The 216,618-nt window shown below is 44.9% G+C and overlaps 3 protein-coding genes and 3 long non-coding RNA genes across 18 annotated transcripts; 4 read left to right on the top strand and 2 right to left on the bottom strand.

Annotated features, from left to right (window-relative positions):
• Window positions 1-4,811: 4,811 nt before the first annotated feature.
• On the top strand, window positions 4,812-14,019 carry LOC105488729 (eukaryotic translation initiation factor 3 subunit F). The gene is made up of 8 exons (XM_011753070.2): window positions 4,812-5,267; window positions 9,465-9,535; window positions 9,768-9,847; window positions 10,573-10,710; window positions 12,286-12,377; window positions 12,833-12,969; window positions 13,105-13,218; window positions 13,793-14,019. The coding sequence occupies exons 1-8, from the start codon at window positions 4,847-4,849 to the stop codon at window positions 13,868-13,870; spliced, it is 1,131 nt and encodes a 376-aa protein (XP_011751372.2). The 5' UTR covers window positions 4,812-4,846; the 3' UTR covers window positions 13,871-14,019.
• A 14,682-nt stretch (window positions 14,020-28,701) lies between these two features.
• On the bottom strand, window positions 28,702-35,539 carry LOC112427858 (uncharacterized). 3 transcript variants are annotated; one of them, XR_011610863.1, is made up of 4 exons: window positions 35,416-35,539; window positions 34,626-34,753; window positions 31,403-31,630; window positions 28,702-29,769 (listed from the first exon to the last, which is right to left on the bottom strand). It is a non-coding gene; the product is annotated as an uncharacterized lncRNA (long non-coding RNA). The 3 variants fall into 3 exon arrangements; XR_011610865.1 differs by having other exon boundaries at window positions 28,702-29,687; XR_011610864.1 differs by lacking the exon at window positions 31,403-31,630 and having other exon boundaries at window positions 28,702-29,687.
• LOC105488733 (TUB bipartite transcription factor) lies at window positions 35,534-120,495 on the top strand. Of its 3 annotated transcripts, XM_011753079.3 has the most exons (13): window positions 56,933-57,167; window positions 57,783-57,830; window positions 107,411-107,462; window positions 107,870-108,032; window positions 111,803-111,946; window positions 113,245-113,412; window positions 114,421-114,542; window positions 115,002-115,199; window positions 115,490-115,602; window positions 116,531-116,648; window positions 118,269-118,367; window positions 118,593-118,764; window positions 119,252-120,495. In XM_011753079.3, exons 1-13 carry the CDS (start codon window positions 57,010-57,012, stop codon window positions 119,383-119,385), a joined length of 1,689 nt encoding a protein of 562 aa, XP_011751381.1. In that variant the 5' UTR covers window positions 56,933-57,009; the 3' UTR covers window positions 119,386-120,495. The 3 variants fall into 3 exon arrangements, with proteins under 3 accessions (XP_011751383.2, XP_011751381.1, XP_011751384.1); XM_011753081.2 differs by lacking the exons at window positions 56,933-57,167; window positions 57,783-57,830 and adding an exon at window positions 35,534-35,829; XM_011753082.2 differs by lacking the exons at window positions 56,933-57,167; window positions 57,783-57,830 and adding an exon at window positions 99,195-99,349.
• On the bottom strand, window positions 111,941-182,148 carry LOC105488732 (RIC3 acetylcholine receptor chaperone). 9 transcript variants are annotated; one of them, XR_011610861.1, is made up of 8 exons: window positions 181,876-182,148; window positions 156,537-156,763; window positions 154,813-154,891; window positions 153,895-153,988; window positions 145,224-145,372; window positions 128,147-129,032; window positions 124,918-124,986; window positions 111,941-112,454 (listed from the first exon to the last, which is right to left on the bottom strand). XR_011610861.1 is itself a non-coding variant. In XM_071075142.1 (8 exons), the coding sequence occupies exons 4-8, from the start codon at window positions 156,738-156,740 to the stop codon at window positions 128,593-128,595; spliced, it is 966 nt and encodes a 321-aa protein (XP_070931243.1). In that variant the 5' UTR covers window positions 156,741-156,763; window positions 165,178-165,226; window positions 166,242-166,409; window positions 181,113-182,005; the 3' UTR covers window positions 127,737-128,592. The 9 variants fall into 9 exon arrangements, 7 of the variants coding, with proteins under 7 accessions (XP_070931243.1, XP_011751378.1, XP_011751376.1 ...); XM_071075142.1 differs by lacking the exons at window positions 111,941-112,454; window positions 124,918-124,986 and adding exons at window positions 165,178-165,226; window positions 166,242-166,409 and having other exon boundaries at window positions 127,737-129,032; window positions 181,113-182,005; XM_011753076.3 differs by lacking the exons at window positions 111,941-112,454; window positions 124,918-124,986 and adding exons at window positions 165,178-165,226; window positions 166,256-166,409 and having other exon boundaries at window positions 127,737-129,032; window positions 181,113-182,005.
• Window positions 182,149-182,417: 269 nt separating this feature from the next.
• On the top strand, window positions 182,418-191,948 carry LOC105488795 (uncharacterized). The gene is made up of 2 exons (XR_011610862.1): window positions 182,418-182,639; window positions 188,341-191,948. It is a non-coding gene; the product is annotated as an uncharacterized lncRNA (long non-coding RNA).
• Window positions 191,949-196,920: 4,972 nt separating this feature from the next.
• LOC105488734 (uncharacterized) lies at window positions 196,921-211,281 on the top strand. Its single transcript, XR_011610859.1, has 5 exons — window positions 196,921-197,005; window positions 198,347-198,440; window positions 201,126-201,160; window positions 206,653-206,756; window positions 211,121-211,281. It is a non-coding gene; the product is annotated as an uncharacterized lncRNA (long non-coding RNA).
• The last annotated feature ends 5,337 nt before the right edge of the window (window positions 211,282-216,618 follow it).

The raw sequence follows: 216,618 nt of genomic DNA, 5'->3' as shown, positions 1-216,618 counted from the left end.
AAAAAGAATGAATGAATGAAAACAAAGAGGTTCATGAGTGGACCCAAAAAGTGAGCATATTGCGAACCAAGGTGTATGATTGTTACAATTGTGTGCACCTATGGTAGGGAAAAAACAAAAAAAGCATTAAGTTCCTCCATCTGGGGGATATCAAGCGTCAAAAGAATCTCTACTGATAAATGAGGTTAGTATATACCTGGAAGGTACTATCCCACTCTCAGAGAGCAACACACCAGCTTCCAGGAACGAGAGGATGGGCCCATCCAGTCCCATGGAGGTGAGTCTCCTTGGCTCCCTCACCAAGCAAGCCTCTCAATGATCAAGCTCTAGGCCAGAAAAAGTAGATGGTATGACCCATGCGACAGGCACAGAAGGAGCTGGGGCCACACTATCAGCACCCACCATGTGGTAGTGGTTCTTGAGCCAAACTGGGTCCAGCCTCTAAAGTAGCTCAGGCAAGAGGGGTAGCTAACACCAGTAACTCACATTGTTTTCCGCCCCACCCTGGCATAAAGTCAAGGAGGTTGGCCAGGCCTGCTGCTGTTAGAATGGAAGGAACCTGAAGGGCAAGGAGTTAGGGATGGACTAAAGTTAGCAAGCCAGAGAAAGAAGCAGCACCGACTACCAAAACAAGGGAAAAGGAGGAAAGGCTAGAGGTGGGTGTAGAAATGAAGATGTGGAGGTCAGAAATCAGAGAGCTGAGAGAAGGGAATCTCATGTCAAGTCAGCCAGAATGACAGTGGTCTTGGGGATCCTGGCCCTTGGGAGCCCTGGAGACAGACAGATGCTACATGTGATAGGTCACCTGGTCAGGTTGGCTCCCTCAAAAGGGGTGTCGGACAGGGTGGCCAACTAGTTGGTGGGGCCAGGTTCCCTTGATAACATATACCATGCAGAAAGCAGGTCTGAAGTTTGAGGTCTGTGACGCTATTGCTTTCAAGCTGTGTGGCAGCGTTCCTTACCACCCCAGTCTGAAAGAGCCTCCAGGCAGAGGGGCCTTAATTGTGCTAAAGTCCACATCGAAAAGGAATGAGACTCACAAAGCCTAAGTAAGGTGCTCAGCTTCCTGTAAACAGCTGACATTGGCAGAGAGAAACTGTGGGAGGCAGCCCACAAGCCTGCCCATGCCAGGCCATCTGCAGAAGGATGGGGTGGCAGCATCACAAGGCATGGGCCAGCTCCGCCCCCTGAGGGAAGCCTTAGTAAGTCCCAATTGACACTTGCTGCAGAGTTGTGGTAGTGTGGGCTCCCCATGGTGGTCCCCCCACAGTTTAAGCTGTAGTTGAGCTCCTTTCATGCCAGATGGTCACTGAGGAGATGGGATAGATACATCAAACTACAGGTCCTAACTTTAATATGGCCCTGGCATATAGGGCCCTGGTCTTTTCAGGCAGGACTGTCAATCATGTTGCCAGGACAACCAGGAACCCACATGTGATGGTTAATCCTATGGGTCAACTTGACTGGGCCACGGGGTGCCCAGACATTTAGTCAAATATTATTCTGGGATTGTGAGGGTATTTGGAGATGAGATTCACATTTGAATGAATAGACTGGGTAAAGCGATTGCCTTCCCTAAGAGTGGGTTCATCCAATCAGTTCAGAACCTGAATAGAACAAAAAGGCTGACACTCCTGTGAATAACGGAGACCTCCTCTTGCCTAACTGCTTCAAACTAGGACACAGGTCTTTTCCAGCTTTTTGACTTGAATGGAAACATCAGCTCTTCTTGGGCTCTCAAGCCTGTCAGCTTTCAGTCTGGAACTTATACCACTGGCTCTTCTGGGTCTCCAGATTGCTCACTGCAGATCTTGAGACTTCTTCCATAATTACAAAAGCCAATTCCTTATAATAAATCTCTTTCTATATATATCCTGTTGGTTTTGTTTTTCTGTAGAACCCTGACTAATACACTCGTACAATACATTGCCCATCTACATGGGGACAGTCTATTTTCTCTCTTCCCATACCTCTGCCCTTTTCCTGATGAACCCAGGCCCCAGAGATCTCTCATCCAGCCACTGAAAAGCCGGCATTTGGGATATACGCACTCTCATCCTGGCCAGTCAGCCTCCCAGAAAGACCACACCAACCATCTGTACTCTCCTGCTCCTGGGCTATGTTGCTGGAGAAAAATCACAAGAGCTGGCCAGATTCTCGAGCTCTCCAGGCTCAGTGGGTGCTCCCATAATTGATCAATGCCTTCAAAAGCTCACTCTCAGACCCTCCTCCTAACACTGTCCATTCCTCCAAGGCTTATCCCTGCCCTTGCACTGCCATTTGCGGCAAGATCACCTTGCCTCAACTTACCTGAGAAAAACGTCATTTGCAGGAGGTTCTGCAACTTCCCTCCTCTCCCCAACTCAATTTGTCTCTGCTTCTTCATCCATCTCCTTCTCTTTCCTCCCAGAGAGAAAGGTCTTTAAGACATTGGTATTGTTTCATGCGTCCGTGTGAAGAGACCACCAAACAGGCTTTGTGTGAGCAACATGGCTGTTTATTTCACCTGGGTGCAGGCGGGCTGAGTCCAAAAAGAGAGTCAGCAAAGGGTGGTGGATTATCATTAGTTCTTATAGGTTTTGGGATAGGCGGTGGGGTAAGAGCAATATTTTGGGGGCAGGGGGTAGATCTCACAAAGTACATTCTCAAGGGTGGGGAGAATTTTAAAGAACCTTCTTAAGGGTGGGGGAGATTACAAAGTACACTGATCAGTTAGGTTGGGGCAGAAACAAATCACAATGGTGGAATATCAGTTAAGGCTATTTTCACTTTTGTGGATCTTCAGTTGCTTCAGGTCATCTGGATGTATACATGCAGGTCACTGGGGATATGATGGCTTAGCTTGGGCTCAGAGGCCTGACAGATATAAAGGCAAAGTTCTTGAAGGCAAAGTGTCCACACCAACCCAGATCAACACATAGATAGGATGTCTCAAAGGTGTGCATGGTCAGTTAGAGGCAGCAACACTTCTTCAACTGGGTTCTGTCCTCTGGCCTTTTTCCCATGAGATGATCTCAGTGGACTGTCCTTGACTCAGGCACACCCCTACTAAGCACCCAGAAGGGAGGCCAGGCCCAGGGCAGTCTCTCCAGCGTGCCCTTCAGCCTGTGCAAGACCATCTAGGCTTCTCGATGTGGATCCACCTTTTGCCCTGTTTCATTAGATATTTTTTCACACTTGTACTTGTATATTTAATATTTCTCTCTCCTCTATATCGTTATCCTCAGTCTAAAATATACTTGAAACACTTCTATCCTAAACTGTCTGCCTCTCAATCCTGCTGTTTCCCTGGCTATTTCCTTAAATGTCCCCTTTCCTTCCCAGACAACTTCCTGAAAGAAAAGCTGGCACTTGCTGCTTTCAGCTCAGACTGGCCATTCTCTCACACCAGATTTCTAGTTTCTGTGCTCACCCCACCCTCAGTGCCACTGACGTTGCTCTACTAGGGTTGCTAAAAACTCCAGGTCATCAAATCCAAGAGTTACTTTTCAATCTTCTTCTGATTGGCTGTTCACCTGTGTTTTGGGGAACTAAAAGAAAGAATGCATGTCTACACAGAGTATTTACAGGGGAGCAGGATCATGTGAATTCTAATAATGGACGATTTCTCCAAGGATAAATCAGCTTTTGGGCATAGAATCAGGGATAAGAAGTTCAACCTCACCTATCCACTTGCCAGCTGGACACTAGGACTTGACCTAATTAAGGGAGTCGATGGTTTTTTGTTTTTGGTTTTTTTTGTTTGTTTTTTGTTTTGTTTTGTCTTTACAGGCAGATGTTATCATCCCCATTATACCAAGAAGGAAATTGAGGCTCAGAAAAAAACTTGTAGATTGCCCCAAGTTACACAGTGGGTTACAGTCAGAGCTCCCTCCATCACACAGTGATAATAGCTTTGACTTAATAACTACCGTATATCAGGCATGTGCTGAGAGCTTTACAAGGCAGTACCTCATATAATCCTCTCCTGAAGTACAGACTAGTTTACACAACTTATACAACTCCACTTGAATGTCTAATGGACATCTCAAAGGTGACACATCCAGAAATGAAATCAGGATATTTTCCCTCAAACCTGCTCTACTTACAGCTTTTGCTATCTCAATTGATGGTGACTTCATCCTACTAATCGCTCAGTACAAAAAAAATATTGCAGTCCTCCATGACTCCTCTCTTTCACGCCTCATATACAATTTCTCAGGAAACCCTATTGAAACTACCTTCAAAATATATCCATAATCTTCCCACTTCTCAGAACTTCTACTGCTACCAGCCTGATCCCAGCCACCATCATCTCTCACTTAGATTACCTAGTGGCCTCCCAGCAGGTCTCCCTGCTTTTCCCTCTCTCACCTCCCTCTCCTCACCTCTCCCCATCCTCCAGACTATTCTCAAAGCAGCAGGAGAAATCCAGCTAAGTTCTCCTTCTCGCTCATTGCAGCCTCGAGCTCCTGGGCTCAAACGATCCTTCCTCTGCGATCCCCCAAAGTGCTGAGATTACAGGCGTGAGCCACGCCCGGCCTTAAAATCCTTTTTAAAGGCACTTTGACATCCATTATCTCATTTAAGTCTAAAACACGAATTTCGACCTTCGCGCTGCTTTCTGGTTCCACCTGGCGGCAGCTGCACAAAGTGTTTCTCTTCGAACGCCCTCCCAAGTTTATCCGGAACTATTAAGCCCAGGGCTTCCTCAGTGCTCCTCGGGCCAAAAGCAGAGAGCACAAATTCCGGAAGAAATTACCAACAGCGGGACCATTTCAGTTCTCCGGCAAGTATCACCAGTAACCAATAAGCAAAAAGCTCTAGCTCACGTGGTGTATTTCAGCCTATCAAGCGCCTGATATTCATGAACGCTGTCATTTCCGCTCCTGCCTCTTTCTTTCTCGACAAGATGGCCACACCGGTGGTATCAGCAAGTGGTTCTCCGGCCACGCCAGCCCCAGCCCCGGTGGCGGCACCAGCATCGGCCTCAGCCTCAGTCCCAGCGCCAACGCCAGCACCGGCTGCGGCTGCGGTTCCCGCTGCGGCTCCAGCCGCATCTTCAGACCCTGCGGCAGCAGCGGCTACAACTGCCGCTCCTGGCCAGACCCCGGCGTCGGCGCAAGCTCCAGCGCAGACCCCAGCGCCCGCTCTGCCTGGTCCTGCTCTCCCAGGGCCCTTCCCCGGCGGCCGCGTGGTCAGGCTGCACCCAGTGATTTTGGCCTCCATTGTGGACAGCTACGAGAGACGCAATGAGGGTGCTGCCCGAGTTATCGGGACCCTGTTGGGTGAGTGGTCAGAGAAGTTAACATTCTTTTCTTTCTCCCGCTTCTCATTTATCTCACTCCCTTGTCTCATTAATTCTTTAATTCCTGGCGTCCTACCGTCCTTTCCTCCCATCCCCATGACCTCTTAATCTATATCTCCATCCTGTCTTCTGCTATGACTTATCTTCTCAAGCACTTGCACCTCTCCTCTCTTCTCCTGCCGGATTGCCGTCACTTTGAGCGACAAGATACACAAAGAGTAGTTGTGTCATTTACTGAATATTTTATGCCAGTGGTTTACATTTTTTAATGTTCCCGACAGCAGTTTACGGCAAGTATGATGAGCCCCATCTGCCAGAGATGAGTTCACACGCCGAGTGGGAAGTCCGGAACCCTTGACTCCCTATCCCAGTGACCACGTATTTCTCCCTTATCCACTGACTAAATGTCATTGTTTTCCAGGTATTGACAGAGTTTTCTAACCAGTTGGCAAAGGAGTGGGGACGTTTGTAAAAAGGCATTCCTCCCAACAAGTAAACCGGTTTGGCTGGAACCCACTTGGGGTTTTATAGTATTCTGCTGTCCTAAAGGTCTGAGCCTGATCATTCCCTGTCCCTCGGTGTCCTCTAATGTTAGTACCTAATGTGAGAAACCCTGTTCCCCCATTTTCCATTTGGACGAAAAACAGTTGTATTATCTGTTTATATTTCTGCCCTTAACCTTCAGGTCGAAAAATGACCCATTCTCTTCCTGTGTTCCAAATTTGGGGAGTAGATATTTTATGTTAAAGTAGTTTGTAAAATGGAAAAGCACTAAAGAGGGACTGTTGATAATAAATTCCTTTCTGGAGACTATACTGGTCCCGTGAAATTCATATCCATTCCATCTTAGTGCCAGATTTTAAATAGCTTTGTGAATCCACTTTATTTACAAGCATCCTTTCTCTTTCATACTCTTGAACATGTACTAGTTCTTACACCATAGAAGACAATTGTATATTGCAAAGCAGACAAGATTTGTAAGCAGACTTCACAAAACATTTGCCATGTCACTTGGAGCAAATTGCCTAAAATCTGTTCTGTCAGGAACTATTTTAGACTTAGTCTTTGTGAGAGCTGAATTAAAAACTTCTGACTATGCTAGCACACATTAGGTACAGCTGTTAGTTGCAGTTCACCACATCAGGCCTGGACCACCCCAATGCTTACAGACACACATTCTCTCTCCTTTATCTTTGACAGTATAGCATTTTACAGAAACTTAAATTCATGTCTTCTGAACATTGCTTGTCTTTTCTCAGACCAAGCTTTTGCGTTTTCTTTGCCAGAATTGTTTTCCCTGCTGTCCTTCGTTTGTTTAAGCTTTACCTATCTTCCAGGTTCCCAGCAACAACATTAAGTGCCAGTCCTCCATCCCATACCCGGACCCTCACTCCATTCTTAACCTTACACAGCATGATGGTGTTCTGTAACTGCCCTACTCTGAGCTTCTGTAATAAATTATTTTTACATCACTGACCTGGCACTCAGCAGATACATACTTTTTTGGCTGCACTTCCTAATTTTCCAGGCTTGCTAGAGCTATTTAAAGAAACAATTCGTTACCCATGATTTATGCTTTAGTGCCCCAAATATTCCAGTGATCCTATCAGACCAGGTATAATCTAATCTACATCCTCATATCCTCTTCCAGACTGGAATCGTGGTACAGTGCTATAGGTGTTATGGAGGCAGTACTTACAGAAGAATAAAGAATAGATTCTGCTTGCTATGAACTTATTTCCTTAGATATTCACAAAACATTTCATTTGTCTAAATGAAGTTATTGATGCTTTTTTTGTACCATAAAACAGTTAGGAATTTAGAATTCAAAGTGTAATAAAGTGAACTCTCCTGTAACCTTAAAACTCAAGGTAGAAATATACTCTTAAATGCAAATAATTAGAATGTAATATAATAAATGTTCTAATAGAAGGGTGTCATGGTGGCATGGAAATACAGAAGACTTAACTGTTTCAGAAGGTTGGGGAAAAGTTCACAAAGAAGATGACGTTTGAGCTGGGCATTAAAGCAACTACAAGAAGTATAAAAAAGTGGTAAATCCACTATCTGAAACATTCAGTATTACAGGAATGTAGCTGACAGGAGGTAGAGCAGGAAATGAAGCTAGCAGAGGGCAGAGCCCTAAGAAGTATTAAATAATTACAAGTGAAAGTGCTGTGAAGGGAATTACCTGGATCCCTGAGAAGACAAAATGGAACTCTAACCTCATTTGAAGCTCTCTGGGGAAGCTCCTGAGCATTTCGGCTAACACTGAATAGGAATTAAAAATCACTCTGTAGTGAGTGAGTTGAGAGATAGGAAATAGAGTTGATAGGACTTGGTGTGATCAGAAGTGAGGGATTAGAAGAAAATATCAAGGATGACTTCTATATCTCTGGTTAAGTGTAGAAGAAGAAAGGGAAGGTAGGGGTTGACTTCAGTCTGGGTTGTATTTGTTTTGAGATGCCCAGTGAGCATTCTGGTGGAGTTGTCAAGTAGAAAATGGAATATAAAGGTCTGGAGTGCAAAAGAGATGTGGGCAAGTATGTCAGGTTAGGAATTATGTCATTGGAATATAGAAGGTAATTGAACCCATGAAATTGGATGAGATCACCTAAAGCAGGGATTGGCAAACTTTCTGTAAAGATCCAGACAGTAAATATTTTAGGCTTTGTGTGCAGTCTCTATCACAACTACTTAATTCTGCCTTTATAGCAAGAAAGCAGCCATTAAAAAAGTTGGCATGTAAACTTTATTCACCAAAAACATTTCTACATCAGGGCCTGGCCTAGAAAAGGAACATTGAGTAAAAAGACGAGAACAAAGACAAAACCCTAAAAACCTAAAAAGTCAGGAAGAAGTAGCCAACAAGGAAGATTAGAAAGGTAGGAAGAAAACTGGAAGGAAAGTTAAGATGGGAAGTAAGTGGTCAAGTCTGTTCAATGCTGATGAGAGGTCAAATAAGATAAAGGATATATGCACATTCGGTTTAGGGACGTAGTTTCATTGAAAGGAGCAGAAACTATAGGGAGTTGGAATTAGAGAAACACTGGTAGATAAAGACAACACTGTAATTTCTGGTGGAGAGGGAAACCCTTGAATAGGTTTCAACCCCTTGGGAGGTTCCAATAGATTAGAAGAGAACAGAAAACTCAACCTAATGGTCTTAGGTCAAGAAACAAATGTAGTGGTAATAAAAAATTTAAAAAATTTTAAAAAGAAAGAAATACAGCCTGGTCGCGGTGGCTCACACCTGTAATCCCAGCACTTTGGGAGGCTGAGGCAGGCAGATCACTTGAGGTCAGGTGGGCAGATCACTTGAGGTCAGGAGTTCAAGACCAGCCTGGCCAACATGGTGAAACCCCGTCTCTACTAAAAATACAAAAATTAGCTGGGTGTAGTGGCGCATACCTGTAGTCCCAGCTACTTGGGAAGCTGAGGCAGGAGAATCACTTGAACCCGGGAGGCAGAGGTTGCAGTGAGCCGAGATTGCACCACTGCACTCCAGCCTGGGCGACAGCAAGAGTTCGTCTCAGGAAAAAAAAAATATATATATATACACACACACACACACACACACACACACACATATTCCCATTTTATTTATATATATATAATGGGAATAAAGGTATCAGAACTAGAACAAAAGTTTGTGGTAAAAGACTGACATCTAAGGTTTGCAGATAGATTTCTGGATGATGATAAGGTTAAGACTGACCATGGGACCAGATGGCTAAAGGGAGATACAGATGAAGCTCCCGATGTCTCAGTGTCTGAAACGTGGCCGCTGTGTTAGCAGTCTATGTGGCCATTAAAATCTTCCAGGTACCTCTGCAGATTATATTACAGGGAGAAAGTCTAGAGGCTGAAAGACAAAGGCCATAGAGTGAAGGTCTGGAATAGGCTAGTAGTGGAGAGTAACAGGCAAAAGGAGACCTTGTAAAGGAAGAATATACCCTATTTGGTGATGATTAGAGGGATAAGCTGGTGATCACACCAGAGTTTCAGTTCCTGGAGAATTCTGGTCCCATTGATGCACCAGACTAAACTTGGAGCTAATGAGTTCAGTTAGGTGTTCATTGACATTGAAGAGATCATCAAAAGCATTTCAAAAGTAGTTGGAGGTTGTTGGGAGCCCTAGGATTGTATAACACATGAACGATTCTCTCTTTCACAGGAACTGTCGACAAGCACTCAGTGGAGGTCACCAATTGCTTTTCAGTGCCACACAATGAGTCAGAAGATGAAGTGAGTAGGAATCCAAGCTGTCCCTCTGTAGTTTTTAGCTGTTCATTTGCTAGGCTCCCCTCACGGCCCCTCCCACACTCATAACTAGAGCTCCTGTAGCCAAGGAGCTTCTTCTCATTTGTACGTACTTCCTGGGCCTCTTCTGTTTATTGGGGGTGGCCTCTTGTCCTTTTTAACCAATTTTTCTTTGGACTTCTGGCTTCTTAGCTTACTTTCCTGCCTTCCCTGTTAGGTGGCTGTTGACATGGAATTTGCTAAGAACATGTATGAACTGCATAAAAAAGTTTCTCCAAATGAGCTCATCCTGGGCTGGTAAGTTGGGGAGGTGGGGGTTGGGGCTAATGGAAAATCTCTCCGTGATTGCCAGTGTCTTTTGCTACTGGATTAGATCTTATCCTCTTCCTTTTGGAGACAAGAGTATTGCAAGTGTATTACTGACTGTGAGCAGTGGCTCAATGCCTGTAATCCCAGCTGGGAGGCTGAGGCAAGAGGATCACTTGAGCCCAGTAGTTCAAGATCAGCCTGAGCAAAATAATGAGACCCTGACTCTACAAATACATGTTTTAAAAACTTAGCCAGACATGATGACACACACCTATAGTCCTAGCTACTTAGGAGGCTAAGGCTAGAGAATCACTTGAGGCCAGGAATTTGAAGCTGCAGTGAGCTATAATCATGCCATGCCACTGCACTCCAGACTGAGTGACAGAGTGAGACCCTGTCTCTAAAAAACAAAAAAGGAAAGTGTGTTACCTGTAGGAACTGTGAATTCAGTGGGTTTTGCTGGTGGTTCTGATCCTGTGGGGCCAGGATATTTTGAATTACCTTGTAAGAGACTTGGAATTTTCAGCAGCACTAAGTCAGCCTTTGATTTTATTTGACATAGTTTTCAATGTATATATTGTTCTTGGCATTTGGTATCACTAGGTATCCCTACCATAGAGGTATTGGGTACCCTAAAGACACCCATGCCACTGTTGTGTTTGATGTTGATGTCACATATAGACATGAGTCTGCAACTGTGTTCCATTTCACAGGTACGCTACAGGCCATGACATCACAGAGCACTCTGTGCTAATCCATGAGTACTACAGCCGAGAGGCCCCCAACCCCATCCACCTCACTGTGGACACAAGTCTCCAGAACGGCCGCATGAGCATCAAAGCCTATGTCAGGTGACCACAGTCTTGGGCTACAAGGGCATAAAACCATGCCTAGATGCCATCCCTCCCCCACCCCAAGCAAGGTTCATTCCTTCCGTGTGTAACTTGCTGTGTTCCTCTCTCTCAACAGTTATTCAAACGGTTTCACTCTGAAACAGAATCTGTTCCTATAATTTCTACCGCTGATCCTAGTTGTACTCCAGTTTCTACTCATTGCCCTTTTAAGTATTTGAGCAAGCTATCAAGTCATCTTTTGTAGAACCTAATTATCCATAGTTCCTACAGCCAGTCATCACATGGTATTTGAGCAAGCTATCAAGTCGTCTTTTGTAGAACCTGACTCCATAGTTCCTACAGCCAGTCATCATGTGGTATTCTTGTCATGATCTTTCACCACATTCATTACTTTTCTGAATTACCCATTAGTTTGTCATCGTCTCTAGAACTCAGCGCAGTACTCAGGGTAGTACGTATTAAAGGATGACTGTCCTTATTTTGAACACATTAATTAACCCAGGATTGAGTGCAGTTTTAATGACAGTGACATTACAGTGAACACATTGAGCTTGCAGGTGGTTAAAATGCCAGTTAAGGGGGATGTTGGGAAAGGCCCTGGTGGTGTGCTGAGGAAGCAGCTGTGGGAGTTGGAAGCAGCTGTGGGAGTTGGAAAGTCAGAGGGAAGGCAGCTGTTAGTGCATCTGTTAGGCTGTTGATTTCGTGCTGGTTCTGTGTCTGACACTGACAAAGCCAGTTAACTCTTACACAGTAAGACAAAGATGGTGGATGCCAAGTCTTTATGAGCCAGTTGGCATACCACTAAGCACTAGCCATTGCCTGACTTCTTAGCCTTCCCAAGTATTTCAGACTCCTCAAGATCCAGTGTGTGTGTGTATATATATATATATATGATCTATATATGATCCAGCTGGATGGATGGGTGGGTGGGTGGGTGGGTGGGTGGGTGGATGGATGGATGGATGGATGGATGGATGGATGGATGGATGGATGGATGGATAGATAGATAGATAGATAGATAGATAGATAGATAGATAGATAGATACGATAGATACGATAGATAGAGAGTTGACATAGTAAAGTATAGATCCAGGTATATAATTGACATAGTAAAAACAATACCTTTAGTGAGATTACTTATAGCACCCAATCTGATTTGGTGGGCAGGAGTTGGTTTCCTTTTTCAATGCTGATGAAGGGGTTGGTCCCAGAAAAGACTTGTCTCTGTCTCTTTTCCATGGTGGGCAGCTATATAGACAGCCAACTCCATGGGTAATTGAGTCCTGTCCTCTCATCACTGACACTGCACCGTGTGTGAAGTAATCCTCTAAAGGGACCAGGCCAAGTGCAAAGGTTGCGTCCCCTCTTACAGATCAAATGTTTGGTATGTGGGACAAGCTAAGGGGAGAAAGTAACTTTTGCTCCCATGAGACCTCGGGTTCATTTGGTCCCACCCTTCCTATCTTAGAACCTTGGGAGCCATATTCCTGCTGTATCTGCATTCTCAGCCCAGAATAGACATGGAAACCCTCTCCCAAGGCCATCTGTTTACCTTGGCTTCTCCTTCCTCAGTACTTTAATGGGTGTCCCTGGGAGGACCATGGGAGTGATGTTCACACCTCTGACAGTGAAATACGCATACTATGACACTGAACGCATCGGAGGTGAGTAACCTTTCCATACTCTCTTGAGAGGTCATAGGCGTTTTCAGGGAAGGGGGCTGCTGTTCTGCAACAAGGATGGAGGCCTTGGGTGGTTTAAAAAGGGACTATTGATCTAAGGTTTGTGAAGACTAGAAGTTACAGTCATCTCTTGTATAAATGGGATTTAAGGAATTATTTGAGAAACTGTTAAAGGTGGGAAATTATCAGCACCAGAGGCCACATGACCATTCACATGAGATCAAAACCGGTGATGAGCATACCAGGTAAAAGGAGTTGAGCTCTGTTAGGAGGAAGAAAAGCTGATAAGGGCACAGCAGGGAGTGTGATTGAGCAGACTGTCTAAGGGGAGGTGGGAAACAGAGTTAGCAGGACTTTAAGGCCATCTCTTTCCTGGTGGGATGACTGAATTCTCTCTCTTACTGCCCACCACTGCCACTGCCACCCAACTTCCACAGTTGACCTGATCATGAAGACCTGCTTTAGCCCTAACAGAGTGATTGGACTCTCAAGTGACTTGCAGCAAGTAGGAGGGGCATCAGCTCGCATCCAGGATGCCCTGAGCACAGTATTGCAATATGCAGAGGATGTACTGGTGAGAGGGGAAAGAAAAAACAAAGGGGGAGGACATAGTTCTCCATCCTGGGATTACTGAGGCAGGTGCTGATGAAATGGTAGGGCGCAGTGGTTATAATTAACTGCCTCATTGAGTCTTTGTTTTGGTGCTCAGTCTGGAAAGGTGTCAGCTGACAATACTGTGGGCCGCTTCCTGATGAGCCTGGTTAACCAAGTACCCAAAATAGTTCCCGATGACTTCGAGACCATGCTCAACAGCAACATCAATGTGAGTGCCCTTCCTGAGCCCCTACTTGCCTGGTTTCTTCCCCTACCTCAGCACATACACTCAAATGTGAAGAGTTGGGTGAGGTGGCCTGGAGTAGGATAGAGACAGGGCTTCACCTATAGCCCCATGGAAGTCCAGGTTGGGAGGAAGGAAGAGGTGTGGTATGCATGTTTGGAGACTTCTTCCTTCTCCCGTGATTACATTGTCTCATTTACTGCTGATGCTACTGTGACTTACTGTTTAAATTTGTGATAGAAAGAAACACTAAAATTCAGAGGTTAAGGAAAATGCAATTACTTGTTTTCCCCATCTGAGTTCACGGACCCCCTATATTCCATCCATGGGTTTCAGCTAAGGCACCCCTAGACTGTAAGTGTCTCAGTAGAGATAAGAAAGTCTTCTCAAGCATTTCTTTTCTGTCGTCTACCTTTTTGACTTTTATTCGGTCTCTCCCAGCTGTCATTTATCCACAACTGTCCTCATACCTAGTGCCCACCATAGAGCCAGCCAGTGCCAGCCTTTTTGCTCCCTTTCCACCCAACCCCCCACTCATTGTGTATTCTTTGTCTTCCAGGACCTGCTGATGGTGACCTACCTGGCCAACCTCACACAGTCACAGATTGCCCTCAATGAAAAACTTGTAAACCTGTGAATGGACCCCAAGCAGTACGCCTGCTGGTATAGGTCTTAAACCCAGGACTCAGAAGTGAAGGAGAAATGGGTTTTTTGTGGTCTTGAGTCACACTGAGACAGTCAACTGTGTGTGACTGTAATAAACATAGCCTACCTTTTGTAAATTAATTTCATCTTATGTGAGTTTATTGCCGGGTGGAAGGGAGGAAAATGTTTTAGATCACACAGAAACCAGGAAGTGAATATTGTAGGTAAAAAAGTTGGTTATGTGTTTGGCAGGTTACTGTTTTACCAAACTGTTCTTTTGGTTTTCAATATGGAAAGGTGTCCATTGGCAAAACTGTACCTTTTCTTGAGGATTCGTGTGATTTCTATAGGAAATGAAAATAAGAATCCATGGAGAAAAAATCGCTGAGAAAATTGGATGCTTAATCTAAACTAAAAGAGTAGAGTGTGTAGTCACTATCTTAAAATACATTAATAGTAAGATGGAGCTGTCTGCCACTTTAGTTCGGGGAGGGACAATTAAGATCTGTGGGTTAAAGATTAAAGAGGTTTCCCCAAAACTTCAGAAAATTCTTAGGTGCTATCTGTAACTTGAGGGTACAGCCTTCAGTTATATTGAGGTCTGCCAGTGGCTCAATTTGAGCAAAGACTAGATGGCATTTCCCAGAGGCCTTGTAGGCTAGAGTACTTGCCTGTGTAACTTCAGACATCCGTTTCCTCTGGTATCCTGGAGTTTCACCTCACCACTGTGTGTCTTAGAAAGAAACAAGTCATTATTCAAGAACTCAGGAAATTACATATTGGAGTGAAAAGGTGGATGAAGGCAATGGGGAATCAAAAAGGCCTGGATCCTAGTTCTGAGGTATGTGTAGCCTTAGGAAAGATAAATTATTATAAAAGTCATAAGATATGGATCATAAACATACATAGTCCATTAGGGTATTATGAGGATTCCATGAATTAATAAATGTCAGGTTAATCACCACTTGTAGAGAACAGCGCCTGGTATGTAGTAAGCACAGATAAGTGGTAGATGCTATGATACCTAAAGCTGAATAGTTTGAAAGTAATAAGCAATATGAACCCCAGCCTGGAATTCAGTTCTGAGATATGTACCTTAGGAAATACAAGTTATGGGAGTCATAAAGTGTGGATAGTAATGATAGATACTTTCTTACAGGTAGGGAAGTGTAAACAGATCTTACTGGCAAAATGGTAATGACAGGCCAAACTGTGAGGTTAAAAGTAGAGAGCATGGTGGGAAGAAGGTTAATCGAGTCAATGTTTCAGTTTTCTTACATTTTTGGGAGTAGCCAGTTAATATCAACTTAGTCTTTTTAAGTATGCATGATAAAATTCCAAAGTTAATTGCTAGAAGTATATATAATCCCTAAATGAATAGTGATGAGAAATGGTGGGATAATAGGCAAGAAACAAAATTTTAAATTTGAGAAATAAGCATAGAAAAGGTGGATAAAACAAGATGGCAAAACAAGTCCAAATACATCAGTAATTATAATAAATGTATAAGTATTAAACTAGCCCGAGGAAAAATTGAATATTAAAGCAAACCCCAGTTGTATGTTGTTTACAGGAGACACATCTAAAACAAGGACATATAAGTTGTCCTCCAGCTGTAACAACATAGGTGAATGTTAATAGTGTTGAATGAAAAAAGCTGGTCTCAGAAGACATACATTATGATACTCCAAAAGTTCAAAAACAAGTGAAACTTGTTTAGACATGCAGTTGGCTGTCTGTATATGTGGGTTCCACATCTATGGACTCAACTAGCTACAGGTTGAAAATACTGAGGGGGGAAATTGTGTCTGGACTAAACCTGTACAGACATTTTTCCTTGTCATTTTTCCCTAAACAATTCAAGTATTAGATAGTGTTTATACTGTATTGGGTATCTAGATGTATTAGGTAATCTAGAGATGACTTAAAAGTATATGAGAAGGTATGCACAGGTTATATCTAAATACTGCATATTAGGGACTTGAGCATCAGAGGATTTCTATATCCAAGGGAGGTTCTGGAACTAATCCTCCACAAATACTAAGAGTTGACTGCATATATATATATACAGTCTATTCTCATTATCTATAGTAGTTATGTTTTATAAAGTCACCATGAACACTGAATTAGAGAGTACTGAACCATTATTCCCAAGGGAAATGCAGGACTGGGTTCCTATGATCCTCTGGTCACATTTTCATCAACCAATCAGTACATAAACTTGTTACATGTGTTTCTGTTTGAAGATACCTTAGTATATATGGTTGACCCATTAACATTGAACTCAGCCCACCACACTAACTTATTCCTGAGTGAAGCTTACCTCAGTTTCTCCAGGCGGCACATCACAATCTTCTTGCACTTAAGAACACTTGGCACTGTGCTTGGGGACCACTTGAAGCCGCAAAATCCACAGAAATGCAAAAGATATGGCACTAAATAGACTTGTTTATGAGAGCTGAAACAAGAAGGTGTTGTTCCACCTCATCTGGGAACATGGACAGTAGGCAATTCAAATTTTTTCACATGCTCCATGTCCACAAATGGCTACAAAAGCCCAGCAAGTACTGATACTGGAGTTAGAAATAAATTTTAGCAAGAGGTAAATTCACAAATATGGAATCTGCAAGAAATGAGAATTGACTAATGTGTGTGTATATTATATATATGATAAAACCAAAAAGCAAAAGAATGATAAAACTTCTCAATAATGTTTACTTTGGTGGTGAGAAGAGGCTGGCAAGTAAAATAAGTCAATATTGTTATTGGCAATGATCTAGTTTGAGGTTGGGCAGTGGTGTTTCATCATGGGTATTTATTATATTATAAATAGCCCAACCTTAACTAATGACCGTAGTGTGGTATTATTACTTAGCTGTATTCTACACTTAATAGCCATTGTATTTAAACGAGAAAATAGAGATATTGAAGATAAAGGAGAGCCAGGCAAAGTGGGTCACGCCTGTAATCTCAGCGCTTTGGGAAGCCGAGACGGGTGAATCAAGACCAGGAGATCACGACCAGCCTGGCCAACATGGTGAAACCCCGTCCCTACTAAAAAAACAAAAAATACAAAAGTTATCCAGGCATGGTGGCACGCACCTGTAGTCCCAGCTACTTGGGAGGCTGAGGCAGGAGAATCTTGAACCCAGGAGGTAGAGGTTGCAGGGAGCTGAGACTGCACCACTGCACTCCAGCCTGGGTGACAGAGTGAGGCCCTTTCTCAAGAAAAAAGAAAAATTAAAGTGGGAAGGAGGAAGGTTTTTTAAAAATTAGTACTACTAAATTGATATGGTTGAAGAAAACTTGAAAATGCTAATGAGAAACTTGAGATGTAATCACTTGAAGGCATATCGTGTTCTTGAATAAGAAGACTCAACATTTTAAAAGATGTTAATTTTCCCTGTCAAATTACATATTTGTCATAATTACAATAAAATACAAAGAGCTATTTTGGAACTGGGCAAGCTGTTTCTAAATATATATGGAAAAATAAAAATGTTTCCAAAAAGTCCCTGCAGAGAGAAACTAGCCCTTCCAGAAATAAAGTATATTATAGAACTGTGTAATTAAAGCAGTATGGTACTGGTTCATAAAAGAACATAAAACCAAATAGTTCAGTAGACTCAAAATGCAAGTGTTGGTGAGGATATGGAGAAAAGGGAACCCTTATACACTCGGTGTGAATGTAAATTAGTACAGACATTGTGGAAAACAGTATGGAGTTTCCTCAATAAAAATACATATGATCCAGCAATCCCATTACTGGGTATACATCCAAAGGAAATGCAATCAGTATGTTGAAGAGATAAACGTTCACTGAAGCATTATTCACAATAGCCAAGACATCAACCTAAGTGTCCATCAACAGAAGATAGATAGGGCTGAGCGTGGTGGCCCACGCCTGTAATCCCAGCATTTTGGGAGGCCAAGGCAGGTGAATCACTTGAGGTCAGAAGTTCTTGACCAGCCTAGCCAACATGATGAAACCCCGTCTCTACAAAAAATACAAAAATTAGCCGGGCATCTTGGTGGGCGCCTGTAATCCCACCTACTCGGGGGCTGAAGTGAGAATAGCTTGAACCCAGGAAGTGGAGATTGCAGTGAGCCGAGATTCCGCCACTGCACTCCAGCCTGAGCGACAGAGTAAGACTTCATCTCAAAAAAAAAAAGATAAAATATGGTACATCTACACAATGGAATGTTATTAACCTTAAAAGAAGGAAATAACTGATTTACGACAACATGGATGGACCTGGAGGATGTTATGCTAGTGAAATAAGCCATGATCCCACTTGGATATGGAATCACAGAATCGAACTCGCAAGTAGAGTGTAGAAAGGTGGTTTCATGGGCTGGAGGGAGGGGATAAATGGGGAGATGTTGGTTAAAGGGTACAAAGTTTCAGTTAAACAGGACGAGTGAGTTCTGGAGACCTATTGTGCAGCAGCGTGGCTAGTTATATACTTGAAAATTGGTAGGAGTAGATCTTGAAATGTTCTCACCAGGAGAAATAAGTATGTGAGGTGATGGATGTAACCAGCTTGATTGTGGTAATCAATTTCACAATATACGTGTATCAAAACATCACATATGAAATATATACAGTTTTTGTCAATTTAAAGATGGATATCAGAATTCTAGAATATGATAAAATTGTGTTTTCAAGCAAATAAAGATGGATTACTTAAGAGCGAACGAGTGGTAGTTTGGAAACAATGTTGGATTCCTACTTCATTACCTGCACCAAAATAAGTTGCTCATGGAATAAAAACTTATCTGAAAAAAAAAAACATAAATATGAGGAAAAAAACACAGCAATGAGTTTTTAATGATTTATGAGTGAGGAAGAACTTTCTAAGAACTGAGAATCCAGGAGTTATTTTTAAAGACTGACAAATTTAGCTACATTTTAAAAATCTGAGTGGCAAAATACACAAATAGTCAATACAAATATAAAACTGGGAAAATAATTGCAGTTCGTATCAAACAAAGCGCTAATATTCTTGTACCAGAATTCCTACGGTTTTTTGAAGGCCAATTTGATACATAAGTGTGTAAAGGATATAACCAGACAGCTCACACACAGACACACAAACGTGAAAAGATGCTTGATCTCACTGGTAAAGCGTAAATTAAAACTATGATGTCATTTTTAAAAATTAGATTCGCAAATTTTAAAAGTTGCTAATGCTGGAATGGCCAGAGTAAGAGGAAACGTGATACAGGCGCACATTGCTGGTAGACGTATAAGTTAGTACAGCCCTCTCTATGGAGGCATTTTGAATTCATATTTGTCAAAATTACAAATATGCATACCCTTAACCCAGGAATTCCACTCCTCATTGTATATCCTACAAATAAACTGATCTCGTTATGGCACAGTGTAATGAGTACATACATAAGTACTGAAATATTTGGTTATCATAGCATAAAGATGGTAATCAACCCAAATGACTATTACCAGAAAACAAAGCGTGATGTATCCACAAAACACAATACTATGCAGTTGTTAAGCAGAATGAGACAGTCCTCTACATATCAATATGGATAAAGAGTAAGTGAAAAAAGCCAGGAGAAAATGTCTATAATACGCTGTCGTTGTGTACAGGAAAATAAGTGATAATAAATACCTAGAATCTTTGTGAAGGTACAGCCAAGAAACTACTGTCACTGATTGCCTTGAGAGAAGGTACTAGGTGGAGCACAGGACAGGACAAAAGATATACTTTTTATTGTTTCTTCTGTATAACTTTTGAATTTTATGCCATGTTTAATACTTTTTCAAAAAATATATAAAAATATAAAAACATGAAAAACAATACCTTATACTTTTACATATACTATAAAAAGTAGGAAATATTGGGAGGCAGAGGTGGGCGGACCACCTGAGTTCAGGAGTTCGAGACCAGCCTGACCAACATAGAGAAACCCTGTCTCTACTAAAAATACAAAAATTAGCCAGGTGTGGTGGCACATGCCTGTACTCTTAGCTACTTGGTAGGCTGAGGCAGGAGAATCACTTGAACCCAGGAGGTGGAGGTTGTGGTGAACGAAGATCACACCACTGCACTCCAGCCTAGGCAACAAGGCAAGACTCCATCTCAAAAAGTGGGAAACACGCAATAAATGATAAAATCAAATTTAAGATACTACTTCTGGAGAGTAAAAGAGGAAGAGAGGGGACAGTATTGGCAAGGGATACAGATGTGGTTTCAACTATATCTGTAGTGGCTTTCCTTTAAAAAATAAGATATGGCCAGGAGCAGTGGTGCACACCTGTACTCCCAGCGACTCGAGAGGCTGAAGACGGAGGATCCTTTGAGCCCAGGAGTTCAAGGCTGTGGTGCACAATGATTATGCCTGTGAATAGCCACTGCACTCCAACCTAGGCCACATAGCAACACCCTGTGTATAAAAAATAAGATATAAAGTAAATATGACATAGTATTAAGTACATAAGTACTTGTTATATCTGTAAGAATATATAATATTTCATTAAAAATTAGAGGCTCGACCTTTATCTTGGGAAGATGTACATACTAATTTATCATGTGCCCAGAAAATTAGGCCTCTACATGGGTTTTCATTTGTATGTGAAATGGCTCAGAAATGAACAAGAACTGGGAGTCACCCAACTCATCTCTGTTTCTAGAGTGCCTGGTGCTCCATCATGGGGCTGCCCCCAGGCCTCAACCCCTCCACTTCACAGCTCTTTACCCTGCCTCCTCCACTCCCTGTTCAACCTCCTGAGTAACATTTCAGGGCCCTAGTACAAAATCCAACCCTGCCTTCTTTCCTTAGAGGCTTCTCAGAGCCAGGAGGCTTTGACTCTCTTCTGAGAAGTGGAGGACAGAAGAACTGAGACCCTGACCACCTCTCAGGAAGCTTAACTTGTTCAAGTCAAAGCCAAAAGCAGGACGTCTTTTCTGGAACTGAGATTGTAGACCGCTACAAGAGCCTAGAGAAGGCATTTCACTGAGGAAATGGAACCAGAGCCCTGGAATAGAGCTTACAGGATGGCCAAGAGGTATACCTGGAAGTGAGACTAGGCTGAACAAGGCAGAGGCAAGCTGTGGCACAGACGCAATGAAGAGACTAAGAGAGTGGTCTGTGAAGGCATGTTGATACCAAGCTGAGGGAGCATCCAGAAGCTTCAGAAGAGAGGGCAGGGGTGCCTTTCAGGGTGATCACACCACTGGCACTCTGAGAGATGATTGGAGTCGTCCAAACGAGCCATAAAGGTGTCCTAGGGTGGGATAAGGCCCAGGAAATGGAGAGGCAGAAACACACAAGAGAAACAGTGGCCCAGCACTCCTGAGACAGGCTGTCCCACCACCTGCCCAACCTGGAGTACAGGCTGAGCAGGAAGTGGAAGCAGTGACCATTGACAGCGGTTAGGAAGTTACAGCTGAGGTGGAATTTCCACAGTATATGGAAAATTAGAACAAGTCCACAACACCTATAACTAATGTATTGTTCCAAAGTTCCCCGCCCCCAGCTGCCTGTCCACCCTACCACAGTAATTTCCCTTTTTGAGGCTGTCGACAATTTTACCCAAATCTCTTTCTACCCAGTCCTTCAAACAACTTCCCAAGAACTCCCTGGCCAATCATTTTCCTGACTAGAACCCTCAAATTACTAATCCATTTTATTCCTAAAATTATATCACATCATTCCACTCACCAGAGCCACCTAAATTAATTGATTCTTTCAACCAGTCCCACATACCATGCCAACCACCCTGCCCTACTAAGCCATGGGCCCACCACTCCACCATTTCTCACTTACTCTCTCTTCCCCTGAGAATCTGTTCAGCACCAGTTACCCAGTGGCAATGAACTTGGTGGACGGTTCCTTTGACAGAGAATATTAGCTTCATAGGCATAAATGGTATGTTCCTGTACCTTCCTGGATGGGCTTCAATTTACACTGAGACCATGAGCATTTTTACCTTAGGGAAATCCTTATCCAGTGGACAACCTGACACCAAGCCCATGGATGCACTGATCCCATGGAACCCCAACCTCAGGGGCACCTTGATCACTTAGAAGGGAACATGGCAACCCCGAGGGAACACATCATCCCTAGGGACACTGACTCTCTGTTCATACTGGCTCTGTAAGGACTCTGTCTCTGTGGGCTCCCTGACCCAGCAAGCAGATTAATCTCAGGTGACAATGAGTCCCTAAAGCATCTCGCTGGCCCACTGACCCCAGGTACACTAACAGCATTTGCTCCATAGGCACCATTCATTCATTTAGCATTCACTGGGCTGCTTTTATTTGCCAAATATCATGTTAGCATTGAATGAATAAATATACACTTTATGGTAACTGGGGGGGGTGGGCAGAGAAAAAGGGGAAACAGGCAGTTTTGGAGGCTGTGTCTATCTCCAGATGGTGGGAGGAGGGAGGGATTGAGGCCCCTTTCCTCTTAGCGGCAGCTCAGGAGCGATCCCAGGGTCGGTGCTTCCATCTGGATCGGGTGAAGCACACACAGTAAGCCTGTCTTTTTGCTCTCTGCAGAGGGTGGGCACGGGATCGCCCTGTTCCTTTTGCTAAATTGGTCCTGCCGGGGGACTGCACTGTATTCTCACCACCTCTGCAAGGGACAAGGGATATGTGTGACCTTACAATGACTTTGGTGTGCTCTCTGTTAGGGCCAGACAGGGAGGGCAAACCATCTCACAAAATCTCAATCCTTTTATGAACAATGATATTTTTATTGTTATGAGTAACATTTATTTTTAAGGATTGGAAAATATAGAAAAAAGAGAAAGAAGAAAATATAAATAATTCAAATTCGCCCTCAGTGATCATTATTGTTAACATGTTCTGCCAATCCCTTTTCTCTGCAAACAACTTTTTTTAAAACAATGTTTCGAATTTTGTATTTTGTCTTTTTTTAAACTACACATTTTAGAATGAATATTATCCAGGTCATTAAATCTTCAAAAACCTTATTTTAAATAGTTTTATAGATTCCTATTATATGGGTAAACTATGATCTACTTAAATGATCTTTTAGTGTTGGGCACATGGGTTCTTTCTGATTTTGTGCTAATAGATATCCTCCATGGTCAACAACCGTGTGCAGACATAAATGTCCGAGTTTCTGCTTCTTTAGGTCAATCTCTCTCCCCAGTTCTGTGTCATACTTTGTGACCTGAGAAGCCCACGTCGTGCTGCTCAACCTCTGGGTTTGAAGGAGACCATCATGAAAATACACCTTTGGCTCTGCATGCCCCCTTTCCACAGGATTCAGACACTACTGACGGAGGGCATGGGAAACTGAGAGGGGACCAGAGACAATATTATCCCACTTTTTGCCCTCCAAGGCCCAAACTGTAAACCTCCCCCACTCCTCCATTGTCCAAGCCAGAGCCTTCATGAAAATGAACTCAATCAAATTAACTTTTGAAGAGTAATTGAGGTTCTAGGGACATGGGAACCTGATTGCAGTTCCTTTTTCCCACCCACAATCTATGGCCCCTCCTGATCCTGTGAGCTGCTTGAAGGCAAGTGAGGCCTTGACCTCTGCTGGAATCCTAAGAGACAGAATTATTTTAGAGTTTTGTCCCTCGTGAGTGAGGAGAGTCCACAGAGATCTGTAGACCCATGAAGGGAAGCAAGTGCGGGAGTCTTGCTGGATTTTTGCTCTGGCAAGAAGGATTGAACAGGTAAACTGAGTCTTCCCTGCCCTGAGACAGGACAGCATAATGAGACAAGGGCTTCAGCAGGGTATTGGTGTCTTGTCTGGTTCTGCCCCACCCATCCCAGATAGACCATTTCCCCTCCCAACACCCACAGAGCTGCCAACAACAGCCAGACTTAACCCCAACAAGCTTCACTCCACTCTCCTTAGAACATCAAGGAATCAGTTCTTACTGAAAGTTTACTTGTTGCAGCCTGTAACTATGACTTCAGCTTCTGAGCAAATGTGATGAAGAAATTAGCGTTTTCCCCACATACTAGCTATAGTCAACATTTCCAGGGGTATTCAAAGAGAACCCAGGTTGTTTAATATATAAATCTAATTGCCAGCATTGACTTGCTTCTCATTGGAAAGTCTAGGAATCCATGCATACTCAGTAATGCAAATCCTTGCGAGCTGTCATAATTCCATTTGTCCCCCTTATCACCAGCAATGTCTCCCAGAAGGCAAGCAGTTGCCTATGGCAATGATCTAAGCTGTGAATTAGATGTTTGGCACATGATAGTTTGTCTGATCCATCTTGTCTGTCAGTTCTGTGAAGGTATTTTCTGTCTCGTTAGGATCTTCCTGCCCTTTGCTTATGTTTCTGTTCCATGATGATGGTCATTAATTTTATAATGGTCTCTGTCCCACAGTGTTGGTCCCAACCATGATAACAGGCCACCAGTCTCAGGAGCATTGCTCTATGCCAGAGGTTTTCTGAGTCATGGCCACTAGAGGACACCCTTACACCACTTAAAGGCCAAAGGTTGCCAGTGGCATTCCCTTAGTTCCTGAGCTGTTTTCTGAGGGCCTGACCAACAAAGCACCTTCTGCTTTGGAGAGGCCAGGATGATGCCAAAAAAAATGACCAAAGCTTTTGGAGCTGCTTCCCTTGGCCACCTTTGAGCCACAGAGTGATGAAACCAAAGCATCCTCCTCTATCCCCACTGCCAAAATCACTCCAAATAAACACATATTTCTAAACGTGGTTTGATAACACAGTTTCAAGTAAATCTACTAGGGCCCACTCCCCTTCCAATCAGATTATAATCTACAAACCCTCTATACAGAAATTTTGGAGCTGCTGTTGCCCAGAAGAAACCCTAGCTCAGGACCTGACAAGCAAAATGAGGTTCTTGGAGCTTTCCTTCCAGGGAAAGGGTGATACTTATAAGAGAACCTGGACTTTCCATATGATACTAGAATTCTGGACAGGAAAGTGAGGGACTCTTGCCAAATTCTGGAGGTTAGAGAAGTGAGAGGTACAAGATAGGATCCTGTCCAATGGTCCCAGTAAAATTGTTTTGTTGATTGAAAGTGCAAGGGATAGACAGAGGTAATGGTTAGCTGAGAATGGGAGCCCCAGATTTAGATCTAAAAATTCAGCTGGAGGGAAAACATAGTTTGGGTCCCCTTACAACAGAACATGTGGCAAAGACTTGGGGTAAAATAGTTTACATGTGAGGTGATCTGCATTCGATCCCTATGGTTACCATAATAAGTACAACAGTTCACCCTTATCCATGCGGGATGCATTTCAAGACCTCCAGTGGATACCTGAAGCCATGGATGGTACCAAACTCTATATATACTGTGTTTTTTCCTAAACATACATACCTATGATAAGGTTTACTTTATAAATTAGGCACAGTAAGAGATTAACAACTAATATAAAACAGAACAATTATAACAATATACTGTAATAAAAGTTATGTGGATGTAGTGTCTCTCTCCCTCTCTCTCTCCCCTGCTTCTCAAAATATCTTACTGTACTGTACTGCATGTAACTGAAACTGCAGAAAGCAAAATCATGGATAAAACCATGAATAAGAGAGGGCTGTTGTATCATAAACTTGGTGGCGTAAGACAACAGAAATCTATTTTTTCACAGTCTTGGAGGCTGGAAGTCTGAGATCAAGGAAGGATCTTTGATACTGCCCCCAAAGCCTTTATATTTTATTTTTTTATTTTATTTATTTTTTTATTTTTTTGAGACGGAGTTTTACTCTTGTTGCCCAGGCTAGAGTGCAATGGCACAATCTCAGCTCACCACAACCTCTGCCTCCTAGGTTCAAGCGATTCTCCTGGCTCAGCCCTCCCGAGTAGCTGGGATTACAGGCGTGCGCCACCACGCCCAGCTAATTTTTTTGTATTTTTAGTAGGGATGGGGTTTCTCCATGTTGGTCAGGCTGGTCTCGAACTCCCAACCTCAGGTGATCCGCCCGCTTCAGCCTCCCGAAGTGCTGGGATTACAGGCACAAGCCACTGCGCCCGGCCAGGACTCCAACATATCTTTTGAGGGGGACAAAACTAACCCATAATATGATCTTAGAAGCAAAAGCAAATGGAGACAAGGATGGGAAGAACTTAATGCAACCAAAGGTATTAAGCTGGTTATTTCTGCAGCAACAGGGACTCAGTCCCGCTGAGGAACCTCCAAGGAACCATGTGACATACCCCTCAGAATTCTCCCACTGAGGGACTGGAAGGCTGGGGCATTTAGCCAGTTATCCCACTGGCTGAAGAATTCTCCTAGGAGGCTGGCTAACTTCCTCATACTTACAGGCTACAACAACAGCAGGTCTGCATCCTTCCCTCGCTAATTAGGAGAGCTTGAGGTGGATGTGAGCCCTGCGTGCGGGGCTGTCTGCCGCCATGGTGGTGAAATCAAGGAGGCACCCCCAGTGTTAGAGAGGGTACTCTCCTTACACTGCTCAGATCTGCTCCTCCCCCTTAGCAAGTCCACGTTATCACCGACTCTTTAAGTGGACTCTTTATGAGTATGCAAGCTCTTAGAAAAAGAAAAGGGACTTTCAAGAGTAGAATTAGTGGAATAAACTATAGCCCCCTGTGGCAGCTGGTCCTCAGCCACAATTAATATTCATCATCTCCCCACTCCCACTCCAACCCACCAATTCCAGATTTCTTTCATGACTGGGCAACGCTAAAGTTGGCCTGGACTGCTCTTCCTGAGAGCCTGGGCCCTTGACCGTCTCGCCACTACCCTACTTTGCTGGCTGTGATTGGCTATGCACCATTATCACTCAGCATGAAGGCACCAAGAGACACTCCAGCGCCCAAGTTTCAGATTAATCCTCCCTGCCTCATTATGCAACAGCCACTTTAGCTTCTCAGAATGGGGGTTGATTGCCAGCTCCAATACAGTAACTTTTCTTATCTGATAGTCCACTGGCAGGAGGAGCCCAAAGCAACCCAGCAATAGAGTCAATGGAAAACTTCTCATGTTAACCAGTGGAAGATTGCCCCCTGAGAATCAGGACCTCTGTTGCAATGAAGCCTGCTGCAGAAATGGGAAACACAGTTTCTCCAAAGAGCTGACTGGGGTGATGATGAAAGGGGCCAGTACTATTTCTACCTGTTGGTTACTCTGGCCCTGTGTGTTCCAACACAGCACTGTATATCATCCGACAGTTTAGTGCATACACTACATCTTGGAGTATAGTGACCCAATCCACAGGGTGTCATCCCAAAGCTGGCTCCTTCCCTGGGCTTTAATAAGCCACTCCCACTTTCTACCCCTTGTTTACAAGTAATCCAATATATTAGAAGACCTTTTTTTTTTTTTTTTACAAGACCATTGTCATGATCCTTTATCATAAAATAGACACTTGAGCTGAGAGTTTATTATGCAGGATCCCATGCTGATAAATTAGACACTCTATAAACCACTGGTGAAGCACAACAAGAAATGAAGATAAATCAGAAAAGGTGTCCATCTTTTCTTTGTCAATAAGGACAAACTGCTGCGCGCTCAGGGTGGAAGGAATCTGATGTCATTAACTTATCACCAAGTGCTAGGGCAGTCCCATCAAGGAATGGCACCATAACCAGGATCCAGTCTCTCTGCTGCATTCAGCAGCAGTGGCAGGTAAATAAGCCTTGGTGAGAGGGAGTCCCTGTGGTTGGGCTTTCATCTCTGCCTTGTTCCTGCTGCAGTCATGGGCCCAAGCTTTTAGTTGGTTGAGAATTGAAACTGACTGATATTCACCAGACAAATCCTTCTTCCTACCTGCTCATTGAGTGCCCCCTGCACAGCAGATGCTCTCTGATGGGCATTGACAGGAGGCATAAAGCTCTGCACAGTCTAGTCCCACTCCCATTAGTCCATCCACATGCATCTCCCCTATACTTCCTTCTCCAATATTCCAGTCTCGCTTCACCCAGGCCTGTGACCTCCCAAGTGAGTTGCTCTCCAGTGCCTAGAAGTCCATGTGTACTCTTGCCTCAGGCCATGCCTCCCTACATGCAAAGTGGATGACCAAGTGTACTGCCCAAGTCTTCCCCCTAGGAGGAAGTCCCTCTCCACTCAGCTTAAGAACCTCTCCTGAGTGGGTGTGTAGTACAGCTGGAATTCATTTTTGTTTCACACCACCGTATCCAGCCAACTCCTGCGTACATCAAGCTCAGATTTTTTCCTCCTACAGCAGTGGTGATATGGGACACTCCCACAGGAAGGAGGTTGGAGCAACAGGGGTAGATGACAGAGTTTGAATTGTGTCTTCATGTAGTTTACTTGTGCCTTTTGCACCTGTCTGTATCCAACACCAAGTCATTGTCATCATACTATGAATTGCTAGTTTCTGACTGGTGAACTGGTAAATATAAAACGCCAAGTTCATGCCTGGGTGAATTTATGACTGGTGTCCCAGATTCCTACGGGCAGATCTAGTCACACAGTGTCTTGATGTCCCACATCAGGTATTCCAGCTCTCTTAGGGCCCACAAGCATACTATAAGCTCTCTCTTTGGAAATATGAGTAGTTCTCTGCTGCAGAAGGCAGAGTCCAGCTCCAAAGCTAAAAGGTCCACATAACTTTCCAGAGACTCAGCACAGGGCTGTTATCTAACACAGATACCTCCGGCACTATTGGACTTTCAGGTCATCAAACCCAAGAGTCGGGGCAGCCAGCACCTCAGCTTCAATCCCACTGAAGATGCCTTTCTTGCCTTAGTCCACTTATAACTTAAATAAATAGCATAACATCTGGCCTCATATAATAAATATATTTCAACCTACGTCTCTGAGCCTCCTGACTCTCAAACAACTGCCAAGGTAGTTTCTTTCTTAGGTTGGGTTTGCAGAAGTAGACACTGAAACAAACATTCATATTCAAGTGATTTATTAAGAAAATGCCCAATGGTGTGATAGTAAATGAGTTAACAACTGGCTCTATGGAAAGAAAATAAATAAGCTTGATAAATAAATCAAGCATTCAACAATTTCCACAAATACTCTATAGTGAGTACTTCCACCATGACCACTTTAAAGCTACCAACAGGATATCTCTGAACATGGAGTTGGGAAGAGTTGCTAACAATCAACTCTTGGAACTGGCCAGTGTCAGCACATCACTGAAATGCTGCTAGGGAGACAAGTAAAGGAGTGGGTGTAGGAGGACAAGAAAAAAAAGGAAGTCAAGCAAGAGAGTGATTTCAGGCAAAGTCTCATAGAGGTTAGAGTCAACACCATCCTACAAGGAAACTCTGGAGTACAAGCTACACCTCAACGTTGTCTACACGCAAGGCAAAAATGCCTCACTCTCTCGCTCCTGCACTGTCAGGCTTAGGCAAGGGCCATCCCAGCGTGGAGGTAGATCCTAGGTACCTATGGCTCTTTTTAAAGGTGAGCAAATTGGTTCCAGCTGTGTGAAGGCAGAGAAGAGGTGCAGGTGCTTGAGTTTTGGGGGCCCTTGGAATATTCTGACTGATGAGTGTTTTTGTATGCCTGGGTCCTTGGGAGAGGCTGTATCAGTTTGACCAGGTAAGTTTACCCTAATAAAATGACTTATGATGAACTCTTAGTTTTGCTCTGGGGGTAGGGGGAGAAGGAGTTATTGGGGCAGCTGAGGCCAGTTACACAGGCTTTGCATGTCTTCATGACTGACTCCTCATTAAGAGCTTTGGACACCAAGGCTTGGGTGAGCTTCTCCAACTGGCAACACCACCATGTGTTGTCACACACTGTTGCTGGGTGAATGAAGTGAGTCCTCATGCAACTCCACTGGGAGGGTTCACCTGGAAGCTTGTGGTTTCTCCTGGCTTTGCCCCAAAGCCTTTCTTCTTTGCTGACTTTACTTTGTATCCTTTCACTGTAATCCCAGCACTTTGGGAGGCCGAGGCGGGCGGATCACAAGGTCAGGAGATCGAGACCACAGTGAAACCCCGTCTCTACTAAAAATACAAAAAAAAAAATTAGCCGGGCGCGGTGGCGGGCGCCTGTAGTCCCAGCTACTCAGGAGGCTGAGGCAGGAGAATGGCGGGAACCCGGGAGGCGGAGCTTGCAGTGAGCCGAGATCGCGCCACTGCACTCCAGCCTGGGCAACAGCTGAGACTCCGTCTCAAAAAAAAAAAAAAAAAAAAAAAAAAGAGATAATGGTGAGTATAACAGCCATCTCTGAGACCTGTGAGTTATTCTAGTGAATCACGGAGACTGAGCTGGATCTTGGAGACACTGACACAGAATCCTTTCACCATAATAAATTACAGTCATAAATACAACTCTGTGCTGAACCCTGTGAGTCCTCCTAGTGAATCATCAAATCTAGGGATGGTTTGGGGGACCCCCGACTCTCCATTTCCTAAACTGCTGATAAAGAGGGATTTTTGTGTCATCCTGCTACCTAGAGAAAGGAAAGTATCTGATCCCTGATCATCTTCTCCATAGAACTACCTTGTCTCACCTGGTCCTCATTGGCATGCCGTTACCTCTACTCACGTTTGCCATCCCGGAGTCATCTCTCTACTCACCTGGCTCATGTACTTTGCATCTTCCTCACCCAAACATTGAAGCCCATTTGGGTCCACCTGTCCTCTTATCCCTTTAATCAGCCTCATGGGCAGCCCTGAACTTTCTATGGCATTTTCTGACACCAAGCTAAGGAAATGAAAGGCTGTGAGGGCCCTGCCTTTAGGACCATTAGCGTTTGTTGACTGGCCCACCTCTGGCTCCATGCTGGAAGCAGAGCACCTGCAGGACCCCCACAGACTTCCCTGGGGCTTCTATTGCCCCAGCTCTTCCTATATGCTGCCTTTTATTATTTACATCATTATAAATATTTGTGGCTTCAGAAAGAATGTGATTTTCTTTCTAAAGTTACCTGAGTAACTCTCTCTTAATACTTACTTGAATTAACTGCCCATCTATTTTCAGATTTAACTGTTTAAAAGTTCTTAGTAATTGATACATCAAATTAAAAGCTCTTACGATTATACAGATTGCAGCATACAGCCATGCAACTATAAATAGATATAGTAGAATTTCAACTTACAAAGCACTTTGGAGGCCCAGGCAAGCGGATCACCTGAGCTCAGGAGTTCGAGACCAGCCTGGCCAACATGGTGAAACCCTGTCTCTACTAACAATACAAAAATTAGCCAGGCATGGTGGCAGGTGCCTGTAATCCCAGCTACTCAGGAGATTGAGGCAGGAGAATTGCTGGAACCTGGGAGGCAGAGGTTGCAGTGAACTGAGATTGCGCCATTGTACTCCAGCCTGGGTGAGAAGAGCGAAACTCTGTCTCAACAACAATAACAACAAAAACAAAAAACCAGAAATTTACTTCTCACAGTGTGGAGACTAGGCAGTCCAAGATCAAGGTGCCAGCACCATTCAGTGCCTGGTGAAGGTCTGCTTCCTAGTTCATAGATGTTGGTCTTCTCACTGTATCCTCACTTGGTGGAAGGCCTCACTTCTCAGGCCTCTTTTATAAAGGGGGCTAATCCCATTTCCACCCTCATGACCTAATCACCTCCCAAAGGCCCCACCTCCTAATACCATCACTTTGGGATTTAGTTTTCAACATACTGATCTGGTGGAGACACAAACATTCAGTCCATAGCAGGAGTGATTAGATTGCAATGTGGTTATTCAGATGGGCTTCTGAAGATGATGCCACCCTCTGTGAGTGTGAGAGTAGGGATGGACCATCAATTGGTGAGGCCATTCAAGGTGCTAGTCATCTGGATATGAAGCTTGTCTCTCAGAATAGAAATGAGCTTCTTCACCTCTTGACTTTGGGCTTTGTCAGGATATCTAGGAAAGAAATCTTGTAGTAAGTCCACATTTTGGAATCAGAGTATAGATATCTGCAGATGGCCAGTGGAATGGTGCAGGGTCCTGGGCCCTGCATTTATACATTTCATGTGACAACTCTCTTTATTTTCCTGAATCTTTCCTCTAAAATTAATGAAGCTAGCCCTTCCTAGCTGCACTAGAGGAACACAAGGATTATGCTAAAGGGAATGTTAAACACAGAATATTAAAGGGAAACCACTGCTCCTTGGGGTAAAACATGGTGGTGGCAGTGGGGATGGAAACTAAGAGGAAAGGGTGGGTTTTAGGAGCACATTCGTTCTAGCTAGCAGAATTTTTTTTCCCCCAGAGTTTTACTGTGGAGATAATGGACCATGTTTTAGCCTGGGAAGTGGTTTCTCTTTATAACTTTCCATCTCTGCTGCAACAAGGGATTTTTCCTTCCAGGTTTCATTCTCTGAGGACATAGACTCCCAGGTCCCTTTTCCTCATTTTGCCATGGTGGGTCCTTGGTCCTAGGTCCTGGTTTTGGGTTTCTTCATTGCTTGTTTGCTTACTGAAGAGTAGCCAGACCCCTAATTCCAGGACCACTGGCCTCACATCTTCACATCTGAAGCTTCCAGCCTTCTAAGGTTACACTTTCCTTTAAAATCCAGATAGACTATCTCTAGCTTGTCTCTGTTCATCTGGGGAAGTCTAGTATGCTCACTGACATGCCCAGGGATTCTCGGGAAGGGGCCTGCCCTCCTGGTCTCCTCTGCATGTGCATTCCTGCTCCTAACTTCTCAGTCTCCAACAAGCTGCCAGGGTTGCCATCCTCCTACTCCACTTTATCCCACAAAGTGTCCCACTGTGGACAGTGCCCCACCTTCTGCATACCCTAAGCACCATTCATAGGAGGTGGTGGTATATACACACCAGACTTTTTCTGAAAGTTTGGAGGTAATAGAGCAGCACCAAGGAGCAGGAACCAACTTAAAATAGAACATTAGACATCCCCATTCCTCGAGTTCCTTGGCCATTCCTACCCTCAGAATTTCTCACCTTTCCTTCTTAGAGTCTAGCTTTCTACCATTTCATCTTCTTCTTACTCAAGCTTTTCTCCTGTATCCTCTCTTCTCCCAGTTCCAATCTTACCCCTACCACTCATCATTTAGCTACAAGAAGATAACTCCTGAATTCCTGTTGCTCCTCTGTGCAGAGCAATCCAGTTTCCTTGTTGCAGCTCTTCTCTGCAGATGAACTGGGACCCTTCCTGTCATAACCAAAGGGCCATGAGTCAGCTTTCAAGGAAAAAGTACCAGTTCCTCTGAGCTGAATTCGGCCTGCCTGGTTATCTATGGTGTAAAACAACAACCGTTTCATAGTGTTCAGATTCTCTGGGTCAGGTCAGGGCAGAGCGAGGATGAGCTGTCTGTCCTTTGTGATGTCTAGGGCTCAGCTGGAAGGCTCAAGCAGTTGGGGATGACTTAAAGGGCTAGGGGCTGTAATCATCTGAAGGCTTCTTCAGTCCTATATCTGGTGTCTGGCTGTGGGGACTTGAAGGCTGGCCTCAGCTGGGACTGTCAATTGAAGCACCCACATATGACCTTTCCTTGTAGCTTGGGCTTTCTCACAGCATGGCAGCATCACAGTAGTCAGACTTCTAACATGTTAGCTCAGGGGTCCAGTGAACAGGGGATGTTGAAGGGCCTTTCATTACTTAACCTCAGAAGTTACAGAGCATCCAGATTAAAGGGGAGGTAACACAGATCTTGCTTCTTAACGAGAGGAATGGCAAAGATTTTGAGGCCACACATCCTCCTCCTACAGATTGCTGACGCACCGTTCCTGTCATTGATAAGGGTCAAAAGGTCCTACCTCTATAGCTTTGTTGGGCTCTTCCATCTGCCTAGCCCAGAGTTCTCCTAAGGATGTCTGGGGTGTAGCTTCTCTACAGCTTTCAGCCTTGGTTTGGGACACCTGGCCTTGGACTTCTTGTTTGTACTTCTAGAGGGTATCAGGATTTGGAAGCGGAGGCTATAAGAGACAGTAGCAGGTTTACTGGCTCTTGTAGCTACTGTGGTCTCACCAAGGCAGGCAGCCAGTGCCTAAATGTCAGCCTCAGGAGGCCTCTGTGACTGCTGGTTCTGAGCCAGCATGGGTTGGGGTGGGGGAGCCAGTCCTTTGGAGAAGGGACATCCTTAGGACTTGTTTTATGACATATGGGTCAGGAGCAGTAGCCTCTGGTCCTGCAGTTTCTGTGGGAGACCCCAAAAACTCCCACACATTCTCCAGAGGGGGAAGCTTACCTCTGACCCCTACCCCTAAACAATGAAATAAGGCTTCACACAGTTGCAATAAGTTGATTCTGGAGTTCCAATCCACTACTGCTGAGGTCATGGGTGTACCAAGAGCCTCACCATCAAGATGTGGTTCAGGAATACTGGCTTTTTGGGGGAGTCAGTCCTTGCACACCAGTCTGTAAACTCCACAAGAGACAGTAACAGTGTCTACCTGGTACATAAAGCATTTTGCTCAGTAACTGGCCCTTGGTAAATATTGGTTAATGATGCATTTGAGTAGCTCCATGAACAAGTTGAGTACTTTAGTGGTTATAGATATGGCCGTATTGCACAGAAGTGGCAAACATAAAAGCTATAAGGCATGTAAGTGAGAAAAGCTGGCCGGTTAGGGGCAGAGGCTTATAGAACAACATATTCCCTGCTCCCGGTGCAGAGGACAGCCACTTCTGCGCTCTATGCCTGCCATGCTGAAGACAGGCCCAGCACTGGCAGACATTCTTAGTTTTCAAGAGAGGATAAAAAGCTAGCTCTATTAAATCTCCCAATTTTTAAGTGTTGTCAATTTATTCAATGAAAAGTATTTTTTTCCCCTGTGATTGCGGGCTGGATGCAACAGGTGCACTGCCAGTTGCAACCTCTGTAACCCATAGGGTTAACTCTAGTTCACAGGAGTTGTCAGGATCCTTGGATTAGTGTAGCGCAAATCCTACCTTCCCCTCCTCGCACTCCAATCTCCTGGGAACGTCGGCACCTTCACCCCGACCCTGACCCTGGCGTGAAGTTAGCCAGCCACCCCACAGCAACTGCCCGAAAGGTCCTTCTTAGGCTCTTGTGACCTCTGCAAGGAGATTATACCTGTAAATCCCTAAAGCCATCAGCCTAAGGTGGGGGAAGGGAAGGGACTAGGGGCCCCTGGCAGACAAAAAGGTGCGAGCTGGCTCTCCCTGCCCCACCCCGCCCCACCCAGGCGTGCCTTCTCGCCATAGCCTTCCCTGGGTCACTGTCAGACAAACTCTCCCCCGGCTGAGCCAAGACACCCGGACTTTTCACAAAGGATTTTCAGTAGTAATGAAGAGAAAGCACAAAGGGACATAAACAGAACGAGGTGGCCTAGAAATGGGAGTGTTTACAGAGCTTGGTCTTCGGAACCCAAGAGGGCCGTAATAGACCAGATAGCAGGGCCGAGGAGGGAATCCACCCATGAGAGAGGGAGGGAGTACTGGATTTCCATTCTCAGCAAGGAGGGAGGCAGTTTGAAGAGAGGAGGGGACGGTGGTTTCAAGACTTCCACCCGGGGGAAGAAGGGGCGGGGAGACGGCGAGAATCTAGGAAACTGGGGGATGGCTATTTCCATTCCTGAGAAGGGGGGAACTTGATTGTGGAGACTGGCTGAAGACTCCCACACCGGAAAGGAGGGCGCCTCTGCAGAAGGGCCCCGAGTGGCGAGAGCAGATCCGGGACTCCCAACCTAGCAGGAGCCGGAGCAGCCTCTTAGCAAACCTTGTCCCGGGAAGGTTTGAAAGAAGCGGTGCCCTAGTGACGCCGGAAAAGAAGGAGCGGTTGTCATGGCGACGCGGAGCACACCTCGGAAATAAATAAATAAGCAGCCCAGGCTGCCGCAGCCGCGCCCCCGCGGGACCCGAGCGTGGGGGAGGGGGCCTCACGGGCCCGGGTCCCCGCAGTCGCGCGTCCCCGCCATTGGCAGAGCCGGGGGGGGTCACCCCCCGGGGGGCGAATGGTACAGTCCTCCGCCCGCGCCCCGGCCCGGCCCGCAGCTAGCGAGCCAGCCCGGAGCCCAGCGCCTCCGCCGCTGCCGCCGCGGCCGCCCGCGGAGTCCCAAGCGGAGCCAGAGGCGGCGATGGAGGGAGTCAGCAGCCACCGTACCCTGTCCTACAGCCGCTGGAGCTATGACAGGTAGGGCGCCCGAAGGGTGGCCCTGCGTGAGCGCCTGCTGACCCTGGCTCTCCTGCGGGAGAAGCGGGCCTCCGGGGGCGAGGACCGGCGCGAGCGCCCGACTCGCAGGGTGGGCTGGGGCACCCGAACCCTCGGGCATCCGGGACCCAGAGCCTCGGGTACGTGCAGCGGAGCTCAGACGAGGGTAGTGTCCCCACACCCACGGGACAGAGCTGTCGGAGGAGGGCACGCAGCCACTGGGACTAGAGAGCTGTCACCTCTGCCCCCACCCCGGCTGCCCCGCCAGGGTCGCTCCGCCGGGGGACCCCGAGAAAGGGCGCTGAAGGGGGCGCCGGGAGGGGCGGGGCAGGGGCCGGGGTGGGCCTCTGGCAGGCGGGGCGAGGAGGGGCGCCTTCGGCTCTGGGATGCGGCCGCCGGGGTTTACGTCCCGCTGGCCCTCCGCAGGGACCGAGGCTGGCCCCGGGCGGAGTGCCCCGCTGGCTGCCCGGTACACGCGAGCCGCTGCCTGTTCCGGGCTGGGCGAGATGGCAGCCCCGGCCGGCTGTCGGGGCGCAGGAGCGGCGCCCTCGTGTTGCCAGGCTCAGCGCCCGCCCCGCGGGAATGGCGAGCGGCTGCCGGCGTGGGAGGTTTGGAGCTGCGCTCCCCACGCACTCGTCCTGGAGGAAGGAGTCATCCTCCCTGGCGAAATGAAAAAAGTAAGAACGGAGTGAGTTGGTCATAAAGCCGAGTAGATTTATTCCTAGGTTATGCCCGTTCTACCTTTTGTTGGTGTGTTAAATGCCACCCCTCCATTTAAAATAAAACCATGATGATAGTAGATAGTAGTTTTTTTCTTTGTTTTTAAGTTTCGTACCGCATATCGATCTGCAGAATTCTGGAGTTAAATTTCCTGACCCATGACCCTAGATGGTGAGGGCTGGAAGAGAAATTTCATTTACTGGGCTGCTCTCATCTCCATGACGTCCTGTTCCTGTGCTCTCCTTCCCTTCACTCTGCCAAAAACCTCCCCGCAACTTTGACAGCCCTTGTTTGCCTAGATTCAGAGGAACAGGTGTCCCTTCTGCCTAAGGCTAGTTCCCCTAGGACCCCTCCTCACCTTCCCTGAGTCTCGCCCCGTATTAATCCCATCTGTCTCCTCCATCTGCACCTTCACCTCTTTACTGGTGATCTCTCTTCAGCCTGTAAACTTATTAAGGTTTGTCTTGTCTCCTTCCTCGAGATGGGCCCAACTGATCCACGTCTGTTTTTTTTTTTCCTTTCATTGCCTTCTTTGGGGAAATGTATCGTCTGAATTGGTTAATTCTGTTTCTTCATCAACCCTTCCTTGCACAGCCCTAGCAAATCTCCTGTCCACCTCATGAGTCCAGTGCACCTCCCTTTTTGAAAAGTGGTGCTCTCCACGGAGAAGAACTCTAACATTACTGGAATATTAAACTTAAAATAACAAAACCTACAAATTTTGGTTCAGATCCCAAATCCACACATTCATTCATTTATTCAACAAACATGTATGGAGTGCGAACTATATCCTGCGCCCTGGAAATAAGGCGATAAAAAGACAAAATTTCCTCCCGGAGATGAGCTCACAGTTTAGATTCTGTTAGAAGTAAGCGGGCCGGGTGCGGTCGCTCACGCCTGTAATCCCAGCACTTTGGGAGGCCGAAGCGGGTGGATCATGAGGTCAGGAGATCGAGACCACGGTGAAACCCCATCTCTACTAAAAATACGAAAAATTAGCCGGGCGTGGTGGTGGGCGCCTGTAGTCCCAGCTACTCGGAAGGCTGAGGCAGGAGAATGGCGTGAACCTGGGAGGCAGAGCTTGCAGTCAACCGAGATCGCCCCACTGCACTCCAGCTCGGTCTCAAAAAACAAAAACAAAAACAAAAACCAAACAAAAAACAGTGGCATATTCCAAAGGTCTAATACATACATGGGAGAAAAACTTAAAGTTGAGCTAATTCCATATAGTAAACAATTTTTCTCTGCAAAAGCAAACATATAAAGGCAGAAAGACTTTGGAATTAGATAACCTGCATTCAAATCCTGACTCTGCCTAGCTAACTTTGGACAAATTACTTCTCCCTGGGCCACAGTTTCTTGGGGAAGTGTTATGAGTATTAAATGAGGTAATAGGCCTGGCGCAGTGGCTCATGCCTGTAATCCTAGTAGTTTGGGAAGCTGAGATGGGCAGATTGCTTGAGATCAGGAGTTTGAGACCAGCCTGGCCAACATGGTGAAACCCATGTGTACTAAAAATACAAAAAAAACCATTAGCCAGGCATGGAGGTGCACACCTGTAATCCCAGCTACTTGGGAGGCTGAGGCAGAAGGATCGCTTGAGCCCGGGAGCTGGAGGTTGCAGTGAGCCAAAGTTGTGCCTGGACGACAGAGCTAGACTCTGACTCAAAAATAAAAATAAATAAATGATGTAATAAATATAAAGGGCTTATCATATTGCCTGGGACTTAGTAATCATGCAATAAGTGGTATAAATTGCTGTTTTATTAATGCATATTGTAAACGTTTCTGGAACTCTAGTCTTCCATAGAAGCTTAGTTTGAAAATCTTGGCCGGATGCAGTGGCTCACGCCTGTAATCCCAGCACTTTGGGAGGCTGAGACAGGCAGATCACGAGGACAGGATATCGAGACCATCCTGGCTAACACGGTGAAATCCCGTCTCTACTAAAAATACAAAAAAGTTATCTGGGTGTGGTGGCAGACACCTGTAGTCCCAGCTACTGGGGAGGCTGAGGCAGGAGAATGGCGTGAACCCAGGAGGTGGAGCTTGCAGTGAGACGAGATCTCGCCACTGCACTCCAGCCTGGGCGACAGAGCGAGACTGTCTCAAAAAAAAAAAAAAAGAAAGAAAGAAAGAAAAGAAAATTATTTTTCTGCTTTCAGACCCCTACATAAAGACATTTTCTGGGTTTCTGTCTTCAGTACTCTTTTTTTTTTTTTTTTTTTGAGACGGAGTCTCACGCTGTTGCCCAGGCTGGAGTGCAGTGGCGCGATCTCGGCTCACTGCAAGCTCCGCCTCCCGGGTTCCCGCCATTCTCCTGCCTCAGCCTCCTGAGTAGCTGGGACTACAGGCGCCCGCCACCGCGCCCGGCTAATTTTTTGTATTTTTAGTAGAGACGGGGTTTACACTGTGGTCTCGATCTCCTGACCTTGTGATCCGCCCGCCTCGGCCTCCCAAAGTGCTGGGATTACAGGCTTGAGCCACCGCGCCCGGCCCTTCAGTACTCTTTTCTTCTCACTCTGATAATCTCAATACCTGGGGAGCTATGTGAAGAAAACAACTCACCTGGCCCTTGTCCAAACTAACTGAATCAGAATATCCGGGGGTAGAACCCTGGGCTCAATGTTTGTTTAAAACTTCCCAGGTGATTGTGATGCAGCTGGTTTGGCTACTCTCCAAAACCACTCGTTCATACCACTTCCTCTATTTCCTAATCAGTACTTTTTTTTAAGACATAAAAATTGAATTATTCAAACAATTACAAAATAATCAAGCTGTTAAAACCATTACACAAGCAACACATACGTTGGGTACACCGTATTAAAAGTGAAAATCTGTGTTCTGCTGCCCTCATCCCCATCCTGACTCTACAAGGAATCATTGTTAATAGTTAACTTTCACTTTCCAGCACTGTTCTCTGGTTTCTGCCCCCCTCACATCTTTGAACCTGGAAAACACCTCTCCTTCAAGTCCTCATCCAAATTGACCTCTCCTCCATGTGTTTATGTAAGCTGTTGTCCCCCTTGCTTCTGGGCCATGTGTGTATCAGTTATCTATTGCCATGTTAACAAGTCACTCCTAAACTTAGTGACTTAAAATAACAACTGTTTTGGCCGGGCGTGGTGGCTCACACCTGTAATCCCAGCACTTTGGGAGCCTGAAGTGGGCAGATTACCTTAAGTCAGGAGTTCGAAACCAGCCTGGCCAACATGGTGAAACCCCGTCTCTACTAAAAATACAAAACTTAGCCGGTTGTGGTGGCACACGCCTGTAATCCCAGCTACTTGGGAGGCTGAGGCAGGAGAATTGGTGGAACCCGAGAGGCGGAGGTTGCAGTGAGTGTAGTAGAGATCATGCCACTGTATTCCAGACTGGCCAACAGAGCGAGACACTGTCTCAAAAACAAACCACACACACAAAACACACAAACAAAAACAAAACAACAACAGAAAAAACAACTGTTTGAGTTAGCACAATATTCTGTGGATCAGCAGTTTGGGCTGGGCTTAGATGGGCAGTTTTGTGGTCTGGGCCAGGCTCAGCTTTTCTGGGTTGGGCTTGCTCACATATCTGGTGCTCTGGCTGGGAAGCCTAGAGCAGCTGGGCCCTCTCCCTATATGCCTTCTCCTCTTGCAGCAGGCTCACTCAGGTTTGCACACATGGTGGTGGAAGGGAGTCCAGTGAGAGAGCAGAAGCTGCAGGGTCTCTTGAGGCCTAGGTTTAGAACTTGCACATCACTCGCCACATTGTAGTAGTCAAAGTAAGTCAAAATGCCAGCCCACATTTCAGGGCTGGGGAAATAGGCCTTACCTCTTGAAGGCAGGAGCTGAAAACCTATGGCCACTTTTCCAACCTACCAAAATATGATGCCTACATTTTTTAAATTTCTGGCTCCTCTTAGGTCCCCACTGTCCACCTCTGAGCACGTGCCAAAGTGCTCGTCTTTTCCATTTCACTCTGTTCCATTCTATTTTCAGGCTACACCCTGGTCTCAGTTATCAACACAATGCTTCTAACACAGCAATCTATATCTTCAACTGCAGCCTTTTTGCCAAGACTTAGTCCCACATCTCTAAATGCCTGTAGACTTCTCCATCTAGATATTCAGCCAACAGCTTTAACGCAATAGGTTCAAAATCAGACCCTTCACTGATAATTGTATTCTCTAGCCAGCATCCGCAAGCCAAATGGACTCCTCAAAACTTGGACATTGACCTTGAACTCTCCAAATCTTATCTATACCACTGATTGTTATGAAGATAAAAGCAAAAGATCTATGTAAAATGACTGGCATAAAGTAGGTATCATCGAGTCCATTGTTTTCCACAGCTTGGCACCCCATTAACCATTTTGTCTCCACTCAAGCTTCAGTCGTTATCCTCAAAGGCTTCAGTGCCTTTATCAGTGACCAAACTAGCACTTTTCACTCACAGTTTCTGAACCTTCCCAATCTAGACACTTCTCTTCAGTTATTCACAGGATAAATTCCTAGATGATGACAGCTGGAATTGCTTCACTTCTAATCTCATACACATGAATTGCCAACTCTCTGACCTCAGGCATGTTCCTTATACATTGCTCCTGCCCTACCATGAAGGTGTCGGCCTTCGTGGCCTACCAGCCTTTTTCTTCTGGCCTACCAACCTTTTCCCAGCCTCTCTTCTTCTCTTCCCAGCTTGTATCACATGGTAGATTATTTCAGTCGCTCACTCCAGCACTTTTTATTCCCTCACATATGCTCGGCACAACTCCAGCCCAGCGTAGATCCATGCTAGAATCTCCATCCCCTTTCTTCTTATGACCCTAGAATCCTACAACAAAAATGACATGCCTGTGCAGGATGTCACCACTTTCATGGTCTTCATCTTCGGCCAGGCCACCAATGCCATCTCTCAATCTTTCTGCTTCTCCCTGATGAGCTTTACTCCCATTGCCCACAACAGCCCTTTCAAACCTTCCGCACTCTCAAGACCCCTCTCTGCTTGACCCTTATCTGCACCGCCATGTGTTACATAAATGGCCCTGCCTCCTGCTCCTTTGAGAAAAATTGATCACATCAGGCATCATCTTCTGTCACATCCTGACTCCACTTCATTTCCACTCCACTTCGATCACTCCCTTGTGGGGACTTTGTTGTTCTTCCCAATTCTTTGCTATTATAAATAATTGTGTGTTAAACATCTTGTATATGTGACATTCTCCCCTCATGTCTGATTATTCAATTAAAACAAACTCCTGAAGAAAGACTGTTAGTTTCCAATGTTGGCTACTGTCAGATTGTCCTCCAGGAGGAGTGAATTGATTTCTTTTCCCACAGGTAGTCACTGACTGCATTGTTTTACAATTATGTTTGTGTGTGTGAGTGTGACCTCTCAGACTCTGAGACAAAGTAGCATCACTGCTCAGAACTTGGATTTTGGGGTCAAAGTGACCTGGCTTTGAAGCCCAGGTTCTTAAATTATTGGTTATATGGCTTTAGACAAGTGACTTAACCTCCATCAAGAAATAGACAATAATAATGTAGCCACCTCTTAAGGTGGGTCCATTCACTCAACATGCATTTAGTGAGCACCTTCTAAATGCCAGGCAACATTTTAGGCAGTGGAGACAGAACAGTGAATGAAACAAAGTCCGTGGTCTCATAATTCTTACTATCTAGTTGGGGGAGATACGGACAAATATATTTAATGTATCAGTGCTAAGAGGCTTATATAAAATAATAAAGTACGAAGAAGAAAAAGCAGAGTCTGGAGGAGAGAGTCTGACTGCATGGGGTGCTGGGGCTGGTGAGTGTGCTGTGTCATATAGTGTGGTCAGGGAAACTCTGAGGAGGGGGCACTTCATCAGAGAGCTGAAAGAGGCGAGGGAATGAGTCATGTGGTTAATGGGAAGAATGTTCCATGGAAAGGAGCAGCAAATGACAACGTCCTGAGATAGGAGTGTGCCTAGTGTGCTTGGGAATAGCATGGAAACCTGTGAGTCCTCTGCATCTTTGTAAAACTTCCTTCTTGCTCTTCTCCCAACTCCCCACACCCACTCCACCCATCCTCAGGGAACCACTGATCTGATTCATTTCCTAGAGTTTTGTATAAATGGAATAATCAGTATGAACCCTTTTATTGTTTGGCCTCTTTCAGACAGTGTAATTATTGTGATATTCTTCAATATTGTTGCATGAATTAGTAGAGCATTTCCTTTTATTGCTGAGTAGTATTCATGGATATATCATAGTTTGTTTATCCCATCACCTGTTGATGTTTCCACTTTTGGGCTTGTAAAACAAAGAAAACTTTTGTGAATATTCATGTACAAGTCTTTGTATGGACGTATACTTTTGTTTCTCTTAGGCAAATACCTAACAAAGCAGTGGAATGGCTGAATCATGTAATAGGTCTACATTTAACTTTTTCAGAAACTGCCCAACTTTTCCAATGTGGTTGGACCATTTTATATTCTCATGAGCATTGTAGGAGAGTTCCAGTTCCTCTGCATTTTTGTGACAGTTGGCACAGCCAGTCTTTTTCATTTTAGCATTCTAACAGGCATGCAGTGGTATGCCTTTGTGGTTTCATTTTGCATTTCCTTGATGACTAATGATGTCGAGCATCTTTTCATGTGCTTATTTGCCATCCATATCTCTTCTTTGGAGAAGTTTCAGTTAAAATATTTCCCCATCTTAAAGTTGGGTTGTTTCCTTTTTGAGTTTTGAGAATTCTTTGTGTACTGTGGACACATCTCCTTTATCAGACATATGACTTGCAATATTTTCTCTAAGTCTGTGGCTTTCTTTTCATTTTCAAAAGTAGAAGTTTTTGCTTTTGATGAAATCCAGTTTATCAATTTTTTATAGATTGTTCTTCTGATGTTGTATCTAAGAAATCATTGCCTGCTTTGAGGTGACAAAGGTTTTCCTAGGAATTTTCTTTTTTTTTTTTTTTTTTTTTTTTTTTTGAGACAGAGTCTCGCTCTGTCACCCGGGCTGGAGTGCAGTGGCCGGATCTCAGCTCACTGCAAGCTCCGCCACCCGGGTTCACGCCATTCTCCTGCCTCAGCCTCCTGAGTAGCTGGGACTACAGGCGCCCGCCACCTCGCCCGGCTAATTTTTTTTTGTAGTTTTTAGTAGAGACGGGGTTTCACCGTGTTAGCCAGGATGGTCTCGATCTCCTGACCTCGTGATCCGCCCATCTCGGCCTCCCAAAGTGCTGGGATTACAGGCTTGAGCCACCGCGCCCGGCCTCCTAGGAATTTTCTAATTTTACATTTTAAATTTAGATCTTTGCTACATTTTAACTTTTTGCATATGGTATGAGATTCATTAAAAAAAATGGATATCCAATTGTTCCAGCAGCATGCATTGAAAAAGACTTTCTTTTTTCTGCTAAATTGCCTTTGTACCTTTATGGAAAATCAGTTGATTATTGTTTGTAAGTTTATACTCTCTATTCTGTTATCTTAATCTACGTGTCTTTATTAATGCCAATAACAAAAAATACTTATAAGTATTGAAATCTGGCAGTTTAGAACTTTCAACCTTGTCTTTCTTTTACAAAGTTGTTTTGACTATTCTAGGGCCTTTTCAATTTCACATTAATTTAACAATAAGTTTTTCAAGTTCTACCCCCCATCTCCCCAAAAAGCTGCTGGAACTTTGATTGGGATTTTGTTGACTTTATAGATCAATTTGGGGAGGGTTACATCTTAGTAACATTGGGCCTTCCAATTCATGAACATGGTGTGTATATATATATATCTGTTTATTTAGATCATCTTAATTTCTCTCAGTCATATTTGTAGTTTTCAATGTATAGGTCTTTCATCTCTTTTATAAGATGTATCCCTAAATTCTGCATATTTTTCAATGGAATTATAAATGGGTTTATAAAATTCAGTTTCTGATTTTTCATTCCTAGTGTATAGCATGTATCGGGATTTTTAATTGTGGTAAAATGTGTGTAACATAAAATGAGCTATTTCAATGATTTCTAAGTGTACAAGTCCGTGGCATCAATTACATTCACAGTATTGTGCAACCATCACAACAATCTATTTTCAGAGTCTTTTTATTATCCTAAACTGAAACTCTCTACCTATTCATCCCCATCCTGGCCCCTGGTAACCTCTAATCTACTTTCTGTCTCTATAAATTGCCTATTTTAGATGTTTCATATAATGAAATCATATAGTATTTTTCCTTTTGTGTCTGGCTTATTTTGCTTAGCATAATGTTTTCAAGATTCATTCATGTTGTAACATATAATTTTTGGCTGAATAATTCCATTGTATGCATAAACTGCATTCTGTTTATGTTTTAAATTTTTTTAATTTAATTTTTATTTATTTATTTATTTTTGAGATGGAGTCACCCAGGGTGAAGTGGCACTATCTCAGCTTACCACAGCTTCTGTCTCCTGGATTCAAGCAATTTTCCTGTCTCAGCCTCCTGAGTATGTGGGATTACAAGCACCTGCCACCACACCCAACTAATTTTTGTATTTTTAGTAGAGATTGGGTTTTACCATGTTGGCCAGGCTGGTCTTGAACTCCTGACCTCAAGTGATCCATGCATCTCAGCCTCCCCAAGTGCTGGGATTACAGGCATGAGCCACTGTGCACAGCCAGCATTTTGTTTATACATTCATCTGTTGATGGACACTTGGATTGTTTCTACCTTTTGGCTATCGTGAAAATGCTCCAATGAACATTGGTGTGCACATATTTATTTGAGTCTGTCTTCGATTCTTTTGGCTAGTATAGACCTAGGAGTAGAATTGCTGTTTGGTAATGATAATTCTATCTTTAGCTTTTTGAGAAACCGTGAAACTGTTTCCTACAAAGACTGCACCATTTTACATTTCCACCAGCAATGTACAAGGGTTCCCATTTCTTCACCTTCTCAACAATAACCTGTTAATTTCCGGGTTGTTATTATAATTATTATTATAGTCATCCTAGTATAGTCTAGGAAGTGGCATCTTATCATGGTTTTGATTTGCATTTCCTCAATGACAAATGAGTAGTATTATTTCTTGTGCTTATTTGTCCATTTACATCTTAGAGAAATGTGTAAGTTCTTGTCATTTTTAATTTGGTTGTTTGTCTTTTTGTTGTTGAGTTGTAGGAGTTCCTTACATATTCTCAATATTAAATTCTTTTCGGATATATGATTTGCAAATATTTTTCCCCATTGTTGTCTTCTCACTTTCTTGGTAAGGTCCTTTGAAGCACAAGTTTTAATTTTGATGAAGTCCAATTTGATTTTTTTCTTTTGGTTACGCTTTTAGTGTCATATCTAAGATTCCATTGCCAAATCCAGGGCCATGAAGATCTACCTGTTTTCTTCAGTGTTTTGTAGTTTTAGAGCTTATATCTATGTCAGTGATACATTTTGAGTTGGTTTCTGCATATGGTATGAGTTGTGGTCCAATTTCATTCTTTTGCATGAAAGAAAATCCAGTTGTCTCAGCACTATTTGTTTCTACTTTTTCTCTCACTGAATGAACTTGGTATCCTGGTCAAAAATCAATTGATGAGTCAGGCACAGTGGCTCATACCTGTAATCCTAGCACTTTGGGAGGCTCAGGTAGGAGGATTGCTTGAGTCTAGGAGTTTGAGACCAGCCTGGACAACATAGTAAGACCCCATCTCTACAAAATTTATTTTTTAATTAGCTAGGTGTTGTGGCACTTGCCTATAGTACCAGCTACTTGGGAGGCTGAGGTGAGAAGATCACTTGAACCCAGGAGGTCGAGGTTGCAGTGAGCTGTGATCACACCACTGCATTCCAGCCTGGGCAACAGACCAAGACCTTGTCTCAAGAAAACAGCAACAACAACAGCAACAAACAAACCCCAAAATTAACTAGCCATAAATGTATGGGTTTATTTCTGGACTTTTGACTCTTGTTTTACACTATATCTCTGACCAAAGCTAGACTCTGGCCCACACTGTTCTCCTCTACAACATATCTTCTGGTGGCTTTCTTCTGGCGCCTGGTTCCCAAACAAAGCATACAGTTGCTGGTGATATTCTATGCACAGTTAGGTTTCTGTTGAGTTGAAGAAGTAGCCAAATTCTTATTGTAAAAATAGCCTTTTGTACTAAGGCTTACTTTACCTTTCCGGGAGAACTTAACAAAATATGTGCTTCTTCCACTTTTAAAGTTTGGGCCCTCAGGTCCTTTTCCTTTTTTTTTTTTTTTTTTTTTTTTTTTTTTTTTTGAGACAGTCTCGCTCTGTCTCCCAGGCTGGAGTGCAGTGGCGCGACCTCGACTTACTGCTGTAACCTTTGCCTCTTGGATTCAAGCAATTCTCCTGCCTCAGCCTCCCGAGTAGCTGGGATTACAGGTGCCCACCACAACGCCTGGCTATTGTTTTGTATTTTTATTAGAGACAGGGTTTCCCCAGGTTGGCCAGGCTGGTCTCGGACTCCTGACCTCAGGTGATTCGCCCACCTCGGCCTCCCAAAGTGCTGGGATTACAGGTCATTTATGAGCCACCATACTCAGCCTTTTTTTTTTTTTCTTTTTCTTTTTTCTTTTTTTTTGAGGGCTAAGAGGGCTACTGCTTTTTTTCTTCTTTTAGAGACAGGGTTGAGGGATCACCACAGAGAGACACAGAGGGACATGAGCCCAGCTAACTCCAGTCCCTGGTGCTGAGAATCAGCAGAGAAGCTGGCAGAGATTGGGAGTGGCAGAGCAGACCAGGCCTGGAGCAGCCAGGCTGAGCACTGTGGCATTAAGACTCACAAGTAACTTATTGTGAGATAAGGAGGTGATGCTGTCACTGGCTATACAAGTGGTTTTATGAAACAGGAAGATGTCTTAAAAAGAGCTCTGTGAAAAGAGTCAGGAGTTTAGGATTTGTTTCTGGTTCCCCCCTTAGTTCTCATCTGCCTCTGGGCAAGTCACTTGGATTCCTGAGCCTGTGTTCCCTGAAGCTGAAGGGACCGGACTGGTTGACTGAGCACTCTCGATGTTTGTTTTGAGATGGAGTCTCGCTCTGTCGCCCAGGCTGGAGTGCAATGGCGCAATCTCGGCTCACTGCAACCTCCGCCTCCCCAGTTCAAGTGATTCTCCTGCCCCAGCCTCCCACGTACTTAGGTTTACAGGTACGTGCCACCACACCTGGCTAATTTTTGTATTTTTAGTAGAGATGAGTTTTCACCAATTTGGTCAGGCTGGTCTCAAACTCCTGACCTCAGGTGATCTGCCCACCTCGGCCTCCCAAAGTGCTGGGATTATAGGCGTTAGCCACCACACCCAGCCTGACTGAGCACTCTCTAGTTCTGACATTCCTTGAGTATATGACCTATGGCCTCCGTGTGTGTTCTGTGATTAGAAAGGCCAGGGTGGAGGGATGGGAACAGGACAGCTGGCAGCTGGGATTGGAGGTCCTGGCCATGGCAGTGCCAGCTTAGGGGTTGCTGGCCAGAGGAGTTGGGTGGCTACCAGAGGCAGGGGGCTAGAGGCTCTGCTTTGTTCTAGAGCTTTTTAAGTGCAGCTACTTCTCTTTTGATGGATTTATAGCAGTACAGGACCAAGACAGCTGGACTGGATGGGGCAAATGGGGGCAGTGTACAGAGGGTCAATGAGGAATGGCGTTAGAGGGCAGTGAGTAGGGGTGGTCTGTTTCCCATCCAGCTGGTGTAACTGGGGCTCAGAGTGATTGGTGGTGGAGAGGGGGTCAGTTATGGAGGTGGGGCATGGACTTCTCAGATCCCTTGGGACTTGCCCACACTGAAGTTTGATGTCATCAGGCACTGTGGTTTTCCAGATAGGGTCACTTGATGCAGTCCAACAAATGCAAAAAGACCTTGGGCAGGGACACTGTATCTGTGGCCAAAGGTGGAAGGAAGCTCTAACCTACAGTCTGGAGAACAGTTGCCAAGTAGGGGCTCATAGGTATCTGTTGATACTTACTGCCTTCACTCTGGAAAATCCTGATCCTGAGTCTCAGCTGGGAGATTCTGGCCCAGCGTATGCTTGGGGGAGATTCACACCTTTGCTGTCTATCCTAGGCCATGTAGGTTGGCCTGAAGGTGCAGCAGTTAGATCTCCGGGCTCAGGTGTGTGTTCCTCTGCATCCTTGGGCAGGTGTCCTGGTCTTCTGATCCGAATATGAACAAAGACAACCCTAGATATGTGTGTATGTTGGGGAGTGGGGTTCAGCAGTCAGCAGGCCTTGGGGAACAGCCTGTCCATGCTGTTGCCCTGGGGAGAGACAGATTTCTGCAGGTGAACAATGGTGGAGAACTGCGCCAGCAGATGGGACCCTACTGTCAGAAGGAGGAGCGCAGAGCTGAGGTCAGGGGGAAGCGGTCCCCGGATCTGGGGAGGCTTTGGAGTCAGGGAGGGCTGGCACCAGGATAACAGCAGCCTAGGATTATCTCTTTGCAAGGTCACGTTCCTCTACAAAGATTCAATCCCAGCCTGGCTCTGCCTCCGTTCCCCCTTAGGCACTGCAGACCAACTAAATACCATGCCAGGAACATCACAGTGTCCCAAAAGGACACTGTGTCCTGACACCGGCCCCTCTCTCCACAGTCTGACATTTTGGGTGTTATTCCGTCCTCTCCATCACCAAGTGTTCAGAGAACGGAGGCAATGACGGGTTGGGCTCCTCTGACGGAAGGCTTGTGTGTGTGCATCTGAGTGTGTGCATCAGTAAGAGTGTATCTGGGTGGGGTGTGTGCACAGGGGTGTGCCTGCCACCAAGGGCCGCCGTGTAGATGTGTCCCAGTTGTGTGTGCTTTGGTGTTAGCAGGTGTGTACGGTGGAATTGACTGTGTGAACGGGCTGGGGACTGGGAGGATCCTCTCTTTTGCTGTGCATTTGGTGGGGTCAAGAGGTAGGATTGGGAAGTGAAAGGAGGATGGGTACACTGGCCCTTCCCTGGGCCCAAAATTACATGTAATGTGGGGGCCACAGGCCTGCTTTCACAGGCACCCTGCCTGGGCAGTTTCTGGGAAACTGGTGAGCTCTAAAAGCCCTAAAAGCCCTCAAGGATTAAGCAGGAGCCCCTGTGCCTAGAGCTCCGCTTAGGTCACTGAGCCGAACAGACCCTGTGTGACCCTGGGCAGTGAGTTGTGGTGGGGTAGAGGACCCTTCCCTACCTGCCAGGCCCAACCCACAGGAGTTAAGAGTGGGGACCTCGGTCTGCCCTGAGGTGAGGGGCTGTGGGGCAATCCGGGGCCGCATCAATGTTGGATGAGCCCGCGCGGCCTCGATACCATCTTCCTTGGTTTCACTTTTAGTGTAACTGAAGAGCCCAGAGACCAGCCCGAGCCGGCCATGCGCGATCTGCTGGCAGTGGGCGCACCTGCGAGGGGACAGGAGCTGGGGTAGGGAGGCTGGCGCAGGCCCACGGTGTGTCCCGGAAAGGCGTGGGGGCCACGGGGCCCAGTCTCGCAGGGCAGGGGTCGATTCCAGTCTGGCCTCTGCTCGGCCCTGGGTCCCGGTGCTGGGTTACTCTCCCTCCCCCTTCGGGCCACCTCGCCTTCGGCGGGGTGTCATCTGTCTGGCGGCGTGTCCTTGGGCCAGTTCTGTCCCATCCCCCTGCCTAGCTCTGGGAGTTTCCCGCTCGGGAAGGGGCTGGAGGGGCAGCAGCTGGACAGAGAGAGACCCCCTGGGGTAAGGAAGGGGAGCAGCCGCGACTGCGCAGAGCCTCACACTGCAGGTGAGTGCCCCGCCCCCGAGTGCCTGGGGAAAGGCCCGGAGCGCAGGAGTGAGGTTGGGGGTCCACAGTGGCCAAGCTTCTCCCCACCCTGGGCTTTCCTACTCCAGTCCTGACCCTTATATTCTTGTGACACCACAAGTGCCACCCCCAACCCCCAACCACCACCAAGTATTGCCCTACAAGGCAGCAGTGAAGTAGGCTGGTAGCCGGTGAGCACCTGGTAATTGTTGGCAGCGGTTGGGATGAGATTATTACTGCACTGTGGTCTCTGTGGTCAGCATGGACGGACACTCCTGTGGGCAGTACGTTTGGATTGGATCAGTGAGCCATAGCAAGTGGGCCAGCAGCCTGTTTTTAAAGCCCGTTTGTTGGAAAACAGACACAGTTATTGGTTTAAATGTTGTCTATGGCTGCTTTCACACTACAGCCTCAGATCTGGCCCTTCAAGAAAAAATTTGCGGATGCCTGAGATATTCCCCCAGGGTATACTTCCCTTTAACCTACACATGTCCATTCTCTTCCTCTCCCTCCACATCTGGGCATCTATCCTCCCTCTTCCCTTTGCATCTCCCGCACATCTGGATCATGCCAGGCTCTCCACACTTGGGAACATTTCTTTGGGGACCATTCACCTCACATCTCGTCACTCTTCCTCTCTCTGGCAAAAGAGGAAATGACTGGGGCAACAAGAATTTCAGAATCTAACAGGACAGCCGAGGGCTGAGGGAGGACCTTTGCCTGACCCCAAGTTGTCAGTGAGCCCCTCCCTAGGCTACAGGAGCAAGGTGAGTTAACTGCTGATGAGCACAGCTGCTCTGGACCCCCAAATCTGTTTTGTCACCTGAAAGACTAAGCAGGCCAGTTCTGGGCATGGGCTTTGTGTCACTCCCTCTGTTGGTTGGTGACAGAGCTGAGGTCCCCATAGAGTGGTGGGGAGACACTGCCGAACAGATAATTAGAGGGTGCCAATATGCTCTAGGGGGGATCCTGGGAGACAGGGAGCTCCAGAGGCACCGCCCCTTCCCTGCCCGCTTCGCTGCCGCTTCCACACCCTGGGGCCCATCGTGCCCCACTTCCTGCAAGCCCCAAGCCTTTGCAAACAAAACAAAAGTCATTTCCTTGGTTCCCCTTTGTACATCTGAGTTCAGGGGTCCATTTCAGGGCCTGGACTGGAGCAGAAGGAAACTCCGGGGCCTGAAGACAGAGCTGCATTCCTGCTGTGCCGCCACAAGATGGCACTCTCGAGGTGTCTGCCCCTATTTGAGAACTCCGGGAGTTTCTGACACTTGCTGGCCTTTCACAGGCCCAGTTTCAGCCTGAAGATGGTGGTCACACACACTCTGAATCCCGCCAGGCCTGATTAGCTCTGCCTGCCCCCTGAGGCAGCTCATGGACTTCTTCAGACTTTGTAGTTCTGGACATATTGACCCCTTCCGAAAGGGCCCTCAGGAACTGCCTGCAGTGTGATTACCTGCCTGCTTATACTCCTCCCCGCCAGGCACTCCTGAGAGTGGGCCCGGCTTACTCCCCTCGGGGCCACCTGCTCCAGCCCAGGGCCTGGCACGGCAGAGCTGGCAGAGGTGTTTGGTGGGGTGTGATGTGTAAAGAGTACAGAGTGCTGCTGTCGCCATTCATCCCGCTACAGTTTGTCTGGTGAATGCATTTTTAGTATCAAGCTGCCGGAAGGAGAAGCCAGGGATAAAGAGACAAGCTCACAATGTATCCTGGGGAGAGGGATTGGTTCACAGAGAGGAGCAGCCTTGCAGCCTTTCCCCCTCCAGCCTGGTTCTGGCTGTTGCCAGCATTCTAGGAGTTCTCTAGACAGGATGAAAGGCACTGCAGGGATACAGGGAGGGTGGGAGAATGGAGTTTGTTTCCAGGTAGAATTTTGGGACATACCCGGCCTTGTCTGGGAGCAATCAGGGTCCAGAGTCAAGGGCTAGGATGGGCTCTGGGGCCTACTGTGACCTCATCCCTCTCACCTGGCCCCAGCTCAGGCCATTCCAAGAGCCTCCCAGCCTAACAGCAATGTGTGGCTATCCAAGTATCCCAGACAGAGGATTGGAGGACTGCACCTGTGTTTGGGGGACAGCCACCCCTCCCCCTAAGCACCTGCTCTGACAGCACAGGATGATGTCAACAAGGGACTTCCATGAAGCCCAAGGGGGAAGGACAGTGGCAGTGGGGGCTGAGGTCTGGACTCTGCTTGAAGACTGACAATGACGGGTGGGGGCCCCTCACCCACTGTGAGTTCTAGGAAGAGGGTGAGCATTCCTGTTGACTGTGGCCCATTGTGTTGGCAGAGTCCAGGCCAGTCTGTGCTCTTGTTGTGACCCCAGGAGGGAGTCCTTTGCTGGATCATCTACCTCATGGGATGGTACTGACATGCAGGTACCACTTCCCTGCCAAAAACAGACTCCAGAGTAAGACTGGCATCGCTCACCAGGGTAATTATTGGTTTGGGTTCAATTTCCATTCAAAACAGTAATCCCAGCCTGAGCTGGGTGTCAGATCTGAAGGTTGATTATTAGTAACATTTATCAACAGCCTCTCTCAGCTTCAGGCAATTATAGCTCATCTGCCATTCCTGCTCCCAGTCATGCAAAATTGCCAGCTTCTTCCCTGCCCACCCCCTCCATTCCCCTCTCCCCTTCTTCTCCCATCTCCTCCCCTTAGCAGACAACCTGACTGAGGGCAGGAGGTGGGTGCCACCTTATGACTCACTATCACCCCGTGTGGAGGGGGTCCATGTGCACACTAGGCACCTGTGCTCCCCAGCAGCAATCTTCATGTTGCAGTCTTGTGAAATCCGAATCTGATTCTATCAGAACTGAGAAGAATCTGTGGAGGGGACAGACGGGAACTCATGTCTCCCGGCTCCTTGTCGCATGATGCGTTTTCAATGGCAGTGTTTGTTCCTGCTCCTGACTCAGTCTGTCCCTCCCCTCCAGGGCTGAGACTAGGGTGAGGCTAGAGAGGCATTGACCTTAAGTGCAACATTCAAGGGATCTCGAACAAGCTCAATGATTAAGATAAATGATATTTCAATATAGTGTTTTTTAAAAAATCAAAATGAATGCAAAACATACACAACAAAATCAAACTTTTAATAAAAACAAGATACAACACTGGATTTGCAGGCCTTGGCCTCACTTAGCTTACCCTAACTCCAGTCTTGTTTATCATGGACAGTTTTGCTTTGATTTGATGGAAGTATTAAATCTCTTGGCTGCTGAGTTTTTTGGCAAATCTTTAAATTCTGCGCCCCAGGTAAGAGCTTCATTCAGCTCACCCTGGCGCTGGCCCCACTGTTCTCACTTCCCGCTGGGCCCTAATCTCCTGCTCCCTTCAGCTCTCACTGTCTACTACCTCAGGCTGGGTGGCTCAGCTTCTCTCTTAGCAGGTGCCCAGGGCAGCAGGACACCCAGAGGGACCCTCCATGGGCTGTCCTTCCAGGGTGCCCATCCTCCATTCCATCCCACTGGACCCTGCTTCAGCTGTCAGACACCTCGGGGAGGGCCTACAGGTTGCCAGGGTAACTGCTGTGATAACTGGAGGACAGAACATGCTGATCTTGCTCTGCTCCTAGAATCATATCCAGCCAGGGCTGGATGAGTACAAGCAGGCACGCCTGACAGTATCCCTGACACGCTGATCCAAAACGTCGCTGGACATGTATGGAGGTGGAGAACATTCCATGTACCCGCATTCCTCCAGGGAGAGGACAGCATGAGGCTGGAGGAAAACTGTGGTGATCTGTTTGTGACAGGGAGGTGAGAGGCTGAAGCAGACATGAATGCTTGCTAACCAGCCTTCTGCAGAGGGTGGGTCTGATTCGCTGAAGGGCTTCTGTTCTGCTGAGCAGGGTCTGTCAGCGGGGGGTGCACCTGTCACCAGAGAATACCCTCTCCCTGTCCTCCCCGGGCTGTGCTCCAGTAGCCTAAAACGTAAACAGACATTTCAGAAAGATCAGTGTTGAAGGGGTGCCCAAGATGCCAAATTATATCTGGGACTTGAGACACTGTTATGTCAAGATCCAGGCCTAGGCCAGCTGGTCACTCAGTGTTCAGATGCCTGTCACAGTGGGAGGCCTGAGGGTCTCAGGGGACATCTACCAGAAGCACCTCTGCCCTGCCTGTTCCACTCCGTGATCTCCCTTCTGAGTCCCCACTGTAGTACAGAACCAGCTGGTCATCTAGCCTGGCAGTAGTAAGTCATTCTATTTTCCTGCAGATAGGAATACATGGTTCCTATTCCTCCTATGCACTCTGCCACTTACTAGGCAAGTGAATTCCCCTCTCTGAGCTCTAGGTTCCCCTTTTGTGAAATATCAATAATAGCACCCTTCTTAGAAGGTTGTATTCACCATTCAGTGTACTAATGCAAAGCACTGTGACAGACTGAAGAGTCATGTTCTGTGGGGTCCTGGAGGACAGAACTAGGACCGAAGGGAGGTGTGTTTGAGCTTTAGGTGAAGTAGCAATGGCCAACTACAGAGATGGAGGGACCACTCTGGCAAGAGCAAGCACCCTGATGCTCAGAGCGTGTATGAAGAGGTTTCATAATCACCATCCAGCAGCTTAGCCTCAAAAGGGCTGCCTGCCTCAGGGAGCTATGACCCTTGAGAGATGGGGTTTATCCAGCTGTGAGGTTCTGTTTGAGCATCATTCCTCAGTTGTCCTCCAGGGGGTCATGGCATAAGTCTCAGTAGCACGGGCCCCATGGTCCAGCCTTAAGGTAAGAATGGACCTCCCTGGAAGAAGCTGGCTTCATCTACAGTTGATAAGTTCACTTTTTTTTCTGGTCCACTTTCCTTGGTTTAACCCTATGACCAAACCTGAGAGCTTTGGCAGGAAGGAAACCAGGGAGGATGTTGTGCACGAGAAAGTGCTGGCCTGAGCATCGACTTTGAGATGTCCCTCTACTCTGACTGGAAGGTCCCATTCCACCTGTAGCAAGACAAAAGACACGTGAAGGAGAGTTTCTGGGAGATTGAGGATGAGGTCTCCAGTTGCAGGTGCATGCACTCGTCCACTTCCCCACCTGGAAGGTGCTGGCATGCAGGGTGTCTGTGCATGTGCCCCTTGCACTGACTCCCTTGAGACTGGCTGTGCAGCTTTGAGGCATGTGTCCAAGCAGAGAGAATGGAAGACCCCATATTGGGAGTTTTACAACAGTGTTTTTCCCAATTTTCCCAACAGTGTTACAGGAGGGGAAGGATGAGATGCCCTTCTCAGCTGATGTCCGTGATTCTTGTATTTTCTGGAGGCCATGAATGTTAACAGAATGTGCTCACTTTTGCACTCTTCTTCCATGACCACTTACAGTCTGTCCGCTTAGCAGATGAGGGGTCTGGGTTTCCAGGGTCCATTTGGGGTAGGGTCAGCAGTGTCCAGCTTTGCATCTGGGTATCACTTTTCCTTCTGATATTTGAAATTAGATCCTGAAGATTCCTAATTATTGTTCCAAGTTCTCGTTGAAAATCTGGGTGTAATTTTTATAAGAGCATGGCCGAGGATGGACCCAGAGGGGAAGTAGTGGGGCTGGAGGGAGGAAATGGAGAGACAGAAGGTGATGTTGTCATTAGGAGTTAAAGCCGGTGCCTGGTAGTAGATAAGGCTGGACAGTTGGCAGGATCATTGGGCAGACTAAAGCAGCTTAGATTCTGTCCAGAGGCAGTGGGGGTCTTCTGTAGTGTGTAAGTGGGCTGGGAGGACATGATCTTAGGAAGCTCACTCTGGTGTCAGTTGCAGGATGGATTTGGGAGGAGCAAGTTAGACATAGATGCCCATCATGATGCCAAGATCTGGGCAACAGACAGGAAGGCTCTTGCTCAGAAGTGGCTCCAGGGAAGGTAAGGTGCATAGAATTGAGAGATGCTCAGTAGATGGCATCAGCAGTGCTTGATGATTGTCTGGATTGCTGAGGAAGGTGGACAGGGAAAAGCAGAAAGCTACAATGGTGCCTCAAGGGGCTAAGTGATGTCACTCACAGAGACAGAATGTATAGAGTGAATGTTCAGACTCACAGGAAGTCCAAAACTGCATACCCCAATGTGAGGTGCTGTGGGACATCCAGGGTGCAGGGTCCAGAGAACAGGTAGGTAGAGTTTAGAAGAGGGCTGGGTCCACGATGCAGCCTTTGATGTTCTCAATGTAAGAGTTGTGGGAGATGAGGCCTTGTGAGTGGATGGGAACACCCCAGGTGCATTTCAGGTGAAGCAAGAGGTCAAGAGGCTGAAGACACAGATGAGCAAATCCTAGATCTTCCATCAGTCCCTAGAAGGCACGATGTGTGCCCTTCCCAGCACACAACCTGAGCCCTAGCACAGAACTGGCCACAGAGAGGGCAGTGGTGAATGTGTCCTCTGTGGTTCCTCCAGATGGGGCCTTTGTCCTCAGTGCACTTGGCTCTGCCAGGGTTGCTATAGTAACCTACAGATGCAGAGAGACTTGGCCTCCCCATTGCCATGGAAACCAGCAATTGAGTGTCCCTGTGTGGCATGGCCACTGAGACCTTGAGGATTCAGTCTGGTCCTGAAGGGTTTGGGAGGGAGACTGCGACCAGAAGACGTTTCCATGTCCTAATTAATGGGTGATGGTGGTTGTTAGTCTGACTGTTGCCACGGTGATGAAGGGAGACACCCAAGTGGGCTTGTTCTGGTTTCAGTACTGAGGCGAATACAGGGAATTTCAACAGGCTCCAGGTCTTACTGTGCAGCCTGAAGTGGGGCCATCCTTCAAACCCGCTCCATCCTCTGGCCACAATGGGGGCCAGAACACCTTTGCCTTCTTTCTGGGTTTCTTTCTTTGCCGAGACAGGGATTTTGTTCCCAGGAGGCAATCCCTGGCCCATGGGACCTCAGCATTCAAAGCAACAACACAGGAAACCTGGGCCCCTGAAACGGGGCCACCGAGGAGATCGGTAAGCTTTCAACATCCTGCCTTCAGCCCATGGGCCCAACCCCTGCGTCAGCTCCACCCACCCACCCTCACTGACCTCAATCCTTTACAGTCCCAAGGCCTCCCCTTCCTGATGGCGCTGCTCCCCCATCACCACATGGAGCCCCATAGGTCATCCCCCGAAACCCCTCATTCTCCAGACAGGTGATCAGGGAGGCTTCATTACTCCAGGAGCTGCCCAGGATCTCAGGGGGGTCCTCCGCCACGGGAGTAAGGGCCTCTCCCCCAGCCTCCAGGGCTCTGGCAGCTCCACACTCCGGCCCTCTGCCTCTTCTGGAGGGCTCCTCCTTCCAGCTTCGGCCTGCCGCCCCACCCCCCAGTGCTTCATTTCCACAGCTTGGGTCATCACTGCCCTTGTCTGGACTGCCTACCTGCCTGCCTGCCATCCAGGGCCTACAGAGTGAGCACTCTGTGAAAGTCCCTCTACCCTGATCCGTCACGTAACTCACCTACTGAGGCAGCTGAGACTAGGGCACTGAAGGAGGCCTTGAGTGACCAGGTCTGGCCAGGCAGTGGGCAGGGATGATGAGGTGAGGCTGCAAGGGTGCGGAGAGTCACCCCTTCTTTTCCTCCTCAGGAGAACAACCAAGAGGAAGTACTGGAAGGAAGGAAGGGAGATCGCTCGGTGAGCTGGAGGGAAGGAGGGCGTGCCGGCCCCGGGGAAGGGCCAGCCACAGGAGACTGCGAGGGAGGTGGGGGGAGGACGTGGGTGGCTCAGGGGCCATGAACCCCATAATGCGCCTGGGTGTGTGTGTGTGAAATGGGGTTTAGGGGAGGGTGTGACCACTGGGCAAAGCCTGCTCTTACTGTGTGTGACTGTTGTGGCCTTGGTTTGTCCCTCTGGGATCCTCCTGTGGTCTTTCTGCCCTGACTGTAACCGGGTGGTGCTGATGAGCAGGCCCAGAGGCCTGGGCTCTGTTCACCAGCCTGTCCAGGGACTCTTAGCCAGGCCACCTGAGAAAGGAGGTGCCCTCTACATGTGGTCGCACCATAGCTTAGGACCACAGAGGGAATCATGGTGGCAGAGCCTCCAGCCCCTCTGCCCTCCTATTGCCCAAACACCCAGATGTGGAGATGCCCTGCCCCAGGGGTGCTGTCCCAAGCCTGCTTTCTAATGTCAGGAGGTGGGTCTTGCCTAAGGCTCCTAACCAGGACCTCATTTGTTGTTTACACATGTTGGGGTCCCAAGGATATGTTTCTTGGCCCATGGGATGGTCATAACTGCCCTGTGAAGGAGGGGGTGCTGTCCTGTGTACAGATGAGGCAAAATGACAGGATCCTGTCCCCAGCTGCAGAGTGTCTGCTGAGTGTCCCCAACACCTGGGAAGTCTGCCTGTCCTTCCAAGGAACCAGGCCAGAGAAACAGGGAGCACCTGGGGCTCTGCTTTGCCTCCTCAGATGTCAGTTCTGGGTTTCTGATGGGGTTTGTGATGATGGTGCCCTAAAGGGATGCTCTGTGTAGAGCCAGGGGTCTTGGGTAAGGCTTTCATGGCAGGGACCTCATTGCTCTCCTTTTCTACACATGGCCTCAAACCAGGTTGACTTTTTAGCCTAAAGAAAATCTCATGCAGAGAAAGACAGTGGTGTGGGGGAGGGTGTATCACTTGAGCCTACTTCACAGGCTCTTGGGAAGGAGCAGTAGGAGGAGGAGGGGTGCAAGTTGTGAACCCCAGAGGGGTGACTCTGCTGTGATGACTGTTAATGAGGCTTGAGACTTCAGCTCATTTGTCGTGTGCAGCTGGTGTATTTTGAGTGATGTAAGTTGATGACACCCTCCTTCCTGAACCCACTGTCAAGGCTGCAAGAAATTTTTGAGATCCTACATCCAACCCCTTGTGTAACAGGCAAAACAGGCCTCAGGTTCTGAACCAAGGTCACACTGCAAGTTTGTGGTAGACTCAGAACTAGAACACAGGCCCCCTGCTCATGGTTCTTTCTCTGTACTGCAGGAGAGGGAACCAGCATCACTGTGTGGGAGTCAAGGGGCTTCTCAGGAGTGAGTAGTCCTTTGGCCATGACCTTGCCTTATGTGAATGGAAGTTCTGAGCATAGTGTGAACTGTGTGTCTACAGCTGATGGCTGCCTGGCAGGGACTCTTGGCTATACTGGGTTTCTGGGCTGACTCATTTCTCAGGTTTGGTATCTCTCTACTTCATGTTGAAAGGTTCTTCCCTGTTGAAAGGCTCTGCCAGTATCCCTTAATATCAGGTAAAACTGCACAGTTCAAGATGGTGCCAGCAAGCATGATGTTTCCCCCATGGTGACACAGGGCTGTAAGTAGGGAGATGAGGAGCCAGGCATCTTTGGGGTTGAGGGCTGACTTATAGGACCCTATCTCCATAGGTTTGGGATAGTCATAATCAATGGCACAGTTAATGATCCAGCCACTTAGGGATATAGCAAAGCAAGATAACCTTGGCTTGTTGTCTTCAACTTGTTGAAGAATGTAATCTCCATTTCATCTACTCATTACTTGGCATCTTGGGATCGTTTGAAACTGTTCCACCTGTGAAATCCTAATCTTCAGAATGTACCTCTTATGCATTCTATCTCCCATACCTCCACCATGTCTGTTCATAGAGACCTCAGGCCCTTGAGCCCTAGTTTTTCTCCTCACTCTGAATCAACTCTTGTTCCTATTCTATCTGAGATCTGCTGCTTGTCACTTCAACTGCCCACCATTCACCACCTGGCCTCTTAGTCTCCTACCTCAACCTTAGAACATGGTAACTGCTTGCTTTCTTTAGTCCTTCATGAATTGACATTAGTCCAAATTCATGGTCTGCGGCCTCCAGCGAGCCCCCAGCAATGCCCAGCAGTCCTGTGACCTGGGCCTGCTCCAGTTCCTCCACAACTATTTCAAAGCTCTCACATTACCCCCTTATTGGGATATAATTAATATACCATACAAGTTGCCTGTTTATAGTGTACAGTTCAATGGTTTTAAGTTGTATGACCATCACTACAATCTATTTTAGAACATTTCCATTACTGTCTCCAATGAAAACCCATGCCCATTTGCAGTCTCGCCCTTTTCCTACACCCCCCAGCCTTAGACAGCCACTAATCTATTTTCTGTCTTTATAGTTTTGCCTATTCTGGACATTTCATATAAATTGAATCACATAATTTGTGGTCTTTTGTAACTGACTTCTTTCCTTAGTATAATATTTTCTAGGTTCATCTATGTCATAGCATTTATCAATACTTCATTTCTTTTTATTGCTGAATAATATTCAATTGTATGGGTATACCACATTTTCTTTATCCATTCATCAATTGATGAATGTTTGGATGTTTCCACATTTTAGCTATTATACATAATGCTCATATAAACTCTTGTGACCAAGTTTTTATATGGACATATGTTTTCACTCCTTGGGTATATGCCTAGGATCTATGTTCAACCTTTTGAGGAACTGTCAGACTGTTTTCCCAAGTGGTTGCTGCATTTTACATCGCCACCAGCAGTATATGAGAGTCTCAGAGTTTTTTCACATTCTTGCCAATACATGTTATTATCTGTAATTTTAAGTATAGTCATCCTAGTAAGTATGAAGTAGTATCTCATTGTGGTTTTGGCTTACATTTCGCTGATGACTAATGATGACGAACAATGTGCTTATGGACCATTTGTATATCTTCCTTGGAAAAATGTCTATTCATATCTCTTGTCCATTTTTTAAATTGGGTTGCCTTTTTATTATTGAGTTGAAGCATACTTTATATATTCTAGGTACAAACAAGACGCTTATCAGATATATGGTTTGCAGATATTTTATTCTTTTCTGTGGTTGTCTTCACTTTCTTGATGGTGTCCTTTGCAACACAAATATTTTACATTTTTATGAAGTCTAATTTATCTAGTTTCCTTTTGTTGCTTGTGCTTTTGGTGTCACATGTGAGAAACCGTAAGATTTCTTAACGAAGATTTCTGCCTATGTTTTCTTCTAAGAGCTTTATAGTTTTGGCTCTTTCATTTAGGTCTTTGATTCATTTTGAGTTAATTTTGTTATTGGTGTGAGGTAGGGGTCCTAACTCATTCATTTGAATATGGATATTCAGTTGTCCCAGCACCATTTGGTGAAAAAAACGTTTTACCGTCATTGAATGGTCTTGCTATCCTGTTGTAAATCAGTTGACTGTAAATGCAAGTTTATTTCTGTGCTCTCAATTCCACTGCATTGACCTATATGTCTATCTTTATACCAATACCACCTTACCTTGATTACTGGAGCTTTGTGGTAAGTTTTGAGATCAGGATGAGTTCTCTACCTTTGTTCTTTTTCAAGATTGTTTGGCTATTCTGTATCCCTTAATTTTTTCTTACTTATTTTAGGATCAGTTTGTCAATTTCCACAAAGAAGCCAGCCAGTATTCTAATGGAGATTGGATTGAATCTGTAGATCAGTCTGGAGAGTATTGCCATCTTAATAGTCTTTTGATCCTTATGCACAGGATATCTTCTTATTTATTATTTAGGTCATCTTTAATTTCTTTCAAAGAAGTTTGTAGTTTTCAGTGTATAATACTGCACTTCTTTTTAAAAGTTTATTCCTCAGTGTTTTATTCTTCTTGATGCTTTTGTAAATTGAATTGTTTTCTTAATGCAAGTGTATAGAACTGTGTATAACTGATTTTGTGTAATGATCTTGTATCCTGCAAACTTGCTGAACTTGTTTATTAGTTACAGTGATGTTTTAGTGGATAACTTAGATTTTCATTACACAATATTATGTCTTGTATGAGTAGAGATAGTTTTACTTGTTCCTTTCTAATCTGGATGCCTTTTGTTTCATTTTCTTGCCTAATCATCTTGGCTAAAACCTCCAGTACAATGCTGAATACATTTGTCTAGAATGAGCATCCGCCCCACCGCCCTTTTTCTGGCTGCTCTTAAGATTTTCTCTTTATCGTTGGCTTTCAACAAATGATTATGTGATGTCTTGGTATAGTTTTCTTCATGTTTCTTCCACTGAATGTCTTTTGAGTTTCTTGGATATTTGAGTATATGGTGCTCATTATATTTGAAAAAACATTGGGCATTATTTCTTCTATTTTTTTCTGCCTTTTCCCCTGAAACGCCAATTATGTGTGTTAATTTGCTTAATGTTGTTCCAGAGTTCATTGATACTGTGGTTTTCATTTTTCAGTATTGTTTGTGTTTTATTTTGAAATATTTCTACCTATACCTTTGAATTTACAAATCTTTTCTTTGCAGTGTCTAATTCCATAAAGTATATATTTTATTTTAGATACTATGTTTTTCATCTCGAAGCTTGACTTGCATCTTAATTATATCTTTCATTTCTGTCCTCATCATAGTCATATTTTCCTCTACCTTCTTTACATGGAGTAAGTTTATAATAGCTCTTTTAACATTTATGTCTGCTAATTCTGTCATCTGTGTCATTTCTAGGTATCCTCCTACTTGTAGTGTTTTTACCCACAACACTTCTAACACTAAATGTGTGGTTTCTTTCCACACCAACAACCAATTTGGCGACTCTCTGGATGCCAACTGAGGGTTCAGCAATTTAATTTGATTCTGTTACTAATTATAATAATTAGTTATTGCAGACCCCACAGATTAAGGGTTCAGTCCTGCAAGACTTCCCCCATTTCATAAGTCCCAGGTTGTCACCTGTACTTCTGGCCAACCAGCTATAAATTGGGGGCTCCTAGGACCTCTTCTCAGGTATGAACATTTGCTAGAATGGCTCACAGAACTCAAGAAAGCACTTTATTTACTCTTTACTGATTTATTATAAAGGATACAACGTAGGAATGGCCAAATGGAAGAGACGCCTAGGGCAAGGTATGCAATGGCGTGGAGTTTCCATGACTTCTCCAGGTGTGCCACCTCCCCAGCACCCTGATATGTTTACCTGCCAGGAACTCTCCAAACCCTGTCATTTAGGGTTTTATGGGGGTCCTGTTAGATAGGTACAGTTGATTAAATCATTGACCATTGGTGAGTGAACTCAATCTGTAGCCCTTCTCCTTTCCCCAGTGGCGTAGGGGCGAGCAGCAAGTTCTAATCCTCTGATCACATGGTTGGTTTCTCTGGCAGCCAGCCCCCATCATTAAGCTATCTAGAAGCCCACCAAGAGTCATCTCATTAGAATAAACTCAGGTATGGTTGAAAGTGGCTTATTGAGAATAAAAAAGATGTTCCTATTATGCAAGAATTTCCAAGGGTTTTAGAAGCTCTGTGTCAAGAACTGGGGACAAAGATCAAATATATATTTCTTATTGTGTGCACTGGTGATTGATTTTTCTTCTAGTTATGCATCTTCTTCTCCTCCTTTTTTGAATGCCTGGGTAATTTTTGATTAGATGATAAATGTTTTAGATTTTACAACGTTGGGCTTTGTTTTATCCTTTAATAGTTAATGCTGGGCTTTGTTCTGACAAACAATTAAGTTACAGGTTGAGTATCCCGAATATCTGAAACCTGAAACACTCCAAAATCTGAAACTTTTTGAGAGTCAAATGATGCTCAAAGGAAGGGCTCATTGGAGCATTTCAAATTAGGGATGCTGAACAAGTAAGTATAATACAAAGATTCCAAAATTTGAAAAAGTCCAAAATCTGAAACACTTCTGGTCCCAGGCATTTTGGATAAGGGATATTCAACCTGTACTTGGAATCAGTTGGATCCTTCTGGGGTTTTCTTTTAGGCTTTGTTAGGGCAGGTCCAGAGCAGCCCTTGGCTGAGGGCTAAGTTGGCCTCACTACTAAAGAGTGCTCTTCTGAGGACCCTCCCTGATCTGATGTTCTGTGTATTAGGAGGTCTTTCTACTTGGACTGGTAGGAACACAGGGTATTTCCAGCCTTCTGTGAATTTCTGAGATTGCTCTGCTTACTTCTCTCTGTGGTTCATTCCCCAGCCTTGGGTCATTTTCTCACATGCATGTGCAGTACTCAGCCAGAGATGAGGGCAGCCCTCTACAGGCCTCCGAAGCACATTCGTGCATTCTCTCCCTCCCCTCCCTCCATCCCTCCTTCTCTTTCTCAGTCTCTTCCTCTCTCACTCTCTAGCTCTTGCTTGTGGAAACTCTTTCCAGGGAATAATCAGGGCACTGGCGGGGCTCACTTTATTTGTTTTCTTTCCTCTGGATCATTGTCTTGCACCGCCTTTTGTCCAATGTCTGACTGTTGTTTCATCTGTTTCACCTGGTTTTTAAATGTTAAGGCAGAGACGTAAATCTAGGCCCTGTTACTCCATTGTGACTGAAGGCAGAAGTCTCTCCTTAGTTTTAGGCTCACCATTTTAAGTGCTTACCCTACATTCCCAACTGGATATCACACAGACCCCTCCAACTCAATGCATCCAAACTAACATCTTCTCTCACCAACCTGTCCCTCATCTTCTATTTCCTGTCTCCTGGGGAAAACCCAGCCCCAAATCTTAAAGGCCACCATGACCTCTTCTTCACCATTCCCTGATATTTAGATAAAATCCTTTCGGTTTCGTATTCTTTGTTAGTCCCAAATCTGTGCATCTCTTTCTTTCTCTCTGGCCACCAGATCACCTAGGTCCTCACAGTGTTCAGTCTAAGTGACCATATAGCAGCCTGCAAACTGCCTCTTTGCCTCCAGCCTATCTTACTCCAAGCCATGGGCCACACTGAAGCCAGAGTCACTTTTCCAAAGCATAGATAGGATCATATCATCCCCCACTTAATGTATTTCAGTGGATTCTCTAAAGCAGGGGTGTCCAATTTTTTGGCTTCCCTGGGCCACATTGGAAGAAGAAAAATTGTCTTGGGCCACACATAAAATACACTAGCACTAACGACAGCTGCTTCACTTTTTTAAAATTTGCAAAAAAATTTCATAACATTTTAAGAAAGTTTACAAATTTGTGTTGGGCCTCACTCAGCCATTCTGGGCCATGTGCAGACTGCAGGCTGCAGGGTGGACAAGCTTGCTCTGAAGCTTTAGCACAGAGCCCTGCATTCTTAGTGGAGACAAAAGGCTCTTTACTATCTGGTTCCTGTTACATTCTCCAGCATTGTCTCCTCTCCTGCCTCTCCCCACTGCCAGCTGCACCAGCTCTCCAAACTCATGTACTCTTTTCCATTTCTGGGTTTCACCTGTAGCTCCTTCCATTTGTAGTGCTCTTCGCTGTCTTCACCTGGTAAACTTCTCATCGGCCTTCAAGACTTGGTATCACCTCCTCCAGGAAGCCTACTCAGATGTTCTCAATCATATGCAGTGCTAAACTTTATCACAAGCCTTAGTAAATTTACATCAATCATGATTCTATCCAAATCTGCTACTGGGCTGTGATCTGTCTGAGGGTAAGAACATGTCTCACTTGGCTCAGTACCCTCAGTGGAGAGCCATGCACAGAATAGATACTCATTATAAGTGCACTGGATGAAGGAATGGAGGTGTGGAGCCATGGCTGGTGGAAATGAGATCCAAGGCCAAATGCCCTCGAGTGGCCTGGAGTCCCAATAGCAGAAGGGCTCCGTGCAGCAGGGTCTTCCTCCTAGATTCAGTGTCGAGCTTGAGAGTTTGTGCTGCCTCCCTGCTTTACTGCACAGGGGCTAACCTAAGGATCTTGCCGTTGCTACATTTATACGTTTTGTTTCAAAGGGAGCCCTGATGAATCATCCAAACCTGCGTGGAGCCTGAGCCCCAGGGAGGGTCCTTGGGGTGGCTGGGCCATCTCCTGCATGTGGCTTAGAAACTGTGTCACAAAGAGGCTGATGCATCCCAGGACATATTTCTTGAAAAAAGGATGTGATGAAGGTCTTTGATGACTGTGACATGCCACCATGCAATATAACTCTGTTAGAAAAGGTCCCATTTGCTCATCCATTTTAATAATTATTTATATCCTTTACTGTCATTTGATTACAAGCACCGTGAAGGCAGGACCGTGTCTTTTTTTTTTTCTTTCATTGTTGTGTCCTCAGCCTACAGTGAATGTACACAGTGAGCATTCAATAAATAATTTTCAAATGAATAATAATAGCTAACGTATGTTGAGGACTTATACCACACATGATTCTAGGCCATTTAAACATATTAACTCATTTAATAGTCACAGTAACCCTATGAGGTGAGTACTGTTATCATTCTCATTTCGCAGATGAAAAATTAGACACAGAGTGGTTAAATTGCCTGAGGTCACAGTAACTGGTGAGGGAAGCTTTCAAAGATTTGATGAATGAATGAATAAGTGAATGAATGTTTTAATTTAAAGTGTCCACAAAAAGGGATCCTCTCACCTCAGTCTACTGAGTACCTGGGACTGTAGGAATATGCTGCCAGACCCAGCTAATTTTTTTTTCTTTTTTGTGGAGACAGGGCCTCATTATGTTGCCGAGGCCAGTCTAGAACTTCTGGTCTCAAGCAATCCTCCCAACTTGGCCTCCTAAAGTACTGCAATTACAGGCATGAGCCACTATGCCTGGCTGAAGGCTGTATTTTTTAAAACAATCATCAGAGCATCAGACTTTCCATAATCTGGACTATTCATACTCAATATCAATTAATATATTTCTCTATATAACATGTAATGTTATGTAATTACATGTAAGATTAAATATATGCAATTAAGTATGATAATATTACATATAGCATATATCATTTGACATTACTGCATGCCAGACTCTGTATTGTTTTACATAAATTATCATATTTAATATTCATAATTCTGTCAAAGAGATATGAGAATCCCTGTGAATTCCCATGGTATAGCTAAGGCTCAAAGTGGTTAACCTCAAAGACAGAGAGCTTACTGCAGAGCAGGATTTGAACCCAAGTCTATTTGACTCCATATTTGTGCTCTTACCTGCTTTGCCATCCTCTCTTCCGTAATCAGCCCAAAGCATGGTCTACCTTGGGCTTTCCAAACTCTTACCCTTCTAGGAAGCTACCAAACCCTATGGCATAGTCTTCATTTCACAGCTTAACCCAAGAGGGACTTTCAGTGCCCCAGACAGGTTCTCCCAACCCCCATCCAGCAGGAAGAGCTGAGGCTTCCACAGCTCAGACCTTGTGGTGTGTCGTCCTGCTATTTTAGAACTTGAAGGGTGCCATATTGGAGGCCATCCTAGACCAACTAAATCAGAGCCACTGAGAGTAGGGCCCAAGAATCTGAATTTTAAATAGCTCTCCAGGTGATTCTGATGTCTAGGCAGATTTGAGAACCACTGGCCCAGGCCCAGGAAAGAGACAATGGATACTCCTCAGGAAAAGAAGTAGTGGCTTATTGCCCAGGCCACCTTCACAGCACCTTTTAGAACCATGGTGGCATTATGTGGTGTGTATATACATATACACACACACACACACACACACATACACATAAAGTAAAATAACATTAATTTTATTGTGTAATTTTATTGTTATGTAATTTTATTATATAACCATAACAAAATATGTATGTAATCACTACATATTCATTGTAGTAAATTTGGAATACATAAAACAATATAAGAAAGAAAAATAAGATGACCTGTAGCCCCAACACCCAGAGGTAATTCCTACTGACATTTTGATTAATTTTAATCTTTAAATTTTTAATTGAGGTATATATAGTATACATGGAAATACACAAATTCTAAGTGGACAGCTTATGATGAATTTGCACAGCTGAACACAGACAGTCATGTTAACACTACCTGGACCAAGAAACACAACATTGCCAGCACCCTAGAAGCCGGCGTTGAGCCCTTTCCTGATAAATGCACCCTCCCAAAGTAGTGATCCCGACTATTAGCATCATAGATTAATTTTGCCTATGTTTGACATTTATATAAGTGGGATAATTTATTATCTACTCTTTGAGGCTGGTTTATTTTGTTCAGTATTAATTTGCAAGATGCATGTATGTCAGGCATGTAGTTATACACTAGTTCATTTATTATTGCTGTATAGTATTCGAATGTGTGAATTGTAGTTTGTATATGCATTCTACTGTTCATAGGCATTTGGGAAGTTTAAAGTATTTGGCAATTAGGAATAGTGCTGCTATGAGCATTCTTGTACACATCTTTTGGTGTATGTGTCTATGTGTTTCCATGAGGTATGTACCTAAGAGTGGAACTGCTGAATCTTATGTTCCATTCTAGTGGATGCTGCCAAAGTTTTCCAGAGTGGTTGTACCAGTACACTTTCATCAGCAATATATGAATCCCAGCTGTTCCATATCTCCACCAATACTTGGTCTTTTCTGTCTTTTTATTTTAGCTGTTCTGGTGAGTGTGTTGCCTGTGGTCTTGTGGTTTTACTTTACATTTTCCAGGTGAATATAATGAAGTTGAGCATCTTTTCATTCATGTACTTCTTTTTAATCTTTTACTTATGCACCCACTCCTGGTAATCCTTAATTCATTTTTTTGAAAAAGTGAATAAGGCCAAAAAGCTTTCCATAAGTAAAATGTCCTGGTTAAAGTACTATTTTATTTTTCCCTTCAGTGAAGTCTGTCATCTTAAAAATAAGTGACATCTAACTAGAATATCTTAAAGAAAATGTGTTTTCTGCTCTTCTGTCTCTTAGCTCTTTCTTCCTATGCTTTTGCTAACCTCTTAACTTTTACTGGTTCCACAATAAAATTGCATCCTTTTGGGGGATGTAATCTTATGAGATAATTGGCACACATATTCTCCAAAGAAAGACTAGTAGGACCATTAAAACAGAGGGAAAGCTTAAAGTCAAGGTAAGACAGTAAGCTTTCAAGTAGCTACTGGCCAGGACTAGTTGTTCCACTGGGAACCGTCAGGAGGGGAGCCCAAGGAGTGCAGTTGTGAGCATCTGAGAGTGGATGCTGAAAATGAAGTTGTTTCTTTTATTTGTTTTGTGTTTTGCTCTGTTACTGAAAAAAATGGGCTTAAATTCTTAGGTGCTACTTTGAAAAGGATCTCAGGTGTTATCTGAAAAAAATGTGTAGTATAAGTTTGTTCACAAATGGCAATTATGTATGTTTGCGTGTGCCTATATCCTAACGACGTTGTGTAAACTGTTTTGTCATCTAAATTTTTCGTGTAACATACTTTCCCATATTGTTAAATATTATTGGACAAATACTCTTTTTAGTGGCTATATAATAGCTCTTTTGTGGATTTGTTGAAATTTAATCATTCCTTTATTTTGGTTATTTCCATAATTTCTAAATTCTCAGTGATGAATATATTTGTACGTAAATCTCTATATTCTTATGATCACTTTCTTAGACTAGCTTCAGAGAAATGAAATTAATAGCTCAAAAAGAATGAATCTCTTTAAAGTTCTTTGATACATTCATATTATCACATTTCTTTTCAGAAAGGGTGTCAATCCATTCTCTCCCCACAGTATCTGAAGGGCCACCCTCACTGCATATTTGCCACCTTGGCACTCAGTTCAATTGCAGTGTCTCTTGCCATATAGAAGATGGTGATTTTTACCTAATAAACCTTTATGGCTTCTGGATTTAGGAACATGCTTAGAAAAACTCCCCCACTCCCTGCACATAACTAGAAGAATACTCTCTAACATGTTCTACTTACAGTTTTCTTTTTTATAATAAACCTTTAATCCTCTGTTATTTGTTTTTGTATGGGATGTAAAATAGGGATATAACTTTATTTGCCCCAAATGGATGGCAAGTTGATCTCTAAGCCACTTACTAAATAATCCAATGTTTCTTCAGTGTTTTGAAAGCCCACCTTTATTGTAAACCAATTTCCTCTATATACATGGAATTATTTCTGTACTGCATTGGTCCATTGGTCATTCTCACGTCAATACCACTGTTTTTGGTATAGATTCCTAGTACAGATGAATTATTGGAGATTCATAGCACAGTTTGATAACTGACATGGTAAATGCCTCCTCATTCTTTTACAGTTACAAAATTGTTTTGGCTAACTTGGAAAATTGGCTTATTTTTCCAGATGAATTTTGGAATAAATTTGTCCAGGTGAAAAAAAATCTACTGCATTTATGATTAGAATGGAATCACACCTGTCAATTTATTTGACAAAATTGCAGTTCCATACAGGAACAGGGGAAGCATCTCCTTTTATTAAGGGTGTTAATATAAGTAAAATTGTTGCTTTATTATTAATAGAATTGTAGTTTGTTTTCATGTATGTCCAAGGCATTTCTTGTGAAGTTTCCCTAGATAGGTTATTTTTTCTACTGCTTGTGTGAATAGGACCTTTCTTCTCTTCTCCCTCTCCCTCTCCCTCTCCCTCTCCCTCTCCTTCTCCTTCTTCTTTTCTTTCTTTTTTTTTTTTTTTTTTGAGATGGAGTCTCGCTCTGTCTCCCAGGCTGGAATGCAGTGGCGCAATCTTGGCTTACTGCAAGCTCTGCCTCGTGAGTTCATGCCATTCTCCTGCCTCAGCCTCCCATGTAGCTGGGACTACAGGTACCCACCACCACTCCCCGCTAATTTTTTGTTTTTGTATTTGTAGTAGAGATGGGGTTTCACCGTGTTAGCCAGGATGGTCTCGATCTCCTGACCTCATGATCCGGCCACCTTGCCCTCCTAAAGTGCTGGGATTACAGGCGTGAGCCGCTGCGCCCGACCGGACCTTTTTAATTATATTTTTAAATTGGATGTTTCTGATATGTAGAAAAGCCACTTATTTATGGATAGTTATTCTGTATTAATCAATGCCACTGACCTATTTATTAATTCTAATAGTTTTTCAGTTAATTTTCTTAGATTTTGCTGGGTAGACAGTTGGATATGCAAATAATGATCAATTTATCTTCTTTAATAATTATGTGAAAAAATAAATTATTGCATTGGCTAGAACTTATAAAACAATGTTTAGTTATATTCTTTATCCTGTCAACTATACTTCTGTTCCTAGTTTACTAATAAATTTCTTTTAACCAGAAATGAGTGGTGACTTTTATCCAAGATCGTTTTGGTATCTGTTAAAAACTTACGACATTTATCGTTAGACTTATTAATGTGATATATTATATAAATAGGGTTGCTCATATATAAACCATCTTTCCGTTTCTGGAAATGGAATGAGCTCTATATGGTGCATGTTATATTTTTCATTCAACTTACTTCTAGGTTTGATTTGTTAATCTTTTATTTAGAATGCTAAATATATTTTTAATAAGTAAGGCTGTTAAGTAGTGGAGTTTTAGGTATCTGGGGAGTCAGATTTTTAGATCAGGGTTTGATTAACCTTGCAAAATTAGTTGGTTGCATCTCATCTTTTTTTGTGTATTGCTGAGTGATTCCTCTAACTCAATAATTGTCTGTTTTTAAAAGTTTGAAATACTTGGCCAGGCGTGGTGGCTCGCGCCTGTAATCCCAGCACTTTGGGAGGCCAAGACAGGCAGATCACGAGGTCAGGAGATGGAGACCATCCTGGCTAACAGGGTGAAACCCCGTCTCTACTAAAAATACAAAAAAATTAGCTGGGCGTGGTGATGGGCACCTGTAGTCCCAGCTACTTGGGAGGCTGAGGCAGGAGAATGGCATGAACCCGGGAGGCGGAGCTTGCAGTGAGCTGAGATCGTGCCACTGCACTCCAGCCTGGGTGACAGAGTGAGACTCTGTTTCAACAACAACAAAAAAAATTTGAAATACTTGTCCCCAAATTCATCTTGGTCTGGCACGTTTCTTGTCTGGAGCTTTTTAGCAACATTTCCAGTTTCTTCCATGGTTATTAATCTAATCAACTTTTCTACTTCTTTTTAAGTTTAGAGATTTATATTTTCTAGAAAGTCCATTGTGTTGAGATTTTTAATTTATTAGTCTAGAAATGTAGTAAGATTCAGATGTGTACAGTCTCATTTGTATCTTTGATTACAGCCCTTTCTTAAAGGTTTGACTCTTTTATGGTCCTCTGACTTTCCACATGGCCCTCCTTGAGTCTGGCAGGGGCAAGGGCTGGAGAGAGAGAGAGAGCGTGAGCAAGCGAGAGAGAGCGAGCGAGCGCACGTGGGAGTAGGGAATGGTTGTGGGTCCACGTCCATTTCCATCAATTGGAATGGATATGTCTGAGCCTGTAGACGTGTCCTCACCTGCATGCCATGTCATCTCCCAGCCTGAATGTCTGTTCTGGCATATCTATGTGTACACCTAGATGTGTGTCCTGGCATATGTGTGTGTGTATGTGTTCCTCCATATATGTGTCAGCATGCATGCACGCATGGTATCTGCAGCCATAGAGATTTCCACTTTGTGTGAATATTGTGTACATGTTCCTGTGTGTACTGTACCTGTGTTCATACATGTACATGGGTGTATGTGCCTGTATAAGTGTCACTGGGAGGCATGTGGCACATCTGGCTAAAGGGATGGTAGAGTAGCTCAGCACAGCCTTGGTGCTTACATGGCTTATTCTCTACCATATTAAACAGTCTCTCAAAGGACCAGAAGGTGAAAAGCAGGTGGGTTTGGGCAAGGGGTAGGGTGTGGAGGCTGGCCTGTCCTAGAGTTACTCTGTCGTTACTAACCCAAGTCTGGAGCCCAGGCCTAGATGCTCAGCCTGTCTCCCCTGGAAACCCCCTCAGCTAGACAGAGAAGAGAGGGTTTACTGTAACTCATCAGTCAGGGCAGCTGTCTGTTGTTGCCATGGAAATCTGAAGGCAGCATCTTCTGCAAGGACCAGGATGTAGAGTCTAGAGAGGACAGGCTGCACCAGCCTGGTAGGATCAGTCTGGAGTGGCCTGTGTGTGTGCATGTGTGTGAGAGAGAGAGAGGTGGGAGGAGAATACAAGATAGTGAGCTTTCTGAAGTGGGTGATGCATACCTCACCATTGCTCTCTAAGGCCTCAGCCATTACTCTGGATTATTGCTGGGTGGCACTGTAAGAAGGTGTGTACCCCTGAGATGGCTTCCCTGTGCCCATCAGGACCCGGTCTGGCCTGAGGCTGCTTTTAGAGTGTGCTGGGACCACCTAGACAGATATGCTGGTATCTGCCCATCGTGGGCCCCAGAGCCCACCCAGCGTCTGCTGCACACAGGCTCCTCCTTGCTCAGATGATGGGGGGGTCCAGGAGGGAGGCCCTTACCCAGGCCACACAGACGCTAGGTGATGGGAGCAGACAGACAGAGGCCCCTCACCCCAGGACTCAGCTCTGCTGTTGATGGGCTGGGGGTGAGGGCAAGGACAGGGCGAGGGTACAGGATAATGATTAGGGGACAGGATAGGGTCCAACCTTCAGGTGGAGCTGAGGGTTGGAACAGCCAAGGACAGTGTGTGCGTATGCCACCGCTTCAGTCTAGCAAGGCATAGGAAAGGGGCACCACCTTGGAGTCCTGATAGCCCCTGTGGAGTTGGAAGCAGGAGCCCTGGCCTCCCTGCTCACTTTCCCACCAGCCCCTCCGCTCAGGGCCCTGTGCTTTCTGATCCCTCCCTGTGACCAGGGGAGCCTGGGCTCAGCGTTCACTGCAGCCTGGGCAAGGCCCTCAAGCCCCCAAGAGTCCTGCTCTCACAGGGCGTGGGAGGAGCTTCCAGAAGCAGATGGGCGTCCTTGTTTGGGTTGAGGGTACTGGGGAAAGCAGGTAGGAGCTGGCTGCTGGAGCCGCCTGAGGCTGGGTCTGGAGAACACGGAGGTGTTTAGCCAGCAGTCTGGTCCTATCCCTTCTCAGGTCTCTGAAGTCCTCCCTGCACCTTAAGCCAGGGCCTGACTTCCAGGGAAGCAAGCTGTCACCGTGAGGAAGTGCACCCTAGCTTTCCCACCTCATGCTACCAGGATGCCCCTCACTGCTCCTTAATCTAGGGCATGGGCTCAGAGGGCTGGCTGGGGTCTCCTGTCCTAGAATGTGGGGCCATATGGGAATGCCTTGAGTGTGTGAGGACCATATGGGAATGCCTCTGCGTAGGGGTGGCGTGAGTGTGTGCTGTGACGTGTGAGTTTGGAGAGAAGTATAGCTAAATGATGGGCACATGTGTGTGATGTGCATGCTCATGCTGGCAGGGATAGGCGGGGGAACGTCGGGAGTGTCAGTGGGTTGTGGCGGGCAGGGTGGGGCATCCATTTCTGTGTGAAATGCCTGGGGGTAGGGAAAAGGTATTTGGCGCAGTACATGTGAGTACAAAGTACACGAAGGAATTTCGGGTACATATGCACATGGGAGCCTTTGTGGGGTATGGTTTGGATATGTAGGTGGCTGTGTGTGAGGCAGAGCTGGAGGAAAATCTGTCTGTGGAGTGTCTGAGGTGATGAGTGGGAGGCAGCTGTCTACAGGTCAGCTTGTCTCTGGGTGGTATAGGGGGTGCCATGTTATTGTGTGTGATGCAGTTTGGGAGGGTGAGGGGTGTGCAGGCATGTCCCCAAAACAAGTGCATGGTGTGTCTCAGATAAGGTGTGGGGGCAGTGATGGGAATGAACTACAGTATGTAGGCCAGGTGTGTGGGGGAAGGGCAAGCGGGCATTTCATTCTCTCCACACCTCACGGGTTAGGAGGCGCCATTTTCCCCCTCAAAGTTGAGGAACCTGAGGCCCATAGAGTGGAAACAAGCTGGCTGGGTCACATAGCAGGGACTGTTAGACTCTCAGGATCCCTCTGGCAGCTCGCAAGCTAGGCTCTAGAGGGCTGGGGAGGGGACTGGCCCTCTGAGTAATGGCAGTAATGGGGGGTCCCATTCAATTCTTTAGGGTGACTGTCCTGGAACTGGCCCAGAAACGGCTTGTGAGAATCAATTGCGCAGTAAAGGAAGATGTTTGTAAGCCCGTTGCTAAACATAGCTGTTATTAAGAATCAAACTGGCCAGGCACAGTGACTCGCGCCTGTAATCCCAATGTTCCTGGACCAAACTGAGGGTGGGCTGCTTATTCTCAAGGCCCAATAACGAGATGCAGATGAACTGGGAGAGAAGGGAATTTTTATTTCTATAACTGGTTACAGGGAGAAGGCCTGGAAATTATTGCCAGACCAACTCAAAATTACAAAGTTTTCCAGAGCTTATATACCTTCTAAACTATATGTCTGCGTGTAAGTGTGCATTCATCCAAAGACATAAGTGATTAACTTCTTTTCATCTATAACTAAGATTTGAGTCCTGAAGACCTTCCTCTGGAGCCTCAGTAATGTACTTAATCTAAATGGGTCCAGGTGCCAGGGGTGATTACCCTTATCTTGTCCCCTGCTAAGTCACGGAGGTTTGGGGAGTTTCTTCAGACCCCCAATAAAACTTGTTTAATCTTAAGCAGGTCCTTTAAGAATTCCTTCATTATTCTGTCATGCTTTAAGGCAAAACTCTCGCTAGGCTTTTGTTCCATTCCAGCCTTTGTGTAAGGGCACTGCTTCTGTCAGCTTTTAATATTGAACTTCACCAGTCGGTCAGCACTGAAACAGCTGTTACGGAGGCCTGCATTAGTGACACCTGGCCTGCCACACCAGCACTTTGGGAGGCCGAGGCAGGAGGATTGCTTGAGGTCAGGAGTTTGAGACCAGCCTGGGCAACATGCTGAGACCCCCATCTCTACAAAAAAATACAAAAGTTAGCCAGGCATGGTGGTACATGCCTATAGTCCCAGCTACTCAGGAGGCTGAGGTCAGAGGATCACTTGAGCCTAGGAGGTCAAGGCCACAGTGAGCCCAGATCACACCACTGCACTCCAGCCTGGGCTACAGAGCAAGACCCTCTCTTTCAAAAATTTAAAAAAAAAAAAAGCGGTATAAATTTAACGTTAAATAAATTATGTTTACAAAGGTAATACACTGAAAACTCACCACCTCCTATTCATTTTACTGCCTGTCCCTGCACCTGTCTGTTGTATCTGTGGGGTGGAACTGCCACATGACTGTGCACTGCTGAGCATCTCCTCCCACCTCTGCGCTCAGTCACATCACAGATTGGCCACGGCGAGGGTGGCTAGACCAGGGAAGTCAACAGGTGCTGCACATTAAGACCAGATTTATTGTTTTGTTGATTGTCTAGACGTAAGAAAGTGATGGGAAAAATATTACTAATGCAGATTAAATTTTAAAGGGTATCATGTTTATAGCTGCTCCATGGTGAATAGCAGAAAACAAAGATTTTTCCAGTGTCCCCAAACTATTAACCTATTCAGCAAAGAAATCACTCAGACCACCAGTGAAGGAGTGAAGTTCTGACATGTCTTTGTTGTTTCACTTTCAACTTACTTGTTAGCAGAAATGAAAATATCAAGCAACATTAAGTTGGAACTACAGTAATCTGTCATTGCAACCATAGGTTGGCTACAGATAAAGAGTTAGGCGAAACTCATTGAGCGGGTTGATTTCTGGGACAATCATCCGGCTATATGGAATTTACAATAAAGAATATTGGATATTTCATTAGTATTCGTAAATTATGTGGTGTACATCCTTTGTGTCAGTAAAATTCAGAGTGAACTTATTGAGTCTATGCATGCAGACATTTTCTGGAGAGCTTGTTGTTAAATGTCACTGTTAACACCCCGTAGGCCCTCCATTACACTTAGTCCCAACATGTCTCCTTACTGTGCAGAGGGTGAGGTAGGGTGGGGTAGAGGGACAGGTGTAACTTGCAAAGACCCTGGGAGCAGTGTCTCAGATTTCCAGACAAACTGTGGCTTATCACTAGATCAGCTTGACCTCCTCCCGACCAGGGGCACTGGGGCTCCCGTTCATTGATCCCTTCTCTGTACCAGGCTCAGGGATTTACAGGTCAGAGGAAGAAGACATGGTCACTGCCTGTATGGAGCTCATAGCCCAGCAGAGGAGACATCCAGTCACAATTAGTCACACCCTGGAGAGTACAGGGGCCAAAAGGAAGGAATTGCCCAGCTGAGGCAGGAGGGAGACTGGGACAAGAGGAGCTGCTCAGTGGAACAGTGCCTCTCAACATTTAGTGTGTAGCATCCACAGATCTGTGTTAAAAATGCAGAGATTCTCTTTTGGCAGGTCCGGGCAGGGTGGTGCCCAGGAGTCGACAGTATGCTAGGGGATGGTGAAGCAGGTACCCAAGGGCACACTTGGAAAAGCCTTGATCTGAAGAGACAAGAGGGTGTGTGCTGAGGCAGGAGATGAGAAAGTTCTATGGGGAGATCTGATGGGAGTTTAGAAGTGGCTGGAGCAAAGCCAGTCTGGAGGGGAGACAGCAGAGCAAGGCAGGAGAGGGGTCAGGGGGCAGGTCCTGCAGCCTCACAAGCCTCATGGAAGAGCTTGGTTTATATCTTTTGGAATGAGGAGCAGTGGAAAGAGCCGTGTCAGCAGACAAGTGACATGCTTAGGTTGGCCTTTAAAAGTGTAATGTTCCTGGAGCAGGCAGAACTGCAGTCTAGGAGACCAGAAGGAGGCTGGGGACATGTGAGGCCTCAATCTGGGCAGAGGCACTGGGGATAGGGGAGGGGACCGATAGGAGGGCTTCACAGGTAGAGCCGCAGGTGAGATGAAGAGGGTTAGGGTGGCGCCTGGGTTTCTGGGGTGATGACTGAGTGAATGGCAGGACTATGCACATGGCCAGAAAATCAGGAGGAAGAGCAGGTCTGGAGTAAGGTGAGTTGCTTTGAACCTGGAGAGTTAGAGGTGCCCCTGGAGGGGCCCAGAGGCATTTGGAGCTCAGGGGAGCCATCAGGAAGTAGATTTGGGAGCCCCGTGGACAGGTGGGAAAGCCAAGAAAGTGAAGAGGTCACCTGTGGAGAACACAGTCACAAGGGTCCAGATCTACTGCTGAAGGGCCAAGAACTCAGGCCTGTTTGGACCTTGTTTCTGGAAGGGGTGGTCCAGACACCAGGTTCCTCCATGCAGGAGAACCAGAGAGGGGACAGGAGAAGGTTGGAGGAGGTCAGAACCATGGGTGGGGTTGCTGGCCACCTCTGGCTTAGGAGCTGGAGGCCACAGTGGTTAGGAGTCATGGGGCCTCAGTTCTAGCTCCAGCCCTGGCTCTGCTACCAACTTGCTGTGTGACCTTTGGCAGATCTCTACCCACTCTGGGCCTCAGCTTCTTCATCTGAAAATAAGAAAGCTGGACCATACCACTGATTTTCAAATGACATTTGGAGCCCCAGGGTCACCCAGAGCATCTCCAGGAAGCAGGAGTTGAGGGTGATAGGGAGGGAGAGGCTGAGAGTGTGGAACTCTAGTCCCATCCTGTCCCCAGCTTCATCCAGAGCCACTTGCATTTATGTTTTCTGTTAGCCTCTTCATGACAGGATGTTTTCCAACTGAAAACTACTGGGCCAGAAGATCCCTTATACTGTTGTACGTATTTGGGGTCTGTGAATCCTTGCCAACATAGAAGCTGATGGAGTCTGAGGAATAACACACGCTGAGAAAACCAAGCATCATCATTACAGACACTATGTGAACTCCCTGCCTGCCACCCACACAGCACAGTCACGGTTATGTCCACGCTTACGTAGGCCTGGGCTCTGCCTAGCTGTGCATGATTTCAGCAGTGGATGCAGCTCAGTTTGCCCCCACCTGATGGCTGGCTCATCCCCAGCCCCAGCCTTCAGGGTGCCCCAGGGTGGGGCCTGTGTGGCCCTGGCCCTTCTCCGCTGCCCCAGTGCTGTGAAGCCACAGGTCGGCCTCCTCGTTCCTTGATGCTCTCTGTCATTGTCTCTACAAATGCAGAGAGTCTCTGAACAGGACACAACACATTTCGTCCTTCCTTGGGCCTGGCATCAGCAACGATGCCACCTGTGTGGGAGAGGACTCAGCGGGTAGTGTCCTGGCTTCCCTCCAGCCCCACAGAGCTTCCCTCAAACCTCAGTAAACAGCTGGGCACCCTCAGTAAACTGAGGGGGCGTGTGCTGTGGGGAGGGAGGATGAGACAGCTGGCCTCAGGATGGGGGCGGAAACACCCTGCGGTGCCTCTACAGGGAAAACCAGGGCCCTTCAAGTGTGTGTGACCTCAGATCCCAGAGAAGTCGATGCCTGGCTCCCCTCCTTGTCCCTCAGAACAGAGCCTAGGAGTTGGGGAGGGGCAGCTTTGCTCACCCCTTGCCCTGGGATCCTGGGGTGCAAGAGTAGGATGAGGACAGTCAGCTCAAAGGGGACAGAGATCTTGCTAGTTTGCTCTGTGCCTCTTTAGCCCACACTCATGTCCCTGCGTACACTGGCCCCTCCCATTACCTGGAAGTTGTCCTGCCCCCTGCTGCTGCCCCTACCCCTAAGAGATCCAGATCCCCAAATAAGGCCGCATTGGGCCCCCGGATCCCAGCCTTGGAGATAGTGCTTTTGGGGAACTCCAGGGACCCCCAGCTCCCTTGCTACTTCAGGAACAGTTTGGAGGGGGTGACCCCTCCAAAAGTGACCCCCCCATCACCTCCTCAGCATCCCAGATAGGGCTCAGAAAGTTGCTCCAAAACTGCTGGGAAGAGACCCCACCTCTGGAGTTCCTTCCTGCTCCTCCTCCTCTGTTCTCGGTTCCCCAGGACTACGGAGGCTTCAGCCCGTTCTCACTTGGCAGGGTGGTCGGTGGGGCAGGGTGACGACTCTCGGTGTTTCCTGACAACAGGCTGGGGGACTCAAGCGCCAATGTGAAGCTGAAGAGTGTCCTGGAGACGGGGGGCGGTGAGACGGAGTCTGCCCAGGCCACGCCAGTGGCCGGGGTGTGGTCCTGGGCCTGGGGAGGGTCGCTGTTTGAGAGGAGGACGCAGCTTTATAAAATGACTCCGTAAGTATGGCCTGGGCAGGTGGGGCCGCAGGACCCCACTGCCACACCTGGGACCGCGGGCATGGACCAAGAGCTCCTGCAGCAGGAGACCCTGCCACAGGACGTGGGGAACCCAGAAAGCTTGGGAGGTTGCAGTCCCGGGGAGACACACATGTGTTGGCTGAGGCGGAGGCTGGCTCTTGGCCTCTAGAGAGCTAGGGAGCCAGGCATTGTCAGGGGCCTATGGAGGGCTCTCCCAGATGCTCTAGGCTACTGGGCAGGGCCTTCCTCTGAAGGGGGTGTGTGTGTGTCTGTGTGTGTGTGTGTGTGTGTGTGTGTGTGTGTACGTACACATGAGGGGTTGCAGTTTCTACCGTGGCTGCTGGCTCATAATAAAAGCCTTTTGAACCCAGGACCCCAAGAAGGCAGGCTCACAACCTTCTTTCTTAGGCATCAAAGACTCTAGAACAGTGGTTTGCATCATGAGAAGCCCTAGGAATATTTTTAACACGCACATTCCCAGGCTTTGCCCACAGGGACTCTAGGGCAGGGCCCAGGAATCTTTATTTTAGAAAGCTCCCTGGGTGATTCTGACAGGCTGCAGCTGGGGGAGGAAACCACTGCTCTTGGGGTACACCTACCCCAGGCCAGGAAGCCCAGGCCCTGCCTACAGGGCCACCTTAGACACTCAGACGTTGTCTCTGGAAGGTGTTCAGGTCATCTGCACTCTCATGGGAAGGAGGGGCCGCCATGCTCTTCAGTAACCTCTTCCTGAGGCACAGGAGAAAGCATGGAGCACAGAGTGGGCCCCAGAGGAAGGAAGGCTCAGGAAGGGGTGTGACGGAGCATCAGGGCCAGGGACTGCCCCATCACAGTGTCTGGGCCTGCTGAGGCCCTCACAGCTCTCTCAGGGCCCAGCACCTCCGGTCCACAGCAGCCCCTGTCCAGCCACGTGGGTGAGCCCAGGTCCTCCTGCATGGACACGAGGAAAGAGAGATGAGATGTCAGAAAGGACTCCCGGGAGATGAGCGTACACAAGGACAGTTATGAAATCTCCTCCACAGAGTTCCTTGTTAGCATTTTAAATGTCTTCTTAAAAAAGAATTCAGTTAATTCAAAATGACCTTTAGAAAAAGAAAGTAAAATAAATGACCTTTAAAACCCTCATAACTGACATGAAGTTTACTGACTTAACTGAATGAACATGAAGACAGCGCCAAGTAGCCGACTGCACATTTGCTTCCATGGTTGAAGCTGGAGTCAGAGGCCATCTGATTCGGTTTTTTCCCATCTTGCCGGCCCAAGGATGCACATTCATTTTGCCTGAGACTGCACATGTCCACACCTCCTGGCTGTGAAGCATCCCGGAGTGTTCACTCGACCCAATTTGCTTAGTCAATCCCCAAGTGCTGAACCTTTGGGCTCCTTCCAATTTCTTGCTATTATAAATATCATGGCTATGAATATCTCCGTACAAATTACTTTCTTAGTATTTTACTGGGAAGCATTCCCCAAGTGGAACTACTAGGTTAAAGGGCATGAACAATTTTATAGCTCTTGTCGCATATTACTAGATGGTTCTCCAGAAATATTGAGCCCATTTACTGTGACACCAGTTATCTATAGCTGTCCCCATAGCCCTGCAGTATAAAGGTTCATCATTTTAATTTATTTTTAGCTGTTTTATTTACTTTCTTTTTTCTCATTTTGCGATTTTGGTCAGGAGTGGTGCGGCAAGTTGTTGTAATGCCGTTGTTTCAATGATCGGTGACATTGGACATTCTCTGAAGGACTTTGAGAACCTGATGGACGTCATTTGTCCTGCAGGGATATGGCAGGATTGGTCCTGAGTCTAAGAGCTGGATCAGGACTGGAAAAATGGATAGCTCTGAGTTTTCAGACTTACTCAGTTCTCAGTCTCCCAGCAATAGGCCAGCATGTACATCAGGGCCATAGTTTCCAACGCTCTGAGGTTGAATGAATATGGTTTTAAAGCAGCATCACTTGCCCCAGGGAGAAGACTGAGATGAAGGGGAGAAGGAGAACCCATGGCCCCATGCTTGTCCCCACCTTGATGGACTGTGCCTGAGCTCCACTGGACAGGCTGCACAGCCTCTTACCCCAGATGTAGCCTTCTGGGTTCACAGATTACCATATTATGCTTATGACTGTGGCCATGGGGATAAACCAGATTTGGGGCTTGTAGCATACCTGCCTGTTGATCCTAATGACCATCCAGGAGCTGTACCAAGAGTTTACCCAGTGCCTGTAAAACCAGGACTCATGGTGGCTAGAGAGGGCTGGCTGGCTAAGATCAGTAACATTTGTTGAGGTCTGGGCCCTCATGTCTTGGCTGAGGTCTAAGCATGGGGAGTTGTGGAAAAGGAGGGTGTTAGGGAATATTGACCTAAGTGGGGTCAAAAATTGTGGCCTGTAGATAATGACACGGGGCTCCTCAGTGATACCAGGAACTCAAGGCAGAGACAGTGAGAGTCAGGGGCATGAAACCCAGTGATGGAAACTAGGTGCCATGGCTGTTGCAGGTAGGGCCACAGGGCCTCCTGGGATCTCAGAGCAGACAGGCCAGATGAGGGAGGAGAGTAAGTCAGGGCAGACATGGCTGGTGGGGCAGGAGGAACTAGCATAGGGTTTGAAGTCAGCAATTTAAATCATAGTGTCAGAGGACTCCACAAACTTGGGAACAAATAGACAGTTATGGATACTCAGGATATTGTTGGTAGGAGCAGAAGAGTGATTTGTGCAACCAAAAGAGGTCTTGGAATCCCAGGGGCCTCTCCATGTTGAAGCAGGATTCTAGGGGACGAGAGGACACAGGGCCAATGTATAATATAGGTAACAAGGCCCAGCCTCTTGGAGGAGAATTGGTGGAAGCTGCCAGGGGATCATCATTCCAGACCACACCTGGACTTGGGAAGGGCCCCTCTCTGCAGAGGCCAAGCCAGGATCGTGGCCATCAGGCTAAGGGGGAAGTGTGTACGTTGCTGGGGTAGCAGGTGTCTTGGGCCCACTAAGGTCCTCCAGGCTTTGGGAAGGAAGCAGACTCCCTTTCCCTCTCATTCCTGGCCTGCTCCTCATGGGGCCAGGGCTTTGGTGGTGCTGGGGCAGGTGGTAATGGACAGAGGAGACATGGCATGTGCCCCAGGTTCCACAATGGGAGTGAGACAGAGTTAAGATGTGATTTCATGTGGTAGAAGTGTGAGTCTTAGATTCAGGTAGACCTATACCTTACTGTGTGACCTCAGTTCTCTCTGTGCCTCACTTTCTTTTCTCTAAAATGGGGATAGTCATACCTTCCTTATAGAGTGGTTAAGAAGATTGAATGAGAACATAATACATGACAGCACTCAGCAAGAATAGTTGTTAACAAATGTCAGTTTCCTTCCATTTGCCTCTTCTAGTACCTAGAGCAGAGTTGAGTGTATCTGTGGGCCCAAATAGGCCTCCACTGTAGACGGAGTGAAGGGTGAAGGAAGGGACAGCATGCCCTCTGGTAAACCTAGGAGCAGAGCTGGAAGAGCAGCTCTGCTTCAGGGTTTATCTGACCCAAGGGTAATGATGAATTTGGTGAAGTGGAGGGGTTAAAGCCTGGCAAGTTTCTGAGCCTCGGTTTCCTTATCTGAAAAGTAAGTTGTGTGTGGCCTTGTGACAATGCATGGGAAGCCCCTAGCACTACTCCTGCACATAGTAGGAGGTCCACACATAAATGATGGTGTGGATTCTGTGGTTGCAGACCCTCCTCTTGCCCTCAGAGTCATATCGCTGTGAAGGGTTTCTCTCTGTGAGCTCAGAGTCCAGTCTGGGGTTGGTCAGACATGAAACGGGTTGTGCATGGTGGTCAGTGCTTGGGCAGTGGCTAATCATGTCACCCCAGAGTTGGCCAAGGAGGAAGGAGCCCAGAGGGAGGCTGCCCTGAGGGCCCCTGAGGCCATAGGGGCTCCAAGGGTACTGCCAGGGGAAGAATGGGCACTCTGCAGTTCTCTCCTCTATCCCCAGGGTGTTTGGAGAGTGTCCAGAACCAACAGGTCTGCTCAGATGCTGGACATGAAGTTCCGTTTGGCACACAGCATGACAGCCTTTTCCCCTGCAGGAGCATTACCAGGGGCAGGAAGCATGGAGGTGAAGGGAATTGGAAGGGCCTGGCATGAGTCAGGAATGAGCGAGGATGGGGACAAAAGCAACTCCGTGCAGTCCAGAGGGAGCTGGCCCCTGTACAGCTCTGCGGCCTATGCCCTGACCCTGATCCCAATCCCAGGCAGTTACTGTGAACAGGGTACTGAGTGATGAACCTCGTTCTCTGGAGGCAGCAGGGCTGTGCAGAGGGTCCAGACAGCCTGGAGAGAGATAGGCCGAAGGTGCCCCAGACTTCCCAGGGCAGCCAGCCTGCTTGGGGCAGTACCGCTCAGGAGCTAGAGGAGTCCAGGGTTCTGAATCCCAATCTGTCGCCTGCGAGCTGAAGACCTGGGGCAAGCCCAGCCTGCCTGACTCCTCATGCCCTCTTCGGAGCGCACATCTAGGAAAAGTATAGTAACCACGGGTGTTCGAGGACTTCAGCACTGGTTAGGAAAGCAGGTTGAAGAGGTGTGACAAGACCTGCACAAACTCAGCCTGCCAGCTGTGCGGCCCCTGTACTTTGCAAATGACCTCTAGTCCTTGTCACCCTGGGACAACCCTGGATCTTTCTGGACCTGCCTGAATCCTCTGGACAACCTTTGCAGCCTAATACCTTCCCCCAATGCACACACATTCACACACACAACCATCACCGTGTACAGATGGAGCTCCTTCCTCTCAGTAAGTTTCTGACCTCCATCCTGCCTCTCCCGCTCCAGGCAGCTCCACTCCTAGCTCCTGATCTGCTCCCATTCTTCCACAGTCTGGCCTCACCAAATACTGGTCTGTGAAATGGCCTCACTCCGTAAGTCTGACACCAACGAGGTCCGGCCTCTCCAGCTCTTCTGGCTCCCCACCTCCTCCAGCAAGATTTAAAAACAGTCCCTCTTTACTGAGCATGTGAGAGTCGGCACAGGGCATTGCTGCTCCATTTCCTTTCTTGCTAAGTCAGGGTCTAGGAGAGCACCCACAGGGAGACCTGCAGCCCCGGGTTTGGCCCCTAGCTCTGCTCCTCACCAGCTGTGTGAATTCAGCTGGTTGTTTTACCTTTTGAGACCTGCTTCCTGATCTATAAACTGGAAATAATAATAGTACCTTCTCTCTAGACTGTCGTAAAGATGAAAAGGGACTCTATATACTTTTAGCATGGTGCCTGGCACAGGGTAAGCGTTTAATAAATGTTAGCTACTGTTACCATTTTGTGCCTAAGAAAATACTTACAGTGAATGACAGGAAAAATTCTCCTCATGTATTCACTCAACAAATATTTATTGAACTCCTGTTTTCTTCCAGGCACTGTACTAGGCACTAGGGATACAGCAGGGAGCAACACAGTGAAAACTCCTGTTCTCAAGGAGCTTCTATGCTGGATTCCACAGCTACACACTCAAGTCTTTGCTGTCAGCCCTCTTCTCCCTTAGTCTGCACCTTCCCCTGAGCCTCTGCCTCAGTCTCCTCCTGGGCTCAGGACTCCCTGAATTTCCCTCTCCTCACATGTCTTCTCCCGAAGCTCCAGATGCACTTTTCCAGTCACTTGCAATGGGTTAGCCTGCAGACACTCAAACCTGGCATATCTGAACAGTAACTCACAATGCCCAACCCCTTCTCAAACCTGCTATTCCCACTGGGTTCTCTGAGGAGTCACTGTCCAGACCCCTCTTCCTCCAACATGCAGCTCTTCTATCATCATCGCCCCCACCATGAATAGCACTTAGTGCAGGCACCATGCTAAAAGCTTTTATTAAATCATGGAATCCCTTGACGTCCCTAAAAAGCGTTCCACTTGTTTGCAGATAAGAAAACTGAGATGGAAATGGTTAAACAGCCTCAGGTTACACAGTTAGGCAGAGCCCAGACGAAGAGCCCAGGCTGTCTGGCCTCAGTTGTGCTTTTCCTGCCGCTGTGCTGTCCTGCCTCGGGTCCCATGGGCTTGCCTCAGCTGTACCACTCACCCCAGGCCCCTGCTTGGCGCATCCAGCTCTGCCCTGGGCTATTGAAGAACCTGCTCACTGGTATCTCTGCTTCCCTCTGGCTTCGCCACAGACCCTGCTGCCAAGGCTGCCCCTCCCTCATAGGCAGGATCACTTCCCCAACGCCACCACACCCCTGCACCCCTGCGATTTCCCATTGTTTACAGGCAGCCTGGCCCTGTTCCAGACCAACTTCCCCAGTCCCATACAACGTCTCCAAGACCCTTCTTCCCTACTCGTTCCCCACGTGTTACAGCCAGGCAGGCCATCCACCCCAATGCTTTCCTAACTCCCGTGGCTCCCTTGCCCCATCTACCTTTACTGAGCTCTGTATCCTTTAATACCCAGCCTCAAAGGCTGTCTCTGCTGCAAAGCCCTGCCTGGTCCCCTGCCAGACTCCTCTGGCTCTCTCTGCTCTGCCCGCACGGGTCTTCGCCTCTGGCTGGGTTGACTTCATACCGCCTGGGATTATTGTTTGTTGTCTGTGTCCATCTGTGTCCTCCAGTAACCCATGATCTTCACAGGCCAGTGCCCTGTGTTAGTCATCTCTGGATCCCCGTGGCTGATGGGGCTGGGTGCAGTGAGAGCCTCGGTACTGAAATGAACAGACCCGGCCTACGAGGTCATTCTGCGATTTGGGGCAGGAAAGATCTGAGTTTCTTTCTGCACTTCCATCGAGTCCTGCTGTAGAAACCACAAATGGGGAATGATCGTTGAATCCCAGAAGGCTGAGCAGGAAGGGCTGCTGCAGGTCATTTGTGTTAATTCTTTATCTTTGAAATGTTGGAGTGAGGCCCAGAAATGAGAAAGACGTAGCCCACGATCACTCCGCAGGGAGGAGTTGTGGTTAGAATTCAGACCCCTGGCTTCTAGCCCAGTGTCCTTTCTGCTTTGCTGAACCATTCCATCTTTTCTTTGCTTTTTCTTTACACAAATCACCTCCTACAATAACAACAATTGCTTATGCTGAAAATCAGCCCAGTCTCTTACCTCTGCAACCTCTCTTTGTCCCCTTCCAGATAACCACAGGACACTTTATTTTACACTTTTGTCATAATGATTTTATACTCTCATTTTTAAATTTAGTATTATTTGGGGGGGGTTGGGTAATTAACCCTAAATTCTTGTAGAGAAATTAAGTGCTTAGAGTATATTTCTGGGTTGCTTATTTTCTTCCATTGAAGTTTCACATGAGATTCCTGTCCATCATCACATTGCTTCAGTTGTTGCCACTGTCTATTTTCATATCTAATGGGATTGGTGCTCCTCTCATTAGCCATTATCAGAATTGTCTTTACTTTTCTTACCTGTTTTGTTTTTGTTTTTTGCTTTTTTTCCCTTCCAGATAATCTATACCTGGGTTATCCAGAGGAATTAGGGGCAGACGAGTAGCTTATCTCAGTCTGCCTTAATCCTGGGCATCCACACAGGTCAGCTGAATTGGGCACTCTTAATTCATGGCTCTGAAAATGGAAAAAAATGGCCATTGATTGAGAGAAATAGGCAAAAGAGAGAGTAGTGGTGGCACCAACGCCCTGACTACCCCAAACTCTCACTGTTGCCCACTAATCTGCCATCCTGGGATGTGGGGCAGGATGCCCGCACTGTGTGGGCATGCTGTCACGGGATGGTGGAGCTGGCGTTGCTGATCGACACTAGCCAGCAAGTCAACATGACCACATTGGCTTTCTTATCACAGAACCCACGTTCACAAACTATCTTGGGGCTCACCCTCCTTTCCTTAAATCATCACCACAGGGAAGCATAAAAAATCTCTGTACATTATCAAGTTTCAGAATCCCCTTGGAATTTTGCTTCGAACTAAATGAAATCTCATTTAGGAAGAATGTCTTTAAAATAGTCTTCCTATCATACAGAAATACATTAGGAATCTCCATTTCTTCAAGTTCTTTTTATAAATTTCAATTGCATTTTATAATTTTCTTTATATGAATCACAAATCAGTCTCACTGGTATTATTTTAAAACTTTTCATATGTAGTCTTGTACCACTGTAAATGAGATCTTTTTCATTTTCATTTTGCAAATGATAATTTTTTTATAGAAATGTTCTTGGCTATTTTTCCATCTTATTTGGCAACTTTACTGAACTTTCTGATTCTGGGGGTTTTCTTGTTGATTCCCTTACATTTTCTCAGGCCCCGTACAGTAGATCACTTGTAATAATATAAACCATGAGTCCTCCTTTCTAACATAGTAGACTAATGCCTGTTCATCAATGCCCCCCTCAGGAATTTTAAAGAAATACAAGTAGTTGGGGCCTCCTTGGTCCCCACTGAACCATGACTTCAGTCTCAGCCTTAGGGCTTTGGCCTTCGGGTGCAGGGATGGGAGGTGGATTCCAGACCTAAAAGTCTGCAAAGGTAGAGAAAACCTGGCTTCTCTAAAAGCATACCAGTATAGCTGCAGACCAGAAACTTGACTACTTTGTAGGAACTTTAAAAAATTTTGGTCTGTGAGCAAGGGAAGCGAGTGAAGGATTTGAAGCAGCAGGTGCAAGGAGAGATTTGCATTATGAAAAAATCACTCACTGCCATGTGAGAACAGACTGCAGGGGGGCTGGAGGGAAAGGGGGTGCAGATCATTATGTAACCACAGCTAACTCTTACTGCCTGTTTTAAATGGTTTACATATATTAACTATTAAGTCTCCAGGACGGCCCAAGGCATACATGTGGTTCATGGCAGAGCACGTTTGAATTGTTCCTAAGCGCTCATCACCTCGACTCTTTTTCACAGAGGGTGGGAGGGACTTCAGACCCACTTACGGAGTGCATCCCGAGCTGCCATCTGTCTTCTGGGTGTGTGACTGGGTGAGGGATGGGTCTGTGCTCATCACGCATTTTTCATAGGGGTAAGTCTAGCCTGAGTGTTCTCTATGCTGCTGTCCCAGGGAAGTGGGAGTGGGAGGCGAGAAATGTGTATCCTTTTAATGTAAATTTTCAGATGGGGCCCTTGATAATGGAGCTCCACTGATGTTGAGTGCCTTAGACCTTATCTAATTCAATTCCCTCATCTTATACACTGATACACTGAGGCCAAGAAAATTGGGAAGGCATTTCTCTATGGTCATATAGGAGGCTGGGGACTTAGGCCTAAACTCAGGATTCCTGACATCCAAGACACTAATGGTGTTTTTACATCAAGTGAGAACATGGGCCTACAACATCAGCAAATGTCTGGTCACCTGTAAGGAGCAAGGAGAGTTTTATAAGAGATTTGTGTCCTTCACCAAACTGCTTCAGTTGTCTCTCAGAGCCAGCAGGATGGGGTGGGACACAGTTCAGAATAGGCAGGCTGAGCTGCAGATACGGGGAGCCACAGTACGACAAAGAGAACTGGGGTGTGTTCGGTGCAGGGACCATGTAGCTGGGGCGGAGCAGAGGATGACCTGAGCTAGAGGAACACACAGTGGCCTGAGGCCCCTCCCACTGGGGGGAAGGGAGACCTCTGAAGTTCATCTGAGGGCCAACCCTACTTGCCTGTCTCCAGGGAGACCCCAGAAATCCTCAGAAATGCAAGGGCTGGGACAGGGCCACCTGGCATGAGATGTCCAGCTCAGAATCCCAGGGCCTCGTTCTGCTAAGCTAAGCCCCCATCCTCAGAGCTCCCGCCCATGCCTTCCTCAGGGTGGAGGTACAGGAAGGAGCCACTCTGCAGCAGCAGAGAGGATGGTGACAGCTCAGCAGACACAGAGACATGGAGAGCAGGTGGGCTGTGATTGGACCAGGGGTCAGGAGAGAGACACAGCGAAGCAAAGGATGCAGAGGTGGAAGGAGGCGGAGATGGGTACTGCCCCGCAGCCCCACCACCCCTGGGCATGATCTCACCTGAGGAAGGCTAGAAGGAGTCTTCGCGCATCACCTCCTCCAGCCAGAGCTCAGCTTGGAGATGTGGAGGGGGAAGGGACCCTCTTCCTTCCTTCCCTTCCTCCCTCCTAGAGCCCAGGCAGGGCAGCAGTGGTGGGACCACCTGTTCTCACCCTCATCTGTGGTGGGCGGCGGAGGCCCCATGGCACAGGCCTGGCGAGGCTGAGTAAATCCTTGCTGCTGTGACCACCCACAGTGCTTCTGCTTCCTTCTGTATAATAGCTCCTCGGGGAGCTGCCAGCAATCAATGAGACAATACAAGTGAGCACTTAGCACAGTGCTGGCCCTGTGTGAGGACTCAGTGAGTGGGAGCTCTAAGTACTAAATGTTGTCCCATCTCCGTGGTACTTTGGACTTCTAGCACAGCATTCACAGACACACGTTCCTTCTCAGTTCAGCCTCACACACTATGTGCAGTAGGCAAGGCATACGTTGTCTCTAATTAACAGATGAGGAAACTGAGGCGAGCCTGGGGAGAGTGGTCTCTGGTCACCCAGTGAGTTAGCAGCACAGAGAGGACAAGCATTCAGCTCCCCTAAGTCTTATGTGTTTTCACGGCTGTGTTTCTTATATAAAATACAAGAATGCTAACACAAAAAACAGTAAAGCAAGAATTCTCACCTTATTTCAGAGTTGAGCAAACTATAATCATCTTCTTTTGTCTCCTAACAGCCCTGCTGTAAAGAGTCAAAATATCAGAGAATGTTTAGTGCTGAAAGGAGACTTAGAGATAATCCCACTCTCTTTCATGAAGCACAGAGAGGGGACATCCTCATTTGAGGTCACACAGTATATTAGCAACTTAGCCAGGACTGGAACCTGGCACTGGCGTTCTTTCCTCTATAGCTGCTGCCTCCATAAGGTCTTGGAACTTTTATTCCCACTTCAGAGTCTGGAAAACTCCAGTCCCATAGCACTACCTTTTAGGACTCTGCTTCCTCAGTGGTGGCTCTAGAGTCTGATATTTAAGAATCAGCAGCAGCAAAAGGGAAGGGCCATGGAGCAAAAAGATGGTGTGTTGGGAGTAATAAACTTTTCAAATAGTTTAAATTGCATTTCAGGGACTGATTCCTCTTGCTGGAGAGATTGGTTTGTGAATTCAGAATAAGATTGTTTAATATGCATTTCACATTTTAAATAATCATGGTTTTCTTAGAGCAGGGAGAAAAACAGGTCAAAAACACAAACTCATAGGCTTTTCTGAAAGGTTACAAAATAAAATGTTCTTTGCTGGAGGATATAAAGGAAATGGCTCTCTGTTTGACAAAGGAGAGGGCTCTGCTAGATAAATCCTGCATTTTTGAATAAATGAAAGCTCTCTTTGTCTCTTCCTGATCAGCTTAATTCCTTGTTGCCTATCTGCAAATCCAATAATGCTGGTGAAACAAACCCCTCCTGGAGGCTGAGCACAGGGGCCTGAGCACTCAGCCTCAGAACCACTCTTTCTATTTATAATCTCAGCCTCTGCTCCCCAGACTTAGATGCCCCATGGGCAAGTGGGCAAGAGGACTTGCTGGGAACAGAAGCTTCCCCGGATCAGGGACACTGTCCTCCAGCCCTGGGTCTCCCTGCCTAGGAAGCACTCAGCAAATGCCTCAGAATAGGTAAAGAACAGATATTACAGTTCAGCATCCTTCCTGCACTTCCTCTGCTCCCTTCCAAGATAAATAACCAGGCTAAGAATTGCAGGTGTTTCTTGCAGCCACTTGGCTTTCATCTTAGTGACACACCATATGACACTAGGCGACTAAGGATATGTCAACTTGTAAGGCATTACTATATATATAATTTTTTTAACCTAATCTATTTTGCACCAATAGTGTGTGTTTATTGTCTGTCTTCTCCAACATTGGGGGTGAGGATGTTGTCTGTGCTGTTCAGGGGTCACTAGGAGGTCTTAGGGGTCAAAGCTGGAGCTAAGAGGAGGTCCAAACACCTGGAAGAAGTGGCCGTCTGGAATGGAGGATGTGGCCCCTAGGGCGGCAAAGCTGAGACAATGGACTGTGTCCCTCACTCTAGGCAACTTTGTATGAGACCATATATGTGTCGGCTGGTGGGGCTTTTTTATAGAGCATTATACTTGCCTAAAATATTGTATCCCCATCTCATAAGTCCATTACTTTGTCATTAAAAATTCTCTATAAGGCTGGGTGCGATGGCTGACACCTGTAATCCTAGTGCTGTGGGAGGCTGAGGCAGAAGGGTTGTTTGACCGAGGAGTCCAAGACCAGCCTGGGAGACACAGCAATACTCAATCTCTACAAAACATTTTTTAAAATTAGCCAGGTGTGGTAGTTCACACCTGTAGTCCCAGCTACTCTGGAGGCTGAGGCAGGAGGATCACTTGAGCCCAGGAGTACAAGGCTACAGTGAGCTACAATAGCGCCAGTTATACTCCAGTCTGGGTGCAGAGTGAGACCTCATCTCTTTCTTGTTTTTTTCTTTTTTTTGAGACAGAGTCTCGCTCTGTCACCCAGACTGGAGTGCAGTGGGGCAATCTTGGCTCACTACAACCTCTACCTCCTGGTTTCAAGTGATTCTCCTGCCTCAGCCTCCCAAGTAGCTGGGATTACAGATGCCCGCCACCACGCCCAGCTAATTTTTGTAAGTTTAGTAGAGACAGGGTTTGCCATGTTGCCCAGGCTGCTCTTAAATTCCTGGCCTCATGTGATCCACCCACCTCAGCCTCCCAAAGTGCTGAGATTACAGGCGGAAGCCACCGTGCGAGGCCGACCCTGTCTCTTAAAGACAAAAATTCCCCATGAAGGATGCTTAGTGATCCATCCTGTGAACATTGAATTATTTACTTAACGGAGTCCTAATTAATAGACATTTTGTTTATCTTCCCCCAACCAATTTCCCCTGTTAGCAATAAAGTTTCCATCAGTATCTTTGTATATAAACTGTTGACTTCATTTTCAAACTCCTTTGACTAGTTTTCTAGAACAGGAATTAAAGAGTCAAAGGGCTAAGGCGCCCATCATCTGGTTTTCTCTGGAGGAAGGTAGTTCTCTGGACTCTACAACGCTCATCTGCCTGAATCTGAATTTGAACTCTATTACTTCTTATCAGTGTGACTTTCAGCAGATTATATATAACCTTTTTGTTGCTTCATCTGTAAAGTGGGGATTATAATAGTACCTACATTGTAGTGTTGCTCTGAGGATTAAATGGGAGAAGTCATGTGTAATTGTTAAGTTGAATAGGCATAGGCATGACTCATGAGATGTAATCATAAAGCAAACTTTATTTTTGTCCCCCACAGTCTCTTTAAATTTATTCTGTAGGGCTCTTTTCCCTTCTAAAATTATATTAAATTTAGGGTAAGTCCCATGACTTTTCTGGCCAGTTTCAGGTAACCAGAGGTTGTCTTGTCAGTAATTAATGCATCCTGTCTGTTGTAATAAAAAAAAAAATCTTGAAACATCAGAGTTACACCATCTCTTTCCCAGCACAGTCTGCTGTAGGCCAGCTGCCTGAGGGGAGCTTGGACATGACAGTCCTGACCCTTTCCAGGGTCCAAGGTGGAGCGGGAGGGAGGTAGGAGACAAGATGGGCGGGAAAGGTCTTCAATGACTGTACTCTGATGAGTTGGTGTCCTGTTGTTCTCTGGGCCCTCTCTCCCACTGGGGTGTTTTTGCAGGTTGGTGGAGACCACCCCATCGCTGGAGTCTCATCCTGCACCTCCCTTGATGAGGGTGATACTTTCTCCCCATAGCCGATCCTATGGTTTCTTTCTCAGGCTCTGGGAAACCCGGTCTCCCTCGGTGTCACTTCCTCCCTTGGAGGAGCCCTCTTGGCCTGGATCTAAGACAGTCACATCTGGCTCTCTTGCTGGGTCCCACCTTTGTCCACAAGAGACACTCACGTGTGCTTTGCCCTGCAAACCAGGGAGCACAGGCTGATCCCGAAGCAGCAGCACTCTTGCTGCTCTTTGGATTTGTCCACTGTGGCACCAAGACCATTGTGGCCACATATCAACTGACTTAGGGGTTTCCTCAAGGCCCCACTCTGTGGCTTTGAGGTGAAGATATAGCACCCTGCACCCCTCCCATGTATTAGGTATCATTTGACCCCAAAGGCTCTCTCTGAAATTCATTCTAAACCTCCAACAACCCTTTTTTCAACCTCTCTCCCGTTTTGTATATATTAGCGATGGGTGTCAGCTAACGGCATGGATCCAGGTTTTCGCCACCTCTTTTCCAAGAGGTGTATCCCACTTCACTTTGGAATGTGGTATCTGTTCATTTGGACCCCCAAGTGGAGCCTAGACTGGAAGCATCCCATCTCATCCTCCCATTGCCATATTTGTCTTTATGAAACACACAGAGGAGCACCTGGCATAGAGCATGCACTCAACAAATGATAGCTGTGTATAATCCAGGCTCACAGGCTCTCTAGTTACATTTACCTCATAACCATTCGATCTGGTTTTATTCCTATTACTTTGTTTTATGCCCTATGCGTTCTATGTTTCCTACAGATTATGCTTTTGTGTATTTGTGTGTGTGGAAATGATTTGCTATTATTTTCAGCAGTGATTTGGAAAATAGACATTGCTTTTAATTTTACTAGTGGTTGACCTACTTTTTTTTCAGACATTGTAAGCCTGTTTATCTCAATCATCAGCAGTAGTGCAATGGTCTTTGTGCATTCTGCAGTTATTTAAATGGGAATTACAGAGGGCTTTATCTGGCCACCCATACTTATGCTACCATCTTGCCATGATGTCTACCCACAGCTTCAAAATGGCTGTGGGTAGGGCTGTTTTACCCTGTTTTAGGGCTGGCTCATCTTTGTCCTGGACTTTACTCATAGCTGTCTAGCAGTTTTCCATACCACTAGCCTTGTCTCCCTCAATCCTCCATTCTGCTCCCAATTATTTCTTTCTAAAGGTTAAATCTGGGCAGATTATTCTTGGCTTAAAACCCTCTAGTGGTCCCCCATTGGGAACCACATCCTTAGAATAGAGTCTATAGGATTTTTCCAAACTATAGGATAATTGTAAACACCCTAGCTTGATGTTCAGGATGACATATGATCTGGCCCTGCCTTAACTTTCTAGGCCCATTTCCTCCCACACCGAACCATTCACCTATTGGTTGAATGCTGCCATGCTGGTTTGCACCTTGGTTTTCGAGTGCATTGGGCATGTACTCTCATGTCTCCATATCTTTGCTCATGTCATCCTCTCTGTCTGTAAGGCCCTTTGGTAAAAGACCCTAGGACAGTGTCTGCTCAATTGTAGAATCTCAGTAACTGTTAAGTTTCCCCCTTCCTTTGTTATCAGCTTATCAAAATCCTATTCATCTTTCAGGGCCCAGCACAACCATCATCCTTTTCTACTCTTGGGAAGGCTTATCCTAACCTGACCTCCCCTCTTCTAGGGACTTTCATTGACTGCCTCTTTTCTGTGTCCCCTCACCCTCAGCACGTTGTATACCTGTGTTCTAACACCAACACCTTAATGTGGGGTACAGTTATTATTTCTTCCTATCTCCTTTGCCAGACTGAAAGCTCCCTGAGAGCAGCCATGCACCTGACCCCCACTAAGGCCACTGCAGCCCTGCATCAGCCTTCGAGGGGCTAGTTGATGTTTGATTGATTTGAATTGGCTTCCTCAGACTGCAAGGTCACAATGCCAAGCCACCAGGCAGGACTCAATCTGAATGGATATAATTTATCATTCATATCCCTTTGCTTCCAAAATTGACTAGAGATGGCCCACATTCAATAAAAAGTCACATTAAGTATAGCACATATAAGACTCCACATAGGTGGCTAAGTGCCAAAATGCTAACCTTCTTCCCTGGGTGAGCTGATCCTGCTGAGGCAGGGCAGGCGGGGGAGGGGGGTGGTGGCCCTGGGATCCTCAAGCTAAGGTGGCAGATGCGAGGGTCTCTGTTGGGCCACTTCACTCCCCATGCATTCCTTCACTCCCCTTCACAAACATTTCATCACCACATTTGAAAATGCCTAAAATGCAAACAGGATGATTTAAATTCATAGCAAATATCTTACCCTTGCAGGATTTGGGCAGGTGGTGAGGGAGGCATGTTGGGATTGCTGTGTGGTGGTGTTTCAGTCGAGATAACCTTGCTCCTGGGGCTAAATTTGAAAAGCTTATGCCCTTCTTCAAGGGTCACTGTTATAGTGCAGTTGTAAAAATATAACTTTAACCGTGGCCTAGTATAATATTCATTATGTGACTTTCTGGAGTAGCTTTTGGATAGAAGCCAAGGGCATAAACTTAAAATGTCAACCACGGAAGCCATTTGAGTGGAAAAACCCATCATGCATTCTGAGTTGAATGTTAACACTCATGCACTCCATAGAACTCGAAGAAGCACACACATCATTCCCTTGCACGCGTACCATCCAACAAATGGTCTTGTGCAGTGCTGTTCAGACTGCAGAGCCATCTCTCACACACATACACACACTTCTGCATACACTGAAACAGTCCCACTGCCCCCAACTTCCCATGCACACACATTCATGCATACACTGGCACACAGTCCCACTGGCTTTCACACAACCTATGTGCATACACACATGCACACACATACACACTCATATTCATGTATACACTGGCACTCAGTCCCACTGGCTCCCCCATATCCCATGCACACACATGCAAATGCACACACATACACACTCACACATACTGTGTGCACTGGCACTCAGCTCCCTCACATGTACACACACTCACACTCATGCATACACTGGCGCTTAGTCCCACAGTTCCCCCACATCCCATGTACATATGTAACTTCTGCAGAAAGACACTTGGAAAGCCATCTTATTTCTGCACCTCACTCTGCCTCCAGATTTTGCTCCCTTAGGACAGAGCCTAAACTGTCTATTTAATAGATTCAATTACTCCAGGCTCCTGAGACCTTCCAACTTAATTCTGATTGCTTTAAGGTGTCAGGTAATTTGGGAATAAAGGGAGGAAAACAGCTTCAAATTCTTGAAGGGAAAGTCTTTTAGACTCTAGTTGTCTCTGACATGGTAGCTACTAATTGCAACTCAGGAAGAGGTGGCCTGGAGGGCGGGGCCTCCAGGAGTCAAAGCTTCTGATCTCGAGGCAAGGTTCTGTCCTGAAGAACAGAGGCCTCTGGGCAATGCTTTGCTGCTCCATTGCGGTCTCCAGGGTAGGGACCAATCTCTGCTGCCCTTCCTGGGAGGCCAACAAAGTCCAGGCCAAGCGTCCCAGCAGGCAACAAAACAACCCTGCTTTCTGCATTCTGCACCCCACTCCCAGGTGTTTTATTTTGTCTGCTGTCTGTCCCCAGTGACAGTGATAGCTCTTGGAAGTTGATAAATGATAAATAATCAAAGGTCACAGTGTTCAGACAGCATCAATGTTGTCCCAGACAGAGATGGGTCTGACTTGTCCTGAGCTCCAGAAGCCTGGAGAGAGAGGCTGTGTGTGTGTGTGTGTGTGTGTGTGTGCATGCATGTGTGTAGGTATGTGTGTGTGTACACTGCATGAACTGTGATAGGCCGAAAGGAGATTGAGGGTAAGTGCTGTAGACCTAGACCTTTTGTGTGTGAATGCTAGCTTCATCATTGACCAGCTGTGTGACTTTGGGTAAGATCCTTGCCTTCTCTGTAACTCAGTTCCTTTGCTGTAAAATGGGTATGATAATGGTGCCTACCTTCTAGGGTGGCTGTGAGGATTAAACGAATTATAATATGTATGTAGCACCTAACACAGCTCCTGACGCCCAGCAAATCCAAATATAGTGGTTACTGTGTTTTATATATATATATATATATATATATTTTTTTTTTTTTTTTTTTTTGAGACGGAGCCTCGCTCTGTCGCCCAAGCTGGAGTGCAGTGGTGCGATCTTGGCTCACTGCAAGCTCTGCCTTCTGGGTTCACGCCATTCTCTTGCCTCAGCCTCCCCAGTAGCTGGGACTACAGGTGCCCGGCACCACGCCCAGCTAATTTTTTGTAGTTTTAGTAGAGACAGGGTTTCACCGTGGTCTCGATCTCCTGACCTCGTGATCCGCCCGCCTCGACCTCCCAAAGTGCTGGGATTACAGGCGTGAGTCACTGCGCCCGGCTGTGTTTTATAATTATTTTGGGCAAGAGAAGGCAAGGCTGAAGGGCTGGGAGAGTCCTGGGGTGGGGGTCTGCCTGTGGCCCCAGGGCAGCAGGATGAGCCCCCTCGCTCAACCCACTTGGTTGTTCTCACATTCTCTGCGGGGCAGTCCTGACCGCCTGTTTATCATCAGAAGATCCCCGCACAACACTCTTATGGCGCAGATGGTGGGGCAGAATCCAGGATGCACATGAGGACGCCCACGGGGCGTATGGGGGCTGTGCCCCTCCGCAGACCTCTCCCTGATCACCTGCTCCACACGCAGGCCCTGGTGACCCCTCAACCTGCTGCTCCTTGCTTCCGCTCGCCCTGCTGTGGGTCCTCTACCTTCTCAGTGTGCCATGCCTTGCATTCAAGCTGGTCCCAGTCACAGCCAGGACTTCCTCAGCGCGCAGAGACTTTCAGATGATCTTTGTAGAGGTTTTTGCCTCCGGTTAACTGCGCCCCCTAGGAAGGGCTTTGGAGTACACAGATCACAGAACAGTTTCAGCTCCACCACTTCCTAGCTTTACGGCCTTGGGCATCTCAGCATTCCTATTCTCTGGGTTATAGGGATAAGGTGTTTGTCTCTCAAGGCTACTGTGGAGATTACATATTAGAAATTTGCAAGGGCTGGGAATGCAATAGACAGTAAATGCTCCCCTTCCCTTAACGCTATAGCTTAGATGGGAGGGAGCTGCTGCTGAGGAAACACCTCCTTAACCCAAAGACAGAGGGTTACCCAGGCGCGGGTGTGGGAACTAGGAGGTGGGGGTGGGGGAAGGTCAACCTCCACGTTTCGGCCCGGAGGGTCCCCGCCTCTTCCTGCACGACTGGATTCCTCCTCCATCCCCGCCCCGGGCCAGGTCCCTGTCCCCACCAAATCCGCGCATTGGTTTCCCATCCCATAGCGGAGATAGGTAGGGCAGGTACATAGGGAGGTGCTCGAATGATCCCCGTTTCACAGAAGACGAAACTGAGGCTGGGAGGCCTGGGGACTGGCTGCAGCGCCGTCGTTAGCCGAAGGTGGGCGCTGGCGCGGTCACGTGCACGGTGCGTGGATCGCGGCGATTTCGCGGGAGGGGGCAAGGCCGCTCCGCAGGCCCTGAGCCGGCCGGGGGGTGGGGTCTCCGAGGGCGGGGCGGGGCGAGGGAGAAGGGGCGGGCGGTCGGTCGCTGCCAAGCAGTGCTCCCGCCTTGGCGCCAGAGGGGCGCGGGACGGTGCGGTTGGCCTCCCCGCCTCCACGCGCGCGCACGCCCCGCGCACTCCCGCCGCTTCGCCCATCTCGCCGCGCCGCGCAGGCAGCCGCTCGCAGAGCCAGCAGCCCGGGCCCTGGCTTGCAGCGCGGGCCTCGGCGGGGCCCAACGCCCCGGCCCGGGAGGATGCGGCCCGGGGCGGCCCGGGAGCTGAGCAGGGCCCCCGCGCCGGCCCCACCGGGCCCCGGCCTCCAGAGCCGCAGCCACCGCCCCGCCCCCGAGAGACATGACTTCCAAGCCGCATTCCGACTGGATTCCCTACAGGTACGCGGGCGCCGGGCTGGGGCGCCCACCACCCCCGACTGGGGACGTGAGCTGGCCCAGGATACGCGGCCGGGGCGCAGGGCACCGCTGCCCTCCCCACCTATCCCAGCACTGGGGCGCGGGTTGGAGTCGCTGGTCTTTCCTCCCTCAACTTTGAGGGCCCCTGCGGACTGATCCCGCCTGCCCCGCTCCACCCGCTTATCTTCCAGGGTTGCTGGAAGGGGCCTGTGTGGGCCTTGTTGGGTCAGGCAGCACCATGTGGCCGCCTGCGGAGGGAGCCCACACTGCTCTGAGCCCCCTCCTAGGCCCAGCACCCCAGTCACACGCCTGTGTTGGGTGCGCGCACACGCTCATACATCTGCACGCATGCACCCACAGGACGTCCGAGCTTTGGGCCAAAGACGCTCCTGCTGGTCCGTTCACACTCTCAAAGCATGGATCCGTGAAGACAGTTATTCTGAACCAAGACCAGGACCAGTGGTCATATGGACATGCACCCTACACACAAGAATTCTTGGGCTCACAAAGACACATGCCTGCATATCTGTGCGTGTCCACCTGCTGTATCTGGAGAATAACTGACACCTGCTTCTCACTCAGAAGTGCTACTCAGTCCTTTTCAGACACTGAATAATCTACTTGCTAGCAGGTCTATACCTAGACACACACCAGCTCACAGTACATAGAACTGCCCTCACATGCACAAAAGCACTCAAGAATCCAGGCACATGCAGGGAAGCCCATCACTTTTTGCTGCCAGGCACTGTGGTCTATCTCAAGGATGACTGGACTTTCCCACTTGCGTGGGAAGGGGGCAGGAAGGTGGTCTCTGGGGGCCCCTCACAGGTGCAGGCCTTTCCCTATCCACTCTACTCCATTCTCTCTATTACCAGGGAAAGGAGCTCATCGCCATGGTAGCGCCAGATTCTTGGCCACCCATTGGCTCCTTGGTTGCCATGGGCTACGGGGCTGTCTCTAGGCCTCCTAGAGGGACGTGTGTAAAAAGGGTGCTGGACTCCTAAGGCCTACTGTGTTATTGGGGACCCAGGTGCACGTGCTAGCGGACGGCAGGATCAGATCCTCGGGACCCGCCTTGTAACACAGCCTGCTCTCTGTTAGAGCCTCATACCAGTCACTGACAGAAGATAGTTCTGACAGGGCTCTTCTCTGAGTCTGTCCAGACAGCGTCCCAAATAGAAACTAGCTGAAACCGCCCAAGGCTTGTTAAAAGCAGATCCTTCTGAAAACAGGCACGTGGCTTGGGAACTCAGGGTTTCTCTTGAGAATTTTTACCTCTAATCTCAGCTCCTGTGGGGGATTCAGGGGTTTCCAGGTTATTTTGTGTCTCTCCCCACCACCACCAGCAACACACACACGTGCCCACATGCAAGTCACCCATAGGATCTCCTGCAGACACATGTAGTCACACTTCAGTCTCACACGGATCAGGGAGCTGTTTCCATCATGGAACCAGGGACTGGGGCTGCGCTAACTCAGGAGAGCTGCTGCCCCGGACAGACTTCCATGCTGGGGCACAGGTAGTTTCTGGAGGATCCTGGCCTTTCTTGGCACATGTGGGCTGAGGACCTTCTAGAAGACAGTGCAACCCCACAGAGTGTCATCAACCTTTTCTAGCCACGCGGCAGAGGTGCCTGGGCAGGGCCTGTGGGCTGAGTGGACTCCAGTGCTGTGGCAGTACCTGTGTGTGGGGGTCCAGATGGCGGGGTGGTGGCCATGGACTGAGGAGGGTGGGAGGGGCAACACTTGTGACTGTGGAGATGATGGTGTATTTAGGATCTGGCAAACTGGAGGTGGGCCAGGCCAAGACATGGTTCTAGGAAGCTTCTCCCAGGGAGCCAGGGACTAAAGCAACTTGTAGAGAGTGTGCAGGGGTCTTAAAGAAAATCTGCCTCAAACGGAATGGCTTAAGCCTATTCCTGGGAAAGGTGGCCCAGGAAGGTAGAATTGTCTCTAGGAAATGACTCTGTTCTAGCAAGTGCCTAGGGCCCTGGCATCCTTCAAGGAGTGATTTGGCACTTGCCCCAGCCCAGGTCCAACTACTGTCTCCCCTCCACCCCCATGCCTCCAATTCCTTTCCTGGGCCGCAGACTCAGCCCTGAAGCATAGAATTCAGTCTCCCTGGAAGCCTGGCCCCAAGGAGCATCTCGACACCCTTATAGCCCTGTGCTGCTTGCTTTCCCCATGCCTGTCACCCCGCCTCTTCGTTCTATTGTAGAGTGGGGGGTGTGTAGCTGGAGGCAGGCTATGTCAACAGTTGCCAGGATCCCCCCTGCCCTGCTGGGGTCTTTCTGGGCACACACTGAGTGTGGGAAAGCACTGGACTTGGGGTGTAGACTTCTGAAATGAGAGACTTGGGCTGAGAGGAGGAGATTCAAATTGCTTCTTGCATTAACTGGGCTGCTGATTGCAGTCAAAGCCACATGCTGTCTGATCACAGAGAAAACTGGGGCAGAAGACAGACAAAGCATTTTACTTGCAGATGGGAGTGGGGGCAGGGAGTGGCACGCATGTGATTTGACTGATGTGAGGTTTCCCTAATGTCACAGCATGTCAGAACTGGTATGTGGCGTTTGGTTTTGGGAGAGAGGTGTTGGCTGGCTTCTTGCTAGTTCTGCTGGTGAGGATTTTACTCCCTCTCTAATGGTTACACCTTGCATTCCCTGGGCCCAGCTTATTTTCTTTAGAGAAATGATAGTTGGTGATAATCTTCTTATGGGTAATTTTGGCTCAGTGTATAATGATCATGGATTAATCTCACATTCTGACTTCAAAGGGAGCCATTGAGTTTATAAAGTTTAACAATTGGAATTTTTTTCTTTTGTTTCTTTCTATTAGTACTAACAATTTCTAATTCTGCCAGTTTCTCTTTACCTGTGTTCTTGAGGAATATTAAATGCCCTTAGTACATTGACAGCCTTTGATAAGTTGGAAGTGGAGCGGCGAGAGTCAGGAAGGACTAAGGCCCACGGCATACTGGAGGACCATGCTGGGTGCGATTGGGGTGGCCCTGTCCTCGGTGCCCTTGTCTTCATGGTCCTGAGGCCATTGCCTGGTGTTTCTCTCACTTGGTCACGAACTAATTGAGAGCAGGGAACTTATCAGGTTCCTGGTTGTGTCTGCAGCACAGACAAGACGTCCACTTCTTTGAATCAAAGTGGCATCCCCGGATAGCCTCAAGGGCTTCCTTGGCTTTCCCAGCCCCATACCTGGGTTCAAAGCACACCTGAGGGATACAGTACTCTCGCACCACCATGGGGCCTCCTGTAGCACTGCTTGAAAAGCACACTGTAGGTCACAGAAAGAGAATCTCAGGCTGGAAGAGCCCTTACAGGTCATTTAGTTCTCAGTGTGGATGCTCCCTATGGCATCCCTGCCACACGGCCTCGGCCTCTGATCAGATGGCTGTGACTTTTAAGTTCTTCCTTAGGTTGAACCTAAGCAAGTCTCTGGGTTTCCCCTCCTCCTGGCCCTTGTTAGGATCCTCCCACCACTTCCTCACTTTGTTTTCTAGGGAGTAATGGGACTCCTGACTCCTTCAGTTCTGCTGCTAGGTTCGGCCTCTGAAGTGCCCTGGGCACTTGGACCCACCACTTCACTTCTGGTGACAGTCTTATAACAACTCCCTGATTTTCTTGTTCTTTAGAGATCACCAGCTGTGGCTCATGGTCGCATTTGCATGGCTGAGCATTAGAATCATCCATGGCACTTGCTTTTACAAAGAGAGAGAGGAGTGGGTTGATTCTGGGGGATGTTGCTCAGCAGTTCTGAATGACCGAGTCAGGGCTTAGTCCCTCCAGCAGTTTGAATGCACCTGGTAAATTTGGGAACTACTGGCTGGAATAGAGATGGTGCATCTTGGGAGGGTGGAACTCCTGTGAGCAGTGTGGTCCTCTCCCTTCTGGAGCCACGCTGGTTCCCACTGTATCCCAGTAAGTTGCCAGGCAACAGAAGCCACAGATCTGGACTTTCCGAGGGTCCGGCATTGGGCACAGGGTTGCAGCCAGCTGCCCTGGCGGCCTTTCCTCTCCTGACAGCCCACATCTCTGATTTCCTGGGTCCAGCAGGGGTAGCTTCCACTGTGACTGAGGGGAAAGAATGAGGGCAGGAAGAGGGGAGGGTGAAGTGAACATGGGAAGTGTGTCCAGAGGGTTGGGTCTGTCCCTAGATTCCCTGACCCTTGGGCCTCTGGTTAGCGCTGGTGGAGTAGCTGGAGCCTGTAAGGTAGAGTCTACGAAGAGAGGGAGGGAAACAGGCTAGAGGATGTTGGCCGTGTGTGCTTTTCCAGGGCACAGAATTGTCCTTGTGTCCCTGCCCCCTGTTGTCAATCGTGGTTGACTGCTCCGATATCTGTGGGGTGCCTTGGGGGAAGTGAGTAGATGTAGAGGGGCGGGCTCCCTCAGAGGTGAAGCTGCTGTCTTGTTGGTGCTGGCCAGAGCGGATGGATTTGTGGACGCTGAAGCCTGGGTTTCTCTGACCCTACTGAGCCAGTGGCTTTTCTGAGCCTCCCTGTTCAGGCCCCCAGCAGGAGGCGCCCGTGATGGAGGAGCCTCCAGGGTCAGCTGAAAGACCTATCCATCAGCGCCCTGTCTCCCGTCTGAGTCTCCTGGCGGGGCTGCAGCTGGCAGCCTGGGCTTGGCAGTTATTCCATAATTGGAGCTGAAGTCATTAAAAAGCCATTACTGTCTCCTTGTGTGGTTATGGTTTAGTGCAGCTAGAACAGTGCCCATCAGAAACAGGCAGGCTGGGGAAGTGTCGGTGAGAAAGGAAGATGCCTTAGGAATGGTGCTGGGGTGGAGATGAGGAGGAAGGGCCATCTGGGTGGGGGTGGAGAAGGGAACTGGGCCTGCTGAGGAAGCCAGGGGAGCTTTTGGTTCTGCTCTTCCTGGAGACAGCCATCATGGTTGCCCTTGGTCTCCACAACAGCTGCTGTTGGCTGGGGATTCTTTGTTATTCACCAGGGGGAGTTGCTGCGCACTTGTCCACTAGGAACACCCACCTGGTACAAGCTCGTCACTGCTAGGTAATCGTGGTCCACCTCGTCCCCTTGCAGCTCTTCTAGAAACACTGCTTTACCAGGAGTCGTGCCCACTGTCAGAGCCTCCCCATTTTAGTAAATTTAGTGTAGACCCTCCTAGCTGGGTCTTGCTCAGCCAGGCACAGGTGGCTTCTCCCCAGTGGCCGCCTCCCAGCTGTGCATGCTCCTTTCCTTCTGTGTGCTTGCAAATGCCTGCCGGTGGGTGAGGTGGTAGGCAGCTCTCTAGGTACTTTGGGGATATCTGTTTCTGGAACCTCTTTTCAGAAGCCTAACCCTTGTGTTCATCCATCTTTCTCTGAAGGCCAGTGGTTAAGTCCTTTCTACGTGTAATCTTACCTAGTAGTCAGTGTTACCCAAGCCTGTGGCTCTTTATCATTCTCCCCCATCAGGAAATGGAGGTAGAGGCAGAGGAGGAGAAAGGAATGTTTTCATGGAAAGCAGCCTCCTGCCTCCGGCATAACTGTGCGTAGTCCATGGCAGGGGACGGGGGCCTATGGTAGGGAAACGTGCCCCATGCATGGATGAGAGCATTAGAAGGCGCTGGGCAGTGAGGCCACTATAGCTGCAAATACCTTTTGTCATTGAGCAGCTGCTGTGACCCAGCATTTCCGGAGGTGGCATTGCTGATGGGAGTCTCACCTCTCAGCTGGATGTCCCCTTTTCTAAATGACTCTCGATGTGAGCGTCAGCACCATGGAAGGCATCTTCTTTGTCTTGCTCAGCCAAGCCCAGGGCTGGGGATGGCCCAGGTGACTGCCCCGTCCCTGCCCTCTGAAAGTGTGAGTGGCTTGCGACTACCTAGAAAGCTGTGGAATGGCCCCTCCTGCTGGCACAAAGGGAAGCCAGCACTGTCTTGTGGAGGTTGCACAGGGGCCAGGCCACTGGCTCATGACAGTGGGGTTTATAGCTGCCCTGTGCCCAGGCACAGAGCTTGGCAAGTGGAGCACAGTTAGATTCCAGATCCTGTTGCTTCTGTCAGCCAGGGGCCATTGTACAGAGCTTAGACTGCATTTTTCATGTGTGTGCTGAAAGTTGTGATGCGTGTGCACTGCGCGTGTGGCTGACCATGGGGGACACTGGTGTCCGGGTCTGACCCTTTCAAGTCCATCTGTGGGCAAATGCTTTGACTTTGCTTATTCAGTCAGGCTGTTGGCTTGAGCTGTAGAGACAGGGGAGGGTTGTAGCCCCTCAGGCCTGGCAGGGCCCTGAGGCATTTTGTGCCCTGGTCCTGAACCCTTTCTTCAGAAGTCTTCACTGCAGTCCTCCAGCCTGGGTGCGTGCCTTCCGCAATGGGATGCCCACCCTTTCAGCCAGCAGGAATATTTAGAGACCTGGTTGCATCCTGTGGTCCTGGCAATGCCTTCGGGGAGCCCCAAATGCAGCTGTGCCCTCTTAGGCAGATGGGCTGTTTCAGGAAGACCGAGGCCTGGAAGTATGGCTCTTGAGCAGTGTTTTCTCCTGTGCTCTGGCAGCTGAGGGTTTGGTGAATGAGGCTGTTCTGCACAGCCCCAGATCACAGTTGGGGTTCCTCAGGCATGCAGAGCAGCCCGTGGGTACCAGGAAAGGCCTTCCCAGCTGTCAAGTAGGCAGGACAGCTTCTAGTTAAAAACGTGCATAGTCCTCATAGATGGTGGCCAAGGTGGTGGGTGGTGGGCAGTCTGTGATATGGGGGCTTCCTTCTACCCTCTGACTGGCTCCCTTGGAGATGTAAGTAGTTTAAGGCTCATGTAGGTCAATGAATGTTCCAGCTAGAAAGGGCTAGCCATCAGGAGGAGGTGAAAGTGACTTCACTTTGTCCTCAGGGTGATGTGACCTCATGTTTCACCCTTACACGCACACTGCACTCACCTTCCCACAAGCACACCCACTTCTTCACAGGTGTCTGCATGCATGTGTGCACACACGCGAGATATTCACACACTTCCTTATGGCCTCGCACAAACCTAATGCACTCGGGCATGCCTGTGCAGGTACCCGCACACAGTATGGTTCAGGGGCAGCTTCAGAATAACTGGGCCAGGGCCGCCTGGGGCTTCCCAGAGCTCAGATCCTCAGGCTCCAACCTCACCCCATGCAGCTGCCCACACCTTGGCCTTTGTAGCATTTGGGCCTAGGTCTCATGCATGTGTCTCTGGCTAGCCAAAAGCCAAGTGGTTTGAGTTACCAGCTCCCTACTTGTGCCCTGACTTCCTCAGAGGCACGGCCAGTCTGGGTGAGATGAGGCTCCCTGTCCCAAGACTTGTGGGGCTCAAGGATTGGATGTCCCCCGGGCTGCCTGTGCCATGTCTACAGCCTGGGAAGGACCTGGTGGCTGGTTGCTGGGCTGTACGGTGATGTGTTGTGTCCACCCTGCAGACAACTCTGTGTGGCCCAAGCCCTGTACACTGAGGGACTGGTTAGTCTCTTAGCTTCATTCTCTCAAATGAGAAGGAGGACCCTCTGCCCTCTTTAAGTGGGGAAGGGGAGTAGACAAAGTCAGCACTCTATTCTGCCCACTTGGAAAGCTAGGAGTTTGCTTTGAATGGATGGGGAAAGGGTCTGTCCCAGAGGACCGCAGCCTCCTCTAGAATGGTGGAAAGGAGGGGAAAGGCTGGGGCTGGTGAGATCCCAGTAGGCAGCTGGAGGGAGCAGCCCCTGGGTTTGTCTGAAGCCTGGCCTTGGACCTGGCTTGTTGCTGGGATGCCTCTGGATAGTTTTCCTGGATCTCAGTCAGGCTTGGCCCTGCTCAGGGATCTGAGGGGAGGGTCTCATCCAGTACTTACTGGGGTGTGCTTGGGGAAACAGGGGTTCTAGCAGGATTCCAAAGTGGCAGCTCAAGCCTTTTTGGTTCAAGCTGGTTTCAAGATGGCCGGCTCCACCCTTCCTCCTTCTACCATGTGGGCTCACTGAGTCCCAGAAGCCATGATGGGATGGGTTTAAAGAGCCCAGATATGCTGGGGTTGGGCTCTGGGATATATCCTGGCTCCTCATGGGCAAGCCCTGAAAACCCCTCTTTCGCTCCGCAGTGTCTTAGATGATGAGGGCAGAAACCTGAGGCAGCAGAAGCTTGATCGGCAGGTGAGTAGGCCTGGGGCTGGGTGGAAGGGACGAGTCTGGGCTGGGATCTCCGAGGGCAGAGGGGCAGGGCTGTCCATCTTCCCTGGATGATCCCGTCTGACTGGGGAATGGAATTCCCATGTGGAAGAAGAGAGGTGCACTCTCTCCCAGCTCAGCACTAACCCTGCACGGCACATGGGCTTCTACCCCTCAGGCAGCTGGGTGACTGCAGTTGGAGAGCTGCCTGTGCTGTGATCCTGTCAAGGCAGCCACCTGGACCCTGTTTTGCCTCCTTTTCCTGGGCCCCAAGTCTTGGGGTTCCAAGGACATGGGGCCTTGGCCCAAGGTGGGCTGTGGACCCACTGAGAACTGGGAGCCCTTCCTTCCTGGTGGAGGCAGTGGGTCAGCCAAGCTCTCTGCCTCCATAGCGGGCCCTGCTGGAGCAGAAGCAGAAGAAGAAGCGCCAGGAGCCCCTGATGGTGCAGGCCAATGCAGATGGGCGGCCCCGGAGCCGGCGGGCCCGGCAGTCGGAGGAGCAAGCCCCCCTGGTGGAGTCCTACCTCAGCAGCAGTGGCAGCACCAGCTACCAAGGTATACCTTGCCTGCCGCCCCACATCCTGTCACTGCTTCGGGGAGCCCCTCACTTCCTGCCCACCATGTGGGGCTGGACCTGATGGGGGATGCCCAGGCTGTGTGTGGCTTCTAGCCCAGGCAGGCAGCTGAGTAGGGAGGGCAGAGGGAAGGTGGACCTGTAGCTTTGGGCACCTGCATACGCTCCAGCTGTCACCTCCTGAAATCAGGCGCTGAGGCCAGAAGGCTAAACCTTTTATGAAGCCAGGAGTTCAGAAGTCCAAGTTTTGATCTGGAGCATTTCAGTGAGTGCAGGAGGCAGCTTCTAAGAGTAGATGACCTGCTCCACCAGTATTCTGCATCCTGAGAGGAATGCATCTCACTGTCCTGCCCCATACCAACCAGTGTCTCAGCACAAACACCTGTTTCCTGCCCTCTCTGCACCGTGTCTGCCTGGCTTCTGACTTGCAGATCCCTGTCTCTGGCTCACAACTCCTTAAGAGCTGTAGTGACCTGGAGCCTCCAGCTCCCATCCTTAAATGTGCCAGGTCTCCGCAGAGCCCAGATGGGAGAAATTCTCTGCAGCTCATCCTGGAGAGAGAATGGCTTCAGCATATCTCTGCTCTCAGGACCCTCCTTCCTGCTTGGGTTAGGTTAAGAGTAGGCTAGGCCAGACTGAGGGTTGGGCTCTCTGAGCTTAAAAGGAGGACTCAGACTCAGTCTCCACTGCCCCCTGCTGGTACTACTAATCCAGGCTGCTACTTCACCAAATAGTAATTCTAAGAAGGTTGCAGGCATCTGGCTTTTTGCGGTTAGGAAGAACCTTAGCAGTCGTGGTGCTCCCCTCCTTCAGTGGCTTCTTTATGACCTGGAGCCTCCAGATACATCGAATTACTGGTAGTTGCCTCACCTCAGGGCTTTTTCATCTAACTGCTGGCCCCATACCCTGCCTCGCAGTGTTCCAGGTTCTTCTCTGGGTGCCACTGACCCATAGCTCCCTGAGCCCTTTGCACGTTGGAGGGCAGCAGTTGAGTCTCATTTGCCTGGTGCCCATTTTGTGGCTGGGCACATCATACAGGCTCGGTCCTCTCTGTGCACGTGTATCCTCCGAGGAAGCCCACTCTGTTTCTTCTAATAAAGGCTGGCTGTGCATCTGCCGGTGGCTAAGTACAGTGCTAGAGGCTTTACCTGCATTATCTCATTTCATCCTCACAGGAACGCATTATCCACACATAATCAGTAAGGACGTGAGCTCTGAGGGGCTCAGTGACCTGCTCATAGTACTCTGCTAGTGAGCAGCAGGGCTAGACTCTGAACCCAGACCTAACAGACGCCAAATGGTCTCTCCTCCATATTGTGTTGCCTCCCTGATGAAAAGCTCCTTCATGCTAATTCCCGTGTGTGTGTCAGTTCAGCACCCTGACCATACCTGGTATGTCTGTACTCTACTTGAGAGGCCTTCAGAAAAGGGGAACAGGGACCTCAGCCCAGCTGTCTCAGAGGCAGCCCCAGCTGGTCCTCACAGAGCTGGCCCCAGCCCCACCCTTTGCTGGCAGCCACCTCCTCCACTTCCTTTGTGAATGCCATCTCAAGGGTGGTAGTGGTACCCTGCCAGGAAGGCGGCCACTGTTCTGGGTCACATGGTACATGGCCTGTGGCTGTGTGGCATCACAGCCCCAGCTCTGCCAAGCCTGGCAGCTGGGTGAGTGAGGCTGCATATAGAATGGGGGCCTGCACCCAGGATTGTGGGCCCTGCCAATTTGTGCCAGAGGCCAACATCATGAGAGGTCATTGATGTGCAGTCATTTTGGCAAGTATTTCTTGTCAGCTGTGTTCCAGATGATGCCAGGTCATCAGAAAGACTGTGGTACAAGTAGCACCTCTGGCATAAGTGCAGGACTGAAGTCAAAAGACAGTTTCTGTGCCAGGTGGCTCACGCCTGTAATCCCAACACTTTGGGAGGCCAAGGCAGGAGGATCACTTAAGGGCAGAAGTTCAGGACCAGCCTGGGTAACATAGTGAGACCCCATCTTTAAAAAAAAAATTAGCAGGGTGTGGTGGCATGCGCCTGTATTCCCAGCTACGTAGGAGGATCACTAGAGCCCAGGAGTTCGAGACTGCAGTAAGCTATGATCGTGCCACTGCAATCCAGCAAGAAAAAAAAGAGAAAAAGATAGTTTCTGGTTGTGCCACTACCAGTTACCTGCTTGCTTGTGACTGGGACACGCCATTTACCCTCCCTGGATCTGTTTCTTCCCTTATAAAATAGGGAGCGTTCTCTGTCTTAGGGCTTTGGTACTCGAAGGAGCCATGGTGTGTTCCAAAGTCCAAAATCAGCTGATTGCTATTCCCTGCTGACATGCCAGACTGGGCTGGGCCTCCACCTTTTTCACAGAGGACATGTGAACATGTGACATTTGACTTCTGGGAGGTGCCTACTGCTTCTCTGGGGGCCCAGTCTTTGTCCAGGTCCAAATGGTGGACAAAGCTCTTGGGAGGCTGCTGCACATGTGGGTGGCCTACCTGGGAGCTGGTGTTTCGAAGGCCACTCCCACCCACCTACAGCATTAGCTGCCTCCCTCTCTGCCCTCTGCTGGCTACAGGCGTCAAATACAGGGGATCATTCCAAGAGGAAAAGGAGGGAGTTTGATATACATCAGAGCTCACAGTTCATCCTGGTTTTTGACCTGCTGGGTATACTCATTCATGTTACACATTCATTCATTTCTTAAATATTTATTGAGGTTTGTGTCAGGTTCTGGATTAGAGGCTGTAGGTCCCGACTGAGCACAAATGGGTGTGGTCCCTGCTTTCATGGACCTTACAGTCTAGGTGGAGAGACAATGTTAAACAGACCGCCATGGGTGTGCTTTGTGGAAGGAAGCCGAATTCTGTGAATAGATGACAACACCTGCGCTGACTAGGGAGGCAGGCACAGCTTCCCTCGGGAGGTGACATCCAAGCTGAAATCTGCAGGATGAATGGGAGCTGATCACTGAGGGGGGTGAGGGGGAAGGCAGTGCAGGCAGCAGGAGCAAGGGCCCTGTGGCAAAAGGGAGTGCAGTGCATGTGAGGCACCAGACCAGCCTGGTGTGGCTGCAACTCTTGGTGCCCCAGAGGTGGGGAGTATGTGTTTAGACCTAGGGGAAGGGAGAGAATGTCGGTCTTCATCTTAAGAGCAATCAGAAACCATTCAAGGATTTTGAGCAGATTGGGATTCTACAGTATGGAGAATTTGGAGGCCACCAGCCGGAACCCTTCTGAGACCTCACTGTTGGTGCTTGTAGCTTCTTGTATCCCAGAGTTGTTCTGAGCACTCCTATACCCCAGCCCCCATGGGCTCATCCCTGCAGAGCCCCCTCATAGGCTCCCTGGAGTGCTTGCCCTGGTTGTGGTCTCTTCCAGAAGATGCAGCCTTTGTTCCTCCTTCACCATCTTCAGAGGCCGTATCTTCTTGGACATTCTCCCTGCCTCTGTTCAGGCTCAGTACGGTTTGGTGGCCCAGAACTTGGAGTGCTTAGTTTGTTGGCTGATCACAGGTGTTGGTCTGGCTGTTGACTTGATCACACTGGGCTGGGGGTGCTGCCTCCTTCCAGCTGGGCCTGCCCTGGAATCTTTGCCTAGTAGAGGTGAGTGGGCCTGATTCTGTGGGCTGTGGAAGTGGTACAGGGGCCCTGGTGGGACTCAGGGTGTGGTTGAAAATGCTGTGCTGGGGACTGTGTTCAGGTGGGAGCTCCGGTCTCACCCAGTGCCTGTTTCTCTTTCTCCGTCTGGGGATGTTTCCTGAGCAGTTCAAGAGGCCGACTCACTCGCCAGTCTGCAGCTGGGAGCCACACGCCCAACAGCACCAGCTTCAGCCAAGAGAACCAAGGCAGCAGCCACAGCAGGGGGCCAGGGTGGCGCCGCTAGGAAGGAGAAGAAGGGAAAGCACAAAGGTCAGCTTGCATTCTCTACAGCCCTCCCCAGCAGGCCTGGACTCCACTGTAGGGCTGGGGAAGGTTTGTCCTCCTGACTTGGAGGGGAGGGATAGGATGAACAGCCTCAGGGAAGACACAGACTGCCACTCGGGGCACCCCCACCAGGTGGCTCACAGGCCTCACCTAGCTTGGGAGGTACCCGGGCTGCCTCTGGGGGTGGGCATGCCCACCACACCGCCAGGAAGTGAAGTCCTACTCAGCTGTGGCCCAGAACTACCATCCCCCACCTCAGCTACCTTGGCCTGAGCACCCTTTATCATGACCCCTCAAGGAGGATCCCACCCAGCCTGGACTAGGACACTCACTGCAGTGGGTGCTGCTTCCCAGGCAGCTTGCCCCATCCTTGTGCAGCCCTCGCTGTCAGCTCTTCATATAATGTGGACTTCCCTTGACTGTAGTCCAGGTTCCATCCTCTGGACCACAGACCAGCCTGTTCCCTCTGCTCCTCTTTCTCCAGAAAAGACCCCTAAAGATTAAGGACAGTGATGGTGGCACCTGCCCTAGGTCCTGTCTCTTGGCTACACACCCCATTTCCTCAACTTTTGTTCATGGACAGTGGTTTCCAGGCCACCGCATCTTGGTTGGACAGTGATGTGTCAGGGGCCATGGGCTTCTGGAGCTGACCAAGCACTCTGGGCATAGCTCAGCAGGCGGGCAGGGTGGTTGCCACCTGTATGGGTCAGGCCTTGCTTCTGTTACTGAAGCTCTGTGGTTAAGAGGTAGGAAGGCTGACGTGGGATGGGAGGTGCTCCACTTGAGAAGGCAAGTGTATGCCAATTGCAGTCTTTTTCAAGGGGCCCATGCTTCTAATGATGTATGTGAGTTACTGCATGTGTGTACGTGTGTATATTTGTGAAAGAAAACACCAGCATTGATCACTTGTAGCTGGCCGTGTCCATGAGTGATTACTGGCCTTGGCTGTGGTCTGGATCAATCCTTGTTCTCCATCTTGTTTTTTCCACTGTGCAGTTGGTTTTGTAGATGGCTGCCATCTGCTTTAAGGATGAGAGGTATTGTAAACCAACCCTCGGCAATTAACTTGGGGGAAGAGCAGAAGAAATGAAGCCCACATCCCTTAGTAGCTTACCAGTTGTTAACAGGTTGCCTCAATCATTAGTTTTATAAAAATCAGTCTTGTAAATAAAGTTTTGCAGAGGGTCTCCCCACTCTTCCCTCATCCCCTTCACGGACGTCTGAGAATCCAGGCCCTCCTCTCCTCCTCCTGGATGTAACTCAGGAGTGTCCGTGGCCTGCAGGCACCAGCGGGCCAGCAACACTGGCAGAAGACAAGTCTGAGGCCCAAGGCCCAGTGCAGATCCTGACTGTGGGCCAGTCAGACCACGCCCAGGACGCAGGGGAGACGGCAGCTGGTGGGGGCGAACGGCCCAGTGGGCAGGATCTCCGTGCCACGATGCAGAGGAAGGGTGAGCCCCACGGGGGCCCAGTGATACCCCCCAAAACTTAGTCCCAGCTTCTCAGATGTTCCTTTCTCCAGGAGCATGGCCTTCCTGTGTCCAAGCCCCTCCCTGGCCATGATGGGTGGGGGTGGGGCACACTTTGGAGACATATGAGAACCTCTTAGGCAGGGCACCTGATAACGCCCCAGTGAGGCCCAACTTTGGGGCAGATTTCGTTTTCCTTTTGCTCCTTAGATAAAGCTCCTTTTGCAAGAAGTTTCCTATATGTCTGCTAAGCTAGTGGGAGCAGGGCCAGGATACCAAGAGGCGGGGTAGATCCTCCCTGGAAACCTTCTGTTCGGTTTTCCCATCACAAGCCGTGCCCTAGGGAGCCCCTGGTGCAGGGTGGCAGAGGGAAGAAGTCTGGCAGCACCACACACATTGTGAGGAATCTAATCAAGGATGGCTTCCTGTACAAAGGACTTGGAGACAACTTGGGGATGGGGATGGCATTCCCGGGGAATGGCGGGCGGGAGGACAGCTAAGATAGAAGCTCAGAGCAAAGATGAGGGGTTAGTGGGTCCCCTCCACATTGGGCTAAGGAGCTGAGGCCTGTGCCCTGGCGGATTCCGTGGCCTATGCCAGCCAAGGCCTCTAATAGGCCAGAGGTCAGAAATGGAGGTTCCCAGTTCAAGGTGAGCTCAGTGCAGGCCTTGATACACAAGAGGCAGTGGCAGGGTGGCTGCTAGGAAGCGGGGTAATGTAGGGACTGAGCTGAAACTGGGTGGTGGGGACATATCCTGAGGATTGTGGCCAGCCCCGGCTCATGTGTGCGCCTGAGAGAATGTCCTTGTATATCTGGACATGTGTGGGAATGTATGTGTGAATGTGTCTGTACGTGTACATATGGCTAAGAGTATGTGCATAAGTGTGGGTATAGGTGAGTCAGTGTCTGAACGTATGTGACCATTGTGTATTTCAGGGGCAGGGTAGACTTCTCCTTGTTCATCCCTTCTTATTCTCTCCTTGGCCCAGGCATTTCCAGCAGCATGAGCTTTGAAGAGGATGAGGAGGATGAGGAGGAGAACAGCTCCAGCTCCTCCCAGCTAAATAGTAACACCCGCCCCAGCTCTGCTACTAGCAGGAAGTCCGTCAGGGTGAGTGAGTGAGTCTGCATCCACAGCAGTTTTTGAAGGACTGCTCATCAGAATTAGAGGTGGAGCGCGTGTGAAGAGATGATGGGGAGCTAGCTTTCTTGGGGTTGGGGCTGGACTCATACACCTTTTAGGAGCTTCTCTGCTGGCCTCTTACGTCCCTCCACTTTGCCTCCTAACCTCTTCAGCTAGGCCAGCAGGGTGATGTGTAGGGGGAGCTGCAGTTGGACAGGATGACCTCTGAGGACCTCCCATATCTCCCATCTCCACCTCTAGGAACTGTTGAGAAGAGGGCAGGGCTGGGAAGATAGCTCCTGACCCCAGGCCCAGGCTGGCCAGGCCCCCATCCCAGGATCCTTCCCTCTCTCCCACCGCCACATTAGGAGGCAGATTTGGATCCCAGATCACCAATTTGGGCTGCTTAGGGTCCTTGGGACTCAGGTGCCTGTTCTGTCCCCATAGGAGGCAGCCTCAGCCCCTAGCCCCACAGCTCCAGAGCAACCAGTGGATGTCGAGGTCCAGGATCTTGAGGAGTTTGCACTGAGGCCAGCCCCCCAGGGTATCACCATCAAATGCCGCATCACTCGGGACAAGAAAGGGATGGACCGGGGCATGTACCCCACTTACTTTCTGCACATGGACCGTGAGGACGGGAAGAAGGTAGGGTTGGTCTGGGCATGTTACCATCTAGGCTTTTCAGCCCTTGGAAGTCCTAGGGGCTGAAATGTGACTGGAAATCTCATATCTACCACTGACCTCTCAGTTCCTCAAAGAAACTGCCTTCGTGTCTGGTCAGTGCATATCTTTGTGTTTTCCAGTGCATCTGTGTGTGTGCACATATGTGCGTTTGGGAGCTGAAGCAAGGGAGAGACAGTCTGTGTGAGTGGATCTCATGACTGTGTGCAGACCAGAGGCTGAGTCTGGAATATGACCTCGTTCCACTCCCCAAGGTGTTCCTCCTGGCGGGAAGGAAGAGAAAGAAGAGTAAAACTTCCAATTACCTCATCTCTGTGGACCCAACAGACTTGTCTCGAGGAGGGGACAGCTACATCGGGAAACTGCGGTACTAGCATTCCCCCAGGAAGCAGGCGGGAGTGGGAGGGAGGGGCAGGGGCAGGCTCTCTCTAGAGGGCCTGAATCTCCCTGAAGGAGATCTAGGCCAGGGATGGATACTCTCCCAGGATCCTCTCTGATCATCACATCCAACTGGAGGCCTATGTCTATGCCAGCCTAGAGCCAGACTTGGAGATGGGCCTCACATACCCGACCCCAAGCTGTTCCCAGGAGGTGGGTGCAGGTCCACTGAGAGTGATGGATCCAACCCCAGGATGTCACTGATAATGCAGGCCACTATGGAAGAGCTGCCTTGGCTCCATAGTCAATGCCAAGGGACAGGGCTAAGAGTAAGCTCTTGAGGGAAGAGACACACAGCAGTCTTGGGGGTGGGAAGCAGTGGGGAAGGGGCAGGAAGGCTCTGAGCCTAGGCCTCCAAGTGGGGGTGGTGGGGAGGTAGGGTTTGCTGAGGAACAGAGTACCAGATTTGGGGAGCATAAATGAACATGAGAGGTCAGGAGCTAAAGCTGGAGATGGGGCTGGACTGAGACTTAGGCTGGCTGTGACAGGGGAGATCTCCTCTCTCCATGGGTGCTAAGCCTCTTCCACTGTCTTATCAGATGCCATTCTGTTTGCTCACCTCCCATGAGAAGAACTCCCATGTTCCCCCAGATAAATCTTCTGAAGAATCCTGATTTACCTCCCCGAATTGCTCTCACCGAACTGAAATGCACTTTGAGTCAACTCAGAGCAAGTTCAGGCCTTCTGCCCACGAAGTGTCTTCAAAGACGTGGATTCAGTGAGCAGTGTGCCTCCCTGGGCCTGCTGCTGGCCCAGTCCAGAATGTTTTGCAGGCTCCTCATAGAACAGACGATGAGCTGTTCTCTGCTCTGGGGCAGAGGGTGCAAGACTGTATACCGATTGTGCCTTTATTTCAGGTCCAACTTGATGGGCACCAAGTTCACTGTTTATGACAATGGAGTCAACCCTCAGAAGGCCTCATCCTCCACTTTGGAAAGTGGAACCTTACGTCAGGAGCTGGCAGCTGTGTGCTATGTGAGTCCTAGGTTCGGGGGTCTCTGCTTTCCAAGGTAGATATGAAACCCAAGACTTGTTGCCTGATCTAGGGCCTATCCCATCCATCTTAGTGGGCAGACAAGGCTGTGTGGAGAAGGGCTGTCCTCTGTGGAGTGATCCTGGCCTAGGACAGGGGCTGTCTCCTCCTGACTTCAGAGCTCACACCACAGCCGGCCATCTACTTGGGGAGCTCAGAAAACCAGGCCTGGCTCTCTGCAGTCCAGGCCAGGAGTCTCTTAGACAGAAGGAGACGGTAGGCCTGGGTTCTTGTCTGTGCATTTCCCAGATCATCCCTCTGGCATGCCAGGTTCTACATGGATTACAGGGCTCTTTGTCATCTCACTGAATGTTCAACCTAAGAGGTAGATCCTATTTTCTTTATAGATGAGGAAACTGAAGCTCAGCTGCAGCAATGTCACACAGCTCAAAAATGACCAAACTGGTATATAAATATAGGGGATTACTCTACCTCTTTGAACCTGTTTCTTCATTTTAAAAATGAGGGGTAGGTATCCCATCAGCCTGGGCATAGGCACTTCTTGGAGGCCAGAAGTAATCCACAGCTACTTTGTATGATCCTTTGGTGCCACCTGCTGACCAGTTTTGGGGAGGCAGCCTGAGTCTTCAAGTTCTTACTGAGCTCCAACTATGCATACTGTTTGAGGCACTAAGGATATGGTAATGAACAGACATAAATGTATACCTTTATGGGACTTAAAGCCCTAGTAGGGAAGACAAGCTATGAAACAGATCTATCAGTGAAGTAAGTATGTTCTTTAAAAACGCTAAGAAGAAAAAGTAGGGGAGGAGGGATAGCAAATGTCAAGGTATGTGTGAGATTTTCAGAATGGCAGGGAGGGCCTCACTGAGGTAGCTCTTGAGTAAAGACCAGAAGGAAGTGAAAAACAGCAGTGTACATGTCTAGGGGACACAGTGAGGGCAAAAGTCCTGAATGCCTGGTATGAAGAAGGAATGGAGTAGACACCAGGGAGTAAATGGTGAGGCGAGTAAGGTCATGGGGCCACGTGCAGGTAAAGTCACATCTCCAGCTTTTACTCGGAGTGAGCTGGGGAGCCACTGGAGGGTTTTGAGCAGAGGAGAAAGATCATTTAACTTAACGTGCCTGAGCACTGGCTGGTGTGTTGAGAACAGATGGTGGGAAGGAGGAATAGGAGGGCCAAGAACAGAAACCAGGAGTCTAGGTAAAGGCTGTTACAATGATCTTGGTGAGAGAAGCTAGTGGTGAAAAGTGGTGGAGTTCTGGGTATAATTGGAAGGTAGAGCTGATAGAAGCTCCTGATGGATTAGAAGTAGGATGTGGAATGGAGGACTTTGAGTGTGACCAAGTAGTTTGCCGCAGTGAATGGAAGAATTGCATTGCCGTGAGCGGAAGCAAGGATGACGCATAAGAGGAGCTAGTTCTGGCAGAGTAGAGATGCAGGAGCTCAGTTCTGGCCGTGTTAGGTTGAGAGAGATGTGTGTTAGACTTTGGAGTGGAGATGGTGGGAACTAGCTCTTCATTTTTATTCCCGTCCCCCCCACCTTCTCCAGTAGGTAAATAGATGCCTCAGGTGGCCAGTGTTGCATTCTCTTTCCCAGGAGACAAACGTCTTAGGCTTCAAGGGGCCTCGGAAGATGAGCGTGATTGTTCCAGGCATGAACATGGTTCACGAGAGAGTCTCCATCCGCCCCCGCAACGTGAGCCTCTACCCTTCACTCCCCTCTTTCCCCATCATCCTAGTCTCTGCATGAGCTTCTAAGGGCAGAACTCCAGCTGATGTGTATATGTGGAGGGGATATCGTATGAGAAAGCCCTGTAGGTCTAGGGAAATCTAAGGACCCCCATTCCTGGGATAGATCCCTCTTTGGGGTGGTCATGGTGCCAAAGGCCTGGGCCTGGCTCAGGTGAGGTTGCCCTCCCAGGAGCATGAGACACTGCTAGCACGCTGGCAGAATAAGAACACGGAGAGTATCATCGAGCTGCAAAACAAGACACCTGTCTGGAATGATGACACACAGTCCTATGTACTCAACTTCCATGGGCGCGTCACACAGGCCTCTGTGAAGAACTTCCAGATCATCCATGGCAATGACCGTGAGTGTTTCTGTCCCTACTCATTATGGTCCGTAGGATACCCAAGGCCCTTAGCATAGGGTTCAGCCCACCTACCACTGCCTACACCGGCTAGAGTTTAAGAATGTGAGCTATACAGCTTAGGTTAGATGTATGGAACTTTCTAACCCTAATGACTGGGAGGTCCTGGAAGAACCGTCTTTGCAGCCCTGGTCCTAGATTCTGTGTATTCAGCAGAGTCTCAGGCATGGGAACACCCCTTAAAAGGACTTTTCCTCTTCTCTGTCCCCTGGTGTTCACATGCATCTTACTTTCTTCTTTGCCATCTGCTACCTCTTTGCTGCCACTTCTCCCAATTGGCCTTTGTTTTACTTCCTTTGTGATTCCCCTGGCATCTCCGCTTCTCACTTTTTCTTCCCTCATGTGGTTTGGGTGTCTGTCTATCCTTCCCTGGCTCTACCATTCCTGCCCTGTCCTTTTCTCTGTCTGTGCCTGTGCTTGGCCCCAGCGGACTACATCGTGATGCAGTTTGGCCGGGTAGCAGAGGATGTGTTCACCATGGATTACAACTACCCGCTGTGTGCACTGCAGGCCTTTGCCATTGCCCTGTCCAGCTTCGACAGCAAGCTGGCGTGTGAGTAGAGGCCTCTTCGTGCCCTTTGGGGTTGCCCAGCCTGGAGCGGAGCTTGCCTGCCTGCCTGTGGAGACAGCCCTGCCTACCCTCTGTATATAGGCCTTCTGCCAGATGAAGCTTTGGCCTTCAGTGGGCTCCCTGGCCCAGCCAGCCAGGAACTGGCTCCTCTGCCTCTACTGCTGAGGCAGGGGAGTAGTGGAGAGCGGGTGGGTGGGTGTGAAGGGATGAAAATAATTCTTTCGTGCCCCGAGATCACACACTCCCACCCTTGGGGTAGTAGTGTGTCGTAGTCGTGGTTACCAAGCTGAAGAACCTCTTCAGCTGGGAAGGCCAGAAGAGGCATTAGAGGGAGAGGAAGCACAATGCAGGGCTGCTGTGGCCCAGTCATCCGCTCAGGCAAGGAGTCAGATGGCATCGGGTACTTCAGCAGGTAGGGGCACAGTGAGTGTGTGTATGTATGAAGGCCATGTCAACTTTATGTAGCACAGGGCTTGGTGGCCGAGCCTGGCCCTTAAACAACTGCAGAAAGCCCTTCAACTAAAGAAGGCCTCACCCAACCCTGAGAGAAGTTGGGAGGATGGTGGGGACAAGTAAGTGGCAGGACCCTGTCAGGATTGCAGGTGCCTGGCTCGCAGTGGCTGTGGGAATCAGCTGGTGGCTAGGGTTCCAGCGCATTTGATTTCTCCAGGTTTGCTGTGTCTCACAGAGGCAGTAGGAACCCAATTGACAGGGCTGTCTTAGTGGAGGGGCCTGCAGGACACAGGCTCAGCATGCAGAAGTGCATGAACAGGGTCCCTGGATCAGGGTTGTTCTGGGAGTTCTCTCAGCTGCCCCAGGAGCTCTCTGCTGAGCAGCCCAGCACGACCCCCAGGAAATACAGATGGGGTCCAGGTCACCAGCTGACTGCACACAGCTAGGCATGCCTGGGGGGATCCTGCTGCCAGAGAACCATTCTCAGGCCATGGCATGCTCCTTGAAGAATTCTCTCTCTCTCTCTCTTTCTCTCGCTCTCTGGACCCAACTCTCTCACTGCTGTCAGGCAATATTTTAGAACCACAAGAGATCAGCGGTGGCAGGACCCTTAGGGATCTAGTACAACCTTGTTGCTTTAGGTGAATCACAGAAAACGGGGCTTGCCCTAGGTCACCTAGCTGGTTAATGGCAGCATTAAGAACTTCAAGTTCTCTTGATTTCTTTGTTCCTATTGTCCCCCAAGAAACTAGTATCTCTGGCCTCCTGGGGCCCATTCTGCATGTCCTCCTCACTCCCCCCGATTCCAGAGACTTAGAAACAACAAAGTTGATACATAAGATTGAAACCATTCCAGTAGGAAATCAGGCAGTTTGCTGTTGAAAGTTGTCTGGCTTTTTGCATGTGAGTATGATCCAGGACTGGCCTGTGTCTGGCCCCTCTTTGAGGGCTACTCAGCAGTAGGCAGGCCTTAGTAAGGCTGCCGCACACTTTTTGGTCTAGGTGAGAGTGCATAAAGGTTCTGGGGCTGAGCCTGATAATTCCCTCCACTGCCGCTATTTCTCCTTGGATGGCACCATCCACCTGGCAGGCTTGGGAACTCTAAGCTCAAGCTCTTGCTCATTTGTCATTTACCCTGGTGGAAGCTTCTTGCCCAGATAGAGATCTGAAATCGGTGGGAAGCAAGCAGGGATTGTACCTTGCTTTAGAGTAGATATGTTTCGAAAAGCAAAGTAGAAATTTTTTTAAATATAAGTTGTATTTTAAACATGTTAGGCTTTGTAGGTGAAGGACTTGTTTTGACTTAAGTAGGAGTAATATGCTCTCATTTCTTTGTAATGTAGATTTTCGTATTTTGAATGCTTAAAGCAAGGCATACCTGTTCTAGCAGGATCTGCCCAGACCTCGGCCGTACATCTCTGTGAGAAGCCCCTCCAAGGATTAGCTTTTGCAACATGGTCCAGTTTCTAGAGGGCACTAGAACTTTCTGTGCCAGGGCTGGCGAGTTATCATGGTGCCATCCTCCTTTCTATAGTTCCAGTTTAGCCCTTCCTTCCCTGCCTTTAAGGAGAAGAAATGTGGTGACATTTGAGATGATGGAAACTAGATCACCTCTAATGTCAGGTCAAGCTATTTCTCTGGATCTATGATTTTAAGATAAAACAGGCTGGTTCTGAGTTCTGGTAAGACAGAGACCCTGGCGGTAGTGGAAAAATCAGAAGCACAAAGGAAAACTCTTGGCCTCTGCTTTCTCCTGTAGCACACAGAAGAGGGAGTTGGCTAGATCTTTTGGTGGGGTCAGGAAACATGGGCTGAGCTTTCTAGTCTGAGTGTGGAGAAGGGTAACCTCAGCCACAAAGCTCTGTCAGGCATTGAGTGACAAGCCTCAGCAGCTGAGTGCACTCCTGGTGATGCTGGTTTTCCTTGAATACTGGCCCTGGGGCTATGGACGCATGGACTCATAAAGCTGTTGGCGCCCCTGGAAACCACCTGGGTTCAGCCTCTCCCACAGTAAGAGTTCTTGCCCTTCATACCCTCTCGCTGGATGGATGGTCCTTGATTAGGCAGGGAATTAATGACAGAATGAGCAGTCCCTAATGGTATTGGGCAGCTGGGAGTTTAGGCAGCTTCTCTGTAACCGCTCCTGGGACCACACCTGAAAACTCTACACCCTCTGCCCCAGAACAATTCTGGAGAGTGGTGAAGTTCACTGTCCCAACTCTTCTCCAAGTCTAGCTTTTCTTTCCTTCTGGCTCCAAGGTGCTCTGTGTCGGTCTGTGTATGTGTGTGTCTGCGTGTCTCTGTGTATATTTGGGGAAAAGGGCAATCAGCAATCAACTGAGGTTCCTTAATTGTGATTATATTCCTGAGAATGAGTAGGAAAGGAATAAGGATGTTATGATCGCCTGTGGATTCTGTCCATTCATTTCATGCTCTTTGAACAGAAGGTATACCTGGGAAAATACCAGCTTTTTCTCTCAGGGTTCTGAGTGAGAGGACACCATCCAAGAATGTTGTTAGCTTTTCAGTTCCCACTCTGCATTGCCTGAAGAAATTGGTATGTTGCACGTATGCTTTTGGTTGAAATTGAACATATTCTAGTGAATGTGCCTTAAAAATCACGACACTAGTTCAGAGGAAGCACATAAGGTCCAGACCTATGGCGAAGACAGGTGTTGGAAGACAGGACTGTGATAGTCAGAAGCTGTAAGAGAACTTTTGGAGCCTGCAGGACATTTACCTCTTAAATAAACTTAGCATTTAGAGGTAGTTCTAAATTTAACAAGTGACAGGGTTGATTTGAAAGAAAAAGGTCCATGCTTTGCTTACAATGGAGTCTGCAGTGAGGGGAGATACTGAGATAGCCATTTCTATGGCTCTGTTATGAAAGCACAAATTCCATCTCCTAGATGGACTTCCTGGTTTTCTCCTACTGCAGTAACACTGGCCTTCCCTTCTCTAATTCCTTACCCCAGCTGCGGCATCCCTGTGTCAACCCAGGATGCCAAGTGGCCCTCAGATTACACTTCTCCAGATAGCTGAATGAGTCTGCTTTCACTGTTACTGGGACCTGAATGATCGGCAGTCAGGGCCCAGAGTTGGAACTCTATACTACCCTGGGCTCTGGTGTGTAGGCTTGTAGTAGCCACCAGTAATAAGCCAAGGGCTGGGCTCTTGTTTGAGTTTATGGCCACCTGGAATTTTCTGTCATCTCAGGATACAGTTGGGAGGGGCAGAACAGACATTATGACAGGTTTGGTTTTTAAAATTTCCAACCAAGTTTGAAAAGGCAAGTTGGTCTTATAGAAAGCACTACTGCACTGAGTAGCTATGTGATTTTGAGCAAACCATGTAATCTCTCTAGGTCCATTTTCCTAAACCACAAGATGAAGATGTTACATTGTCAAAGCTTGCTGTAGGATTCGGGGTGAATGAAAGTTACTCCTTGCTTTCATCACTACCTTTATAGCTCATTACTGTGCCTTTTTTTCTTTCCTAAGACATCACATCCCTCTCCTCTGTGCTCCTGTCCCTCCCTCCCCCTAGCAAGGTCCAGGCAAAGCTGGAGATGAGGCTGAGATCCAGATTTTCTTAGAAGGCAACTTAGAATGGCTAGGAAAGGGAAACCTGACTGCTTGGTCAGGAGGGTGCACGATCTCTTGCTGGGAACACAGCCAGTTTTCACAATGCCTAGAATGTGTGTGTCTATTTGCACAAGTTGTCTTTTCCTATTTTGGAGTGGTCAGACATTTATTTTTGTTCAAGATTATCTGGAGTTTTAGACAAATTTACAAAACTGTGCTTTTATTAAGTGACTTTTTGAATAAACTTCTTTGGTATTCTGGAGCAAATGTATTTATTTATTGGTATGTGCAATGACAAACTTGGTATTTTCCCATGTTGACATTACGTATGTTGTAGAATTTAGTGTTTGTCTAAGTACAGACATATATCAACAAATTAAACTTGAATTGTTTCAACATTTTCGTGTACTTTTTTCATAAAAGGGGGAAAAAAGCCCTGTTTACTTCCTTTTTTCTGTACCTTTCATTCATTGTTTCCTAGGAGCCTCAGGTGGGTAAGTAGGTGGTAATAGCAAAGAGGTCATAACCTCACCAATGACATGCAGGTCAACACTGTCCTCCCTCTGGCTGTCCCTTTCAAGTTTAAGGTTCATCAGAACCACACCCAGAGACTGGAAAAATGGTGAAGTCAGAAGGTTCTTAAGTTAGAGCAGTTCTCTTCAGGGTCTGCTGTGCCACCTGAAGGGGCTGGTGGTTCCTCAGTATCCCCTGTGGGCCTGGCCTTTAGAAGAGAACAGGGCTGTAGAGATGAAAAAGGTACAAAAGACCCAACCACTTGATTTCTCTGGGCTTGCTTGGACCCTAACCCATTTAAACAGGACTTAGACATGCTTAGGAATCTTTTTTGTTGCAGGGCAGCTGTGGCAGATTTGACAGATTTGAAACCAAAAAGGAAGGGAGGCTATAGTGGTAGCTAGAAGCAGACATGAAAGCTAATGGTCTGACCCAGAGAGGAGGTTATAACTAAAGGCACCCAGAGACTGCAGAAGGGCCCTGCGCCACTCCAGGCAGTTAGGGTAGCCTTAGAGGGTGTCAAGTGTGACATCTCAGCAACACTGGACTTGGTGGTGACGGTGATCATGCTGTCACCAAGCACCTACCTTATGCTTTGCCCTGGCACAGACATTTTATAAACAGCATCTTATTCAATCCAAACAGCCCTGTAAAGAGAGCATTTCCCAATTCATGGGGAAACTGGTTCTCTGAGAGGTTAAGGAATGACCTAAGAGGAGAAATTTGGCCTATTTTCTTTGTATAAAAAAAGGGAAATGAACAGGAAGCACATTTTAGAAAAGTCAATGGTCAAGGCAAAGTCATAAATGTATTCATGTTTTTTTCTCAGTATTGCTGAATAGCTAAAGTATTAAATGTTTCTTTGGAACACAAATAGTCCAGATTGAAGAGAACTTTGAGAGTAGGGTAATAAATAAGGTTTGTTTATTCCCCCAGATCTAGAGTTCTGAGGTGACCAAGGGCATTTCCTACCTGAACCACGGCCTATCTCCTGTGGCCTCTGCCTCTGCCCCTGGTGGGAAATAGCATATACAGGATATTCTAAAAAAGAAAGAGGGTTTTGTTTGTTTAGTCAGCAGGTTGAAAAATCTTAGATGGCTATAGACAGAGGTGGCCCTATGTCCAGGATAGTCTTAGTTTATGCCTATCACCTTGGCATAATTACATTTTTTTTTTTTTTTTTTTTGAGACGGAGTCTCGCTTTGTGGTCCAGGCTGGAGTGCAGTGGCCGGATCTCAGCTCACTGCAAGCTCCGCCTCCCGGGTTTACGCCATTCTCCTGCCTCAGCCTCCCGAGTAGCTGGGACTACAGGCACCCGCCACCTCGCCCGGCTAGTTTTTTGTATTTTTTAGTAGAGACGGGGTTTCACCGTGTTAGCCAGGATGGTCTCGATCTCCTGACCTCGTGATCCGCCCGTCTCGGCCTCCCAAACTGCTGGGATTACAGGCTTGAGCCACCGCGCCCGGCCGCATAATTACATTAAAGCTCCCTTTTTCCAAGGTGTTTGCATTTGGACCATAAGTTATTTGATCACCCAAGCCATATAAGGTGCAGAGTATGGTTCTCAAAGGCCACTGCTTCTACAGGCCAAATACACCTCCACTCCTCAGCACACCTCCCTGGGCTCAGCTTCTGGAGCTAGTCATGGAGATAATGAAATGGTTTCTTTGTGCTCCCGTTGTGACCAGGAAAGAGGATCTCCTGGCTGCACTACCCACCTGATTTATCAAGAATGATCCCAGATTATGCAGTTGTTTTGTGGGCTAACTGTCCATAGAGGTATGACTTGTGTACTCTGCCACACTGCCCAAAGGCCAGGGGACTGATCAAGTTCCCAGCCCCCTTGTTGTGAGAAATGAAGACCGCAAGAAAAGAAACAGCAGCCCTGGCAACAAAAACCAGTCCCATGATTTTGTCATCCTGGGTTGTATACACACATAACTATCATCCCTGAAGGATAAAATAATTCTGGAAAATCCAAAAAGAATTGTCTGAATTCTAAATAACTGAAAGGTACATCCAAATGTCTGATATATACATACACAAATATATTCCTTATATATAAACCAAGCAAGAGCTAGGGCAGGACGAACTACCATAAGGGCTTAGTACTTCTGGCAGGAATTTCCATAAGCCAATTTTCCCCAAAGACTAACAACACTTTACATAACAGCCTCATCAAAATACTTGAACATCCATGTATTTTCACACCTACTGCTTTTTTCAACATCTCCTTCTGCCAAGAATGTCCTCTCTTCTTTGCCCACCTGAAGAAGTTCTTAGCATGCCTCAAGGCCCACCTCCCAAGAAACTGAAGTGTCTTGGAAATACTTTAGCAAAAACAATTTCTCTTTTTGTAGTTTTGGGCCCATGTCTGAATTATAGCATAGCCCTTATAATAAAAACATAATTACCACTTAATGAGTGGTTATCATGTATGAGCTAGAACCAATGCTGTTTTACACACACACACACACTGATTTCATTTAACCAGAACTTTTAATACTCTTCCCTTTACTACCCTGAAGCCAAAGCTCAGACCAGTTAAGGAGCCAATCCAAGATTCCACAGCTAGAAAATGCAGGGACAGAGCATGGCTCATGTTTCTCTGCCTGCAGAATTCACAATCTTGAGCCCTCTTATAGAGTCATAGTTCATTTTATCTGTCAGGCTCTCTCTCATTATATTGAGTTTTTTGAGAGCAGAAATTGAGCCTCTGTTCCTAGTACCTAGCACTGAGCAACTGACTGCTAAATGAATGAATTAGCTAGAAGAAAACAGAAGTATTTATCTCTAATAAGGGAATCATATCCTAGGGCAAAAAGGAAATCTGAACGAGGAACCCAGAGCTCTCCTCATAAATCAACCCCTCATAGTAAACGAAGGGAAATAACAGAAAACAATTTATCAAAACAGTAAAGAGCACCTGTTATTTTTCACCTTTAGTGTACATCTAGATTGCATTCAATACATTTTAAACTGCATTCTTTACAATGTGAAGCAAATGTTCTACACAGAGATAGATGCAATATACTTTCATAAATTCAGTCTTGAATGACTTTTCTCTGTAACTCAATTAACAATAAATGCCTAGTAGTAGCCGACAGATTATCTTACTATGATCCCATACCTTCTAACAGCAGTCTGTATGCTGATGTATGATTTTAAACTATTTTCCCGGCATCTTATTCATGCCAAGCATAATGTAACTCTAAAAGCCATATCTACCTTTACATAATTTCTTAATTTTCCAGTCTTCTACATTTCATGACTGGGAATGTCTTTGGGAATGTGCCCTCTTCAAACTCTCAGGTCTTACATGTAAACTGAATTCACACATACTTCATGATGTAATTCATGGGTACTATCTTGTCTCAAGACATGTGTCAGATGCAGTAAGGAGAAAAGGCCTTTAGTTTGGTCCAAATCTCCCAGGCCTAATCTAGTTGCGACACTCCCCGGCTCTCTCAAAAAACCCAAATATCTGAGTATGGAACATATGGTCTCTACCCCTGGGCGCTGCTACATTGGTTCTCTGCAACAGACATACTCCAGCTTCCCTGTTGAGTTGGCACTTTGTATACAAGATCAGTTCTCATTTCTGTTTCAATTTATGTGCTTTTGAGAACAAATTTCTCAAAGGGTGCAACATTCAGAAAGAGCTTTAGGTAAGGACTGTCCACAAGCGCACAGATTCTCTCCCCAGTTGCTGGCTTCCTGGCCTTCTGAGCTCCTCATGGCAGGAGCAGAATTCACAATCTTGAGCCCTCTTATAGGGCTGCAGCCTCCTCATGGCAGGACCATCCCTGGGCAGGCCTTCCTACAGCTTCAATGGCCTCAAGTCTTGTCTCTGCAAGGCAGGGTCTAAAGTCTTTATCTAAAGCTTCCTCTGTCCACTGAAAACCAGGAGTGCAAAGGTACTTCTGGGCTTGGCAGTTCTGTTAAGCAGAACAGGGGTAAAGGAAGCTAGATATCCAGGCAGTATCAGAGTAAAACAGTCCCCAAACAAGCCTCTGGGCTCATTCTCAGATCAGTGGGAGTCTTCCCTACTCTGGAGAAAAGAGGACGTTTGAGGCAGCATCAATGTTCCTAGGAAGACCCTCACTGCAAGGAAGAGGCTTCAGCTCAGAGAGCAGTCTTACCCTGCTCTGGGCCCAGCCCCACAAATAAAATGTTCTCTTTTCCCCAGGGGACTACTAACCTGCTCAAGGCCCAAAGAATAAGGCATCTTGGAGTCTGAAATCTTCATTCTTGCAACCTTAAGTCCTCATCATCTGTAAGCTGATGTTCGTTCACAGGTGAACTATCTGTTACACCTACCAGGAAGAGTCAGACCTTTGCCCCTGAGTGGTTCCATCTGTAACTACAATAGACCAAACATAATTACTTAATGGATCAACTTCTCTGATAGGGGAAAGGCAGGAAGAGAAAGAGCAAAGCTGTCCTGTGTTCACACTAATGTCCATGTTTTACAAGGTGACAGGTGTGTGAGCACCAGGAAGGATACATGATATCCATGATAGTGGCCTGATAGCTATGACACTTGAACACAGTGAAGAAAGTACAGGGCACAGGGCCAAGAAGGAAATCTGAGGAGAGAAAGGTCACCTTGGGACTTGAGTAATGGATACTTCAGACTGGCTGTTTTCACTCTAAACCCTGGGGGTTACGCTTCCTCAGCATGCTGCCTGTATATGCTTTATCGATGTTGATGCCCAACCCTTCATCTCTAAAGTCTTGGGACCACTCTTCTTTAGTGGTTTCCTCTTGCTCAAGGTAGCTATCTGCATTGAATCCAGCATTCTCTGCCAAGACAGCAGGATCCTCGTCTTCATGAAAACAGCAGGAACACGTTTCTGGCTTTGGATCACACGAGGTGACAGAATTATCTTCCTGGGCTCTGGGGTCAGTGGGCAGACTTTCCCAACCCAAATGATCTGATTCTTCCTCTTCTATCACTCCCATTCTCTCAGCTGTTTCTTCAGCAGAAAGCTCTTTTGGGTCAGGGTAATCCACCAAAATAGTTTCTTGCCTACGCTTGATACACTCTGAAAGGTCATAAATTGGGTAAGTCTCTTCAGGGTAACCTAGAGAGAAAAGTAGCACAAAGTATTACAAAGAATGTCTCCTCAAAAAAAATTGTGTCAGGTTCAAAGAGGATTCTCAGGCAGCAGCCATCTTATCCTAATAGATCCACTGAAGACATCTCTTAAGATTCCAATAGTTCTAAAGTTTCACTTGAGCAAATTCTTAGCAATCTGGCTGACTATCCCAATGCTCTGAAATACAAACCAATTCAGATGAAAATCCCTTCTTATGTGTAGGGTGCTTGGGGCAGAGTTAAGTCTTATACCACGTGTTTTTGCAGTACTGATGAAGATTAAACAAACAACGTGAGCCTTTAGTTTAAAAAAAAAAAAAAAAAGGCATCAAATATCAGAGCACGGCTCCAGGCTAATGTTTATAATTTCTATTTGAAACAATTTCCAAATCTTCCTTGGTGAAGGGGGGAGAGGAAAGGAATGCTAAGCTCTTTGAAAAATACCCCATGAAGCTTTCTATTTATCAAAACAGTTGAAATAGCTTGCAAGTGTCAAAAATAGAGAGCACTTTAGCAAGACATGCCCAAGATCCCGAAGGACAAGCACTGCATTTTTGGAAGACAGAATTCCTGTTGTTGGCTTCTTCATCTTCACAAAATGGAACAAAAGAAAACAACAAACTGGTAAACAAAATGAATAACACTGGTACTGAATCCCAGCTAGGATAATGAGAAAAGAGAAACTGTTGCCAAATTACCAAACGAAATGAAATAAATCTGTGTCAGCCAAGCAAGCCTGAGCAGCAGATGGGCCGTGCTGGAGCTCACACACCAGTACTGGCACCAGCGGCAGTGATCACGACACAGTGCAGAAAGCTGGAGGATTCAGAACCCATTTGCCCATTATGATAATTGGCAAATTCAACCCTAATGTAAACCACTTTGTGCCTACAAACTGTGACAAATAAGTCTTTTTTGGTGCAATGTAGGGTGTGTGGAGACATTTCTACATTCACTGCTTTTTCTGACTATAAAAATCATACAGACACATTTGTAGAAAATTTGGAAAACATACAGGCTAATTTTAAAAAGAAAACACAAATCACCCATATCATCACTCATAATAATTTGCTTTTTTCTGGCCTTTTAACCATATAAAACATGTCTTTTCTTTTCTTTTTTTCTTTTGAGGCGGAGTCTCGCTCTGAGACCTGCCCAGGCTGGAATGCAGTGGTGCAATCTCGGTTCACTGCAACCTCCACGTCCATGGTTCAAGTGATTCTCCTGCCTCAGCCTGCTGAGTAGCTGAGACTACAGGTGCATTCCACCACACCTGGCTAATTTTTTGTATTTTTAGTAGAGATGGGGTTTCACCACGTTGGCCAGGCTGGTCTCAAACTCCTGACCTCAGGTGATCCACCTACCTCGGTCTCCCAAAGTGTTGGGATTACAGGCATGAGCTACTGCACCCAGCCAACATGTATTTTCTTTTTCCCTTTTTTTAAAAAGAAGGATCATATTTGTGCATAAAAGGTTATATCCTGATGTTTTTCAATTCAACATTATATCATGAGCATCTCTCCATGTCATTACGCATTTGAAAGCTGGCTGCAAAACACCTCATCATATAGCTACATAACTGACACGATTTACTAGTCCTCTTTTCTAGGACATTTAGATTCTTTCCAATTTTCCCCTATTATAAGTAGTATACAAGTTAAGATCTCTTAATGTAAGTCTATGTCCACTTCCTTAATTCTTTAAGATAGATTTCTATAAATATGAAAACTAGACCAAAGGGAATGGACATTTTAAAAGTCTTTTCTATACTCTGCCAAATTCCTTTCCAGAAGAGTGGTATAAATTTTCAATCTTACCAGTGATATAAAGACTGTCCATCTTATCACACCCTCACCAGCACTCACAGTAGTATGTTAAGAATTTTGCCAATGCAGTCTTTATTCCAAGGCTCAACTTACTGTGGATGGAATGCTAGGTAAAGTGGAGCTTAGCTACCCAAGACCCTCAGCCTCCATGGTCAAGGACAGGAGCTGGAAAAGCTGCTTGCTAGTCAGCTCCCAGCCACTAAATGCTTAAAAGAAGTCCATTTGCTGGCATGTCCCTGCCTTCCCACACCTAGAACAAAGCTTACCTTTGACTTTTCATGACTATCTGCTTTAAGAGGGAAGGCCACCCAGACTCAGGCTCTCAGCCTACCCCAACACCAGGCCTCAGTCCAGCTCTGCCTCCCTAGTCATAATGCCTGTACCCACAAACCCAGCCTCCATGCTGGCCCCTGCAGATACAGACTCCGGGCCTACCAAGCATCAGGCCAGCAACTATGGCCCCATAATCCAGTCCCACCCTAGGTTCCAGACAAAATCAGAGCCAGGTCTGCCCGTGTAGCCCCAATGCCAAATTGGCACCCCTAACTTCAGTTACCAGGCCAGCACCTGCAGACACAGACTCCAGGCCTGCCCAGTGCCAGGCTAGTCTCTATGACCCCCGCTACTTTCAGGTTGGCCCCTGCATTCCCACAATCCAGCAGACCCTGGGTCTAGGCCAACCCAGTAGACCCTAGCATTGGGCTGGCCCTCAGAACCCCAGGACTGCCCCTATGGACCTAGGTTCTAGGCTGGGGCCTGTGGCCCCAGGACCCAGGCTAGTCCTAATGGACCTAGCCTCCAGACACATCCATCAGACTCAGACTCCAGGCCCATTTCAGTGGACCCAGGCACCATGTTCATTCTAGCATCTGGCCAATCTCTGAAGTCCCAGGCTCAAGGCCCAGTCCAGCCCCAGGTCAGCCCTTGCGGACCTAGGCTTTGGGATAGCCTCTCCGCACAAGATACGAGCTCCAGGCCCATGCCTGAGGATTTAATCAACAGGTACACCCCAAGGGATCCAGGATTCAACCCCAACCCCATGGACTCAGCACCAGGCCACCCTGCCTAAGGACTCTAGCAGCAAGGCCACCTGCAGATCACACCAAATGGCCTATCCAGAATCTCTGGGCATGCTGACTAGTGAATGGCTTTTCCAGACAAAGCCAGTATGCAAAAACCATTCACCAGCATAAGTCCCTGCTTCTTCAAATGCACAGACACAAATGCATAGCCATGAGGATCAAGAACAATCAGGGAAACATGTTGCCACCAATGAACAAAATGAAGCACCAGGAACAGACCCTAAAGAAATGAAGATATGCCTGGGCGCGGTGGCTCACGCTTGTAATCTCAGCACTTTAGGAGGCCAAGAGAGGTAGATCACCTGAGGTCAGGAGTTCAAAACCAACCTGGCCAACATGGTGAAATCCTGTCTCTACTAAAAATACAAAAAGTTAGCCGGGCATGGTGGCAGGTGCCTGTAATTCCAGCTACTCTGGAGGCTGAGGCAGGAGAATTGTTTGAACCCAGGAGGCAGAGGTTGCAGTGAGCCGAGATTATGCCATTGCACTCCAGCCTGGGCAACAAGACAAAACTCCGTCTCAAAAAAAAAAAAAAAAAAGGAAATAAAGACACATGAACATGAATTGCCTAACAAAGAATTCAAGATAACTGTTTTAAGGAAACTCAGCGAACTTCAAGAAAATACAGAGAAACAATTAAAGGAAACCAGGAAAACAATAAATAAATAAATAAATTTACAAGAGATTGAAATTATATATAAAAAATCAAATAGAAATTCTACAGCTGAAAAATATGAGAAATGAAATGAAAAATGCAATAGAGAGTATCGACAGCGAAACTGAGCAAAAGAATGAACCTTTGAATCTAAAGACATTATTTGACAATATACAGTTGGGTGAGAAAAAAAGAATGAAAAGAAAGAAAGCTTATGGGATTTATGGGGCAGCTTATGGGATTTATGGGAACTGGAGTTCAAGAAGGAGGAGAGAGAGACAAAAGGATAGAAAGTTTAAAGAAATAATAGCAGAAAACTATACAAATCTGGGGAAAGTTATAAATATCTGGGTACAGGAAGGTCAAAAGTCTCCAATCAGACTGAACTTAAGTAAGGCTATATCAAGAAGTATTATAATCAGACTATCAAAAATAAAAGAGAGGATGCTGGAAGCAGCAAAAGAAAAAACGTAGATCACATATAAGGGAGTTCTAACAGATTTATCAGCAGAAACCTTAAAGGCCAGAAAAGAGTGGGAAAATATATTCAAAATGCTTATGGAAAACCAAAACAAAAAAAAGGTCAACCAAGAATACTGTAGTTGGCAAAGTTCTCCTTCAGAAATGAGGAAAAAACAAACACTCTGCCAGACAAAAGTTGAAGGAGCTTATCCGCACAAGATCTATCTTATAAGAAATGCTCAAGGGTGTTCTTCAAGTAGAGAGCAAGGGACACTATTTAGTAACACAAATATATATATGAAAGTATAGGCTGGGTGCAGTGGCTCACGCCTGTAATCCCAGCACTTTGGGAGGCTGGGGTGAGTGGATCATCTGAAGTCAGGAGTTCGAGACCAGCCTGACCAACAAGGTGAAACCCCACCTCTACTGAAAATACAAAATTAGCTGGGCGTGGTGGTGCATGCCTGTAATCCCAGCTACTTGGGAGGCTGAACTGAAAACTATAAAATTTTGATGAAAGAAATTGAAGAAGACACAAATAAAATGAAAAGATGTCCTGTTTATGGATTGGAAGAATTGATATTACTAAAATGTCCATAGTATACAAAGCAATCTACAGATTCAATACAATCCCTATCAAAATTTCAATGACAATTTTTCACAGAAATAGAATAAACAATTCTAAAATTCATATGGAACCACAAAAGACCCCAAATGGCCAAAGCAATCATGAACAAAAAGAACAAAGCCAGAGGCATCACAGTGCCTGATTCCCAAATCTACTACAAAGCTATAGTAATCAAAACAGTATGTTACTGGCATAAAAACAGACATACAGACTCATGGAACAGAATAGAAAGCCCAGAAATAAATCCACACATTTACGGTCAATTTTTTTAAACAAAGATGCCAAAAAATAAAACATACACACATACACATAGGTTAAACGACAAACACAAAAAGGTCAAAGGACAATCTCTTCAATAAATGGTGTTGGGGAAACTGGATATCCACATGGAAAACAGTGAAATCAGACCCTCATCTCACACCTCACGTTTACAAAAATCAACTCAAAATGCACTGAAGACTTAAACCTAAGACTTGAAACTGTAAAACTACTAGAAGAAAACCTAGGGAAAAAGCTCCATGACATTGGTCTGGACAATGATATTTTTGGATATGACACCAAAAGCCCATGCAACAAAGGTGAAAATAGACAAATGGGATTACTGCAAAAAGCTTCTGTACAGCAAAGGAAACAACAGAGTGAAGAGACAATCTATGTAATGGGAGAAAATATTTGCAAACCATATATTTGATAATGGGTTAATATATAAAATATATAAGGAACTCAACTCCATAGCAAAAGAAAACCTAATTTAAAAATAGGCAAAAACCTATTTTTATAGGTAATTATAAACCTAATTTATAAATAGACACTTCTCAAAAGAAGACATTAAAAATAGTCAACAGGCATATGAGAAAGTGCTCAACATCACTAAACATTCAAGAATTGCAAATTTAAACCGCAATATCACCACATCTGTTAGAATGGCTATTATCAAAAAGACAAAAGGCAATAATAAGTGTCGGCAAGGATGTAGAGAAAAGGGAACCCTTATATACTATTGCTGGGAATGTAAACTAGTACAGTCAGTATGGAAAACAGTATAGTGACTCCTCAACAAATTAAAAATAGAACTATCATATGATCCAGCAATACCACTACTGGATATATATCCAAAAGATAAGAAATCAGTCCGTCAAAAAGATATCTGCACTCCCATGTTCACTGTAGCATTATTCACAATAGCCACACTATAGCACCAATCTGAACATCCATGATTAGATGAATAAAGAAAATGTGGCACATATACACAACAGAATACTACTCAGTTTTTTTTGTTTTGTTTTTTTTTTTTGAGACAAGGTCTCACACTGTCACCCAGGCTGGAGTGCAGTGGCACAATCTCAGCTCACTGCAATCTCCACCTCTTGGACTCAGCCTCCCACCTCAGCCTCCCAAGTAGCTGGGACTAGGCACATGCCACCATGCCTAGCAATCTTTTGTATTTTGTGGAGACAGGGTTTCACCGTGTTATCCAGGTTGGTCTTGAACTCCTAGGCTCAAGTGATCCACCTGCCTCGGCCTCCCAAAGTGTTGGGATTACAAGCGTGAGCCACCACACCTGGCCTACTCAGCTTTCAAAAAGGAAATCCTGTTATTTATGACAACATGGATGAACTTGGAGGACATTATGTTAACCGAAATAAGCCAGGCACACAAAGACAGATACAGCGTGATTTCACTTATATGTGGAGTGTAAAAAAGTCAAGATCATAAAGAAAATAAAATAGTGGTTATCCGAAGCTGGGGGGATCAGGGAAATGCTAGTCAAAGGACATAAAATTTCAGCTGGATAGGAGGAATAAGTAAGTCCAAGAGATCTATTATATATTGTACAGACTACAGTTAATAACAGTATGTTGTATATTTGAAAATTGCTAACAGAGTACATTTTAAGTGTTCTCACCACAAAAATCCTTAAGTATGTGAGGTAATGCATATGTTAAATAGCTTGATTTAGCCATTTCACAGTGTATACATATATCAAAACATCTATATATATAATTTTATGTATTCATTAAAATAAATAATTTTCTTTTTAAAAGAGGAAGAGGCCCCCTGAGGAAAATCAAATAATAACTCATAAAACTGCTGAGGTAGCCTATGTAAGCCAACATTACTGGTTACTCAAGAACATCATTAAGGGCGGGCGCGGTAGCTCACACCTGTAATCCCAGCACTTTGGGAGGCTGAGGCGGGTGGATCATGAGGTCAGGAGATCGAGACCATCCTGGCTAACACAGTGCCCCATCTCTACTAAAAATACAAAAAATTAGCCAGGCATGGTGGCAGGAGCCTGTAGTCCCAGCTACTTGGGAGGCTGAGGCAGGAGAATGGCATGAAGCCAGGTGGTAGAGCTTGCAGTGAGCCAAGATCGCGCCACTGCACACCAGCCTGGGCGCAACAGAGCAAGAGTCTGTCTCAAAAAAAAAAAAAAAAAAAAAAAGAACATCATTAAAAATATAAGCAAGCAACAAAAATTCACTGCTCCTATGAGAAAACCAGCAGTTCAAAATGAGGGAACAAAACTAACCGAAACAAACTATGCCAATAGTCTCTAATAAAATAGTGCAGGAAATAGGAGTTAATATCAACCAATTTATGATTGATATTCCCAATAATATTCAAGAAGATACTGCATTGATAAAACCTAGCCAGGCTTCAATTTAAAAAGGGAGCAAACAAGAAATAAAAAGGAGCTATTGAATAGAAAGCCATAATTGTAAATAAAAAAAAAATTAATGCTCACCAAGAAAATAGCAGATTGGGCGAGGTGCATTGGCTCACTTCTGTAATCCTAACACTTTGGGAGACTGAAGCAGTTGGATCATCTGAGGTCAAGAGTTCGAGACCAGCCTGACCAACATGGCAAAACCCTGTCTCTACTAAAAATACCAAAAAATTAACCGGGAGTAGTGGCGGGCACCCGTAGTTTCAGCTACTTAGGAGGCTGAAGCAAGAGAATCACTTGAACCCAGGCAGCAAAGGTTGCAGTGAGCTGAGATCGCGCCATTGCACTCCAGCCTGGAAGACAGAGCGAGACTCTGTCTCAAAAAAAAAAAAAAAAAAAAGAAAAGAAAAAGAAAATAGCAGATTGAAATGGACACGGCTGAAAATCAAATTAGTATATTAAAAGTCCAAGTTGAGGAATTCTCCCAGCACAAAGATAAAATGATAAAGAAGTGGAAATTATGAGGAAAAAAGATAAGCTGCATGGCAAACTATCAACAATATCCAATTTCAGAATTACTGGACTTCTAGAACGAGAGAACAAAATAGGGTAAATGGGAGCAATAATTAAAGAGATTATAAAAGAAAATATCCTTTAGCTGAAGAAAGCCTTGAGTCTTCCGATGGGAAGGACTCACTAAATGCTTGACAAAAATACTATGAAAAATCCACACATTCATACACACTCAGACATGCACAGATTATCTGACCAAATTCAGAATTTTTAAAAGCTGGAGGCATCACGCTACCTGACTTGAAACTATACTACAAGGCTATAGTAACCAAAACAGCCTGGTACTGGTACAAAAACAGATATATAGACAAATGGAACAGAACAGAGGCCTCAGAAATAACACCACACATGTACAACCATCTGATCTTTGACAAACCTGACAAAAATGAGAAATGGGGAAAGGATTCCCTATTTAATAAATGGAGCTGGGAAAACTGGCTAGCTATTATGTAGAAAGCTGAAACTGGATCCCTTCCTTACACCTTATACAAAAATTAATTCAAGATGGATTAAAGACTTAAATGTTAGACCAAAAACCATAAAAACCCCAGAAGAAAACCTAGGCAATACCATTCAGGACATAGGCATGGGCAAGGACTTCATGACTAAAACACCAAAAGCAATGGCAACAAAAGCCAGAATTGGCAAATGGGATCTAATTAAACTAAAGAGCTTCTGCACAGCAAAAGAAACTACCATTCGAGTTAACAGGCAACCTACAGAATGGGAGAAAATTTTTGCAATCTACCAATCTGATAAAGGGCTAATATCTAGAATCTACAAAAAACTCAAATTTACAAGGAAAAAACAAAATACCCCATCAAAAAGTGGGCAAAGGATATGAACAGACACTTCGCAAAAGAAGACACGTATGCAGCCAACAGACAAATGAAAAAATGCTATCACTGGTCATCAGAGAAATGCAAATCAAACCCACAATGAGATACTATCTCACGCCAGTTAGAATGGCAATCATTAAAAAGTAAGGAAATAATAGATGCTGGGCAGGATGTGGAGAAACAGGAACGCTTTTACACTGTTGGTGGGAGTGCAAATTAGTTCAACCATTGTGGAAGACAGTTGGCAATTCCTCAAGGATCTAGAACTAGAATTACCATTTGACCCAGCAATCCCATCACTGGGTATATACCCAAAGGATTATAAATCATGCTACTATAAAGACACATGCACACGTACATTTATTGCGGCACTATTCACAATAGCAAAGACTTGGAACCAACCCAAATGTCCATCAATGATAGACTGGATTAAGGAAATGTAGCATATATACACTATGGAATACTATGCAGCCATAAAAAAGAATGAGTTCATGTCGCTGGAAACCAGCATTCTTAGCAAACTATCACAAGGACAGAAAACCAAACACTCACAGGTGGGAACTGAACAATGAGATCACTTGGACACAGGGTGGAGAACATCAGACACTGGGACCTGTCGGGATGGAGAGCTGGAAGAGGGATAGCATTAGGAGAAATACCTAATGTAAATGACGAGTTGATGGGTGGAACAAACCAACATGGAACATGTATACCTATGTAACAAACCTGCACGTTGTACACATGTACCCTAGAACTTAAAGTATAATTTTAAAAAAAAAGAAAAGAAAGAAAAAACAAATTTCCAGACAGAAAACAAGCAAGCTAGCTAACTAAAAACAGGTAACCTATTGAGAAAAAGGAGCAGACCAGGATAAGATTTCTCATTTTCAACATCAAATTAAAGTAAAGAATGAAGCAATATTTTCTAACTTTTTAGGGAAAGTGGCATAATCAATGATTTTATACGCAGCCAAACAATTTGTTTGTGTACAGGTGAAAAATATGTACAGATATCCAAGTACTCCGTACACAATACTATATGGGAAAGAAATATGAAGATATTCTTGACAAATACAAAACTTAGTCAAAATTTAAATTCAAGAAAAATGATGCTATATATGAGACAGTGGTTAACAATGAAATCTGTAAGAATTATCAACATAAAATAAGTATTGATAATGTGGCCTAGGAATTTAATGCTACTATTAAGAAATGACACTTAAAACAGAAAAGGTTAGTATCTTTAAAAATTAATATCACTAGGCCGGGCGCGGTGGCTCAAGCCTGTAATCCCAGCACTTTGGGAGGCCGAGACGGGCGGATCACAAGGTCAGGAGATCGAGACCATCCTGGCTAACATGGTGAAACCCCGTCTCTACTAAAAATACAAAAAACTAGCTGGGCGAGGTGCGGGCGCCTGTAGTCCCAGCTACTCCGGAGGCTGAGGCAGGAGAATGGCGTGAACCCGGGAGGCGGAGCTTGCAGTGAGCTGAGATCCGGCCACTGCACTCCAGCCTGGGCGACAGAGCGAGACTCCGTCTCAAAAAAAAAAAAAAAAAAAAAAAAAATTAATATCACTTGTAGTTAAAATTCCATATATTTTCAACAAAACCTAAAAGGTAGGTAGAGGGGGAACAATGAAAACTGCAATTTGGAGGAAAAACTGAATTTCATTTCATTAATTACTTGTGAGATTAAAATACTTTTTTATATGTTTCATAGCTGGCTGCATTTTTTCTCTTTGTGAACTGCTTATCTGTAAGGATATCAGTGTTTTCTAAATTAGTTCAAGAACTTTTTAACATATTAAAGATATCGGCCAGATGCAGTGACTCACATCTGTAATCCCAGCACTTTGGGAGGTTGTGGTGGGCAGATCGTTTGAGGCCAGGAGTTCAAGACCAGTCTGGCCAACATGGCGAAATCCCATCTCTACTAAAAACAAAAAAATTAGCTGGGCATGGTGGCGCATGACTGTAGTCCCAGCTATTTGGGAGGCTGAGGCACAAGAATCACTTGAACTCAGGAGGTAGAGATTGCAATGAGCAGATATCAAGCTACAGCACTTCAACTTGGGCAACAAAGCAAGCCTCTGTCTCAAAAAAAAAAAAAAAAAAAAAAAAAAAAAAAAAAAAGATAACTTTTTTCAATTATATTTGTTATAAATATTTTTCCAGTTTATTCTTGTCCTTTAAACTGTGTAATATTCTCTGATCTGCAGAAGGTAAAAGTTTTATGTATTTAAGTTACACAATCTTTTCCCTTAGAATTTGTGTTGCTCTTTAAAAAAATTAACCTTTTTTATTTTTAGATAATTACAGATTCACCGGCAGTATATAAGAAATAATACAAGCCAGGCACAGTGGCATGCACCTGGAGTCCCAGCTACTCAGGAGGCTGAGGTGGGAGGATCGCCTGAGCCCCAGCATGGGCAACATGGTTAAGACCCTATCCCTTTAAAAAATAATACTAATAGTAATACAGAAATCTCATGTACCCTTTATCCAGTTTCTCCCAAAGGCAACATCTAGCAAAACTATACTACAATATAACTACCAGGATATTAATATTGATACAGTCAGTATACAGAACATTTTCCATCACCACAAGGATCCCTTATGTTGCCCTTTCATGGCACACTCACTCTTTCCTACTCCTATTCCTGTCTTAACTCCTAGCAACAACTGATCAGTTCTCTATTTCTATAATATTGCCATGTCAATTATAAATGGAATCATATAGTATGTAACCTTTGGGAATCAGTTTTTCCCCCTACACTCAGCATAATGCTCCGGAAATTCATCTAGGTTGTTGTACATGTAGTTCATTCCTTTTTATTGCTGAGTGTATACCACAGTATTTATATACCACAGTTTATTCACCTCCTAAAAGACATTCAGGTTGTTTCCAGTTCTTGGCTATTAAAAGTAACCTGCTATAAATATTCACAAAGACTCATATGCAAAAGTTCATAGCGGCTTGAGTCATAAGAGTGCAAAGCCAGGAACAACCCAAACGTTCCTCAACTGGTGAATGGACAAATTATGGTATAAGCATATAACTAAAAAATTAGCCCTAGAATAAAGGCTGTTCTGGACCCAACCTAAAAAATGCTAAAGCCTTAAAGGATTCAACTGTTTTCTATTAACCTAACTGCTAACCTAATGAAATCCAACACTATTTAAAGCACTAAAACAAAATCCAGCACCTAACAATGTAAAGTTTGTAATATCCATCATCAAATCAAAACCTACCAGGTATGAAAAAAATAAAAAAAAAAAGAAATTAGGACCCATTACCAGGAGAATAATTAGTCAACAGAAACATTCCCAGAAATGGCATGGATGATGAAATTAGCAATTAAAACAGTCAAGAAAGCTATTACAGATATACCTCATATGTTTAAGAAAGTAGAGTAAAATATGAATAAATGAGATATAAAAAAGACCCAAATGAAACTTCTAGAAATGATAATATCTGAAATTAAAAAACACTGAATAAGATTAACAGTAGGTTAGATACAGTAGAAGAAGACACAAATAAACCTGAAGACATAGCTGGAAAAACTATTCAAAACTAAGCATGGTAAGGAAAAAAAAACCCTGAAAAACAGTGAACAGAACTTACATGACCTGTGGGGCAATATCAAACATATATGCAACTGGAGAGCCAGAAAGAAATAAGAGAGATACAAAGACACAGATCATTAATAAAATAATGGCCAAAAATATAGGTCATGGGTCTAAGCTTCCACCTTGAGAAACTAGAAAAAGGCAAATTAAACCAAAAGTACCAGAAAGAAAGAAACACAAGTCAATGAAATAAGAAACAAACCAAAAAAAAAAAAAAAAAAAAAAAAAGAAAAGAAACCAAAATATAGTTCTTTGAAAAGACAACAAGGTTGATAAACCTCTGGGCAGCTTGATCAGGAAAAGAAACAAATTACCAGGATCAAGAATAGAAGAGAGTGCATCTCTACAGATCTTACATACATTAAATGGATAATTAGACTATATTATGAACAACTTTATACTAATAACAAAGTTGACAACATGGATGAACTATGTAAATTCCTTGAAAGATACAAAGTATCAAAGTTCACTCAAGAAGTGAATGACCTGAATAGCACTATATCCATAAAATACATTAAATTCATAGACATCTTCCCACAAAGAAAACTCCAGGTCAACTGGGCACAATGGCTCATACCTATAATCCCAGCATTTGGGAGGCCAAGACGAGAAGATTGCTTAAGACCAGGAGTACAAGACCAGGCATGAGTAACTGGGCCTACAGGCATGCACCACCATGCCTGGCTAATTTTTTAAATTTAAAAAATTGAAAAATTAGCCAGGCATGGTGGTGCATGCCTGTAGGCCCAGCTACTGAGGAGGCTGAGGTTGGGGGGTTGCTTGAGCCCAGGAGATCAAACAGTGAGCCATGATCATGTGCCACTGTTCATGGGCAACAGGGCAAGACCCTGAAAAAAAAAAGGGAGAGAGAAAAACAAAAGAAAGAAAAGAAAGAAAAAGGAAAAGAAAAAAAGGAAAAAGGAAAAAGAAAGAAAGGAAGGAAAGAAAAGAAAAGAATAGAAAAGAAAAAAGAAAACAAAACTCCAGACCAAGATAATATCATTGGAGAAATCCACATAACTTGTATGGCATAAATAACAGTAACTCTACAGAAACTTTTCCAGAAAACAGAAAAAGGAACACATCCCAATGCATTTTATGAGGCCAAGATTACCCTGAAATCAAAACCAAAGACATTACAGGAAAAGAAAATCACAGACCAGTATCCCTCACATATGCAAGACCTATACCTTGGAAACTACCATACATTGCTGAGAGAACTTTTAAAAGATCTAAAATGGTGAGATATAACATGTTCATGAACTAGAAGATTCAATATAGTTACTGTATTGATTCTTCCAAATTGATTTAATGATTCAAAGCAGTACCAATCAAAATCCCATCAGGCTTTTTCATAAAAACTGACAAACTAATTGTAAATTTATCTGAAATAGTGAAGGAAATAGCCAAAATAATTTTGGAAAAAAAAATCTGAACAACTTGAACTACCCAAAACCAAGACTTACTATAAAGACGCAGTAATAAGGACCATGTGCTATTGGTACAAGTAGAGACATACAGATCAATGGAACAGAATAGAGCCCAGAACTGACAAGCACATGCATGGTCAACTGGTTTTTCAAGCAAATGTCAAGCTAATTAAACGTAACAAAAGAAGCTGAACAATTGGGTATTTGATATGGAAAAAAATAAACCTCAGTCCTGATACCTCAGACCATCTATAAAGGTTAACTCAAAATAGATCACAGGCCTAAATGTAAAAGCTAAAACCGTAAAATTTCTAGAAAACATGGGAGTTAGGCAAACCTTGGGTTAGGCAAATATTTCTTTTTTTTTTTTTTTTTTGAGACGGAGTCTCGCTCTGTCGCCCAGGCTGGAGTGCAGTGGCCGGATCTCAGCTCACTGCAAGCTCCGCCTCCCGGGTTCACGCCATTCTCCTGCCTCAGCCTCCAGAGTAGCTGGGACTACAGGCGCCCGCACCTCGCCCAGCTAGTTTTTTGTATTTTTAGTAGAGACGGGGTTTCACCATGTTAGCCAGGATGGTCTCGATCTTCTGACCTTGTGATCCGCCCGTCTCGGCCTCCCAAAGTGCTGGGATTACAGGCTTGGGCCACCGCGCCCGGCGGCAAATATTTCTTAAACAGAACATAAAAAATGGGCCTGGCACAGTGGCTTATGCCTGTAATCCCAGCACTTTGGGAGGCCGAAGCAGGCGGATCACAAGGTCGGGAGATTGAGACCATCCTGGCTAACACGGTGAAACCCCATCTCTACTAAAAATACAAAAAAATTAGCCAGGCATGGTGGCAGGCGCCTGTAGTCCCAGCTACTAGGGAGGCTGAGGCAGGAGGATGGTGTGAACCTGGGAGGTGGAGCTTACAGTGAGCCGAGATGGCACCACTGCACTCAGGCCTGGGGGGCCAGAGCAAGACTCTGTCTCAAAAAAAAAAAAAAAAAAAAAGCAAATCATAAAGAAAAAAATGGTAAGTTGGAGTTCATCAAAATTTAAAACTTCTACTCTTTGAAAGATGCTGTTAAGAAAATATAAAGGCAAGCTACATAAAATATTTGAAAAATACAGAAATGACAAATAACTTGTACTCAGAATATATAAAGAACTCTTGCAACCCAACAAGAACCTAATCAACCCAATTTAAAAATTGGCAAACGATTTGAACAGACACTTCAAAGATATGCAGATGGCAAATAAGCACATGAAAAAATGTTCATCATCATTAGTCACTGGAGAAAGGTAAATTAAAGTCACAATTAAGATATCACTTTACACTCACTAGAATAGATAAAATTAAAAAGACTGACAAGACCAAGTGTTACCAAGGATGTGGAGTAACTTCAATTGCCATACACTGCTGGTGGGAAGGGAAAAAGAAGAGCTACTTAGGAAAGCAGGTTGACAGTTTCTAATAAAGTTAAACATGTAGTCAGGCATGGTGGCCCATGCCTGTAATCCCAGCACTTTGAGGGGCTGAGGCAGGTGGGTCACTTGAGGTCAGGAGTTCGAGACCAGCCTGGCCAACATGATGAAACCCTGTCTCTACTAAAAATACAAAAATTAGCCAGGCGTGGTGCCAGGCACCTGTAATCACAGCTACTTGGGAGGTTGAGGCAGGAGAATCACTTGAACCCAGGAGGCAGAGGTTGCAGCAAGCTGAGATTGCTCTGCTGCACTCCAGCCTGGGCGACAAAGTGAGACTGTCTTGAAAAACAACAACAAAAAAAGTTAAATATACAATTACCTTAAACCCAGAAATCTCACTCCTAGGTATAGACCCAAAAAAAAATACAAATATATGTTCAAACAAAGACTCATATGCAGAAGTTTATAGCTGCTTGAGTCATAAGAGTGCAAAGGTAGGAATAACCCAAACGTTCCTCAACTGGTGAATGGACAAATTATGGTATAAGCATATAACTGACTACTACTCAGCAAGAGAAAAAGTATGGATATACTCAATAACAAACATGAATGTCAAAAGTATTATGCTAAATCAAAGAAGCCAATGAGCATATGCAGTATAATCCACTTACACAGAAAAGGCAAAATTAAACGTACAGAAAGCACTTCAGTTGTTGCCAGGAGCAGGAGAAGGGCATTACCTACAAAGAAGGGGGAGCTTTCTGGGGTGATGGAAATGTTCTTTATCAAAATTATGGTGTGATTATACAAACTCTATACATTTGTCAAAACTCATCCAACTGTACATTTAAAACTGGTTAATATTCCTGTTTATATATTATACCTCAATAATGAAGCTGATTTTTAAAAAATCTGTACGATCTCTTTTCTGGGCTGACAGCTAATAAAAAAATGAGAAGATGCTGTTTACCTTCCCAGTCCTCCATGTAAGGAGCCTCCTCAGCTTCTTTCTCTGGAGAAAATCTGTCAATGAATTTTCCTTCTTTCATGACCCTGGTGATTTCTCGGAGCTGATGTAGCAACCGTTTCTCTTGGTCAGAAGTCACAGTCTGTGCTCTGCTTAGAAATATCAGACAATCCAACCATTTAGTGGTAAATACTCCTAGGCAATAGACATAAACATCACTATGGTCTGTCTGGATACTGGAATAGAAAGTGCAATTGCAGCAGATTATTATTCTAGGAATTGATCCTCCAACTGCATAGCTGGGAACTAGAGATGTTAGTCCAATGTTTTGATTTTATAAATGGGAAAACTAAAGCCCAGAATAGATCAAGTGATTGCCCAAGGTCCCAAAATTAGTTAATGTCAATACTAGGACCAGACCCCAGATGTCTCAGCTTTCAGTTCAGTGTTTTTTCAGTGTATCTCAATGCCCTGATTCTCAATCGCCTAACAATTTCACTGTTACTCACATTACTCCATTTACTACAAGCCACTTTTCTCTGAAGCAAGGTCATCAAAGGAAAATGTTCTAGGCCATTAGCGTCAACCAGGAAAATTTATGCTACTAGAAATCATCAGGCTTAATTTACTTGTGCAGGTGTAAGGATAGATTCTAAAATTTCAGAGGTGGGTAATTTTGAAAACTCAATCATCTAGACTAGAGAAATTGGGGAAACTGGGGTCCACAGAGGAGAAATATTGTTTATATATTCATACTGCCACTTAATGGAAGCACTATAACTAAAACCATCCAGGCTTCTGAACACATTCTGTGCAATTCTTGAAGCACAGTGCTCAAGTTCCACATTTTGGAAAACCTGGTTTGAATCCCAACTTAGTTGTGTGGCTCTGGCAAATATCTGCAAAAATAACATGAGACTCAAGGATAACAGTATGATTATTTTCTTTTAGAGGAAAGCACTGCATCACACTGTTAGGCAAACAAGGTCCTACTTAGAAGACTGATAACTATCTGCTTTGAGACCAGTTTTATCTAGCAGCAGGATTTAATGGAGGCTACTTATTCTCCTCTTAAAACCTAAACACAAGTTAATACAACACTTACGAAGGAAAAATTATGTACTCTGTACAAGCCTATGGAGACGGTCATCTATTTTTCTAACAGCCAGTTCTGAGCCTGCACTCATTTCTATGCTCAGTCTAACTTTAGCCTTAATGACTAATAAGGAAAATGAAAAGAGTATTTCTCCTTTCAACATGAAGATAGTAACTGAGGAAAATGAAGAGCCAACATTACCAGAGACCTCAGTAAAAGGAAAAACGAAAACACCATGAGTTCCACTTCTTCCACACCAAGTAGCTTCAAAGCCATGAACTACTAAAGATGCCTGTCTGTTCCACATTCAGCTAAAATCCTATACTTACAGGGCCTCTGACAGCTCTATTCTTCCCATCAGTACAGGAGTCCTGACTCTCCAAAACTGCTCATCTGACCCACATAACCCCTATTTCTTACTGTTAAAACAACCCACTTTCTGTGAGGCTTCTGGGGCTGACTAGAAGAGCTACCCTGCCTATCACAAACTCTTTTCTCTTCAGGTGGCACATGTTACTTTTCCAGACTGTACACAGGGCATTCTGATCTTCAATGAACGAAACAGTCTTAATTCTATTTCCTAAGTCATGGGAAATCAGAAGCCCTTATCCTAAAAGAGGATGGGGAGACTAGAGGAAGCAGAACAGACAAGAGCTCTCCCAGAGAACTCCAAACCAAAGCATCCTCATTTCACTCTAAACAAGTATACCTTTATTGTCCATATCTGGCATTATGCATTAATCATGGTCTACTTTATGATATCTTCTGAATTTATTGCAATGAATATTTTCATGGATTCCTTATCATCTCAACTCGGTTTGATACCCCCAGAGGGCAGTAATAATTAAGTTGACAACAGTATAGGCACAATGCCATGATCACTATTAAGAGCTCAATAATTATGTGTTAGTTTGATTGATCCCCATTTCCTCACCATCCATTATTTTCTTCCACCTCCCTGAATTCTGGATTCCATTCTATCATTTTACCAAAAGTTGCAAAAACTTTTACTCCTAAGTGATTTTCACTTTACTAAGTCCAAGGGTCTTTTTCTCACATTTCATTCTTCTTGACTTCTCTATATTATAGACCATCCTCTGCTTAAAACCTCCTCCTCCCTTAGCTATTGAGACATTTGTATTCCTCCCACTTCTTTAACCATTCCTTTTATCTATGACCCTGGCTCACTTTCTTCCACCCACCTCCCAAAACAATTTTCCCAAGACTCAATCCTAGGACTCTCATTTCTCCATTCTTATAGTCATGCCCTCAGGAAGTTGACCCAGTATTACAGATTAGACCATCACCTCTACAGAAAAGATGTCCTAATGCTACTATTAATCTTGACTTTTCACACAAATTCCCATCTCACAACTCCAGTAATTTCCTGGGCATTTCCACTTGGAGGCCTTGCGACTATGTTAAAGTTAATCTTAAATTCACCTCCTGAAACCAGGTCCCAGTTGGCTCAGAATCGTGAGCAACTCCATGAACAGGAAGACCAGAAGAGGCTGAGTATGGAAGATTCTAAGATGATAGAAAAATAAAAGGGCACAGTTGGGAAATAGCCTCACTAGAATTTTGAATTCTGTAAGCCCAGCAGAATCATCAAGTTCCAAATGCAAGAGTTAAGCACAGAGAATTAAACAGATGTTAATAACACCATTCATGGTTAGAACAGAACTCAGATCAGTAAAAGATTTCAGGATACTGCAGCAGAGTCTGATATGCCTCAAATATTTGGTGATCTTACCTTTCTCCATGGAGATTTTCTCCATCTCTCACTCCCAGCCAATGACTTCCAAACCTGAGCCCTTTGCTCTGACCTCAAGAACCAAATTTCCTATTGCTGTTTCATATTACACATGGATGTTCTGATGGCATCTCAGACATACTCAGTGCTGAACTTATGATCTCAACTCCAAAGCCTTATGTACTTTCCCTTCTTTTGTATATTATCTTGGAATGCCATAATCTTCCTTCCAGTTTGGCTGTAAATCTCCAATGCATCTCTATTTATTTATTCTTCTTCATTGCTCTTATCTGGTTAGTAGTCTTCTTTTGGGAAACAAACTCATCTTCCATTCACAGTGCAAAGGTTAGCGTGAGCCATCCATCCCCCACCTCTCCTTCAAGGGTGGCCATGTGACCCACAGCTAATCATCACATTCCATCCCCTTGGCTGCAGGGATTGATTCAGGGATAGATATAGGACCCAAGTTGAGCTAACTTTACTTTTGGACCTTGAACACAGTGAAGCCTGAACTGAATACTTTGACATTAAATTCATCCTGGCAACAGTCCATGAGGAGACTGTCCCTTTGTTCCTACTCCCTAAACACCCAAAGCTGCTCTGGTTACCACCCTTCCTGAAACCTGGATGTTCAGTTGTTCCTTTGACATTATGAGCTACCCCACATTCTTCCAATAAGTTCTGCCTCCTCGTACTTCAAACTTTTTGCTAGCCAGAGTTGGCTGCTTGCAACCAAGAAACCTGATACAGCCTGTGATTTTTTTTCTTCCATTAGGTGCCCTTAACTTGGCCCCACTTTTCCACTCTCACTGGTCTATTTATTACCATTTGCTGAAACCTTTTCAATAATGTTCCAGCATACAGTCACTCTATATATTACTGTAAGAGTTATTTTTCTAAAGCATAGCAAATCGTGATATTTCTCCTCAAAAGCCTTCAGAGTCAAAATAAGCATGTGTTGTCGGGGGAGAGAGGAGCTAGGCATACGAAAAAGTATATGCCAAGTCCAGAGGCAAAAACATACAGGTATTTTAGAGGAACAGCAAGTGGTCGGTGTGGCTGGACCACAGAGAGAGTGACGAAGAAAGATAAAGCAAGAGAGGTACAAAAGGCCAGGTCACTCAGGACCATGTAAGCTATGTTAAAGATTCTATGCTTTTTCAAAATCAAAAGGGACCTGCTGAAGGATTAAAACAAAAGAGATAATCCATCTGTTTGGAAAACAGAAAGAAAACTGAAAGGTGGCAAAATTAGAGAAACCACATGAGATAGTTATGACCTATGTCAAAAACAGGTATTCATTCACTCACTCATGCACTCACTCACTCATTCTTTCTTCTACTTCATCTAATATTTTTTGGAGCCTTTTATGTGCCTGTGCTAAGCTCTATAGCTAAGAAGGACAATCCCTGACCTCACAGAGCCTACAGTCTTTTGCAGGGAGACAGGCTTATTAATTAAATAGAAATGACAAGACATGGTGATTAATGAGATATGGGAAGTAAAATAAAAGGTGAATCAAAGATAACATCTAATTTCTGCTTTGGGCAACCAAGTGGACGGTGAAGCCATTTGCTGAGACGGAAATTAAAGGTAGAGTAGGTTCACTTGGGGGATAGATGATGAATTCCATCTTGGACATTCATTCATTCAATAGATTATTTATCATATGAGGAGGATAAAGGTAGGTATCTATGAGATATGTCCAGTGGGCTCTGTATATAGAGGTCAGGAACTGAAGTAAAGGACCTCAACAGAGAATGGTCATGATTTCCTCTTCTACCACAAAAGCGTACAAGTGCTTTTATCAAAAGTGAATAGGGGCCAGGAACGGTGGCTCACAACTGTAATCCCAGCATTTTGGGAGGCCAAGGTGGGCAGATCACCTGAGATCAGGAATTCGAGTTGAGCCTGGCCAAAATGGTGAACAACCTTGCCTCTACTAAAAATACAAAAATTAGCCAGGTGTGGTGGTATGTGCCTGTAGTCCCAGCTACTTCGGAGGCTGAAGCAGGAGAATCACTTGAACCTGGGAGATGGAGGTTGCAGTGACCTGAGATCGCACCACAGCACTGCAGCCTGGGTGACAAAGAGAGACTCTGTCTCAAAAAAATAAAAAATAAAAATAAAATAAAAAAAATAGTTATTCTAATTCACTAAGTATTTACTTAGTACCTACTAGACAAACACACTGAAAAAAATGGGCTAAGTCTAGCCTCAAAGAGTTTACATTCCAGGAATTCATGGCAAAAATCTGTAGCCCCACGCACGTACTCAACACGCCCACCAGGGCACTTTGCTGCCAGAGGGTGCACCGTCCCTGCTTTTTTCATCGTCTGCTTGACCATACCATGCTTCTAGCAGGTAAATTGTTACAACTGGGCATGCTATTCCAGAAGGAATACAGCCTGTGATTTTTTTTTCTTCCATTAGGTCCCCTTAATTTATCCCCACTTTTCCACTCTCACTGGCCTATTTCTTACCATTTGTTGAAACCTTTTCAATAACCTTCTAGCATGTAGTCACTCTATGTATTACTATAAGAGTTATTTTTCTAAAGCACAGCAAATCGTGACATTTCTCCTTAAAAGCCTTCAGAGTCAAAATAAGTGTGTGTTGTGAGGGAAGAGAGGACCGAAGTCATAAGGACAGAAATCAGGACACCTCACTTCTGATTCCTAGATCCTTTCCTTACTCTTTGTGTCCTTGAGATGAACACTGTGCTTAATATCAGACAAAACATGGCACAAGACTGACATTCTAGGATGTTTCATTATTCAAATATGTGTACAGACCTACATCCCTCACAAGTAAAAGCTTTCTGAAAAGTTTTATTAGATAATATCAAAAACTTTCCCCATATTTCTGTTCTTACTTAAGCATTAATGTAAAGTTTCAGAAAGTTTCAGAAACTGTAGAGTTTTCAAATTTTAAGCCAATATCCCACAGTTATGGAATATTATATAAAAGGACTTAACAGGCTGTAAATGAATGTGTCTTCTGCTTTACCCCCAGAAACCCAGAGATGTGATACAATTTTGATCTGACAGAACAAATACTGGAATATTTTGGGCTTTTCTAATAATCATAGGAGCACAGACTTGTAAAAGAACAAATGCCACAGAAACTGAGGTTAAAGGACACAGACTGTAAGTATAAAAGGGAAAACATGTAGAAACATGGTGCTACGGTTTGAATATTTGTCTCCTCCTATACTCATGTTGAAACTTAACTGCCATTGCAACAGTATTAAGAGGTGGGGCCTTCATGAAGTGATTAGGACATGAGAGCAGAGCCCTCATGAACAGATTAATGCCATTATCTCAGTGGGTTAGTTATCCCAAGATGGGCTGTTATAAAGTGGGGCTGGCCTCTGGTGCCTCCCTCTTTTGCATGTGCTTGCTTGCCCTTCTGCCTTTCCATCATACGATGATGCAGCAAGAAGACCCTCACTAGATACCTCCTATAAAACTTGGACTTCACAGCCTCCAGAACCGTGAGCTAAATAAACCTCCATTCTTTATAAATTACACAGTCTGTGGCATTCAGTTATACCAACAGAAAACATACAAACATATGGGCTGCTTAGCCCTTACAGTTTTTAGGGCATAAGTCCCATAGGGCCTACCTGTAAGGATAAAAGATGTTGGATTCAGGAGTGTCAGAGAGAAAAATCACATCTTAGAACTAAAAAATGAGAGATTTGGTAAAGAGCCAGGAGCCATGCTCTCTCTAGTGGGAAGACAGCTGCTCCCCAGTTCCTAAGAGGCAGGGTGGAAAGAGTTTTACACAATCTTTGCCATGCTGCAGGCTTTAATCAATATGTTCCCAAGAAGTCCACACCTCAGCATCTTACAAAAAGTAAACATTTTGGGCTAGGACCTGTGGCCCCTGAAATGAGACAGTACAACTTCAGATGTAGTACAACAAGGAGATGTAAATCTGGCATGAAGAGGACAGACAGTAGTTAGAGGTTATAATATTGCATCCCTGGCTTGGGTTATAGATAGATCATGTACACGGGTTGAATGGTAGAGTAATTTGAGTTAAGGGAGTCTGTTACTCAACAATAAATAATAATGAGAAAATATCTTCACGTGGTCTCTTACCCCAAGCTCCAGGAGTTGGGTCTCCCAAGTGAGAGGCCCTGCCCACAGGTATTCATCTACGGTTTTCAAGACCCTTAGGTGTGGCCTGGGGTTTCCAATGGCCCAGGTGAGTGTACAGATATTTTTTCAGACCTAACGGTCTATAATAGCCTGGGTAGTTCTCCACCCAGACTGTAGGTGGCAGCTATAGGGTTAGGGCAGAAAAGGCCAGAAAAGTATAATTGCACAAATTGGTTTAGTCACACTCATACAAATAGTCATATGTTAGATAATGTACACAAAGCATTTAGTTCAGAGTGTGGTCCTTAGTAAGTGTTCAATAAATATCAATTATTATTATACACTCACAAAGATATATTCATGTATCTATACAACTTTGGGGAACATTCCAGATAGTAACTCTGCTTTCCAGATAAAAAGAAAGTCAAGGCTCCTGGGCCCACACAGGCAAGGTTCATCTTCACAAATGTCATTTCAACAGCACTGCAGATGTTGCAGGGAAATGCCACGTCAGGAGGCTGCAATCTGAGGATACCCACTCTCTTGTATCCAGCCAAACAGAGGCAAGGCTGAAGCCAGTGAACACAGAAAGGGCACAGGGTACTACCACTATAAAGGATGGCAAATACAGGCTAAGGTAGAGCAACAATTTCTTGGGGCAAAAAGTACACAGTGTGCCCACAAAAATGCAGGAGGGACATTTCAACACTTCCTTCTGCATGGGATTCTGCCACTCACCCTAACGTTCTCCTTCCATCCTTGCCAGAAGACCTAGCTGAAACTGAACCCCCTTTGTCCTCAGTCTTACATTCTGTTTTTTTTTTTCCTGGCCTTTCTACATCCATGTTTTCTTGGTTGTTGTCCACTTCTATCAACCTCCTGAAGCCACCTTTTCAGATCCTCAGCCAGCCTAGTAGCAAGAGGAGTATCTTCCCTTTGGGACATACTAAATGGCTAGTTTGGCTCTTAACCTCTAATTTACATGTCTAATTCTATGCTGGCACAGTTGACATAAACATGAATGCCTAATGTGATCACACTTGCTCTCTTCTCTCATTTTGTCTCAAGTAGAAAGCATCATGTTCAATAACCTGGTTTTACTTAAAATTATACCTATTTTAGACAGCTAGGAAAGTTTCTTTCTTAAATCCTAGTTATTTCACCCCATAGGAGTTACTCACAAATTTATTCACTTTCACAATAATTTGCACAACACTAAACTTTTGAAAACTAAGATTGCTTGACAGTATGTGAATGAAAAATGTTAAATGATAAAGAATACATAAATGACACATTCACAATTTAAAAACTGACAGTACATAAAATGAAAATAAGTGGTCTATTTATCAAAAAAAAGCATAATTTTGAATTTTCTTTTCTTTTTTTGAGACAGAATTTTGCTCTTGTTGCCCAGGCTGGAGTGCAAGGGCACAATCTCGGTTCACTGCAACCTCTGCCTCCCAGGTTCAAGCGATTCTCCTGCCTCAGCCTCCCAAGTAGCTGGGATTACAGGTGTGCACCACCATGCCTGGCTAATTTTGTATTTTCAGTAGAAACGATTTCATCATGTTGGTCAGGATGGTCTCAAACTCCTGACCTCAGATGATCCACCCACCTCGGCCTCCCGAAGTGGGATTCCAGGCCTCAGCCACGGCTCCCAGCCTGAATTGATTTTCTAAATGAGAATAGTCTGAGTCCTGTTACATGAAAACCTACCTCTCACCATTAGGTCCCACTCTGTTGATTAATTTTTCCATGGCTGCTTCTGTCTCTTTCAGTTTTTCTTGCAGTTGAGCAAGCTCAAAACTGGCTGAAAAATAAGCAACAGTCTAAGAACCATCACAGACAACTCCCTAAACCTGTTAAAGAGACCACAAATTTTTTAAAAAATATTGTACTGTTGCACTTCCCATTACTATCTCATTGAAGAACACAGCAGTTTTATTAAAGGATTCTGTGAATATTTAAGATTTCCAAAAAGGATGCAAAGTGTGACTGGGATATTTAGTTTCATAGAAAATCCAGAAGTAAATCCAAAAAGCAGTTACAGCCCAGATAAATATGATTTCCTGCAATGCTTTCGCCAAGTCTCTTTTTTGTGTGTGGAAAATTTTTCATAGGTTATTTTCCTGACATACATTCTAGTCTCTAGATTCTTTGAGGAAAGAGCCATGTTGTACAAATTTAATTTCCCCAGAGAACACAGAATATTCTAGTTGTGTAATAAGTATCTGATGGCCATGTTTCAAGAGTCAGAAGTGTTAAACTCTTTCCCTAGATCTAAAAACTGATTTTGGCAATGATATGATTTCTCTGCCTCCATTTTCCTCTCTGCTACCCATATTTTGAAGTCTGAAAATGAGAAGTAATTCATTCCAAATGTGAAATATTAAATGCTAATACATAAAAAAGTGAACAGATGGTTCTGTACTTTTTGTAGCTATCCCTCTCTTAAAACCCCAACATCAATATAAAAACTTTTGAGAATTCCCAGAACTAAGGCAAAAATGGCATCAGATTAATTTGGAGCAACTTTTGAGAAATGCTTTTAAGACATACCCACAGACTGTCCCTGTGGCTATAAAACTGTTTGACTCAATAATACCTGTGAATATACTGAGCAGGGGCACTTACTAATTTTCCTGTGGGTGTTTCCAGGTGTGGCAGTAGAGCATTTCCCACCATCCTCTGCAGTTGTTTTCCCCTTTGAGAGCTGAGAATTGAAGGAGGTATAGCACATTAACAGCAGCTCAGAACCTCAAAGTCACGGAAACCCTCATATCAAGTAAAAAAAAAAAAAGGTTGGGAAACAAAAATGAAGTCAGAAATGAAATCAAATAGCAACACTAGAGAAATATCTCAAAAGAAAAAAAAAAAAAAAAAAAAACACACACCAAAAGATGAGAAGGTTTCCAAGTAAAAAATTATCAAGGCACAAGTGTAAACAGTAAAGTAGAGGTTCCTCTTCAAAGAGACTTTCCTCCCCATCTAATTAGGAATAGTAACTTCTCTTAGAAGCAAAATTTATTCAAGGACTTGTGCTAACATGCTTAGATATCTGCTAGCTACAATAAAGAAATCAAGGTACTTTATGTTCTTAGCTCCCACAATTTAGCCTCAATATTTGCCCTGGCATGCTTATACTGGTCCAAGCAAGCATTAGGTCATAGCCTGTTCCTCATCCTTATTTGAAGGTGTTTTTACCTTTTTCAGCATTCCACAAGTTACTTCCTCCTTCCTTTGTTTTCCTCTGCCTTTGCCTCTTTTAAAAAGTTCTAAGTCACTAGCCAATCAGCACAAATACAGAATGTGAGGTCCCATTCCAACCAATGGAAACCGGGCACAGCAGTAAGGTGGATGCGTGAGGTTATAAATGACCGTCTCCTTTGTTCGGTGTACTCTCCTGGCAAAACTGCTGATGAGTGTACCCTTTCTGCAGAAAGTAATGGCCTTGCTGAGGAAATTAAATTCATGTTCAAGTGCTATTTCTTTACAGCACCAGGGAACAAGCATTTCTAACACAAGGAAAAAATCTCCCTACAGGTCATCTTCCTTGCTCATGCTCATCTAAAAGGGATGTGTGGCACCCTACAGGCATTCTTACAGACTCAACTCAGACTGCCTGCAGAATTCCTGGGCAAGAAAGAACTCATCTTACTGAAGCATACTCTAGACAGGAGGGCAAAGTGAAGCTTCTGCCTCTACTTCACAGTACAGGGGCCCAGGACCTGCAAAGGTCTGCCTGGAGGTGGAACTTAACAGAGCGTCTGCTTTAAAGAACCCACACCCATGTCTCCCCAGAGCTAGGAAATATCAGGCTTAATTTCAGGATGGACAGTTCTGTCTTAGGAGAATTACTGGAGATAATATTAAAAACAGCATCTCATATTCCTGTGGAGAAAAAAGGAGGATAAAGTGCGTTATTCGGCCTTAAAAATGGCTATTTGGAAATCACTGTGCCAATCCCAATACGTTCTTCTTAGAAAATCTTTATTCCTTTTCGGCCTGTAAAGATGTTCAATTTTTTGTTTGTTTGTTTGTTTTTTGTTTTTTTTTTTTTGGCGGGGCAGTGCTTTGAATTGTATCACTCACTGGATTAAGAACCAAAAGATCCAGTTTCAAGTCAGTTCTGCCTCGTTAGTTGTGAATTTTGGGGCAAAACACTTAAACACTGAGTAAATATTTCTTATGTGAAACTGAAATAATGGCTATCCTAAGTACCTCACGAAGAGGAGGCAAGATTTAAAGAGATGATGGACTTGAAATAATTTTATGAACTGTAAAAAGTTTTAATGTAGACTGATTTTTATTGCCATATTATATTTTCATTGATGTAATATGATTAGGATTCTACTTACCTTAAATAGAATGTACAGTATATATAAAAAAATCCCAAAACCGTAGATTGGAATAATCTGCCCCATCAGGCCTCTTCCACTACCTCCTCCTCCAGCACCTCCGCCTGATCCTTTGGCCTTTGCAAATGCCTCTGCAAGGTGAGACCTCTGGAAATGAGCCCCAGGAGTCTGGCCACCTGTGGGTACCTGGTGATGATGCATCATAGGAGGAAATCGGCCCAATTTTCCTGAGAAAATAATAATCAGTTTTTATCTCTTCTACTACTTTAAAGATGGCTATCATGAAAACACCAAATCATTAAGGTATAAATAACAGAAGCCAACTCAAACTAAGTTTAAGAAAAAAAAATGGGAACTTAATTAAAAGGATATAGAGGTATCACACAGATCCTAAATATGATGTGATCATCTCTAGTTGTTCACCAAACCCATTTTCTCATCCTTCTGGGTCCTTAGCTAGACCACATTTTTCAGACTCCCATACAGTTAATTGTGCCCATGTAACTGAGTTCCAGCCAAGGAATGTGAATAACTGTGCTAGCTCAAGGCCTGGTCTATAAAACCTCCCTTGTTATTCAACTCCATGATCATTACTCTTCTGCAGCATGGATGCTGACACCCAGGGTGACCTTGGAAGCCATGGGTAGAAAACGGCAAAACCTCCATCAACCTGGACTCCTAAATAACTACGTAGTACAGAGCCCTCTACTGCTGCCACCTCACTTAGAGTCATCTGGATCTGTCTGTATGAGTGAGAAATCAACTTCTGTTGTGTTAGGGTCATTACACACTGTGGAATCTATTTGTTACAGCAGTTAGCCACCCCTAACTAATACAGATAAGAAAATATAACGCAGTCTCAGGAGAAAAGAGAACTAGAAACTGGAAAGCCGTCAGGATCCAGGACAGGTACTTTCACATTCTAGCTCAATCTCTCTCCCTCTCAATGGGACCGTAAGGTTTTTTTCTTTGTTTTTCTGTGCACATCTTCTTTATTCCTTCTCTGCAGACCATTTCTCTAGCTTCTTTGTGCACACAGGGGAAGATGGTCACCCCCACCCCTCAATCTGCATGTTCTTCAACAGCCTAACTGAGGCATCCTAATTTCGAATTCCTTGGAGGAAGACTTTAAGTACTCAGCTTGGGTAGGTATACATCTCTTTGCAATCAGCTATAGCTAAGCAGACAGGATTCATGTAGCACAAACAGGGTGTAAAAGGGGCTCAATCTTGTGAGTGGAAGAGCAGGGCTTGGAGGGAGGGGCGAGGGGCAGAGGCAAGGGGAGGTGTTACATCTATTTTCTTGCATTTTTTTTCCTGCATCAAGAGCAGTCAAAAGTTAACACCAACTACCAGAAAGGAATCTTCAAATGGCCAAATAAACAGGCTTGTAAGAAAAACCACTGGGAGATAACATTACAGAACAGAAAATACTAGAGAGCATAAACAACACTCTAAATAACACTCTAAAAATAGAAATTAAAAAAATTGTTGGATTTGATGAACAAAATTGACAAAGATGTGGAGAGGCATTAATCCTCATGCACTGTGGGTAAGTGATACAGATATTCTGCCTAGTAATCTGGCTGTATGTACACACCCTGTGATCCAATGATCCCACTCTGGTGAGTAAATCCCACAGAAAATCTCAAATAAGGTTATATATATGTGAATTACAGACTTCAAAGACCTATGTGAGAATATTTGCTGTGACAATAGTGTAGTAGGGAGTTTGAAGTTAACACTCATTTCTTTAACTGGAAGAATGGAAAATCAAAATGGAGTGAATACAAATATGGAATTCTACATAGCTTTGGAAACCACACTTTAGACATACCGACAGCAACATGAATACATCTTTAAAAAACATAGCATTAGGTTAAGAATAAGCAAATACCATTATGTAGGTTGAAAACACACACATAACAATATTATATATCTTTCAAGCAAATGTGGATATAAAGACATAAACACATTAGAGTAGCTGCATATGAACAGGAAAGGGAACCGGAATGTGGGTTGAGGATAAAGGACTAAAAGAATAAAACAAGAAAGTAACTTGTACTAACAAAGTTAATAAAATGCTATAAACTCAGAACTGTCTTTAAGTTGTCGATGAAGAGTCAAACTCTAAAACATTTCAAGAGACTTATTCTGAGCTACATACGAGTGACCATGGCCCATGACACAGCCCTCAGGAGGTCCTAAGAACATGTGCCCAAGGCGGTTAGGGTGCAGCTTGGTTTTATACATTTTAGAGAGGCATGAGACTTCAATCAAATACATTGGTTTGGTCCAGAAAGGGAGGATAATTTGAAGGGTGGGTGGGGTGGGGTGGGGTGGGGGGTGCTTCTAGCATATAGGTAGATTTTAAAATTTTCTGGTTGACAATTGGTTGAGTTTATCTAAAGACCTGGGATCAATAGAAAGGAAATGTTTAGGTTAAGATAAAGGGTTGTGGCAACCAGTTTTTCCAAATTTTACTGTGCAGAAGAAGCTCTGAGCAGACTTCTGAGGGAGTAGGTTGTAAAATGTTTCTGTGAAAGGAAAATATCATGGGCCCCTTCAAGGTGGGGAATTGGTCCTGGCAAATCTGCCTCCCATTTCTATTCAAAGTCATCTGTCTGCTCACTGAGACAGATGCATATCTGATTGCCTCCTTTGGAAAGGCTAATCAGAAATTCAAAAGAATGCAACCACTCCTCTCTCACCTATTTGTGACCTGGAAGCCCCTTCACCACTTTAAGTCTTCCTGCCTTTGTTTCAAGTTATCCCGCCTTTCCAGACCCAACCAATGTATTTCTTACACATACTGACTGATGTATCATGTCTCCCTAAAATGTACAAAACTAAGCTGTGCCCTGACCACCTTGGGCACATGTCGTCAGGACTTCCTAAGGCCATATCATGGACGCACGTCCTGAACCTTGGCAAAATAAACTTTCTAAATTAACTGAGATCTGTCTCAGATTTTGGGTGTTTACACTTATCAGACTTAAATGGGTGCCTTAGTCGATTATCTCCTGGGTCTGGAAAGAAAGAAAGAAAAAACAGTGGGTGGAAAGGAGATTCTCTACAGAATGTGGACCTTTCCCACAAGAGACAACCTTGCAGAGCAGTTTCAAGATATGGCAAGGAAATATATTTGTGGTTAAAATATTTTTATCTCTTTTCTTATTTGTTATGTGAAGTTACGCCAGAGTCAGGTGGGAAAGCGGGCTAGATTATATGGGGTGAAATAAAACCCCTCTGATGAGACTTCATAGTTTGTAGGGTGTGACTCCCAAGGCCTGTTAGGTAGGAATTTGGGTAAGATTTTTTTTTTTTTTTTTTTTTGAGAAGGAGTCTTGCTCTGTCACCGGGTTGGAGTGCAGTGGCACGATCTCGGCTCATTGCAACCTCTGACTCCCTGGTTCAAGTGATTCTCCTGCCTCAGCCTCCCGAGTAGCTGGGATTACAGGCATGCACCACCACATCCAGCTAATTTTTGTGTTTTTAGTAGAAACGGGGTTTCACCATGTTGGCCAGGATGGTCTCGATCTCCTGACCTCATGATCTGCCCTCCTCGGTCTCCCAAAGTGCTGGGATTACAGGCATGAGCCCACTGCGCCTGGCCGAATTTGGGTAAGATTTAAAAAATCAGAATTTAGTTCTCAAAGTCAACTCTGCTCCTGAGGTAAGAAAGAAGGTGGGTGGGCAGGCAGGCTTGGAAGTTGCCTTCTGCCTTGTATCCTTTCTCAGCCAAGCTCCACTCCAGGGATACTCCTTTTCCTCTCAATATTGACTTTAAGTGACATGGAAAATTTTGAAAATAAATACTTCTCTTTAAGAGTAGGTCAGCAACAGAAGCAGAGCTTTAGACAGTAAAATAAGGAAATCACCATGTCACCATCCTTTGTTCTGGATGCTGGTGACTATGCCCCTTTTAAATTTTCAAGGATCTTAGTATATCAAATGATGAGTACTGGCTTTGGCTATCACGCACCTTCAAAAGCATGCCTGGTCAGCATTTAGGAAGCTAACTTTTCTCTTAAGAGAATCTGATATATCAGGGGGCTAATGTTCAATAAACTAGATCTAATATTTGTAGTAATATGTTGTGGAACTTCACCTTACTGTGTTGAGAATACTATCTTCAAATCTGATATAAAACAAAAAAATTAAAAATTAAAAACAGGTAATTATATAAAAAGCATTATTTTGCCTCTCTAAAATTTAAGAATGACATTACACATCTCCCCCAAAACTTTTATAGATCTGTCAGCCAGGAAGATTTATAGGATACCTATTATGTTCAAGATTCTGCCATATGCAAGAAAAGAAGAGAGCGACAAAGGTAATAGAAACAATAGTTCCCACATGGAACAATGCCTTCAAAACCAGAATACCTAGAACAAAGACATAAATAACAGCAGCAGCAGCAGCAGGGTGTCAAGGACCTTATTACTAGATAAACTAAATATTCAAGTATTGAAAAGATGCAAAATATGTCTTTAAAAAAAAGAGGAGTTGGCTGGGCGTGGTGGCTCACGCCTGTAATCCCAGCATTTTGGGAGGCTGAGGCAGGTGGATCACAAGGTCAGGAGATCAAGATCATCCTGGCTAACACAGTGAAACCCTGTCTCTACTAAAAATACAAAAAAAAAAAAAATTAGCTGGGATTGGTGGTGGATGCCTGTAGTCCCAGCTACTTGGGAGGCTGAGGCAGGAGAATGGCGTGAACCCGGGAGGTGGAGCTTGCAGTGAGCCGAGATTGCGCCACTGCACTCCAGCCTGGGTGACAGAGCGAGACTCTCTCAAAAAAATAAATAAAATAAAAAAATAAAAAATAACAAAAAGAGGAGTCAAATGGAGTCAATCACTGAAGGGAAAGAATAGGAGAGAAGCGATAGCACACCAGGAGGAAAGAAGAGTGTGTACATGAGATTGAGAACAAAGAAACCATTAAGTAGGACTTACTACCAAGTTAGTTTGGCCCCATTTAGGGAAGTAACAAGAGATAAGGAGAAGTAAAGATGGGGAGGAGTTGAAATGCTAACTTGTGTGGTATATAAATTTGATACAGTGAACCTTGATGAGAAGTATTTGATGGGGATTAATCTAGCAGTTGAATATAGGGCCTAATATAGACAGAAACTAGGATCTGGGAAAACATCAAAAAGGCTATTATAGTAATTTAGCACTGAGATGCAAATCTCTGAGGTGGTGGCTAGAACTATAAAAAGGAAAGGATAGGGCTATAAACTGAAAATAAAATTCTAAGCCCACCAACTGACTGATGGGTCATCTCTTGGCCAAGGGGACCCCAGATTAACCTTGAAAACTAAATTCTTGGATACGATGGGATTGGGGATTCCAACCTATCTCATTATACCCCTTCCCTCGCAAACCACTATTAGCCTTTCTTCCCTAACTACCAAACAGAAACCAGCCATTTCAAAAAATCCCACCACTGCTATCAACCAACCACCTGATGCTGTCCCTCCTTTTTTGCCTGATAAGAGACTACCAACCACAGAATGGTTCTGGCTAGTCTACAGAGAATGCACAGTAAGGGTTTTCATGTCTTCTGCTTCACCTTTTGATGTCAGAGGGCTGAAAACTGCACTCTCTGACCACGCTATTACTGCCATTTTGTGTGTATGAGACCCATGAAGGACATGCTTCTCCTTTCATAAATATTCATGACTCCCCCAACAGCTTATTGAATATGTATATATGGCCACCCTGCTCAGCATGAATTCCTGTTCCCTTTGCCCATCCCTCCAAGTGTGTGTTTCTGCTTATGGCTGGAGGCTACACTTCCCAGCCTGTCAGAATGGCCACCCTGAAGGTTGTAACCCTTTATAAGAAATAAAGTCTCCTCTTCTCTTCTAAATTTATAAATCATATTTTTTAAGTTAACATGTCCGAGGTCTATTAATTACCATGTAATCAGTGCCATTTAACACTGAACAAAATATAGAGCTCATGGAGGAAGAGTCAGAAAACTCCAAGATCAAGAGTTTAAGATAGAGAAGATAACAAAGAAACTTGGAAGGCTTACTGTTAGGGAACAATTGAATACACATTTTTCATACATTATATTCCAGGTGTTGATGGAATACAGAAAAAAATTTTTTTATTATACTGCAGTTAGGCTTAAGAGGAAACTCTAAGCTACCTAAATGACAAAGCTAATTAAAATTGAGTGAATGGTTCCCAATACCAAAAGGCTGGAAGAATATTGTATTTATGTGGAAAAAAGAGAAAGAAAAGAAAGATGCACTAGCCAAAGATGACTAGAAACAAACCAGTATCATAAAAGTCAGAGGAGGATAAAATTGAAGGCAACTGACCTGGAAACAGATAAACTAATGGCAATCCTTGTTTTCAGACACAATATATTCTTGAGAAATGGATGGCCATAACATGAAAACCTGACTGTCCACCTGTTTAGACAATAACAGAAACCAAAGTACTACAAAGCCTCAGAGTCAAAGGGGGCCTTAAAAGTCATCCAGTCTCAATAAACGGTGTGGAGACAGCTAGATATTCATATGTAAAAGAAGAAAATTGGACCCCATCTCATACCATATACAAAAATTAACTCAAAATCGATTAAAGACCTAATTATAAGAGCTAAAACTTTAAAATCTTAGAGGAAAACATAGATATAAATCTTTGTGACTGTGGATTAGGGGATAGTTTCTAAGGACACCAAAAGCACAAACAACAAAACAAAAGGTAGGCAAAGCTGATGTCATCAAAATTTAAAACTCTGGTGCTGCAAATGACACCATTAAGAAAGTGAAGACAACACACTGAGTGGGAGAAAATATTTGCTAATTATGTATCTGAAAAGGGTTAGTATCAAAATATATAAAGAATTCTTACCATGCAACATTAAAAAGACAAATAACCCAAGTAAAAATGAGCAATCGTGGCCAGGTGCGGGGGCTCATGCTTGTAATCCCAGCACTTTGGGAGGCTGAGGTGGGCAGATCATTTGAGGTCAGGAGTTCAAGACCAGCCTGGCCAATATGGTGAAACCTCATCTCCACTAAAAATACAAAAAAATTAGCTGGGCGTGGTGGTGTATGCCTGTAATTCCAGCTACTTGGGAGGCTGAGGCAGAAGAATCGCTTGAACCCAGGAGACGGAGGATGCAATGAGCAGAGATCACGCCATTGCACTCCAGCCTGGGTGACAGAAGTGAGACTAGGTCTCAAAAATTTCTCCAAAGAAGACAAACAAATGTCCAATAAGCACAGGAAAGGATGCTTAACACCATTCGCCACCAAGGAAATGCAAATTAAACTCACGAGGAGATACCACTTCACACTAACTAGGATGGCTATAATGAAAAAGATAATAGCAAGTGTTTGAGGTATGTAAAGAAAAAGGAACTCTCATACGCTGCTAGTGGGAACGTAAAACAGTGCAGCTGCTTTGGAAAACAGTCTGGCGATTTCTCAAAAGGTTAAACACAGAGGAACCATATGACCCAGAAATTCTACTCTTAGGTATACACCCAGGAATATACTCACACAAAAACTTGTACACAAATGTTCACAGCAGCATTATTCATAGTATCTAAATGTCCATCAACTGATGAATGGATAAACAAAATGTAGTATATCCACACAACACAGTATTATCCAGCCATAAAAAGGAATAAAGTACTGATCCATACTACAACATGGATGAACTCTGAAAATATTATAAGTGAATACAGCCAGTCATGGAAAACCACATATTATATAGTTCCATTAAAATGAAATATCCGGAATAGGCAAGTCTATAGAGACAGAAAGTAGACTAGTGATTACCTAGAGCTGGGATTTGGAGGGGTGCAGAGGAGGGAAAAAGTGACTGCCTAATGTGTATGAAGTTTTTGGTGGGGAGGTGTGTGATTTAAAAAGTTCTAAAATTGACTGTAGTGATAGTTGCACAACTCTATGAATATACTAAAAACTACAGTGACTGTACATTTTAAATAGGTGAATTGCATGGTATGTAAACTCTTTCTCAACAAAACTTTTTTTTTTAAAGCCAGCTAGTCTAGCCACCTGTGTTTAATACTCTCATATGCTTCAAATTGTGGTCCTGATTCTGCTGAATACCACAGGATAGAAAACAATGCTTTCCCCAGGGAAGTTCATGCTACCTCTACACAGCTCTGACTGATAGGACTGTCTTTATATAGAGTTGATGAGTGAGTAACAGGAGTAAGAAAGAAAACAAAAAATAGGGTTTCAAAAGGCAACACTGAATGAATCATGATGAGGTCAGAAGAAACCTATGTTAGAACTGATTAAAGAAGTTATTGATAAGGAAACTTGTATAAGAATTAAGAAGGTTACTGATAATATCAAAGAGGTGTTGAGAAAGTAAAAAATAGTATTTTCAAAGACAGAAGAGAGATTTGGAGAGCAATGGAACATATAGACTAGACAGCAAAAAAATATATTTTATATTCTAGAAGAAATCTGAGTACTTTATATTTGGTATCACTGTTCACATATTTACTGCTGAGCACTAAACAATGTGACAGACACTGTGTCAGGCTCTGAGATTAGAATGACAAATAGAACAGGATCTCTGTCTTTAAAAAGAGCTTACAGACAAGGAGCATAGTTACAATGACATGGTAACTCTACCTTAACCGTCAAATCCAATGGCTTTTTCTCAGTTCTCACTCTTAATTTTCTGCAATACAAAAAAGTGATTATCACATAGTGGTCATTCAATAAATACTGGATTAATCTGAATAAATTCTTGACTATTTTTCCTGCCTTAATCTCTATGGCACATTACTCTTCTCTTTTCCCACTTGTCCTTCAACCTATTCCTTCTCAATCTCTTTCACTGGTTCTTCTTTAATCCCCTTCCCCAATACTTTGTCTCAGTCTGTTCTTTCTTTATACTTTCCTTCGGCAAACTCATTTATTCAAGGAATACACTGGAATTTCCAAATGTGTACTTCTAGTTCTAACTTTTCCCCCAAGCTCTTGTCTCTTATCTCTAAATTCAATTAGTATCTATGTCTTCTTGTATGTCTACCATCTCAAGCCTAAAAACGAACTCATCTTCACCTCCTAAAACCTGCTCTCCTCTTGCATTTCCTTTCTTTATAGATTCATTCTCTCCAACCTTTAGGCTTGAGACCTACAACATCTGCTACCTGTGACACTTAAGATGGTAGGCAACGATGACAACACTGCATTTGGCAAAGATTTCTCTTCTCGTAAAGTTAACAGGCCTCAACAGGTAGCAACCTCACCTCTTGGATCTTGGTACCACCATGTTTCTTAAAACTGAATAGCCCATATCTATAAAAAGTTAATGATTATCAAACATTTGGAAATTTCTAGTGGGAATTTTTTTTTACAAAAGAAAAATTTGAAACTATGAAATATGCCAGGTATATAAAAGTATAGATAATTTATGAACACTTGTATGTCCACCGCCCAAATACAACTGTAGTCCCTTGTGTACTTTTCCCCCACACCCTCTCTGAGATAAACACCATTCTGATTTTGGTGATTATTAGAATGCATGCTTTTAGATTTTACTGCATAACTATGCATCTATAAACAATATATAAGCATCTATAAACAACATATAATATTGCCTTGAATGTTTTAAAACTTCATATTGTGGATAGGCAGTGGTGACGGCTGCATAACAATGTGAATGTACTTAACACTACTGAACTGTTTACCTCAAAATGCTTACCACAATTTTAAAAATTCCTTTATATTATGGGATTATATTGGACACAGGCTTCTCCAACTTTCCTCTTCTGTCTTTTTTTCCAGTGAGGGAATCAACACTTTGGCCAACAAATGTATCCATGTTGAGATGTATAGCTCTAGCTGGTTCATTTAAACTGTAATATAGCATCATACTGTATGATCATATTATAATTTATCACCCCTTTTTCTGCTGATAAACATTTAGACTATTTTCAATTTTTCTCTATTACAAATGTTCTAGTTCATAGTTACATTACAAATAAGATTTGTGTGTTTTTAAGTTTGCTTTATTAAAAACAGCTAAAGAAATCAGAATAAAGATATCAGAACATAAAACTGTAGGTTTTCTAATCTAGAAAACAAAACAGCTGTGTGACTATCTCTATAGGTACTTCAATATTCCGTAAAAGGGAACGTGACTAAATCCTAATTGTTTATTGAAAGCTTTGCCCATATTTAGGTTTCCTTAATTATTAAAATTTTATCCCAGCATTTAGTGAGGCTGAGATGGGAAGATTGCTTAAGCCCAGGAGTTCAAGACCAGTCTGGGCAAGATGGCAAGACCTCCTCTCTACAAAAACTTTTATAAATCAGCCGGGTATGGTGGCATGCGCCTGTAGTCCCAGCTGTTCAGGAGGCTGAGGCAAAAGGACTGCTCAAGCCCAGGAGCTTGAGGCTGTGGTATGATCAGCCTGGGCAACAGAAGGAGACCCCATCTCAAAAAAAAAAAAAATTCACTTAGGTTATCATTTAAGCTTAACTAAAAACTTACTGTTAATGGATTCTGGCCAGGTGAGGTGGCTCACGTCTGTAGTCCCAGCACTTTGGGAGACCAAGGCGGGCAGATCACCCGAGGTCAGGGGTTTGAGACTGGCTTGGCCAACACAGTGAAACCCCATCTTCACTAAAAATACAAAAATTAGCTGGGCATGGTGGCACATGCCTATAATCCCAGCTACTCAGGAGGCTAAGGCAGGAGAATCACTTGAACCCAGGAGGCGGAGGTTGCAGTGAGCCAAAATCACGCCACTGCACTCCAGCCTGGGTGACAATGAGAATCCGTCTTGAAAAAAGTAAATAAAAAAAAAATTAATGGATTTTACAAAGTGAAGCTCTACCTTCCTTTGTTAATAACCATACCTATTGCTAAAAACAAAAACAAAAACAAAAATTTCAGCACTGTTAACAAAAGAGTTTTCTGAAAGCAACATTAACTCATCTGCAGCATTTCATTCTTGGGGCAAATAAATCTATAAAGAACCGGACATGTTTCTATTTTAATAAAAAAAATTAAAACAGTGGTTCAAAAAAGGTCTTAAGGGGGCCAGTTCCTTAAGATAGCCAAGCTTTTCCTTAAACATCGATGAAGTTGTAGAGGCCATATTTGATTCAGTATTACTTAAAGTAGAAGCCAAGACAACAGCTGTTTCTTCCTCACCTGTCTCCTCCAAGGGCCCTATCTTCTTACACTTCCCTTCTACCTGATTCTGCTTTGTTCTCTACTGCTTTCACATTTTCTGCTAATTTAATCAGATTTTTTTCATCTTTTATTAACCTCTCCACTCTCAATCCATCCTATATATTACCTAAAAGAGATCATTATGTATCTAAGTTTCTTAGCACAGGGCCCGATCCATATACTCAATACACATCAATTACCACTGTTTTGTTACCAGAATAATCTTCCTAAAGCACAATTCTAACTGGTCTTGCCATTTCTCTGATCAAAAGCTTCTAATGGTTTCCACTGATGACAAGAGGCTGTATTACAGCAGAATGGAAGTAGCACATTGAAGTAGAATGAGTGCCACCTTTTCAGTCAGTTACTGGTTAAGATTATGGCTGTGCCTCCAACTATTTCAGTGGAGGTTAAATTAATCTTTCTAGAGCTCATTTTCATCATCTCTAAAATGGGTATGATATCTACTTTCCAGGGTTTACAAGAATTACAGATTAAATAATATCATATATACAAAGCACCTAGCACATATAGTAGGTATATAACAAATTCTGATTTTCTCTCCCCACAAACTGAATTTCTAAACAACTGAATTCCATAATCTAACCCAAAAGTACCTCTTCACACTGCCTTCCCATTACATACCACTCATTTAGTCGAAACTAGGGTTCTCACCATGCTTTGAACCTGACTTTTATCTAGCTTCTGAGCCTATGCTTACCCTCCAGTGGCCTTGCTTTCCTCTCCAACTCCACATATCTAAATCTGGCCAATCCTCCAAGGCCCAGGCCAGATACTGCCCCCACACCCCCAAAGCATTTTCTCATGCTACTCCCCATGCCTGTGAAACACACTGCTTGAGCCTCTTTAATTGCACTTACCACACTTGGCCGTATTCAAGAGTTTTATTAATGTGTCTTATAGCCTGTACTTAAAAATGAATTGGGAAACAAAAACAGGCAACATTTTCCACTAAGCATCATCTCCATCCAATTTTATTTGGTGTATATCATATCTGAGAATAAGAAAAGCAGCCTCTAACATCCAAAAGTTGGCCTGCTATTATCAGCTAGGCATTGATACTGCCATGAGCTGGCTTGGTACTCACAGATAAGTTGTGGTGTTCTCCTGTTACACATAAGCAATTTCAGAACACCAACATTAGACAAGGCCATTCTGTGATCATGATGGATCAAGAAAAAAACAAGACCACTGTGTAATCCGTCTGAACACAGACAAAACATGAACACTGTCCAAGCCACAAAATACCTAATATCCCCTAGTGCTGGTAATGTGAATGAGGGGGCTTCTTTATCAATTACAGCTTTAGTCTTTCTCTAGTTGGCTCTCCCTTTAGATAAACTGTTAAGATACCAGTCATAGAATTTGCCTTACTTCCCGAAAGCATCTAACTCAGAGTAAAGTACCACATCCTTAAACCATCCTCCAGATCACCTAACACAAACCCAAATCCTATAATGACTTTTTCTAACAGTGCCTTATTGAGATGCCCCACAATTCCCCATGGTGTGCATTCTCCCTTGCTGCAATGTGTAATACACTCAACTTGTTCAACTACAAGTGTGTTCCTGGTGGCCTCCGGCTGGAAGACAAACTAAGAACTTCTTGAATAAAGGCCTAGTGTTGTATTTGTTTGGGTCCCCCATAGGGCAGGCTCTAGGTCTTGCATACTACAATCTTTGCTGACCTGATCTAGATGAATTATACTGCAAGTGTTAGCCTTTATTAGAATCTCAACATCCTGCCCAGTCACTTGTAGGGCTAAAAATAGTTTTTTACTTCATTATCCTGCCAGTTTTCAATTTTATAGTTTCTAGAATAGAAACTGGCAATTAGGATGACTGATCAAGCAAGGTATTCCATACCCACTTACCTGTAAGTTTCTAAACTTGAAAAAATGCCTAATTTACATGCATTCATGGGCTCTCAAATTGTCCATTGTTTTCTGTTCATTTCCATAATATATGAACAGGAAAATGACCCTCTGAAATCAAAATGATTTCCTAATCTCTGTCCTTCAAACATTCCTTCAGAGTAGATTTCTGATGCTTCATTAGGGAAAATAAATGGTAAGCAACCAAAATAATATATTTGTCTTCAGGAACTTACATACCAACACATAAGAAGCTAGTTTAATATAACAAAGAATTATATCTGTATGTCATATATGTATATGTGTATATGTATGTATCCGTGGATATGTATATGTGACAAAGGGTCTGTGCTATTCCACAGGAACAGGGCCACTGGAGGGGGGCTACTAAGGAACCCTATTTATAAGCATTCAGGCAGGGTCAGCAGGAAAGATGCCCAGATACATTGTTACTGTGGGAACACCAAAGGTTCCCAGCCAAGTAGAAGTAGTAGATAGGACTCTCTTGAAGCCACCTCTAACACAGAGTGGCACACTGTCATCTTGGAGTATTTCAACTACCCTGGAACCTATTCAAACTCTCATTCAGTTGACAATGGAACAACTGACAAGTTCTAGACCAAGTGTGCTGACATTTTTATGTTCCACAGGCACTAGGGAGAGCAGGAGAACTGCTACTCTGAACAAGGAAGAAACTGGTTGACGAAATCAAGGGAGAACCTCAGGAGAAAGAGATCTTAGTGTTTCTGACAACAAAGTAGGAATCGTGTAGCACAAACTCTAGGAAGCCAGAGTTAAGAAGTTGCGTGGTTTTTTTTGTTTGTTTGTTTTTTGAGATGGAGTCTCTGTCACCCAGGCTGGAGGACAGTGGCACAATCTCGGGTCACTGTTCCACCTCCCAGGTTCAAGTGATTCTCCTGCCTCAGCCTCTCAAGTAGCTGGGACCACAGGCATGCACCACATTGCCCAGCTAATTTTTGTATTTTTAGTAGAGACAGGGTTTCACCCATGTTGCCCAGGCTGGTCTTGAACTCCTAATCTCAGGCAATCTGTCTGCCTCAGCCTCCCAAAGTGCTAGGATTACAGGTGTAAGCCACCGTTCCTGGCCCAGAGTTAAGAAGTTTTGAAAACAGACATAACACCACGGCATGAGATGCTCTCTGAGAGGAAAGCCCATAAAATACCTTTCTATATGGGCACTTCAAAGAATTCTCAAGCAGGTAGGAACAGCAGAGGGAAAAAAAAAAAAAAAAAAGATGTACAGGTAGCTCTTCTAAAAGGACAGAAAAGATGGACAGACACATAAGCAACTAGCATGAAAGAGTGGCAAGACTTGGAAGAATGACACGAGGAGGCCAAGGCCCAAAATAAATCCAGATTTACAAAAAGGCTAGCAAAAGCAAAAGGGGTGTTTTTAGTGATGTTTAGAGAAAAAAGGCAATTTGCCTTAGGACAAAATGTTAAGAAAACAGAACTTGTCAACCTCCATTTTGCTTTTATATCAAAGGGGATAAATTTCTGGTTCAGTGGAGAATTAACAATTCTAAGGACAAAAGTAAAGTACCAGAGGAGGATAAATTCAAGTATATTCACTAAATAATTTCTATAAAGAGAACTGGGAAAGCTTCCAAATAAGGTCACTGAACTAAAGAAAAATTTTAAGAAATTATGTTGGTAAAAAGTGAAGTCTTAAAAGAATGAAGATAGAGAACTACTGTTCCAGTCTGTGGAAAGCAGAAAGTGGATGTCAAACTCTACAAACTAGAGAAGTGAACAGGTTGTAACTCTTGGGCTAGATTCTAAAAAGGATTCTTACATTTTTTTGAATGGATGTGGAAGGGAAAAGGAAGTACTTTTTTTCTGATTATAAAAGAAATGCATACCTATAGAAAATTGAGAAAGTACAGAAAAATTTAAAGAACCTCTCATAATTATGTGATCTAGAAATATCCACTGTTAAAATGTTGACATCTTTCTAGTGAGTATATATCTTTACTTTTCACTGGTATCATACAATGTTCCCATGTCATTTAAAACTCTTCGCGAATATAAATTACTGAATTCATAATAGTCTATCATATGGTTGAATGATCATTTATGTAACCATAATGAATGCAATAATAATAAGGTAATGGCTTACAAATGCTAACAGAGGAAGTCATGATCCCTAGGAGCCAGCTCTAATTAATTAACTCATTCTTTCGCTCATTCAATAAATATTTATTGTCTACTTATGTGCAGGCCTCATCTAAAGCTGGACACACAGCCATGAACAAAACAAATATAAATCCTTAGCCTCACGGAGCCTCCATTTTTTTTTTTTTTTTTAAGATGGAGTCTCACTCTGTTGCCCAGGCTGGAATGCGTGGCACAATCTCAGCTCACTGCAACCTCCACCTCCTGGGTTCAAGCAATTCTCTGCCTCAGTCTCCCAAATAGCTGGGATTACAGGCGCCTGCCAACAAGCCCAGCAAATTTTTGTATTTTTAGTAGAGACAGGGTTTCACCATGTTGGCCAGGCAGGTCTTGAACTCCTGACCTCGTGATCCACCCGCCTCGGCCTCCCAAAGTGCTGGGATTACAGGCGTGAGCCACCCCGCTTGGCCACAGAGCCCCCTTTCTAAGCAGGAAAAGAGACAATAAACAAGATAATGATAAATACTAAGGACAAAAAATAAGGCAGGGAGACGGGGTAGGACAGTGTTGGAAGTTAAGATTTTAGCTGGAATGGCCAGAGAAGGCATCAGGAAATGCAAGTTGAGAGAAAACACGAAGATCAAGGAAAAAGCATATGGATATCCAAAAGAAGAGCATTTCAAACCACGGAAGCAGCAAATGCAAAGGCAATGAATTGGGAGTATGCTTGGCATATTCAAGCAACAGTGAGGAAGCAGCCAGTGTGGCCACAACAAAGTGAGAAAGATACAAAAGTAGAAGCAAATGGGGAAGATAATTATATAGGACCTTTTGGGTCATGTATAGACTATCTTTTCATCTGAGCCAGGAAGTCGCTGGAGAGTTTTGGGGAGGGGAGAGATGTGAGTTGACTTAAGCTTCAACATAATACTATGGCAGCTATATTGAGAATAGACTGAAGTGGGGAAGGAAGAAGCAGACAAACCAGGGTGACAGAGTAAGACGGAATAGTGCAACCAAATAACCAACTGGTTGAATGACCCTAAACAAAACGTTTCCGTGAATACATTGATGGGACTCTAAAAGCAGTTTTAAATGACTAATACATTTAAAACAATAATTTGACCTACCAAGAAAACGTGCTGAGGCCGGGCATGGTGGCTCATGCCTGTAATTCCAGCACTTTGGGAGGCCAAGGCAGGAGGATTATCTGAGGTCAGGGGTTCGAGATCAGCCTGGCCAACATGGTGAAACCCTGTCTCTACTAAAAATACAAAAAAATTAGCCAGGCATGGTGGTGGGCACCTGTAATACCAGCTATTCAGGAGTCTGAGGCAGGAGAATTGCTTGAACTTGGGAGGCAGAGGTTTCAGTGAGCTCAGATTCTGCCACCACCCTCCAGCCTGAGCAACAGAGCGAGACTCCGTCTCATAAAACAAACAAAAAGAGAAAACATGCTGATCATAGTCAAAGGTAAAATTGTAAAAAAAAAAAAAAAAAAAAAAAAAAAAAGAAAGAAAAAAGAAAAATTATAACATGGTAGGAAAAATTTGAACATCAACTAGATGTTTAATGACATTAAGGAAGTATTGATTTTTTAGGTGTGACAATGGTATTGTGGCTATATTTTAATAAGAATCCATTTTTAGAGATGCATACTGAAGCCTTTAAGGATGAAAAATGATCCAGTGTCTAGGATTTCCTTCAAAATAATCCAGTGAGTGGGGGAAAAAGAGGGTGGGGATACCCACGACACAAGACTGGCCATATATTGATGGCTGCTGAAGCAGGGTGATACGGATTCATTTTACTACTCTCTTAACTTTTGCTTATGTTAGAAAATGTCTTTAACAAAAAGTTTTTTAAAAATCAGGAATGGCACACAGCTAAGAAATGGTAAACAAATACACTGAATAAAACAATGAATGCTCTGAAAAAATTTCAAGAGCTAGAATTCTTGGCCAAATTTAAACAGATAAAATGCAACAGGGAAAACTACAAAGTCCTACATTTCATTCCGAAACATCAAATGAACAGTAGAAAATGAACAAAACCTAGATGAGCAGCTCCTATTAAAAAGAAAAAAAAAAAAAGGCACAGAATTATAACATACAGCAAAGTCAGCAATAAAATGCTACAAACTAAAGCAATCCCCAGAAAGCATTAAGTATAGAAAAAGAAAAGTGCAGGGAAACAACACATTGGTCTTTCATGAACTGTCTTAGATATGCTGTTATTTGCAGTTCTAAAAGCCTCTTCTAAGAGGGCTATGTTCAAATACTTGTAACTAGGTCATACCAGGAATTGAAGAGGGAGCTAGGGATATTAACACAGGAAAGAAGACTGAAGAAAGGGACATAATACCACTTTTTCAATTCCTGAATTAATCATCTTACACCTGTAAACCAAAAAGTATCTGGGACAGGCCTCAATCAATTTAGAAGTTTATTTTGCCAACGTTAAGGACACGCCCAGGAGAGAGGTCTGTGCCTTTCTCCAAAGATGATTTTGAGGGCTTCAATATTTCAAGGGGAAAAGTATGCTGGAGGGGAAAGAAGGGTACGGTAATCCATATGTTGCAAGAGAAAACGAGTAGGTAGGGGAATAGTCAATTATGTATTCATCTGGTGCTCAGTAAATCGGTACTTTACATAAGATAAGGTGAACATAGGGTAGCTACCTGTGGAGATATTTAATTTTTTATCTGTAGCTACCTGCTTAGGAACAAAAGGAAAGGCAGTTTCTTGCATGACTCAGCTTTCAGTTTAATTTTTTCCTTTTGGCATAGTGAACTGGGGTCCCAAGTTTTTATTTTCCTTTCACACACCTTTAATCTACTTTTCCTCCATTCCTATTTTGGTAAAGGAAATCACCATCTACGCCTTCACCTAAACCTGAGAATAATCTAGATGTCTCCCTCTCCCTCACTTTCCAATTCTATTTTAAAATATCTCTTAAAATTGTTCTCTTTCTTCCAGTCTATCCATTGATAACCTCTCTTGCTCCAATATACATATTTTCCTTTGGAAACTCCTCTCAATTCCAGAGTGGATTCATCAGTATATTCTCTCTACCCACAGCACCACAAGTTAACTTAATTCAAGCCATTAACGTGAGTGGATGTTTGCTGGAACTTCTGGGAAAGAATCTGGGGAGTAGGGCTGGAAGGTGAGAGTGAAGGAGGACTTAAAAGAAAAGAGGCCTGGAGCTGTGCCCAGCAAAGTACTGTAATCCCAGCATGTTAGGAGGCTGAGGTGGGACAATGACTTGAGGCCAGGAGTTCTAGGCCAGCTCTACACACACACATATATAAATTAGGCACTCTCACTTTCTCTGGGCAATTGCATGTGAGGCAGTAATGTCCGAAACTTTTTCAACCATTGTTACTACCCTGAGAGAGCAGCCAGGGTACAGAACCAACTTGAGAATGAACCCAGAGTGAAAAGGACACAGAAAATAAAAGCTGGAGCCCCAATGTGACAACTGTGAGTCTCTGGATAAACCATACTGCAAGACAGTTCTAACACAGGGTCTTTTCATTTACACAAGTCAATAAATTCCCTGTCTTAAGACAAGTCAAGCTGACTTTTCTGTCACTTGTCACAAGCATCCTAACTGATGAGCCCAATGACAATGACTTGCTGATGCTCATGATGTCTCAACTGGATGACTACAACAATCTTCTTCCTGAAGAAATCCTCACAACGCAGTGTCTACACTGCTGCTAGGGTGTCCTTTCTAAAACCAGGTTAAATGTTTCTCTTCTCCTTACACACTCAGTGATGCCTCATCTGCCTTTAAAATAAAACCCAAACTCCTTAAGTATGACAGAAAAAAACCTTCACAATTTGGCCCATGGCAACTTCTCTGGTGTCTTCTCTCACAACTCTAAGGATACTTCAAGGTTCTATGTTTCTTTTCTTTTCTTTTTCCTTTTTTTGAGACAGAGTCTTGCTCTGTCGCCCAGGCTGGAATGCAGTGGCCGGATCTCAGCTCACTGCAACCTCCATCTCCCAGGTTCAAGTGATTCTCCTGCTTCAGCCTCCCAAGTAGCTGGAATTACAGGCGTGCACCATCACACCGGGCTAATTTTTACATTTTTAGTAGAGATAGGGTTTCTATGTGTTGGCCAGGCTGGTCTCGAACTCCTGGCCTCAAGCAATCTGCCCGCCTTGGGCTCCCCAAGTGCTGGAATTATAGACATGAGTCACTGCACCTGGCCCTAAGCCTCTGTGTTTCTTTGCTCTGTGTTTCTTCTGCCTAGAATGTCGTTCTTTTTCATCTGGATTATTTAAAAACAAAACAAAACAAAACACTTTAAGAGCTGCCTCCTCAATTTAGCCAAGGAAGGCAAAGCTGGGTTAACATCTAAATTTCAATTAATGTAATATGCCACATCAATAAAGGACAAAACCCACATAATCATCTCAACAGACATAGAGAAAAGTATTTGATAAAATTCAATACCCCTTCATAACGAAAAACACTCAACAAACTATGAATACAAGGGAACTTCTTCAACCTGACAAAAGGCATCTATGAAATGCCCCCAGATAACATTACATATGCTAGTATGAAAGCTTTCTTCTTAAGATCAAGGACAAGAAAGGATGTTTGTTCTTACCACTTCTATTCAACATTGAACTAAAGGTTCCAGCTAGGGCAGTAAGGCAAAGAAAAGTAAAAATAAAAATAAAAGGCATTCAGATTAAAAAAAAAAAAAAGTAAAACTATATGCAGATAACAAGTTCAGCAAGGTGACAAGACACAGTATTAATATACAAAACTAATTGTCTATACACTAAGGAACAATCTGAAAACAAAATTTATAACAACATCAAAAAGAATAAAATACTTATGAATATATTTAACAAAATAAGACTTTCACACTAAAAACTACAACCTCCTTTAAAATAAATTAAAGACCTAGATAAATAAAAAAGAAATCCTGTGCTCAAAGACTGAAAGATTTAATATTGGTAAGATGGTAGTACTCTCCAAACTGCTTCAGTTCACTGTATCAAAATCCCAGCTGGCAATTTTTTTTTTTTTTTTTTTGGCAGAAACTAAAGTGATGATCCAAAATTCATATGGAAATGCTGGGTCACAGGACCCAAAATAGCAAAACAATCTTGAAAAAGAAGAACAAAGTTGGAGGACACATTTCATGATTTCATAACTTAGAAAAGTACAATAATTAAGACAGCATGGTACTGGCATAAGGATAAGTGTATAGATTAATGTAATATAATTGAGAGTCCAGAAATAAACTCTTACATTTCGAGTCAACTGATTTGACATGGGTGCCAGGACAATTCAATGAGAAAAGAATAGTCTTTTCAACAAATGGTGCTGGGGCAACTATATATCCACATGAAGTTGTACTCCTACCTTACCCATATACACAAATTAATTCAAAGGGATCAAAGACTTAACTGCAGGAGCAAAAACTATAAAACTTGAAAACATAGGCATAAATCTTCACGACCTTGGATTTGGCAGTTTGTCTCAGATATGACACCAAAAGCAGAAGAAACAAAAGAAAAAAGTAGATAAACTGGATTTCATCAAAATGTAAAACTTTTCTTATTCAAAGCGCACCATCAAGAAAGTGAAGGCAACCACTGAATGGAAGAAAATATTTGCAAATCATATATCTGATAACAGACTTGTACCTAGAATATACAAAGAACTCTTACAACTCAACAATAAAAAGACCAGAGGCCAAGTGTGGTGGCTCACACCTGTAATCCCAGTGCTTCAGGAGGCCAAGGTGGGAGGATCACTTGAGACCAGAAGTTCAAGACCAGCCTGGGAAATACAGTGACAGCCTCATCTCTGCTAAAATATTTTAAAAATTAGCCAGGTATGGTGGCACACACCTGTAGTCCTGGTTACCTGGGAGGGTGAGGTGGGAAAATCACTTGAGCCCAGGAGTTTGGGGCTGCAGTGAGCAATGATGGCACCACTGTACTCCAGCCTGTGCACCAGGGTGAGACCCTGTCTCTCTCTCAAAAAAAAAAAACAAGACAAGTAATCCAACTTTTAAAGAGGGTTAAAAGGACCTGAATAGACGTTTCTCCAAAACAAGATATACAAATAGACAAAGAGTGAATAAACACACAAAAAATGCTCAATGTCATTAGTCATCAGGGAAGTGCAAATAAAATCACACAATGAAATACCATTTCATTCCCATTAGGATGGCTATAATCAAGAAGATGGATAACAAACAAGTATTGACAAGAAACCAGAAGCCCTCTTACACTGCTGTTGGTCATGTAAAATGATACAGCTGCTTTGGAAAATGGTCTGGCAGTTCCTCAAAAGGTTAAACAGGTAATAACCATATGACCTAGAAATTCCATGCTTAGTTCCAGCCACGCTGGAATGCTCACATTTTCCAAATGTACACACCCAAGAGAAATGAAAACATTAAGTCCACACAAAAATTTGTATACAGACATCAGTAGCAACATTATTCATAATAGCTAAAAGGCAAAACTTCAATGTCCATCAATTGATTAATGAATAAATGAAATGTGGTATATCCACACAATGAAATATTATTCAGCCATAGAAAGAAGTACTGCTACATGCTACAACATGGATGAACCTTGAAAACATTATGCTAGTTAAGAGACATCAGTCACAAAAGATCAGATATTATATGATTCCATTTATATGAAAGGTCCAGAACAAGCAAATCTATAGAGACATAAAGTAGATCAGTGGTTGCCTAGGGCTGGAGGTGGGGTGGGGGATTTGTGGAGTAATAGCTAAAAAGTATGGGGTTTCTTTGGGGGCTGAAGAAATATTCTAAAATTGATTGTGGTGATGGTTGCACAACTCTGAATATACTGAAACCCAATAAATTGTAAACTTTAAGTGGGTGAATTGTATGATATGTAAATTAGATCTCAAGAAAGCTGTTATCAAAAAAAAAAAAAAAAAGACTTCCCTCCTCTATGTTCTATGAAACCCATCTTTTTTTTTTTTCTTTTTTGGCAGGGTCTCACTCTGTTGCCCAGGATGCAGTGCAGTTACAAAATCACACCTCACTGTAGCCTTGACCTCCAGACCTCAAAGGATCCTCCCACCTCAGGCTACAGGTACACACCACCATGCCCAGCTAATTGAAAAAAAAAAAAAAAAACTTATTTTTGTAGAGATGGGGGGTCTTGTTATATTGCCCAAGCTGATCTTGAACTCCCAGGCTCAAGCAATCCTCCTGCCTCAGCCTCTCAAAGTGCTGGGATTACAGGCATGAGCTGTCGCACCTGGTGTATGAAACCCTTCTTAAGTCCCAATAACACTGACCATTGCATACGTGTCTCCACTGTTCCCTGTGCAGACTTGAGTAACTGTGACCAACACCCTTGCATTTATCTGCTGACATGTCTGTTTTGCATTTATCTGTTGACATGTCTGCTTTCCTTTACTAAACTGTAGCCTCCTCAAAGCATGGAGTGCACTCAGTTTTTCTTGGAATATATAGTGTCTGTATACTATGTGCATAGTATGTGATACGGTACATCATAAATATTTGTTAAAAGACGATCTTAAAGACTTTCATGTGGAAAGGGAACTGTGTTTGTTTCATGCACATCAATGGGCAAAAATGGAAGACATAATGACATGTATTTTTAAGAATTTTCAAATACTCAGGGTTATCCCTTTCTTCAAAGCAGGGATTTCTGGGTTCTGTGAATTCTCTGATGATACTGAAATTCTGAGTACATTTATAGAGTACGTACATTTTTCTAGAGAGAAAATACCGTTTTAGGCTGAGTGCAGTGGCTCACGCCTGTAATCCCAACACTTTGGAAGGCCGAGGCAGAAGGATCACTTGAGCCCATGAGTTCGACACCAGCCTGGGCAAAACAATGAGACCCCCATCTCCACACAAAAACAAAAACAAACAAACAAACAAAAATTTTTAAATTAGCCAGGCATAGTGGCATGTGCCTGTAGTCTCAGTTACTTGGGAAGCTGAGGTGGGAGGATCAGTTGAGCCCTGGAAGGAGAGGCTGGTGTGAGCTGTGATCATGACTCTGCACTCTAGCCTGGGTGACAGGGTGAGACCCAGGGAAACGGAAAAAGAAAGGGAAAGGGGGCCAGGAAGAGAGGAAGGGAGGGAGGGAGGGAGGAAAGGAAGGGAGGGAGGGAGGGAGGAAAGGAGAAAGGAGAGAGAAAGAAAGAAAATACATAGCTTTTATAAGATTGTCAAAGAGGTATGTAACCCCAAAATGGTTAAGATTCATTGCTGCAAGTTTCAGTTACTGGAATGTATCATTCCAGGTAAGTTTTTTCCTAGGTTATGCTTCTTCAGTAGCTTCTCTTTCTCAAAAACAGAATTTACAATATTAGTAGCTTAATAATCTTAAGGTATTTATTGACTGCCCATTATATGCCAGGTACTGAAGAAATAGTGATAAACAAGATAAAGTCCCTACCCTTGCACACTTACATTCTAGAAGGTGGAGACAAAAAAACAAGTAAACACTTAAGAATATTCTATATCATATAGTGATGCCTATCAGGAAGAATATAAAACATGATAAAATAGGGAATGATGAGAGGAAAGAGTTATTTTAGTTAGTGTCATCAGGGGAAGTCTCTCTAAGGTTTCATTTGAGCAGAAATTTGAATGATGAGAAGGGCACTGAGGGAAGAGCACAGCACTTCAGGAATAAAGAGAACTGAAAGTACAAAGATCCTAAGATGAGAACACTGAATACCAACACTTGTTGGTTGTTCTCAAGGCAACAACCCCATGTCTAATCTCCACTCTATATTTTCTACAACGTTCAGAAGAGTGTCTCCCACTCACAGTCAATAGTACTTGTTCAAGATAATTCACCATAATGGAAAGACAAGTAAAAAAAAAAAACCAAAAAACTGTTTTTGAAGAATCTTCACTGTTCAGGATCATCATGAATTTACTCTTCTTCAAGGCAGACAATATCATTAGACAAAGTAGGTAAAAATCTTTGGGATTACTGCAGTGAGACAAAGAAAAAAAAAAAGAACAAATATGCAAATATGTTTTAGAAGTCTCTTCCAGGTGGATAGTCTTACAAGCACACAGATTATCAGGCAAATTCTATAAACAGAATTATGTGTTCAATCTGCCCTCCACCCCGAAGCTTGGTGCTTTGCATTTATAGCGTGTATGATGCTCAAGAGAATGGAACTACAGCCAATGTGTATTAAGCAGAGAGAAGTGGATTACAGTTCAAAAGGAGCTGTCCAGCAATCAACAGTTTAAACATTACTGGAAGAGTTCAGACACCATAAAATCATGTCTCAAAGATGTTACAAGGATAATTTACAGGAGAAAGTTACCAGTAGAACTTCATGACCTGTAGAGAATTGTTCTGGTTCCTTCTCCCAGCCTTCAGCACCATGCCTTTACACTCATTCTGTAAAAGGCCCCAGTGCAGCTAAGAGGATGAATTTTTAAACGCCACATACATCATGCCAACAACGAACAATTAACAGATAAAAACTGCTTCAATAAGGGGAACGTAATAATTCGTTCATAACCACACCTCAGCAACTGAAACTATGGTTATTAAAATCTTCAAGATATATTTTTAAAGGCACAAGAAGACCCTGAAGCAGTGAGAGCCCAGCACCAAGTTGAAAAAAACATAACGAATTAAGGTTTGCTGTACCAATTGCATTTGCCTTGATTTCGTACGAAGCGGCGCGTCAGAAAGTACACGGAAAACCTAAAGAGGAAAACCCAACTGGGAACCCTTGGCTCAAAGCACGTGTACAAATGGTGACAAGATGAGTTAAATCAGTGGGGTAAGAGAGAAACGGCTGCGCGTAAACGGGAGTATGCAAGGCCACCTAGAGGATGCCCAGGCATGCACGCATACATTCCTGGCCCTTCCAGCAGCAGAACCATCTGGGCCGCCACCCGCTGATAACAATGGAACCGTGGGGACTGGCCCTTCAACGCCGTCTCGTCCGCCCTCTCCTGTCAGTTTGGTGGATGTTTCGGTGAAGGCTGCAGACTCTCAGAGTCACCCCTCCCTCGAGCAGCGTTCTCCGTACTCTTCGGCGCCAGGAAGCTTAGAGAGAGCTGGCCTGCTCTTACCTTCAGGTGTCGGCGGCGGCTCCTGCCGCTTCCCGCGGGACAGGAAGGCCTTGGGCAGCAGCAGCGACAGAGCCAGGACAAGCCCAGACGCCAGAGCAACTCTCTGCACTGTGGAGTACGCCATGACTGCTCACGGCGGTCGCAGGTGCAAACGCCAACCGGAACCGGAACCGGAACCGGAACCGGAACCGCAGCGCGGGCTGCCGCTCCCTATCAAACCGCGGGCGGCGCGGACGGCGTCGCGCGAGGGACAAGGTGTGCGAGGCGCCTGCACCTTCATCTCCAGCGTCGAGCTGACCTGCTCCTCCGGCGTGGTTACCCGTCGCTGTAAAGGGTACCCTCGCCTTCCTATTCATACTAACTAAAAACTCCTCCCTCACTCCCCATGTTCATCTGTTACTGAGTCCTGTGCATTCTACCTCCTACACATCGTGCCCGGATCTCTATCCCCACTTACCACCACTGCCCCCCACCCACCCGTAAACCACAACATCGAGTTTCTCCTCATCTCCATGAATTCACTGTCTTCCAGCTTCCACTCATACCCCTCTCTTTCATTATCCAGCTGCAGCCACAGGTGATAATGCTAAAACAGAAGACTATTTCTCTGTCTCTCCAGCTTACAACCTTTTAACTCTCCATTATCTTCAGAACAATAGTCAAAGTCCTTTCTATAACCTCAACGCCCTGCATGATCTGGTCTTACCAATGCTCCTTCCAAACTGGATGATTTACTATTTCTTTAGCATATTGCTTGTCTTCAGGTAAGCTTTGCTCGTCCTGTTCCCACTGCCTGGAAAATTCCTGACACCATCTCCACTTGTCAAAAACTTCTCTGAAGAACAGCTTAAAAATACTGCTCTCTCGAAACTTTTTCAGTCAGCCTCTCCTTCCTCTATAATCCCGCCGTTCTTTGTTACTGTCTTCATTTGTTCATTTAGCATTATTTTAGTTTTTACTATGTATTAGACCCTCAACTTGGCACTACAGGTCTGATAAATAAAACGGATTCCCTTTGTAGGGCAGATAATGATATAAACAAAAAAATGCAGGAAATATTCTGGACCCCCGAGCAGTCTGCTCAACTGGTACAAGGAAAAGTCAAGAAAAGCTCCTTTGAGAAGGTGAAATTGAGTTCGTTGTTGAAAAATGAGTAACTTACTAGGCAGACAGGTGGGAGGGGTTAGAAAGGTAGTCCAGGAAAAGGAGGCCAAAAAAATAAAGGCAAAGCTGGAAGCTTCCTGGTGTGTTCAGAAAGCTATTGGTAATTCATTTTGGCAGGGCAATAGAGTAGTGACAGGACACGAAGTGCACAAATATAAGCAGGAGCTACATTGTGAAAAGCTTAGGTAGAACTTCCAGGTAAACATGGCAGATGTAACATATGCATTTATCTTTGTTTTCCCGAGACAGTGCCCCAAAATGAAAATAAATAAAGTGTATAAACTACAAGACTAAATACAGTGATAGAAAACATGACAGCAGATGAGAAATGTCAATTTTGTAAGACACATGCAACACTGTCCAATAGAAACATAATGCCAGCCACATATGTAATTTAAAATTTTCCAGTAGCCACATTTAAAAAATAAAAAGAAGTAAAATTTATTTTAATAGTATTTTAAACCAAGATATCAAAAATATTTCAAATTTTATCAGCACGATAGTGTGGGTCGTTGGCGCCCACATTAGCACAGGTGAAGAGCATAAAAAGTTAAATGGCTGTGGAGGGAAAGCCTGTAAGGAGTAAACTAATTTGCCACTCAAAACCCATGCTCTTAAGAATTGGAGGTACTGGGTTCCTTTAAAGCCGAGGGTGCGGAGTGGGTCTGAATGAAGAATTGGCTGGAAATCTGACTAAAAAGCAGTTGAGACTGGGCACGGTGGCTCACACCTATAATCCCAGGACTTTGGGAGGCCAAGGCTGGAGGATGGCTTGAGATCAAGAGTTCAAGGCCAGCCTGGGCAACATAGTGAGAGCCCTAATCTCTACCCAAAAAAATGTGAAAAATTAACCAGGCATGGTGATGTGCACCTGTAGTCCCAACTACTCAGGAAGCTGAGGTGGGAAGATTACTTGAGCCCAAGAGTTTGAAGCTACAGTGAGCTATGATTGTGTGAACCACAATTAGTTATGATATATAAGATGATAATAATGCCTGAATGAAGCCAGTAGGGGCACCCACTCCAGCCAGGATGACAGAGTGAGACCCTGTCTCTAAAAAAAATAAAAAATAAAAAAATAAAAAAAAAATTGTTTAATTTTTTTAAAGCAATGGATATCTTCTGAATCTCTTTCCTTGATTCATGCAGCCAGATGGGTGCCCCTGCTGGCTTCACTCAGGCATTATTATCATTGATGTTATTAACATCACTAAAAGTTAGAGTACTGATTATGTTCTAGGCATCTTACATATCATAATTAATCCTCCCAATAACTTTAAGAGGTAAGCAATATTATGGGTATCATTTTACAGGTAAGAAAATGGAGCCCCAGAGAACATAATTTACTTGCCAGTAATTACACAGTATAAACTGGAAGCTATGATTTGAACACAGGCATGCTTACTCAAGAATTTGCCATCTTAGCTACCACGTTTACTCTCTGGGGAGGTTTAGTCAGAAAACCACTGGACTCCTGGACTATAGGTGCAGATTAAGGAGGAGGTGACTAATGGGATGTGGTCTCTAAGAGATACAGAGGAGTCTGGAATGACTGCTCCCCACCCCCAAATTCTAGCTTGGGTAACTGGGTAGACATTGATTCTATGTAACATGATTTTAAGAACAGAAGAATCAGGTTTGTGAGAAAGATGAGTTCAGATTTTGACTAGCTGAATTTGAAGTTCCATGAAATATCCAAGTAGAAATATCCAGTAGGATATATGGGCCTGGAGCTCAGAAGAGACATTTGGGCTAGAAATAATATGGAAATCATCAGCCCATCTATAGTAAATGAAGTCTGGCAGAAGATGACATTAGTGAGAGTGCTCATGTGAAGTTATAAGAAGCCACAGTGGAAACCTAGGTTACAACATTATGTTGAAGTTCCCATGTATGAGGACAGAAATATGGTGGGAAATTTCTGATCCAAGTGTTAAAATCTTCAACGAATGTGGAGTTACTACAAGGTTGGAAGGTGACAGGAACAGAAGAAGTAATGAGCAGCCAGATGACATGCTCTTCTAAGGAGCTGTGGTTTATTTTTTTATTATTATTTTTTATTTATTTATTTATTTTTTTTTTTTTTTTGAGACAGAGTCTTGCTCTGTCACCCAGGCTGCAGTGCAGTGGTGCAATCTCAGCTTACTGCAAGCTCCTCCTCCTGGGTTCACGCCGTTCTCCTGCCTCAGCCTTCCAAGTAGCTGGGATTACAAGCACCTGCCACCACATCTGGCTAATTTTTTTTTTTTTTTTTTTTTGGTATTTTTAGTAGAGACAGGGTTTCACCGTATTAGCCAGGATGGTCTCGATCTCCTGACCTTGTGATCCACCCGCCTTGGCCTCCCAAAGTGCTGGGATTACAGGCGTGAGCCACTGCACCTGGCCAGGAGCTGTGTTTTTTAAAGGAAGAAGAGGAAGAAGCAATTTGGAAGCAGCAAGGGGGAACAAGTTGGGCATCTATTCTATTCCCTGGCTTTGAGCTGTAGGAAGAAAAATAGCTCTTACTTTGGGAGATCTGCAAGGGAAACAGAGCCCCGAGGCAACAGCCTAGTTTTCATTAGAAGAAGACAGGCCAGGTGCAGTGGCTCACATCTGTAATCCCGGCACTTTGGGAGGCTGAGGGGGGCGGATCACGAGGTCAAGAAATCAAGACCACCCTGGCCAACATGATGAAACCTGTCTCTACTAAAAATACAAAAATTAGCTGGGTGTGATGATGCATGCCTGTAATCCCAGCTACTTGGGAGGCTGAGGCAGGAGAATTGCTTGAACCTGGGAGGCAGAGGTCACGGTGAGCTGAGATCGCACCACCGCACTCCAGCCTGGCAACAGAGTGAGAGTCCATCTCGAAGGAGAAGGAGGAGGAGGAGGAGGAGAAAAAGGAGGAGGAGGAGGTTAAGATAAACTTCAAAGAAGTCAAGGATATAGGATTTTTTCTGATGATAAATCTTGACTCTATATGGCACGGTAAGTGGAAGGTTTGGAAGTCAGAAATGGAGTCAGAGTAAAATATGAAGTGAGCAGAATGGAGATGAGGGGCCATGTGCAAACTAATGACCTTGGGGACTTGGACTTTAGATGGTAGCCAAAGTAAATGGGCAGAGATCATGATCTCATTAGTTCTGGAAGTGGCCAAGAGAAAGGTGAAAGCAGCAAGTTATAGTCCAGAGTATTTGGCTTGGAACATATTCATTGTTACAGTCAGTTGGGATGTGCGCCTGGAAGACATGGGAGCCTCCTCAAGGCGACAAAGCTGGTAGGCAGCTCATGGAGCTGGGGCAGCTTGGAGTGGGACCTGGGATGGCTGCTGTCTCTGGTGGCTAGAGGTATAACATCAGAGCTGGGAGTGCACTAAAATTGAAGATCTTAAGGGTTTAGGTTTTCCAATAAAGTACTGGTAGGGGGCTGGGCATGGTGGCTCATGCCTGTAATCCTAGCACTTTGGGAGGCCTAGGTGGGTGGATCACCTGAGGTCTGGAGTTTGAGACCAGCCTGGCCAGCATGGTAAAACCCTGTCTCTACTGAAAATACAAAAATTAGCCAGGCGTGATGGTGCATGCCTGTAATGCCAGCTATCCAGGAGGCTGAGGCAGGAGAATGGCTTGAACCCAGGAGGCAGAGGTTGCAGTGAGTCGACAGCGCGCCACTGCACTCAGCCTTGATGACAGAGCAAGACTCTGTCTCAAAAAAAAAAAAAAAAAAAAAAAAAAAGTATTGGTAGGGAATGCAGATCAAAACTCAAAAGTCTAATGGTGGCTATAGGCTGAAGAAGGAGGAAATGACAAGGAAGTAGAGATGGCAAGTACAGCCCACTGTATATGGAGCTGGCATGAAAAGAAGGGATAAAAGTTACGGTGATAACTTGAGGGTGCCTTTTCTAAGGGAAGAGAAAAGCGTGTTTATACATTTAGAGGAAAAATGTCAGAAAAGAGGAGATGGAAAATAGAGGAGCAAGGGAGATCAATGTAGGAGCAAAGCCCAGATTGTGGAGCAGACATGGGAACCAGACATTGAGTTCCCTGGCAGTAGGGATCAGCTCAGAGGAAAGGAGATGGAGTGGGTTCAGGTGCATATGTTAATAAAAGGAGTGGTGCAGGGACAGAAAGTCATGGGGTTCATTTCTCATTGCCTTCATTTTCTTGGTAAAGGATATGTTTGGGCCATTATCTGAGAAAGGACTCAGGGTGGGGTGGGAGGAATTCTTGAGTGTAGTGAAGGTTTGAAAATAGGCAAAGAGGTATTCAGGAATCACTCCAGCTTTGCACAGGGGCTCCCTTTGGAGCTTAAATGCAACCAGGGATTTTCTGTTCTCTCCCTGCGGGCTTAAAAGCATCTTCTAACCAGTATATTCTGGGCTGGACTTGGCATCCCCAAAACATCCTTTGAGACTAGTAGCCTCCCAGGGGTCCATTCTGGAAGACTAAAGGTGGTCAGGGGAGGGGAGACTGAGAGGTCCTTAGGGATTAGTTGTCAGTTGTCTCAATTCTCTTTTTATTAGATTAAAGGGAAAACTGGGATCTACAAAGGGGCAAAGATTTGCTATAGATCACCCTGATCATTCATGTCTGCACTGGGATTGAAGCCCAGTTCTCCCAACTCCCAGAGCAGGATTCTCTACACTACCTCTGCTGTGTCTGCCAGTTCTTTTGGACAGCAAAGAGGAAATAGTCTTCAAAAACAATAGCTAAACCCTTCATTTGCTGAACTTTAGAAATCTATTCCTTGTGTATTTTTCCTATCTGACAGCCTGTGGGAAAGTGCCCCAGAATGTTTATCATTATGAGTTGGAAGCCTTCGTTCATGAAATCACTCCTAAAGTCAAAATTTGTTTAACATCAGGGCACTTGAATTCTAACATGGGAAAGGGAAATTGAGGAAACTATATATATATATTTTGTTTGTTTGTTTGTTTGTTTGTTTTTTAAAGACAGAGTCTCGCTGTGCCGCCAAGCTGGAGTGCAGTGGCACAATCTCAGCTCACTGCAACCTCCAACTCACTGGTTCAAGCAACTATCCTGCCTCAGTCTCCCTAGTAGCTGGGATTACAGGCACATGCCACCACACCCACCTAATTTCTGTACTTTTAGTAGAGATGGGGTTTCACCATGTTGGCCAGTATGGTCTCGATCTCCTGACCTCATGATCTGTCTGCCTCAGCCTCCCAAAGTGCTGGGATTACAGGCATGAGCCACCGCACCCGGCCAGGAAACTTTATTTCTAGGGCATTTACTTATAAGTCGTTGTGGAAAAACTTCTCCCGGGATTAAGTTGACAGCTGTTTCTTTATTTCCTAAATATAAGGTCTCCCTGGAAGACAGGCCCATGAGGAGCTGAAGAAAGAAGTGGGAGGACAGAGGAGAACTCACACAAGATGTTTGCAGGAGGAAGAATTCAGATTGGAAAATAAAAATGGGAGAGAAGCCAGGGAGGGATGGGAAGAAAATAGAAGAAAGAGGAAGAAGACCAAGAAGGAAGAAAATGGACATGAAGTGGTTGCCTTCTTATGAACTCCCTGCAAGGGAAACAGAGCCCAGAGGCAATAGCCTAGTTTTCAGGAGACTCCATGGTCTCCTAAGTCTTATCCGTTGTGCTTTACCCTCCAGACCAGGCTGGAATCTGAGCTTGGGATCCTCTCCTGCTCAAAAGCCTTCCATGACTCCCTTTGGCTACCATATTTAGTCTCAGCTCATTGACCACCCTTCCAAGGGCTCTCATCCTTGAAGTAGAATTCATTCCCTTGCCCAAAATCATCCCCTCATCTCTAGGCCAGCATGAGCTCTGTGTATTCCTCTCTTAAGATGCTCCTTTACCCAATTTTCTTCCCTCCTTGCCTTTCATAGCCAATCTTCCCTAAAATATAAGGCCCAAACACTATGAACTTTTTTCAGGAGGCTCTCCCAGATTCCATCCCATGCTGACTCTTCCTTTCACTAGATTCCTGTGGACACTGTTTCTTATGGGTTTTTTGGGCCTTTTCACCTAGTTGGGAGTCCCAGGAGGATAGGATGCTTCTCCCATGGCATGGCTGAGCACAGAACTCGTTCATGGCAGGTGTTTATTCAAGTATGAGGCTGCTAGTTTCTCAAACACACATTGATTCTGCCACTGTTCTGAGCAACTAGACCTCTCTCCAGGAATCAGCAATCAGTTTCCTCGAAGAGTCACCCCAGAAAATCTCATTTCAAAAAGACTGAATTTGCCACCAAATTTGTCCCTGAAGTGACTGTAATGATTAATTGTGTGTTAATTTGGCTGGGTGATGGTGCCTAGATATGTGGTCATGCTTAATTCTGGATGTTTCTGTGAGGGTGTTTTTGGATGAGATGAACATTTGAATCGGCAGACTTTGACTAAAGCAGATTGCTCTTCATAATGTGAGTGGGCCTTATCCAATCAGTTGGAGGCCTGAACAGAACAAAAGACCCACTTCCCCCAGCAAGAAGCAATTCTGTAGCCAACCGAACTTTGGATTTGAACTGCAGCATCTGTCTTTCCTGGGTCTCCAGCCTGTTGGCCCACCTTGCAGAGTCTGGATTTGCCAGCTTCTAAAATCACATGAGCCAGTTGCCTAAAGTAAATCTCTCTCTCACTCTCTCTCTCTCTCTCTCTCTCTCTGTCCACTGTGGAGTCCCCATTGTAGAGAGTCATACACCTTACTACAGGCAGGAAATCAAGGTGGTTAGCAGGAAAATGAGACCCAGGTACCCAGAACACTGAGCAGAAGGGAGCAAGGCCTGTAACTCCAAAGTTTACAATGAAGAGGTTAGAGAAGACAGGCAAGAGATGGGACAGAATGCACAGAACAGCATATGGGACCTGGACTTTGAACAATAGGTAGAATTTTGATCAGGGATAAGGGAAATATGATGAACACCTGCCAATAGTGGATGTCCACAATCTTTGAATACCCTTTCTTCATTTGATATTATCCATATTGAGAGTCTCAGGTTCTCAATGTATAAGCCAACAAACTACATTTCCTGGCCCCTTGCTACTAGGCAAATAGTTAATTGTTTCCCCCATCAGACATACCCATGTCCAACTTTGGTTTGAAAGTTATCTGTGAGAGGAAACAGCAATGCTTGCTTGGCCTACCTCTTTTGGTGGGTGAGGCAGCAGCAGAGGTGGGATGTTCCTGTGGCTGGTAGCCACAACGCAGTTTCCCAACAGGCAGAGCAGAGACCATGCAGGTCTGGGATCTGTGGCACTGGAGCTTCCTTATAAGGCCAGTTCTGTGGTGTGGTTCTGGGAGTTATTCCAAGCTCTGGGGCCCCAGTTTTCTCATCTGTGAAATGGAGAGTGTGCTGCCTCCCTCCCACTGAGCCAGCAAATGTGATGGAGCCTGGAAGGCAATCATGTGTGAGATAAAAACAGTAGCAGCTGCTGCCACTCAAAGGCAGGTCTGAAGAAAGAAAATTGGAATCAGAAAAAGGAAGAGTTTTCCAGGAAAACCTTTGGGAGGAAGACTCTAGAAGACCCACATTTCTTATCCTAAAGCTCTACCCAATTGGGAACAGGTGGGCAAAGATTAGGGGTATGAGGATAGAAATTTCCTGGTGGTGAGTGGTCAAGGTGAGAATGTCCTTACTGCTTTCCTACCAACTCTCCTCACTGGCCTCTGTCCCTGGAAGACGCAGAGCAGAGAGAAGTCACAGTTGGATACCTTGGGCATTTCTGCCTTGAATAAGGAGAAATAGTCTTTGGTGCCAATTAATTAAGCAAACTGATAGAAATTCCCTGCTTAAGTCACACTTTGCATATCCATAATCTCTGCACTACATTTTCTGTAAACTTTACCCCTGGGTAAAAATTGGTGAGCATTTAAATGCTTCCTCACATAATCTTGCTAAAGCACACTCTTGCCTATAAATATTCATGTCACTGCCAAAACATTTGCAAGTTTTCCCTAAAGGTGAAGTGTGTGTAATGTACTTTGTCTTCTGGGTATAAATATTATCCAATACATTTTGGTTAATATGAATACACTAATTATTCCTGTAACCCTTTTAAAAAGGGTCATCTTCATGATGTGAATTTTTTAAAAATGTAATTACAATAATTGGATACTTAATCTAATTAAAATTTGCTTTATCTTTAATGGGAATTTGTCTAAAGAGGCAGAATGACAATTGGCTTTTTGATAATGACTGTTTTCTTTCTGCAGGGGATCAAGTTGGTGAAAACTGGAGAACCAGGCAGTTTTGTGTCTGCCAGTTCCCTGGTTACTGGGCAGAGCAAGGCCAGCCTCTCTTCTTCTTATAATTCACTACTTAAGTAGTGAATATGGGTTGTGGTTACTGGAAAAGGACTAGGGGAACCTTTTGTATTCCAACAGATGAAGCTGCTCCTTTTCCTAGGAAGCAGTCCTTTGTTCTCCTGGACCTGTGATTGATCCACAGCAGGCATGTGATTTAAGCCTGATAGATCAGGTCCCTTGCTGGGCTTGCTGCAGCTGGAGAAGCAGCAGCTCCTTGTAGCTTAGGGGCCATGGTGCTGGAAGGAGTTGTAGTGGATGGTATAGGGGCTCCACTCATACCCCATTGGTTCACCCTTGAGGTCACCTGCAGACAGTCCCTGCACACAAACTTGAGTTCCTGTGTCTCTCTGCATAAAGCTGTTCTTTGGCTTGCGTAGCAAGCTAGGGAGTTACCACTCCCAGAGCAACTCTCAAACAATGAAGGAGGGGAGTTGGCAGATAAACACCTCAGCTTCCTTGTTCTTCAGCGGTTCAATTCTGAGTGGTGCTCCACACATTCTTTTTGAGGCATCCCAGTAGGATTGAGATCTACTTGCTCCAGCTGTAACCCACTGACACACCTGTTTGGGGTTTCTGCCCCTTCTTTGTCTTACTTACCTGCCCTCTCATTTTGCTTCAGGTGTCACCTTCCAAATAAAGTGGTACACCCAAACTTTTGCCTTGGAGTTTGCTTTGAGGGGAGCCCAAACTAAGATGGAGGTAAAGTTGGGGTTTCCAGGCAACTATTTTCTCTACCACGTGGAGTAGGCCTGTTTGAAGAAGATAAAAGAGAAGCTAGCAAAAATAAAGGGGGTGGAGAGTGAGCTTGGTGGTGCTGAATGGTTTCACTCCCAAGACTCCTTTTGCTCCCTCTCATTCTTTGATTCTCAAAGCTGCCCTGAACTCTTCCCAGGCATATGAACCAATACATTCCTCCCTGTATGTGTTAAGCTTGCTTAAATTGGATTTCTGTCTCTAGCAACTGAAAGTATTAATGACTCTTACAAAGAATAAGTGAGTTCACATGCAAAGCATTTTGCATAGAGCCTGTCACATATTAAATATTACTACTGGTGCATATTATTATTATTTAATGTCTGACTTGCTTCCAGTTGAGACTATGGATCAAGAACCTAGAGCCTAGAAAAGAATCACAAAAAGTCAGTTTGATTCTACCTAATTCCTCTCTTTTGTGTTTTTCATAACTTGATTATGCCTACCTTCTTTGCCACTGGGAGATACTTTATACAATAATTATAGCTTTACTATCTTCTTATTCATCATTAACAATGGGCAACTAAATGTTATTCTATTGTGCTTAAGGGTCATGTATTGGCCACAACTTTGTTACCAAGAGCTGAGAGACAAACCACCCAGCATGAATGACCCAGTCGAGTTCAAGACATGGCGGGCTCTGCCTGGCTTCAGGGACTCACTAGGACTGTCATGGTCCTTAGGCATTTTTGTCTTCATGGGCTCCTTCCCCATTAATGTTTATATTATATGACTGCATTGGCATAAAGAGAAATATGTTAGTATTATATATTAAGACATGTTCTTTGACCTAAAAATCTATTTTTCTTCCTGATTTTAAGATAAATTAAAACATGTTAGTGCTCACTGTGCCTGATGGTTAAATAGGCCTTACCTTGCTAAGTTCACACCTGCTGCTTGGTTAGCAACTCACACCCCAGGAAGGTGGGTGTGCAGCAAACAAGTAATATGACTCCTGGTTTATATTTTTCATAACACATAATAGTTTTAAACTGTATCAAGTATCACAGGAGCAAAATGTTGACATTTTTAGAAAAGGTGCTGGGAGATGTTTCTACATTCTAGGGCCTGTGGAAGACTTCATCTTGGCAGAGGGAAAAGGCTTCCATGAACCTTCTGGTTATGCAAAGGCAAGGCCCAGCGGCACATCTGGACAGAGTAGGGGTTGACACAAGGATGAAGGGGCTTTTCAGAATAAAGTAGTGTGTTCTTTTGATGAAAAGTTGTTGTTTGGTAAAATTTGAGACTTCCTCTGGTGGCGCAGAGTCAGGAATTTGACAGCCTGGGGACTGAAGAAGAGAGGACAGGGTTTGAAGACCTAGGATTTTTGGAGGCGCTGGGCCTAATGGAGAGTCAGCCGGGAAAGAACTCCCTGTGGTGGGAGATGGCAGGTGGGCCATGGTTTCAGTAAGATGCTATTCAGGTTTTCCTCGTGCACTGTAATCCTCTTATGGTTTCCTCAAGCCTTTAGAAAAGTCTTGGACACACCATGAGCTATGTCAGTGGTCTTAGGGTATAAGGAAGGGCACTCTTCCCTGTTTGGAGCAAGGGACTTCCCCCTTATAATGCTAGGGCAGAGGCAGCAGCAGTGAATGAATGGTAATGCTAATTCAGACTGCCCAGTAACTAGAAACAGCATGAGTGGGGGGTTGTGGTGCCACCAGATGCAAGCAGAGGAACAGGCTGCAGTGTGTCCAGGTCAAAAATGCACTTGAGACAAAGGCTGTTTCCCCCTAGTACACTGGAAGACATTGATCCTTGAATGGAAGGAGGCAAGGAGAGGAATTAGATCCTGTTTTTACATGGTTAATGGTCCGCAAGAAGCTGAAGTTTTTAATATCCTCACCTCTCTGAGCCCATCTCTAATTACAGTCTCCTTGCTCCAAGCTCCAGCCACACTGGGCTCCCCATTCTCACTCAAACATGCCTGGGAAGCACCCACCCTGAGCCTCTGCACTTGTGCCCTCTGCCGGGGATGCTCTTACACCAAGTATCTACATGGCTCAATCTCTCACTTCCTTCAAGTCTTTGCTCAAATATCGCCTTTCTCAATGAGGCTTTCCATGACCAACGTATTTAAAATACAACACTCCTGATCTTCTTCCCCTGCTTTATATTCTTCCTTGCACTTACCACCTTCTAAAGCTTATTACCCTCCTTGCTTGCCTGTCCCTCCCCTCTGGAGTAGAGGCTGCATTAGGGCAGGGAGTTTTGTCTGCATCCCCAGTGCCTAGAGGAGTGCCTATGACATGGTAGACTTCAGCAAATATTTATTGGGTGCATGAATGAAGATAATAGTGTCTGGGTTATACAAAGTGCCTTGAATAACCTCTCTAACTGAATGTAAGCTTATATGTATGTTATTTAGCAACTGAAAACCATAATTGGGTAAATAAAGTGGGAACAGGTTTGCATTGAATGATTGATCATTCACAGTCTCGTTTGGCTTAGATGGTGTTTATCAAGCTGTAGGTGGCTGGTTTTAAAATGGTGTTTTATAGAAACCTCGGAGCTGTAGGGCATCTTTCAATGTTTGTTCTTAATTTTGTTTTCAAATATGTTTTTAAATATCTTTGAGTAAAACGCCTGCTTGAATGCATTGTGTATTAAATTTGAATATATTGGCAATTCCTGATGCACTATTACTGTCAGGTTAACTCACTTCAAAAAAAAAAAATAAAGCTTGGGAATAAAGATCATTCTGCTATTTCTATGAATGTATCTGGATTTCTTCTAAGTGTTTCCATAAAAGGTTATTTTAAGTTTCACTTGTGACACTTTATTTCTCACAAGGAATGTAAGCAGTTAATTTTGTGTTTTTTTGTTGGAAAAATAATGATTTTCTACTGTTCTCTTTCAAGCTTCTGAAACAAGTTAATTGAAGATCATCTTGATGGTGCAAGGTGGACTGAAAATACATTGTTATTTTCACTACATTTCTCTGGGTGTCAGGATTTTCTTTTTATTTTATTATTGTTTTGTAACTTATTTTAGATTCAGGGATACGTGTGCAGGTTTGTTATATAGGTAAACTGTGTGTCACAGGGGTTTAGTGTACAGATTATTTTGTTCCCCAGGTAATAAGCGTAATACCTGATAGGTACTTTTTGTGATCTTCTCCCTCCTCCCACCCTTCACCCACAAGTAAGCCTCAAGGTCTGTTGTTTTCCTCTTTGTGCTCATGTGTTCTCGTTGTTTAGCTCCCACCTATAAGTGAGAGCATGTGGTATTTGTTTTTCTGTTCCTGCGTTAATTCGCTTAGGATAATGGCCTCCAGCTCCATCCATGTTGCTACAAAGGATGTGACTTCATTCTTTTTTATTATGGCTGCACAGTATTCCACGATGTATATGTACCACATTTTCTTTATCCAGTCTACCACTGATGGGCATTTAGGTTGATTCCATGTCTTTGCTACTTTAAATAGTGCTGCCATGAACATACACATGCATGTATCTTTATGGTAGAATGGTTTATATTCCTTTGGGTATATACCCAGTAATGGGATTGCTAAGTCAAATGCTAATTCTGTTTAAGTTCTTTGAGGAATTGCCACACTGCTTGCCACAATGGCTGAACTAATTTACACTCCACCAGCAGTATCAAAGTGTTCCCTTTTCTCCACAACCTCACCAACATCTGTTATTTTTTTACTTTTTAGTAATAGCCATTCTGACTGATGTGAGATGGTATCTCATTATTGTTTTGATTTGCATTTCTCTAGTGATTAGTGACGCTGAGCTTTTTTTTCATATGCTTGTGGGCTGCATGTATGTCTTCTTTTGAAAAATATCTGTCCATATTCTTTGCCCACTTTTTAATGGGGGTAGTTTTGTTCTTGTTTGTAAAATTGTTTAAGTTCCAAATAGATTCTGGATATTAGATCTTTGTTTGATACATACTTTGCAATTATTTTCTCCCATTCTATAGATTGTCCATTTACTCTGTTGATAATTTCTTTTGCTAGCAGAAGCTCTTTAGTTTAATTAGGTCCCATTTATCAATTTTTGTTTTTGTTGCTATTGCTTTTGGCATCTTTGTCATGAAATCCTTGTCAAGTCCTGTGTCCAAAATGGTATTTCCTAGGTTACTTTCCAGGGTTTTTATAGTTTTAGGTTTTACATTAAAGACTTTAATACATCTTGAGTTAATTTTTGTATATAGTGTAAGGAAGGGGTCAGTTTCAATCTTCCACATAGTTATTCAGATGGTTTTCCTAACACCATTTATTGACTAGAGAGTTCTTTCCCCATTGCTTGTTTATGTTGGCTTTGTTGAAGATCAGATGATTCTAGGTGTGTGGCATTATTTCTGGGCTCTGTATTCCATTCCAATGGTCTATGTAGGATTTTTTCAATACTACGCTACCAAAACAAAAGGCAAAGATAAGATGGGTGCCAAACTAATACGTAGCAGAAACTTTCCTCAATAGCCTTGTTTTCAATATTTCTTTAAAGTGGTAATTTGTTATACTTTTGTATTTGTTGTACTTTGGGTGGTCTTGCTTTATTTATTTTTTTGTTTCCCTATGAAACTGATGCAGCTATGTAAATGAGCTCGTGTCACCATAAGGATATAATCTCATGTCTTCCTAAAGTCATGGCACCTGTAGATCCAAATGTTGTTCTATACCTGCTCCCCTGATCTACTTTCTGGGTTAATATAACTTAATTTATATCAAGAAGGTTTTGAATGTGGAAAGCTAAATGTACACAGGGTGTGGGGAGGCAGTGAAGTTTTTAAATTGACAAGTTGTCAATTCACTTTTTTCCATGAGTTTTTACATGTACATAGATTCTTGTAACCAAAACAGAACAATTTCAACGTTCCAAAGAATCCCACCTGCTGTACCTTTATTAAGACCCATCTCCATCACATACCCGTGGCAACCAGTGATCTGTTTTCTGTTCCTATATTTTTACCTTTTCCAGAATATCTTATAAATGTGATTATATGGTATGTAATCTTTTGAGTTCTTTCACTTAGTATGATGCATTTGAGATTCATCCAGGTTGTTATGTGTATCGATAGTGCATAGCTTTTTATTGCTGAGTGGTATCTCTTGTGTGTATACAGCACAGTTTATCTACTCACCTACTGAAGGACAATTGGGTTGTTTCCAGTTTTTGGTGATCACGAAATATTGCTATAAACATTTGAGTACAGATTTTTATGTTAACATAAGTTTTTATTTCTCTAAATACAAAAAAAAAAAAATGAAATGGCTGGGACATAGGTGAACGTATGTTTTGCTTTTTAGGGAAGCGCTTATGTTTTCCAGAGTGGCTGTATAATTTTGCATTTCTACCAGGACTATCTGAGAGTTTCAGTTACTCCACATTCTCATCAGCACTTAATATTGTCAGTTTTGTTTTATTAATTTTAGCCACGTTTGTGTATATGCTGGTGTGTCATTGTGTTTTTATTTTTTACTTACCTAATGACTAATGATGTTGATCATCTTTTCATGTGGTTATTTGTTATCAGTATACTTTTGGTGAAGTGTCTATTTAAACCCTTTGCCATTTAAAAATTGAGTTGTTTTCTTATTGCTGAATTTTGAGGGTTAGATACGTGATTTGCAAATATTTTCTCCTAGTCTGTGACTGATGTTATGTTTTGTTGTCATTGTTTTGAGACAGGGACTGGCTCTGTCGCCCAGGCTGGAGTACAATGGTGCGACCTCAGCTCACTGCAACCTCTGCCTCCCGGGTTCAAGCCATCCTCCTCCCTCAGCCTCCCAAGTAGCTGGGACTACAGGTGCATGCCACCATACCTAGCTAATTTTTGTATTTTTTTGTAGAGATGGGGTTTCGCCAAGTTGCTCAGGCTGGTCTTGAACTCCTGAGCTCAAGTGATCTGCCCACCTCAGATGTCCAAAGTGCTGGGATTACAGGTGTGAGCCACCATGCCCAGCCAATGTTTTTATTTCCTTAACCATATTCTTCACAAAGAAAATTTTTAAATTTTGATGAAGTTTAATTTATCAATACTTTATGTTACGGATTGTACTTCTAGTGTCATATCTAGAACTCTTTGGCTAACCCAAGGTCAAGATATTTTTCTATCCCTGCTTCTATGAGTATTATAGTTTTACATTTTACCTTTAGGTCTATTACACATATAAAGTTAATTTTTATATAAATTGCTTTTAATTCTTGACTTTTCAAAACCATTGGTTGTTTTAATTATTTGACTTTCTTTTTGAATGAAAATGACTTTATAAAACTAATACATGTTTATTATACAAGATACAAAGAAGAAAGCTAATATTCACTCTCAAACATCACCATGCAGAAACGACTATCTCTAACTCTTGATGAACATCATTTCGGAAATCTCTCTCATATACACATTCATACATGCGTACAGATAGAGCTTGGAAAAAAAGGTAAGTATGTGAAAGACAAGTAGGTAGCTTTCATTTTATTGGGAATATTGTCTTCTTAAGAAACACCTGGCCGGGTGCGGTGGGTCACGCCTGTAATCCAAGCACTTTGGGAGGCTGAGGCAGGTGTATCACAAGGTCAGGAGATCGACATCCTGTCCAACATGGTGAAACCTCGTCTCTACTAAAATACAAAAAATTAGCCATGCATGGTGGTGTGCGCCTGTAGTCCCAGCTACTCAGGAGGCTGAGGCAGGGGAATCGCTTGAACCTGGGAGGCGGAGGTTGCCGTGAGCTGAGATTGCGCCACTGCACTCCAGCTTGGTGACAGAGCGAGACTCCATCTCAAAAAAAAAAAAAAAAAAAAAAAAGAAAAGAAAAGAAAATAAAAGAAACACCTATGATATATATTGGATTTCCTTATCTACCAACTTCCTCATGATTATGTCTATTTTTTTAAAAAAACTTTATTCCATTTTGTCTTATGTGATTTCCTTAATTCTGACCGTAAGGACTCTGGCTGTATTTTCATTCATTTTAAAATATTATTTGCTGTTTCTGATGTGAAGTAGATCTCTGTAATCTCTCTCTCTCTTTTGCTTTTGTTTATTTTCTTGACTTTTGCCAGATTATTATTTCATTTTTTATAAGCTCTTCTCCATACCTTTATGTCTGTTCTCTAAATTTTTCTTCAGAAAGAGAGATCATGTCATCTATAATTTAATGAAAACTGTGGGAAATTATTTGTCTGAATCCTTCCCTTGTTTGCGTGGGTAATTCCTCTTGAAATTTGTTCTTCATCTGCTTTTTGTTTATGTTCCTCTTCTTATATTCTCCAGCTCCAACCCTTTGCTAAGGTCTTGTGCAATTTCTAGGGGATTGGTTCTCATCTTTAAATGGAATGGGTTATTTGTTGAAGAAAAGTGTGGGGAGAGGAGATAGAAGAGTGAGCTAAGATAGTTCACAGCTTCAACTGAAGCCAATAGTGGCAAACAGCCTCTCAGCAAATCTGTTATTTTCCCTGCCTGATGTCCCTGTCTTCCATTTGTCTTCAGCTTTAGAGAGATTTATAAGGCTTACAGCAGGGATACTAAAGTCACAGGTTCTCTGTATTATGATCGTATGACCCTCATTTAAGCCCCTTCTCCATAACCAATTCCCCTCCGGGTCAGAGTCCGGATAATAGTAATAATGGTGATGCTGCTGCTTCTCCATCTCCTGCCCCCACAAAAAAGACTAGGTGATGAGTCAGCACCATTTATTGAACAACCAGTCTTTCAAATGTTGATTCAAAATGCTACCCTTATAGTAAATTCACATCTATGTTTTGATTTCTCTCTGGACTCTCCATTTTGTGCCAATTATCAGTCTACTGTGTCAGTAGTGTACTGGTTTATTTACTATAGCTTAATAATATGTTTTATTATCAGGTGGAGCTAATTCATTATCATTCCTCTTATCTAGAATTTTACTGCCTATATGCACAAATATCTTTTCCAGATTAACATTATAATCACTTTCTAAGCCATTGGTAGGATTGGTATCACAATTAATGTATACATCTATTTAATGATAATTACCAACTTTATAAAATTAAGTTTATTTTGTTTATAGCCAAACATTAGTTGTATCTTCATTTATTTTAGTCTTTTTGCTCCTCAGTAGAGGTTTATAGGTTCTAAACACTTTTTCTCAAATGCATTTCTGGGCATTTCTGCTTTTACCGCTATTGTAAATGTGAACTTTTTTCCTGTACTATTTTTAACTCATTTTTCATATAGGAAAAATCTGTTTTTATATTTCAGTTTTCTAATTGTCATTTACCATTTGTTGTTTCCATTAAATTGTTTGGATTTTTTCATATCAATTACAAATAATTATAATTTTCCCTCCTCTTCCCAATTTCACATCTTGTATTTATTTCTTCTGGCTATTTATATCAGTCAATAACTGCGCAACAGTGTTAAATAATATTGGTGTTACAGTATACCCTGACTTTATTCCTGATGTTGATAGAAATGATTCTAAAGTTTTAACATTAAGCATGATGCTGACTTTTAGTCTGAGGACATCTAAGTGTATTTACATGGTAATTAGATTAACATATTTCCTAATTTTAAATCACTCTTGCATTTCTGGTATGAATTTTACTTGGTATTGCCAAAAATATGCTACTAAGTTCTACTTGCTAGTATTTTATTTAAGATTTTTGCTTTCTTATTCAAAAGTGAAATTAGGTCAGGTGCGGTGGTTCATGCCTGTAATCTCAGCACTTTGGGAGGCCAAGGTGGTGGATCGCTCCAGGCCAGGAGTTTGAGACCAGTCTGGGCAACATGGTGAAACCCCATCTTTACCAAAAATACAAAAATTAGCCAGTCTCATAACCCGGTCTCAAAATAAATAAATAACTAGATTAAAAATTTATTTTAAAAAATGAAATTAATCTGTAGTAGTTTTCGTGTCTTGTCAAGTTTTACGATCAATTTTCATGTATCTGCATGTATATATTTACATATACATATATATACATATATAAATGTATCCATTAAGATTTATATAATATACATCTTGATTTTTTCATGTAACATATTTTAAAGATATTCTTATGACAGCATATGTTTTTAAGCGTAGATGAATCATACTTTTTATTTATGTATTTTTTTCTTCAACTTTTATTTTACGTTTCAGGGTACATGTACAGGATGTGCAGGTTTGTTACACAGGTAAATATGTGCCATGGTGGTTTGCTGCACAGATCAACCCATCACCTAGGTATTAAGCCCAGCATCCATTAGCTATCCTTCCTGATGCTCTGCCTCCCACCCCTACCCTCTCCCGTCAGGCCCTAGTGTGTGTTGTTCCCTGCGATGTGTCCAGTTGTTCTCACCATCAATTGTTTAACTTGTTTTGTTACAAAGACTACTGAGATTTTCTTTCCTTTTTATGCACTGGACTCGTTCAACTTCAGAATTATTTGTTCCTCAGAGGTCTGAAAGAGTTTATGTGAGAAACTATTTATGTATGTGTGCATATGCATGTATATGTATCATTTCTTTTACAACTTTCTCAATATTTTCCATGATTATAAATATGTCTTTAGTCAATTTTGATAACATTTTTTCTATAAGTAATTTCACACAGCTTTAAAAATACATTAACATAGTTATGAAAAATGTTAAATAATAGTATTTTAACTTTCTACATATTTGTGGTTATTTCCCTGTTTTGTGTATTTGTGCTTCTTTTTGATTGAATTAACTACAGGTTAAGCATCTCTAATCTGAAAATCTGAAGTCTGAAATGTTCCAAAATCCAAACCTTTTCTAACGCTGACCTGTTGCCATGTCAGGAGACCAAGCCTGTCGTTGTTTGTTGTTGCTGTTTTTAACAGCTGATCCGGGTATTCTGGGAATGCTACTGTGCTGCTTCATTACCTTGAACGCATTATTTTTTCACTGTATTAAGGGTATATCATATGTTTTACTGTTAAGTACTTCTGTGTGAATAAATAGAAGAAAATGCTTATTGGTAGCATATAAATTCAAAGTCAGGAAAGATGGTGATGCCAAACAATCACAGATTGTCCACATGGGTGGCTGAGATAGTGACACTTTTGCTTTCTGACGGTTCAATGTACACAAACTTGTTTTATACACAAAATTTTTAAAATATTGTGTAAAACTACTTCAAGGCTATGTGTATAAGGTCTATATGAAACATAAATGAGTTCCATGTTTAGACTTGGGTCACATCCCAAAGAGATCTCATTATGAATATGCAGGTATTCCAAAAATCTGAAAAAGTCTGAAGTCCAAAACACCTCTGGTCCCAAGCATTTCATGTAAGGGATACTCAACATATAGTAATTTATCTATTTTATTTTAGCCTTTTCATCAGTTGAGCAGTTAATAAATTGTTCTTAATTAATTAAATTATATTTTTATTATTAGTTTCTTCTTTCTGCTTTTCTTGGGATAATTTTGGTTTTTTTCTTGTTTAGTTCGATGCATGAATCAATTAAATTATTGTAATTATTTCTTGTCTAATGTTTAATATGTAGCTGAGCTAGGGAGCACTGGATACACACATGCTACTCTGTGTCATATCACAAGGTCCCTTGAGATTTGGTTTCAGCCATGTGAGTTGCTCTAGCCCATTTGTTATGAGCAGAAGTGATATGTTTTTTGTCTGAACTGAGAGGGTTAAGAGCCGGTATGTTTTCTCCCTCTTCTTTCTTCTGTTTTTACCACAGCCTTATAGGCCATGAGTTCCAGATGGCACAGCTCCTCCATCAGCCTACATTTCTAATGACTGTTGGAAATAGGCATGGACACTGAACCAGAAATAACCTTTAAAGTGTTAAGCCACTGTGATTTCAGAGTTTGCCTCTGGTGCCAGCTATTAGTTACTTATCTTGTCTAACAATGTGTTTGAGGCTATGACTCTTCCTCTGAGTAGAGCTTTAGACATATCCAAAGTTTTGATATGCAACTGAAATAGTTTGGGGTTTTATTCCCTCCATACATATATGTATGCTGCAAGGTGTGTGTGTGTGTGTGTGTGTGTGTGTGTATGGAGGGAACAAAACCCCAAACTATATGTGTGTATATATATACATACACATATCAACAGCCCACCAAATACATGTATATATGTATATATGTATTTCCCCCCACACCCGCTTCCTGAGCTGGCAAGTAGGGCTGGGTTGGGGCACCAGCTTCCTGAAACCACCTGAAGGGAGTAAGCGGAATCCAAGCTAATCTATAGGAAAGCCTCAAGCCAAGAACCAGAGAGATGGATTGAGAATGCCAAGACCAAAGAGGAAGAAGCAGCTTTGTGAAGGATGTGTGTGTGTGTGTGTGTGTGTGTGTGTGTGTGTGTGTATTCCTTTTGTTCATTCTCACAGCTGCAAGGTACATCTGCTTAGCCCAGCTTTTGAAATTTCAGTCTGGCCACAACTCCAAGGCCCTCCCACCCTACTTAAGTCAGTCTATAAATGCAAACTGCAGCTATCTGCCAGGACCCTCCTAGGCCTGCTGCATTTATTCCTGACTTGCTGCTTCTCAAATGCCATGCCCCATTAGGTTACCAATTCCTGGCTCCATCTCTTCTTCTCAAATCTGTTTCTTCTCCTTTGGTCTTGGTATTTGCAATCCAAGTTTTTTGGCTTGAGGCTTTCCTGTAGACTATCTTAGATGCTTCTTACTCCCTTCAGATGGTTTCAGGCAGCTGATGCCCCAACCCAGCCCTACTTGCCAGCTCAGGAAGGGGCTGTGAGGAAAATGTCATCCTTGGGTTTCCCTGCAGAGCTCCACCCTCTCTCATTCCTCCTCTGTCTCATGCTCCCTCTGTCGAAGGTCAGATGCACATGCTGCACTGAGCGGGTGCTCTGGGGCCTAAGTGGCCTCAGCTTTCAGCTTGGCATATGGGAATTTTGCAGCCTGTTGGGAGGCCCCAGGGAGGATGGAGACATAGTGCTGCCACCACTGCCACTTTCAGAGCCTCAGAACAGTCCTGGGCCTTTTCCATAAAAGGGAATGTGGGAATACATATGATTTATAATGTAAACAATATACATTGACAGGATGTGAATGAATAAAAGATGAGTAAATAAAAGCACAAGAATAAATACACATCCTGGGTGGAAGCATCACAGCAGGACAGGGCAGCCAGTGGCTATTGCCTCAGCCTTCCTCCTCACTGAAAGCCTGGGCAGCCACCCTGCCCACTCCCTGCACCCTAACCTTGAAGCCCCCCTGACTTCAGCAGATCCTGCATTAGGAGCTGACCTCTTCACACTGGGGCAGTTTGGTGCACAGAAAAAGCACAGGACAGATACTAACTAGCATTGTAACTTCACACAGATCAGTATCCCTCCCTCCTGCTATCCTCCCTGGTTTCCCCATCTGTAAGTGAAGGGATTAGACTAGATGTCCTCTAAGTCCTTCGGGAATGTCCTTTCATAGTCCGTCTTATCAGAAGGGTCAGTGTGATGCACCCTATTTCTAAGCCTCAGTTTTCTCATCCATAAAGTGGGGGTTCTGATGGGAGGGTCACAAAGGGCTTGATATGGTTTGGCTGTGTACCCACCCAAATCTTACCTTGAATTGTAATAATCCCCATGTGTCCAGGGCAGGGCCAGGTGGAGATAATTGAATCATGTGGGTGGATCCCCCATACTGTTCTCATGGTAGTGAATAAATCTCATGAGATCTGATGGTTTTATAAATGGGAGTTCCCCAGCACAATCTCTCCTTGCCTGCTGCCATGTGAGATGAGACTTTGGTCCTCATTTGCTTTCCACCATGATTGTGAGGCCTCCCCAGCCATGCTGAACTGTGAGTCAATTAAACCTCTTTTCTTTATAAATTACCCAGTCTCAGGTATGTCCCTATTAGCAGCATGAAAACACACTAAAACAGGGCTCTTCCACCTCTGATGCTCTGCTAGGTGGCTCTGACTCCCCAACTTGCTACCAGAGTTTGCAGCAGAGGCACGTGCGCGCGCGCACACACACACTCTCCTCCGGGCTTCAGGGCAGCTCTGGAATGGGCTTGGTTTCTGGGCCTGCAGCCCATGGGCAGATTGACGGCAGCACTTCCATGTAACCTTCCTTCCAGACCTCCAATGGGTTGGACCCTGTGCCCTCTCTCTCATGGTCCACACATGACAGAAGGCATAGGTGTCATCTCCTGTCTCGAGGGCCCACATGCCCCAAAGCCCTCCTGCTGCAGCCCTCAGCAACTGTGTGGTGAACCCCTGTTCTGTACCTGCACCTCTGTGCTTGGAACTGAATCTGCCCTCAGGAAGCAACTGTCTAAGGTGGAGAGTTGGGGAAGAGGAACCCAAGAGAGAGAGAAATTGGTATCCTTAGGGGATGTGAGAGAGAGCATAGGGGACCTGAGGAAGCAGAAGGCAGGCAGGCCAAGAGGGAGGCTGGTGCATCTTCTGGAACTAGTAGGAGACGGTTTTTTCTAGGGATATGACTTCTGGCTTGAGCCTGCACTTAGAATGCAGCCTCTGGGTCGCTCCTCCATCCTCCCAGCAGATGGCAGTGTGCGTATGAGAACCAAGGTGAAAACGCCTGGGATCACCAGCAGACGATTCCGCAGGCTAGAAAACAGGAGGGAAATCATTGTCCTTCTTGCCAAAGAGCTGGATGATCAGATAAAGGGTCATCTATCCTCCTGAAGAATCACCCACTACCCTCATGAGCTGCAAAGGGGAGGTTTCTCCAGGAGTGCCGGGGCAATGTTGTCCCTTCTCCTTCTGGGTGTTGGGCCTACCCCACCCTACTCAGCGCTTAGGCTCCATGTGGGCCTAGGTGGGGGTCAGGATTGGCCGCAGGCTCTCAGGGCACCCTCCCACTGGAGAAGCCTGCCCCTGTGTAGCCAACTTCTGCCAGCAACGCTTCTGCCAGCGGCGTTGCCCCAGCTCTCAGGCTGAAGCAGCTTCTGGGCAACTCTCCCAAGTCCATTGCAGTCTGTGTCCAGGGTCCTACAGCAAGGATTGGGTCACAGGGGCTCTGAGCCTGTTCCCAGTAGCCCCTACAGCTCAGCCTCACTGACTTAGTCCTCTTCTCAAGGCAAAACCTTATATATCCACCGCAGTGTCCTGAAGAGGGGACCTAGAGCAGCAAACAGCCTGGGCTCCACCATCCCTGGTCTTGGGCTGGCCTCCTAGCCTGAAATGAGAGCTTCCACAGACACCACCAACTATCCCCTTCCTGCCTGGGATTCAGGATGCCTAGTTTGGCCTGAATCACCAGCACTATTGCAGCAGACAGGACCCCAGACACTATGGCTAGCCTGGCCTGAGAAGAGATGCTGTAGCATCTGCTGCCTTCAGCACGGTCACCAGGCACTGTTCCTCAGGAGGCCTGCAGATGCCCTTTCTCCTTCAGCAGCCTAATAGAGCCTAGGCTGCGGAGTCAGACATGGCTTCTTGTCTCCACTCCACTAGTTACCATCTGCATAGCTCACAGCTAATGATTTCTTCTGTGAGCCCCAGTTTCCTCTTCTGTAAAATGAAAGTTTTAATGGTACCTCCATCATAAGATGGTGGGAGTGTTGGCCAAGCCCCGGTGGATGGAAGCTGCTCTGGTTTCAGTGGACACTGCCTGAGAAATACTCTCAGAAAGAGGGGAAAAGAAAGGGTAGCACATGAGGTGACTGGGTTTGAGGCCTGACTGAGCTCAGACTCCTTATTCTAGAGCAGGTCTTAGGCCAGCTGAGGCCAAGCCTCTGGGACTACAGCTGAGGAAGAAGAACGCTTTCTACCTGCACTGCCAAGATGGGAAACAGAAGGCTGATCATGGTGGGTGTCCCATATTGGTAATTTTCTGGCGGCCTCTGGGGTCACTGGCATCCTGTGGTATCTGGGTTTGGGCTCTGTCATTGGCTCTGAGCTGAGCTCTGGCCTCCAGGCTCTGGGTTTGGGTTGGGTTGATCCAAAGAGAATGTTGAAGATTATATTATTTAAGGGAATCGCAGCTGAGTTCAGCTTGTTAAGTACAGGGTTTGGCATGGGATCAGTGATAAAACAGAATGAATGAATGCACACTATTTTTCACTGACTGCAGTTTTCCTAATAGACCCTCTCTGGGGGCTGAGGCCCTTTTCAAATAGGAAGGAGGCAGGAGATAAGGGTTCCAATTCTTACACTTTCTCTTTCCTGCTTTGGTCAGCCTCTGTGATTTTGGGTCCTCATTTACAAATGGGACAGCGTAACCTCTATAGGGTCTTCCAGCTCTGGGATGACTGGGTCCTAAAGAGAGAGGATTAGCAAGGCCTGAGAGCAGAGAGATTCCTTCCCGAGGTGGGAGAGAGGCTTTCATGGGTGGTGGTGACTTCCTAGATATGAGTATACACTGGGTTTTGGAAGAATGTTGTCCAGGGAGAGAGGCATTATGGGCTGGATCAGCAGTGACAGTAAGTCTGGGTGTTTGTGCCATAGCTGCTTCCTGATGGCACATTTTCCTTTGCTCTGCAGCCCCACACCCTGCTGACCCTGGCAGTCATTTCCCCTAGGTGTGTCTAACCAAGACCTGGGGCAGAGGTGGGGACTGTTGAGAAGAAGGTTCATAAATGGGTAGTGATGGGATTTGCCTGCCTTTGGATCTGTGAGGTCGTGGGTCTTGGGAGATAAGCTTCTGGTTAACTTGGGGGTCATTAGTATACAAGGAACAGAGCATCACTGGGGTCAACCCAAGCAAGGGAGGCAAATAAGCCAAGAATCTGAGTCTTTCAGAAACCCAGATAGGACCATGATGGTGCAGGGTCTCAAGAGTCTGGGTGGAAGCTAGTTCCAGATCCCTGGTGGCTGGAGGACTTCAGTGACAGGTTCTCATACTCCTCACTGCGGTGCTGTGTCATTAAGCCAACTAAGCCATGCCCAGTGTGTCCACTCCTCTGCCAGATATCACTGTTCTTCTCACAACCCTCTGTATTCTCTCTGTGTTTCCAGCTCCTTTTTACTTACAATTTCTCTATTTCAGCTTGCCATAACCTTGCATAGCCCTCCAGGACTCACGCCCCCATACTCTACTATAAGACCTTTCTAGATGCATCTTTGTTTAGCTTCTACTCCTACTACTAACTGACTTTCTCCACATTTTATAATCTGGATTTCCAAAAGCAAGAATGTGATTTGCCATCACCTGGTCAGATACCAAGTTCTTGTCCAATGAGCTGTGTTGCGGTATAGCATAGTACAGCATTGCTGCCTAGAGAGGGCAAAAGAAGACTCTTTGATGGCATGCAAGGAGGCTGCTTGCAGTTGAGCAAGTTGTGTCCTGCACAAGGGTAACTGACTGAGGGGGAAAGTAGGAGCTGTGTCCTATCAGCACTACATGGCAAGTCATGAATCTTTATGTGGGGCTACATCAACCCAGAAGAAAGGAGAAAGGGGTGCCTTTGTCAGAAGAGAAGTGGCCCTGTGATGTGTCAGATACTATGATTAGCGTATGATCTTTTTTTTACATAGGACAATGCATTTCTTATCTCTTCTCCATTTCACCCTGTGTCTGGTAGTTTTTGCTGCATAACAAACAATCCCTCCCTTAAATTAGTGGCTTAAAGTAATAACCATCTATTATTGCTTATGAGTCCATGGACTGGCTCGGTGGTTCTGCTAATTTGAGTCTGGTTTCACTGCTCCAGGCTAAGCTTCTTTATGTGTGTGCCTTCAGCTGGAGGCTCAGCTAGGGGCTGGATGATCTAGGGTGGCATCGCTCACACAGCTGACAGCTCTGCTTCTGGAAGTTGACTGGATGTCACTTGGAGGTACAGGGGTAACAGGGCTACATGTCTGTCATCAATTAGCAAACTAGCCTGGACTTGGTCATGGGACAGCTCAAGGTTCAAGGAAAGCAAATGGAAGCAGGTAAGGCCTCTTTTGGTCTAGGTTTAGAATTTGAAGTGTCTCTTCTGCCATATTCTTTCAGCCATTCACAAAAACCACCCGAGATTCAAGGGATAGGAAAAAGACTCTTGATGGGATATGTTTCAAGTTACATCACAAAAGGGAAAGTAGAAGAAGAATAACTTACAGCCATTTTTGTAATTTATCACATACCACCAACTCTGCCATGATGCTGCATCTGCCAGGGAGGCGACCAGAGAGGGGACCTAAGCACAGCCCACGGGAACTCATGAGAACAGAAGTTCATGGGGGTACTCCTAAGCATTGTATACATAGCCAATAGTCTTAGATGTGGATTCAACTGGGTGTGTGTTGGGAGAAAGAAAATATGGAACTTATTTTTCACTAAGAGCCCCTATCTTTGCTCTTACAATTTATATAACTTGAAATTATCATAGTTGCCACAGCCTTCCTGAAACTTATGCCCCAAGAACACTTTCTTAGTCATCATGGGTGTAGGGATAGGGAGAGGAGGGATATGCAGTTGAAGGAATAAAGTTGAGAAACTGGGAGGTCCGAGTTTTGAGTGGGCCAGAGATATCTGCATAGATTTCTTAGCTGTCCTTGCCTATAGGCACAAAGTTGACCTTGTTCTTACCCAAACTACTTTGTTTGTGAAGTCTTATTCTCCAGTATTTCATATGACCAAAGTCTCCTATTTTTGAGATACTCACAATTCCTTACCCCTGCTTCTACTGTTCTTGTCCTTATTGTGGCAGCTCCTCAAGTCTTCCTTTTTCTAGAACTCCTTCAGACTTCTCCTGGCTTTAGTCCCTCTCTATCCTTCCACTGATTCATTACATCTACCTGTGTCTTGTCAACACACAGTTCCACTGACCTCTGTTTCCCCACTGCCATTGTCAGTGATTTCCCAATCCTGCATCAATCCAAGTACCATCTTTCCTGTCCTTGCACACAGGGAGCTGAGTGGTCCTGGGCCAATTACCCAAACACAAGAACGAGAACCCTACAAATTATGGTCTCCTTTCTGCCAGGCCCTCCATAGTTCCCACCCATCCCTCTGTCAATACCCAGCATCCCTGTCTCCTGATTTCCACAGAAGCTATTTCAGAATTTATTTCCTCTCCCTTAACCTCCTGCAGCACCACCTGCCACTTCAATCATGATAAAATAAAAAATAAAAAAAAAACCCTAAGGAATAGAGACCTTCATATGGAAACTCCTTTGATGCCCTTCTCTATCAATAACAACTTGCAACCTCTTCCTGACTACTGGCTCTAACTCTAAATAGTCATCAAACTGCAGCTTCCCCTTCCTCTCCTAGGTGAGCCACTTCAAAGTTATGCCCATACCAATGGTCTATTTAGGTTTAGTTTAGAAGAGGGCACAACCACATGGCTGATATGGGGGACTGGGTGCCGTGTGGGGGCTCCCATCGAAGACAAGACAGGGGCAACCTTACTCCTACCCCATTTTAGGAAAAATTCGAAGCTCATGAACTTGAAACACCCAGAACAAGGTTCAAAGGATAGTGGCAGAATCAGTTTGAGTTTTGGGGGCAAAAGTTGAGCCACATGAGGTGGTATCATAGGAAAAAGCAGATGAAGAAAGAACAAAGAAGAATGGATCTAGGAGATTTCTCTGAGCAGCCTTGGAACACTCAGATAGTCTTCCTTGGCCTTTGAGTGTCATATGACAAAAGGATAAGCGGAATACTGACTTAGTGTGTGGGAAATGGAGGCCACCATTCATAGGTAGGGTGAGTCCAGGTTTTCCCTGGATTTTCCCAGAGGAAATGAGGATGTTTCTGAGAAGAGAGGAGGTAGGTAAGGTCCTCCTTACCTACCTCCCTTTGGGTAGCCACACTGCACACTGTAATGATAATAGCAGTCCATGGTGATAGGAGTATACAGAAGACTTGGTGAAGTTGGAGACATCAGATTACAGGCTCTCTCCTTGAGGAACAGAGAGATAGGTGAATGAGTGCAAAAAGGGGAGCAGCTGGTTCCTGGAGAATGGCAAGTGATGGCCTGTCTCTCTCCTGGACACCTGCACTAAACTCTCCTTGGTATGGAAGTTCTGCCTTCTCTTTTTGGTGTGACAGCCAGACTGAGGGTGAGAGGGAAGAAGAGCCAGAGACTGATGGGATATCTTCCCTATCCAGGGTGTCCTGCAGCACAGTTGTTGGCACACAGTAGGGTCTCAGTTAATATTTGTTGAATGAATGATAAATGACTCTAGATACTCTGGCCATGTTTGGAAGGTAATTTTTCCTTTTGTTGCTTTCTTCCATCCAGATGAGGCTGTTGGCACCCAGGCTTTATGAAGACTATGCTGTCTGAGCAGACCCCAATGGCCAGATGAGTTCTACCTTGTTAATACCACACCAGATCAATTATGGCAGAATCAGAGTTCTCCTCCACCCCATTCCAGGAGGTGGTATGCTGTTATGGAAGGAATTCGGGACTAGGAATTAACAAGGACTGATGTTCTGGTTCCTTCAACATCATGGACTTGTTGAATAAATTTGGAAAAGTCACCTACCCTTAAGACTTCAGTGCCCTCCAGAGATGATAATAGAGTTATCTGCCCCTATAGAGTTATGGCAAGATTAAATGAGCTAACAAATTGGAAGAACTTTACAAATCATAAAACATGGTGCATAGGAGTAGAACTGTAATGATAATGATACAAAGTATAGCACCCAAGATAAGATAACATCTTACCGAGGCAAAATATGCAAGCTCTTTGAGGGTAGAACCTGTGGGTGATTCCTCTCTGTAGCCTCACAGGGCTTAGTAAGGCATCACATAGATACTGAGTAAGTCATTGAATAGAACTGAATTTTCTTCTTTGGAGGTCCTTAGTAGTGACCCAGATCTAGAGGTTTCAGGTCCAATTAAGGTAAAGCTCTCCATCATTTGCCATTCTCCAGGAACCAGCTGCTCCTCCATTTGCACTCATTCACCTATCCCTCTCTTCCTCAAGGAGAGAGCCTGGAATCTGCAGTCTCCAACTTCACCAAGTCTCCTGTATACTCCTATCACCATGGACTGCTATTATCATTACTGTGTGCAGTGTGGCGACCCAAAGGGAGGCAGATGCACAGCATCAGCATCTGCTAATCAATCACTCCCTTTTAGAAACTCTACTTGATGCAAAACTGAAGGCAACAGTTAGGCTAACCACATCTATTTCTTGTTATTGGGAGTTATTCATGAGGGCAGCTATAATTATTGTGCATCTATGTGTCATTTTATAGGTTTCAATTTCTTAGTTGTTTTTGACCAAAAATTCATGAATACATTAAATTACATTCCAGGCCACTGGTTCATACTTCGAGTGGAATCATGGTGTGTCCTCTGGAGTGCCCACCACTGCCCACATACCTTTTCCTCCCTCCACCCCTGGCCATTGAGGATGCTTAACCTCAGTCCCCTGGGCACTGTTAGAAGGTGATGTTAAAGGAAGGGAAGCAGTTGTGAATTTAGGGCAGATTTGACCTGGGCTCAAAGAGAAAGGACTCCAAATGCTCAGGAAGTGAGGGATGTGTCACAGAGACTCTGATGCTAGTGGACATTTTATAGCCTGTTTGCAGCTGGACTGGGTGGAAGTGGGAATCCAGATTCAGAAGGGCTCTACCTCTCCCACCTGACAACAGTGGCTTATGGCATGACGGTTCTGCTCTCCATCTTCTCCCTTGTTCTACTCCTCCAAATGACCTCCCATCCTGGATCAATCTCCCCTTTCCCCCTACACTCCTTCAGCCATGCCTGGCCCTTGCCCCAATAGATCAATCTCCCTTTTCCCCCTACACTCCTCTGGCCATGCCTGCCCCTCGCCCCCAATCGATCAATCTCCCTTTTCCCCCTACACTCCTCTGGCCATGCCTGCCCCTTGCTCCCAGTAGATCAATCTCCTCTTTCCCCCTACACTCTTACAGCCATGCCTGCCCCTCGGCCCCAATATTTGTCTCAGGGAATGAGCCTGGTGTGAGGGGTCCAGACTGGAAGAGAATGTGAGGAGCCTCAGGCCAGGAATGTCTGTGGCTCAGCAGTATCTAGTCAGCCTATTCCTGTACATCATTCTGATATTGGAGCCTCAATCCTTTATTCATCTATTTATTTAGTAAACATTAATTGAGCACACAAAATGTACCAGGTTCAGTTTAACCATGTTCACTAAAATGTGTGAAGTGCTTATGGGAACTTTTTGTAAAAGGTAAACTATCAGGGCTGGATGCCTGTGAAGTCTGTGCTTGGTCTTCAAAAGATGGCACCTGGCTCCACTTGCTTGCTCTGTAATTGAGTTAAGTTACTTAATTTCTCTGTGCCTCATTTTCCTATTTTGTAATATGGAAAGCATAATAACAATAGTAAGGGTATGGTAAGGATTAAATGAGGTAATATTAGGTTGAACCATATGAAATTGCCACCATTCGGCATTTTTCAACCACGGAAACACCAATGTCATATGGTTTAACTTGCCAAAGTACTTAGCACTGTGCTTGGTACAAAACAAACTGCTCAGTCAGTGGTACCTTTGCTTTGTTTTGTTTGGATGCTACAAGCCTAACAGTTCTTTCAACTCAACTGTTTGTATAATGCTAACATTTAGATAGGAAGCTCTTTCTAGCACCACCAGAAACATTTTGACTCAAGGTTAACATACTCAGTGGATAGGTTTTACTCAAGACTATCCATGGGGACAATCATGTTAGAGCAGGCAGTGACTGACAACAGGTAAACACGAGCCAAGGAACTACCTAATTGTGTTTAGGAGTTGGCATTTCTTTAGATCTTATCCAAAGCAGTGTTATCCACATTATTTAAATATAAAGCTAACTATTAATGCTAACTCATGTTTTCTCCATTATTTTAACAGGGTTTTATTTATGGGAAATCATAATGAAGTGGGAATTGTCTCTATTCTTAATAAGAGATAATGTGCCCATTAATCACAAATATATATACACACACACACACACACACACACACACCAGAAACAGGAAGAAGCATGAACATGTCGTCTCTGAGTGCAGTCCTCAGTCCTAGAGGTACAGGAAGGGAGTGGGAGGGAGGATAAGAGTCTGTTTTCCAGAAAGCTTGAGTCCAGGAGGAGCACAGTGTCTGGAAGCCAGGGCCCTAAACAAAGCCCTCCTTCTCACCATACCTTCTTCTGTTAAATGACCCACTCAGGCAGCACTTTAACTGGAATCATCAAAGGCTCTGCCTTGCCAGAAACCACCCAACCCAACCCTGAGTACAGAGCTCCTCCCAGGGCAGCACTGGTCTCTGCTCCAGTGCCTAGAGGTGAAGAGCTATCTGGCATCTGTCAGCTTTCCATGGGCAACTTGTGAGCAAGGCAGGCTTCTCAGGGCTTCATGGATTTTCTCAAAGGCCCTAGGGCTCTTCTTGCATTTCCTCCAATCAGGACCCAATTCCTAGTTTTCAAGGAAATGAAGCAAGGCTGCAAGCTCTGCAATCTCCTGGGGCCTTCTGACTTGGCAGAGCAAAATGTACCAACACCTGCTGCAGCTGCAAGTCCCTTCCTATTTTTCCTCATCTCCCTCCTCCAGCATATTTCTAGTCCTTAGAAAGCGTGCAATGGGGCCCCTGAATTCCCTTTGGCTTTTAACAAAGAGGCTGTATTTTAATTTACAGAGTCAATGTGAGGAGTGGCAAGGTGAAAGCAGAACATGTGGTTTGTCAGTCATTGCTTTAGAGCAGGAAAGTCCCACCCCACGTGTTGCACAGGAGGCAATGGGAGCTCAGAAAAGAGAAGGGGCTCCCCCAAGGTCACACAGCAAGTCTCTTTTCCTTGCTCTAATAAGCTTTTCTTTCCACAATTATTGTATTAAGTGCTAAACTGTAGGCCACCCCTAAATAAGAAAAACTAGAGAGCCAATCTCAAAGTCTGCATCTCAGCCATAGAACCCTCTGTGTTACGAGGCCCTAGGGAAATGCAACTCCCTAAGTTTGAAGTGAGGAGGCTTCCTCTTGAAAAATCGGTTAAAATGCCCTCCTTTATGCACATGCCAACTTTGACTTCAAAAAGACTTTATTCCCAAGGATAAACAACCCTATGTTTGTGTAATATAATTAAGTGAAGGCATCTATAAATGTCATACTAGCTTGTGCCCATTTCAAATTGTTATGCATCAACAGAACTTAACGAGATAGCCAAGCCTTCTCCTTGCTGTGAGACTGAGATAAGCCACAGCACTGTGGGCCCTTTAATAGATTGCCAAAATAAAGCATTTTCTATGCAAATTATTCTTGCAGTGGGACAGCTAATCGCTTGCCAAGAGCCCGCCCACTGCCTCTCTGCAATTAGTCGTGAAGTTGAAGGAGCTCCAGACTCCACAGGCGCACTCAGGGCCTCCTGCTCCTATGGCTTGTTTTCAGGTTAGCAGAAACTTTCTTTCCTCTGGTGGTAGGGCCTGGTTGCCCTGGCACAGAGACAGTTGGGTAAGGGGAGTGAGGGAGTGGGCAGCAGATAGACAACTAAAGGTAAAGCGGGGAGGCCACTGCAATGGCCCAGCACCTAACTCATGAGCATAATGTGCACTTGGCAGTGGCTATACCCTGAGCTGCACTTTGCTCATCTATAAAACTGGTGTGGACATTGGTCTGAAGGTCCCAATCATCTGGTGTTTTGAGAACAGGTGACAAAGGGAGTTGGGAGCAAGCTTAGCCCTCTCAAGGAAGAAACTCAAGGAAGAACCCACTTTGAGCTCATAGGAAACCAGAGACTCAGGGTCAGAATAGGAATTTAGAGTCAGAAAAATCTGCAGGGTCCCAGCCTGCCACCACTCCCATCCTGGCAACTGTTGTCATAGGCACAGGAAGTCTCTACGGTAGTCAAAGGAGAATCTCAGATAATTGAACCAGTGATTAGAGCTCTCCCTCACTCTCACACAAACCAACCAGCTCTCGAGTTTTCTTTCTGCCTCTCTCCCAAGTATGTCTCTGAGTCTTAGTGTCTCTCTCTCCACGTCTGTTCTGTTGTTGCCTTTCACTCCCTCCCACGGATAGCTGGCTGTGAAAGCAACTCCAAAGGTGGGCTAGCACCCAGTGGCCTCCTGAAACATGACCAGAGCAGATTTGATCTAGGAAAGGAAGACTAGGGTATCTTGCTCTTGCCCCAGCTTGTGTAGGGCAATATCCATGATCTGGGATCACACATGCACCCCTCAGAGAGTTGGGGTCAGGACTCTAGCCCAGACGAGAGTACCTTCGGTCTCCATTTCCAGGATTTGGTGAGATGGGCCAAACTCATGTTGTCCAAAGGAGCAGACTTGCTCAGGGAGGGATCAGGGAGCCCCACGAGAGCCAAAGTCACATGTGTGAACATATGTGGTTGGGGAGGAAGGGCGTATTTTTGGTGTCTGGGCAGCTTTAGAAGCTAACTGCTCACGTGGTAGGTGAGGGCCTGGGCTAATCCATGGGTTCTTAGGTCAATGGTTTTCTTACTTAACAGAAGGCTATTTTCCTCATTAGAGTCCCGTGAACACATCAATATGGGAGTTATTTAACCTAGAAGAGGGATGGATAATGGTTTTTTGCCTTTGTTATTCTTTGACAGCCTTTTGATACACTGAGAGCCCCAGGGAGGGCACAGATGAAAGGGTCATTTGGTTGAGACTGCAGCATCAGCTCTGCTCCTCACCATGCTGATTGCTGGTGACTCTGACAATTCGCACCAGTCAATCCACTCGGCGGCGCTTCCCCTGAGGCCTAGGCAGTTCTAGAAGTGCCCGGTAATCCCCCACGCAGACGCTGGTGCACTGAAA

Source organism: Macaca nemestrina, chromosome 12 (genome assembly GCF_043159975.1).
Source record: "Macaca nemestrina isolate mMacNem1 chromosome 12, mMacNem.hap1, whole genome shotgun sequence".
Lineage (NCBI taxonomy): Eukaryota > Metazoa > Chordata > Mammalia > Primates > Cercopithecidae > Macaca > Macaca nemestrina.
This window is presented reverse-complemented; position numbering and strand designations above follow the sequence as displayed.

Excerpts from the sequence above, each read along its gene's own strand:
- LOC105488729 (XM_011753070.2), top strand. The coding sequence starts at position 4,847 with ATGAACGCTGTCATTTCCGCTCCTGCCTCTTTCTTTCTCGACAAGATG. Across the intron at positions 9,848-10,572 it reads AATGAGCTCATCCTGGGCTG|GTACGCTACAGGCCATGACA; the intron begins GTAAGTTGGGGA and ends TCCATTTCACAG. Across the intron at positions 13,219-13,792 it reads TGCTCAACAGCAACATCAAT|GACCTGCTGATGGTGACCTA; the intron begins GTGAGTGCCCTT and ends TTTGTCTTCCAG.
- LOC105488732 (XM_011753071.2), bottom strand. The coding sequence starts at position 181,999 with ATGGCGTACTCCACAGTGCAGAGAGTTGCTCTGGCGTCTGGGCTTGTC. Across the intron at positions 156,764-181,875 it reads GCCGCCGCCGACACCTGAAG|GAAAATTGGGCCGATTTCCT; the intron begins GTAAGAGCAGGC and ends TTATTTTCTCAG. Across the intron at positions 145,373-153,894 it reads GTGGGACCTAATGGTGAGAG|CAGAGCACAGACTGTGACTT; the intron begins GTAGGTTTTCAT and ends GATATTTCTAAG.
- LOC105488733 (XM_011753079.3), top strand. The coding sequence starts at position 57,010 with ATGGGGGCCAGAACACCTTTGCCTTCTTTCTGGGTTTCTTTCTTTGCC. Across the intron at positions 107,463-107,869 it reads AGCAGAAGCTTGATCGGCAG|CGGGCCCTGCTGGAGCAGAA; the intron begins GTGAGTAGGCCT and ends CTGCCTCCATAG. Across the intron at positions 115,603-116,530 it reads AGCTACATCGGGAAACTGCG|GTCCAACTTGATGGGCACCA; the intron begins GTACTAGCATTC and ends CCTTTATTTCAG.